At 45.1% G+C, this 288358-nt stretch overlaps 3 protein-coding genes and 1 long non-coding RNA gene across 4 annotated transcripts; 2 read left to right on the top strand and 2 right to left on the bottom strand.

The window, feature by feature from the left end:
• Nucleotides 1-4429: 4429 nt before the first annotated feature.
• On the top strand, nt 4430-102295 carry CCND3 (cyclin D3). The gene is made up of 5 exons (XM_069238419.1): nt 4430-7072; nt 13761-13976; nt 18527-18686; nt 33722-33864; nt 92665-102295. Exons 1-5 carry the CDS (start codon nt 6875-6877, stop codon nt 92833-92835), a joined length of 888 nt encoding a protein of 295 aa, XP_069094520.1. The 5' UTR covers nt 4430-6874; the 3' UTR covers nt 92836-102295.
• A 52050-nt stretch (nt 102296-154345) lies between these two features.
• On the bottom strand, nt 154346-185808 carry BYSL (bystin like). Its single transcript, XM_069238418.1, has 7 exons — nt 185428-185808; nt 179575-179731; nt 158764-158902; nt 157717-157850; nt 157142-157302; nt 156492-156594; nt 154346-155881 (listed from the first exon to the last, which is right to left on the bottom strand). Exons 1-7 carry the CDS (start codon nt 185702-185704, stop codon nt 155533-155535), a joined length of 1320 nt encoding a protein of 439 aa, XP_069094519.1. The 5' UTR covers nt 185705-185808; the 3' UTR covers nt 154346-155532.
• A 3802-nt stretch (nt 185809-189610) lies between these two features.
• LOC138299823 (uncharacterized) lies at nt 189611-257052 on the bottom strand. Its single transcript, XR_011204839.1, has 2 exons — nt 256978-257052; nt 189611-189829 (listed from the first exon to the last, which is right to left on the bottom strand). It is a non-coding gene; the product is annotated as an uncharacterized lncRNA (long non-coding RNA).
• On the top strand, nt 236021-281494 carry MED20 (mediator complex subunit 20). Its single transcript, XM_069238417.1, has 4 exons — nt 236021-236123; nt 276038-276192; nt 278064-278317; nt 280383-281494. Exons 1-4 carry the CDS (start codon nt 236110-236112, stop codon nt 280596-280598), a joined length of 639 nt encoding a protein of 212 aa, XP_069094518.1. The 5' UTR covers nt 236021-236109; the 3' UTR covers nt 280599-281494.
• The last annotated feature ends 6864 nt before the right edge of the window (nt 281495-288358 follow it).

The raw sequence follows: 288358 nt of genomic DNA, 5'->3' as shown, positions 1-288358 counted from the left end.
CCAGGGCCCCAGTGCTCATAAGTGTGCCCTGTATGTGTTCCCTGTGTGATGACTAACTGTCTCACTGAGGCTCTGCTAACCGGAACCTCAGTGGTTATGCTCTCTCTTTGCTTTCCAAATTGTCAGACTAGTGACCAATTTCACCAATTCACATTGGCATACTGGAACACCCTTATAATTCCCTAGTATATGGTACTGAGGTACCCAGGGTATTGGGGTTCCAGGAGATCCCTATGGGCTGCAGCATTTCTTTTGCCACCCATAGGGAGCTCTGACAATTCTTACACAGGCCTGCCACTGCAGCCTGAGTGAAATAACGTCCACGTTATTTCACAGCCATTTACCACTGCACTTAAGTAACTTATAAGTCACCTATATGTCTAACCTTTACCTGGTAAAGGTTGGGTGCTAAGTTACTTAGTGTGTGGGCACCCTGGCACTAGCCAAGGTGCCCCCACATTGTTCAGGGCAAATTCCCCGGACTTTGTGAGTGCGGGGACACCATTAAACGCGTGCACTATACATAGGTCACTACCTATATATAGCGTCACAATGGTAACTCCGAACATGGCCATGTAACATGTCTAAGATCATGGAATTGTCATCCCAATGCCATTCTGGCATTGGGGAGACAATTCCATGATCCCCAGAGTCTCTAGCACAGACCAGGGTACTGCCAAACTACCTTTCCCGGGGTTTCACTGCAGCTGCTGCTGCTGCCAACCCCTTAGAACCCCAATACCCTGGGTACCTCAGTACCATATACTAGGGAATTATAAGGGTGTTCCAGTATGCCAATGTGAATTGGTGAAATTGGTCACTAGCCTGTTAGTGACAATTTGGAAAGCAAAGAGAGAGCATAACCACTGAGGTTCTGGTTAGCAGAGCCTCAGTGAGACAGTTAGTCATCACACAGGCAACACATACAGGGCACACTTATGAGCACTGGGGCCCTGGCTGGCAGGGTCCCAGTGACACATACACTAAAACAACATATATACAGTGAAATATGGGGGTAACATGCCAGGCAAGATGGTAATTTCCTACACACATTTGCTGTGCATTCAAAGACAGAAGTCAAATGTCAGGCTCTGTCTTCCAAGGCAGCTTGGTGTTGGTGTTTACTTTCCTTCCTCTGACTTCAAAGTGAGAGGATTTATGTAACAATCTTGTGGGTACTGGAAAAGAAAAAGGTTTTCCTAGCATAAGCCAAAATTTAAATGTCTGTAAATGTACAGTGCAAATATTACAAAATATATCAGAATTAGGGAAGCACAAACTAAGTCGTTTTTTTGTAATTCTGAAGTGTGGTGAAAACAAATATTTTAATACGTTCAAAACAAATCAGCACACTAGGTTAGGCCATTTCCATACATTATTGTTTGTGCTGTACAGAGTTTTATCAGTAAAACTATATGTGCAAATGTAATGGTAATTTAATTTGAAAATGTGCTGTCTGTAACGGCAGTGCGCTACCACACCATGCATACTCCACAATACACCACTCCACTCCTCATCATTCAACTCTACAACACTCTGCTCCCCTCTATAACTCTCCACTTTATGTCACTCTAACCCACCTCACTCTATGCCACTTTACAACACTTTACTCCACCACATTCAACTCCACTCTATGCCTGTCACACAGTGCAAGATTTACCTGAAGTGGTGCTATGGCAATCCCCTTGTAATGCTAAATCAAAAGTAGGGCTTTTTGCTTCTCCACAGGCCGCAACAGGATCCTGTTCCTTTAATCCCTCTGCTGTGGAGTTCAAGTGGGTGTTGCTGGAGCAACAGTCATTAAAAACTGACTGCTGCAAAGAAGAGAAGATGAGGACAATGGAAGAAGGTGCACATGGACAGGGCGCATCCGAGCGACACGCTCACTGAGGGAATCCCAAGGAAACCTGTGCCGCATCCACAAGGAGCTGAAGATGCTGATCGACCTGAGAGAGAGGAGGAGGTACACAGAAAGGCAGATGAAGAGGCTGTCCTGAGCTGCAGATCTAAGGAAGGAGCGACCCACTCTCACATGTGCGTGCTAGGTGGGGGGGGTGGGGTGGAGGGAGGAAACCACATAAGGAAACATCGTAATGGGCTGATCCTTGGCAGGCACACTATTAAATTATTGCTTCATCAACGACATCGCTGCCTGCACTGTGACCTGGAGACATGCACGTCGCACAGCCCCACTTCACACCACAGCCCTGGTCTCACTGACACCGCATGATGCCATCACCGAGCCGCTGCCTGCACCATGACCTGTGGGCACCACACATTGCATCGTCCTGCTTCGCACCGCAGCCCCGACACCATCCACACAAGCTCTCCGGACTTCGTCATCAGCCTGGAGTTCGTTCTACAGCGCATGAGACTTCAAAGGCCAGACGACCCTCGCACCAACATCTGGAACTGACACCGCACTCCGGATCTCATTGTGAGGATCATGATGCCTGACATTTCCAAGGTACTGTTTGCGGGTCTTCCCGACACCGTAGCTGGCTCGTGACACCGCAGCCAGCCTAAGCTGTTGGATTTGTTGTTCCCAACACCGTGATAGCCCTAGACGGAACTATTGATTTTTAAGTTAATTCCTGCAAAATTCATATCTTTATTACTGTATGTTGGATTTTTCTCGTTTTGATCTTCTTTTACACTGATAAATATTGGCTACTTTTCTAAAACTGGTGTGGTGTCCTTTTGTAGTGTTTTCACTGTATTACTGTGTTATGTGCAAATGCTTTACACATTGCTTCTGAGATAAGCCTGACTGCTTGTGCCAATCTACCAAGGGGGTGAGCAGGGGTTATCTGAGCTGGGTATCTCCCTTATTATGACTAGAGTGAGTGTCCCTACTTGGACAGGGTGCAAACCGACTGCGAATTAGAGACCCCATTTCTAACAGTATGCCTCAAGGATGCCTCCAAAATAAGGAAACAGATAAAGTATTGAATTCCCAAACTGGCCGAGTTTGAATCACCCAGCGTAATTAAATCCTATCATATGCATCATTTGCAAAAGAAGACATCTTAAGACAAAGGAATCTAATCACATCAAAACCAGGAGCACCAATTCCCTTCTACACAAGTAAGGTCAGAAACAGTCGGACTCACCAACGGAAGGAATGCACAGTAGGCTTCGTACTCAGAAAGGAACTGCTTGCCCTTTCTGATCCTGCAGCAGTCTTCAGTACGTAAAAGGAAAGTGTCTTGCACTGGAATGAGACTATCCCATCATTCACCCAACAAAGCGGAAGGAAACACAGGTGGTGTATTCGCACCCTTACCCCACCGAATGAGCCCCCACGGGGCTCCTGACTTCTGCAAGTTGTCACCAACGTGAATAATTAGCAGTGTGCGGTGGAGCGGAAGCACCTTTATAGTCTGCCCTTCCCCTTCGAGTCCTATAGGCACGCAGGTGATCGTGCCTGCTTATGGAAGTTATAGTTCTAATCCATCCCCGTAACTTACGTGCTATTCTTTCCGTCTTTTCACAATCCATGCCCCCAGAATGTTAACCACTCCACCAGATATTGGGATAAGGTTTGTCGCTTTGCAGAATTTGGTTATGTCTCCTGTCTTACATGCCACCTGTGTACTGACTTGTCTTTGCCCCTGCCCTTAACATGTACTAGTTGCTTGTCCCTGACAGTGTTCATAGTTCCTACATGTGTGACCCTATTGGCAGTTGTGAGAATGACACTCCACGTCACTCCACATAATGACATTCTATGCCACTTCACTCTCCACTCCACTCTTCCACACTTTACTCCACTCTATGCTCATCTCTACTTCTCTACACTCTATGACACTCTACTTTACTCCATTCCATGCCACTCCACTATGACACTCTACGGCATTCTTCTGCACTCCGCAACACTTGATTCAATCACACTCCACGCCACTCTATGTCATTCAACTCCATTCTAAGACAATCTACTCTATGGCATTTCACTACACTCTATGTCATTCTGTGACACTCCATGCCACTTCACCATACGGCACTTCACTTTACGCCACTCCATCCTACTCTACACTCTTTGACAACTTACGCCACTCTGCGCCTCTAAACTCTACATCCCTTCAATCTATGACGCTCTACTTCACTCCACTCTACACCACTCCACTCTACACCACTCCACTCCACAACACTCTACTCCACTTCACTCTTGACCACTTTACACCACTCCACTCTACGACTCTATGCCAGTGGTTCCCAACCTTTTGAGTCCTGAGGACCCCCACTAAATCACTACTGGAAGCCGGGGACTCCCCCAAGCAATTTGGACAATTTATATTTAAAACATTAAAACAGTCATTCGCAAAAAAATGACACAAATAAGTACACACCAAATAAATATTGGAATGACTAGAGATTTTATTATTTTATAATGAAAAAATATGCAAAAATCGAAAACTTAATGGGAAGGTTGGTGCTCCATCTCGGCGACTAACTTTTCAATGTTTAGTTATACTTCAGAAAGATGAATCCTGAGTTCAGATTCTACATTTCCCAAGCGATTTATGTATGTATTTTTTAGGTACATAAGATCTGAGAAAGCTTTTAAACATAAATATGGGGTGATGAAAACAAGTAAAACCTTAAGTGCCTATCATCTCTCCATAGCCCCTCTGTCACATCTATTTAATTTGTTTTATAGCACCTTTCATACCAGTGTAAAGTGTTGGAGCACTTTACATCACACACATACAGAGACAATGAATCATACGTGTATAAATCAGTGTATCGAAAATGTTACAAAAGGCAAAGAGGACTCCAAAGTGAAGGATTCACATGTCATCTATATAGGTAGGCATTTTCTAAGAGTGCTCGGTCTGGAGAACCACAAACTCAGGATTCAGAACATAACACAGTGGTTAGTGTTGACTTTAATAAGAATGTATTTCTAAGCAACCTTTTAGCAGCATCAGGATTATGAAAGACTGGGAAAAGAACATAACTTTCTAACTTGTACTATGAGGTTTACATGCAGCTCTTTGATGGCAGTTCATAGCTCACTGTGCCACATTATGATTGCAACTTATGAACGGCACAGTAACAAAAGAATCTCTGTGACAAAAGCAGTAACCCACTGTGCTATGCACACAAAATACTGTTCTTTGATATGCGTGATACATGTTCTTTGCAGCAGGCATACTAACCATCTGTGCTACATTAGATGACCCAAAACTGTCATGAGACAAACTCCCATCTCTCTACAGCAGATACATTAATCACCAGCGTAACCATGACACTTTTATTTATGCCGGAAAACTGCTGGATTTACAAGAAACATTGCAGTGCTTTTAAAATTGCTACACAAATGATTAGCAAATATAAAAAACCTCTATGTCTCTGTTGAGAGGCCCGCACTGAAGAAGTGCCTTCCTGCCGGCCCAGGCCGTGAGATGCCTGAAGACCCCATGGGAATGTGTCACTGAGCCCTGGGGGTCCACGGGCCACAAGTTGGGAACGGCTGCTCTGTGGTACTCTATGGCACTCTACTCAGCGACACTCCACTCTACATCACTTAATGGCACTCTAAGCCCTCATAGGATACTCCTCTATGTCACTGACTTTTAGCCAGGGTGAACAACCGCCATGTTTTGGTATGCTATGGCTAGAACACACTGGCAAAGCAATAGCTGTTGCATAGGTGAGACCGATTGGCTTTGGCAATGCTTGTTATTACATAAGACCCTGTCGGATAACTATACTAACTGCTCCCTGGACATGGTTGAGCCCATCCTATTTTATAGGGACCAAAATGAGACGAGATGATGAAGCATGCCACTAATAGAATGGGTGAGAGTCTACCTGACATAAATAAGGTTCTCTCCCCTGAGTCTACTATAAACTGCTACCCTTTTAGGATTCAGAGCAATGGAAATAGGTTATCAGATACCTGCATCTGCTAGACATCAATTATTGTAGTTGTCATCACCAGTTTCTTGCAAATTTCAAAACAACTTTTATATTTCATGCATTGTAGAGAGACCTTTTTACCTCATTGCCTCCCATTAGGTTATAAAGATGTTGTTGAAGCTCCAGGTCTACACTTTACATCTGTGTGGGACAGCTGTCAACGCTGCCAAGTTGCTGAGCCTTGTTCATGTGATCGTTTAGATTTGAGAATACCATATAAGCAAACGCATCTGGTTCAGACAGGAGACTCCCGTTTTTCAAAGCCACAAATTGCTCTATTCTAGCCATTTGAACCTGCGTTTGCTTCAATATAAAGCAACATGGAAAATACATTCCCCCGTTTTTTTCAAAAGCTCCCACTTTTCAGTTTTAAAATGTTGATATGTTTGGAATACTGTCACCCTTGCTCTGTCTAAAGGTGCTGACCAACTCCTCCCCATCAGCCTGGTAAGGTGTAAACCTTCCGCATGCAGTTGCACGCCTGGTTATGACCATGCTCGTCCTAGGATACTAGTGCAAAGGCCAGCCAACGCACCCTTTCACTCTATACACGCTGGCAAGTCCCGGAAGGAGTGTGCGCATGCCAGCATGAGCCGCATCTCGTCTGCCGCTCGTGTGAAAGTTAACATCACAAGTTCCTGCACTTCTTTTTCGATTTTTACCACTATGTCGTAATATTATAAAGTATCAATGACGCATTGCAGAGCGCTCACAGCGCATAAAGCTAAACACATTTCCTGACTGAACATTCGTTAACAAACATGGTGGCTGCACAACGACACATGGGTAACGCGGACGCTCTTCCGCCACTCTCCTTGGTGTTGAACTCGATGATTGGTCGATAAGTTCCGGCTTAGCTTCTGGTTGTGCTGCGTGCTGACGTTCAGTGAGCGGGCTCTATATAAACGATGCCTACAGCTGCATCTGTCAGTGTTCCGGGCGGGCTGCTATGGAGCTGTGGTGTTCGGAGGGAGCCGCCCGGCCTCCCCGCGCCGTCCCTGACCCCCGGCTGCTACGGGACGGGCGGGTCCTGCGGAACCTCCTACAGCTGGAAGAGCGTTACAGCCCGGCCACGACTTACTTCCAGTGCGTACAGCGCGAGCTCCGGCCGCGCATGCGCAGAATGCTGGCTTTCTGGATGTTGGAGGTGAGGGGGGGTATTAAAACCACAGGGGTAACGTACCCCTGAAGCCAACTCTGACACCATAAAAGGAAAGACCACACCACGCTCCAAAATTCAGAGGGCGATGCCACCCAAAACCGGAACTCTCCACACTGCCGCAAATCCTTCGAAACTCTGGCTCACACCCACTCCGAACACCCACACCCAAAGTCCAGTGACTGACTCAGAAGGCCATCGATCCGTTGAACCTGTCAGGCTCCGAAGTCGCAGAATGTGACATTGCAAACATAGGGAGTACAACCCCGAAACTGTGTTCTATCACTGTAAAAAGGGAGACGGCGTGACGCCTCCAAAATCGAGGACTAATCGTACGGTAAAGCGCCACAAACCAGACAGTATTCTAAAGCAATATGCTGGAAGCTTTTGTCAGTGACCACTGACCTCCATAAAACTAGTTGCTAGAACCCCCAAAACCAATAATTGGCTACGCACAAGTAGAGACATCTGTCACTGCAAATACACGTGCAGAAGGTAATAACATTTAAAAACCAGATACTGTTTTAATCTCAAAAATACAAACTAATACAGGCAAGTAACTTGAAACCAGACTTGCACCCCAAACCTAAGTTATGTACCTCGACAAACAGAATGCTGCGTGCTCCACTGAGCTGGATAAAACTAAGCGGGAAACGCTGCAAGGACAGTTGGAATGCATCCAGAATCTTTTGCCGGGAAATACACTGTAATAACTCAACCAGATGAATATCCCCTTTTACTGGGTAGAGGGTAGAGGTACCACTTTTCTCAGTAGGGTGCTCAGAAATATGGCAATTTCCATTGGGGAGCGGATGTTGCTGTTTCTTTTGGATTCTGCCACAGTTTCTCATCTGAAGTGGGGTGTTTTGTCGCTGTACCTCAGTTTTACGCATGAGGATATTGTGTGTGTGTGTGGTTTTTATTTTCCGAACTTTGAGTCAGTGGAACGCTGTGGTTGGGGTCAAAACTGAAACGACGGGGCTAGTCAAACACCTGCTTAACGCCAGGTTAGACTCGCAGGATAGTGCGCTTTACGAATAAACATAACTTGGATAAAAAGCCTTATAAAGTAATTACATTTATGCTGTAAACCCCCAACTCTGGTTAGTTTACTCTTCTCATTTGCCTTCGAGCTCTATAAAGGCCCTGGTTTAAGGTGTATCACGTGTCCTTCCTCTGATGGTGCATATCCACCCCTAACTGTTCTGTGAACAATCTGCTCTTAATGGGGCCCCAAGCGCCCTATCTTCATTACTGGTGCCTTAAATGCATTCCACCCCTTTACTTGGTTCGTGATAGAAGTTCCCCAAACAATAGGGTGACTAGACGTCCCGGATTTCCCCGGACAGTCCCAGTTTTAGGGAACTGCCTCGGTGTCCCGACGCTTCTATTAATTTTAAATCAATGTCCTGGTTTTTGGGACAAATGTCAGATCATCTAGGGAAGCATAAATTAAAGACGCCTACAAAGTATGAAATAATGAAAGTAACTTATCTGTTACTGTCAGACAGCACAGTCCTCTGTCTGCTTCCAGCAGAGAAACTGAGTGAGGAGCAGAGGTGGGTTGGGGGAGCAGGGTGGGAGGTCAATCCACAGCTAATTTTATATATGTAGTCTTCTATGTGTGTGTGTAGATAGATAGATATACGCACATGTATAGGCACACATTCACAAAGCTATGCAAAAAAAAAAGGGACAGGCCTGATCTAAAAGTGCGAGTAAAGTCTTTAGTTCTTCTTTTACATCTGACCTGTCCCGGTTTTTTGCTCCTCAAAGTCTGGTCACCCTACCCAAACACCAGTAATTTAAGTGATGGGAAAAAATAAGTGTAGGTCCCACCCCGCCCCATCCCAAAAAAAAAAAAATAAGGAGCGGTCGACTGGGAAACTCTTTGGGATGGAGATAAAGGCAGTACAAGGGGCAAGGTTGTTGACTTCTCCAAACTTTGATGCAAGATATCTGCGTACATTGTAAGAATGTCAGATGAATTGATCTGAGTTATTAAATAAATAACCATTATATTGTACTTACTAATATTTTTACAACTGAAAATGAACCCTTTTTAGTGATGTTAGACTAACAAAACGTAAGAGTTAAACTTTTTTTTTTTTTTTTTTTTTTTTTTTTTTTTTTTTACCCCAAGTTAAGACTTTGCTTTGTGTGAATCAACCCACTTTTCTGCTGCCAACCCTTCGTCCTTGCCCTTTACAGGTTAATAAAACTGGTGGTAGCCTTGTGAGTGCCTTTTTTTTTTCTCTAAAAGCTTGTCTCCACTAAGCTAAACCTGCTGCATCATGTGTTGACCATGTTAATCTTCTCTTAAATAAATTGACATCACAAAATGTAAACAATTTCCTAACAGTCAATTAAGTGTCCTTTGCCAGGAAATGAAAAGCACTTGCATACACCCAGCTCTGAAGTTTCTGTAGTGCTGCTGCAACTTCACTAAGTGAACATTTTTGCTGACCATCACACTACGTCACGCTTACTCCTCGTCACGCTTACTCCTGTTACAGTGTATGATGGCCTCTCTTGGTTTCGGTTTGCCTTTTCTCCCAGCCACAATCCTTTCTAGACATTCACGCAGGGAGCCAATTTCTCCCACGCTCATGGCGGCCGTGGCGCTTTGAATTGACTTGCTTATGCCAACTGTTTTACTTTTCATTTTCAATGTATGTGGCACGAAAAGTTCAGTTAGGAATTCACAACGCTAATAGCTCTGAGTCAAGCAAACGCGAGACCCATTACATTGAAATGCTTATTAACTTATGCTGCCAAGAAACGAGGTGTAATTACTTCTGCTGAATACATAAGAAACAGGAACTTGGTTGGTCTGGAAATGAAGGAGGCAGACTATTAGCATACATGTACTCTACAGACTAAAAAAAAAAAAGTCAAAATACATTTTCTCCCTTAGACACACACTCAAACTCAGTCACAACCTCCCTTCCTTAAACATCTATTTCTTACTCTCTGAAACGTTTCACTCCTAAACCACTTTACTTTCTCAGTTATAACCCAAAAAATAATTAAATAACCTATTTCAGAATTTGTGAATGTTTCATTTGTTCTTGGTTCAGTATTTTTGTGTACCGGTTGAGGTTTAAATCATACAAGTTGCATAGGCTTGCGTCCCCGGATTCTGGTAGTGATTCAGTAGAGCTCCACAGAAGACAAAACGTTTAGAAACTGGTTAATAATTGAGTGAGATGAGTTTGAAAGAGGAGGGTGTAAATGGATGTTATGTAAGACAGCGGGCTTGTATGAGAATGTGAAAAAAGAAAAGTGATAGGGAAGGCTTCAAGAGAGAATCATGGCAAATGGAGTTATAATTCAGTGGGGGTCCCCAGGACGCAGTAATTGTAACGTGGGGTCCACTGAAGTCAAGAGGTTGGTAACCACTGCACTGGTACATTTTTTTAAAGTTAGTTTTGGACCTTTTTTTCTTTTAGCTTAATCCAGAAATAAATTGGTGTAAATGGTCGGGATTTACTTCCAAACAAATAAATTTACTGATGGGCTGCCATTTCCAACGGTTTAAAGAGTGAAAGCTAGAAAGCTGTATTACCCAGAACGATGCGTCCCACACATGGAACAACTGCAACAGCCACCACCTCTCTACCCCCACTACTAAGGTCCAAAGATTAAAGAAACACCTTGCAGCCACACCCTCCCCAGATAACTTCCACTGCACCACAAGCAGATCACTGTGCTCTGGTGAAAAGGGCTACTGTAATGTGCTCTTGTACCAACTTTGCCCAGGCTTCCATGTGATTGAAAGGCACACTTGAACCCGCACACAATGTGTTGAAGGTGCTGCTTGCGGTAGGAGTTGAGCGCAGCAGCACCTGCCTCAAAGCCGGGACATCGAATACCTGTGCGATCCTTATCAGAGGAAGTTCTGGTACCCAAGGTGAGAAAATAAAATGCCAGTACTCGGTATCAGTGAATAATGCCCCATTTGAAGCTCTGTTCCTCACCTAACTAGCACTTGAAGCACATTTCTTCCCCTGGCACCTGCAGTGTCCACTCCTTACGGGTTCTTGCAGTTCTCTTCCTCTGTTACAGGCTTTCTTGTGTACAGTTTCTCTACTGATGGACTGGTGCCAGAAATGCCCCCCCCCCTTTTTTTTTTTTCCCTTTTTCTTTCTTCTGGTGTCTGAAATACCTTACTTGTTTGTTAGTGCCTTATGTCCTTCCTTAGTAGGGCTGAAGACTCACTCTTTAATGCTGTGTAAAGGTGCCCTCCAGCCCCTTATTGGAGCTTTAAGTACCACCCTTTCTTAGCAATACTGGAATTCCTCCCCCTTTCCTGGCACGTTTCTTGATTCCTCACCATCCTTACAGGGGTTTGTAATTGCTTCTTTCCTATTCGTGCCTGAAGTCCTCCCCCCCCGCCTTTTTTCAGTTGCCTGTATTTCTATCCATACCTTTTTACTGGTGCCAGATCGTTGTCTTTCCTCACTTGTTCCTCTACGGCCCTGCCATCCATACTGTAATCTGAATTAACCGTCTCTGCCTGAATTGCCCCTCATTAACTGTTCCAGAAATTAACCTTCCTCTTACGTGCACTTCCAGTGCCTCCTCTCTGACATGCACTATAAATTCTTGCTCCTTTGTACTTTTGCCTCAAATGGTACCCCATCCCTCTCCCCGTGTATGCCTTAAATCAGCTAATCCCTCTTCGCTGGTGCCGGAATGCCCTTCCGTTTCTGGTACATCCTTCCGATCCTCGCGTCTCCACTGCTCCCAGCTTTCTAGGTGACTGAAGTGCTGCCATCCTTACTGGCATTTGCGGTGCCCTGGTCCCTTCTTTCAGGGTCGAACGTGCAAGTGCTCTAGCCTGCTGTAATCTCAGTGGGCTTTTAACCTCACCCACCGCATGCCCATCAGTTTTGTTGGTTCGTGGGCTTGCCTTTTAAAAATCGCTTGATTTTTATTTGTGAAAGGCATGCATACGTCATGCCTTTTCCGGTGTTTAGCCCTCCTCGAGCGCACCAGCCAACTACTGAAAACCTAAAACACTCCATGGTTTCTGGACTACTTTTTCTTTTTATTTCCTAAGCAGCGCGATCTTGCTGCACATTTGCCAGTACGTTTATGGCGTGGCGCTTTAAATCTGGTTTCTTATGTAAAACTATTACTTTTCATTTTGTGACTATGAATGTCCGGTTAGGACTTTACAACGGTAATAGCTCTGAGTCCAGCAAATGCCAGACCCATTGCATTGCAAATGCTTGTTCTGCATGCACCGGTCCCTTTCTGGCGACAACCGTACTCTCACCTTCCCTACTGGTGTTTGCTTACAGTGCTCCGTCTTTACAGATTTCTCTGCTGCTCTCTGTCTGAAGTCATCTGCTGTGTCAAACCCTTCTCCTTACTGCTGAAGGATGCGTCCAGTCCTTACCACCTTACTGGTCCCTAAAGAACCCCACTTGAGCCGCTACTGAGGGCAGGAAGGGCTCCACCCCTCCTCACTGCTGCCCGAAGTGGAGTATCCTGCCAGAATGTTAAATAATTGCTCCACACCCTTACCGCTGCTGCTTACATAGCCACCACGCCTCAGCAGAACCCCTTCCTCGACTAGTGCTTCCAGTTCCATTTCCACTTCATATTTGTGCTTTTATACGTGTATCCTCCTTTCTTGACTGCCTCACCCGTATCTCTTTACTCCTTAATGATGCTTAAACAGCTGTCTCCCTTACCGTTTGAGGTGGCCCTCTACCCCTCTGATGCTCAAGCTGGCAACCCTCCTTGCTCTCCTTCACCCATCTTGTGCCTCCAGTTTTCTTACTTTTTGAGTTTTACTTATACCGGCAGTCCTCCCACTTCTCTTGAAGGCGACTGGAGTCCCTGACTCTGCATTGGCCCCTCCTTATTGGCATCTGCTGCGCCTCCTCCTAACCGGCACCAGGATGCTCTACTAACCTGCTTACTTCATCCAGTTCTGCATATAGCTTCTTAGTGGGGCCCGAATTAACCAGCTGTGCTGCTTGCTGGCACTGAAAGGATTCGTCCTCCCCACTAATAATTACAACTAGAAATGCTAGTTGTAGGCGGATAGGTCATTACAACCGTATCCCACTTCTTCCCTATTACATAGTGTCAATGGCCACTGCACTCCACGAATCACGTCGACATGGGATGTTAATTCTGCACTTGTTAGTCCGAAATCTGGTTTGCTTCAGGCTATGGATGTGCAGTATCGCCATCTTTCAAAAGGGGCGTTACAACGAAGGCTCCCCGTTCTCAATAATTATTTAAAGCTAAATACAGACTGAAAACCATATTTTCTTATCTTTATTTATTTTCAAATTAGGATGAAGAAACGGACATTAGGAAGTTAGTGTTTCTAAAGACAGGCAGTCATGACCGCCAAGCCAAAGAATGTGCAGATTGGCTGATAAGGGAGTTAAGAGACATTTTCCTTGTGAGGTTAAAACGGCTGTAGATGTGCACACGTTTGATAAAGTGTGTATTTGTTTATCATCCATGGGTATTCATATACTTGAAACATGTCAGACATTCAAGCTGTACGTAAGAACCTGAAAAAAATGCATGAATGCCAAAACTGATAAGGCTCCATTGCCAGGCTTTACAAAGTCACCATCACTCTTTTCCTTGCATGCTAAGTATGTATGTCTCTTGCACACATTATCTGTTCCTCTTTTCTAAGGTGTGTGAAGAACAGAAATGCGAGGAAGAAGTCTTCCCCTTGGCCATGAACTACGTAGACCGCTACCTGTCCTGCGTGCCCACCAGGAAGTATCACCTGCAGCTTCTTGGGGCTGTCTGCTTGCTCTTGGCCTCCAAGATGAGGGAGACAACACCTCTTACTGTGGAGAAACTTTGCATCTACACGGACAACTCTGTGACCATCCAGGAGCTGCTGGTAAGAGCATTGTGCTCACAACTACTTGATATCTGAAAGTGTGTGTGTTTTTAAGTGTGAATACGTATTTATTCCTTGGTGGGGGAACAAGTGTCATCAGAAGCTATGTTTAGCTCTAGATAGAGCACCTTGCATATGTTTAGAAAATGGAGAAATTCGGTTAAAGTACAGTTAGTACATTTATGGTGTGGTTATAAATTAAAACTGAAAAATCACTTATTTGCAAGTTATGTTTAGCGACAACTCAATCTGAAAACACCTTTGCAAATCATAAGTCAGACACCAAATGCAGTACTCTAGGCCTCACATTTGATGTCCGATGCAATTACAAATGTAAATCTTTCAGGTAAAATTGCATGCCATGTTACCCATAACACCATGAAGGCGATAACCAAATGTAACATCTTATTGGTTTGTGTATATTCTCATTTATAGTGCTTTTAGGTGTAACTTATTAGTATAAAATATAATTTTTGATGCAGGAGTTATGTTTTGCATGGCTGCTGTGAGCTATGGATTGTGGTGTTGACCATGAATTTTATGTTTAAGCTAAGGAGGTGGGATTAACATCTACAATTTAAGAAAGGCAGGATTCTACGGTCATTCACCAACATGGAGTATTAAGGAAGATGTGGAGGATGGCCCTTGTCAGACTGGCTTTGAGGTGTCCAGTTTGAAGATTCTTAACATCACTGTGCTAGAAGTTGAAACTAGAGTGTAGGAAGTTGGCTCTGTATATACTATTTCAAAGTGGGAAATAGTGTGCACAGAGTCCAAGGGTTCCCCTTAGAGGTAAGATAGTGGCAAAAGTAGATCATTCTAATGCTCTATTTTGTGGTCGAGCAGTAGGCTTATCAGAGGGTAGTGTTAAGCATTTGTTGTACACACACAGGCAATAAATGAGGAACACACACTCAAAGACTTACTCCAGGCCAATAGGTTTTTATATTGAAAAATATAGATTTTCTTAGTTTGTGGGTTTTTTTTTTTTTTTTTTTTTTTTTTTTTAAGAACCACAGGTTCAAGATTTACATCAAACACTTTAAATGCAAGATACTTCATTTAGATACTTTAGGAACTTTGAATGAAAACAATATCATGTACAGTCTTTGTAAAAATGGCAATAAGCTGTTTTCAAAGTGGACCCTGCAAAAACCAACAGTTCCTGGGGGAGGTAAGTAAAGGTTAGATTAGGAGGTAAGTAAAACACTTACAAGTCTCAGTTCTGGGGCATAGGCAGCCCACCGTTGGGGGTTCAAGGCAACCCCAAAGTTACCACACCAGCAGCTCAGGTGCAGGGGTCAAAGAGGTGCCCAAAACACATAGGCGCCTATGGAGAACAGGGGTGCTCTGGTTACAGTCTGCCAACAGGTAAGTACCTATGTCCCCGGGGGGCAGACCAGGGGGGTTTTGTAGAGCACTGGGGGGGGACACAAGTAGGCACATAACACACCCTCGGCGGCACAGGGACGGCTGGGTGCAGTGTGCAAAGCAGGCGGCTGGTTTCAGATAGGAATCAATTGAGGGTCCCGGGGGTCACTCTAGCGTTGCAGGCAGGCACGGGGGGCTTCTTGGTACAGCCACCACCTAGGCAAGGCAGAGGGTCGCCTGGGGGTCACTCCTGCGCTGGAGTTCGGTTCCTTCAGGTCCTGGGTGCGGTGTTGGTTCCAGGCGTCGGGTACCTTGTTACAGGCAGTCGCGGTCAGGGGGAGCCTCTGGATTCTCTCTGCAGGCGTCGCTGTGGGGGCTCAGAGGGCTCATCTCTGGTTACTCACGGGCTCGCAGTCGCCGGTGAGTCCACCCTCAGGTGTTTGTTCTCTGGATCTTGAGCCGGGGGCGTCGGGTGCAGAGTCTGAAGTCTCACGCTTCCGGGGGGGAAACGTGAAGTCTTTGGAAGTTGCGTGTGTGATGTGTTTTTTTTTGTTTTTGTTTTTTTTTCAAAATCAAGGACTGTTTCGTAGTTTTGTAAAAGGATGAGATGTCGCTGAGCTCTGAGTAATCTTGTATAGTATTGGTAAATGCTCATTCTGCCTAGTGGGGGGTGGTGTGTGTGTGTGTGTGTGTGTGTATATATGATGGATGGGTGTTGGCATATGATAGTGGTTTTGTAGGCATTTGTTGCACACAGTGCGTTGTTTGTGGGTGGATGGGTGGTCTGTGTGGGGAGGGGGCGTATATTGTTGGTGATGAAGACCAGTAAATGTGGATCATACATGATGTTCGGTGAGTGGATATGGGGTGCTCAAACGTATGGGTTGATATATGTATGAAGATGGCAGTGTTGGCATATGATTTGTATCTTGGGGTATGATGGTGGATGTATAAATGTATGATTTTGGGGTGTTGCCATATATTTGTGTGGGCATGTGATGGTTATGTGTACATAATATGGTGGCATAATAGTTATACAGACAGGAATGTGTGATCATTTTGGCATATGATGATATTGTATTGAGTTGTTCCGACATCTGGTAGTTATGTTGCTGTTTGCTTGGAAGGGGGTGTAGACATGTTATTGCTGGTAGCATCTGACGGTGGATATGTTGGTGAATATTTGTTGTGTGTATGTCTGACATTGGGCTACTGGGGTATGGTGATGAGTCAGTACGTGATGCGGATGGTGTGCACAAATGATTGTGCTCGCATATGGTATTGGTTCTGTAGATGTATGGTGGCAAGTCTATAATAATGGATGTCTCTAAATTGGGTCAGTGGATGTATGCTGTTGGTCGTGTGGGCATATGGTGGAAGTGTTGTATGATCCCGGAGGGCTGGATGCAGAGGTGATGGAATGGAGTACCAGGTTGAAGACCAGCCCCTGTGTCGTACTACAGGGTTTTAAAAAATAATATATTACTTTATTAAAAGGATTTTTCAATTGGGGGAAAAAGTCAATGAATTCGGTGGGTCGCCCTTTTCTAAGGAAGGTTTGTCCAAATATACACTGATGCTAAAAATCATGTGACCAAGAGTTTTCGGCGCAATAGAAGGATATCACCCCATCAAATGGATTAAACAATGTGCTTAATCGGATGAGTGTTAATGATCAACTCTTGACGGTCACAAACTTTAGAGTTACTCAAGAGCACAAATGATGCCTTTATCAGAAAAACCTGAATCTCTCAATTTTCAAAGCTAAAGATACATTTTCTAACTGTCATTTTTGAATACAATTGAAGAAAAGTAGCTGGGATGTAATTTCTAATGTGTTCATAAAGTTCAATGCTATTACAAAACATTTAATAAGACTTTACACCCAGGATGCGGAATGAAAACTCTCACTTCATTGGTTTAGATGCACCTTGTAGATCAATCAGCATTGTTAGAATGGAGTACCTCCAAAAGCAACTGATTACTCTGTTAGGATTGAGACATTCTAAATTAATTCAAACTGATTCTGAAGGACAGGTCCCACTTCTTACAAGTCAGTTTGTCATATCATGTTCCTCTGAGCTGTAGTGTGTTCCAGGCTAAATATTAACTACCAGTGGTACCTGTAGTAGCAAGTAGGAACCCATCGAAAGAAGAAACTAAACTCATATCCTTGCAAGATGACCTAAGAAAATTCTGCTCCATCCGTGAATGTTTGAAAATATATCTGCTTTTACGTTTACACTAAAACTGAGGAGATAATTCCACCTCTTTCGTTGATCCTAGAATAAACTGACATGTGTGGCATAACTAATGTTAACCACTAGCAGGCTTGTGGCTGCAGTAACAATCCCTAGCATTGCTTACGGTTAGATAAAAGTGCAGTCACATGACAATCTAAAATTGCTATACCAACTGCAGACAGTGCAAAAGAAAATCAGATCTTTCAGAAGGCTTGGGCCATGCACTGGTGTTTCATCCTGATGACCGCAACTGCCCCTTTCAGTGATTCTTCATGCGATAACAAGACTGGTTACTCCTGCCATAACTCAAACATTTCAAGCAGATATCAATCTACATTAGCTAGGGTCGGAAGAACCCCCTTAAAGAGAAAATACCTGGCTCAGCCATTGTGCCTCCTTGGCAAGCTCTTATTCACAGGTGGGCAACTCTCAAGAATTTTACCTCATGCTTGAAGTCACCAGAGTGACAATCTAAAGGTGCTAAACAAGAATTTTCTTATCTGTCCCTAAATTGTGCTCCGCTCTAGCCCATATGACTATCTCCCACCCAACTTTAATTGAGAAGTTACAGAATAGTCCCCTTTGGAGGGAATACGTGTGTAAAGACTCTAAGCTGCAGTCCTAAAGTTTATATATCTCAGACTGAAGTTCTGATTTTGTGAAAGGCATTTTTGTTCTCTAATGCTATAAGTAACACCTTCTGGGATTGCCCTGCTTAGGCCAAACTAAATTAATTAGATGAGGGGGGAACCAGAGAGCAGAACAGGCTTTTGAGCTTCTGTTCTGCTTTGGAAAGTGTTTTGTTTTCTTGTGGGGAGGAATGTGTTGTAGAATATAAAATAGATGAGGGTGATTGCTGTTGTATAATTTTTCGTTCTTTGTTTGAGGTTCGTCTTTGGTTGTGTTGTTGGTAATGATCTGTTTCTTCTCTCTTAGGACTGGGAGGTGATTGTCTTGGGGAAACTGAAATGGGACCTTGCTGCAGTGGTTGCTCATGACTTTATTGAACACATCATACAGTGTCTTTCTCTGCCCTCCAACAAGACTGGCCTAGTGAGGAAGCATACTCATACCTTCATTGCTCTATGTGCTACAGGTACAGACCAGCTCGCCATTCTTATCTAATGATTAAAGGTGAAGACCAGCAGTTGCAGTAGTATGTAACCTGATCCCTTGCTTTCAGTACAACTGAACGCACACAATCGGGTACACTGATCTGTTAAAGAGAGACCGCAATCGAGCACAGTCGTGGAGGTATATTTATTTAAGCTTAAGATACGAAGCAGTCAGCTTCCAAGTATGCTCTACCAGGCGCAGCTGACACGTTCTTTATATACTGTTTGAACTACACTGAAATAGCGGAGTCCGGAGTGGGGGTGTATGTGTAGACCGTTGTTTTTGTAAGTTAAAATTTATAGAATCACAAGCAGGAAACTTGGAGCATGAACACATTTTGACGGTGTGAGGCCAGGTACGGGTTCAACATGTTATCATCTTGCTTATCTACCTGTCCCTTCAGTTCTTGAAAACAAAGGAGAAGCTAACAAGCATAAACAGTTCTAGGACTTTACACCCTCTTCCTGGCCACATGCAGGGTTTGTACACCGGCATGTCTCATGAAATCGGGGTTAAGACGCAACATGGACACCAACCACACTTTGACCAACTGTCCAACATGTTATAATTTAAATATTTATTTGCATTCATCCGGCCACTACTTTCTCCCACTGTATCATGACGCTTGAAACGTGAATCTTGCAGACAAGCGTGTAACCAACTGCGTTCCCCCACTAAGTAAACAGTAAGCATGTTTATACACAAACTAATATTGCAATAACTCAAAACTATTATGCGTTTGAATAAAGTCCAACCCCAGACTTAAAATAGTGAAGAAATAGTATTCCTAGTGCAAAATGACCGAACTCCTGAGTAGTTGTGTCCGTCTGCTCCACCCCTTCTTCCTCTAGCCGTACTGTTTGTTACAGCTATTTACTAGCCTGTGCATCAGAATGGTGCCCTAGTATGGGGAAACACTAGGCTCAAATGAAAAGACCTTCCCCATCCTTTGGTCAGCCAAAGGTATGCTTTTTGTCCGGACTAAATAAATGCCCTCTGCTGCCACTGATAATGAGGGCCAGTAGGCACTGGCCAGACTGAATACATGGGTGAAGTTACTCTGTCAGTGTCTCGCCATCCATTTGATGCGAGACCGAACTGCCCATGTCCTTTTGTTACCCAGAAAGCGGGGCTTGTTAAATAAGGTGGAGGTGTTAAGAATTGAACTATTAATCCCTAGGATTAATTGTTTTTGTTTTACACATTATCTTATCATTGAAGGTACCTCTGTAGGGTGAACTATTTCCCCCCTCCCTACTCCCCGACACGACAATCCAGTCGTACCACTACTATTTCATTTCTGTATTTGTGCCAGACATCAATATTTTGAGGCAGAAAACCGTGATCAGTGCTTTAAATAGAATATAGCAATCACACCAAACTCCTCCTGTATTACAGAAGGAAGTTTTAGACAAATCAACAGTCTGAGGCATTTAATTCCTTGTGATAGGCATTCATATGGCAACGTTTTTGCTGTACTATTTGGAATGGTGGTTGTGCAGATCTTCAGGAAGCATGGTATTATTTGAACCCAGTGATTTCAGGAGATCTAGATCATACAAGTAGATGACGTCTGTTAGGGTAGTAATTATGATCAGAGTAAATGGTATGCACAATTTATTTGTCAGAATGGTTCCTTTCCATCTTGCTTGTCCTTCCTGAGCAGTTGGACCCCTTTGTTCTTTATAATTCACCATCACCAGGCCATGAGAGGTCACCAGTACTTTGCGGCTCTGGACCCAATATTAAACTATTGTTTGGTCAAGAAGATGGACTTAGTGTATGGGGTGGGCTTAAGTTGTATTGAGGGCCTGCTTCCTTGATAGACTAAGGTGGCACAGCTATTGGGGCAATCCTGTGTGCTGCAGTCAGTGGCAAGGTCTGAGGCTAGGGAGCTATTCATCTTTACGTCATGAATCCAATTCTTATATCCTGTACATTTCACACTGGTTTGTGTTGCCAGCGACTATGAGTCCCTTCTAGGATGGTTGTAGGCCATTAAATCTCTGAAAGTTCTTAACCATCGCCCATTTGGCAGGTTGAGTAGTGTGTCTAGGCCCCTGTAGAGACCATGTCAAGGCTTCTTTCTCCAAAGCTATTTGTAGGAGGCAGCTCGATAAATCCAGCTGCAAATGTTTGAAGGGTGCTTCAAGTGCAAAGTGTCTTGTAGGTGTACAGATTCATTTATCAGCATTATATTGTGTGCATACCATGCACTTTTCACATTCTATCTACAGATGTCCATATACTAGCGTTTTCCAAAACAGTTTCATGGTGTTGATGATGCCATTGGGCTGTGAATCATTAATATGATAGGATATCACTTTGTCAACACCCATTTACCAGAGTGCCATTATTGTTGCAGTTTTTGTAGCTCTTCTTTAGTTGCTTGCCTTTGTAAATATGCCCTGCCCCTATCACTGAAGTAATATGCTCATTCTTGCTTTTCAATAAACATTTGATGTGAAACATATGTTAATGACCTGACATTCTGTGCCGTTTCATCCGCAAAGGCATTTCCCTTACCCACATCTGTTATTTCTTTTGTATGCATTACATTTGACAATGGCTACCCATTTTGGCAGTGATATTGCACTAAGCAATTTAACAATAAGTGGATCATGCTGTATTTTTGTTACGTGAGGAAACTTCTTTCTGCCCAAAGCCTGCCAACGTTATGTGCAACTCCAAACACATATGGACTATCAGTATATATGTTCACAGTTAATCCAGCATTTAAATCACAGGTTCTTGTTAATGCTATTAATTTGTTTGTGCCGCTAATTATAATGGCCTACAAGTTTCAATGACATTGTGTAAGGTGGTAACAGTGTAGGCTGCAGTGGTTGTCACATGCTTGAGGCAAGAGCCAGCAACCCATAAGTTAAATCCTTCTCTTATTGGCACGTCCTTTAAATCTATTTTCCTTTTGAGTAATGATCACACAAGAACAGACCAATCGTGGGGCATGTCAGGATCATTCTGGGAAAGGGTCAAGAAGGTTGCTGGATTAACTGTTACATTGATGTATGGTAACAAAAGGACTGAGCAAACACTACCCATAATGTTAGTCTAGCATTTGTCAGATGTTGTTTTTCTGTTTTGTTTAACAGTATCTACAGAGTGAGGTACATAGAGATGCACTTTGAGTCCAACAATCAAAATTTCTGCTTGTTTTTAGAGAAACATCTGCTGTTACAGTTGGCCACAGGCATGCTGGTAGGCCTCGAGCAACCATGTCTCAGATGGTGGAAAATTAAGCACAGGGTGTTGTCCTGTTGCCTTGTAAACCGCACGTGTGCACCCATCTTGTTTGATGTACAAAAAGATGTAATCAGTTAGTATAGTCAGGCGTTCCACGAGCGGGAGCGTCCGTGCCTTTTTGATTTGCATAGCCTGGCATATCCAGGAAGCCTCATGCTTGTTGTAGGGGGTCGAATGTCCAATATGCCATCTCTTCCAAAATGGGAAGAGCTGGCATATTGACAGCTTGCTCTCTCTGAGAGCCAAGTATTCCCCCTGCCACCCCCCTTTTGACAAGAGTGTCCTAAATAGGCAACCTCCTGTTGAAACAAAGCAATTTAGTGAAAGATACCATGTGCACTAAGGGAAATTTAATAGGGTTTAGGTGTTGGAGGAGCAGTCTGTTTTGCTGGTGCTGGCCAATAATGGCATCTATGTTTTGTATGAGTGGTGGTTGCGCCTGTGTATCAAAACCACAAATCTACAAACATTTTTCTTAGTGGGAAGGGAGGATCGGGCTATTACATGGGGAATCCTGTATCTTTCTTATCACTCTGTTCCCAAGTAAGCCCTTTATCACCATTTCCATACCTTGTTCTCCTTCTGGTGATATTTTGTTTTGTGGCTCATGAGAGCGGAACATTTTGTTTCACTGTTATATATGTACAGGTGCTATTGTCATAGACCCCACATTGTTGTCAAATACCCATTCAGGTACTGTAGTTTGGGGTCGGGGAAAATTAGTTTGGTATATTCAAGGTATGCCAGCTGTGGTGCATTTTATTGTTGCATGCAATTTTTTAAGTAAGTTTATGCCCAACAAGTAAAGGGTGTAATTATCTGTTCACACAAGAATGTTTGTCAGGTATTGTGCCAATGGAATATGTCAGTGGGGCATAGACAGGGCTATGTATGGGGACTTCATTAAAACCAGCAGATGTTTTGTGCCTTCCAGAGAGGGGTGCATGTGGGATCATTGTTTGAGAAATGGGTGAATTACTAGCCCCAGTGTCCAGGAGGAAGTTCACCTTTTTGTCCTTGTACAGTCACTTCAATATATGGCCCTCTTGGATCTACTGGGATCTCCACCCATTCCCCACTCTCTCTCCTGAGCTTCCCTGTTGGACAAAAATCATAATCTGGGCAAGGGGACAGTTGCCATGTGGGATCCATTAGCCTGCCTAAGTAGTTTTGTTGGTGTACCCAGGGTGTGGTATTATTGGCATAACGAGCTATTATTGGGCATAGTATGTTTTTTGTGATCCTCTGTCAAAAGAACGGGGCCATCATAGAGGCACATAATGATTTGGTACTTGTCAATTCATTCAACATATAGGGACAAACGTAGTGTTTTGCTTTCAGCATCTGTCAGGCCAAATGTCTCACACTGTTTAAACCTTACTAAATTATAACTAATACATAAAGGATGTATAACCTTTCCCATTTCTTGCATTATAGTGTGTTCACCTGTTTTTCACAAGTGTTCAAATTCCTATCCTTCTTATGACACTAAGCAACATGCAGATGTTTCATGCAGCTCTGAACAAATATTTTAATTTGATCTCTAATTTCTGGTGTTATGGTGCTTCTTAATAATTGTGTCCACTATATGTGCAAGATTGAGGGGGGGGGGGGCATCCTCCATTGGGCATCTCCCTGTTCTGCCTATGCAGGTGTATCTGGACAAGGGTTTCTGAGGTGGCCTGTGTTTGCCTTAACTAATCAGGTGGCGAGTGTGGTCTTTTAATGAAGATGTGTTCAATTATAGGGTCCTCCTGAAATGGAAGGTGCTGAGGCTATCTGTTCTGGATTTCTATACAACTAATGTTCTAATCACCTTCATCAGATGTTCCCTCCTCTCTTCAGCAAATTCATCAGCCCTTTTATTTCTTTAACCTTCTCTAGCTTTCTCCTGGTCAGTCTTTGTCACTTTACTTCCTATGTTGTTGCCTGGCGTATTTTTCCCACGTATTCAGCACATCAAACTGCAACAGTCTCACTTTCCTATTTCCTTTCTCAAACATGCATTCCCTTAACAATTTGATTTATCATAATCAAAAGTGACAATCAATGGAAACTGTAATAAGGGGTCCTTTTCGGTATATTCTTGCTATAAATGCAAAAAACGTCCAATCTTCATCCCTTGTTTAATCATCATCTTATATGCTGGAGTTCCTTCTACTGGACATGGCTGTACTTCAGCTACATTATATTTATTTATACCACATTTACTAAAACTACCACCTATTTTTCACTACTTCTATAAAATAATTATTTTATTGCACTAATGGTGAATCATATGTCATACTGCAAAAGCTTCTCATCAAACTCTAGCCACTAACAGTCAGTGCTGTACTGTCCCTGTGGCCGTATTTATCATTAGAAGTCACAGCATTACTCACATCCATACAGGTCTCAACAACTGTGTTGCCTCTGAGCTCTTAGAATCCAGCCAGGTCAACCTTCCATCTCGGGTACCAGTGACCTCCCTCAGACTGCAGGAAACTCAATCCCCTCTGTGGGCAAGTACTTTGCAGTCAGTCGGTTCTCTTAATGGCTTCTTGACCATGGCTTTTTCTGGTCTGTCTGGATTGACTTTGGTGGATCCTGGGCAAGCCCCCCGCGTGTGAACACACAAATCAGATACACTTGTCTGTTAATTTGAGACTGCAATCAAACAGTTGTGATGTATATTTATTTAAGCTTAACCCCTTAGCTCCTGGGCCTTTTACCCCACAGGGCCGAGCCCTTTTTTGGCTATTTGGGGTAGTTTGTGCTGGGGCTCCATAACTTTCTTCACAGAAGTTACGCACATCCAATTAGCGTTTTTCAAGCAGACTTTACCAGTGTCGCTCCTGCAGCCTTGCCACGTCCTCCAGAACATATGAAGTAGAGGCTGTTGCTTCTGTAGCTGTGATTTCAACAACTGAAAGTCAAGTAAAAAACATGGGTCTTTCCGTGGTTGTCTGACAATTAAACATGCGCATTGTATGTTACCATGTGGATCAGGTGGGTAAACCGTTTCTTTTACAAAGTGCGAGTTTTACGACTCACATTGTATGGCTGAAAAACCTGGTAGTTCTTAGTCACTCTGCTCATGTACTTATTGTGATCAGGTATACAAGTGGGCCTGTGAACTTCAGCCATCTGACCCCAAACTGTGACTGGGGGAAGTGCTTTCATCATGAAGTGTAGTGAGCACGTACACATCACGCCGAACCAAGAACTTGACTGCAAGCAGTTTGTTGGAATGCAACATAGTGCTCTGGGATTTATGGAGCTTCTTGCAAACAAGCTCTTGCAGTAATCCTTTTGTGGTGACGAACTGTACTGCAGACAACAGTACCAGCTTTGTACAGCTCATGAAACATCTCTACTCCTGTATAGAATTTGTCCACATAAAGATTATAATATTTGTGAAAGAGTGGCTGTACAAGCTCCCATGCAGTCTTTCCTGTGCCCCCCCTAGTGTGGGAGGGAAACCTACAGGGTTTACAAATGGAGTCCTTCCCTGTGTATATACACTCAAGGTGTACACATTGCCAGTGGAGCTCTCACTACCACGTACAGCTTGATATCATAGCGAGCTCTTGCTGTCCATGTACTGCCTGAACAGCAGCTGCCTTTTACACAGGATCAAGGACTCATCAATGGTTATATTCTTTCCAGGAGTATAAATCTCTGGAAACCTGGCACCCAAATGTTCTGCAACAGGCTGAATTTTGAACAACCTTTTATGGTCTGAATTGTCCAAGGGCATTGCAGCAGAATTGTCATTGAAATGCAGCATATACTGCAATAGAAAAAAAATATCTCTGCTCATGTACGAGGGGGGGGGGGGGGGGGGGGGGGGGGTTACCTAAACCATGCGAGTAGATCAGGAGGACTGCAAGCTTGGTTTCTGCACTAACTCCATTCTGAGCGTAAGGCCCAAATATATCTTCAACTCCTTCAGTGAAGTGGGAGTCCGCTGGTGTGCCCTAGAACGAGGCCCTAGAGTGTCTCCATGCTCCCTCAGTAATTGCTTGTCAGGCAAACTTGTTTGCCTAACAATTTGCTCAAGGAAGTCAACACCCAAAAAAAAAATGAATGTGCTCAGTTGACAAAAGGTTGGCTGTACCAACTTTACATTGGGCATTGCCAGTGAAATACAGAATTTGAGGCTGAGCTAAAATAGGGGGGGGGGGGCTGCCAAAAGAGCACTCCATCTGTGATTGCCGTTCCACATGCGTGCTCTCTGGGGTGGTCTAAGCTGCTACTGTGTTCCTGCTGCACAGACTGTGCTTGTGAAGGGTCTGCACTATTGTCGTCATTGTGTCTCTCCGAATCACTGGAAGATGAGTCATCGGATGGGACTCCATCTGACTGAAAAATCACTTCCAGATTCTGCTCAATTGTCCTCTCCCTCATGTCTCAATCTCTCATCCTGTCTCAGAGCTGTTCGCCATAACCCAAATTAGGGCTTGCGCAGCATTCATCCACAGGGACACGCCATCTCTGCTACGTAGCAGGAGATATGTTGTTATGAAACTGGGGTGATGGGGGCAGGGGGGTGTGTTTGTGTGATGTGTCCAGCAGTAAATTACGCCAATTACGTTATCTTGACATCTTTCCTAAATCGGCAGGTTCTCAAAATACAATAAAGACCCAGTATTACTTTACCTTGCCACATACCAATTATCACAGCCTTTAGTGCTGGTGGCGCACAATGCAACAATCATTTTTGGTGCCCTTCTTGGATTCCCTCACTACCATCCAGTCAAAGTGCCCCTATCTCATCTCTCCCTAACCCTTCTTTCACAATTATTTGTTTTAAAGCACTGGTAGGGGCTGGCTTTACTAATTCACTCACCTATCCACATAAAATACAGATGGTTCTTTGCAGCAGGCCCATTATCCTGCTGCACAGTTTTATGGCAACATTGCCACTAAACAAAACACATGTCTCTATCTCTCGCTAGCAGGAACATAATCACAAGAGTTCTCTTGACATTTTTATTGCTGCCCGAAAGTTGTATCTCGTGTTCTATATGTTCTATATAAAAAACACGCACTGAAAAAAAACATAGGTTACAGGGACATTTATAGTAGTTATGAAGTACAATTTTTAAAGGGGGGGAAAAAACTAGAAATTCACTTTAAAAAAAAAGTTACAGGGGTGTTATAGTGAGGTTCTGAAATTACTTGCACAAAGCCATAGAAATTCTGCAGTTACAGTTAGGGCACGAATTATAGTTACTTGAAATAACTAAGGTAACTATAACTCTCACCCCTACCCCTCATGCATAGTTTTTCCTTCAGTGATTTGACTGCTAATGTTTTGTTGTCATGAGTGCTGTAATACTAATATTAATCCCAAACCGAAATCTTAGCAGAGCATAAATACATTCTCAAGTTGTGAGGACAGGTGTTTGTTTGGACAGCTGCTGTTGGTGTCCTTTTTGATCTAGCTGTTCCTTCAATTCAAAACAAAGGCTAAGCTAACATGCATACACATTTCCAGGACTTTACGCGCTCCTCCTGGCCAGGTGCACAAGTCGGGGTTTGTACAACTGCATTGCTTATGAAATCACTGTGAAGACACCACATGGAGAACAGTTGCTCAATATCATTTATGCTCCACACAAATAAATATCAAACCTTAATGCATGCTTGAGTTGGAGGAGCAGTGTCTCCTTTTGAGTTGAGGCATCGACTCTTGCCTTTTGTACTAGAGATGAAGACAAGACTAAATTCCTGTTGGTATCATGGGTGGTAGGAGCATCGGCAGAGAAATCCCGACCCAACCTCTGCCTTAAGGCACCTACATGTATCCTGTTAAGGACAAGTCTTGTTTTGACTATTTTCAACAGGCTTAGAACATCCTTTGTTATAATATTACCCAGCCTCTCTCTGCTTGAGCGGCCTGTAAATGAGGAGCTCTCCTGTCTCTGTCTATGAGCAGGTAAAGATCAGCCTTTCAATCTTTACGCAAGAGATGGAAATCCACCTTGCTTCCATGTGTGATACAGTTAAAGCCCTCCCATTGTTATGGACAGGTAAAGGATATGTCTTGTCTTTGTTCTTGCATTGAAACTCCACTCTGCCCCCTTCTGCTTCTGTGTGTGATAAAGGCAAAGAAGAGCACTTGTCTGCTAGTAAAGAAAGTAAAGCCCAGTCCACCACCCTGTCTCTGTATGATGAAAGTGAAGGTTTCCATTGTTTGTGTGGTTGATATAGAAACTCCGTACAACGTCGGAGGTTCATAATACCATTTGAAGATCTGGTCCAGACACCTCTAAGTATCTCCCCACCAAAGCTCTCTAAGGGAACCTGCATTTCTTCATTAAGTAAGTGGAAGCTTTCTTCCCTATTGCATCTACACTAAGCACAACAGTCTCCAGAAGACTGAGATCGTGCTCATGGGCTTCTTATTCTGACTCGTTGCACTCCTATTCTCAGAATATCAACTACTTGAAAGATTATAGATGAAAATTGAGCTGGTGAATTCAAACATTACATAATGTTTTGTCATTGGAGTGGTAAAACTTTACATTTCTTTAGAGACCTCTCGGCCAGCAGTGGCAGTCTTACTTGAGACACTCCAGCCAAAGGCAGCATCTAAACCCTTTGTCTCATTTGCTGGGCCTACTGGGCACTGTTGAGGAAAAAAAAATAGGATTCTAGTAAATGTTAAGGCGGTGACACTCAACAAGAACTGGAATATCTCACAGCTGATCCTGAGCTGGATTCAGCTATAGTCCTGGTCAGATGACAACCGAGCCGAAATCTGGTACCGCTTCTGAGTGAGAGCAAAAGGTTGGATGCAACACAACACTAAATATGGGGTACAGCCCCCACTTATTTGAACAAAGCTCGTGCTAAAGGCCTACTACGCAGATGCCACAGGGAAATATGGGGGCTTCATTAAAAAAAATTCATCTCGGATTTACCAAGACATTAGCAACAAGACTTTATGGAAATGCCTGAGCTGTATCCCTAGTTGTAAGCACAGAGGTAGACCTTTTTTTTTTTTTTTTCTCTCTCCATAGTTTGTGCTCTTCGGACAACACACTGAAGAAAAGCTGCTTAGAATGAAAAGCAAAGCAGAGACCTTAAAAGCTGTTGGTTCGCGGAGGGGAGGGGGTGGTAACAGAAAAAGTAAAAAAGGCAACCAACAGTACAGACCTAATGATGGGAGATATTGCCATCACAATGTTCAATCCCCACGATGGTCGTACCAAGCTCTGAAATATCGGAGGTACAAATCGCAACCTGCAGTAGCCATATCTGATCTAAAGCAGCCGCCTTCCCCCCCCCCCCCCCCCCCCCCCTTCGGCAAAAGATGCCATTCTAGCAGGGAAAAGTCCCTCTGACAACAGACAGTGACGGCCAAACACTGCCCTCTCGTTCCCCCAAAAGTTACCCACTGCTTTGAAAACTTAACCTCAGACCGATGGGCTCTACACATCATTCATACAGGATACTCTGTGCTTCAGGGGTGGGCTATTCCACAGCCTAACCCCCTCCCCCCCCCCCCCCCCCCCTCCCTGCAATTGACAAAGAAATATCATCTGCCCTTAGCAAGAGGGATACAAACTCAACTTCTGTTGCAAAAGTAAATGATTAAGAGTGCCATCGAAAACAGGAAAATAAAAAGGTTGTTTCGGGTATTTCTAGATCCTAAATAAAAGCCGATTAAGCATTATCAACTGATTTTTAGATCGCAGCTTGTTGACAAGTTTATTGCCCGGGAAAAATTCAAAATGCGGGGTCTCCTTCAAATCCACTTGCACGTCCAAAAAAAAAAACTACTGGCTTTGTGCTATAGACCTTCAAGACCATTATTTTCACATTCCTTATCAAAACAGCACAGGGCATTTATGTGATTCCAAGCGGGGACTGAACAATATCAGTACCCAGTGCTACAGTTTGGCCTAAAATCAGCCCCACAAACCTTCTCGAAGTGCATGGCAGTTTCAGCCTGTCTAAGGAAGGTGCTCTTTCTTTATTCCTACCTCGACGACTGGTAATAAAAGCAGATTCTCAGTCCAAAACAGCACAGGATTTCAAAGCCAGACTACTATCAAAGCTTGGTCTCCAAATCAAGATGAACACAGTGCAGTTATTTTATTTATATTTTTTATATATATATATATATATATATATATATATATATATATATATATAATGAAAGTGTTTTTTTTTTTTTGTTTTTTTTTTTAAATACTTTGGAGACGAGTATTATCAGCTCAGTAGAAATAGGTGGAGCTGGGACACATCAGTAAACTATAGCTCACCAAGTGTCTTACTTGTAGGATCCATGGCACCCTGTGCCTTCAGGATCAATCGTCTCGGGGGGGAAAAAGTAGATTGGGACGGTACCCTGCATCTCTTGATATCAGCACTGAGCCCTTTGGCATGGTGCAAAACTCAAACTTGCAAGTCGGAGTTCCATTCCAAAAGAAAACCCATACTCCAGCAATAGTCACAGATTCCTCCTTATCACCGTTGAGTGCTCCTATGCAACATTGTCAATAGTTCTTGAATTGTCATGTCTTATCAATCATATAGAACAAATAGCAGTGCAGTTGGCACTCAAAGCTTTCATTCCTTCTCTCTGTATACTGCATGAAAGCACTACTGTCCGCTTGGATCATTGAGAAACCGGAACAACAGTTATCTTTGCAAGCTCAAACCATGTGGCATTGAGGCCTGGCCAGAAATCTATTGCTGACTGCATTGAACATCCCAGAGGTACAGAATCAGGAGGTGGATGTCCAGTAACATCAAGAGCAAAAATGACAAATGGGTTTCGAAAGACAACATTTTGGCAGCATAGGCTACTTGGACCTGTCTGCCATGGCTTAGTGAATGCTGAGACTTCCCTTCCAGGTCACCAGAACGGAACTTTGTGTGCAATACCACTTTGATTTATTTGTCGGTGCCTTTCCACCAATCCCACTTATATCAGCATTAATAGTAAAACCACAGAAAACGAAGACTATCTGTGAAGGACCAGATTGCCCAAGGCAATGGTGGTACTTGGACCTTCGTTAGCTGTCTCTAATACACCATAGACTTGACTTGCAGGCCAGACTGACCATACTAAAGAGCCAGCTCCAACATCCGAGCCTTTGTTCATTGAATTTGGCTGCATGGCTCCCCAAGTCAGGCAGTATGGCTGTTTGAATCCGACTCCATTGAGATACTGAAAGAGTCCATACTTGTGCATTAAAATGGAAACTTCTGCATATGGTGTCAAAATCAGGATCGCAATCCCATTTCATGCCCGGAAGATATAATTGTTCCTTAATTGATGCACCTAGCCAAATGGAAGTTGCAAATGTCTGCAGTAGCGACCCGAACTGCTTATGGGAAATCTCCACAGCAGTTGTCCTCTTTTTAAAATCCCAGCAGTCGGACTTTCTAGAAGGGCGCAAGGAGGGTTTTCATCCGATTTTAAAAGTCAATGTGCTCCATGGGGGCTTAACACTGTCCTGTGAAATATGAATAAGTCATTTGAGCCAAAACACAGCGCTATCTTGCAGCATCTCTAATAGAAAACAGCTTTAAAAAAAAAAAAAAATCAAAATTACATCCACTAGAAGGGTTAGTCAATTTCAAGTTCGATTAGCAGTAGAATCTTTAACCATTTCCGTGCCAGTATGCTAGTCTTCCCCCTTCATTCTTAACTAAAGTAGTTTTCTGATTATCATGTTACTCTTCCTACCTGCCTTCCACATCTTCTGTTACTAGCACAAAGGACTTGTCATTAACTAGACGTAAGGAGGGTCTTAAAATCTTAAGTCAAATGATTTATGAAAATCTAAACCATTGTTTGGGAATTCTGATTGCTTTACATGAAGTTTAGTTACTACACCCAAGCAGTCTATTGCCAGGTGGATAGTAGCATGTATTTCTATCAGCTGTCTAACAGACCTCTCGTGGTAAGGCCTAAGGCCCATTCCACAAGAGGAAAAGCTGCAACCATGGCCTGAGAAACTTGTCTCACCCTCCACTCCCAAAATCTCGGACAAATGCAAGGCAGAAACATGATAATCAATGCCTACTTTAATTAGAAGCTATTGTTCAGAGTCAGACACTCTAGTTGAAAGTAGTTAGATAAAAATTGCTTAGAAGTCTTTTTAAATAGTCTTTGTTTATGCTGCAGATTTGTGAAGCATCCTTTTCTCCTTACTGCCTAATAGGCGGATTTTTATACCATTTGCTTCTTTATTCAAACATTTATAACAATCAGTGAGCATCCTATGATTCAGACGAAAAGGCTATGTACCAATAGTACTAGTTCTGCATCATAAGAATCTTCACTGAAGTCCTAAACAATCCACATCTCCCAGGACGATTACGTTTGGATGATATTATTTATATGCTCTCATCCGTTTAAAAAATATGTAGGTTTTGGAGGCAACTGGCAGTTTAGTTGCACTGTAGGAAGGGAAGCCTCTCCGGGTCTTAAAACGTACAGGCCTCCTTTCTTTACTGTTCAAGTAAGCCAATTAGGCTGCATTGTACCCTCGTGCACAGTGTTTAAAGGGGATTTTCTATTAAAGATGTTGGAACTCGGCTCAATTTTTCCATTATATGGAAACGTAGACAGTCAAGAGTAAAATTACCTCTCTAATTGGCTTCCATCATCTACGATTGTACATGAACTTATAGATAGACATTATTCAATGTAATTCCATGGAAGAATAATTACTGCACAAGTAAGGGCACATTTCTTGCATGTATACTGTATTAAAACCGCATGAAAGGGCTGCGCATGAACCAAATGGAAGACACAAGCGGGAGGGGGGTGAGAAAGGAAGGTAGCTAGGAACACGTTATGTAATACTGGTTGCCTGTATTGCACTTATCTGGCCTTAAGACTGCCAATTGGCAATGGGGGACGAAAGAAAATAGAGGAGATTGAGGTTGTTGGATGAAAATGGGATCTGTATCAAAGGGTAGAAGAAAGAGATTGTAGTTTCTTATGATGGATAATAAAAAATAAAAAATGGACACACATTTTGGCTAAAGAAAAAAGATGACTGCCTTCAAAAAGGCAAAGTTTATCTGGAATTGTAAAGGCGTGTGATGACTGTATTCCCTTGTGTATGTTTTCTCTGGCTGCTTCTCCCATTTGTCCCTCTATACATATATCTTGTGCTTGGGAATGGTTTGAGTGATTAGGGGCTGGGAGAGGGTTTCGATGCATTTCTGTTCCCTAGGGAATGGGTTTCTTGCAGCAATGACCTTTAGGGGTTGGACTGAAGTTTGTTCCTCAGATGCTAACGCACAGACCCAGCAATCTCCTTTGTCAGGGGTCCTGGCTGCAGATGCCCATTGGTTTATGGTCTGCAGGAATCTAATTGGTGAGCAGATCAGAAAGAACCTGTGATAGTTTTGATGCCTGGTGACTTGGAGTCTTGGAGCGGACTCTTATGGCCAAAGCTTCAGCGCTGCCAAAATTAGAAACAGGCCTTTGGATTCAGTGGAATACCGTAAAAAACCTACAGCTTCTATGTCTTTTTGACAAGAGAAAGGCCATTCCATGTTTCCCTGGTGTGATAAAAGAGAAACGCAAACCAACACTCCCTCAATGTGCGCTGGGTTTGAGATGCCGTCCTCCTATTAATGCTCCAAAGAAAGCCAAGCCACTGATTTGTGTCTCATACAAGCATGATCTAATATTGCTTTGGGCCTTGCTCTTTCCTTATTCCCTATTGCTGTTCTACCTGTAGTCCCTTATCCAACCTAACACATCCCCTTTCCCACGCTTGTTTCCAGAGTTCTCATTTATTATGTACCCTCCATCGATGATAGCAACGGGCAGCATTGGTGCAGCTCTCCATGGCCTTGATATTTTGGACCAGTGTGGACCAGGCGAGGTGGTGACAGAACTGCTGGCGGGTGTCACTGGCACAGAAGTGGTGAGTAAACTGGTCCTGTGAGATCATCTCACTCCTGAAGAAATGGAACTAAGCTGGTGTTTGATTGTGGTTGTCTATGAAGAGTTAACCATGTACCTCTGTCTTCCTGTGAGGAGAGTTGGTGCTTTTGTAAAAGTTCTTCAACTCGCCAGAAATTGAGCTGATGTCTGTGTGTATCGGAGTCTCTCACTTGCTGCCTGAATAAATTTGGATGGTTGAATCTGACACCACAAAAAAGGCTCTCTACAAACTGCCAGTCTCCTGTTCAGTCACGTGCCCTAGAAGGCCTGTTCCCCACGATGGCCCCAAGAGTTTAAAACCTTTCTAAACCAGCATTGTCAAAGCTAATGTGTCTGGCTCCTATCGTGATTTACCAACCAGATCCTTTGGCTTTGCAATGTTTGCCATTAACAAGGAGCTGCACAGCGCTGTGTAAAGCAAGAGAGGCCCAAATGTGGGATGACAGCAGACTCTAGTCAGGTGCAGATAAAAGGAGCTACTACACCAGACGAGAGGAGCCACCAGGCCAAATGCACTTACTGTATGAGCAGTGATCTGCAGGTAGGAAAAAATAGCCCTGAGTGCCCACCTTCGGACTAATAAAAACCTTGATGCTTGGTTTCTTTTTGTTACCGCTCTGGTGTGAGCCTCACTTAAGATGGCCACCCAGCGGAAGCGAAGAAGAGCTAATATGGGTATTTTGATGCAGCAATAAAACACTTTGCTGTTCAGAAAGCATTAGGAGATAATATTAAATGTGTGATGATTGATCTTCTTAGATCTAAAACAGTCCCTCAGGAATCCCAGTAGAAGCTGTAGGATACATTTACGCAGTCAACTGAAAGTCTTTGAGACTAAAATATACATGGTTTTTTGTCTTGCACCAAAATGATTACAGGCTGCACATGTTTATCAAAAAAAAGTATTGTAACCCTGCTTACAGCATCAGTGTTCATCTGGTATCTACCTTGGCTTTAATAGCCTTTCCCTCTGTTTCTGGTCTTCTTGTGGTCCAGGTAGTTTGGTATTTCACAAACCATGTCTTGCTTCACAAGTGGTTTAATAGCCCTAATTCACATGCTCTGTTGCATTATGGGCTGCTTATAATAGTGCAACTTCTAAAATGTATATTGCTTGTCTTCCGCAGCCACCTCTACATCCGAGGGCCTGTGCTGCCTGTAACAGTTATGAAATACTCAGTAGAGGCATCCCAGGGTGGGCTATGGATTGGGTATTGTAACTGTATCAAATGGCATCAGTTAGCTTCTCATTTTACAAAGGTACTTGTGGCCCGTTTCAAATAGGTTGGGCAACTGAAGCTCTGCCGGGTCCTGCCTGAGTTTGAGTGTGAATGAGAGGCACTGAGACTAGTGCATGAGTTGTCCTTCTGCACATTGGCAAGTAAGCCATCCAATAGGAGCTGGCCTACTGCGCATGAGACATCGTAGCGATGGGCCACAAGGGACCGCACCAGGAGGAACGCCAGCTCAAAGCGTGCTCATTTGCATAAAACCGGATCCGAGTGCTTACAACAATATCACTAACTATGGCATGTGAATTGAGGTAATCAGTCTTTTACATGGGCTGGTAAATGACCTCAAAACTGTAACACATTTAGGTAATGCTAGCTTAGCAAAATTAATTAATTAATTACTTACTTTGAACTAAACAAATCTAAAGTGCATTGATAAAATTCTACCTCTTTCAACAGAGCCCGTCCAATATTATGAGAAACTTAATGATCTCAGTCTGCTTTGATTAGCCCTTTTTTTTTTTTTTGTTTTTTTTTTTTGCATAACCCACATAAACTATACGAGCAAGGCACATTATTTAAAATGATAATCCAAGCAAATCCATTAGGTTTTTACATGCCTCCTAGAAGCCATTTCGTAAAAATGTTAGTTACTGCATATGCCAAAAGTTTCCCAAAACTTGATTTTTCTCATGCTTCCGAGGGCACCCTCTAGCTCAGTATATTGTCTCTCCTATTTTGAAACCTTGGTCCATGGGTCTCCCTCATTGGTTTTTTGGTCAGCTAAGAGGTGTGGCACATTGGCAATAAAAGAACTGTAAATTTGTGAGATTCACTCACCCTTACCAATGCGACTTAGTACTATTTTAGCCTCAATGGTTCTATTCCTAGATGTCGCCTGTTTGAGTTTGGTGCGTGCCTGAGCGCCAATACGGGTAGACCTGTGATTGAAACGCAGAAAAGAACTTCTTGTGGCTACTCTGCCATATGTCCCCAACTTGGAGATTCCATTTTTAAGTCTGATTGTCTGGCCCTGTGTTCTAGCTAGATTCAAAATCATAATGCCATGTTATCATCTCTTGTGAGTTTACTGTGCCACCAAGTTCAACATAAGACTTCTGCCAACAATCTTTAGTTGGATTGTTCATTCCTAGAGCATCTTGGGGACGATATAGTAGCTAGACAGTTCCCACTTTAAGTATTTGTAGCTGGTTTCTGAAATCTGGGTTGTCCTTATTTCTAGTGGACCATTCATTTCTGTGAGCCAGTTGTGCAGCCCAGTAATGGAGCCATATACGGTCCTCCTTCATACACTGAGCTCGTCCACTTGTCAGATGCAATTTGAGGGAGTTTCTCTGCCATTATGAACATAAGTGCAGCGGCTAGAGTTTTATCTTACCAGCTCAATGGCATCTCCAGTAGGAACTTCTGTAAGATATATAGGAGTGTGGGTGTTGGACTTTTTGCCTTACGCAGGGTCATCCCCAGTCTTTTTGCCTCCTTCCTCCTGGTTTTTCTGACCTCTCGCTGTTGGCTCTAGGACTCTGAGCACTTTATCACTGCTGACCAGTGCTAAAGTGCAGGTGCTCTCCCATCTAAAGTTGGTATGATTGGCTTATACCTAATTGGCATATTTAATTTACCTGTAAGTCCCTTGTACAGTGGTATCTCTATACTCAGGGCCTGTAAATTAAATACTACTAGTGGGCCTGCAGCGCTGCTTGCGCCACCCACTGAAGTAGACTTTCAAACCTGACTCAGGCCTGCTAGCGCAGGGCCTGTGTGCGCAGTTTTCTGCCACCGGGACCTGGCATCTAAATTTACTTGCCAGGCCCAGAACTCCCCTTTTACTACATGTAAGTCACCCCTAAGGTACGCCCTAGCTAGCCCTATGGGCAGGGTGCCATGTATGTAGAAATGCAGGACCTGTGTCATATTGCATGGCCTGTCCTGGTAGTGACAAACAGCGTAACTTGGTGTCTCACTGCTGTGAGTGCTGCCTTCTCATAGGATTGCATTAGAAATGCCCTGCCTTATGTGTAAAGGGTATTGTCTGATTTATGAAGGGTAGCGTAGGCGTGTTTGGTATGGTTGTGATGGTGATAATAAATACTGCTTACTGGTGTGGGTGTATTTTTTTTATTACTATCACAGAAATGCCACTTTTAGAAAGTGCGCATTTATCTGTGCTTATGACTCTGGTGTTTTGCAGCTTGACTCCAATCCACGTCTGGGCAGAGTGACAGTTGGGGCTTTGTGCATACTTTTCAGACAGCCTGTACACAGGGAGGGTGGAGGTGTCAGAGGTGCATCTGCATACTGAATAGTCTTCCTGGGCTGAGGGAATGGAGAGGCGGGGCACACCTACATTTGTAAAGGCTGTGCTCTGGCCTCACACAATAGGGTTGTTAACCCCCTGCTGATGTTTGGAGCCTGTGCTGAAAGGAGAGAGGGGGCACTCCCAGAACCAGTTGTAATTGGCTGAAACCTCCTCTCCCTACCATTGTAAAACACTGAAAGAACTGGCTATAAGTACAGGGGAATTTTCCGCACAATTTGGAGAAGTTTTGAACTTACCTGGAACTGGACACAGACTACTGGAAGGACTCACCAGGAACTGCCATGGACTGCTGCTGCTGTGCTGACCTGTGACCTGCTTGGTCACTGAGAAGGACTTGCCACACGCTGCACCCCCTTTGTGCTGGCCTGTTGATGGGCCCTCCATCTGTGGGCCTTTTCTATGGACTTTGTCCCCCAGGAGCAGGGTGCTGTGGCCCCTGACCCCTGTCACCTTGTGAAGCACAAAGGAGTGCTTCAACACTGCCAAAATTAGCGCTTTGGAGAAAGCGCTACACCTTTAACTTATTAAAAACGCTGGGAGTGTGCATTTTTATGTCAGAAGTCACCGCCGCAACCCGGGCTGTACATCGGGCCGTGGCGTTTTGAAAAGCGCCCTTTAAGGCTGCATTTCTGGAAGCGCGAGGGCCGCGCACCTTCTACAAAGCCGAAGAATCCAGAGCAAGCGTGCTCCTAGCGGTGCCCCCGGGGCATCGGCAGGCCCAGTCTTGGGCCAGAGTGTCATCGGAGCAGGAGGGAGAGGAGGACGCCTCTCCCTCGCCTGCTCAAGCCCCGGAGGGCTCTCCTGGAGCGTGTGGGCGGGGCGGCAGCCTCATCGGAGGCTCGCCCACGCCGCGGGATCTCTTTGGGCCCCCCCCTCGTGGGCCAGTGGCATTGTTTGGGGGTCTCCGCCTGGTAAGGGTCGGTGGCGGCCCGTGGAGACCCCAGGAGTTCGCGGGTCCCTGGAGGGGACCGTTTTCAATTTGGAGGGGGTGAATAGCGCCCCCTCCTCCCTCAAGGATTCCCCTGACCTGGGCCCCCCTCGAGAGGGCCAGTGGAGGCCTAGGGGGGGCCCGTCAATTGTACAGGGGAGGTGCGTGCCGCCCTCCTCTCCTCAAGCGATGTCAGAGGCCCCTGTTTTGCGCAGAGGAGCGCCGGGGGCCACATTGTTTGTCTTTTAGGCACTGGAGGTGCCTTCATCAACTCAGGTACCGTTTACAGGGACAATATCTCAGGAGTTCCTTTTAGAGACTTTAGTGGATTGATATATTGCCTACCTGTTTTTGATGTGTGATGATGTTTTTACATATATGGGCAAATGTTCCTTTTTATGGGCATGACTTGCTAATGTTTCCCTAACTTTCCATATGTTTTCTAATGTTCCTACTATGGGCGTTTTATGATATTCTTATGACAAGTGTTCTAATGTGATAACGTGTTTCCTGACTACTGCTTATGTTGCAGAATACTGAGTAACCTGTGTGTTATGTGTGACTACTGCTAATTTGCAGAGTAACTAATGTGTAACGTTCTGACAACTGCTAAGGTAGCAGGATAGTACTGATATGTGATGTTGAGTCTGATAATTGTGTTGTGTACAATACAGTATATTTTCATATAATCTGGTGTTGTGTTTCCTTTGTGGTGGGGATATTGAGTCATGTGTGTTGTGCAAACGCTTTACACATCGCCTCCGGGTTAAGCCTGACTGCTTGTGCCAAGCTACCAAGGGGGTGAGCAGGGGTTATCTTGGTAACTCCCTTGCCCTGACTAGAGTGGGTAAGTTCTGCCTGGCTGAGGTGCATAGCCTGGCCAACCAGAAACCCCATTTCTAACAGTGGGCATTACAGTTTTTATTGAAAGGCTACTCTGCCAAGTACTGCTAAACTGTCTTATCCTTTTATGACTTTCTGTAATGTGTTGGTAAATAAAGTCAGATTGAGTTTGCATGTCAATTCGGGGTCTGTGGCAGTAATGCATACCTAAACATATTTGAAACTGCCAGTTTGGATTTTAAGTTCCGTTTGCCAGTCAGGAACTTCCAGACCTCCTTTCAAGTGGATGAGGGTGGATTTAGCCCTGTTAATTAAGCCAGGTGCCTCCCCATATGCATTCAGCATGTGCATTACTATAGCGCCTGGCCGCTGATTTTTTTTTATTTTTATTTTTTCCCCCCAGGAAGAGGGATACATCATCTGCATATAAAGAAATATAGTCCTGTTCATGCCTCCCATTGCAAGCTCTGCAATTGGATGTCCTAGCAAATACAGTTCACCAGTCGTTCCATTGCCAGGGCAAGTAGGAGTGATGAGCGGGGGCATCCCTGCCTTGCACCCTGTTCAATCCTGAAGGAGGCAGAGATGACAGGGCAGCACTCCTAAGCTGGGCTTGAGGTTGATTATATGGCATTGTGGCATAGAAAAGGAAACGTGGTCCAAAGTTCATATGCATTAAAACTCATTGGAGAACAGATCTGTTCAGAGGCTTAAATGCTTTTTCGAAATTGATAAAAACCAAGGCATCCGAATCGGGACGTTATTCTGCTTGAGCTAATTACTTCCCGACACTCCCAATACACTGTCTGATACTTGGGTTTTGCATAAAGCTGTTTTGGTCTGGATGTATTAGTAGCCTCTATCAGTCTGTTGGCTAACAGTTTAGCAAATATTTCAGTATTTGATGGGGATAGCGGTCTATGCGACAGGCACACATCAAGTTACCCAATCAGGTGTCCATATCACCGAGATCGCTGACAAATATAAATCGGGAGGATTTCAATGTACGAGTTATGCAGGTGTGGAGAACGAGTTTAGTTGAATCGACTGAAGAATTCAATTAGCATTTTACCAGCCTGCCTGTTAAAAATAATTGCCTCTTCTATCTCTTCCACTGATGAGGGACAGGCATGATGTTGCGATCTTCACTGGTAATGGTCCGGAGGGGTAAGTCCTCTTTTGGGGCATTGGGAGTTAAATGCCTGATGCTGGGCGTTCTAAGTATAGTGTTTGGTAGAATGTTTGAATGTGGAGGCAATCTATTGTCATTTTGCTGCCCTCTTGGTTCCTTATTTAAGATCTGTATCTAAGCGCTGCATCTTTAGTAGCCAGTCAATACAATTGTTTCAATGCTTTGTCTCCTGCATCATACTCTATCCCTTAAGACAATATCCATATCTGCTTAGCTTCATCTAGAAAGTTCTGCTATAGTCAGTCTGACTATTAATTACCAGATTCAGAGTACCGCTGTTCCAAAACATGGATTTTTGTTTGTATGATTTTGTTTTTTTTCTTTCTCCCTACCCTTTTTTCTTACGTATGTTCTAGAATTCATATAGATGACTGACTTCCCTGCCTCCTGTAGCTTAACCACAGAAGTTACAAAGCTCACATTTAACTTGTGGAATTCTTTTATCTCTCCCCCTCAGTTAGTTACTGGGTAAATTCTTCAGTTACCCAGGTTTAATTCCACTAGAGTGATCTGAACTCCATCCAAGGAGGATCTGAGTTCCCTTATCCTTGTTATCTCAGCAGTTGGAGAGCGAGGGATCTATGTGATGCTGACTGGTGCAGCTATGATCTTTTATCGAGTTCACATGTGCGAAATATGTTGCAGAGTCCTCGGGAAGATGCACATTCCGACATGGTAGTGTCTGTAGGGACCACGTGGCTTATTTCCGTGTGTATCTTTGACTGTCCATGATAGCATTGAAGGCCCCCTCTGCTATTATCATCCTATTATGGAATTCTGCTACTAGTGCTCTGAGTTTTTTTCCACTACATTTGTTGCACATTCTATTAGCCTACGAAACTAAGAGTTCGATGGCATATGTTGCTGCAGATACACATGTTGAGCACAGTCCGCTGCCTGGTGTTGGGCTCGGAGTATTACAAGTTGTTTTTCTTCGAAGAAGTCTTTTTTGGTCACGGGACCGAAGGACTCCTCCCTCTTCGGCTCCATTGCGCATGGGCGTCGACTCCATCTTAGATTGTTTTTTTCCGCTGTCGGGTTCGGACGTATTCCTTTTCGCTCCGTGTTTCGGTTCGGAAAGTTAGTCAGAATCTCGGAAGAAAGCGTTGGTATTGTTCCGTTCGGTATCGGGATAGTTAGGTACATCGACACCGATCATCGGAAGACTTTGGGGTAGCTTCGATTCCCCCATCGGGGCCTCGTCGGCCCGACCGCGTGCAACATCGAAGCCGATGGAACGGACCCCGTTCCGTTTCTGCCCAAAATGTCACAGTAAGTATCCTTATACAGATCAGCACTTGGTCTGTAACTTGTGCTTGTCCCCCGAGCACAAGGAGGATACCTGTGAGGCCTGTCGAGCCTTCCGGTCCAGAAAAACACTCCGGGACCGAAGAGCCAGGCGTCTACAAATGGCGTCCACGCCGACAAAACAACGTTTCAACGACGAAGAGGAAACATTCTCGGTTCCGGACTCAGAATCCGGAGACTCCGACGTCGAACAACAAACAGTGAGTAAGACGTCGAAAATAAAAACCATTGAAAAAACAAAAGCCCAGGGGACGCCACTGCCAACAGGCCATGGCTCGACCCATAAAACCGGCGAGCCGTCGAAGGCGCCGAAAAAGGGCACGCCCATAGCGAAGACACCCGACTCCGGTCGAGGGACCGCCATGGAGCAACCTCGGAGCCGAGATAGCGGCTCCGAGAAGCAAAAACAAGATGCCGGCACCGAAAAACATCGGCACCGAGACACACTGCCGAAAGCCACAAAAATTCAGTCAGTACTGAAGCCGAAAAAAGATTCACTCTCGGCGCCGAAAAGTTCCACACCTCCTTCCTACACAGAGGAACAAGGAATAAGTGGCCAGATGCACAGATTTGGACGAGCTCCAAAGTGTAGAATCAGACTACACACAAAAGAGACTGTACATCCAACAAGACACAGGGAAGATATCAACCCTTCCCCCAATAATGAGAAAAAGAAGGATCGGATTTCTCAAGGATGACGCACAACCACAAGCCAAAGTGGTTAAAAAAAGTCACGTCTCCGCCCTCTCCACCACAACAGGCATCGCCGGCACAAACACCGCCACAAATGCACTCACCAGCGCAAACTACTATAAGTCAAGATAATCAGGATCAAGACGCTTGGGACCTATACGACACCCCAGTGCCGGACAATGATCCCGATTCATACCCCACAAAGCCGTCACCGCCAGAGGACAGTACCTCATACTCGCAACTGGTGGCTAGGGCAGCAGAATTCCACAATGTCCAACTGCATTCCGATCCTATAGAGGATGATTTTTTATTTAACACCCTCTCGGCTACACATAGCCAATATCAATGTCTCCCAATGCTACAAGGGATGTTACGGCACGCAAAACAAATTTTTGAAGAGCCCGTAAAAACAAGAGCCATCACCCCAAGGGTGGATAAGAAATACAAACCACCACCCACAGACCCAGTGTTTATTACTTCGCAGTTACCACCTGACTCCGTAGTAGTAGTAGGGGCAGCTCGCAAAAGAGCAAATTCCCATACATCTGGCGACGCCCCACCTCCGGACAAAGAAAGCCGAAAATTTGATGTGGCAGGAAAAAGAGTCGCATCACAGGCAGCCAACCAATGGCGGATCGCAAATTCTCAAGCGCTGCTAGCCCGATATGACCGCGCACACTGGGATGAGATGCAACTTCTCATAGACCATCTTCCCCAGGAATACCAAGAAAGGGCGCAGCAAATAGTTGAAGAGGGACAAACGACCTCAAACAATCAAATCCGCTCTTCAATGGACGCAGCCGATACTGCAGCAAGAACAGTCAACACTGCTGTCACCATAAGGAGACACGCTTGGCTCCGCACTTCAGGGTTCAAACCTGAAATCCAGCAGGCTGTCCTTAATATGCCCTTCAACGAAAAACAACTTTTTGGCCCTGAAGTGGACACAGCCATTGAAAAACTTAAAAAGGACACAGACACGGCCAAAGCCATGGGCACACTCTACTCCCCGCAGAGCAGAGGCTCTTTTAGAAAAACGCCATTTAGAGGGGGGTTTCGTGGCCAACCCACAGACACCACCAGCCAACAAACAAGAACCATACCATATCAGGGTTCATTCCAAAGGGGAAATTTCAGGGGATATAGAGGGGGTCAATTCCCAAGGAGTAGGGGAAGATTCCAGACTCCAAAAACACCTCCACCTAAACAGTGACTTTCAAGTCACACAACCCCTTCACTCAACACCAATGGGGGGAAGACTAAGCCAATTCTACCAATCTTGGCAGCAGATTACAACAGACAATTGGGTACTAGCAATAATCCAACATGGCTATTGCATAGAATTCCACAAATTCCCACCAAACATCCCTCCAAAAACACGCAAAATGTCACCACAACATTTAGAACTTTTAGGACTAGAAGTTCAAGCACTACTGCAAAAGGATGCAATAGAGTTAGTACCAGTACAACAAAAAAACACAGGAGTTTACTCCCTGTACTTTCTAATTCCAAAAAAAGACAAAACATTAAGACCAATATTAGATCTCAGGACACTAAATACCTACATCATATCGGACCACTTTCACATGGTCACACTACAAGACATCATTCCACTGCTCAAACAGCAAGATTACATGACCACATTAGACCTAAAAGATGCGTACTTTCATATACCGATACATCCTTCTCACAGAAAGTACCTAAGGTTCGTATTCAAAGGAATACATTACCAATTCAAGGTGTTGCCATTCGGAATAACAACTGCACCAAGAGTATTCACAAAATGTCTAGCAGTAGTAGCAGCACATATCAGGAGACAACAAATACATGTGTTTTTCCTTACCTAGACGATTGGCTAATCAAAACCAACACAGTAAGAAAGTGCACAAACAACACCACATATGTCATACAAACCCTTCACAAACTGGGTTTCTCCATCAACTATACAAAGTCACACCTCGAACCGTGTCAGACACAACAATATCTAGGGGCAACCATCAACACATCAAAAGGAATTGCCACTCCAAGTCCACAAAGAGTTCAAGCATTCCACAAGGTAATAAGTGCTATGTTTCCAAACCAAAAGATACAAGCAAAATTTGTGCTAAAACTTCTAGGCATGATGTCATCATGCATAGCCATTGTCCCAAACGCAAGACTACACACGCGACCCTTACAACAGTGCCTAGCATCACAATGGTCACAAGCACAGGGTCAACTTCTAGATCTGGTGTTGGTAGACCGCCAAACATACCTCTCGCTTCTATGGTGGAACAGCAACAATTTAAACAAAGGGCGGACATTTCAGGACCCAGTGCCTCAATACGTTATAACAACAGATGCTTCCATGACAGGGTGGGGAGCACACCTCAATCACCACAGCATTCAAGGACAATGGGACGTACACCAAACAAAATTTCATATAAATTACCTAGAACTCTTAGCAGTATTTCTAGCGTTAAAAGCTTTTCAACCCATAATAACACACAAATACATTCTTGTCAAAACAGACAACATGACAACAATGTATTTAAACAAACAAGGAGGAACACACTCAACACAATTGTGTCTCCTAACACAAAAAATATGGCAGTGGGTGATTCACAACCACATTCGCCTAATAGCACAATTTATTCCAGGGATCCAAAACCAACTAGCAGACAACCTTTCGCGAGATCACCAACAAGTCCACGAATGGGAAATTCACCCCCAAGTTCTGAACAATTACTTTCAAATTTGGGGAACACCCCAGATAGATTTGTTCGCAACAAAAGAAAACGCAAAATGCCAAAACTTCGCATCCAGGTACCCACACCGCGAATCACAAGGCAATGCTCTATGGATGAGTTGGTCAGGGATATTTGCCTACGCTTTTCCCCCCCTCCCCCTCCCCCTCTCCTTCCATATCTAGTAAACAAATTGAGTCAAAACCAACTCAAACTCATACTGATAGCACCCACATGGGCAAGACAACCTTGGTATACAACTCTACTAGACCTTTCACTAGTACCGCATGTCAAACTACCCAACAGACCAGATCTGTTAACACAACACGAACAACAGATCAGGCATCCAAACCCAGCATCATTGAATCTAGCAATTTGGCTCCTGAAATCCTAGAATTCGGACACTTAGACCTCACACAAGAATGTATGGAGGTCATAAAACAAGCTAGAAAAGCTTCCACTAGACACTGCTATGCATCTAAGTGGAAAAGATTTGTTTGCTACTGCCATACCAATCAAATCCAACCATTGCATGCCTCTACAAAGGACATAGTGGGATACTTACTACATTTGCAAAAAGCAAACCTCGCTTTTTCATCTATAAAAATACACCTCGCAGCAATATCTGCTTACCTACAAACTACTCATTCATCGTCTCTATTTAGAATACCAGTTATTAAAGCATTCATGGAAGGGCTAAAAAGAATTATACCACCAAGAACACCACCAGTTCCTTCATGGAACCTTAACATCGTCTTAACAAGACTCATGGGTCCACCTTTTGAACCCATGCATTCCTGTGAAATGCAATATTTAACGTGGAAAGTCGCATTTCTCATTGCAATCACATCCCTCAGAAGAGTAAGTGAAATACAGGCATTTACCATACAAGAATCATTTATCCAAATACACAAAAATAAAATAGTTCTAAGAACAAATCCAAAATTTCTACCAAAAGTAATCTCACCATTCCATTTAAATCAAACAGTAGAATTACCAGTGTTCTTCCCACAGTCAGATTCCGTGGCTGAAAGGGCACTACATACATTAGACATCAAAAGAGCACTAATGTACTACGTTGACAGAACAAAGTTAATCAGGAAAACAAAACAACTGTTCATAGCTTTTCAAAAACCACACATAGGAAATCCAATCTCTAAACAAGGCATTGCTAGATGGATAGTCCGATGTATTCAAACATGCTATCTTAAAGCCAAGAGAGAATTGCCTATTACACCAAAGGCACACTCAACCAGAAAGAAAGGTGCTACAATGGCTTTTCTAGGAAACATTCCTATGAGCGAAATATGTAAGGCTGCAACCTGGTCTACGCCTCATACATTTACTAAACACTACTGTGTAGATGTACTAAATGCACAACAAGCTACAGTGGGCCAAGCTGTACTAAGAACATTATTCCAAACTACTTCAACTCCTACAGGCTAAACCACCGCTTTTAGGGGAGGTAACTGCTTTATAGTCTATGCTCAACATGTGTATCTGCAGCAACATATGCCATCGAACTGAAAATGTCACTTACCCAGTGTACATCTGTTCGTGGCATTAGTCGCTGCAGATTCACATGTGCCCTCCCGCCTCCCCGGGAAGCCTGTAGCCGTTTAGAAGTAAATCTTGAATCTTAAACATTTGTACATTTGTAAATAATTATTATAAACTTTTTATGTACATACGTATTCACTCCATTGCATGGGCACTATTTATAGCAAACAACTCCAGCCTCACCCTCTGCGGGGAAAACAATCTAAGATGGAGTCGACGCCCATGCGCAATGGAGCCGAAGAGGGAGGAGTCCTTCGGTCCCGTGACCAAAAAAGACTTCTTCGAAGAAAAACAACTTGTAATACTCCGAGCCCAACACCAGGCAGCGGACTGTGCTCAACATGTGAATCTGCAGCGACTAATGCCACGAACAGATGTACACTGGGTAAGTGACATTTTCATTAACCATCTAACCTACCAGTAATTAAGACCAAGCAACCTTGGTACTCCATCTGGGTTTTTATGTCTGCCAGTGGGAGAGACTTGCTCATTAGTATAGCAACTTCTCTTAATTCTCTTGTGAACCTTGTATGGTATAGCATGTTGTAACCATACATACGAAGAAAAACTCTTTTAGAAACAGAAGTGGGTTTCCTGTAGGAGTAGCACATCATTCATGCTGGGTTGAGAGTCTGTATAATGGCACTGCCATCTTGGCACCCACCCCCACCCAAAATCCGATTTAGATTTTTATTAGGAGCAAGTCCATGCCAATACATTTCTAACACAAGCCTTGATCATGAGTTAAACTCTACAAAGACTGACTCACTTTACCAATAGTTTGTTTTCACATATTTGCACACCAAGTTCGACCACCCCATGAAGGACCTTGAAACATTCAGTGCGTTGGCTTCTCTTCTTGGAGGCCATGTCTAGCGCTGTTACATGAGGTGACTATCTAGCAGCATAGTCTAACTGTTCTTTTGTAGAAAGAATAAATTGTTAATACATAGCAAACTGTAACATCTAAACGATATGGGTGATTTGGGAGTCAGCACACTGCCATAGAGACAGCATCAGAGAAGCCTGTTCAGTTGGTGTAACAAGCTGTGTAAATTTCACTCCCTACTCAACTGATCGTAACATGATTGTTTATTGGATATGTGTTTAAATGACTCTGGCAAACCCAGGAAAACAACTTAAGCAAACAACCTGGTGTCATTTTATGAGCACCACAATAAGCATTGGTTCAACTGCTACCAAGTGTTTTAGTGAGCATGGTAGATGGTCTGATGTGTGGTAAGTTCACAGAACACTCCTATATGAGTCTGTCATCTGATGGAGTGATGTGAAGGCTCCATGTCGCCAGGGCTTTTCCTTTCCAGTCCTAAGCCCTCCTTTAAAAAATGATTGTCGGATGTATTTGTGTAATTGGTTTAATTGAAGCAAACCAAGACTACAACTGGAAATGTACTGATTTGTCAATGGAAAGCCTGGTCTATTCACTACACCATTGTCCTCTTGAACATGTTTGCCCACTGAAGACTTTGCTTCAGTGGAGCCCGTCCACCCAGGGACATCAGGATAAAAGTTATATGCATAAATACTTGCTGTTCACCCATATTAAGGCACTTCCCCAGACTTGAGGCTCTGTTGTGTTTGCTTTAAGGTTGGGGGGGGGGGGGGGGGGGGGATTGCAGACCTGAAACAAGGAGAAGTCTTGAGGTGGATGCTAGTGGACCATCAACTCATACTCTCGGACAAGAGCCCCATTACAAGAAACAAGCTCACTGCCTGCATGATCAAAGTCTATATCTGGATGAAAGACCGCTGTCTGAAGCTCAGCACAAGCAAGACAGAATGATGATCTGTGGCAAGAACTCCTCGCCACGTGACTCCAACTGGTGGCCAGCCGAACTGGGGGGGGTCAACACCCAGCAAACATGAGCAACTGTCACTCACGCCATAGTCACCAGCAGGTTGGACTACTAGAACACCCTATATATTGTGATCACCAAGCAAGTCACTAGGAGACTACAGACCATCCAGAACTTGGCAGTACACACATCCTCAACCTTACTCACAGAACTCATCACACCACACCTCCACAATCTCATCGCCTTCCATCAACCACCCAGACACCTGCTCTCTGCACAGCGCTTGCTGTGTATGCCTTCATTCTTCTGGTTGTTGGTGCTGCATGGTGGGTAATGTGGGCACACCTCTGACCAAGCACATCAGGCACTCCACCATCCTCTATTGCTTATCAGTTGCATGTGTACACAACCCCCGCTTTCCATGCTCCCAATTCATTTTTGTGTAGTATTTGTATCCCCTGCGCAACTGTCTTCTCCACTCCTCATTCTTTGCTAGAGTTGACACTTTCCCTTGCAGCACTGTCACATTTATAGTCTGTGTTGCATGGACGGAGCACAGATTGATTTAACCTAATCATTGTGCGTCTGCTGCTCCCGACCTGACTGAGATACTTTTTCCTTGCCCCTTCCTTTCCCACTGACTGCTGCTCCCTCCATAGTGCGTGGTGTGTGTTTTTTTTTTTTTTTTTTTTTTTTTTTTTTTCTTTTTCTTCTTCTTCTTCCTTTTTGTTTCCCCTTGTCAATTCCAGAACGTGGCTGGCTATTGTGCCCCGTAATGCTTGCATCCACTCACCCACACACCATTGCTGGCCCCGTGAATGCTATGGAATATCTAATCTCGGTGGAAGTTGGAAACACACAGTGATTTATTAAGACTATTTTTGAAAAGTTAGCTTTTATTTAATATTTCAGACGCCTGGGGACATGCAAGGCAAAAGCAAACAAGAGAACTGATTGTGTTTGTTATTTACTAACACGCCTTGTTCACGGGCTCTTGCCTGACACACAGCTAGCAGTATAATTGGGAGAATTAACGTGTCAGAAATGTATGTTTGTTCATTAGCCAAGCAAGCCATGTCTGCTCTCTGGCCAGCGTCTGATGGCTGTTTGTGGTACAGAGTGTTTGTTTGGCATACAAAAAATTAAACTCTTAATTATATATATTCTATATAGCAGGTTGATTTATTTATTAATTATATGTTTGATGGCATGTGTAGCTGCAGATACACATGCTGTGCACATCCCGCCATCTGGTGTTGGGCTCGGAGTGTTACAAGTTGTTTTTCTTCGGGGAAGTCTTTTTTCGAGTCACGAGACCGAGGGACTCCTCCCATTTCGACTCCATTGCGCATGGGCGTCGACTCCATCTTAGATTGTTTTTTTTTTTTCGCCATCGGGTTCGGACGTGTTCCTTTTCGCTCCGTGTTTCGGGTCGGAAAGTTAGTTAGAATCTCGGAAAAATCGTCGGTATTGTTTGCGTTCGGTATCGGGTTAGTTACAACAGATCAACACCGAATTAAGAAGAGCTCCGGTGGCCCTTCGGGGTTTTCTTCCATCCCCATCGGGGCCTGGTCGGCCCGTCCACGTGTCTCTTAAAGGCTGATGGAACGGACCCCATTCCGCTTCTGTCCAAAATGCCATAACAAGTATCCATATACAGATCAACATCTGGTCTGTAACTTGTGTTTGTCACCAGAACACAAGGAGGATACTTGTGAGGCCTGTCGAGCGTTTCGGTCCAGGAAGACACTCGGACCGAAGAGCAAGAAGACTGCAAATGGCGTCGGCGCCGACAGGACAAGAGCGTTTCGAGGAGGAAGAAGAAACATTCTCCACCCAGGAATCGGACTCTGAGGAGATTGATCCCGAGGAAACGCCGAAAACCGTGAGTAAGACGTCGAAACCAAGAACTCACGAGAAAAGCGCTAAAGCCCAGGGGACGCCACCGCCAACAGGCCATGGCTTAACCCGAAAAGTAGGTGACCGTTCATCAGCACCGAAAAAGGGCGAGCTGATGTCAGTCATCTGACTCCGGTCGAGATACCGGCACACAGCAATCTCTGGCCCGAGGTAGTGGCTCAGAAAAGATTCGGCACTGAGACACCGGCACCGAAACGGGTCGGCACCGAGAGAGCACGACGGCGAAAGTAAAAAAGGTTTCGTCGGAGCCGAAAAAAGCAGCCGAAAAGGTTTCGGTACCGAAATATCCAGCCTCGGAACCGAAAACAAGTTCCTACACTGAGGAACAAGGACTGTCCACACAAATGAAGACACATAGATTTGGACAGGAATTACAGGCAATAGAGCCAGATCACACACAAAGGCGGCTCTTTATTCAAAAAGATACAGGGAAGATCAGCACTCTTCCTCTAGTCAAAATGAAACGCAAGCTTGCCTTCCAAGACAAACAGCCACACGCAAAGGTGGCTAAAACAGTAACACCGCCACCATCCCCACATCACTCTCCGCAACCATCACCGGTAGCCACTCCACCAATGATGCAATCCCCAACTCATACAGGAATGAGTCAAGATGACCCTGACGCATGGGACCTTTATGACGCACCAGTGTCGGATAATAGTCCAGAATGCTATCCAGCTAAACCATTGCCACCAGAGGATAGTACAGGCTACGCACAGGTGGTGTCAAGAGCAGCTGCATTCCATAATGTCAGCCTTCATTCAGAGCCCATTGAAGACGACTTTCTTTTTAATACACTGTCGTCCACACACAGCCAATATCAGAGTCTTCCTATGCTACCCGGAATGCTAAAACACTCGAAACAAGTGTTTGAGGAGCCTGTTAAAGGGAGAGCCATTACTCCAAGAGTAGATAAAAAATATAACCCGCCACCAACAGACCCAGTGTACATTACACAACAGCTAACACCAGACTCAGTTGTAGTGAGAGCAGCGCGCAAAAGAGCCAACTCTCATACTTCAGAAGATGCACCCCCTCCAGATAAAGAAAGTCGAAAATTCGATGCTGCAGGCAAAAGGATGGCGGCACAGGCAGCAAACCAGTGGCGTATTGCAAATTCGCAAGCTTTGCTAGCCAGATATGATAGGGCCCATTGGGATGAGATGCAACACCTTATTGAACATTTACCCAAGGAGTTCCAAAAAAGAGCGCAGCAAGTAGTAGAAGAAGGACAGGGTATCTCCAATAATCGGATACGGTCAGCAATGGATGCTGCAGACACAGCTGCTAGAACTGTCAACACAGCAGTAACAATAAGGAGACATGCATGGCTGCGTACATCAGGATTTAAACCAGAGATACAGCAAGCTGTGCTGAATATGCCATTCAACGGACAGCAGTTGTTTGGGCCGGAGGTGGACACTGCGATTGAAAAACTTAAAAAAGACACTGACACGGCCAAAGCCATGGGCGCACTCTACTCCCCACAGAGCAGAGGCACATTTCGAAAGACACAATTTCGAGGGGGGTTTCGAGGGCAAACCACAGAAGCCACAACCTGACAAACAAAGCCCACTTACCAGAGCCAGTATCAGCGGGGAGGTTTTCGGGGACAATATAGAGGGGGACAATTTCAAAGGAATAGAGGAAAGTCCCAAAACTCCTCCAAACAAGCAGTGACTTAAAGGTCACAAATCCCCAACACATAACACCTGTGGGGGGGAGACTAACCAAGTTTTACAAACATTGGGAGGAAATAACAACAGACACTTGGGTCTTAGCAATTATGCAGCATGGTTATTGCATAGAATTTCTCAAATTCCCTCCAAACATTCCACCGAAAACACACAATATATAGATCTTCTAGGACTAGAAGTTCAGGCATTGCTACAAAAAGAAGCAATAGAGTTAGTACCAAAACAACAAATAAACACAGGAGTTTACTCCCTGTACTTTCTGATACCCAAAAAAGACAAGAGTCTGAGACCTATACTAGATCTCAGAACATTAAATACCTACATCAAATCAGATCACTTTCACATGGTTACATTACAAGACGTAATCCCACTGCTCAAACAACAAGACTACATGACCACACTAGACCTAAAGGATGCATATTTCCATATACCAATACATCCTTCACACAGAGTACCTAAGGTTTGTATTCCAAGGGATACATTACCAATTCAAAGTGTTGCCATTCGGAATAACAACTGCACCAAGAGTTTTCACAAAATGCCTAGCAGTAGTAGCTGCACATATCAGAAGGCAGCAAATACATGTGTTCCCGTACCTAGATGATTGGTTAATCAAAACCAACACGCTAAGACGGTGTTCACAACACACAAAATATGTCATAGAAATCCTCCACAAACTAGGTTTCTCAATCAATTACACAAAGTCACACCTTCTGCCGTGTCAAACACAGCAATACTTAGGAGCAACAATCAACACAGCAAAAGGGATTGCCACTCCAAGTCCGCAAAGAGTTCACACATTTCACAATGTGATACAGACCATGTATCCAAATCAAAAGATACAAGTCAAACTGGTGATGAAACTACTAGGCATGATGTCTTCATGCATAGCCATTGTCCCAAACGCAAGGTTGCACATGCGGCCCTTACAACAGTGCCTAGCATCACAATGGTCACAAGCACAGGGTCAGCTTCTAGATCTGGTGTTGATAGACCGCCAAACATACATCTCGCTTCAATGGTGGAACAGTATAAATTTAAACCAAGGGCGGCCTTTCCAAGACCCAGTGCCGCAATACGTAATAACGACAGATGCTTCCATGATAGGGTGGGGAGCACACCTCAATCAACACAGCATCCAAGGACAATGGGACATACAGCAAAAACAGTTTCACATAAATCACTTAGAACTGTTAGCGGTATTTCTAGCGCTCCAAGCATTTCAACCCATAATAAGCCACAAACACATTCTTGTCAAAACAGACAACATGACAACAATGTATTACCTAAACAAACAGGGAGGCACACACTCGACACAGTTGTGTCTCCTAACACAGAAAATATGGCATTGCGCGATTCACAACCACATTCGCCTAATAGCACAATTTATTCCAGGAAATCAGAACCAGTTAGCAGACCATCTCTCTCGGGATCACCAACAGATCCACGAATGGGAGATTCACCCCCAAATACTAAACACTTACTTCCAAATGTGGGGAACACCACAAATAGATCTATTTGCAACAAAGGAAAACTCAAAATGCCAAAACTTCGCATCCAGGTACCCACAAAATCAGTCTCAGGGCAATGCGTTATGGATGAGCTGGTCAGGGATATTTGCTTACGCTTCCCCCCCCCCCCCCCCCTCCCACTCCTTCCATATCTAGTAAACAAATTGAGTCAAAACAAACTCATACTAATAGCACCGACATGGGCAAGACAACCTTGGTACACAACACTACTAGACCTCTCAGTAGTACCTCATGTCAAACTACCAAACAGACCAGATCTGTTAACACAACACAAACAACAGATCAGACATCCAAATCCAGCATCGCTGACTCTAGCAATTTGGCTCCTGAAATCCTAGAATTCGGACACTTAGACCTCACACAAGAATGTATGGCGGTCATAAGACAAGCTAGGAAACCTACCACTAGACACTGCTATGCAAATAAGTGGAAAAGATTTGTTTATTACTGCCATAATAATCAAATTCAACCCTTACACGCATCTGCCAAAGATATAGTAGGATACTTACTACAATTGCAAAAGTCAAAGCTAGCTTTCTCTTCAATAAAGATACATCTGACCGTAATTTCAGCCTACCTGCAAATTACGCACTCAACTTCATTATTTAGGATACCAGTCATAAAAGCATTTATGGAAGGCCTAAAGAGAATTATACCACCACGAACACCACCAGTTCCTTCATGGAACCTCAACATTGTCTTAACACGACTCATGGGTCCACCTTTTGAACCCATGCACTCTTGTGAAATGCAATATTTAACATGGAAAGTTGCATTTTTGATTGCCATCACATCTCTAAGAAGAGTGAGTGAAATTCAAGCATTTACCATACAAGAACCATTTATTCAAATACACAAGCATAAAGTAGTTCTACGGACAAATCCAATTTTTTTTACCAAAAGTGATCTCACCGTTCCACTTGAATCAAACGGTAGAATTACCAGTGTTCTTCCCACAGCCAGATTCTGTAGCTGAAAGAGCACTGCATACATTAGACATCAAAAGAGCACTAATGTACTACATTGACAGAACAAAACTAATTCGAAAAACAAAACAACTATTTATTGCTTTCCAAAAACCTCATACAGGGAATCCAATTTCTAAACAAGGCATTGCTAGATGGATAGTTAAGTGTATTCAAACCTGCTATCTTAAAGCAAAGAGAGAGCTGCCTATTCCACCAAAGGCACACTCAACCAGAAAAAAAGGTGCTACCATGGCCTTTCTAGGAAATATTCCAATGAACGAAATATGTAAGGCAGCAACATGGTCTACGCCTCATACATTTACCAAACACTACTGTGTAGATTTGTTAACAACACAACAAGCCACAGTAGGTCAAGCTGTACTACGAACTTTATTTCAAACAACTTCAACTCCTACAGGCTGAACCACCGCTTTTGGGGAGATAACTGCTTACTAGTCTATGCACAGCATGTGTATCTGCAGCTACACATGCCATCGAACGGAAAATGTCACTTACCCAGTGTACATCTGTTCGTGGCATTAGTCGCTGCAGATTCACATGCGCCCACCCGCCTCCCCGGGAGCCTGTAGCCATTCAGAAGTTGTTCTTCAACATTTGTAAATATATTACTTTAAACTTCATTATGACCATACATATTCACTCCATTGCATGGGCACTATTACTAGCATACACAACTCCTACCTCACCCTCTGCGGGGAAAACAATCTAAGATGGAGTCGACGCCCATGCGCAATGGAGTCGAAATGGGAGGAGTCCCTCGGTCTCGTGACTCGAAAAAAGACTTCTCCGAAGAAAAACAACTTGTAACACTCCAAGCCCAACACCAGATGGCGGGATGTGCACAGCATGTGAATCTGCAGCGACTAATGCCACAAACATATGTACACTGGGTAAGTGACATTTTCCATATATATCATGAACTCGCCCCAAAGGTATTGGAACACTTTACATGACCACAAGCCATATTACAGAAGGACATGTAATATGTTTTTGTAGATGTAAAGAGAATAAGTAATTTGCCCAGAATCGCAAGATATTGAGCCGGTGCCGAGACTCAAACCCAGCTCACTAGTTACAAAGTCGGCAGCTCTGGCCAGAGGGCCACATCCTCTTTCCACTAGACTATCTATGGTGCTTTTATTTGAGTTGACACACCCGTGGGGAAAGTTTATGTTTACTGACCCCCAAAAAGAGCAACAGACCAGGGCAAGGTAGTGATGGAACCCAGCTATGAACAGGTTTGTAAATTGTCTGCAGTGGTGGAGCTACCGTGCTGCCTCTATTGACTACAAATTGCAGCTTTCAGCCAGTGCTGTTAGTTTTCAGTGTTTAAATAAAAATATGTGCAATTTATTAGGAAGGCTGTTTCTTTCATGTTGAGCAGTTAAGAGAGGAGTGCAAAGGTGGGAAGTAAACAACAAATGCCAACCAACAATAAGCGCACAAGTTAAACCTTTTAACATTTCCCATTCGATATCAACTTAAATAGGGAACTCCCTCCCATCCCCGTTTTAGGTTTTGCCTAAAGTGGCGTATGCGCTGTTTGTTAGCTAACAGTGGGCTCAAAGCCTACACATTGGTTTGCTATATTGTAACGCATTTGCTTACTTCCTATTCATTAGTTCATGTGGACTTAATTGAGGTACAGCATGAAGAAAATACACTAGCTCAGCCAATAGGTCTCTAAGGTGAGACCTATTAACTTTGTTAGTGTTTGTTCTTTTATGTGCTCCTCTTAGTTCAAGATCTGGGCAGCTGCATTCTGTCACATGATGGATGTGCTCCAAGTACTGGGGTACAGTGCTACTGAGCCGTCAAATGACTCCTGATCAGTTTAAACTATTGGTTTCCTTCTGATCCACTATTCCACATCTGGCCCCTCCATGGTCCTAACATCACTTCTGGAGGCAACCCCAGGAATCAAGACCTTCATTAACATAATGGAAGGACCAGAATGGGAATATTTCCTTGGCTATTGTTTCAAGCAAGACATGGCTTCTGTTCTAAGATCTAGCATTTATTTTCTATATGTTTGTGCACCATGATTGCATCAGTTTGATTTCCAGATTTGTGCACAGCAGTGGAATTACTATTGTTCTAGCGTAACAACTTGGCAACAACTGTTAAGACTGGGGTAAGTCAGGTATTTTTATGATGCTATGCAAAGGTTTCTCCCGTAGCAATACTGCTGTGCCAAAAGCACAAAGGGAACCCTGCCACCCTTGTGGAACTAAAACTGCACAAACTCCTAGAACTATGAATTAGTTTTAGGAAAGTGGTGGGGGGGGGGGGGGTCTTTTACTGCCTCAATAATGTGTTCATTCTTTAACCACCCTCTCCTTTTTCAAGTTCAACTACCAGGGGAAACGTACACTGGCACTTGAATAGGTGGCCCCTTCAAATAAGTACTGCCAATAGGTCTCACTTTTCTAGTGTGTCAGCCAAGCTGTTGGCTTTGTCAATGTTTGTAAAGTATTGCTTAAAAAGGTAAAAAGAAACCTAAAAAATAGGAGGAAAGCAAGCATATTATATGGGATATCAAAACTACATTGAATGGCTGAGTGGTGGAGGGTATACAGAGTCAATCCGTTTCTGAAGGGAATTGCCACTATTCCCTGGTAGGCGAGATCCCCATAACTGACATGATAATCCTTCCTCTGTGTCTCTGTGCCCTACAGAGCACATTGTATGAGATCCCCAGGCACTACTTAAGGACGCTTGAAGGTCTAATGGTGGGCCTGCTCTGAGGATCCCGGCGTAAACATGTGGGCCTATCCTGAACCTGAGAATGGGAGAAAAGGTTACTGCAGGGTGCACTCGGGGGTGGATCACTGCCGGCACTACTAATGATGGGTAGCGGGGTGTTTCCCAATGTCCCCCACATCATCTGCTTGGTGGCCAGGATATGGGAAGATGTGGTCCAACAGGATTTCCAGCATGCTGTGTATGCCCCAGAAATGCCTCTCTGGGTAACACAGGCTTTCTTGAAAATCCCAGAATCTGTCACTACAGCGGTGGAAAGATTGTGGGTGCAAAACCATGGGGGAACTTTATCCAGAGCAATGTTTTATTACCAGGGAGGAGGCCATGACTTCGTCATCCTTGGAGTAGGACAGTATTTTGAGTATATGAAAATCCAGCACGGTGCGCAAGGTTTGGCCTTCCTTCCCTGATGAACCACCTAGGGCAGATACCTTGACGGTCCTGTTAAACATGGCAGAGGGAGCGTAAGTTGGTTTCCTATTTGCATTGTGCAATACACTCTGACCTCCCACAACCGGTGCTTCCAGTGCAAGCCAAATGGGAAACGCTAATTGGGGAACTGCTTCGGACCAAGGCTTGGATGAAGTTTAATGAGTGGGCACGGAAAGTGAGCTCCAACGTTCATTTCAAGCTACGACTGTATAAATATAATCACCAGACATATCTCACCCCGCGTGCATTGCATGTGATCTGTCCCCTCTGGCTCGACACCTGTCCCCAATGTGGACCCCAAACAGCAAAATTTTTGCATATGGTGTGGGCCTCTCCTCTTGCTGGACTAAAGTATTTTAAAGTATCAACAGGGCCTCTAGTTGGGAAGTAAAATTGGATATTCGACCAGTCTTGCTGCGTTTGCTCCCTTTGCCAGCAAGGAAACACCTCATTCAGAAATTCATCCTTCTCGATCTGGTTCTTGCAAAAAACAGACGGATCGCGTGTCTACAGCTGCTGCCCCTACTCATGTTGCGTGGCTGAAAGACCTAGTCGAATGGGCAAGTGCGGAAAATGTATGAATGTGCTATGTCCGTAGGGACTAGCGCCTAGAAGATGATTTGTGAGCCTGGTTAGCTATGATCTCAGACCTGCAGGACACACAAGACCCTCCTGCATCCAGAGTGGAAGAGGAATGATTGGGTGAGAACTTGAGAGTAATGTATGAAATGGAGCACATACCCCCTAAAACACCTGGGATATCAAAAGTAAAATTCATACATCAAACCCAGTGAATATACAGGACAGAGCCAATACTGACGACCAGCATACAAGCAGACCAAGTGGGTAGGGTTTTGGGGTGGGGGGAGGTTTGGAAGTTGCACTATGGTTTGGTTAATAGTATCAATGTGGCCATAGACGGGTATTTCTAGCAGTGGAGTGACTATATAATGTCCTCGGCTATCGTTTTTTGGTGTGCACCCTGTGGAAGATGTCTCGACACTTCACTGGATAGTCCTAGAAATAATAAATGTTGGAATATATCTCTTGCTGGATGCAATACTACTTTAACCTGTTAGGTGCGGGCGTCGGCCACTGGCCGACGCCCACACACCCTCCCTGGTGCGGGTCACGACCAGTGTCCGACACCAGGAAGGGTATCAATAAATCCTCCGGTGCTTCGCACCCGAGGATTTATTTATTTTTTTTAAACCCCCCCCCCCCCCCCCCCCACCCCCCCCCCCCCCCCCGGGAGACACGGAAGCTTCCGTGTCCCCCCCCCCCCCCCCCCCGCCCCTTTGTGACGTCAGCGCGCCTCGCGGCGCGCTGGCGTTGCAAAGGTGTTTTCCGCAGGAAGCAGCCTTGCGGCCGCTTCCTGCTTTGATGGGGAAAACGGCCTTTCTCACGTTCGGGAAGGCCTCGTAAGAAAGGGGAGTGTCTCCCCTTTCTTACGAGGCCTTCCTGAAAGTGTTTCCTGGCCCCCCATCGCAGCACAGCTGCGATCGGGGGCCAGGAAACACCACTAGACGCCAGGGATTTCACTTTGGGGGGGCGGCCCCCTCGGAAAACGGGCCGCCCCCCGCCCCCCCCCCCCCCCCGGGGGCATAATTAATAAAAAAAAAAAAGGTAGGTGCCCCCTGGGGGGGGGGGGGTGCGATTGCGCCCCCCCCCCCCCCCCTCCCCAGGGGATTGTTTTTTTTTTTTTTTTTTTTTTTTAAATAATAAAATAAAAAAAAATGACAGGGGGTCGCCCGTGGGCAGGGTGACCCCCTGTGGGGGCAATTTTTTTTTAGATGTTGTAGGGTTTCCCTGGGGGCCATTTTGGCCCCCAAGGAAACCATACAACAACTAAAAAAAATAGATCTATATATAGATCTATATTTATATATCTATGTAGGTAGATAGATATATCTATGTACATGGATATATCTATAGATATATCTATGTACATAGATATATATATATATATATAGAGGTAGATCTATATATACCAAAGAGATTTATAAAGTGTGCTACTCACCTGTGAGGGTCTCTAGGCGCTTGGGGGGGGGGGGGCGGGGGGAGGGGGGAGGGAAAGGGGCTGGGAGGTTCACTGTTCGAAAAGCCAGGTTTTGAGGCCCTTCCTGAAAAGAAGTAGGTTTTGGGTCTTGCGAAGGTGGGTTGTGAGGGCGTTCCAGGTTTTGGGTGCAAGGTAGGAGAAGGATCTGCCCCCGTTGGTGGTGTGTTTGATGCGGGGGACAGAGGCGAGAGAGAGGTCAGCTGAGCGGACGTTTCGTGTGGGGGTGTGGAAGGTGACTCTCGTTGAGGTAGGCAGGGCCTGTGTTGTGGAGTGATTTGTGTGCGAGGATGAGGATCTTGAAGGTGATCCTTTTGTCAATGGGGAGCCAGTGGAGAGATTTGAGGTGTGGAGAGATGTGTTCGTGTCGGCGGAGGTCGAGGATGAGTCGTGCTGCTGAGTTCTAGATGCGTGTAGTTTGCGCTTGAGTTTTAGAGTGGTGCCGGCGTAGAGGGCGTTTCCGTAATCAAGCCTGCTGCTGATGTGTGCGTGAGTGACAGTTTTTCTGGTCTCTGTGGGGATCCATTTGAATGTTTTTCAGTATACGGAGTGTGTTGAAGCATGAGGAGGTGAGAGCGTTGATTTGTTGGGTCATCGAGAGGGAGGAGTCTAGGATGATGCTGAGGTTGCGTGCGTGGTTGGCGGGGGTGGGTGCAGGGCCTAGCGTGGTGGGCCACCATGAGGGGTCCCAGGTGTTTTTGTGTGGGCCAAAGAGGATTATTTCGGTTTTGCTTGAGTTGAGTTTCAGGTGATTGGCTGTCATATATATATATCACTTTTGTCAATATGTGTGTGGTTTCCCTGGGGGGAAAAGGGTCCGACTTGTCTAGTGGCAGTTTTAGTGCCATAAAGAAGCGCAGAAGGTTTATATGCCTACTGCAAAGAGCAAATCTGTATTTTATGTAAATAGCTGAGTACATTAGCAAAGTCTATGGAGAGATGAAGGGCACTTTTGCTGGGTGGTAATGAGGGAATCCGAGGAGGAGGGAGTGGGAGCACCAATAATGATTGTTGGACTGGGCGCAGGAGGTGCTAAAGACTGTGACGAATGGTATGTGACAAGGTGTTTTTTGAGTGTCTTGAAAGTACGTGCTGATTGAGGGAAGAAGCGCAGGTAAGGTGGCCTCTACTGTTGCACGTATCTCACACACCATCGATTTTGTGACTGTCTACGTAGGCTAGTGTTTTAGAGCAACAGTTTAGCCAATAGCAGAGATGGCATCTTGATGGATGACTGCTGCCTACACTCGGGTTATAGAGGACCGCTCTGACATAGGATCAGAGACTGAGACATCAGATACTGAGACAGCATCTGAGGGATAGGACAATGGCGCAGACTCTGGGAGTGATTTTTCAGTCAGAGGAGTCCCATTCGATAACTCCTCTTCCAGTAAATTATGAGGGAGGTGATGAGGACAGTCCTGCTGTCCCTTCGCAAGCTGTTTGTGCAACTGGGTAATAGTGGGTTAGGTCAACCCAGAGAGCAGGTGAATGCGGCGGCAAGCAGAGAGAGAGTGCTCTCTTGGGAGCTCCCCAATTTAGTTCAGCCCCAAATTCCACCACCCAAATCATATTGTGGAGACATCAAAATTATCCATGGCAAAACAAACTGGTTTTGTAAGGCAGGCACCTGTGTTTTTGGTCCTGGATTCGGCGGCCATATAGAGAAACACACTAAACCCAAACATTTCTGGAAACTAGACATTCGGGGGAGTCCACAGAGGTGTGACTTGTGTGGCTTCCCCAAAGTTTTCTTACCCAGAATACCCTGCAAAGCTGAAATGTTGAAAAAAAACTAAATTTTTCTCGCATTTCTGTCACACAAACTACAGGAATATGCTGGGATCCACAATATTCCTACCACCCAGTGACTCCTCACCTGTCCTGATAAAAACACTACCCCACTTGAGTGCCTACACCTAGTGTCTGTGTCAGGAATGGATCACCCCAGGATCAACAGCTGGACCAACATTGACCAACATTGACCGTTGTGTGATCTATTCCTGTCGCAGGCACCAGGCCTAACCACACAAGTGAGGTATCATTTTTATCGGGAGGCTTGGGGGAACGCTGGGTGGAAGGAAATTTGTGGCTCCTCTCAGATTCCAGAACTTTCTGCCACAGAAATGTGAGGAAAACTTGTTTTTTTTTTAGCCACTTTTTGAGGTTTGCAAAGGATTCTGGGTAACAGAACCTGGTCCGAGCCCCGCGAGTCACCCCATCTTGTATTCCCCTAGGTCTCTAGTTTTCAGAAATGTACAGGTTTGGTAGGTTTCCCTAGGTGCCGGCTGAGCTAGAGGCCAAAATCTACAGGTAGGCACTTTGCAAAAAACAGCTCTGTTTTCTGTGATGTGTCCACGTTGTGTTTTGGGGCATTTCCTGTCGCGGGCGCTAGGCCTACCCACACAAGTGAGGTATCATTTTTATCGGGAGACTTGGGGGGACGCTGGGTGGAAGGAAACTTGAGGCTCCTCTCCGATTCCAGAACTTTCTGTCACCGAAATGTGAGGAAAACTTGTTTTTTTTAGCCACTTTTTGAGGTTTGCAAAGGATTCTGGGTAACAGAACCTGGTCAGAGCCCCGCGAGTCACCCCATCTTGGATTCCCCTAGGTCTCTAGTTTTCAAAAATGTACAGGTTTGGTAGGTTTCCCTATGTGCCGGCTGAGCTAGAGGCCAAAATCTACAGGTAGGCACTTTGCAAAAAACAGCTCTGTTTTCTGTGATGTGTCCACGTTGTGTTTTGGGGCATTTCCTGTCGCGGGCGCTAGGCCTACCCACACAAGTGAGGTATCATTTTTTTCGGGAGACTTGGGGGAACATAGAATAGCAAAACAAGTGTTATTGCCCCTTATCTTTCTCTACATTTTTTCCTTCCAAATATAAGAGAGTGTGTAAAAAAAGACGTCTATTTGAGAAATGCCCTGCAATTCACATGCTAGTATGGGCACCTCGGAATTCAAAGATGTGCAAATAACCACTGCTCCTCAAAACCTTATCTTGATCCCATTTTGGAAATGCAAAGGTTTTCTTGATACCTCTTTTTCACTCCTCATATTTCAGCAAATGAATTGCTGTATACCCAGTATAGAATGAAAACCAACTGCAGGGTGCACCTCATTTATTGGCTCTGGGTACCTAGGGTTCTTGATGAACCTATAAGCCCTTTATATCCCCGCAACCAGAAGAGTCCAGCAGACAAAACGGTATATTGCTTTCAGAAATCTGACATCGCAGGAAAAAGTTACAGAGTAAAACATAAAGAAAAATGGCTGTTGTTTTCAGCTCAATTTCAATATTTTTTTATTTCAGCTGTTATTTTCTGTAGGAAAACCTTGTAGGATCTACACAAATGACCCCTTGCTGAATTCAGAATTTTGTCTAGTTTTCAGAAATGTTTAGCTTTCCGGGATCCAGCATTGGTTTCACACCCATTCCTGTCACTAACTGGAAGGAGGTTGAAAGCACCAAAAATAGTAAAAATGGGGTATGTCCCAGTAAAATGCCAAATTTGTGTTGGAAAATGTGGTTTTCTGATTCAAGTCTGCCCGTTCCTGAAAGGTGGGAAGATAGTGATTTCAGCACCAGAAACCCTTTGTTGATGGCATTTTCAGGGAAAAAACCACAAGCCTTCTTCGGCGGCCCTTTTTTCCCATTTTTTTGGAAAAAACTAAATTTTCACTGTATTTTGGCTATTTTCTTGGTCTCCTCCAGGGTAAACCACAAACTCTGGGTACCATTAGAATCCCTAGGATGTTGGAAAAAAAGGACGCAAATTTGGCGTGGTTAGCTTATGTGGACAAAAAGTTATGAAGCCCTAAGCGCGAACTACCCCAAATAGCCAAAAAAGGGCTCAGCACTGGGGGGGGAAAAGGCCCAGCAGCTAAGGGGTTAATCCTGTGTATTGTATTATAATGCCTATATGACACTTAAAAAAAAAAAAAAAAAAAAAATACATTTTATGTAATACTTTTAATCTTTATAAATGGCATGACTTCTTTTTCACTCGGAAACTCTGAACAGTGTTTCATTAGAAGTGTCAGAACGTAAGGGGAAACTCGTACCTAGACCTAATTTACTTTACTTATGAAGCAGAATTATGGGCCTCCAAGAGATGAGTGAGCGCAGCCTGTGTACATCACGCACCTCTCCCAACCCCCCCCTATAAAAACATGTAGACGTTTTTGTGTGCCAAAGCTTGTGCTTTCATGCAATATGTGGAATGCAGAAGATAAAACAAAAACAACAATATAATATCTGCTCTTCAGCAGCCATAACCCAGCAAAAATATCCCTGTTCCTCTGGTTTTACAGACAAGCTGGGATGAGTGGTGAGCAACACAGCTTGGGTTTGGAGGGGGTGTTTAGTATTTGAGGATGGGAAAGCAGCACTCAAGGGAGGGAGTTTGAAAATGCATGCATTCTCATGGAGTGTTCGGTGGAAGAAAAAAAAGGTCCCTAAATGTCAGCTATAGAAGACAGCCAATCAAAAGGATTGTAAGAGGCTCTGCTCCAGGGTGTAGTACATGAGTTGGAGCCTATATAACAAAATGTGTACATATCCGGTGGTTGTGGTGGGCTAGGTCAAGGCGGTAATGAAGACCAAGAAGCATGTTTTGAAACCAGTAGTTTCAAAGTGTGCAGTATAAATAGAATTGAATAGCCAGGAAAAAAGGTCCACAAGGGAATGGTTTGAGAGTAAGTTGTGCTACTTTCAGTGTGGATATTCAGAGTAGAACATCAATAGAATTTCCTCCTTGGTGTATTTTTATTTATAAATCTTATGCCAGCTTGAGCATTGACATGATTTCATGCCACGTCCAGTCTCCAGAAGGACCTCATTGGGGTTTTGTGTATTAAAAACAATTGTTTTAATGATTTGACACAAACTTTTGATTATTTGGTAACTGTGATATTAAACTGGGCTCGCAGGGGGTTGCTTTCATGGTAGCATGTTGCGTTTTAGACCCCCTTGGTGTTTGAACATAGTACAGTTGTGTCCAAAGCAAGGGTGATGCTTCGGTTCACTCTTACTCATTGTGAATAGCTACAGCTTGAATATGTACTTGAAACAGAAATAGTCTTCCTACCAATGCTTGAAATAGAAGTGCAGTCACTAACTACCTCAGAGCACATGTCTGCCTCCGGGACCTCTTGTTACTCTCCCATTAAAAACATTGTACCCCCAGAGAAGTGCAGGTACTCTGTACCTGCTCACTTAAAGTATTGATTCCTGCTGTATCTCCCCTTTTACTTTCGTCAAAGCTTATGGACAAGCATTCACAAACCCTTAAGAGTCCCTCTCAGACTTTCTTTGAAAGGGAGCTTCTTTCTTTTGCTCGACCAACCACTTTTACTACTTGGGGTGACCCAAACTTGGCAAAAAGTAGCTAAATAATTTTGCACATTACGTCAGAATAGCAACATGTTACGCACTGTAGTAATTAATGCACTCTAATAATTAATGCACTCTAATTGGCTCCATTGCATCCCTACTACTTAACTGTACCATCTGTTAAGCTGAACAAAATTAGCTATAATTGGCTATAAAATTAGCTATTACAGTACCTAATGAGATTAAACGCTGCTCCTGTGTTTTTTTTTTATTTTTTTTTTTTTATTATGTCTGAGTTTTTACTTGGCAGCTATTAATCACACCAGTTGCTAACAACAAACAGCGTGGCCTTTTGGTCTGCCCCTTTTTTTAGGTGGAACGCACAAGTGTTTTAACCTGTTGTAAGTATGGTGTGCTTTTAACCACGCCCACCTGACGCCCATAACTTTCCCTCATTTTTGGGCCTGCCTTTCAAAAATCCCTTTATCATTGGTAACAGCCTTACGTTTGTCCTGACTAGGGGGCAGTTTTGTTACCACCTAGCAGACTGACCCTGTTACATGGATAATTGCACAATTGGTCATATACTTCAGCGTGGGTGAACTATATTTCTTTATTTTATTTACTTTTTGTCTCTCCCCTTTGTGCTCCGTGGCACTCCCAGCGTAAACTCCATCAGTGGTATTGGAGTGCTGGTCACATTCTTAACACTGTTGTTACCTTATCAGTCATTTCTTTTGGCTCTCCGCTTCACGTTCCATATCTTTCCCTAAAACACTTATAATTGATAAATGCTTTACTAAAAAACACAGAAATTTGCAAGTGGCACAGCAGGAGAACCGATACAATATTCACTGCACTCAGGAAAAGTCGCCCCATAATGCTTTGCAAACATTCTTTTTCAAAACATTTTTGCCTATAACTTAGCCTGTGGTGGACCTAGAACAATGGGACCACCACCAAAATGTTCATCATGACACACTTTCTGTTTAGGTCATCTCTTGGTCCCCACACTAGGTTAGTGTGCACCCAAAAATAATAACCCCTCCCACCTTTCAGTCCCTTTTTAAGCACTCTCATGGCTAGAACTTTTGTTTTAAGGCTTGTAGTAGTTTGTGTTCTGTGGGCCTCAGTATTGCAGTAGGTCTGAAAATGTGTAAGGCACTATAATCTCCAGGAGCTAAATATGTGGTACACTGCAATATTGTCGGTCATATTTTTTTCTTGTGGTTATGCCCTCTAGGAGCTAACTAGGTGGTAACATGACTGTTTCTTACAAATGCTATTTTCATTGTGGTCTTCTCTAGGGGCTGTTCTAGGCATGCAGCGTAATACCAAACATTTATTTTGTAGAGCGCGTTACTCACCTGTGAGGGTCTCAAGGCGCTGGGGGGCAGAGGAGGTGGGTGGTAGAGGGGGGGGCGGGCCAGGGAAGGTCAGTGGTCGAACAGCCAAGTCTTGAGGTTCTTTCTGAAGACTAGTAGGTCTTTGGTTTTGCAAAGGTCGGTGGGGAGGGAGTTCCAGGTTTTGGGGGCGAGGTGGGAGAAAGACCTGCCTCCTGTGGTGGTGTGCAGGATACGGGGGACTGTGGCTAGGGCGAGGTCGGCTGATCGGAGGTTGCATGTGGGGGTGTGGAAGTTTACTCTTTCATTGAGGTAGGTTGGACCGGTGTTGTGGAGGGATTTGTGTGCGTGGATGAGGATTGTGAATGTGATTCTCTTGTCTATGGGGAGCCAGTGTAGGGATTTGAGGTGTGGTGAGATTCGTTCGTGTTGGGGGAGGCCAAGGACGAGGTGCACGGCTGTGTTTTGGATTCTTTGGAGTTTGAGTTTGAGTGTGGTGCCGGCGTAGAGGGCGTTGCTGTAGTCCAGTCTGCTGCTGATGAGAGCGTGGGTGACTGTCTTTCTGGTCTCTGGGGGGAGCCATTTGAAGGATTTTTTTAGGGTGCGGAGTGTGTGGAAGCAGGAGGAGGTTAGAGCATTGATTTGCTGTGTCATGGAGAGGGCGGGGTCGAGGATGATGCCGAGGTTTGGTGCGTGGGTTGCGGGGCTGGGTGCGGGGCCTAGGGCGGTGGGCCACCAGGAGGCGTACCATGTGGTTTTGTTGGGGCCGAAGATGATGACTTCGGTTTTGTTTGAGTTGAGCTTGAGATGGTTAGTGATCATCCAGTTGGCGGTGTCTTGGAGAGCAGCGTGTAAGTTGGTTTTGGCGGTGGTGGGGTTGCAGGTGAGGGAGAGGATGAGTTGGGTGTCATCTGCATATGAGAGGATGGTGATTCTGTGTGCTCTGAGAATGTTGGCTAGGGGGATCATGTAGATGTTGAGTGTGGGGCTGAGAGAGGACCCTTGGGGGACTCCACAGGTGATCTTGGTAGTGTTGGAGTGGAAGGGCGGGAGGCGGACTTTCTGGGTTCGGTCGGTGAGGAAGGAGGACAGCCAGTCTAAGGCTTTGTGGCGGATTCCTATGTTGTAGAGGCATGTGCGGAGTGTGTGGTGGCAGACGGTGTCAAAAGCTGCGGAGAGGCCTAGGAGGATGAGTGCGACGGTCTTGCCTTTATCGACTTTGGTCCTGATGTCGTCAGTGCATGCGATGAAGGCGGTTTCTGTGCTGTGGTTCTTGCGGAACCCAGATTGTGAGGGGTCAAGGGTGTTGGTTTCTTCGGGGAAGTGGGATAGGCGAATGTTGACTAATTTCTCTGCAACCTTGGCGGGGAACGGGAGGAGGGAGATGGGGCGGTAGTTGGAGAGGATCTCTGGGTCGGCTTGGTTTTTGTTTAGGAGAGCGGTAATTTCTGCGTGCTTCCAGGGGTCTGGGTAGGCGGCGGAGTCAAAAGAGGAGTTGATTATGTTGTAGAGTATGGGGGCGATGGTAGGGCTAGCTTTGTTGTAGATGCGGTGTGGACAGGGGTCGGAGGGGGAACCGGAGTGGATGGAGTTCATGTTTTTTTTCCGTTTCTTCGTGTGTGGTAGGGGTCCATGTGGATGGTGTGGCGGGGTCTTGAGGGGGGGGTTGAGTTGGGTGGGAGAGGGGTATGTGTGGTGGGTGTGTGTGATGTGAAGCTGTTGTGGATGTCAAGGATTTTGTGGAGGAAGTGGTTGGAAAGGGCATCACATAGGGGCTGTGTTTGTGTGTGTGGGGTCTATGTTGCTGGCTTTGGGTTTGGCAAGTTTGTTGATGATGGTGACGAGTTCTTTGCTGTTTTGGGAGTTGTTGTCAAGGCGTGTCTTGTAGTGAACTCTTTTAGCAGTGCGTATGAGTTGGTGATGGGTGCGAATGTTGGTTTTGAGTGTGGAGAAGTTGGTTGAGGAGGGTTCTATTCTCCATATTTTCTCAGCTTGGCGGCATTTGCGCTTGGAGTTCAGGGGTGAACCATGGGGCGTTCTTGATGTTGCAGGTGGTGATGTGTCTTCTGAGGGGTGCTAGTGTGTCTGCGCAGGTAGTGATCCATTTGGAGAGGTTGTGTGCTCCTGCGTTGGGGTCGTTGGTGTGGGAGGGGGTTATGGGCCAGTTGGGAGTTTAGACGTTCTGTGGGGATCTTGTCCCACATGCGGTAGCGTGTGGTGTGTTGATGGTAGTGTGTGTGGGGGGGTTTGGTGAAGGAGAAGTAGACGCAGCGGTGGTCTGTCCAGGGAAGTTCGGTGGTGTGGGTGTAGGCTATGTGTTGGCTTGAGGTGAAGATTGCGTCCAGAGTGTGTCCTGCTGAGTGAGTGGGTGCGGTGACCAGTTGTTTGAGTCCGAGGTTGTCTATGAGGGAGGTAGTGTTGTGGTCTTGTGGGTTTTCTAAGCGAAAGTTGAAATCACTGAGGATGATGTAGTCTGTGGAGGTGAGGGCGTACGGGCTGATGGTGTCGCAGAAGGCGGGGCGTGGTCCGGGTGGTCTGTAGACTAGTGTACCTCGGAGGGTGGAGTTGTTGATGTGGACGAGGAAGTGCATGTGTTCAGTGTTGCCGATAGTGTCTTGGGAGCTGGTGGTGACTTTGATGGTGTCTCTGTGTAGGATGCTGATGCCTCCGCCTGGCTTGTTTAGGCGGTCTTTGCGTTGGAGTTTGTATCCCTTAGGGGTGGCTATGGCTATGTCGGGTTCTGAGGAGAGGTTGGTCCAGGTTTCCGTGAGAAAGGCGATGTCAGGTGAGTTTGTAGTGATGAGGTCCCAGAGTTCTATGGCATGTTTGTGAAGGGAGCGGATTTTGAGTAGTAGGCAGTTCAGGTGGCTGTGGTGGGTGGCGTTGGTGTGGTGCATTAGGGTGTTGTTGCGGGGTGTGGGCTGGTGTGCTGCGGGGTTGGTTGGTGGGGGCAGGGTGGGTGAGTTGGGTGTTGTGTTTGTTGAGGGTGGGGTCGCTATGGTTGGTGTGTGGTGTGAGGGATGATGAGCAGGAGAAGTGGCAGGTGTAGCAGGTGAAGGGGCCATGAGTGTGTGTGGGGCTAGATGTGGTGCATGTTGGGTGGGGGCCTGGGTTGAGGGAGTGGAGGGTGAGGGGGGAGTAGGTGTGTCTGGGAGGGCCAGGAGTTCTGGCTCTGGGCGCGGTCCAGGCGCAGACGGGCTTGCCTTTGGCGCTCCAGCGGGGCACCCGCTGCACGCATCCGCTGCGTGGCCGCGCCGCGGATGCCATAAGAGGAGGGGAGGGTGGGAGTGGCAGCTGGGAGGCGGGAGGGCCTGTCCTATGCGAGGGCTGGGGGTTGGGGCCGCAGCGGCGGGGTTTTGGAGCGAGAAGAAAGGTGAGCGAGAAGAAAGGTGAGCGAGAAGAAAGGTGAGCGAGAAGAAAGGTGAGCGAGAAGAAAGGTGAGCGAGAAGAACGGTAAGAGAAAGGAGGGGGAAGTGGGAGGGGCCGCAGGGGATGCAGCGGTGGGGTTTTGGAGAGAGAAGAACGGTGAGAGAAGAACGGTGAGAGAAGAACGGTGAGAGAAGAACGGTGAGAGAAGAACGGTGAGAGAAGAACGGTGAGAGAAGAACGGTGAGAGAAAGGAGGGGAGAAGCGGGAGGGGCCGCAGGGGACGCAGCGGTGGGGTTTTGGAGAGAGAAATGTGAGAGAAGAAAGGTGAGAGAAATGAGGGGGGAGGTGGGAGGGGACGCAGCGGCAGGGTTTGGAGAGAGAGAGGACGGGAGAAGGAGGTGGCGCGGAGGGCAAGGCGGGGAGCGACCTACCTGCAAGCAGGGTCGAAGGTTACTCCTTCTTATACTGTGACTATTAAACACTCTTGAGATGTTTATTTCTCTTGTTACTCCTCTGTGGCTGTCTTGTTTTGGGAATTGTTAGCCAGCCAGCAACTCTGATGGTTTGGGGGCAGCGGGGGGGGGGGGGGGGGGGAGATTAGAAAGTGGTATTCTATTATAATTAGCACAACCAATTTAAATTAGGATACTAAATGGCAAAATGATCATTTTGGCCTGCAGAAAGAGGAGGAAGCTAAATATAAGTGATGTAGTTACATGCAGGGCCACTGGAATTATGTGGCAGGAAAAAAAAACAATTTAAGTGGCAGAGTTGACCAATTTATAGCGCCAGAAGCTGTAACTCAAGTAGATTGCCAGACTCCTTGCATTGCAGATGCTTGTTTCTATTTGCTTTCTTCATCCGTCCTTTGCTTGATACTTGGTCAGTCACTTCCTTGCTCAGTTCAATCGAGTTTGTTTCTCACTTCATGTTGTTTGGTGTATCCTTTTATTTTCATTCCAGTGATAGCGTTGACCCGCATGAAGGACTACTTGCAACTATAGCTCTGCCTGCTCCGGCTGGCTTCCTTCCTCCCGTGTCTTGTTCTAATCTGCTGACGCTGAATGCGTTAGTGCGTTCGGCCCGGTCTGGGCCTTATTGGCTTTCCCAGTATTTGTTAACCTAGGCGCTTGCGGTCTAAGGTGCTCTTGTTACTTGAAGAATTACACAATGGTAAAAAGGGCATAACGCATTCAAATGCGCAGGGTGTGTAGGCCTTTTGGAGACAGTGGCGAAGTATTCACGGAGTTCTCACAGAAGAGTCGTGGCTTCACGGGAGCATCAGTAACTTTAGTAATCAGCTTGCCACTTTCAGCAGTTGGATTGCTCCTCCTTCGCATACTTTCTGAAGCTCTAAGGGAGTGTCTCTGGTTTTAATGTATTGCCGGAAAGATATTAGTCGCTGGGGTGCTCAACTCTGTTGCAGAAATATGTATGTGGCCCATAGGTCCTAGCTTACAATGTTTGGATAGTTCTATCTATTCACCCTTCCTGTCGATCAAATGAGCGCATTCGAGTCGTGTATACTTATTGAGTAACAATAGCTTCTTTGTGATTTTTGTGCCTCCCAAGTGAGCAGTATTCATTTGCCAGTAAAAAATATGAGCTGCAAATGTCAAGTGAATTAAATTGTGTTTAAATCGATGTAATGCAGGCGGAAAAAAGGACTGACTTCGGCGGCCTTTCAAAAAAGGGCCCTCTAGATGCTGCGCCTTGAGGGTAACCTCGAATTGTCTGTCTACCTCTTCGAATTGGAAATATAGGTTGTTTTTTTGGCGATATCGTTATTTTATTTCCAGCCTAGCGGACGCATTTTTAAGGATTCCTCGTCTCCCAGTGGTCGAGGTCCTAAGTTAGTTCGGTGTGGCCTGTTCGTCAGTGGTGAGTGCTGAAGGCTCACTAACAGGAAATGTCGTGCCGGCGTGGAGATGCAAGGGTGTTGCTATTCTTGTTCTGAGCCACATCCTCTGACATTTTCTAAGAATGACTCGTAAATTCCTAGTAAGAGGGTTTCCAATGCGTGATGCCGAAAGATCAGAAAAAAAACAGCTTGTCGAATGTAAATGCTGAGGATAGATGAAGAAAGGGTAGGGAGAGCTCCCCCATACCAAGTAAAACCAAAGACCTCGGCGGTTATAGCTCCTTTCCTAATCCCGCACACCCAACCCCCCTCCCCGCCCGACACCGTTTTCAAGGATCCCGGGGGCACTTGGCAATGCCCTGCCTCGCAGACACGGCGTACAGTTCGAAACGCGCGGAGGGAGATTGGGGTCAAGAGATGAACTACTGACAAAGTCATTTTGTTTAAGTTATTCTCTCCCTCAGCCGATGTCGTCGTGGATACTAAGACGTGTGCACAAACTGTGTTCACTTCTCGCTTGTCATGAAAATCCTTAGAAAATCCCGTTTCCCACCTCTAAGTCAATTCGTAGTCAGAAATCCACTTTGCTTATATTTTTGCCATAAAAGTGCATTGCGAATCGTAGTGTTTTGGTTGTGCCACCTCACTTCGGATGGACAGTCACCCGTTTCTGCTGTTTGGGGAAGGGAAACTTAGGGAGGTGGACAAGGAGCGGAGCAGCAGTGGGCCGAGCTTGCCAAAATTCAAGAAGTTTTACCCATACCGAGTGTTACAGAGTCTGTATTGAACCGGAATGTCTGAACATGAGGACTTCGTTGAGCATACAAAATTGGGTCGAGTGTATTACCAGTAAATAAAAAATCCTGATGTCAATTTCGCCTGGCAGCTCCTAATATACGAAGCAGTTTGAGACCCCTGTGCCGCTCCACGTCTGAAGAACAGCAATTCAGATTGAGGAAAGTCTTTCCAAAACTATATCATGCAGCCAACAGAATCGGCAGCCTCTAAATCGTTATATGGAAGTGCTCCTCTGCAATTCAGCTTCTCGGGCACTAACCGTTTGGGCTCCAAATGGAGCCAACAGTTAAGTGATTTTGAGATTTATTCTGGAGCTTTGGGCATTGAGAACGCTGCTTCTGTTGTACTGCTTTGGCTCCGAGTCATGTGTTGTAATTCTTCATTTTGATGACCTCAAGAGGGCTTTATTGTCAGGCTTGAGATGTTGACTCGCAGCAAATTCCAGCCTTCCAACGTCTCTCTGGAAGTTTTGAACACTCACCCATCTCAACGGAGAAATATGAGGAAAATTGAGAAGAGCAATACAGGCACACTGTCTCTTGCAAGATGGTGGTGGTAAAAGCCATGCTGGACTGGTATTAACGTCCAGAATTGTGTGGTGGAGAGTGTTGGATAAAGAGGAGCAGGTAGGAGAGTTTGGAACTAGGCAAGTATGAGGTACTCTATCAACTTTTGTGACTATTGCAATACTCCTTGGAATGCTCCAAAATTGACAGAACAATGTTTAGATCAGATATTGACCATGATTAAACCGCTGACACACAGGAGGCCAGAGGGCAGAAATACTTGAATAGCACCACCAAGTAGACAGGCTAACAATCGGCAAACAATAGACAAAGCCACAAGCTAAAGGGCAGGGACTGGACCGACGGGGAACTGAGAAGACAGAACACAACAAAAGTGTTCAGACACAAGTCTGAGTGAAAGAACTATGGGAGCCGAGAGTCAGTAAAACTACAAGACGTTGCCAGACACAGCCATGTGTGCAGTGATGTCATGTATGTTCTACTTGTTGTAACCCGGATGTAAGTCTCACCCTAGGAATTTCTCATCCTCACTGTGATTAGTGAGCTAGTCAGTAGGTGCCATTGTTCAGTCTTCCGTAGCTGCCAACCTTGTCCCTGTGTTTATCAGGTAGATCTGTTTCTTTCTCTGAGAATAATAAAATTACTACCTTTCCCCGGAGGTGCCACGTTACTCCCTTGCTGCCTGCTTCTGTGCTGAAATCCTGGCATTCATATCGTGGCCTAAAACAAAGTCTAATAATGTGAAGATAAATAGTGGCTGTGTATTGTAATGGTGCGCACTTCGAAATATACTCGAAATAAGTGACGAGACCCAACATACTACGGTTTGATTTATCACTGTCCAGGTACGAGCCTTGACTTATTTTTATGGTGTACCGCTGAACACCAATCGGTATACCCCTATATGTGGAAAGGAATTTCTACCTTGAATGACACAAGATGGTTGCATTTTGATACAGTTCTAATAACACATACTATTTCAATAAGCCTTGAAAAAGTTGTTGTTACGACAAAACACGTGTCGGCTGTATGTACATGGAACAGTATAGCGGTTGCTTTTCTCAATGAATACCCAAGAAGATTAAAGGACTAATATTTGGAATGCTTGGATGTGCCGTGGTTCTTTCAACTTCAAGTCTAATAATGTATTTTCCTTTGAAGAAAAATGACACTTAAAACAATACATACAACTCTACTGTATGAAAACCTGGTGAGACAGTCACATTCTTGTCATGTAGCTAAAATAATTTTTTCCACGCTTCAAGTTTGAAAACCATAATTGAAAAGTCTTTCCAACCGCCGATAATTCCAGTTGTGAGGCTACTGCATTTTATCATGATCTATTGCAACAGTATAGAAAACTAGGCCTGTGCATCATGTTCTTCTGAATCACACCAAAGTCATGAATTGTCACAAAATAGGAAATGAAGTAGATGAGTCCATCAGCAGTTTTATAGAGATGTTCCTCAGTGAAAGTGACTCGAGACACCTGTTCCTGATGTAATTTCTGCCTCTCACAGCACAGGGCACGGCCAGCCTCATCATGTACCACAAGTGTGGCCAAATAGGTGCCTTCCAAAACTTCTGCGGAAGACGTACATCTCTGAACAATTCCTTCTCAACCAAAGCCAGAACATCATTCTCAAACCAATCTAAACGCAGCACCTGCCCTTGTCATGGTGTGAGTGGTTGCTCTGCGCTCCAGCTCGTCCTGATCTACTTCAACAGGCCAGGAACCATGAAAAGCCAAAGTCTTTTACATTGGAGGTAGAATTCTAACTGAAGATGAACTAATGGAGTTTGAACTTAACTGTGGTGTCAATAGGATCCTGTTCCTGGTGTGGACTGGTGTTACCATCAATATCTGATAGAGAGTTCTAGTTGCAGATTCCTTATCTTAGAATTTCCCCCGGGCATCAGACTGGATCCGGAGATTTTTGTTTCGAGCAGTACCCTTGTGCACTGTCGGGTGGCATCGGTTGACTCCGTGTGCGTCGTTGGCATCGTGGTCACAGTGACGATGTCATGGGCTTATATAGGCACACACTCCTCCACCAGCGCACTGACATCAGTTCTTTTCTTTCCGCGCCACCAGCGGATCTGGAGAAGAGCTACCCTTAGTAATTTTTTGACTGGCTTCAAACTTTTTGTAGTTATTTTTGAATTTTTGGTTCGTTGAGGGATATCGCAGGAGACCGGCGTCAAACCGTGTGATTCCTGTCACCGAATTATGTCAGTGACGGATCCCTACCTCATGTGTTTGTGGTGTCTTGACCACGACCCAAAGCCATGCTCTGAGTGCTTGGCCATGAACCCGAAGGCTTTGGGAGCAGTCCTTGAAGCTTATGGTGGCCCAGAGCTCGACTCTGCATCACTCCCGGTCTCGTTTGAGAGGAAGGTCACAAGACTGCGGCGTCATCACCACTCTTCGTCGTCCCATTCTAAATCTTTGGGACACTCTGGGTCATAAGAAGTTGTTGAAGAAGGCCAAACGTTCTTAGTCTTCACCCCATTGCTCGGCTGAAGCGACGCAGGAAGAGTGTCTATGCTCTAGGCCACCATCCGCAGAGCCTACTTCTGGGTCCACTCCGCACCTCCCTGACTTCCCGGAAGCCACTCCTGCCCAGCTAAAGGAGTTTTATAAGGCCATATGTCTCCTCTTTAGGCAGACCAACGCCCCCTGCAGTGCCGGTAGGGCCTGGGGGATTGGATATGGGGCCACTCAGGTTCTGTGCTGGTGGTTTTTGGCTCCAGCCACTGAGTGTCCCTATCGACCTGTGCCAACGCCAGTCGTGCCAATGCAAACTTCACCGGCAAAGATGTCAATGCTCCCCGCATCGGTTGGGCCCACAATAGACGTCGACCCAATTCTCATCACCGATGAGCCGGAACGGCGTCCCCAGATGCCGGATCAGACTGGGTTGGAGTCTTCTCACCCCAGGTTGGATTCTGACCCTTTTTATCATGGGGAAGGATTGGAGGGGAGTCTGGACCCTTTGGAATACCAGCTACATAACCCTGACTTGGACTGGGAACAGGAATTGTGCGTGGCTTCTCCAGATGCCATAGGGAATCAAAAAGACTGTATCAACTTGGGAAGAAAATCTTTTTTTCCTCCAGTCTGGTATTGCGGTCACTGAACACTACAGGCCTTTTGAGCCGCAACATCCTTTCATTGTGGGATACGGTTGCTCAGGTACTGCCGCAGGCCCCGTAGGAGGCCCATCATCTCCCAAACCGTTGCTGATGGGAGGGATGCAGCTATGTTCATGATTAGTTGTGGACTGGACACGACTGACTCACTGGGCAGATTGGTTGCATTGACTGTGGCCTTGAGGCACAACGTGTCTTTTGGGGGATGTCCAACAGTCTCTCATGGACATGCCCTTTGATGGCACTTTCTCTTCAGAGACAAAGCAGATTCGGCGCTCGAGTGGTTCAAGGAGTCCCGGGCTATGGCTCAGTCCCTTGGTCTCGCGGCTGCCCCTCGCCCAGCACAGTCTGCTTTTCGTCACTTTCTTGGTCACGGAAGGGGCTCCCTGTCGCGTCCTTTCCCTGCCAGCCACCAAGCTGCACTTGCTACTTAGCCACTGCGCAGCCGGGGACACAGAATCCCACAAGCTCATTGGACAGGGAACCAGAGGTCTGCCCAGTCCACCCCTGCCGCAGCCTCCAAACCCTTGTAGTCCGTTGCACCTTCTCAAACCATTTGGGAGCAGGATCTGCCATCACGTGCCCCACTGGGAATCCATCACGACGGACAGGTGGGTTTTCTAAATAGTCAGAAGGAACTACTCCCTCCCTTTCGAGACTGCCCCTCTGGCCATGCCTCCATCTTACGGCTGCTTACCGAAGGATCATCTGGCACTTTTCTGCGAGGAAGTCACGGCTGTCTTGGCCAAGGGAGCCATAGAAAGGGTCCATGCCCCAGAAGTAGATTGTGGCTATTCCTGCTACTTACGGTGCCCAAAAGGGACAAGAGCCTATGTCCTATCCTACACCTTCAGGCCTTAGTCTCTTCCTCAAGAAGGAAAAGTTCAAAATGCTCACTCTGGTCCTGTCTGCCTTTGACCCAGGAGACTGGATGGTAGCGTTGGACTTACAGGACACTTACTTCCATATACCGTCTTGCCTGCCCACAGGCACTACTTGCAATTCGTGGTAGATCACGAGCACTTGCAACTTAGTGTGCTCTCCTTCGCCTTACCAGCGCCCCTCTGGTGTTCACAAAAGTGATGGCGGTGGTTGCAGCTCATCTGCGCAGGTTAGGGGTGTCCTTCTTACCCATCCATGTTGACTGGCTTTTGAAGGCGCACAAGCCCCAGAAAGTAGTCTCCCACCTTCAGACTACAGCAAACCTTCTGCAGTTGCTGGGGTTCACTATAAATATGCCAAAGTCACACCTGGCTCCCTCTCAGACGCTCCCTTTCATTGGCGCTATTCTGGACACAGTGTAGTTTCGAGCCTATCCTCCCGAAAAGCAAGTCCAGGATATTCAGGCTATGATTCTGATGTTTCTATCCTGGATTTCAGTGAGAATGACTGAGGCTGTTGGGCCTCGTGGCCCCCTGCATCCTGCTGGTGACACATGCCATATGGCATATGCAGGCTCTGCAGTGGGCCCTGAAATTCCAGTGGGCGCAGAATCAGGGGAATATCTCTGACATGGTCCAGGTCTCGGAGGGAACTGCGAAAGGCCTGCAGTGGTTGCTTTAAAATTGGAATTGGGTCAGTGGCAGATCCCTTGCCCAACCAGATCTTACAGTAGTGACAGATGCGTCACTCCTGGCATGGGGCTGCCACATGGGAGAGGCAGAGGTCTCTGGTCTCCAGCGGAGACTGGACTCCCCATCCATCTTTTGGAGCTACGGGCGATCAGGCTTCCATTGAAAGCATTCTTCCCTCTCTAAAAGGGAAAGTGGTGCAAGTGTTCAGACAACACTACCGCCATGTGGTACTGCAACAAACTGGGTGGAGTTGGGTTGTGGACTCTGTCAAGAGGCTCTACACCACTGGGTGTGGCTGGAACATTGGGGGCATAATCCAGGTGGTTCAACATCTGGTGGGCTCTCTGAACGCCAGAGCAGACTAACTCAGCTGTCGAAGCATAGTCGATCACAAATGGTGTCTCCATCTGGAGGTGACGCAAGGCCTCATTCAGCAGTGGGGAGAGCCTTAGTTAGATCTGTTTGCCTCTGCAGAATACGCGTAATGTCAACTGTTTCGCAGATTGGAGTTTGCAAGTTGGCACTCGCTTGAACTCTGGCCTCCTTTACACCGTCCCTCCTATACCACTTCTGTCCAGAGTTCTGAAGATCAAGAGTGATTAGGCCCAAGTAATCCTTGTGGCTCCCACTTTCTCTTGTTCCTTATTTCTTTAGCACAGCAGGGCTCTGCTTTGGGCACCCTTATAGGTTACTAATCAGCCATTTCAGCCTTTCTTAGATTGCCCGACCAATCTTCATTATTCAAGTCTCCCTTTGTTGGAAGGTTTCCTAAGGGTCTCACCCATGTGTTTCCTCCGACCCCGTTCATTATGCGCCCAGTGGGACTTGAACCTGGTCCTAACTTACCTTAGGTGTGCCCCTTTTGAGCCGCTGCACATTTGTCCCCTGCGGCCCCTAACAATCAGGACTGCTTTTCTTATTGCCATCACCTCTGCTCGCAGAGTAAGTGAGCTTAAAGCTCTTTCTTCCAAGCCACCATGTTTGTCTCTCCACCCTGGCAAAGTGGTGCTCTGTACAAGGGCCTCCTTCCTTCAGTTGTTACGCCTTTTCACGGAGGCCAGTCCATCACTTTGCTTGCTTTTTACACACCCTCTCATGAAGAGGAGAGACTCCACCATCTGGATCCAAAAAGAGCATTGGCGTTCTACCTCAATCATACTAGTGATTTCCAGGTGGACGATCAACTCTTTGTTGTATATGTGGGTGCGTACCATCTCGTGATGGGTACTGCTCTACATCAAAATGTGCTACGCTTTGGCAAATAAGCAACTCCCTGAGGGTTTGCGTGCTCAGTCCACCAGAGCAACTGCTGCCACCACAGCATTGGCATGCAGAGTTACTGTCCTGGATATGTTAGGCAGCAACGTGGGCATCCCTGCACATGTTCACTAAACATTACTGCCTGGTCCCCAGAGACAGCTACTTTGGCTGATTGGTCCTGCAGGACTTTCTAGTATGATCTTGGTTCGCAGCCCACCACCAAGGATGGTATTGCTTGGATATCTATTTTAAAGTAAAGAATCTGCAACTATAAGTTTCTATCGGATGAACAAGTTACTTACCCTTGGTAACAATTTAAGTGGTAGAGAACTATTCTAGTTGCAGATTCCTTACTGACCCACCCACCTATCTCCCCTCACCCCACTCCCCCTCCTTCCTTACTGAGAACTGACTTCTAGGGACATAGATTCCTTTTTCAAAGGCCCTAGTAGTGGCGCACCATTTTATGTGCTCTTTATGGCTCCGGCTACTGGCATGGAAACCCGTGAAAATAAACTGACGTCAGTGTGCCGGGGTGGCATCTATATACAACTGCAACATCATCACGACGCCAATGACACGCGGAGTTGACCGATGCCCCCTGACAGCGTGCAAGGGTACTGCTTGAAGAAAAATCTCTGGATCCAGTCAGACGCCTGGGGAAAATTCTAAGATAAGGAATCTGCAACTAGAATATGTCTCTACCAGATAAATCGTTACAGAAGGTAAGTAACTTGTTCGTCATGACAGAAACCCTTTTTGTCAAGATGGCTGTACATCTCTGTGTATGTGTCTGAGAATCCCCTTAATGGCCCCTGTTTTCCACTCTGCTTGCACATCGATTGCATTCGGTCAGTTTTTATGTACAACTTGTTGAAACAGGCACTGGATGTCGTCTGAGCTAGAATTTGGTTATTTAAAAAGAGACTCTGCAATCCTAAGCCTTGTTATACTCAAGGTAAGTGAGGAAGAGGATGTTGCTGTGGAGAAGCTGTTCCCAGATTTAGGCCATGTCCTGGGAAAACTTGAAACAGATAAATCCTACTGCCCATAAATAAAACGATCAAGCCTCGTGCCCTGCACTTCCGAAGCATACCATTCAGTATTCATAAACCAGTCTAGAAAAAAAATCTCAAAAGGTCCTCAGACAAGAAGTCATTGAACCTGTGGAAGGGCCAATACCCCGAGTTTCACTGATAGTTTCTCTTCCTAAACGTCACGCAGCGGGCAGGATCCGTATATGTGTGGATACAGGACAGCTGAACATGGCTGTTCATTGTGAAAGGCATTTGGTACAGAGTCTAATACCCGATTCAACAGTTAATTGGAGTCATTGTGTCCTTTATACTTGGATTGCAAAGGATACCTTCAACGTGAAGAAGGGTCACGCTACACTTTGTGACCTCTTTAAATATGAATACCTTAACTTCAGTGTTTCTGCAGCTGTATTCACAGAAGGTACTCAACGTGTCACCCAAAGATCACTAAACTGCTTGAATTACGGAGGAGGCTTCTGGTCTCAGCAAGTCAACAAACCAGCATGAAGCGATCGTGATCAAAGTCTGCGGAGCCCTAACTCGAGTAAATCTTACCAACAGTAAGGCAAAATGTCTGCAATTTTCCAGCCACACCTTCTCACAAGAAAGCTTCCGACTTGTTTCAAAGTCTCTGCTGTGGCACAACTTATAACGTCTCAGCACTTCAGTCATTGCCTGTATTGGCTAACTATTGCTGACAGTATATTCCTGATTTTGCATCATTCAGTGCAGTAATGCAAGACCTCACAAAAACCGTTCAAGTGGTCATGAAATTATCAACGTCTCGTGATCTATTTCAGAATATGTGAAGCTGAAAACTGCTTATTTCAACATATCTTTACACACGAGTAGGTGGATGCAAGTCATGTTGGTTTAGGGGCCATCCTTGTATGAGATGCTGACTGAAGCTCCATGGTGTGTATTTGTTTATGCCAGCCACAGTGTCACAAACACGAAAATTATTTATTTCACAAGCTGAAAGAGTTGCTGTTTATGCACCTGTGAACATTGTCATATTTTTCTGTACTGCACGCAATTTACCATCATCACAAATAATCAAGTCTTGATCACTGTATTTGGAAATCCCAAGGCTAAAAACTCAACTAGAATAGAGATGTGGGGATATTAATAAAAGATTACAGATTAAGCCCCTTCCTCCTGTGATGCCTGATTGTTGAAAAATCTGTCATTAGTCACATCCGTATATGCTAAGAGCAATTTAATACCTTAACCAGTCGATTTTCATTCCTTTTATTCTTATCTTTGACCACAACAGGACACTCCCCTACCTTAACAGTGCTACAAGCCTACATACACTTAGACTCCAGTTTCCTTTAAAAAAAAAAAAAAAAGGTTTCCTTATACAAACCCAATCGCCAACGTCCTAATCTACACACCACACCACTTTTGGCATACTATCTTTAATATCTCCTCCTTGTCACCAAGCTTTGCAAGCTTTCATATTCCTGCACAATCCAACGAAGATGTGAGCAAGATGAGCAATAAAGAAACGCCCCACACCGGAGGAGCTTTAAATGAAACAGACTCCAGAAGCAGGCTATGTCTGAATTGTTACCAGCGTTCCTTATTTGAGGGAACATGGTCACCTTACAAGTCAGTGGTCAGAAATATTCAAATTACATCACAGATGTTGTAGCATCAGTTAATCACCATACTTTTTATGTGGTAGTTATCCATCTTTACACTCTTAAGTAAAAAGACCTTGAACGGACACAAACTCTACATTGGTAGAATAGTCAACTCCTTGCCAAACATTACATGGTGAGCCCTGGGAATTAACATCACATCCACTGAGGAACTGTGAGATCCTGATCTAGGTCTGAAGAAATCTAAACAGCTGGCATGGATTTTTCAAATGATGCAGACATTGACTCTGGTAATGAGATGCCACACAATATGTCACCATCATCTATTCTTTTTGAACCTGAATATATTTGCCTTTGTTCACTCATCCTTTTTTCTTTATGGCCTCCTATTTTTTGTCCACTGTCTTTCCTTTACCTCCTACTTTGTGTGACAGACCGTTTTGACCTGAGTGAAAATCGAGGCTTTTGAATGCCTTATAGCTATTATAGTGTGATTGAATTTTATATACAGGTTTAGTGGGTTTTCTTTGCTTCCACCTGACTGTTGCATTGCTTCAGATGCACAGTGACTGGTTTCTCCTTGCGCAGGCAGGAAGTTGAAGCGTGGAGCAGCGGTGTGATAAAAGCAAGAGGCTTTGCTTCTACACATGACATATTGGTTCTGTTTTTACCCTTATTTCCTAAACGTGGACTCTGTTGGGCTTGAAAAAAATTAGATCATGTATGATACCATACTGCACGTCACCAGCTAATAAACCCGATGACAACTTGTAATATCTAGCAAGCGTGTCTCTAACTTCTGCGCAGCTTGGAGTTTACTGTATAGTGGGACCCTTATGCCTGTATCCTTTGGCTCAGCTCCATGCTGGTGGCACTACCTAGTAATACAACTTACATCTGCAGTCACTGTCGATTAGGGATCTTTTGTACCCCCCCCCCCCCCCCCCCCCCCCCCCCCCCCACCTCCACAAGTTTTCCTGCTCTAGTCCACCCCCGAAGGAAGCCTGGTTCCACATTGTCTTTTACAAATTGAACGTAATAGCTTAACTTCTCCACTCTTCTGTTCCTATTGCTATGAAAACAGCTTCATCGCTGAACTGGCACTCTACAAGAAACTCATCCTGTTCCTTTGCTGGTGACTCTTCCATACATAGCTTAGTGAGGCACGTCCATGCATAGCCCAGCGATCCACTTTGGTGCATACCCAAGTGATGCACTTTTCTACACTGCCTCGCAGCACACTTTTCTACACATTCCTGTGAGTAAGATACTTACAGTGAGCAAAGTCCTTATTCTGATGCCTACATCTAACTACAGATTCCTCACATTTAGAACCCCAGGCTCCTCAATATTCCAGGCACCTGAGTGGACCTGGAAAATAACAACAACTCTTGCTTGCAGAAGGTGCCCCCTTGGGACTGTGGTACCATCCCAGTTGTGACTGAGCAAGGCAGGGCACATGCGCCATCCTGGCATCAGTAACTTACTTTCTGCGCTCTTTGACTCCGATTTTGACGTGTCCAGGGCTTAGAGAACATTGCATATGAAACTGATGAGGACAAAGAGTGAGGATACGGGCAATATGCTCCCTCCCCTCATTATGTTGTTGGAAGACTTTCTCTAGATCTACAGAATGCCACTGGGGTAGACACCTTCCCAGAGACCAATCTGATGTTGTCCCCTCATCTACAACTGGAAGAAAGCACATCCTTTGCATTGGCAGTACAAAGAGCAGCAGAGGTGCTGTATTTGCAGTTGCTTTTGGTTGAAACCAGAACCAATTTGCTGATTTGAAATATTCCAAATAGAGCGTTGTCAGAGCCTTTACTACCATTTAACAAGGTCCTCACTGATACCCTATTGGCCACTTAGTGAAAACTATGTTCGGTTTATCTAGCCTGTCCACCTGTGGCAACGTGAGACAGAACAGCTGCTGGTGACCCCTTATTTCCTGACTAATCTGTTTAAGCTTTGAAAAGCAGGCATTGATGAGTAAGGTGAATCCAAATACCTCCCCCACGAGAGTATGTACCCCTTTGGCAAACAGATGTTTTTGTCATCTGACCTGGCCCCACTCTCTCTGAATAGGGTGAACCTTTGGGGGCAGGTACGCCCACACTTTTTGGGACAGGACAGCAAGGACAGCAACACTTTGCTGTCCGTCTTGAAAGACCTTGGTGTGTCTCTTAGTCAAGCAATTCTGAATGGACAGGATGTAGTGAAATATATGCTGCGCTATTGGCACTACCTTATTACTGCGGCAACATGCTTGGATGCAAGCAATTTTTGTGGGACATCCACTGCCCATACCCTACATTGAACAGGGTATGGGCAGTGCTAAAATTTGACTACTCCTAGTCCACCAGAGTGTGAAAACAACCTTCCTCCAGGAAAAACCTAATTGCTGCAGAGATCCTGGCCTTCATGCGCAGATGGCATGGACTCGTCGTTCGCACCAACTACTCCTCTTTCGCATAAGGTGCCACCACCAGGATTTGGGCTGGGACTTCATTCCAAATGGAGTAGACCCAGTTTGACCCTGATCGTCTCTTCGCAATAACCTGTGGGCATCTGGATTGCATGCCTTTGGTATTGTGCAGAGTTTAAGCCCCTCAGACTGACCAGTCTGGATACTAGATCTCCCTCTCGCCGCACTTGGCCCCTTGGATGGACTGTGACTAGATTTTGGGAGGGGACTTTAACACAGTCTTAGACATTACCCTTGACGGATCACACCTCCTCTACCAGGTACTCCCGCCATGTGTATACTGGGGACTTGCAGATACTTGGTTGACATGAAGCCCACAACTGCAACATTACTCCTATTCTCCTGCACACATCCTGCATGTGTGCCTGAACATTTGATCTGCACTGCCTCCTTACAAACACATAACATTGACTACCTAGGCAAGACCCTTTCTGGTCATTGCCTATTATGCATGCACATTGCCAGGATAGAGTACCTTCCCCAGTACCCACTTTTCGTATGCAACCCTCGTTGCTGGAAGACTAAGTGTTCTGCAAAATGTTACGCAAAGCAACCCTACAATACTTCTAAAACAATACAGATACAGCCACTACCAGGGCGATTAAATGGGAGGCATATAAAGTAGTCCCCTGGGGCATTTCCCTGTGCACCATGATTGGTGCGCATGCAACCCTATTGATGGGCCTGTGCCAGTCGAAGGTGGCATTGAGACTAACCTCTGTGCTGCATCTGAACTCTCCAAACAACTCAAGCAGCTGAAAGACGAGCGTGTTGGCCTTACAGAGAGGCTGCAATATCTGGGTGCGAGTGCTTATGCCCTAGACCTCTTACGTTATTGGCGTGCCTAATTTCATCCCGACCCAATGGGTACTTCTCTATACATTCAGTCAGGGTCGAGTCGGGAACATTAGTATAAACACAAAATAACATCAATGCAACATTTGTGTGATACTGCAGGCATTTATACGGAAGCAGGCCCTTCACTGAGTGTACCGGGTTGTCCGAATTTTCCACACCCTGAAGGATTTATTGGAGGACAGTTTAGGAGCTACAACACGGGTTATCTGGACACAGGTCACTTTCTGGAACACTCTTCCACTGACATTAATGGGGGAGATTGTCCTTTCTAAAGTAGTGGTTCTTCTGTGTTTGCTGTATCACTTTGTGAATCTCCTGGTGATCATCCTGTGTAAATTTTTAAGGAACCTCAACACTATACTGCACAACTTAATATGGGGCATTGGACGACAGCAAATTGCATTGACCAGGCTCCACCTCTCCACTGACACTGATCCAGGTGGACTCAGTGTGCCAAACTTTCAAGCATATTACTACGCAGCCCAGCTGCAATGTCTTGCCCTCTGATCAGCAGGGCATCATCTGACTGAAAAAGGCCTCACAATATACCAGATACATTCTGGGGTACTACACAACACACTTTGCCCATACATTTAAGGATCTTCCCCCCCCACCCCACCCCCCCCCCCCACCCCACCCCCCCCCCCCCCCCCACCCCCAATTTGCACTATACTCCTAGAGGTAGCACGTACCTGTCTGCAAAATGCCCTGTCATACACGAGCGCTGCGCATCCTTACACCCCGGATCTCTCACTGAGGGGGTCTGCCAGCTCGACCAGTGTAAATGTCTTTCAATGACTTGATACACTGGGAGCCTGGACGCCTGAATACTGTAGGGAACCTCTTTGAGGATGGCCTTTGCTTTTGGAGGCCCTGAACAATTGCAAGGATTTTCCCATAGAACTCCTCACATATGGCAGAGTTTGACTTGCGACACAACAGGAACCCCCACACGCTGTATTGCAGGCTCTCCTGGCTGTATACAGGGGCTCGGACTCACGGAAGTCTCCCAGCACACGCTCGAGTCTGACTGGGAAGATGAACTTCACATTGCCTTCAATAAGGATAGGCAAGCCGAAGTACAATACTCCTCATAATGCTTGTTTTAGGTTTATACAAACCTGCATTCTCCACAGAGCATATATGACTCAATTTACATGGGCTTTTCACTTAACCTCTCCGAAATGCCCCCAAGGTCAACAGATGCCAGCACATTTGACTGACTTGTTATGGAACCACACAATTTTAGCCCTTTTGGTCTGGAGTTTCTCCACATGAAGACCTCTTTCAGATAAACCACTCTGATAGACCACTCCAGTAGTCCCCAAGTATTGACCTTTAAGTGGGGATGTCCCTGCCTTGAAAGAATTAGGCTCACTACTCGATTCCTGGATCTTGCTCTCCTCCTCATCCTCCATGCAATCTCCCGTCCTACCTTGATCCTCTTGGCATTAGGATCTCACTGAGCGCAGGACGAATGAACCTCCCTGCATAGAGAAGAGAAGCGGGGACTCCATCATGTACCCATCGCAGACCTCTGGGACGTCCTGGTCTCAGCCCACTTAACATTTATCTCTAATGATGTCCTTCCACCCTGAATGGGTGCTATGCCCCGCCCCACTCTCCCATCCCCCAAACCTGTTACCCATCATGGAAGACCCTCACACGCCTCTCCTACACTCCCTTTTCCTCCCTGCTGCCTGGGCCCTCTTACAGTCCAGACCTGTTCACCCCCCCCCCCCACCACCCCACCCCCCACCAGGAGGCGCACTGATAATAGGCTACTCGCTCCATAGAAGGCTGGCCTGGCCCAGCCCCAGGCCACACATCCAAGCAGCCTCTGTGCTCCGCCCAGCGCCATTCCCGTCAAAGCCAGGCCTCTTCCCCGTTCTCACACCTACATAGTTCCATTAACGCTTTGTTTCGTCCTCGGATAACCCTTTAGAACAGAGGTCTTCAAACTTTTTGATGCTGGGACCCCCTCTCAAAGATTTTTAGGTCTAAGGACCCCCTCCTGACAAAAAATTCTAGAACCTGGTACTCCTCATCATCGTCAATAATAAATGTCCGCATTTTCCACAGCAAATCATTTTTATGGTGAGGAAATAATATTAAACCGTGTTTAGCAAGCCAAAGGTCAGTGAGTGTGGGTGCGTGGCCAAAGGTGTAGCTAAAAACAAAGGTCCTCATTTATGAGGATTTGGTGTAGGACAGTGCCACAGGTCTTCTTGCTACACTTTCCTACACCAATACAAAAGGGCAGGAATGGACCGTATTTATGAAATACAATGCATTTCTGTCCTTTCGCCCTGCACTGGCGCACAAATTGCTGCCTAGCACCAACGCAGCCAGGATTGTTTTTGTGCAGGAAGGGGCACCTTGCTGCACAAAAATAATCCAGAGAGGCATTGTACCTTTCTATATGTGTGGCAGATAGCAACACATGGAAAGAGGAAAAACAAGGAGAAATTAAAACATTTCTCCTCATTAGGCCTTCTCTGGGGAGGCGTAAGGTTTTGGCACTGCTCCAGTTTACGTGATTTTGTAAATCTGGGGCAGCGTCAAAATCCATGGGTGTTGCGTGGGAACACCCACCACAAAGCCCACGGAACCTCCCCTTGACGCAAAGTAAGGCAAGGCAGTGACGCTGTGTAACTACAATTAAAAGCACACACTTCTTAACTCTTTGCACTACCCCCTAAAAAAAAGACTAAATGTTTGTCATCACAAAGCTGTGAGTGATTTGATCAGCTCGCCAGCATCCTTTACAGTTGCAGATTACTCTCTACATTTGCAGATCACCTCGTAGAGCACATTTGCATTTAATTCAGGAAGCAGGTGCCCAGGTGTGAAGGCTTCCCTAGCTGTCTGTGGCTTTCACAGCACAGAAGACTCAATACATCAAAGTTCACCTGAGGCATTTTAACAATCAGTTGGGGGAATGCAGGACCCCCTTTCCAGGACTCCACGCCCCCCTGGGGGTCGCGACCCCCAGATTGAAGACCTCTGCTTTAGAACAAGAGGCGCCTCCTCCCATTTTACGGTAGACTACAGTGCTGTTATACTGAACTGTATACTTCATTCAAGTGTAATTGAAAATAGAAGGGGGGAAAACGATCGTTATCAGAGAGATGCCATAGACGTGGCAAAGTCACTTTTTGCGAAGCCGTTTTAATGCTTTACAAAAATGAACTTTCAGACAGGCCCTGATTCAGTGCTTGAGCGGATCACGTGCACAACTCACTTGCAGTTTTGTGAAATGTATGGACATTTCAACAAAGCTGCGCTGATCTCAGCCAGCCGAAACACAAGCTGCAGTCGCACTTGCACCTGTACTTTCTTTGTAAGTGTACTGGACTCTAGATTGTAATATTCTAGTTTTAAAAATAGGCCGATACTATCGTTCATCTTTATAATGTGTAATCGCAAAGACTTTCTTTGATCTCTTATTTTTGTTGTAATAGTTTTTATTAATCATGCAATTTACGCATTCATTCACTCTTCAACATTGCTCCGCTATTCTTGCCCCCCACAAAACCTAAAAAGAGCTGGTTACCCACACACTAGCCCCTTCTACAGTCAATTTAAAAACCCTGGGCTATTTTAAGGTCAAGCCAAATAAGCCTTTGTTCCTCGTTTGAGGGGTGCAGTGGAGGGGAGAAGGCAGATGTGTAATCGACTGTCAGACGGGAAAGTGAGCCATTGCTTTTGGGTTCCGCAAATGTCCTCACTCGCTGCTGCTCTTCAGCACTTAGCAGATTCCTTTAGCAAGTGTATTTAGGAGTTTCAGCGGCAGCTGCAATATGTATAGGCTGCTCATACCCACAATCGCCAATGCATCTGAGCGTCATTGACAGGCCACGTTTAACCTAACTCCAGTCCCGAGCTGGATGAATGTTTTAAAAGCCGATGGTCTCTCCACCCTTTTCTGGCTTCAAAGCCACATGCGCATACACCATGTGTGAAACTATCACTAAAAGACCTTGTTAACAATTGTCATTTCCAGGCATGTTGCCACAAATCTATGCTGACCTACTCCCTCTCTGCTTTAAGCGCACGGATCTATTTCATCGTCACTGAAGTCACTCCATTGGTAGCCGACCTAACAGTGGCTTGACTTCAAGACACTATGCTTAGTTCACTAAGCGGTTCAAGGCTGTGTGCCATATTAACTCTCCAAATGGTCCATAACATTCAGGCCGGCTGAAGCAGTCTCTAGTGTCACCTTTTCTGACACACACACACTTTCATACAAAGCTTCTACCTCTGGATCCTACACGCTCATTCCCCAGGATTCAAACACGTCTTCTTGAACTGCAGGCAAGTCCTGTAAATGTGCATCAAATCACCCTAAAGATGGTATTGCCTGTTGCTGCAGTCCTTGGACCTTTTCATTTCCAGAATATCTGAAGATCATATAGCAGGCCTTTTGGACCGCGCCCCCTTTATGTGCCTAAACATTTTGAAGCAGCCTTCAAACTCTACAGAACTACCATCACTACAAAAAACAATAAAATACGATTACAGTAAAAGGTGCAGAACTCTCAGGAACACTTAAAAGCTTAAGGCATTACAACTTAAAAAGCTGATTTCTCACCTTGTGAATTTCCCCAGCCATCACAAAGGAACCGGAAACATTTGTAGCAATTCCCTCACGCATCGACGTGGCATTGTGTGGCTCTGCCAGCTTTACTATATTTACACAACATGAGTGCACCGATGTCCGTTCCCTCCTTTCCCCACCTGTCGATGTGGATCCAGAGCTCTCGAATTCTGTAACTCCTGTCAGATTATTTCTGCCAAAATGTCTTTAGTGTCACCAGAACAAACAGGGTTTAAGCTGTTGTTACTGTCACTGACATGTCTGTGCCGAACACCTACCACGTCTTTCAAAGGTGCCTCTGCTCCAAACCGGGCATTGTTTTTGCTGCACAAAAATGAACAAAAAGGCCACCCGCAAGCAGAAACCCCAGCTAGCAATTGCCGAACTTCACCCCTACAGCCTCTAAAAGAACAGTTATCAAATGCTCTCCTATTGTGTTTGTCATTAGCCCAGCAGAGTTTTGCTGTGGCAAGTTAAAGGTAACCTCTTAGCCATTTCTGCCAGCTTACCTTTACCTGACAAGCAATCCCTCTGCCAGTCATCTGTTGTGATATTTTCTTCTCTTTTTTTGTTTTGTTTTTGTTTTAAAGGAGCTGGTTCGTATGTTCCAGCCAACTCAATTTGTCATGCCACAGTATGACCTTAATTTGTTACTCACCAACTTGATGTGCACTCCCTTTGAACCCATGCATAGTTGATCTCTACATTCTTACCATCAAGATACCATTCCTCGTTGCTATAACATTGCCAAGGTGAGTGAGCAAACATTGCCTGTAGTTCCCCATATGCATCTTTCCTTCCATACAAATTAGTCCACCGGACAAAAGCAACATTCCTTCCCAAAGTAGTCGGGCCCTTCTATAGAAGCCAATCCATCACTTTGTCAGCTTTCTTGCACCACCTCACCCTTCCAAGATGCAAGAATGGCTTGATCGCCTTCACCTTAAACGGGCACTTTGCTCCCATGTGAACCGAACCAGAGATTACTTACAAGACAACCAACTTTTCATCTGTTTCTCCTCTGGGGTCTAAGAAAGACAGTGTTGAAAAAGAGGATCATCTCAAAATGGACTGTACTATGCATCAAGATTCCCAATGGGCTGGCCAGGAAGCACCCCCCAGAAGTCTTGTGCGCTCATTCCACCAGAGCGAAGGCTGCTACCACTGCACTGGTGTGCCAGTCATGGGCATTTGCTAGGTGACTACATTGGCTTCCGTCCACTTGTTTACTAAGCATTCCTGCCTGAAAAGGCAGGTCTGGTGGGATGGGCACTTTACCCACTCTGTCCTGCAGGATTTTCTAAGTCTTTTCAAAGACCCAGCCCCTGAGAGTTACTGCTTTGGTATCTGTTCTCAAGGTGACGAATCTGTGATTTAGAAGTCTCTACCTGAAGAACAAGTTACTTAACTTTTGGCACCGCCTTTTCTGGAAGAGACTCTTACTACAGATTCCTCCCTGTTCTGTTAAATGGACTCCTACAGTACACTAATAAGATTCCAGCCTAAAATCGACACACTGCCATAAACTGATTTCAGTGGCTCAGTGTCCCTTGGCCCGGATAGAGATCAGAAAGAAACTGACTTCAGCATGCAGAGGTGGCACATAAATAGTGAGCCAATTTCATGTCTGGGGCTGCACGCACCTGGCACGAAGCCTCTTGTGGACACGCAAGGGAATTGCTGTGAAAGTGTCTGGATACAGTCTGGAGCCTGCCGAAAGTCACATGGTGAGGAATCTACAAGAAAAAACGGTAAGGAAGGTAAGTAACTTGTTTGTATCAAAGCAATGCTGTATACAATCAGGATTTCATAGTCCTTATACTTGTATATTTGACCATGTCATTTGGAAACAAATATTGTATTCACCCAGAATAAGATGTAAGGGTTACAATTTTGTTCAGGTTTTTTGGGTGCTAACCCTGCTTTTGAGAACAAATCCCAAAAGTTAACATTGTTTGGTAGCTCTGTTATCAAAGACGGTAGCCCCACTAGACCTTAGGTTTCCCTAGGAGCACGCTTGCTCAGCACCTGGATTCCCTTCTGGGTGATAGTGTGCTTTACAAATCTTCGTAATGTAACTTGCTTACAAAAATAGTAGGCACACGTTTCCAACTGGGTAGTATTAAGCTCGACCCATCATGTCAATTTTGCTAATAGAAATACGTGTTGAAATAATGCAACCAAATTTTGTTTCTCTAAAAAACACTTAACAAACGTTAGTTCGCAATTTCCTCATACTCCACTTAGTGGCTGCTTTTTTATGGCATTTGCTTTCACTAATTGGCTCAAACATGAGGCCTACATGTGCACACATTTAGTGAAATCGTTGCAGCAAAATCTTTCAACACTGTTTTTATGAGCATTTGTTACAGATGTATTTTGTTTGTTAGCCAATGAAGGATCAGTTACAGTTGCCCCCCAAAAATGGCATCTACTGAATTTATAAAGAACATTTTACCTGTTCGCTCTCAGTATGTTTGCCACGGGCCAGTACCTTATTAGTAAAACTAGACAAGATTAACAAACCTACTGCATGGGAAAGTAATCCCTCTTGCTGAATCTAAAAGTTTAGAATATCCAACCCATCAATCGTTGAACATGGTTGATGAACGGAAATCCTAAAATTGGCTGATTTGCTGTCCAGTTGCAGTGTTGTTAGACAGTGCCATATTTGGATCTGTGCAACCTCCTAAAATTTGCACTTAGTAGGCTCTCCGTTCCATTAGAGATGTTCATGGTCCGAGATTTTGGGATGATTGGTTGATGCACGTTTGGATGAGTGCTATTTTTATCTGTGTGACTGTTAACGTTTTGGGTCTATTTTCTATTCATTTGCGAGTTTGGGTATGTTTATCTTCTTCCAATACACTTTGCCGTGTTCAACCTATACGAGACCTGAGAGGTACATTCTGAAGATAAATTCTATCTGTTCTCCCCACAGGACTGTCTGAAAAGCTGTCAGGAGCAGATCGAGGCCGTGCTCTTTCAGAGCCTAAAGCAGGGTGGCTGCCCGCAAGACCGGGCCACTTCCAAGACTGCTGTCTGCCAGTCCAGCCAGACTCTACACACCACCAATACTCCAACAGACGTTGTGGATGTGAACTTGTCATGAATCATTCTTCCTGCAGCTTCAGCTCTGTTTTAGAGGAAAATATGGGCCTTCCCTATTTCCCTGTTCGTCTGAGACCCAGTTTAGAAAGAAACCCAGCCTCTTGTACGTGTTCACCATATAAAGGCAGAACAATCCTTCTGGGCTCAATAACTTTATCTGCCTTCCCTAAAACATGATCCGTGCACTGCCTGACAGCATTTGGTAAATTATGGTGGGCTCTACCCTGCTGTCTTCTAACAATTGAGCTGTAGAATCTGACTGCATTACGTCGCCCCAGGATCTGCTTCATTTGTGCACTTCAGTATACATGCAGATACAACCAAGAATCAATCTGACTGCCAGCATATTAGAGCATCTCTAAGCCAAAGAGGACTCACAGCTGCCTGAAAGTCTCGCCTTAAAAAGTTTGGAAATACTGTCAAATTGGTTCCCAGAACACTCGTGGGAAATGTGATTCTGTTGGTCATTCTGGGGAAGAAATTGATGGCCTAAGTGCGTGCTAGCAAAAGTACTCTCAGGGGAAAAACTTGAATTAAGCATTTTTGCACACTGGAAAATGAGCTCATCTGGAAATCTACCTATTAAAGTCAAGGGGAGGCTGACTAAGTTGGTCCCTTGGTCCCCTGACCTAATCTGATTCAGACCAAGAACTACAGGTGTTGCCACCTGTCAGAAAATCTACCAAATTTCCCCACAGACATATCCAATCGGTCCTTGCAGCACATACATTTGATAATGTCTGATGATCAGCAATCATCCACCACTTTGGTTTCTAATCTTGACATCATGAACCGGAGTCAGTGCAGATCCGTTCATTTCGGAAAATATAAGCAAGACAAACACACTGTAATAGGCAGAAAGACCATTTTTCATAATTGGTGTTCCAAAAGACCATACTTGACTGTCTTCCCTTTCCTAATATGTTCATGCTCCTTTTCTCCAAATGTGCTAGATGTAGTGTTACTCCCCATTCTTCCATGCATTACACTGCCCGTATATTCCTTGTATCTTTCAGCCAGGCTTCCGCTGACCGGCGGACATTGTTAATTAAGAGACATTTTGTACAACCTGTTTTACGTGAGTGATCAGGCAGGCATGAAATTGTTTAGCAGATACTGTAACTCCATCCATTTCTAATGTTGAGCTTGTTGGCTCTCTTCAGTGAATCTGCGCCTCCGCCTATTTAAAAAAGCCCGTCCCATACGCTCTAGGCCCCAATCCTATGGAAATGGGCAGCTGTGGTTTCTGCAGTTTGCTCCACATTCACCTACCCTTCGTCTTCTAAAGAATTGCATGGAGCCTGTAGGGCTCCACATACGCAGCCCTCCACTGCTGATGGCTCCAAGGAAGAAACTCATTCCAGTTCTATAGTCACTCTTGCCCGTAGTTGTTTTTTTTTATTTTTTGGTGGGCGAACCTTGTGGCTTAGAATATAATATTTTCGTTAGCGGTGGTCCTGTGGTCCCTATGCACCTTCATCGATTCTTGAAGATGAGATTTGTGCAGACATATTAGTATGTGGGTGCAAACCTTGGTACAGCTCCTTGTCCATGTGAACCAGGGAACACCAGAGCTTTATTAAAAATAAATAAATAATAGAGTTCACAGCTTCTCTGGAAAATACCCAGTAGTACCCCAGCAATTATAGAGGATTATATTCTCAGTTTACTGACATCTTTCAAGGGTGACGTTCTCCCTTCACATCTGTGGAGGATGATTTGCGGAGTGCTTTCTTAACATCTGAGGCATATACCACCCGTGAGTGTCTCTCACTCTTTTCAGTAACAAGCCTGCTTCCCTCTGAAAATCTTCCCTCTGCGCTCTCATTGTTGACAGAATAACCTGCAGGGTATGGAGCTCTCAACATGTCAGCAGAATCCTACAAACTGAGCTCTGCGCACATTCTCTCGTGAACATCTCCGAGGGGGCATGCGGCGAACCTAGCTTGTGTAGAAAGCATTGCATTTTGTATTCCTGTCTGAAAAACATTGTGATAGAAAACAGAGAAAATGCAGCTCTTATCAGTATTCTCTATGCATGAACTTTGAACACCTGCAGCTCACCACGGATCCAACAGTCTTGCTTTTTTAAAACACAAACTCTGAGGTGTTTAAAACTATATTAATCCATATGTGCCTTTGGGGAGGTGGTTATGGGCAGCCACCATTTGTAACTCAATGTTCCTTATCAGGTGGGGGGGGGGCTATTATGTTTGATGGGTGTTGTTGGCAGGAATGCTGGGAGACTAAGAGCTGAATTATCCCAGAAGTTCCCCATTATTCTTCTATTACCATCACTGGCAGGGTGCTGGCCATTTGTGTATCTGGGAGGGTTGTATCCCTCAGTTCTGGCACTGTTTTCTCCTGCTGCTTACTCAGGAAGCTTTCCTAAGTGCCAAGAGTATATTGCCTTTATTTGTTTACGGCATGTTCTCTTGTGGGGAGGGGCGTCCTTGTGAGTGTGTTTGAATATTTTGTGTCTTTCTAAATACAAGAACATTCTTTTTCACGGATTGTAAAGTGTACAAAAGAGCCCCCACCCTGGGAAAGAAATGCTGCTATTACTGAAGCTGCTGTTCTCTTGCCCTTTAGTGGTCATGCACTGTTCTTGCTTCTGTTTTACACCCCTGTATAGTGCCTGCATGTGCTTCTCTATGGTGTCTTGATGTTTGAGACGTGCTGAGGGTAAGACCTGTTGAGGCAAGAGGGTGTGAAGGGATCTTTAGAGGAGTAGTAACCTTGGGGGTGGGCCTAGGTGTACTTTTTCACAAGCTCATAAAAGTCTTTTGGAAGCTTGTTTGCTCTGTAGTTGGATCCAGACCCTTGGACAGGAATGTTCGTGGCCTAGTATGCCAACTGGTAGCCAGAGAGGTGAAACCAGTTCCCTGGCCATGAGCGAAAACCCCACTACAAGATACACAATGTTATTGCAGATCTCCAACCCCAAATACATCAGATAGGTTACATTTTCTTCAATTACAAGTTTTTCATCCATATCGTTTATGCACCTATTTGCAAAAAGAGGTTGCTGTTATGACGAATGTTAGTTTTGATCGTGTATCAAATGATTACCATCTAACATTTGAAGTACTACTTCATTTTCCACCCTTGGATCCCAAAATGTTCAGCTAGCCACCCTCAAGGAAGAAGACTGATCTGACAGTTTTGTGCTGTGCTTTCTTAGAGGTCCACAGTGACGACTGAAACATGTTGGTCTTTAAAGCCCTTCCCTTGTTGAGGACTTGAATAGACCGTATTGGTACGAGTTTTTTGTGTCTTACCTGTACTGTGCAACGGACGTTACTGAAATGCAGCTGCATAAAAAAAATGAAAGATCAAGAGAAGAAAAAGGAGAACCGATGACAGCTAGCAGAAGGGAGGGCCATGTCTTTGTCACATTTTCGTGACAATCGAAAGGAGTTTCTTTCATATTGTTGTGCACTTTCCCATGTTTCTATTTCCATATAATGTACTCCCGATATGTATAATTTTTTGAATACAGTAAACAAAAATAATAGAAGTTTTCCTGGAGTCTGGTCACATCAAGTCTCGTGTTTTTTTTTTTTTTTAACTTGTTTAGAAATGTCGGACCAGAGTGTGAAAGCTCCAGTGATTCATAGGAGATCCTTTTAACTCAGTCAGACATAACACAAAGGATGCAAAAGATGTTCTTTGAGACAAAGTGCTGAAGACCTCATGTCTCCTATATGTTTGTGTGTTGGAGGCTGTTTAATATGAAAGCTGCCCATGCAAACGCAGTCGAGATGGCAAGGATGGATCTCTTCAGCACTTACAAAAGGGAGAGTATATTAAGCATGTAGCCAAGTTATGGTGTCTTGGACAAAAGAGCTTTTTATAATCAGATGTTTGTCCTTTCCATTGTTTGTTCAGTTTATTTGTGTTTTGACGTATACATTGATGATTGCAGGCACTGATTTCCAGTGTGCCCATTGGCTGCTTCTTGCAAGAGATGATTAGCTTTCGGATTACTTCTGTTCTGGCCTGTTTGACAGTTCGATAAGGTGCACACATTACGTGTTACTTATTTTGTCTTGCCTCATGCAACAAGAAAGCGTAAATTCCACAGCCTTGCTCAAGATTACTCTTAGGATCACAATTGCCTATCCGGAGCATTCAAGAGTTGACAATTGGTGGATCCATTGATTTGTATAGTACAGACCTTGTTTTTATGGATACATTCTAGTCATTTTGAGTTTGGTTTTATTTTTATTTGGTGTCCACACAGGAGATACTCTCCTACTCTCTGAACATAGTGCCTCTGAATTTTACTACTTACAAATCCACAGCCACTGCGAATTTGGTCAAAAGGCTTGCGGTCCCATGGAGATGGACAGACAGTATGTGTGTGTGTGTGTGTGTGTGTATATTTGTGTGTGTATATTTATATATATTTATATATATATATATATATATATATATATATATAATTATCCAGCTGGCGCCTTGCGACCATACCACTGAGATACGCCGATGATGCCATCAGTCTAGCCTACCATTGGTTGGTGTGGGTCAGTCCTGATGGGCGTTGCACATATCTTCACTCCTGGGAAGAACCTTGCAAGTCCTTATGTTTTCATTCTCAGTTGTTGACAAGCCACATAATGCTCCCATGTAAGTAAACCGAATCGGAACACATCTCTAATGAATTTGTAAATGAGAGATCACAGTTCTGCAGACCTAATGAGTTTGCCTTCTTATCAAAAAGGCACCAGTTTATTGGTGGGACATCAGTAAAAAAAAAGGTAGGGAATTGTCTTGGTGCCAAAGCTCTCCACCAAGTGCAATCAAATGCATTGTGTCCATTTTTAAAAAAAATTTTTTAGATGGATGGAGGAAGGATTTGGAAATGTTATGGTAGTATATATGCGTTCCTCAGTTATAAAAGAAGTCTACATTTTCCCACACTGGAGACTACTGCCTCAGGAACCTATATGGCTGGCACTCCTGCACAAGCAGTACTGGCATGTTACCAGAGCGCCTTAACTGTACACTCGCATTCCCATAATGATACTTCCACCTTGAAATGTGTAGTTCTGGTAATAGACCAATCAAGACTTGTGGGAATCCGGTTGTGATGTTGAAACTCAAGTTGTCAATGTACCATTGTGAGCCACAATTGGGACACCAACACTTTCAGTGGAACTCCCTGTGTATCCCATGTTATCACTGGAGGAAAAAAGGTTAGAAAGTACTTTCTTTTAGAAGCTTATTGTCTAGTTGGTTGTAATAAAGTTGAAAGTGTTGCTACTTTTCAATGCTGCTGAAAAACATTTGTATAGGGCAGAAAGCTGCTTGTGTGAAACAGGCTTGTTTGCATGAGGGTTTGACTTGGTGTAGTCCACATCGCATGTCTTATCCCTAGTGGATGGCTCTTTGAATGAGACTATCTTCACGCTGGAGAATATGTTCACACTTCATTTACACTTCTGTCATGGACACCTCCTCAGCAGTGGTGCATCGTCTATAGTGTAAGGGGTAATAGATGATCAGGTAGTGTATTTAGCACTGCTTCAGAAATGACCCATCTGTCTGTAGTCTCTTCAGCACCGACACTTCTAGACCATGATTGTTCAGTGCAAACCTTCTGGCAGTTCATGCCTGGATAATCTGATCTGTTAAGGACATTCCAGCAGACTGACCGCTTCACTTGCTAGTGAAAAGACCGACCGCTGACTTACTGAGATAGTGCTATAGGTTATGACATCAGCAGTTAACCTGGGGTCATAATAACAAATATTCCAGCGTGATAAGCTACTTATAGGTCCTTTGCACAGACACTGTCCCTTATTCTCACTTTATTATGGAGCCCAGAATAGTTCGTCCTTGGTCAAAATCAGTGTGGCTAATTGCCAGCAGGTGGAATATTTTACAAAGCTATTGCAGGTTAGTGGTTGAATAGATATTTCTTCTTTTCCATTGTACCCAGGTTATATGTCTTAGAAGTAACCAGGGTAAGAAAATGCATTGTAGACCTCAAATGTTAGACTACTGCCTAGGAAATCCGGCTAGTGTAGCGTATAGTTTAGGCTAGGGAAACTGGGATTGGTAAGCAAAAGATAATGTAATTTCGCAGCCACATAGAGGGAACTAAACTTCACTGTGTGCGTTATAAGGACAAACTGAAAGTTCACCAAAAAGAGAGAAGGGAACCTGGATCAGTCTTGTATGAACCAAGGCTTCTGTGGGACTTAATACGTTTATTTGGCTGGATTCTTTTTGCCTATTATGACAAAACTGTCCTCAGATGTATCAAACGCATGTGAGCCTGTCCAGTCAGATTAACCAGCGAAAGAAAAATGCCCAGAGGTTCTATTACATGACGTCTCTTTCTTGTTGCAGAACACAGCAGGCGAGTATCTGCAAACATCATTCAAGACTCCTAGTCCAGAACTCTAAGGAGCGCACCTTGTTACCCTGGATTTTTTTTTTTTTTTTTTGTGATTAAGAGGTGAATTATGATGCAGAATTTCCCGAGAGTACTGGTTTATAATTGGTCTGTCAGTACCCCATCACGCTAAATGCAAACCCAGCACCGTGGGAAGTATTAACAAATAAATTCAATTCTTAATTTATCTCATATTTTTTTAAGTGGTATAATCTGCACCAAACCGAGCTGTTCATTCATAGATTTTGCATTTTCATATTCGTGTTTCAGACCGAGGTTCTTGACCATACTGCAACTCCGTTGTAGATCAGCTGCCACAAGACACTAAGGGAGCTGCGACAGCGAGCACATCTCACGTTTGAGCTTTCTTGATTGTATTGCTGTGGCATTAAATTAATTGTTTCTGTAGCTCAAACATACAGTCGGCGTCAGAGCATTGTATGGGAGATAAAATTACAATAATGACTGGAATTTGAACTGTATAATAAATGCGTACAGTATAGATACGTGTTTGACTTTCTGAAATCAAATGTGAATTTCAAAGCAAGTAAATTAATTACTTCTTAGCCTGGGACGGTAGACAGAATATTTTTTTAAACATTTCCCACAACATAACACCAGAAAATCGCAGTATATTTTACAGTAAATATGCTAGTCTGAAGGTAGTGTGTCGGAAAGAGGTAGCTGATGATGGTTTTTCAAGGACGAACACAAAACACCATTTTTCGAGGTAGGGTTTTGCATGGGCATCATCTCATATTCGCTTTAGAGAAAGAAGCACGTTTGATGAGAAGCTTGGTATTTAACTGCTTTAATTATATCAGTATGTAATTTTGTCTTTGATAAAGCCCAGCCATTTGCTATGCGTGGCTGAAGGTGAAGTGAACCCATTCTTTGCCATCTGAGGCAACCAATATTGAACTAGAGGCTAAGTTTTACAAACTTCACGTGAGACAGTAATTCAGAAGATAGCAGGCCACAACTCACTTCTTGATTCCTCCCCCAAAGAAATGCTTTAGGCAGATGCGACTGATAATGTTGGCTGTCATCAGTGGTGGATAAGGACATCCAGCTAATCCTTGCGTTTTTTCAGTACCTTGAAGTATAAATGTGGTAACATGATTTTATTCCAATACAAGTGGTCCAGTAGAAATATGCCCCTTCTGCACCACAGCTAACTCTGTGTTTTGGAAAACATTGTTAAAAGAGGACTAGCGAGGCATTTTTGTTTACATGTGTATGATGTTGATGTTATTTTTTTTCCCTTTGGAAAAGTAAATAGAACTATTGATTTAAGAAAGTCAGTGCGTGGCAAGGAGAAGAAAATGTAAGGTTTCCGCAATGCTATTGTTGATTTTGCAAACTTCACTCCAGTTTAAAGCACTTTATAATGTAGAACAGGCATGCAATGCCTCGTTATCTTCAACAGATGACAAACACTTATCGCGATAGGAAAAGGCTGATGTTGAGGGAGGGAAACTATCTTTTCCACAGTCTAGAAAGTAAGCAATCTCTCAGGAATTATTCTCAGAGGTGCTGTCTTCCTGGGAACTAGGGGTCTTTTCCCTGATGGTTTAGAAAATAGTCTGTTGTGGTCGTCTCTTTCCCGTTTGATGTTCTTTAACATCGCTTGACAAATCAATTTTGCATAACATTTGTTGAAACAAAGTTCTAACTTGGCACTGTTTTTTCCAAATGTCTGGAGCAGGCGTGGTAATGCCAATAGTCGCTATATGTACCCCCAAATCGGACACCATGTTCGGTGGATGTCATAAATGTTGGCGTACTGTTTTCCTGCACAAATATTTCTTATTTGCAATTCAAGAAGTTAATTTATTGTGTGGTGCGCAGGATAGTGCTTTGTACAAACTCCTGTTTCCTTTTAGTGTTTAAGTAAGTTCATTGCAACATTGAAAACTGGTTGTAACAACAAATTAAAAAAAAAAGTTGGAAAAAACCAAATCTTTGTAGAGTTTTTTTTTCCTGCAATAACTGGATATCTTGTTGATTGTCAGGTCTTTGAGTTTATGGATGTCAAGTGAGAAGCTGGACTCTGTATCATTTTATGGTATGTATTGGTAGCTTAGTGTACCACATTATATCATTTGGCAATAGTAAACATCGAGGAAACTTCCATTATCAGCAGGACGGTGGTCAAATGAATTTCCTGAAGGATATCTCTAAAGGCAAATTCTACACCTGTTTAATATCCCCACGGGTCTGACTTCACTGGAAATGAGACCACAGTGATGTCACTTAGGTCGTAAATGACCCATCCAGGCTTACCAACGTCTGTTTCCCCAACCCCACCCCTCCAACTTGGGTCCATAGATTCTCTTTTTGATTTTTATCACTTTAGTGACTGCCTCAGAGAATGGTCTCTCCTAGAATCCTTACTGTGCAGTGCTTTATGGAATGTCCTCTCCTAAAAAGCCTTTTCACCGTTTTGACAGCCAGTATCCATTACTGACCCTCTGAGCTGGACTGGGACCCCAAATCTGCCTGGCATGCAAGACCAACCTCCGTAGGGTACATAGCGAGCAAGGTTGACCACTACAGTGGGGCTTGGGAGGGGTTCACCCCACCCTCACAGGAATTTTGTTTTTTAAAATGGGCCGGGGGGGGGCGTTGGGAAAGTGCATTTTACATTTGTTTCATTATATTTTCAATTGTTTTTAAAGCATAGTAAATGATGACTTTACAGTGCAGCAGGATACAGCAATCTTTATTGGAGCTCTTTAGTGATTCTCGCATCACCGCCCTCTAACAGTGCCTCTCATCTCTCCATAGCCCTTCTCTCACATGCATTTAATTTATTTATAGTAATAATAGAAACTTGTTGTGCAATAGGATGAGCAGTCCCTGCGCTTAGCTGCCTCAACAAAAGCCATTTGCCTAATATGGCTTCTATAATTAGACAATAATAACTATTTGTTGGGTGCATTCCAATAATCCAAACTACAATAATAAGGCTCACTCCTTTTATTGGAAATGTAGATCTACACTGTGTACACTGATTGTATGTAATCAGTTAGTGATGAGACAATACAGTCATTAATAAAGACGGTAATTTACAAAACAAAGCTAATTCTGTCCTTTTTTTTTCCTGTGGAGCCACCACGTATTTTGCAGCATTATTCTTCAGGGCTCAAAGTGAGTAGGAAGAAGTAGGCATAGTTCAAAAACTGATTCCAAATTATGCATAGCTTCAGTTCATGAATTATCTGTGGGAATATACTTCTATATCAGTTGTAAAAGGTCTCCCAAGCACTCTCAAACTGGATAAGAAATTAACACGACTCAAAAACAGATTCCTAGGTACGCTCAGGATAAATGCTGAAACCTCATTACAGATCATCCTTGCAGCTCTAGCAGGACAGATTCAATTGCTTGTAAATCCAAAGTGCTAATAATTGGGAGTATTGTAGGGTTTAAGATAATGTGGAGGGAGTGTTCTGCAGACTGTCCGTAACAATCCAGTATTGTTTCATTTCTTTTATTGCGCCTGCCTTAACCAGAGTAGGTCATTGAGGCATTTACACTTAAATATATATATATATATATATATGTTCTATGGCATGTGTAGCTGCAGATATACATGCTGTGCATTATCCTGCCATCTAGTGTTGGGCTCGGAGTGTTACAAGTTGTTTTTCTTCGAAGAAGTCTTTTCGAGTCACAAGACTGAGGGACTCCTCCCTTTCGGCTCTATTGCGCATGGGCGTCGACTCCATCTTAGATTGTTTTCTTTCCGCCATCGGGTTCGGACGTGTTCCTCTTCACTCCGTATTTCGAATCGGGAAAGTTAGCTAATTATCGAAAATTCGACTGTATTGTTCGCACTCGGTACCGGTTTAGTGTAAGGATATCGAAACCAATAAAAGAAGCGCTCCGGCAGCCCTTTGGGGCTTCCACTCCTTAGCGGGCCTGATCAGCCCGACCGCGTCCATCGTCGAAACTAATGGACCGGACCCCCTTCTGCTTCTGCCCGAATTGCCATGCGAAGTATCCTTATACAGACCAACACTTGGTCTGTAACCTGTGTCTATCACCGGAACACAGGGAGGATACCTGCGAGGCCTGCCGGGCATTTCGATCGAAAAAGACCCTACGCGATCGAAGAGCCAGAAGACTGCAAATGGCGTCAACACCGACAGAACAGATCGACGTCGAAGAGGAGGAAAGAATCTCCATACAAGAAACGGACTCAGACGACTCCGAAAGTGAGCAACCGACGACAACAACGCAGAAAACTGTGAGTAAAACTGCCCCGTCCAAGAATCACTCCAAAATCATAAAGGCCAAGGGGATGCCACCGCCAACAGGCCATGGCTTTACCCATCGAAAACACGGTGACCCACCATCGGCACAGAAAAAGGGCTCACAATTGCCCAAGACATCTGACTCCGGTCGAGATTCCGGCTCCGAACGATCTCGACACTGAGAGTTCGACACACCCAAGGTAAAAAAGTTGTTTCGGAACCGAAAAAGACTGTGTCCAAACCTTCGGTACCGAAAAAGGCAGCCTCGGAGCCGAAAGTAGGCTCTTACACGGAAGAGCACGGACTTTCCAGCCAAATGCAACAACCTAGATTTGAGCAGGAAATAAGTATGGGGGAACAAGACCATACTCAAAGGAGGCTGCACATCCAGAAAGAGACTGGGAAAATTCAAACTCTTCCTCCATTTAAAAGAAAGCTAGCATTTCAAGGGTCAGAAATACAGCCAAAGGCAAAGGTGGCTAGAGACAAAACACCACCACCCAGGTTTTCGCCACAGCCTTCTCCACTACATTCACCACAGCTGTCCCCGGTAACAACACCCCCAAGCAGTCACCAACACATACAGGGATGACCCGGATGCATGGGACTTGTATGATGCACCGGTCTCCGACAACAGTCGATTGTTACCCGGCAAGGCCGTCACCTCCAGAGGACAGCAGTGCATACACGCAGGTGTTATCAAGGGCAGCTACATTCCACAATGTAGCAATGCATTCAAGACCATACTCAAAGGAGGCTGCACATCCAGAAAGAGACTGGGAAAATTCAAACTCTTCCTCCATTTAAAAGAAAGCTAGCATTTCAAGGGTCAGAAATACAGCCAAAGGCAAAGGTGGCTAGAGACAAAACACCACCACCCAGGTTTTCGCCACAGCCTTCTCCACTACATTCACCACAGCTGTCCCCGGTAACAACACCCCCAATGCAGTCACCAACACATACAGGGATGACCCGGATGCATGGGACTTGTATGATGCACCGGTCTCCGACAACAGTCGATTGTTACCCGGCAAGGCCGTCACCTCCAGAGGACAGCAGTGCATACACGCAGGTGTTATCAAGGGCAGCTACATTCCACAATGTAGCAATGCATTCGGAGCCAATAGAGGATGACTTTCTATTTAACACCTTGGCATCCACCCACAGTTCCTACCAAAGTCTGCCAATGCTCCCAGGCATGCTCAAGCACGCAAAAAAAAGTCTTCCAGGACCCATTGAAAGGCAGAGCTATCACGCCTAGGGTGGAGAAAAAATACAAACCTCCCCCAACGGACCCTGTGTTTATAACACAGCAACTGACACCAGATTCGGTGGTTGTGGGAGCAGCAAGGAAGAGGGCAAACTCCCAATCATCAGGAGACGCACCACCGCCTGACAAGGAAAGTCAGAAGTTCGATGCTGCGGGCAAACGAGTGGCAGCACAAGCAGCCAATCAATGGTGAATTGCCAACTCGCAAGCTCTACTGGCTCGCTACGACAGGGCACACTGGGACGAGATGCAACATATAATACAGCACTTGCCCAAGGAACACCAGAAACGTGCCCAACAGGTTGTTGAGGAAGGACAAGCAATTTCCAACAACCAGATAAGGTCTGCACTGGACTCGGCAGACACAGCAGCACGGACAGTGAACACTGCGGTAACCATTCGCAGGCATGCATGGTTACAGAGCTCCGGTTTTAAACCGGAAATCCAGCAAGCTGTATTAAATATGCCATTTAACCAGGAACAATTGTTTGGGCTGGAGGTAGACACGGCAATTGAGAAACTAAAGAAAGACACAGACACGGCCAAAACCATGGGCGCGCTCTACTCCCCACAAAGCAGAGGCACTTTTAGAAGGCCACAGTTTAGAGGGGGGTTTCGTACCCACCACAGAGCCTTCCACCTCACAAGCCAGACCCACCTATCAGGGGCAGTACCAGAGAGGAGGGTTTCGAGGCTCATACAGGGGTGGTCAATTCCCAAGAGCAAGGGGAAAATTCCAAAGCCCTAAAACAACTCCAGCCAAACAGTGACTTCAATGTCACAAACCCTTAACACCAGTCGGGGGGAGACTTACTGCATTCTACAAAAACTGGACAAACATAACTACGGACGCATTGGTCCTAGCCATTATCCAACATGGTTATTGCATAGAATTCATACATTTCCCACCAGAGGTGCCCCCAAGAGCACACAATATGTCCAAACAACACTTAGACCTGTTGCAACTAGAAGTCCAAGCATTTTTACAAAAACAAGCAATAGAACTAGTACCCAACCATCAAAAAGGAAAAGGTGTCTACTTCCTATATTTCCTAATTCCAAAGAAAGACAAAACGTTGAGACCCATATTAGACCTCAGAACGCTGAATCTCTACATCAAATCAGATCACTTCCACATGGTAACACTTCAAGATGTGATTCCCTTGCTCAAAAAACAGGACTACATGTCAACGTTAGATCTCAAGGATGCATATTTCCACATACCCATACATCCTTCTCACATGAAATACTTAAGGTTTGTAATCCAGGGCGTGCATTACCAATTCAAGGTGTTACCGTTCGGGATAACAACAGCCGCAAGGGTATTCGCAAAATGCCTTGCAGTAGTAGCCGCTCATATAAGGAGACAGCACATGCACGTATTCCCATACTTAGACGATTGGTTAATAAAAACGAGCACTCAGCAACAGTGTCTTCTTCACACACAATACATTATAGAAACTCTACACAAACTAGGGTTTTCTATAAATGACCAAAAATCACATCTACAACCATCCCAGATACAACAATACTTGGGAGCGACACACAAAAGGCGATTGCCACTCCAAGTCCGCAAAGGGTACAAGCTTTCCAAAATATACCATTAAACAAGCAGCCAAACCAACACTACCAGGTGAAGTTTGTAATGAAACTTCTAGGCATGATGTCTTCATGCATAGCCATTGTCCCAAACGCAAGACTACACATGCGGCCCTTACAACGGTGCCTAGCAAAACAATAGACACAAGCACAGGGCCAACTCCAAGATCTAATGTTGATAGACCGCCAGACACACTTCTCCCTTCAATGGTGGAACCCTATAAATTTAAACCAAGGGCGGCCTTTCCAAGACCCAGTGCCTCAATACGTGATCACAACAGATGCTTCCATGATGGGGAGGGGAGCACACCTCAACCAGCACAGTATACAGGGACAATGGGACATTCAACAAAAACAACTGCACATAAATCAGTTAGAACTGTTGGCAGTGTTTCTAGCATTGAAAGCATTTCAACCACTGATAGCCCACAAACACATTCTTGTCAAAACAGACAATATGACAACAATGTATTTGGCATTGGGCGATTCACAATCACATTTGCCTAATAGCACAATACATCCCAGGCATTCAAAACCAGTTAGCCGACAATCTCAGTCGAGATCACCAACAAACACACGAATGGGAAATTCATCCCCAGATCCTACAAGATTACTTTCTACGCTGGGGAACACCAAAAATAGACCTATTCGCAACCAAAAAAAAATGCAAAATGACAAAACTTCGCGTCCAGGTACCCACACCCTCTGTCCAAGGGCAATGCGTTATGGATCCGTTGGTCAGGGATATTTGCTTACGCTTTTCCCCCTCTCCCACTCATTCCTTACCTGGTACACAAACTGAGTCAAAACAGACTCAAACTAATACTCATAGCACCAACCTGGGCTCTCCAACCGTGGTACACAACACTGCTGGACCTATCAGTAGTACCTCACGTCAAATTACCAAACAGGCCAGATCTGTTAACTCAACACAAACAACAGATCAGACACCCGAATCCAGCATCGCTCAATCTAGCAATCTGGCTCCTGAAGTCTTAGAATTTGGACACTTAGACCTTACACAAGAATGTATGGAGGTCATTAAACAAGCTAGGAAACCTACTACAAGACATTGTTATGGAAAAGATTTGTTTACTACTGCCACAATAATCAAATTCAACCACTCCATGCTTCCGCAAAGAACATTGTAAGTTACTTATTACACTTACAAAAGTCTAAACTAGCATTCTCTTCTATTAAAATACATCTCACAGCAATATCTGCCTATCTGCAGTTTACACTTTCAACATCGCTTTTTAGAATCCCAGTTATCAAAGCATTTATGGAGGGATTAAAAAGAATCATACCCCCGAGAACACCACCAGTACCTTCTTGGAACCTTAACATTGTATTAACACAACTCATGGGACCACCATTTGAACCCATGCACTCTTGTGAAATGCAATACTTAACTTGGAAGGTAGCCTTCCTAATAGCTATCACATATCTTAGAAGAGTAAGTGAAAGACAAGCATTTACTATACAAGAACCCTTTATACAAATACATAAACATAAAGTGGTTTTCTGTACAAATCCAACATTTTTACCAAACGTTATATCACCATTCCACCTAAACCAAACAGTGGAACTCCCAGTCTTCTTTCCACAACCAGACTCAGTAGCCGAAAGAGCCTTACATACGTTAGACATAAAAAGAGCACTAATGTATTACATTGACAGAACAAAACAGTTTCGCAAAACAAAACAATTGTTTGTAGCCTTCCAAAAACCTCATGCAGGACATCCTATATCCAAACAAGGCACTGCCAGATGGATAGTGAAATGTATTCACACCTGCTACATTAAAGCAAAAAGAGATCTACCTATTACACCAAGGGCGCATTCCACCAGGAAAAAAGGCGCCACAATGGCTTTTCTAGGGAATATACCTATGACAGAAATTTGTAAGGCAGCCACATGGTCCACGCTTCATACATTCACAAAACATTACTGTGTAGATGTGTTAACAACACAACAAGCCACAGTAGGACAGGCTATATTACTAACACTATTTCAGACAACTTCAACTCCTACAAGCTAAGCCACCGCTTTTGGGGGAGATTACTGCTTATTAGTCTATGCACAGCATGTGTATCTGCAGCTACACATGCCATTGAACGGAAAATGTCACTTACCCAGTGTACATCTGTTCGTGGCATGAGACGCTGCAGATTCACATGCGCCCTCCCAACTCCCTGGGAGCCTGTAGCCGTTATAAGTTGAATGAAAATTGTAAATTTGTAAATAAATACTATTTTAATACACATTATGTACATACATACTTACTCCATTGCATGGGCACTTTTAGTATATTCACAACTCCTACCTCACCCTCTGCGGGGAAAAAAAAATCTAAGATGGAGTCGACGCCAGTGCGCAATGGAGCCGAAAGGGAGGAGTCCCTCGGTCTCGTGACTCGAAAAGACTTCGAAGAAAAACAACTTGTAACACTCCGAGCCCAACACTAGATGGCAGGATAATGCACAGCATGTGAATCTGCAGCATCTCATGCCACAAACAGATGTACACTGGGTAAGTGACATTTTCCATATAAGACAAATGGGGGTACAGGGTGTAGGATTCATGTCATCCATAATGGAGAAGCATAAACTCAGGATTCAGAATGTAACAATGGTTAGGATTTACTTTACTAATAGCAATTTATTTCTATTCAAACAAACCTTTTAGCAAAATTAGGATAATCAAAGACTGGGGAGGGGGCAGGCAGGGGGGAGGAAAAAAAACTTTCTGACCTGTACTATGCGATTTACTTGAAGCTCTTTGACACTTGATAGCTGACTGTGCTAGAATATATTTGTAACTTATGAACTGCACTGTAACAAAAGGACCTCTATGATAAAAGCAGGATCCCAGTGAGCTATGCACATAAAATGCTGTTCTGTAATCTGCATCTCAAACGTTCTTTGCAGCAGACATATTAACCCTCTGCGCTACCCTAGATGAGTCAGAACTGCCACCAGAAAAAAACTCCGATCATTCCCCAGCAGGTACATTAATTACCAGAATTATCTTTGCAATTTTATTAGTGCCTGAAAACTGTTGGATGTGCAGTGCTTTTAAAACTGCTACAAAAGTGCCCCCTACCCCCTATAATCCTTCCAGACTTTTGAGGAAACTCCCAATGGCCAGTTCGGCTTTGGTGACCCTCACCAGGCCGCCTTGTGGTGCCTCGGGTCGAGGAATGACACTGGCTCATGTGAGCTGTGCGTAGCATGAACTCCCATGGCCATAAACGAGTGTGAGGCTAGTGTTTTTATGGCCCTCAACGCACGTGTGACATTCATTTGGGATCTAGATCGAGGTCTCTCTCTTGATCTCACTCCTCGCCTTATAAATCCCCTAAAGGGCAGTGGATAAAACGCAAGAAAAAAAAGAAATCATGGAGGGGATTCACCTCCGTATCTGCCTAAGGCCAAAGGTAAGCCTCCTTGTACCACACTGCCTCCAGTGACGACATCCTCTGAGCCAGAGATCATGGATATAATTCTGCCCAGAGGATCATCTAAGGTGGCAGTTCCAGGGCACCTGTCGGGCCATCTGGCACGGATGTCCTTTTATGGTGCCAACAGTAGGTTATTCTTAATGTGCGGCACCATAGGCTGGTCTGGCCTTTTTCCTCGATGCCACTATAGAGAAGCTCTGGTGTGCATTTGGTGCCTCTGGTTCCCATGCGACTATTGGGGGCTCTGCGTGAAGTTCATCTGGTGGGACCTTTCCTGGCCCAGAGAGTCCTTTTCTTTTTTACTGGGCACCTCTGGTGCTGGCCAGATCCATTCCAGCACATAGACCCTCCCCAGGGGGCCCTTTGCTATTATCATTACCTAGGCTGTTTCCATTGACCTCCACCCCCCAAAAGAGCAGGCAGTACCAAAGTTCAGGGAAGGAAATGTACAGTGGCACACATGCCTCTTCGCTTCAGCACTACTGCCAGACCATGTATGGATATATTTGGATCCACTTGGTGTGCCACATGACACTGAGGCGGACAGTTTGCTGGCACCCTGCTCCTTCTGATACTGCAGACTACTTAAAATTGCAAACTGTGATCGGACTTGACATTTCATCTGGCATAGAAATGGGTACCCCTCCCCCATATTCGAGATGAGTCCCTGTAGATGTGGTTTCCTTTCATTAGAGGATGAGTATCCTTGTTTCTACAGGCCTGGATGGCCAAAGCATCAGACTAATGGGTCCTTTGGGTTGCAGAAAAGTAATATGTTGTACTCTTTCAGCAGACTCCTGCCATTTCCTCACCTCCTCCACCCCTCTCCTTTGGGCAGAGGACCTTCTTTGAATACTGCAGGAGTAGGTGGAAGCCATGCTGCACAAAGGAGCATTAGATTAGGTTTCAGAACATAAAATTGGTCATATGTGTTACTGTTAGGACTTTCTGGTTCCTAAGAAAGGTAGCAGTCTTTATCTGATCCTAGATCTCAGGCTCTTAAAGCTCTACCTCCACAAACAGATTTTCAAAATGCAGCCCTATGCTCTGGGTCTGGAAGCTTAATGCTCGATGGTGTCCCTCAACGTGAAGGACACTTATTTACACATACTGATCCTGCATTTGCACAGGAGTAAACTGGACATCACAGGAGGGTCCACTTACTATCAGTTTAGAGCTGTCCCCACCCCCCTTTGGATTGCCATCAGCACCTCGAGCATTCACCAAGATCATCATGATGATGGTGGTTGCAGCTCATCTCTGAAGGTCTCTGTATTCTTGTACCTGGACAACTGGCTGTTCAAAACTGGCTTGCCGTAGATGGTGTTGCATCACCCACACGCAATAGTGCCCCTGCTATTTGACATGGGCTTTTCCATCAACGTGCCCAAATCTTAACTAGAAACCTCTCACCACCACCTGTTCATAGAGGCATTACTGGACACATCTCTGCAAGCTTTCCACCTCAGAGGATCCAGAACATTCAGGATATGGCCCCAAAGTTTCAAAAGATAGCTCGGATACCAGCCCTAATGGCTCTTCACCTACTTGATCAGTTGGCTTCCAGCATCCTCCTGGTCATGAACACATTGACAGATGAGGGGTCTGTGGTAAGAGACTTCACCGGCTGAACCCCCAGAAGTACGGTCAGTTTTTATATTGACTGCACCAAGGAGATCAGGCCTGACTACTAGCTTTATGTTGGTTATAGAGGCAGGAGTTTATACCGTTGGGTAATGCTGTGCATAAAGTTTCTCTACTCCCTTACCTAGGAGGACCTCCTGGAGCCACTCCACCAAGGCAAGTACATCACCTCAGCACTAGCCAAGGGTTTTCGTATAGCTGAGATATGTCGGGGGCAACATTGGCTTCTCACCCCAACTTTGCCAAACATTACTGCTTGGATTTAGAAGTGGAAAGAGATGGACGTTTGTGCATGCTTGATGTACTAGGATTCCGTCGTCTGACCATTCCTTCAGACCCACCACATGGCAAGGGGGACTACATTGGAATCTACTTAGAAGGTAAGGAATCAGCAGATAGAAGTAATAGAAGAAATTTACTTGCCTTCAGTAACAGTTTTTCTAGTGGATGCTCTGTTTGCCTGCAAATTTCTCACTGACCCCATTTATATCCTTATTCTGAAGACACTAAACGTTCCAACGCAGATAGCTGCATTGTAATTCCACTAATATATAATTATGTTGTCAAAAAGAATCAAAAGAAGGTACACATGAGCAAATTTACATGGTAGTGCCATGTGGCGTCAGCTATGATTCAGTCCACTGGACATGAGAACAACCGAGTATATTAGAGCTGAACCGGTGCTCTGGCACCTATTCCTTGTTCTCTGTACCTCATCGACATGGTCCAGAGTGCTTGGTGACCCACTGTCAAAATTCCTCAGCAATTAAGGCAAACGTCTTCTCCGAAACTTTCAGGCGTTTAACCCCTGTGGCAAATGTCACAAGAAAATGCCCTAGATAGGCATGCATGACATCTATGAGTGGTGTTTAGGCTCGGAGCATGACATCTGCAAATATTCACTGATGCAGATAAGGGCCATCAGTGAGCTGAGCCAGACTGTTTTCCACGAGGGTCCACAGAGATACAAGCTCCAAAATCTTCTTACAAAAAGCTTTAGTGGAAGTAGAAGTCCTTTCCTTACTCGTGAAAATGGTATTGCTCCATAGGCTGTTTGGAGTCTTAACAATACACTCCTTTTGACATTGGGAAATATAGGAAGACCAGACTTTCCAGCTCCATTGGTGGACTCTGTGTGGGTTAAGGTCTACCAGCTGCTAATGCTTAACCTGTACAGGATAGCTCCTTAATCATTTAGACCACTCCCGAAGGGTGAGCATGATCCTGCAGGCTTGGTGGTTTTGACCCGGAAGTAGCACCTCCACAGGTTCGGAGACCTTTAAAAAAAAAAAAAAAAAAAAAGTCAAAGCATCTCCAGTTTGATGGGAGCCTTTTACGGCCTAGACACAACTGGCACAGGTGCCCTCCAAGCCTTCAAAGTTAGCCAATATTATTTGTGTTGCAAAGTACAAAGTAAAGGCATGTTTTAGTGATGAACCCTTGGCTGAGCACTTTCCTTGGGCTAAAATTTGTCCAAATGGAAGAACTATTTGACTCCTAATTTGATTCCTTTTCAATGCTTAATAAGAATCATGGCTTCACCTAAGATGACCACTCAGGGGCTGACAATCTCCCTTCTCCCCACACTATAACACTAATTAAGGCTTGTATCTTGAATGAAAAAATTAGTAGCCTGGGCTCTTCACCAGGATGGGGACAGCCTTTATTCATCTGGTCCCCTTTAGAGGTTGTCTCTTCATTCATCACTGTGGTACAAAAAGCAGAATCTTTAGAATTGATCTTGCCCTCTACGAGGGCGATGTAACCTGTTGAAGGAGTCTTACAACCTTCTTTCTTTCTCAGGGGCAGAGCCCTTGCTTCCAATTTTAGTATTATTAAGGTTTGCTTATCTAGCACATTGTCACTCATGTACAGTCTTCGGGCATACAGTACGTGACTCCCAAGTGTGCTTGATAGTGGATGAAATCTACTGCGAGAAAGCCAGGTCTTAAGATTTTTCTTAAATTTGAGAAGATTTGCTTTTGATCTCAAAGACAAGGGTTAAGGAGTTCCACAATCTGGGGCCTTGGATTTGCAATGCTCTGCCACCCCATTTTTTAAGGTTCTATCCTTTCACCCCAAGTTTACAGTTACTAGCAGATTTAAGATGAGTCAATGGATCATGTATTACTAATGTATGGAGACCATTTAAATTGAATTTATTTTATGACTGGGAGACAGCGCAACTATTACCTGGAGACATGGTCTTTTTTTAATTATTTTTGTTGTTATTAAATAGGATTTTGGAAATGCTGCATGCATACAGTGTGTTTTCGGGGAGGACCTAAATAGAAGGTTTTGGCAAAGTACAGTGTGAATTAGATAAAGGAATCGACAAGTACATTTTATAAGGGGGAAGGACAGAAATGGAAACATTTCTCCCAGGATTCGGACATGGGAAAAACAGAATTTGCCAACAGAGCTTATTTGAGGTTTACACAGCAGATGAGAATCCAGCACTGTGCTGGATTACAAACTGAGGAAGCAGGTTTAGGTCAGCTGCCCTTTGAAACAGGCCTAAAAACTGGGAGGCTTTCGATTTTGAAAGGGTTCAGCTTCAAACAAAGTTTCCTAAACCAACTGAATGGTGCAATCTTGGTGGATGGGAGATTAAAATATTGGCATTGCAGTACTGGGTTTAATCCGTTTAGTAGAACATTTTTCATTTGAAAATGTTCTAACGGTTAGGCAAGGGAACACAGGCATAAACTAACACTGGGGGCAGTATTGATACTTGTGGACGCCCCATAACAAGTGCTGAGTCGTGGTTATAAAGTCCCTCATTGTCCTCAAGAATAGGGTCAAAGTCTGTGGAAGAGCCATATCACTGTTAGAAATAAGGGGGTGGGGGATAGAATGGTGGCCTGGGAGTCTCTGAGCTCAAAGTGAGGAAAATTGGCTAACTGGATTGCGCCCTAGTGCTGTGAAGGCAGAGAGACGATCGTAGTGCCGGAGTGGCCTCGGCGGCCAAATCCTAATCAGGAGCACGAGGGTGGAGAGGAACATCGTTGGGCCTTGGCAATTTGCACAGGGTGAGCAGCTGGGCTGAGACCGACGGCTGAGACCAGGGGGGCACTTGGTGTGTCTGGAGGGACCGGCAGAGGGCCAGAAGCTGAGAGAGCAGCGCACAAGTCACTGCCCTGCAGTGAGGGGCTCGACCGCACTGGGCCGAGGACTGAGTGGGGGGAGGGCAGGGCCCCGATCTGCTGCCACACACTATATGGACCCTCAGGGAGGCTTTGGGCCATCACCTACCCCAGGAACCAGAGATGACTCTGAACCATGCTGACCCTCCCGCACTGGTGGCGGCAAGCAATGGGGACGACACTGGACGCCTGGTCTCTGCTGAAGGCCCTGAGGAGAGGCAGATGACCGTGGGCGAACATCGACGGAATAATCCGCACTACGCAGCAGTGCCTGAGGTGTGCAGCGAGCCCTGTGGGGGCCTGGGCACGCTGGAGTTCACAAGTGGAGGGCCTGATCCTGGGGCTGCTGCTCTGCACCGGGTGTGGGCAAGGACCAGTTATCGCCCTGCGGGCCCATGGAATGCATGCCTCCTCTCTCGTTTCTCTGTAAGGGGGAGGAGGGGGAGATTGTTGTGTTACAGGTGAGACTGGCTCAGAGACATAAGAGTCCTTCCTTGGTGCCATTTCAACTCCCCCCAACCCACTTTAGAAGTACTGGAAAACAAGGGGTGACGATCCACTGCCCTGCACTGCATAGAGGCATGGAGAGGCAAAAAGTCAGGGGAGACCTTGGTGGGGCACATGCCCTGATAAGAACACCCTAGCTACTACAGAGACCACCCTCCCCCAACTGCGAGGAAGATAACACAGCAGGAGATCGGTGACTGGGCCTAGACCAGAGGAGCAACGACGTTACTGGGAGGCCCCACAGACTAGGCATGGTGAAGCCCAGATCCACACAGGGGGACAGGCGGGAACAGTGAACCTGGCCCACCCGCAGAAAATGGCAGAGTAGATGGGAGCTCTGGCTCCCGCACTTCAAGTGCTAAACATTGGGGTGATGTCTGGGTTTTGGGCTATTGCGGCCGAACATCAGAAATTGGCAGACAGTAAAAGAAGTGGTAACAGGGCTCAAGGAAATACAGCCAACCCCATTCGACCTCAAGAGACAAGTGGGAGATCTGGGTAACAGAGTGCGGATACTGGAATGCAGGGCCGAAGACACTGCAGGACACAAACGTCAGAATAATGTTCGTGTGGTGGGCCATCCGAAGGGCTCAGAACAAGATGACATGGTGGCGGACTTTGAAAAATGGTTTACCACTGAAGTAGTACTGGGGACACCTGACGCCCTTTAAAAAAAAAAAAAAAAAAAAAATTTGCTACCGAGAGTGCCCCCAGTGTCCCAGCCAGAACTCCACAACCGGGCAGACCCCGTGCCCGATTGTTTCAAGACTTCTGCATTTCAACAACTGTAATACTCTCCTGCAGAGGGCAAGGGAGGAAAGACCATACACCATAAGCAATAGGAAAGTGACACTGTTCCCTGATTATACACTAGCAGTCCAGTCCAAAAGATCCTCCTTCATGTCTGTCAAGAAAGCACTTGAGAGGAAGAGATGACATATTCGTTGATGTTCCCAGCTAAACTGAAGATAATGCAGAATGGCAAGACCCATTTCTATGAGGATCCTGCAGTGGCGTGAGAATGGCTAGACTCTTATAGAGTGGGAGTGACTACCTCTGCACCTAGAGAACAACAAAACGGTGATCCACTGAGCTAGAGAAAGGGACAACGGAGAACACGTAGCAGGCATACCCCGATGAAACCGAGTAAAGTGGAAACAGACAGGGATAGAGCAGCAGCACTAGGGGCGGCAGCAGCCATGCTGAGCAAAACGGGCTCCGATTCTGAACAGGAATTGTAATCGGATAAGCTGACAGAAGTCTCTGAGTCAGAGGGTTCCACCCTGACATGAGGGGTCTTACCTGCAGTGACACCACTGTCAGTGAGGGGCCTGATTTGACCCAGCAATTCAGCCCTCCAAAATGTTACAAGCAGTGCAGCTTCTACTGGGAACCACCCACACTACGAAGCATAGGAACTACCCGATGAACAATTCAGGCATTGACCATTTTGAAGCTACAACTTGTAGCCGGCCCTTAGGGTGGACTCATTGGTTGGCTGGAGGGGTCTGTGGTATCTCTTCCAGCACCCCCTCACTTGACTCATGGCAAGAGTCGGGTGAAGTGGACTTGATGTATTTTGGTTCCTGATGTTCATATGTTTGGACGGATGGCTGTTTCCTGAGTGGTCCTGGGAAGGGGAGTTATGTGTTGGGTTTGTTTAGACATCTTTGGGGCATGATGCTTACCCCAATGGTTAGTAGGCAATACACTACGACATGAGGGGGGAGGGGTGGGGTCTATGACCAATGGACACACTGATTTCATATGGCAGGTGCAGGCAATATATTGACATGTATATCCTGGAATTTGCGGGGTATGGGGTCTCCATCTGAGCACTATGCTACTTGAAGCATATAGAGGTACAAATAGCTGTGCTAAAAAAAAAAAAAACTCACCTATCAGGAAAAGAGATTGACTGACTCCGCCCATTTGCAACCTCCTGTTCATTTTACGCACGAGGGACTAAGTTGTGGATACGGGCGAGTACCTTGTTTGAGCCATCCCACTCTGTGATTTGACAGAGGAATGATATCATTTGGTGACAGGCAGACTTCTGGGCAAGGAAATCACACTAGGCAGTATATACGCACCCAATCATGATCAACTTGTCTTCTTTCCGTCTCTGTCCACATCACTGGGGCACCTGGCGAGCAACACCAGAGATTACAATTGTGTGACTGACGTAGTGCTGGACCGCTCCACCTACACCCCTTACAGGCATGCCCGCTCACAAAATGGCCACTGGTTTTTCAGAATGGCAACGCCGCTGGAGGTTGGTAGATATTTGGAGGGTTCAACACGGCAGAGACCGCAACTACACATTCTACTCCCCTATACATATGTTACATACACAACAAGATGCCTCCCTCTGCTCTGACCAACTGAGCAGGTGTATAACCTTTACGGAATACCTTGGGCGCACACTGTCTGACCACAGCCCCATACTGCAGGAAGACAGACCCATATTGTTGGAAGACAGATCGGTAATCTCCACGTGGCACCTGCAGCCAGAGGTGCCTATAGGGAGAAATTGCATACAACTATTGCCGACTATTTTGCTACTAACCAGGGCACAGCCTCCACCCCCTTGATGGAGTGGGAAGCATGTAAAATAGTTGTATGAGGTCATTGCCCAGGACAATATGTGGGCATCAGTAGGAAACTCACTGCAGAACTTCATGCAATAGAAAAAACACTTCACGCTCTGGAGACCTCTATGATCGCAGACGTCACTACCCACCAAGGGCTACTAGACACAAAGAAATAATATGGGGGAGTGCTGGAAAAACTGAGGTGCCATGACCACAAACTATACATGAGTAGAATCCATGTGGAGGAAGGTAAATCAGGAAGCTAGCTAGCGTGGCTAATTAAACCAGAATCCTGGGGGTCGCCCATCACCCATTTAATGATGGGGACTGAAACAAGAGTTTACCTATCAAGGGAAATTAATAGCGAATTTAGACAATATTATGAGAAATTGTACTGTGCGCCCGACCCTTTTGGATCTCACAAAACATGACTTCGTGGATGGGCTTCCCCTCCTGCTGAAACTGGAACTCCTATATGCCGAGTCTCTAAGACTCGGTTGTCTCCCTGACTGGACTTAGTGCTACAGTAGTACCTCTCCCCAAGACTACGGCAACAGGGGCCCCAGTTACAGCATTTCGCCCCTTATCCCTGTTCAACATAGACTTTTGAATTTTAAGCAAGATTCTGGCAACTAGGCTACTCCCACACATGCACGCTCTTGTACATGAAGACAAAAATGGTTTAATCCCACAGCTGAGCACATCGGTCAACCTTCGAAGGCTTTACCACGTGCTTTACCATCCAGAGGTCCTAGCCCAACCAGCAGCACACATTCTGCCGGTTTACCTTGAGAAGGCCTTTGACTCAGTACGGTGGGACTATCTGATGGGGGTAATGCGAAAAATGGCGCTGGGAGAGGGCTGGATAAATAGGGTTGCACTACTGTATGAGAAACCAGCGGAAAGGGTTAAAACGGGAACTACCATATCAGAGGAGTATAAGATCTACAGAGGTACAAGACAGGGCTGCCCAACATCACCACTTTTATTTGCCCTGGCAGAACACTTTCACCAAAACGGGAAAGGAAATGGTATCAAGATAGAGGACCTAGAATATAAAATATCCCTCTATGCTGATATCATCTTACTGTACTTATCCAATGGCATGACGGGGGCACTGGGAACGATTCAAGGTCTTGAGGACTTTGGCACGATTTGGGGCCATAGGGTTAATAGATCCAAGACCTTCTGGTCCCATGCCAGCAAGGTGCACCAGTACCACGCAACCTCCTTGTGGGGCTGCTGTGGGTGCCACTGACATTTAAATATTTAGTAATACCAATATACAGGATATGAAGGAGGGGAATCTAGATAGGATGCTGCACTCCTTATGAGCTAGTGTTGCTTTTTGTAGAACCTCGAACCTGCCACTTATGGCCAGGTGGCACTCTCTAAGATAGTGATGTTGCCCAGGTTGTTATATTATTTTGCTAAAACTCTGGTGAAAATACCAGGGACATGGTTCAAGCAACTTAATAGCCTGCTCGGATAACTCAATTGGAATGGGGACAGGCACAGAGTCTTGCTTCATATCTTGCAGAGACCCATGCTGCAGGGTAGCATTGGAGTACCTGACTGAGTCATACAACCTGGCTGCCCAAATACAATGGATGGCTGGGCGATGCAGAGGACTGGGTTTTGACCTGTATGTAAGCTGCCACCTGTTCAGAATATACTTCATGCTTAACGATTGCATCCTGAAACCCCGATGAACCGACCGGGAATACTACTGCAGGCAGCTATGCATGGATGGCACAGGGGAGCGGGGCGAGCACGGGAAGCTCCGGTGTATGCACAAGTGCTGCCATTGGTGGGACTGTCACACAGGATGCCAGGGAGCTACTTTACCGAAACCCAATTACGGGCATGGATTGCTGCAGGGGTGACGATGACTGGAGACTGCTTTGAGGTGGGGACCCTTGTACCTTTGGCAAACATGGTTGACAAATTCCAACTTCCCCTTGGCCAATTCTGCTATACGAGGCACTAGTGCGATCCTTCCGAGATCTATGGGGTATGGGGAGGGAAGAATTCCTTTCCCCCACAACATCATATACTGAATTCACTGCTATCATTGGGCTCCGCCTATACAGGTGACTTGGATATATAAAGCCTTAACTGCTATAGCATGACTGCCCGTGGCCGCATTCAAGAGCCTGGTGGGAGGGGACAGTAGGTCATGAAATACCAGACTCATACTGGGTCGAAATACCTGCATGCCCTCAACAAATATCCTACAACACTAGGATAAAGTACATATGGCTTAACTATCTCCTCATTACATACCTCACCCCCCATACGCTCTAAGTGATCTATGGAGAAGCCAGGCTTTGCCCGAAATGTCACACGCAGGATGCAGATTTCAAACACATGGTGTGGGATTGCACCCTTCTTCAAAATTTCTGGGCTGTAGCTCTGCAGCAGATTGAGGACAAGATTGGGAGGGCACCTTCACGGACCATGGAAGCGTGCCTGCTGGGGAACTTCCCAAGAGCTGTAAAGCATAGGGCAGGTACGAGATTCATAGACCTAGCCCTTGCCTTGGCTAAACGTAAGATAGCAATGGCCTGGCAGTCCACTTTGGGGATTTTAGTGGAGGCATGAGAGAAGGATGTGTCCGCTTGTGTTGAGGAAGAGCAACGCAAGAGGCATCAGCTATGGCTGCCTATGAGGGAACTGGGCATCACAAGCAATGAGAGTGACGAGGAAGGTCATATCCTGGTAGATGCCTGAAAGGGCTACCTGTCAAATTAGAAGTGCGAAAGATAATAAGGAACAGCCAGCCAAGGCCTTCAACAAGTACAAACAATGCCCCCTGCCTCCATTCGTAAAATACTTCAAAGAGGGAGAGACTAGACCATGACCGTACAGACAGACCGCCCAAGTGCCACACAAGACCAGTACTTACTGTGTGTTACATAATCTTGTGCCCTTCCTTCTAATTCCACCACTCCAACAGGCGAGGTCACCCCAGAGATGTTTAATTTAAAGTTTGAGTTTAAAATAAAAACCACAAGCGGTTGCGGCTCTCTCCCTATACTTAGCGCTCGTAAAAGAGGATCAGTGGACCTGACATATCCAACACACACTGCTCAATAATGCGGCGGACAAACCAAACCCCACTGGCCTGTTCCGGTACCTCAAAGCAAAACCTCAATGACACGAAATTCCACCATTATTAAGTCACATGAAATGTTAGAGACACTTTTTTGGGGGGTGATACTTAATTGAGACAATGCAACAGAGAAAACTATTACAGAATGTTACTAATTGTTTACCTTACGTTATCTGTGATGTGTGAGCCGTAATCAAGAAGAAATGAGATTGAGATTATACTTGTAAAAATGTCAATAAAGATATCTTTAAAAAAAACAATGCTAGGAATAGCAGATTCAGGTTTCTGCTTGCAATTAAAGCATGATTAAAGGTTCCTGTTTTCCACTAGATATCCCATTAGAGTCCTATTGTTCAGGTAATGTTGATTATTAGTTTTGTGGGGTTAGACATGCTCACGCAGTCCTGAAAGGAGTAATTTGCCAGTTAAGAATTTGGCTTTAGCGTCTTTTTTCAGCATATTTGCTCTGAAGAATCATGCCATGTGGTGATTCAGCTGTGGAAGGGGCTGACTCCTAACTGCACTTGGTTACAGATGAGATTGCCTTCAGCAGCCTGCTGCATACATCAGCCTTTTTTGGCCTCCGGCTTTGTCTTTTGCTTGAGGGACTAGAAGTGATATCACTGTCCCCACCTAACAGACAGTCCAAGCAAAAAAAAAAAAAAAGGTGCCAAAACTAAGATACCGGCATCGAGTACAATCTAAAATAAATACATCGAAAATAAGTGAGGCAAGGCAACCTTCACAAGAGTAGAAGGAAAATATGTTAAAGCCAGATAATTTAAAGAAAGGATCTTCCATTCGAAGCACCTCTGCAATAAAATGAGGAACAATGGCTAGTAGTTGCGCAGCAGAGGCTTCCACCTAGTTTCCATTTGGGAATCATGGTTTACCACTCTCTGGCTAAAAGATACAACAAATACAAATGTAAATAAGAAAACAACTGAAAATAAGTGAGGTCAGGCACTTTCTATGAGGATACAAATAAAACAAATTAAAATGCAAAAAAAAATATATATATATACATATATACACATACATATACAGGCTTAAATAAAGAAATGTTCTTGAGGTCCAACATACCTCAGTAAAATACGAGAACAAAAACACCAATTACTTAGGCTCTTTTGGAACCTGTCATGGCTGCATGGAAAAATCCTTTTAAGGTGAAGCATTCTATAGACAAATAGCTGGATGTCATTGACCTGTCCTGGGTACCTCACTATTTGTTCTTGCAGTCGTCATAGGAAAGTCTGGGAGTCCAAACTTCTTCCTTGAAGCTGAAGCTAAATGTCTTTTCCATAACCCTGCCAGATAACATCGAAAAAATAGACTGTGGACCATAAAGTATTTTGTTCCTGGCAGTCTCACCCTCCGCACTATAAACACCATCTGTCTCCTAGACTGATATATTTGCACACTGTGGGAACTGGCAAAACTTAAGTTCTCAATCTGCCAGATCATATTAAAAGCAATTTACCAAATCGGTCAACAATAGTGTGTGTCTTCAAACATCCTGAAGTGCACAGTGGACTCTATGAATGGCCCGATCCTTGAGTATAGTGTCATGTTACACAGCCAAACTTTAGCCCAAATTTATACTTTTTGACGAAAACCAGCGCCGGTTTGCATCAAAACTTTTACCGCCCGCTAACGCCATTCCTACGTGCCAGGCGGGTGCCTTATTTAAGGAATGACGTTAGCCGGCGCTGCAGACTGGTCAGAGAAAAAAAAAATGACTCAAACCAGGCAGCGCTGGCGTAGGGGAAAATGGGGGTTGTGCGTCAAAAAATGGTGCAAGTCAGGTTTGAGGCAAAAATCATGCACAACCCCCACTGCCATACTTTTCCTGGCAGTAAAAAAAACTGGTAAATGTCCATCCTAAATTGGGCAGGTGGACATATAGACATTTCTCCGATGGCCCAACCACCTTTGGAGGTTGATCAGGGCATTGCACCAAAATCTTTCTGTGTTGCTGTCATCTAATTCCATAACACAACTCAAAAACAAATTAGAGAAACCTAGATACCCGGAAGCATACTTTTGTGGCCATCGTAAGCTTCTACCAAATTTTTCCTTTGGAATAAGATATTTAACAGAATAATGTTCTACATAAGTCTCCCAATTCGTTATAGGGGAAGATAACCTCCTGTCTTTCCCATATCTCTGCACTCCCCATCCTACTTAAGGATACTGATGAACTGTCGAATGTGTTGGAACTTCACTTTTTTAACTTTGTTTCTCGCTCAGAAAGTTTCTTAATTCTTTGTCTTTTGTCCTCCAGTCCTTCTAATTAGATCTGCCTGTTAACATTTTTTTCTGTACTCCAGTTTTTCCTCTAAGGCAGTGGTTCCCAACCTGTGGTCCGGGGACCACTGGGGGTCTGCGACTGCTTAGAAATTAAATAATATTAACAGCTTAATAAAGTGTATATAAATAAGGTGGCTAAATGCACAATTGAACATTTTAAAACGTACTGCAATGTCAAGGAATTTGAAATTGGAGGCTAAAAATGTAATTGGTATCCTAAGATTGATTCATGGGAGCAATGCAGGTGCATCAAACAGAATATAGTAAGAACAAGGTGTGGCTTCAATTGAATTTAAAAAAGCTTCAACCTTCCTATTATAATTTTTATTTATATTTGTTTGTAAATTAAATAAAATGCATCCTCGTTTGTGTAGTGTTTGATGAATGCTTGTTTCTGTATTTTTTGTGTATTATTTTGAAGTTTAAATCATCGAGAATGTTTAGGCCGGGGACCTCAGCTTCCAGTAATGACTCAGTGGAGTTGAAGGGGTCCCCAGATTCTAATAAGGATTCAGTGGGGGTCTCCAGAGTAATTTTAAACTGGGCGTCCATTGATGTTAAAAGGTTGAGAACCACTGCTCTAAGATACTGACGTTTTCTAGATTCTGCTTCCTTGCCACTCATAATCCAGCCCCTAACCTAGCCTTGACAAGCACCCTCATATCATGAATTGGGCCTTGGGGGGAGCTTTTAGAGGACACCCACAAGTACAATGTTGTAATAGCTGTGTTTGCAGAGGACTAGTATGGAGATTAATGTCTTAATTTATGGAGGGTCACGTTTATGACAAAAGTAGGAAACAAAAAACACTATCTGAGTATCAACCATGTGAAGCTGATAGGATCCAAATAAAGAGTGAAGACATGTCACCAAGAGACATGGTGAAAAAGGGAGAGGGCCCAAGATTTAGTCTTGTGGGACTTCCTCAGGTAGGAGTGTCTAAATGGAGAGTGAGGAGCTCCATGAAACTCAGAGCAACCAGAGAACCAGACAAGTGCCATGCCAGTGAATGAAAACCCGGAAAAGGGTTGTTAGAGTGCAGTGACTCAAATGCAGTATCAAATGTTGCAAATAAAAAAAAACACTATGAGGATAGCTGAGAGGTTGTGGTTTTGTGGGTAATTAAACACTCAAAGAGGGCATTTCCGTAACCTTGATTGAAGGGATTAAGAAAGTTTTGGATGGTATGAAAATCTTGAGGTGATTGAATAATTGACATTCCAGAGTTTTTGAGAAAAGGTGGAGCTGTGAGAGAGGACTATCACTAGAAAGGAAAAAGCCTCAGTGTTTTTTTCTTGTTTTTAAATTTGAGTAGAGTGGATAGGTGCCTGGATTGCTAGAGTAGTTAAATAGCAAGATCAGGCAAGACAGGACACTAAACCAGAAACATGGGCCTATTGGGCTGAATGTGTGATATGACGCCCTAGACGGGTTAGCAGTTAATTTTCTGGAGAAGTAGGATTGAAGATGGAAAGTTTGAGTGAGGGTGGGAGTGCAGGTTTGGTTTAAGAGGGAGGAGATCAGTAAGGAGAGTAGTGAGGGTAGTCATAATGCCTGAGATTTGTTATTATAAGAAATAGAAAGTGAAAAGCAAGGTCTATAGCTGCACGGAAGACATAGGTTACAGTCTGGAACATAGGGTGTTCATGGTGCCAGTGAGTTGTTCTGGATATCATTAGGAGTAGATAAGATCCTGGAAGATAATTGATCAATTCAAGAGGAACTCAGCTCGAAAATAACTATCAGGTTGTCTAGGTATTACACATCTTGGAAAGACTATGGAGGTCTGTTTTTATTGACTGAATGGTGGATTCATCCAGGGTTGCACACAGGTTCTGTTTTAGGAAGTAGCGCAAATCAAACACCTCTCAAGAGTATTGTTCAAATGAGGAGAATTTATCTTTTGTGTAAGTTTATTATAAATTTTATTTAGGAATTCTGGCATGGATTTCAGGGAATACTAGTTTTGTGACTGGGGTATTTATTGTGAGAGCTGGGGAGGAAGGATAGATGTCTGCCTTGTGTGAGTGCCTGGCTTGGCAGTTCAGGCTGAAGTGTTCTCACTGGAGCAGGGTCAAGACTGGTTTGCATATAGCTGGGTCCAAACTGAGGTGGCATGGTGTGCAAAACTAAAGATGGACTGGGATACAGCCGGAGTAATTTCACAAGTGGCTGAGATTAATTCAAGCGTTCCATCCATCTTCTTTTTTTTTTTTTGGATGACGGCATGGTGGGAGATTGCTGGGATAATGATAGGTGCAAAACTAGGTAGTGTTTTACTGTGGGGAATCGGGCCCAATAGGTTGCCATGCTTATGTGTAGAGGTGATGTATTTTTTTTTGCATAGTGATCTTGACAAAGAGAATACATATGATGCTCTGTTGATGGTTGCTAATGCTGAGGTCCCATAAATATGAGACACAGGGTTGTACTTGATTGTGATTCCAGGATGGTATCAAGGTATTCAAAGAATTAACCAATAGCTCCTGGTTGGCAGTCAATGGCCTCATTGTAGGCATTTAGTGGAGTGATGAACATGGTGGGGATACAGGAGTGTCCCATTTTCCTAGGTATGTTTGTTAGGTTCTCTCACGTCGCAGAGGTGCACAACCAGATGGCAGATACCCTGACCCAGCTTATGAATGGAAATTAAATATCTCACATTTGGGGCCTGGTGAGTTCAGATGCAGTTGTCTTTGCGATGCACCACAGCAAGAATTTCTTCAATGCTTCAATTTCTCCTGGATGGGTAGGCAGGTCTCTAGGAGACAGCCTAATTTGGTACAGGTCAGAGATACTTCTATATGCCTTCCTTCCCACTCAGTTTCAAAGGCTTCTGAAAATCAAAGACATTCAGTTCTTCCGATAACCTGGTACCCCGGCACAGACGATCTAGATCTGGTTCTCAGACATCCTGAATATCCTTCAGGGGGGAAGGACAAATGTATGGACTCTTCCTTGCAATTCATGGGCTCTTACTTGTTCTGAAAGTCGCTGCACAAATGTTATCTAAATAAGGAAATTGTACTCCAAGATTTCTCTGCAACTCGCAGTGTTAATCAATGTTTAGGCATTCATTCCACATGTTCCAAACATATTCCTGTTAGAAAGAAATGCAAAGCATCTACCTGGGCCACCTCAACATGTATTCTGCTTTCAGACCAAAGAGGCTTTAAGATACTTGTGATATTTGTGAGTCTGATGATGCTTTCCCACTCCTTTTGTTTTTGCATGCTGTGGACCTATAGTTGTTGGTAGAATGTATGGCATAAGCAAGCTTTGCATTCTAATGCTAGCATACATGGGAAGGATACTCTAGTAGGGTCAGCAGCTGCTTAGTAGCAAGCCTAAGAGGGACACACTGGTTTGACCCTAGATTCTCTGTATTTATATGTTATGATAATTATATAGCACTTTCTTTCATCAGTATGACATTATAGTGCTTTAATAACATACCTAAGAGGGTCATGCTGGTTGAGCGAGGGGTTTACTGTATTTGTGTAATTCATGCCTGGAACAGTCAAACTGAGGGGGCTTTGGAGTCATTGTGGCAGCATACACTAGAGAGGGAGGATAACTGGGTCTGGCTACGCTTCATTTCAGCTGTAAGGTATGTGACTGGATAGGGTGGGCTCTGGTTTCTCTGTGCAGTAGCATGTCAGGGAGGCGCATGCTGGTTTACACTGAATACTCCACATCTATACAACACACAGTACGATGAGGTTGGTTGGGCTCTGTGTTCCCTCTTTTTGTTGGTAGCAATAATTGGGAGGGGAAAGGCTGGTTGGTGGTGGTATACTTTTTTTTTTTTAACATACTTAATATGGTATGAAGACGAGTAGGTTGATTTCTGGATTCAGTTCTGACGTTTTGGTTGTAGCGCGGTCTAACATTTCTTGTGGAAATTGCATTTTGAGACCTCCCTTTTCTTAGACTCGGCTTGATGAATCACCCTTAAACTCCCAAGGAAAGAGCTTAGCTGGGTGAACTTTTTTTTTTTTTTTAAGATTCGTCAAAAGGAGTTATTACACACAAAAAACACCTCTCCCTATTTAACTACACACTGGCGACCACCACGGTGTTATTCATGTGTGTATTTACAAATAATAACCAGTATTGGCTAAAGCCAGCCACAACAAACAAACAACATTGGACTTTCAGTACGAGGCATGATCTACTCAAGACCCACTAGGTGGTGCTCAAATAACGAAAAGATTCAAGCAAAATAAAACAAATATGCTAAAACCGAAAATCTGTTCTGGAAGTAGCAGTCAAATCAATCCCTGGACACAGAAACCAGCGAGGGTTCACGTAATGAGAATGTATACACAGTTATCCAAGATGAGCCCTGTCTAGCAGCTGTGGCGGATAAAGGCTTCTGACGGGTTTTATATTTAGAAAAAGGGGCTCTTTACGTTGGCGAGCCACAGGACCATTCAAGCCTTTTTTTTAACCTCCAAAAAGGGGGCACATGAGTCAAATGTAAGGCATTCAAACATGTCCTGCGCACAGAGCCTACACTCTTGGAGACGAGAATTTCCACCCTTTCAAGGCAAAAATACCGGCCCTTTGTTGTTTCAACAGTCTGCAAAGGCATGAACCTGATTAGAATTGTAATCCTTCTGCTGATATGCCTCCACCCCAAAGTGTTAAGCCATTTTTGGGGCTATTTGGGGTAGTTTGTGCTTAGGCCTCAAGAACGATTTGTCCACAAAAGCTATCCACACTAAATTTGCATCCTTTTTTTGTATCCAACGTCCTGAGGATTATAACAGTACTCAGGGTTTGTATATTCCCCTGAAGGGGGGGGCGAGAAATTGGCCTAAATATAGCTATATTTTTGGGATACTTTTTAGAAAAATTGGGAAAAAGAGCTGCATAAGAAAGTGTCAACAAAAGGTTTATGGTACTAAAATCACCATCCTCCCAGCTTTTCAGTAACAGGCAGACTTGATTCACAAAACCACTTTTTTTTTCCAACAGTTTTGGCATTTTACTGGGAGAGCCCATTTTTCCTATTTTTTGTGATTATAACCTCTTTCCAGTTTGTGATCAAAACTGGTGTGAACCCATGGTGGATCCTGGAAAGCTATGCATGTCTGAAAACTAGACAAAATACTGAATTCAGCTAAGGGTCATTTGGGTAGATGCTTTAAGCTTTTGACAAAGAAACGAAATGTTAAAATAAAAAATATTGAAAATTAGTAGCAATCAAATAGCCTTCTGACGTTTTCATTTGCAACTTCTCTTTACAATGGCTGATTTACAAAAGCAATAGACCATTGCACACCTGCTAGACCCTTCTGGTTGCAGAGATATATAAAATGTGTGGGTTTTCTAAGAACTTGATGCCTCCAGAGCTAATAACCGACCTGTACCTTGCAATGGTTTTTCATTGTGTACCAGGTATAGAGCAATTCATATGGTAAAATATAAAGAGTGAAAAATAGGTATCAAGGAAACCTATATATTTCCGAAAGAGGTACAAGATGTGGAGTTTAGCAAAGGTGTTTTGCACATCTCCAAATCCCAATTGGGGATAACCATACTAGCATGTAAATTAGATGGCTGTTGTAATTTAGTTGTAATATTTTAAGGTAGCAACATGTAATTACATATAGGCAGATTTTGTTAGATTAGAGGTTATGACATATTTAAATATAAGTGGTACGTTCCCCCCTCACCTTCCCTTTAGAATGGAATGTTCTGACTGTTAGGTAGAGGAGTTCACAATAGAATGTTGGGAGAGAGAGCTGAGAGAAGAGGAGATGTGAAGAGCTGATGAGGAGAAGTGGAGATGAAAATAAAGCGTGATTCTAAAGAACCATTGATCGCTTTTCATTATAACAATGGCATTTCTCTTTTTTTTTTCTTCACACAGTCTTACATTTGGAAGGTACAAATGAGGAGGAATAAAATTGGTAATAACACCTGTTATACTATTTAGTGTTCTTTTAAGTCTCCAGATAAAAAAAAAACTGTACCACACTTGTGCAGGTAGGGCTAGTACCCATTACAGGAAAAGGCCACAAAAAGCAGCATAAACACATCACATTTTCCACTCAAAACAAACTTTTTAAAAAAAATGTTTTTATATAATGTGCCTCGCTGTGGATTTTGGGCCCCAGCTCAAACAGCACTGAGAGAAACCTAGCAAACCTGCCCCCTTTAGGGACTTTTATGTCAAGATCTCTTGGCCCACCCACACAACTGATGAACCATTTGTATTAGGAGACTTGGGAGGAATGTGCAGTGGTAGGAAATTTGGGGCTCCTTGCAGATTCCAGAATTTTCATCACAGAAACGTGAGGAAAATGTTCTTTTTATTATTTATTTTTTTGTCAACGTTTGAGGTTTGCAGGGCACTGCAGGTAAGAAAATGGTGTGAGGTGCATGCGAAGCACACCACCCTGGACTCCCTCCCCCCTTCTCCACATGCCTAGTTTTCAGAACGCTCTGAGTCTAGTAGGTTTTTGTAGTTGGCAACCTACCCAAGCCCAAAAAGTGCAGCTGCTAACTATTGGAAGTGGGATGGCACTGAGAGTTAGTCAAGCTCGCCTGATCCATTTGTATAAAATAGGCATAAAATAAACACCCAAAATAATCAATTGTTCTCTTGCTTGCATTTTGGGTGGGATGGTTCAGTCTGCAAGGGAGAAGAAATACTGTTGGTTTTAGGGGTGCATGTGGGGCCTGATGTTATGTTGGGAAAGAAACACCCCATTATTTTATTAAAAATGTTTATTGCTGCCATACAGTGGGCCTTCTGCCCCCTCCACTCTGCAGGGCTGATTGAGGTGGCAGAGAGACTGTTGCCCCATTTACTTGGGGTGGGTGCATAGCCATGCCCATACTGGGCAGTCCAACCCTATATAAAAAAAAATAAAAAAAAATGTTTAAATCCCTGGCTTCTAGAGGACTCTGTCGCCCCACAGAGAGAGCAGATTGGTGGGTAATTGTCCGCAATCTCTGTCCCCCATCTCAGAGGGGGCAAAAAGACGCCCCATTTTTATGGAAGTGGGGCATGGCAATGCCAGGCAGCTCCTACCCCTAAAATTCTAAAAATAAAATAAAAAGTAATCCATGGTGTCTAGTGGGCTTTCTGCCCCGTTCCCGGGAGTATGGATAGGCATTATTGCTCATCCACCTGCCCCCCGCCCCAAGCGGGGCAAAAAGTATATTTACAATTTTTAAAAAAAAAGTAATCTCAGGTGTCTAGTGGGCTTTCTGCCCCACCCCTCCTGAATGGTGGTGATGGGGCAGGCAGATAGAGCTACTTGCGCTCCTCCCCCCATCTACCGCCCCCACCCTCCCCCCCAGGGCAGAAAACGATTTCCCCATTTTTTTTTATTAGGGGTGGGGGGGTTTAGGCATGGCCATGCTGGTCAGAACCCACCCCTACAAATATATATATATTTTTTAATGTAATCCCTGGTGTCTACTGGGCTTTCTGCTCCTCCCACCCCTGGTTTGGGACAGAAAGACTTACCCCATTTTTATGGTGGTGGTGGTGGCATTCCCATGCTGGGCAGCCTCCATGCTACTATTAAAAAAAATAAAAAAAGGGGGGTAATCCCTGGTGTATAGTGTCTTCTGGGGGCAGGGGTCTCAGAAAGAGTGCATAAAAAACAAGCATTGGCCATGCCAACAGGCTTCACCTTTACAAGATCTATTGTCTTGGTCAATTTTCTTTAGACATGTTGCACAGCAGCATGGGCTTCTGTGCAACACAGCTTAAAGTAACAAGAAAAACGAGCTGTGATGAGGCCAGTGCTGACTGCTTAATCGTGTTCATTTTCTTTATTTGCAGCCATGCTGCAGGACATTATGGCTCAAAAACACTGACAAAGCCAATAGCACCTAGACAAGACTTATTGGCTTCGACATTTTCATGATCGATAAGGAGAGGGAGAAAACCACAGCTTTAAGAAATCCACTTCAGAACTGCATATATTATAATAAAACACTGTCATACAAGTCTCCCAATATTATTATTTTTAGGTTGAGCCTAGGCAGTACACAAGCGCTCTTGACCTGTTGTAATCTACATCTATGGGCTTTAACCACACCCAGCTCACATCTATCACATTAATTTGTACCTAGGTCTGCATTTCAAAATTCCCTTGATTTTGTAGGTAGTTGATTCATGTGTGTGCCACCTTGAGGCTGCTTTGTTACCACCTAGCAGACTGACCCTGTTGCATGGATGATTGCATGATCGGCCATTTAGCTTAGTGTGGTGCACTTTTTTTCTTTTTCTTTTGCCTTGCCGCTTCATGCTGCGTGGCGGTATGTTGTTTCTTCCTCTTCCTTGTTTTGGGCATGCCGCTGTTTCTTTGTCGTGTCTGAGGACTTTAAATGAGAATGTTGAGTTTTATATAGCACAAACTCGATCGGCAAAGCGCTTTACATGACTACTACGCATACAGCGCAAACTTGATCAGAAGAGCGCTTTACATCAATAAGTGAAGTTACATATATATATAGCGCAACCTTGAACTTTTTTTTTTTTTTTTTCATTTTTCAAACAGCATATTACTCTGGTCTTCCCTCCCTCATAAACTTAATGCACAGCGTAAACGTTTTATCAAAATGGGCGCCACGCTTCCTTTCTCAGCACAGCCCCCAAAAGTCACTAGGGATGTGTTTAGTTCAAGATAGCAGGGTGTAGTACCTTATGCAGCCTAGAGAGGTCCCAAGAGACACATAGGGACGGCCTTTCCCTGCTTCGAGCACATTACAACAGGCTGTTTGCAGGCAGCATATTACAAGTGTAAAAACATTAACATAACCAAGTTGTTCCTGCTTACATTTCACATGCTTTACTTACTTACTTAATCTTGCATGGTCTATAAGCGTTTGCTTTTTCCAGGGTGTTCTTCCCCCCTCCCCCCCTTCACAGCCAGTATATTACTCGTCTCCCCTCTCTCATAACCTATTTCCCATTTTCTGGTTCTCCAGCAACGCAAGGTCATACGAATGGCAATAGAGCTATGCAAACATCACTCCACTGCATAATGATAATAAAAACATAAAAAATCTATTAAAAAAACAAAAAAGCCATTTTCAACACCAATACCTCTAACTTGCACAAATGTGAGACCTAATACATTGCAAATGCTTGTTTTATGTAGTGAAGGTCTTACTGTAAAGATAAAGAGATTTACTTGTACTTTAGGACACTCAACCTATGTGTGAGAACGTATCTAACAAAATGTGCATTGTGATGCATGCCCACTGTTCCTACTAATGTGTTTTAGTGAGGGAAACTGGCTCCAATCAAATCCCAGCTGCCTGCACAGACTGTAATCGTGAGCAAATGTAGAAACATACAGTAATATGCATTTGGTGAACCAAATGTACAGTAGCTGTTTCCTCCATAAATATATTAGCTGTAGCCATGAATTACAATATTTGAAAGGGTTGTTTTGTTCATGTAGAAATAGACGTAATTTAGTGAGAGTAAGAATCGAAGGAGGAACGCACTGTATCCTCACTACTTTTCACATTAGAGTATAGAAGCAATGAACCTACAAAGTCTCATCTATTAACCTCTTATTTACAGAAGGTAGGGATGGCAAAAGTGTGGTATAATGTGCTATAATAAAAGAAATAATAATAATAACATAGTATCAATTAAATGCTCACAATGATACTAACCTTCCAGAGCATGTTCCCCTCATAAAAAACATTCCCCGAAGCTATGAATTAAAATCCCAGCTGCTTGCACTAAGCCTTAAAAGTCGTTTTTTTGTTGTTTTTTTTACAGCGACCTGAAGAACTGCAGTTATTTCCTAAACCTACATGGACCATTTCCAAGCACAGGACCAGAGTCTCCTGCTTGCAAATCTAATTAGGCGGCCATTTATCTTCAGAACAAAACAAAAAACTCACGGTCTGGCTTATCTGCTACTTTCTTTATGCTGGAAAGGGTGAGATGTTTTAAAAACGAGACATGAGTCGAACATATGTAGGTGAATGAAATAATCATCCATCAGCTAATCTCTAACTAAGACGCTGCTTCAACAGAAATGTAAATAATAAATGGCTCGGAAAATGTGCGTTTTATTTAACTGTTCAACAACCTCAGGAGCTGCACATTCAGTGAGACCTTCTGTGATCAACTCCAAGCTAAAGTACACTGCAATGCAAACATACTGGCATGTTGGAAGTTACTAAAACGACTAACCGGCAGGCTAAAAAGCTTTGAAAGAAACATAGAAACGTAAAACTGAAACTTAGTTTTTTTTTTGCAGTTTCATATAACGGAAACGTGACCCAAAGGTTGCAACAAAAAAAAAAAAAAAAAATCATAAAAGGTTGTTGGTACCGAGTATTATTCAGCTTTGTGTGGAAGTGAAACTATTTCTGAAAAATCGCCCACAGAGAAGCAAATGAGAAAATTAGATTCGCAAGGAACAAACATAAAAAAAACAATCTTTAGCAAGACCGATGATGTTTTTATGCAGAGACCCTTAAAATTGAAAGAAAAATATCCCGGGGTTTTGACATGCCTACTGCGCATCTCACAAAAGGCTTTACAGACAAAGAAAAGTAGCCACAGAACAATGGCATTAACATAAAAACCGTTCAGGTGCGAGCAATTCGACAAACAGTGGGAGGAGGGTGGGAGAGGAACGGGGCAAACACTGAGCAGGAAGTGAGCAAGCAGTGACCAGATGGAGGTGGTGTGAAGAATGGGAGCAAACAACAAGGACTGTTGTTACACTTGAAAATAAAACGAAGTGCTTTGTCTTAACATATGGAGTGCTGCACTTTAAAATAAAACCTCAGTTGGAAGAGGCAGGCAAGCAAAGAAGGATAAAGCAGCGACAGGGGTGGTGGATGGGGCGAGCAACAAAGGAATGCAAGAGTGGTGGAGAGGGTTTGCATTAAGAACTGCAAGTGGAACCATGCAATTTTATCCCGCTGTGACATTAGGGAGGGGGGGCGGGGGGGGCGTGGAGTGAGAGCAGTGACTGGCGGCGGCTGAGAGGTAGCATGCACTGACCCCATTGTTTGCATGATCTGTTGCCTGACCTGCCCTGTGAGGCTGAGCCCCATTTATATCATGAGTTAAAAAAAGGCAGTGTGCCTCTCTCAAGGTGCACAGACCCATCTTAACCGCTTAGGTGCGGGCGTCGGCCACTGGCCGACGCCCACACACCCTCCCTGGTGCGGGTCACGACCAGTGGCCGACACCAGGAAGGGTATCAATAAATCCTCGGGTGCGTCGCACCCGAGGATTTATTATTTTTTTTAAACCCCCCCCGGGAGACACGGAAGCTTCCGTGTCTCCCCCCGCCCCCCCCCACCCGCCCCTTTGTGACGTCAGCGCGCCTCGCGGCGCGCTGACGTTGCAAAGGTGTTTTCCCCATCAAAGCAGGAAGCAGCCTTGCGGCCGCTTCCTGCTTTGATGGGGAAAACGGCCTTTCTCACGTTCGGGAAGGCCTCGTAAGAAAGGGGAGAGTCTCCCCTTTCTTACGAGGCCTTCTCAAAGTGTTTTCTGCTGCGATCGGGGGCCAGGAAACACCACTAGACGCCAGGGATTTCCCTTTGGGGGGGCGGAAAATAATTAATTTAAAAAAAAAAGTAGGTGCCCCCTGGGGGGGGGGGCGCGATTGCTGGCCTCTACTGTTGCACGTATCTCACACACCATCGATTTTGTGACTGTCTACGTAGGCTAGTGTTTTAGAGCAACAGTTTAGCCAATAGCAGAGATGGCATCTTGATGGATGACTGCTGCCTACACTCGGGTTATAGAGGACCGCTCTGACATAGGATCAGAGACTGAGACATCAGATACTGAGACAGCATCTGAGGGATAGGACAATGGCGCAGACTCTGGGAGTGATTTTTCAGTCAGAGGAGTCCCATTCGATAACTCCTCTTCCAGTACATTATGAGGGAGGTGATGAGGACAGTCCTGCTGTCCCTTCGCAAGCTGTTTGCGCAACTGGGTAATAGTGGGTTAGGCCAACCCAGAGAGCAGGTGAATGCGGCGGCAAGCAGAGAGAGTGCTCTCTTGGGAGCTCCCCAATTTAGTTCAGCCCCAAATTCCACCACCCAAATCATATTGTGGAGACATCAAAATTATCCATGGCAAAACAAACTGGTTTTGTAAGGCAGGCACCTTTGTTTTTGGTCCTGGATTCGGCGGCCATATAGAGAAACACACTAAACCCAAACATTTCTGGAAACTAGACATTCGGGGGAGTCCACAGAGGTGTGACTTGTGTGGCTTCCCCAAAGTTTTCTTACCCAGAATACCCTGCAAAGCTGAAATGTTGAAAAAAAACTCAATTTTTCTCTCATTTCTGTCACACAAACTACAGGAATATGCTGGGATCCACAATATTCCTACCACCCAGTGACTCCTCACCTGTCCCGATAAAAACACTACCCCACTTGAGTGCCTACACCTAGTGTCTGTGTCAGGAATGGATCACCCCAGGGTCAACAGCTGCCTCACGTAAGGACCAACATTGACCGTTGTGTGATCTATTCCTGTCGCAGGCACCAGGCCTAACCACACAAGTGAGGTATCATTTTTATCGGGAGGCTTGGGGGAACGCTGGGTGGAAGGAAATTTGTGGCTCCTCTCAGATTCCAGAACTTTCTGTCACCGAAATGTGAGGAAAACTTGTTTTTTTAGCCACTTTTTGAGGTTTGCAAAGGATTCTGGGTAACAGAACCTGGTCCGAGCCCCGCAAGTCACCCCTCCTTGGATTCCCCTAGGTCTCTAGTTTTCAGAAATGCACAGGTTTGGTAGGTTTCCCTAGGTGCCGGCTGAGCTAGAGGCCAAAATCTACAGGTAGGCACTTTGCAAAAAACAGCTCTGTTTTCTGTGATGTGTCCACGTTGTGTTTTGGGGCATTTCCTGTCGCGGGCGCTAGGCCTACCCACACAAGTGAGGTATCATTTTTATCGGGAGACTTGGGGGGACGCTGGGTGGAAGGAAATTTGAGGCTCCTCTCCGATTCCAGAACTTTCTGTCACCGAAATGTGAGGAAAACTTGTTTTTTTAGCCACTTTTTGAGGTTTGCAAAGGATTCTGGGTAACAGAACCTGGTCAGAGCCCCGCGAGTCACCCCATCTTGGATTCCCCTAGGTCTCTAGTTTTCAAAAATGTACAGGTTTGGTAGGTTTCCCTAGGTGCCGGCTGAGCTAGAGGCCAAAATCTACAGGTAGGCACTTTGCAAAAAACAGCTCTGTTTTCTGTGATGTGTCCACGTTGTGTTTTGGGGCATTTCCTGTCGCGGGCGCTAGGCCTACCCACACAAGTGAGGTATCATTTTTATCGGGAGACTTGGGGGGACGCTGGGTGGAAGGAAATTTGAGGCTCCTCTCCGATTCCAGAACTTTCTGTCACCGAAATGTGAGGAAAACTTGTTTTTTTAGCCACTTTTTGAGGTTTGCAAAGGATTCTGGGTAACAGAACCTGGTCAGAGCCCCGCGAGTCACCCCATCTTGGATTCCCCTAGGTCTCTAGTTTTCAAAAATGTACAGGTTTGGTAGGTTTCCCTAGGTGCCGGCTGAGCTAGAGGCCAAAATCTACAGGTAGGCACTTTGCAAAAAAACAGCTCTGTTTTCTGTGATGTGTCCACGTTGTGTTTTGGGGCATTTCCTGTCGCGGGCGCTAGGCCTACCCACACAAGTGAGGTATCATTTTTATCGGGAGACTTGGGGGGACGCTGGGTGGAAGGAAATTTGAGGCTCCTCTCAGATTCCAGAACTTTCTGTCACCGAAATGTGAGGAAAACTTGTTTTTTTAGCCACTTTTTGAGGTTTGCAAAGGATTCTGGGTAACAGAACCTGGTCAGAGCCCCGCGAGTCACCCCATCTTGGATTCCCCTAGGTCTCTAGTTTTCAAAAATGTACAGGTTTGGTAGGTTTCCCTATGTGCCGGCTGAGCTAGAGGCCATAATCTACAGGTAGGCACTTTGCAAAAAAACATTTTTTGTGAAAAAATGGGATGTGTCCACGTTGTGTTTTGGGGCATTTCCTGTCGCGGGCGCTAGGCCTACCCACACAAGTGAGGTATCATTTTTATCGGGAGACTTGGGGGAACATAGAATAGCAAAACAAGTGTTATTGCCCCTTATCTTTCTCTACATTTTTTCCTTCCAAATATAAGAGTGTGTAAAAAAGACGTCTATTTGAGAAATGCCCTGCAATTCACATGCTAGTATGGGCACCTCGGAATTCAAAGATGTGCAAATAACCACTGCTCCTCAAAACCTTATCTTGATCCCATTTTGGAAATGCAAAGGTTTTCTTGATACCTCTTTTTCACTCCTCATATTTCAGCAAATGAATTGCTGTATACCCAGTATAGAATGAAAACCAACTGCAGGGTGCACCTCATTTATTGGCTCTGGGTACCTAGGGTTCTTGATGAACCTATAAGCCCTTTATATCCCCGCAACCAGAAGAGTCCAGCAGACAAAACGGTATATTGCTTTCAGAAATCTGACATCGCAGGAAAAAGTTAGAGTAAAACATAAAGAAAAATGGCTGTTGTTTTCAGCTCAATTTCAATATTTTTTTATTTCAGCTGTTATTTTCTGTAGGAAAACCTTGTAGGATCTACACAAATGACCCCTTGCTGAATTCAGAATTTTGTCTAGTTTTCAGAAATGTTTAGCTTTCCGGGATCCAGCATTGGTTTCACACCCATTCCTGTCACTAACTGGAAGGAGGTTGAAAGCACCAAAAATAGTAAAAATGGGGTATGTCCCAGTAAAATGCCAAATTTGTGTTGGAAAATGTGGTTTTCTGATTCAAGTCTGCCCGTTCCTGAAAGGTGGGAAGATAGTGATTTCAGCACCAGAAACCCTTTGTTGATGGCATTTTCAGGGAAAAAAACACAAGCCTTCTTCGGCGGCCCTTTTTTCCAATTTTTTGGGAAAAAAATAAATTCTCACTGTATTTTGGCTATTTTCTTGGTCTCCTCCAGGGTAAACCACAAACTCTGGGTACCATTAGAATCCCTAGGATGTTGGAAAAAAAAGGACGCAAATTTGGCGTGTTTAGCTTATGTGGACAAAAAGTTATGAAGCCCTAAGCGCGAACTACCCCAAATAGCCAAAAAAAGGGCTCAGCACTGGGGGGGAAAAGGCCCAGCAGCTAAGGGGTTAAAAGATTTAAAAAAAAAAAAAAAAAAACATTTCCCTGAGAGCCGAAAACAACCATATTCTGGCTCGTTTTCCACTGCTGTGCTTTTTGAATCTTTCAATCTGAATTAAAAATGCAATCCAAACTATTGGCTTTGTCAATGCTAGTTTATTCACAGACTTTTTTGAATGTTCAAATTAGGCAACCATTACCATATTTACCCGTTACCATATTTTTAAGCTACTGCTTCCAGTGTTGTAATCTATGTAGTTGACCTAATGCAGTCCGGGGGTACCCTGGGGATCCACCTGATGGCATCTAGACCAAACCCTGCAAACTGTCCACCAGCTGCACTAGCAAGCAGAGTACATCCTTTGATTGTTTCCAGCGACTTAGGGGGCAACCTTCAGCCAGACACAGCACTACTCTCCCAGCCCTGCAAGTATTCGGATAAGTACATAGTGTGCCATCCCAGCACCCACTAAATACATTCTTACCATACTCAGTACCCACTCAGCACAGATTGTGGCCACACCCTGCATAGTGGAAAATGGCCTTCTTACAGGCAGAAAGTTCAGAAACATTTCCTTTCTGTTTTAGGATTACCTACCTATCAAATGTACTTGGTGATGTGGAAAGTGGCCACTGACAGTGCCTTGTGGCAAAAGAGAGCCACATAAAAAAAAAATAGAAAATCTGCATAAATATTTTAAAATGTATCTGGGAAAAGGATGCAGAGCTAAGTAATTACCAAGGGCTAAGATTAATTTAAGCGTTCTATCCATCTCGTTTTTGTATTCTTTATCGTAATGCCCTAAGTGAGATGGGTACGTCCAGACGCAGGTTTCCGTAAGCACAGTGCCTCTGGAACCAAGCTGCACCTGACTGAAGAGGCCAAAACTGGTCTTGGGTTGCTTATGTTCTGGTTCAGAGAGGACCTGGCTTGGCAGATTAGGCCAGACTGTTCATACTGGAGCAGGACTAAGGCTGAATTGCAGATGACTGGATCTAATGCAGCGGATTCCAATCTACGTGCTGATTTTCGATTTGAAAAAATAAATCGCCAGCTAACATCTAGACAGAAATGCGAGATTTTCAGTAAATGTATAACACCTTTAAAGTTACATTCCCGGCCCCCAACTTTGAAAATATAGGCTACCACTGGAAATGTGAGAAGATATGGGGTGAATGGTGTGCTCACTATGGATTGCCTCCACAAATGTATATCCACGAAGCAGATGTTCAGCTATTTCGACTTGCTGGGTCAGAATGGCTGTCATCCAAATGTCAAACGTGGTGGACGACACTGTGCATTGTAAAATAAAGTTGGTTATCAAGACCTCTAAAGTTTTCCACTAGATGGCAGCAGAGCAATATTTATAAAAAGTGCAGACGTGAGTCCCTCCAGCAGCAGTTCTTTCAGCAAAGAGAGATGGAAGCCTCAACTGCGGCAGCTTTGCATATTCGAGAAATGAAGGGAGGAACCACTTGGGCACCAGGGATTGGTGTGTGTGTATTTTGTTTATCCGAGGATGGGTGGGCTGGGGCGGGATGGGGTGTGGGAGGGCTCTCCATGGGGGCACATTAGAGTTTGCCATATTTGCACCCCCCCCCCACACCTCCTTGGGGCAGATGGGTCTATTTTTGGAACAAAGCCCACCAGAGACGATTTTCTTTCCTTCCAAAAAAGAAAAAAAAAGGAGGGTGGGGGTATGACCATACCCCCACCCCCCCCCCAAATAAATGGGGCCAAAGTTGTTCTGCCCACTGGTGGGCAGATGGGGCAATTACCCCTGGTTCACTCCCCCGGGGGGGTGGATCAGGAGCAGAAAACCTACTAGATGCCAGGGAATAATATAGAATAAAAAAAAGTGGGGTGGTGGCTACCAACCAGTATGGGCATGGTGATGCCCCCACCCCAACTGAAGAGGGTAACAGTCTTTCAGCTCTCCCCCGCACACTAAAACATCTTATCCCACGGCAAGCAAAAGGACATTCGATTATTTTGTGTTCTGGTTTTTACATTTGGGCCATGAGAGCTTGTCTAACTCTCAAAAACGTCCCACTTGGAAAGTGAGGGCTGCACTTTTTGGACTTTGGGATGCTGCCAAGTAGAAAAATCCACAAGACCTAGACACATCTGAAAACTAAACATCTGGGTCAGTCCAGGGTTGTGTGCTTCACATGCACCCTGCACCATTTTCGTACCCAGAATTCCAGCAAAGTTGGAGGTTTGCAGGGCAATCACACATTTTTCTACCATTTTTGTAGAGGAACCTTCCAAAATCTGCAGGAATCCACAAAATTCCTACCACCCAGCATTATCTCAACTATAACGATAAACATTTTGCCCCACTTATCAGCCTGAATTTTTTCTTTTCAAACTGCCCTTTTGGACCCGTTTTGGTTCCCCCTCAATTTCGACCTGTTTTTGTCTCCCTGTAACAGGCACTTGGCCCACCTACACAAGTGAAGTATCATTTTTACCAGGAGACTGAGGGGAACGTTGGGTGGTAGGAAATTTGTCCCGTTGCTGTGATCCCACACAGAAATGTGGGAAGAATATCATTTTTAGCTAAATTTTAGGTTTCCTGAGGATTCTGGGTAAGAAAACACTGGGGGCCCCACGCAAGTCAGACCTCCCTGGACTCCCTCAGATGCCTAGTTTTCAGAAATCTTTCGGTTTGGTAGGTTTCCCTATATGGTTGCTGAGCCCAGGACCAAAAACGCAGGTCCCCCTCCCAATAAGTAGTTGTGTATTTGAGAATTTTGATGTGTCCACATAGTGTTTTGGGGCATTTCCTTTCGCACGGACGAGGCCTACCCACACAAGGTACCATTTTTATCAGGAGACTTGGGTGAAATGCTGGGTGGAAGGAAATTTGTGGCTCCTCTCAGATTTCAGAACTTTCGGTCACCCGAAATTTGGGGAAAAAGTGTGTTTTTTTTTTTTACCCAAATTCTGAGGTTTGCAAAGGATTCTGCGTAACAGAACCTGGTGAGAGCCCCACAAGTCACCCCCATCCTGGATTCCCCTAGGTGTCTAGTTTTAAAAAAGGCACAGGTTTGGTAGGTTTGCCTAGGTGCTGGCTGAGCGAGAGGCCAAAATTCATACCTAGGCACTCTGGAAAATAACATCTCTGTTTTCTTTGGGAAAATATGTCCACATTGTGTTTTGGGGCATTTCCTTTCGCAGGCACTAAGCCTACCCACACAAGTGAGGTACCATTTCTATCAGGAGACTTGGGGGAGCGCTGGGTGGAAGGACATTTGTGGCTCCTCTCAGATTCCAGAACTTTCTGTCTCCGAAATGTGAGGAAAAAGTGTTTAAGCCAAATTCTGAGGTTTGAAAAGAATTCTGGGAAACAGAACCTGGTGAGAGCCCATAAGTCACCCCATCCTGAATTCCTCTAGGTGTCTAGTTTTTAAAAAAGCACAGATTTGGTGGGTTTCCCTAGGTGCCGGCTGAGCTAGAGGCCAAAATCCACAGCTAGGCACTCTCCAAAAAACACATCACATTTTTACGTTGAAATCTGATGTGTCCATATTGCGTTTCCTGATGCGGGAACTAGGCCTACCCACACAAGTGAGGTACCATTTTTTAAATCAGGAGACTTGGGAGAACACAGAATAGGAGAACAAGTGTTATTGCCCCTTTTCTTTCTCTACATTTTTGCCTTCCAAATGTAAGACTGTGTGTAAAAAAAGATGTCTACTTGAGAAATGCACTGTAATTCAAATGCTAGTATGGAGACGTATTGGGCTAGTATTCAGAGATGTGCAATAACCACTGCTTCTCAACACCTTATCTTGTGCCCATTTTGGAAATGCAAAGGTTTCCTTGATACCTATTTTTGACTCTTTTTATTTTACCAAATAATTTGCTGTACACCCAGTGTACAATGAAAACCCATTGCAAGGTGCAGCTCATTTATTGGCTCTGGGTACCAAGGGTTCTTGATTAACCTATAAGCCTAAATATCCTCGCAACCAGAAGAGTCCAGGAGACGTAATGGTATATTGCTTTCAAAAATCTGACATCGCAGGAAAAAGTTTCATAGTAAAGCGTGGAGAAAAATGGCTTTTTTTCACCTCAGTTTCAATATATATTTGTTTTTATTTCAGCTGGTATTTTCTGTAGGAAAACCTTGTATGATCTACACAAATGACCCCTTGCTGAATTCAGAATTTCGTCTATTTTTCAGAAATGTTTAGCTTTCCGGGATCCAGCATTGGTTTCACACCCATTTCTGCCATTAAGTGAAAGAAGGCTGAAAGCACAAAAAAATAGTAAAAATGGGGTATGTCCCAGTAAAATGCCAAAATTGTGCTGAAAAATGTGGTTTTCTGATTCAAGTCTGCCTGTTCCTGAAAGCTGGGAAGGTGGTGATTTTAGCACCGCAAATCCTTTGTTTATGCCATTTTCAGGGGAAAAAAAACACAAGCCTTCTTCTGCAGCCCTCCCCCACCCATTTTTTGTGTTTGTTTTTAAACAAAAAACGAAACTTTCAATGTATTTTGGTTAATTTCTTGGTCTCCTTCAGGAGAACCCACAAAGTCTGGGTACCTCTAGAATTCCTAGGATGTTGGGGAAATAAAAAAGGAAGCAAATTTAGTGTAGGTAGCTTATGTGGACAAAAAATTGAGGACCTAAGCTCGAACTGCCCCTAAAAGCCATAAAAAGGCCTGGCCCCTAACAGAGGGGGGAGGGGAAGTGGGGAGGGGGCAGAGAGATCTGGCAGCGAAGAGGTTAACAGGACTTGATGTTTACAATCGTTTTAAATTGTTTTAGGTAAAGTGTCAAGTATGTGTGTTTTAAGAATGTATCTTGAATGAGACTATGCCGTATTTATTTTGGTTGCTTCCCCAGTCTTCCCTACCTCTTTTGCCAAGATTTTAATTAATCATGCAAAGACTTACTCCTATAAAAAAAAAAATGGTAGGGTGTAGAGAAACTAAGGAGTGTTGTTTACCTTTCTGTTTACTGTTTAACAGTAGTGAGCCCAACTCTGTCCTACTACACGCCCTTCAGATAGGTCATTAACCCTGGTAGGGACTCCAATGCGCACGTTTCTCCTATGGCATGGTCCAAACTATTTTGGAGTAAACGAACATCCTTTTGGTAACTGAATGTGCCTGCATGAGGAAGGCATTTGCTTGTAACATGAAATTATGTACTTTTACTGTCCATTTCTATATTGACTGTACAGTGCTCTGCTACCTAGTACTGAGGCCCAATCTGATACCATCAGATTGGAGCAATAAAGTGCAAAAAAGAAAAAAACTAGGCAGCAGACCTCTGTCAGCGCACCCAGGATCCTAAACAACATTACTGTATCTATCAGGACCTCACAAACCCAGCTCAGGAACGACCTAAAGTCACACCTCTTTAAAGAGCACTACATCACAATGCATTAACAGTTCACTGCTCAGAGAACCTTGTGTCCCTCCAGTCAGTTGTAGACGCTGCAAGGGGCTCCACAGTGGATAGGATTACGTCAATGATTATAATAACTTCATCCCAGTTATTTTTCAGGGAGAAAAATGGACATAATCCTGAGGCCGGGCTCACATCCACCCACCTGCCAAAAATAAGTAACAACGGGGAGCCACTGTCAATAGGTCAAGGGAGCGAACGTTTGGAAACCACTGGTCTAATCTGAATTGACATGGTGAGCACAAAAAAAAAACAAAAAAAAAAAAAAAACACACCACTGGGATTCAGCCCCGAGTAATCACCAGTGGCTGGCATTAGTTCAAATATTCCATTCGTCACTTGTTGTATTCTCCATGCTCCTGGCAACAAATAGAGATCCTGGAGAATGAAAATGTCACTTACCCAGTGTACATCTGTTCGTGGCATCAGTCGCTGGAGATTCACATGTTCTGCATAGCTCGCCATCTGGTGTTGGGTCGGAGTGTTACAAGTTGTTTTTCTTCGAAGAAGTCTTTCGAGTCACGGGACCGAGTGACTCCTCCTTCTGTCTCCATTGCGCATGGGCGTCGACTCCATCTTCGATTGTTTTCCCCGCAGAGGGTGAGGTAGGAGTTGTGTTGTAGTAATAGTGCCCATGCAATGGAGTGACTAAGTATGTACCTATTTAAGGTTAAAATAATATATATACAAATGTACAAAATTGAAGCTAACTTCCAAACTGCTACAGGCTCCCGGGGAGGTGGGTGGGCACATGTGAATCTCCAGCGACTGATGCCACGAACAGATGTACACTGGGTAAGTGACATTTTCAGTTCGATGGCATCTGTCGCTGTAGATACACATGTTCTGCATAGACTAGTAAGCAGTTATCTCCCCAAAAGCGGTGGCTCAGCCTGTAGGAATGGAAGTGGTTTGAAATAATGTTTTTAACACGGCTTGACCTACTGTGGCTTGCTGTGCGGATAACACGTCTACACAGTAGTGCTTGGTGAACGTGTGTGGCGTAGACCATGTGGCTGCCTTACATATTTCTTGCATTGGGATGTTTCCTAGAAAGGCCATGGTAGCACCTTTTTTTCTGGTTGAGTGTGCCCTTGGTGTAATGGGCAGTTGTTGTTTTGCTTTAAGGTAGCAGATTTGGATGCATTTAACTATCCATCTGGCTATACCTTGTTTTGATATTGGGTTTCCTGCATGAGGTTTTTGGAATGCAATAAATAGTTGTTTAGTCTTTGATGTTTTTCGTTCTGTCAATGTAGTACATTAATGCTCTTTTGACATCTAATGTATGTAGTGCCCTCTCAGCTACGGAATCTGGCTGTGGGAAGAACACTGGTAGTTCCACTGTTTGATTTAGGTGGAACAGTGAAATAACCTTTGGTAAAAATTTAGGATTAGTCCTTAGGACGACTTTATTTTTGTGTAGTTGTATAAAAGGTTCTTGTATTGTAAACGCCTGAATTTCGCTTACTCTTCTTAGAGATGTAATGGCGATGAGAAATGCAACCTTCCAGGTTAGGAACTGTATTTCGCAAGAGTGCATGGGTTCAAAAGGTGGACCCATGAGTCTTGTTAAAACAACATTCAAGTTCCATGAAGGAACAGGTGGTGTTCTTGGTGGTATAATTCTTTTAAGGCCTTCCATGAATGCTTTAATGACTGGTATATATAGGGAAGTTGAATAGGTAGTCTGCAGGTATGCAGATATTGCCGCAAGGTGTATTTTAATGGAAGAGAAGGCTAGGTTAGATTTTTGTAAGTGAAGCAAGTAACCCACTACGTCCTTTGGAGTTGCGTGTAAAGGTTGGATCTGATTATGATGGCAGTAGCAGACAAACCTCTTCCATTTACTTGCATAGCAGTGCCTAGTGGACGGCCTTCTGGCTTGCTTTATGACGTCCATACATTCTTGGGTAAGTTGTAAGTGTCCGAATTCTAGGATTTCAGGAGCCAGATTGCTAGATTCAGCGATGCTGGATCTGGATGTCTGATCTGTTGGTTGTGTTGTGTTAACAGATCCGGCCTGTTGGGCAATTTGATGTGGGGTACTACTGATAGGTCTAGCAGTGTTGTGTACCAGGGTTGCCTTGCCCAAGTTGGTGCTATTAAAATGAGTTTGAGTTTGTTTTGACTCAATTTGTTTACCAGATAAGGAAGGAGAGGGAGAGGAGGAAAAGCGTAGGCAAATATCCCTGACCAGTTCATCCATAGGGCATTGCCTTGGGACTGCCTGTGTGGGTATCTGGATGCGAAGTTTTGGCATTTTGCGTTCTCTCTTGTTGCAAACAAGTCTATTTGAGGTGTTCCCCAGAGTCTGAAGTAAGTGTTTAGAATTTGGGGGTGAATTTCCCATTCGTGGACCTGTTGGTGATCTCGAGAGAGATTGTCTGCAAGTTGATTCTGGATCCCTGGAATAAACTGCGCTATTAGGCGAATGTGGTTGTGAATTGCCCATCGCCATATCTTCTGTGCTAGAAGGCTCAACTGCGTTGAGTGTGTCCCCCCCTGTTTGTTTAGATAATACATTGTTGTCATGTTGTCTGTTTTGACAAGAATGTATTTGTGAGTTATAATTGGTTGGAAAGCCCTTAATGCTTGAAAAACTGCTAGCATTTCTAGGTGATTTATATGCAGTTTTGTTTGATGTACGTTCCATTGTCCTTGTATGCTGTGTTGATCGAGGTGTGCTCCCCACCCTGTCATGGAAGCATCTGTTGTTATTACGCATTGTGGCACTGGGTCTTGGAATGGCCGCCCTTTGTTTAAATTTATACTGTTCCACCATAGAAGCGAGAGGTAAGTTTGGCGGTCTATTAACACCAGATCTAGAAGGTGACCCTGTGCTTGTGACCATTGTGATGCTAGGCACTGTTGTAAGGGCCTCATGTGTAGTCTTGCGTTCGGGACAATGGCTATGCATGAAGACATCATGCCTAGGAGTTGTAATCTCATCTTTGCTTGTATTGTTTGTGTTGGATACATGCGTTGTATGATCTTGTTGAAATTTTGAATTCTTTGTGGACTTGGAGTGGCTACTCCTTTTGTTGTGTCTATTATGGCTCCCAGGTATTGTTGTACTTTGCAAGGCAAAATGTTGGATTTTGCAAAGTTGACGGTGAACCCTAGTTTGTAAAGGGTTTGTATGATTTGATTTGTGTGTTGTAAGCACTTTGTTAGTGAATTGGTTTTGATTAGCCAGTCGTCTAGATACGGGAATACATGTATTTGCTGCCTTCTGATGTGTGCAGCCACTACTGCTAGACATTTTGTAAAGACTCTTGGTGCGGTTGTTAAACCAAAAGGCAATACTTTGAATTGGTAATGTATTCCTTTGAATACGAACCGTAGGTATTTCCTGTGCGACGGATGTATTGGTATATGGAAATACGCGTCTTTGAGGTCTAAGGTTGTCATGTAGTCCTGTAGTTTTAGCAATGGTAACACTTCTTGTAGCGTGACCATGTGAAAGTGGTCTGATTTGATGTAGGTGTTTAGTATTCTGAGGTCTAGGATTGGTCTCAGTGTTTTGTCCTTTTTTGGTATTAAGAAGTACAGTGAATAGACTCCTGTGTTTGTTTGTGTGTTTGGTACTAATTCGATTGCATTCTTTTGCAATAGTGCTTGAACTTCTATTTCCAGGAGTTCGGAATGTTGTTTTGATAAATTCTGTGCTTTTGGTGGTATGTTTGGAGGGAATTGTAGGAATTCTATGCAATAACCATGTTGGATAATTGCTAAGACCCAAGTGTCTGTAGTTATTTCCTCCCATGCTTTGTAATAATGACCTATTCTTCCCCCCACTGGTGTTGTGTGGAGGGGGTGAGTGACATCTGAGTCACTGCTTGGTTGTAGGGGTTTTTGGGCTTTGAAATTTTCCTCTATTCCTAGGGAATTGCCCTCCTCTGTATTGGCCCCGAAAGCCTCCCCTGTACTGTCCCTGGTAGCTGGACGGTGTTGCCTGCGAGGTGCTGGCTTGTGTGGCCTGACCCCGAAACCCCCCCTCTAAAGGGTGTCTTGCGGAAGGTGCTGTAGGTTCCTCTGCTCTGCGGGGAGTAGAGTGCGCCCATGGCTTTAGCAGTGTCAGTGTCTTTTTTAAGTTTTTCGATTGCCGTGTCCACTTCTGGTCCGAACAGTTGTTTTTCGTTGAATGGCATATTGAGCACTGCCTGCTGTATCTCTGGTTTGAACCCAGACGTTCTTAGCCATGCGTGCCTTCTAATGGTCACAGATGTATTAATTGTTCTTGCAGCTGTGTCTGCTGCGTCCATAGAAGAACGTATCTGGTTATTTGATATGTTCTGCCCTTCCTCAACCACCTGCTTTGCCCTCTTTTGTAGTTCCTTGGGAAGATGCTCGATGAGGTGTTGCATCTCATCCCAATGGGCTCTGTCATAGCGCGCAAGTAGTGCTTGAGAGTTAGCGATGCGCCACTGGTTTGCAGCTTGTACTGCGACTCTTTTCCCAGCTGCATCGAACTTGCGGCTCTCTTTATCTGGGGGTGGTGCATCCCCAGATGTGTGGGAGTTGGCTCTTTTCCGAGCTGCTCCTACTACGACGGAATCTGGTGTCAGCTGTGTGGTGATGAAAACAGGGTCCGTAGGAGGTGCCTTATACTTCTTTTCCACCCTTGGCGTTATTGCCCTACTTTTGACCGGCTCCTTGAATATTTCCTTTGCGTGCCGAAGCATACCTGGCAGCATAGGCAGGCTTTGGTAGGAGCTGTGGGTGGAGGAGAGGGTGTTGAATAAAAAGTCATCCTCGACTTGTTCTGAGTGGAGGTTTACGTTGTGGAATTGTGCTGCTCTAGCCACCACTTGAGAGTATGCTGAGCTGTCTTCTGGTGGTGAGGGCTTTGTTGGATATGCCTCCGGACTGTTGTCCGACACCGGGGCGTCATATAAGTCCCAAGCGTCTTGATCCTGGTCACCTTGGCTCATGGTGGTGTGAGCCGGGGAATGTGACGGAGTTTGCGCTGGTGAGAGGTTAATTACAGGTGGAGGAGAGGGTGGCGGAGTCACCTTTTTCACCATTTTTGTTTGTGGCGCCTGGTCTGTTTGAAACTCCAGTCTCCTTTTTCTCCTAATAGGGGGAAGGGTGCTTATTCTTCCCGTTCCCTGCTGTATGAAAATACGTTTTTGCGTATGGTCCACTTCGGTGGATTGCAGCTCTTCCTCAAACCTATGCTTTCGCATCTGAGAGGACAGTGATTGTTCCTCTGTATAAGAGCCTGGACCTGGGTCGGTTACGGGTTGTTTCGGCACCGAAACCCTGCCTGTATCTCTTTTCGGCTCCGAGGTGCCTTTTTTTCTTTTTTGGCGTTGAAACCTCTCGGCGTCGATCTTCGTCGGTGCCGCTGTCTCGGCGTCGAGCCGCTTCTACACCGCTATCTCGGTGTCGTTGCTTTTCTCCAGCACTTTCTCGATCCCGAGAAGGCTGCGTGACCGTGTCTCGACCGGAGTCGGACGATCTCGGCACTGTTTTGGCCTTTTTCGGTGCCGATGGTCGGTCACCGAATTTATGGGTGGAGCCATGGCCTGGTGGCAGTGGCGTCCCCTGGGCCTTGTCACTTTTCTTCTGTGTTTGACGTCTTACTCACGGTTCTTTGATCGTCGAATTCCTCGGAGTCCGATTCGTGGATTGAAAAGGTTTCTTCTTCCTCTTGTTCCTCGAACTCTCGTTGCGCTGTCGGCGTGGACGCCATCTGAAGTCTCCTGGCTCGACTGTCACGGAGTGTCTTTCGGGACCGGAACGCACGACAGGCCTCGCAAGTCTCTTCACTGTGCTCAGGCGACAGGCACAGGTTACAGACCAAATGTTGGTCTGTATACGGGTATTTGTTGTGGCATTTGGGACAAAAACGGAACGGGGTCCGTTCCATCGACGTTCGACACGCGGTCGGGCCAACCAGGCCCCGACGGGGGATCGAAAACTACTCCGAAGGGCACCGGAGCGCGTCGATCTTCGATGCGGTGTGGACTCTAACTACGCCGATCCCGAACGCAACAATACCGCCGAAAATCTTCCGATATTAACTAACTTTCCGTTCCGAAACTCGGAGCGACAGGAACACGTCCGAACCCGATGGCGGAAAGAAAACAATCGAAGATGGAGTCGACGCCCATGCGCAATGGAGACAGAAGGAGGAGTCACTCGGTCCCGTGACTCGAAAGACTTCTTCGAAGAAAAACAACTTGTAACACTCCGACCCAACACCAGATGGCGAGCTATGCAGAACATGTGTATCTACAGCGACAGATGCCATCGAACCTTAATTTACTATCTGTTCATGCGCTGACAAATCAATTTTCTGCCTGCCACTTTCCTGGCAACACCAACACGTGCACTACTTTTGAGATATTGTTCATACTTTTCCTGTACTCAATGATATATTAATAATAATAGGACTGTATTGGTGCGAGAGGCATTAGTTTAACATTATTTTGCAAAATGATTAATGCATATTATATTGAAACAGACATAACCTCGAATCATTTGGTCTATATTAACATTTCAGATGGGTGTTGCCTTTAACTCACCTCACAAACAACCGTGAACCTGCTCCAACCCTTATTTACCCCTTTACCTGAAACCAAACACTCATCCTAGCCCACACTATAAGGCAAACCCTCAAACTAAATCCTAGCTCCATTTATACATCTGGGAAGGAGACAAGGGCTATGTCTTGTTTTCCTTATACTACAGGGAGTGCAGAATTATTAGGCAAATGAGTATTTTGACCACATCATCCTCTTTATGCATGTTGTCTTACTCCAAGCTGTATAGGCTCGAAAGCCTACTACCAATTAAGCATATTAGGTGATGTGCATCTCTGTAATGAGAAGGGGTGTGGTCTAATGACATCAACACCCTATATCAGGAGTGCATAATTATTAGGCAACTTCCTTTCCTTTGGCAAAATGGGTCAAAAGAAGGACTTGACAGGCTCAGAAAAGTCAAAAATAGTGAGATATCTTGCAGAGGGATGCAGCACTCTTAAAATTGCAAAGCTTCTGAAGCGTGATCATCGAACAATCAAGCGTTTCATTCAAAATAGTCAACAGGGTCGCAAGAAGCGTGTGGAAAAACCAAGGCGCAAAATAACTGCCCATGAACTGAGAAAAGTCAAGCGTGCAGCTGCCACGATGCCACTTGCCACCAGTTTGGCCATATTTCAGAGCTGCAACATCACTGGAGTGCCCAAAAGCACAAGGTGTGCAATACTCAGAGACATGGCCAAGGTAAGAAAGGCTGAAAGACGACCACCACTGAACAAGACACACAAGCTGAAACGTCAAGACTGGGCCAAGAAATCTCAAGACTGATTTTTATAAGGTTTTATGGACTGATGAAATGAGAGTGAGTCTTGATGGGCCAGATGGATGGGCCCGTGGCTGGATTGGTAAAGGGCAGAGAGCTCCAGTCCGACTCAGACGCCAGCAAGGTGGAGGTGGAGTACTGGTTTGGGCTGGTATCATCAAAGATGAGCTTGTGGGGCCTTTTCGGGTTGAGGATGGAGTCAAGCTCAACTCCCAGTCCTACTGCCAGTTCCTGGAAGACACCTTCTTCAAGCAGTGGTACAGGAAGAAGTCTGCATCCTTCAAGAAAAACATGATTTTCATGCAGGACAATGCTCCATCACACGCGTCCAAGTACTCCACAGCGTGGCTGGCAAGAAAGGGTATAAAAGAAGGAAATCTAATGACATGGCCTCCTTGTTTACCTGATCTGAACCCCATTGAGAACCTGTGGTCCATCATCAAATGTGAGATTTACAAGGAGGGAAAACAGTACACCTCTCTGAACAGTGTCTGGGAGGCTGTGGTTGCTGCTGCACGCAATGTTGATGGTGAACAGATCAACACACTGACAGAATCCATGGATGGCAGGCTTTTGAGTGTCCTTGCAAAGAAAGGTGGCTATATTGGTCACTGATTTGTTTTTGAATGTCAGAAATGTATATTTGTGAATGTTGAGATGTTATATTGGTTTCACTGGTAATAATTAATAATTGAAATGGGTATATATTTTTTTGTTAAGTTGCCTAATAATTATGCACAGTAATAGTCACCTGCACACACAGACATCCCCCTAACATAGCTAAAACTAAAAACAAACTAAAAACTACTTCCAAAAATATTCAGCTTTGATATTAATGAGTTTTTTGGGTTCATTGAGAACATGGTTGTTGTTCAATAATAAAATTAATCCTCAAAAATACAACTTGCCTAATAATTCTGCACTCCCTGTATTAACATCAAGTTTAAAACATGGAAACCATTCACACAAATGTAAAGATTACATTTCTCATGATTCCTTAATAAAAAGCATTACATCAACACTGTAACCAATCAGGTAGCGGTATCTCGAATAAAGCCACCCGTGTTAACTAATCATCCTTATTTCTAACTACTCAGCAAATGAGTACTATTTTCTCTTATTGGCATTAACTTTATGATGCGTTTTGGTTAAGGCTTGTTTTTAAATTTTGGATTGCACTTATCCTTATACTATTATATTGTCCAAATGCTTTTCCGCACAGTGCACGGAGGCAACACTCATAAGACATTTCCTGTGGTGTTATAGGAGAGTTCCTCTTCCTGCCTCGGTCATACTAAGATAGCCATTCCAGTGCTAAGGATGTCCAAGCCACTTTCTACCTGCATCGCTTGGTAGCTCCCAGCCTAGGTATTCAGTCTATCACATACTATGCGCCCTCGGAAGTCACCTTTCAGTGACTGCACAAGGGAGGTATTTGGAGTAATGGGGAGTACTCTCCCAAATGTGCCCCACTATTCAAAGTCCTGAGGTTGGAAAATTATTTTCAGTAGCCAGACTACCTCTTGCACCCACATCCATGGCTTTTTCTTAGCACTTCAGACTGATCTTCCTTCTCCCAAATAGCTCGATATGCACAATCTGAGCTTAAATAACTTTGGACTGGGAAGTTTTAAGATGAATGCCCCTGCTGTTCATCTGCTGTTAGCTGGAAAAGGGTAATTGACACCCAATATAAACTCCAAGATGTCAATTTGTAAGGGGAAATTTGCCAACGACAGAAAAAAAAGCCAGTATGGAGAAGCTGCCAGATAAGCACCTTGACTTCTCAGATTCCCCACCAAAATTCTAGACTTGGCAATTGCGGCCAAGGATGAGGGTCTAGGTATAACCCTAGATGTTTTGATGGAAGGAGAGCAGAGCGCCACCTGTCTATGTTGGCAATGCCAACTGCACCTATCTTTGGTGCATCATCATTCTGTCCTGATTTGAGATGTTTACGCTGGGAAAACTCAGCTTTTCAGAATGTGTCAAACAAACTCCTCAGTTGCAGAGGGGCTTCTGTTCAGGGACCTCCGCCCTTCTGAAAAGAATTAGGCAAATTTGTTGAATAGGTTCACCAGCCTGAATAAGGCCCAGCTCCCTAAGAAGAAAGTTTTCAATCATGGCCTCTTAGGTATGGCTGAATGCAGTCAAGGACACAAAGCCAGTTGGAAGCTTCTTCCCTTTCTAGGCCAAAACAACAAAGGCTGCTTCCCAAGACTCAAACCCAGAGGGCACCTACTCGTTTCTGCAACCAGTGACTCACAGATGAGAATTATCTCCCTGCCTAGGGGTGGGGCAGGTTTTGAGTACATTTCTCCCTCACTGGCACAGGTTGACAAAGGAGGCATGTGTCTTACAGACTGTTCTAGGGTTCTAGCTGGAAAGTTTGGGTCACCACAGCTACTGCGAACCAAGACCAATAAGTAGGTCTTCCTTGCAAAAGGCCATCATAACAGAAAATTACACAGCTCCTGGAAAAACACAAGATCAAGGAATCTTACTACCGCCTTAAGGATAAGAAATATCGTTGTTGGTGACAAGAATGTTGAAGACCACAGGGTGGTTGTAAATCTTAGGGAGGTCAATTCTTGGTTGAAGTAAAATTTAAAATTAGAAGGAATCCATATGCTGAGGGACAAGTTTCAGTTAGACAACTGGATGGTTCGACTCAATCTAAATACTGTTTATCTGGTTAAACACTTACCAGAAAGTGCCAACCTGATTGCAAATTGAATTCCAGGTTCTTGATAGACAACAGCGGGTGATAAACCACAGGGTTCCCACCCATGGACCAGTTTGACTCACACCTGAACAGGCAACTAATCCAGTTCTTCATCTGGAGGCTAAACAACCCAGAGGCGAAGACAATGGATGCTTCTCTCCAAAACTGGAGGTCAGCTCTTCATTATATCTTTATACCCACCATCAAGCAGCACAGCTCAGGTTTGCAGGCAGTCATCAGACATAGTCTTGGTGGTCCCTCTTTGGAGGTCCCAGGTGTGCTGCCAGATACTTCTGAAGCTCGGAAGCGAGCCCAGCCCTCCTTCCAGGCAATACGCACAAGTTAATGCTTGAAGAGTACCTTCGTCTGATTACCCGTAATGTTTCTGGAGTAGATGGCAAACTTCAAGCGGTCTCTTACATCTCACAACTTTGGGCAGACAGTACCTCTAAATGCTACAGCTCTACTTGGAGGCATTAGCATAGCTGGTGCCTGGAGCAGGATTTCGATATAATTAAAGCTGCTGCATTTTAAAATAAAGTAAAAGAAGATATTATTTTCAGCTGTGTTCTTAACAGAATAGACACATTTCAAATGCAAAAGCTAAGAACATTTTTATTTCTCACCCTGTCACTCATCCAAAGCATAATCCTATCCTAAAGGCTTATATTTTTCCCAAACTCACCTCCCCTGTAACAAACAGTTTTTCAAATCAATTAATTAGATTCACATATAAATCAAGTACATCATTCAAACTAGCCATTGATTGCTCTGTAATCACAAGCAATGCTTACCGGATCATACTGTACCAATCAAGACATTAGTTTTGTAATACTATTTAGTCAGCAATGACCAATAAAATGGGCCCAGCTTTCATCTTCATCCTGGTTTAAGCAAGATGAGAAATTAAACGCTAACCAATGAAAAGATTTGTCAACATGTGATAAAGGATATCTGGGGCTATCTAAGCTTCATATGAATTTATTGTCTACATTCTGGGACCAAGACGATGTTTTCAAGTCAAGTCTTTTTTCACAACTTTAAGTATCTGGCATTTTTAGATGGGTAGAGTCAGATGAGCACCTTAGCCTGCAGTTTAAGCCGGTTATGTGCACAGACGAAACAGTTACAACTCCTATTTTGCAAGCGCTCCTTTGTGGAAAACAAAACTGCAGTTAATTGTTGCAGATTTCAACCCAATGGAACAGGAGATGTGGAGGTTGGTGAAATAGGAAACCCAGGCGCAGAACCCAGCAATGGTGCCTCGGAGTACACGGCCATTAGAAAAAGAGTATGCTGCATGGAGGAATATCAGGGAAAATATCAGAGAGGAGGCGAGAGGGATGCCTTTCCGACAACCAACCCCCCCCTCACCTCCAAATCCTGATCTGCGTCAGATTTTTTTCAAACATTTCAGTCCTGCTTGACACATTTCTTTCCAACAGTCAACATTCATGGTCTCATCACAGATCTTACAGCAAGTTGTTTTTCAAAACTGAATACGTCTGATGTGCAAAGCCAAACCTGGTACGATTCCGGACTACCTCTTCTGCTGGTGCACTCAGCAGCATGACCCCATGTGCCCATAGGGCACACTCTAATCCAGGAACTGCTATCAGAAATTGGCAAAAGGAGTATATGGCCAAGCTCTGTAGCTGTCAGATCAAGGTCAGTCAGCACAGCAAATCCACCACACATAAGAACTGGGGTCACCAAGAGACCAATAAGATATGGTTAAGTTTGCTGTCCATTAATAGTCACCAGTCTGACAGACCTAGTTCCCTGGTCACTCAAATAGCATCGGTTGGGCACCTTCTGCGTCTCTCGAGGCAGAGTTCACCAGCTCACGCCGCACTTCAGAGGAGATCAGTGGGTGGGAGTGTGTTCGTAGCAGCTCTAGCAGCGCCTCCTTTTGCTCAGATGACAAGTCCTCCTTATAGCGCTGCACAAAAGTGAGGAGACACTGGTGCCAAAGAACTGGCAGCATCCGCTGGTCCGAACGGAAAGCTAGGAAGTGGAAAACCAAAGCGTCAACCACACGGAAGGGCAGAGCATACTTCTTATCGATGAGGAGCCGCAGGAAGATGCTGTTGGCTCCACTGTACTCCATCTCTGCAATCTTCAGCATGGCAGCACTGACGGGGGAGAAAAGAGACATCAAGTCTAGCAGACAGACCTCATCACATCATTCTTCCAATATACACCAAACCAGATTTGGCTCTTGAATGTCTGCCCAACCCTGTCCTCGATCACAAAGATTGTCAAGTGAGAGACTCGCACCAATCTTAGACATAAACTATAAATGTTTCAAACATTTCCGAAATGATCTGCTGCAATCTCATGAGCACTGCTTAAACGCCAATACATGTAAGGGTAAGGGCAAGAGATTAATAACGTAAAAATCAGTATCTCTCCAAACAAGTATCTAGTAGCTTGCTTATAAGCGTTTCTTTAAAAAAATAAAAATAAAAATAAAAAAAAGGCAGCTTCACACTTGTGCAGTCTTTCTAACATCTAAAACATACTGCCAGTGCTGCTCTTACCATTCTTCAACTGCATGCGTGTGCTTTCCTACCTCATATATAACTGTATTTTATGAGTAAGGTTTCTCTGAGGTGAGATACTTTTAAAGGTGCGAAGTCCATTAATCAGGATGAAACAAGCAGCAGGGAAATTTAAAATCATTTAATTATATGCGGCATTCAGGGGCGGGGACAAGAATACATATAGAGCCACGGACGTTACCTGGAGTGCAGGACTGGGATAGAGCATTTGGTAAGGATGCTGCCCACGATCACAGCCTCCCGCAGGGAACAGGTGCCAGACTCACACAAGGGGATTAAAATACCTGGAAAGGAAAAGAGTAACCGTACTGGGTGTTTTAATGTGTACAAACAGTGTAGAAGTCGAAACGCAGGTACGATTCATTGTAGATTAATGTAAGCGAAAAATACCATAATCTATTTCTAGTGCTTCCTAGTAGTTTAGCCACAAAATACGAGTGTCATGTTACCGCAATCATCTACACACAATGAAAAGCAACAAAAAAAAAACAAAAAAAACAAAACACATGCAGCATAACCATGTAATCAGTCACTAGCTAATGGAAAAATCATGGCTAAACTACATTCTCCGATTTCCCTGAATAGAAACAATGGTAAAGGATGTTCATGCCCAAATCTGCAGCACTAGATCTTCTGTCCATACAACACTAGTTTCAGTTCAAAATGTTAGATTTGAATCAATTTCCACTGTAGACTTATTTCATGGTTCTTTCAAAACAAGAGTACCAGACATATAAATAGGGGACTGATCAAGTGGACTGGATTTGTGAAAAGCAGTGACTGGGAACTATGTCCAATCTACTTCAGAAGCAGAGGTTCCCATTTACAAACCTTTGAACCAAGCACCAGGCTTGAATAGTGCCTTTTTGAGGGCCATATAGAGGTGGAAGTTGAGACGTTTGTACTCTGCGATGTCATCCCGCACTCGGGGCAGCAGGACCAAATTGTAAAATCGCTGGGCCATCTTCTCCTTCAAGTTCGAAGAGAAAATCCTGCAAGTAAGAAGCAAAGATAATGAAATACCCATTATGAAATAAGAGGATTTCTAGACTTTTGTTTGAGTATTTTACATGTTACTAGGCTTCAAAAGGAAGCTACAGGCTTATTTCTATGTTGGAGAAAGAAACCTTTTTTTGGGAGGGTATTGGGGGCCTGGGGGAGAAGTTCATCAACATGTTGTCGTACCTGGGTTTTGCCTCAATCATGAAGAGCTAGCTTTAAGGAAACTTGTGTGTCAGACCTGAGCTTGCATAAATGAGGCATGCTTTCTTCCCAGGGTAGATGGTATTATTTAAGTGGAAAACTCCTTGAAATCCAACATTAAACACTGGCATTGACAGCAATATGTGGACTTCTCTACTTCCAGCAGCCATAAAAGGACATATTATAACGCACTTTATACTCACCTAGTGGCCTGATACATCGCAGCAGCGGTCCAGGTTTCTGGCTCCATAATGTACAAGATTTGTTCCCAGTTGGACAGAGCAGGCACTATTTTGAAGGCTTTGGGGAGTTTCCCGCTCCGGTACTTTGAGAGCACCTGCAGAAAAAGACCTTACGTTACCGAAGGCAAAAATCAATAAATGATCTGGCATTTGCAGAAGAGGCACCTTCCATTACCGAAGGGGAAAGGAATACATTTCCTGCACAATCAAGATCTCTCACATTCCAACCAGTATGAAAAAGTGTTACCCGCTAATCTGGTCTCCAGTGCCCAAAAAAAATCCGAAACCAGCCAAATGCAATTCAGAAACATTGCCCAATAATTAAATTCTAGAATAAGATGAACTGTAACAGCATTAATTAAATTGAAAAAATCCTGTTAAGGGTCCCTAGTAACAATGCAGTTGTAGAAAAAAAAAGTCAAAGACCAAGTTGTGGCTTCTGCTTGCCTCCATTTACACCGGAGCTTTGTCATTTTCTTTAAATGTACTATCTACAACTTTTTTCCAAGTTATTTTTTTTGGACTTGCATCAAGTACTGCTCCCCACCACGCTTTGGCACACCACATCTACTTAACATAACTAATGTCTGGGAATATCGCAGATCCTCTTATTGTTAAAGACCACACTCAGACTCTGAATTACAGAGCACTCGCACTATGTTCCTCAAGCCTTCTCTTTCATTGCTCCTAAAGATTGGAACTACTTGCAGCTACACATCAGAGCCTCTTCACTTCACTTCTTCAATTCCTCAAGAAGCTGAAGATCGAGGCTCTTCGAGTAGTCTCACTAGGCCCTAGGTGTGCTTATACTGTGATAGTGTGATAGTTACGTTATGCAGATTTGTAGCATGCACTAACTATGTTCCTGTAGAAAACAAAACATGCATGGCTTTTTATTTATGGAACCAGCAGATCACATATTCTTCAATCAGCATTCTACTAGTCTCCTGTAGCAAATGCCACACAGTCCATTATAAACCTCTTGACCAGTATTCCAGAGCTTCTTACCTCCTTTACACATTTGTACACCTCTAGTATCCTGGGGTCCAGCTGTGGCATTGGCCGACCAGACACCTCTGACATGACCGTCTCTACCTCGGTTTGCTTTTCTGTTATCTTCTCCATGATGATATCGGCCAGCGTCCGTCTGTGGTAGAAAAGAGAGACCACTGAGCCAGGATTGCACATGAATGGTACAATGTCTTCCTGTCTGACCCTGTGGTGTCGATCACAGGCCAAGGGGAGTCCGGGTTTATTCCCTGTGAGTAAAGAAGCTTCTCTGATGTAAACACAGCAAGTTTCGTTTTTGCTGACCCCTTATGTGTAGAGACTCTGGAGCGACTGCTCTTTTCAACTGAGTGAACAATTCTCATCAAATAACTTGCAGCCATGATAACAGTGGAGCCTGACATCTCTTAATTTAACCCTTTATTTAGAAAATGTCATACTACAGCTTAGTGATGTGCTGTCGACCAAGCAAAGTAGTTACTTCACAAAGACAATACAAAAGTGTTCTTAAATATCCATACCAATATTGTACATACACAGAGGTGATGAAAAAGTGAAAGATTGGTTTTACAGGTTCTGATCAGGACAGTTGAATTTTCTGATGTTTGACCGGTTACCAAGTCAGTGAATGACTTAATTCACCGTTTCCGAGCACCTCCCATTTCTTGGGACCCTCTGGGTGTTCTGTCCTGGGATAATATTGGGTGCACTTCTTACTATATACAGTACCTTTCAGTTGTGCCAGAGTACACAGGTCTCCCACAGGAGCTAGAACAAACCTCCAATAATCGCATCCCCTTCCCGAATCAACGCTTGCAGGACTCATTTCGTTAAAGTGGCTTGATTCTGAAGTAGATCGTGTGGGAGGGGGAAAGAAGCAAGAAGGAGACCAATAAGCTAGTCACAGATCAATAGATATCTCAATGTCAAGCTTTTCTATGACAGCCACAGAGGACAACGTCAGGTGTACATAGCTTAGAGCCACACCTGGACAAAAGGGAGGCCCAAGAGAGCATAGGAGGACTTGGGCCTCCTCCCAATTGCCAACCCAGATACATACATGGCAGTCAAAAGAACTCTAATCTCTCTGAAGGGTCTCTTCCCGTTCCCCGCTTTCCTACTAAAGTCACCACAGTTATGCCTTTTACTTTTTCCAAGGCTGAATTACTCAATTTGATTTTATCTTTGTCTCCCTAGCTACACTAGAGAAAAATGCAGCCACAAAACATCAACTTCACATGAACTGCTGGAACACATCACATAATTCTTAAAAACACATCACTAGCAACCAGAATCACTCCACTACACTACACTTTCATATCACTGTGTATTACCTACCTACATAGCCAGTCATAAAATTGGACAGAATCTCTCAAGTGCAAAATATAAAGGCTGAAGCTCAACCTTAGATAAAATTACTGCACAGCCCCTCTCCACCATTACTACAGAGCCTGTTTAAGCAGGGGATCCCTTTCAGTTATACCAGCCATATTTTTGGGTTGTTCTCAAACACAATTATTGCATGGACTGACATTGCACTTTTTGTAAATGTATAAAAACCCAGCTCTTCCCATCTTTATGATAAGGTTCACAACTAACCTCATTGAAACTAACAGTACTAGATTATCCTCTCCTACCACTAACCACAAGAGACTACCATCACAGAATACGCAAGACAACACACCTCAAGATAACATGGCAGACCCATGTGCAAAACACACCTTATACCATGGACTAATAAAGGCAATCCTATTCCAAGATATAAACCAAATGATCTCCATGGCAATTAAGAGGGTGTAGTCAGATGGCCTCAAAGATTACCACAAATACCTAGGTTCCCCATGCAGATCCCACCCCTTAGTGCGGGAGACCCTCTCCCAGTGCCTTTTACTCCCTAGGCAGGGATGTGCGAAGTGCAAAATGGATAGTGTGTGTATGCATCTGCTTTTTAGCAAGAGGCACCTACGGTGAGTACTTAAATGGAGCGAGGGGGCTAGTTCCGAGATAAGCTTGCAACGTCCAAAGGCTAAACCTGGGCCTGTGTCAGCACTCTGGCTGGGTTCTGCATCAGGAAGTGACGCCATGGGTTTAGGCACCCCTGAGAGCATGTAAACAGTTTTTGAACCCACAGGCAGTACTCCACTGCAGAATGATAGCAGAGCTGGATCGGTAGCTAAGGAAAAAAAATGGGGGTGGTGAGGGGGGCAGGGGAGTGTTGAAGCAGATGTGGAAAAACAAGGTACAGAGAGGCTGACGCAATACGGAGGGCGGCAGATTTAACACAAAGGACAAAGATGGGGGGCAGAAGCAAACAACACAGGGCCACCCGAGAGCGAGCGGTTCGTGTGGCCGGTGTGTAAACACATTTTCACTGGCTCAGCGGCCGCATGGCATTTCTGCTTGTTGTCTCCTAGCGACGTCATATTTAATACAGGTGTGCGTATACACATACTCACCTACACATTGTCACCTGCCAGCCATTTTGTAACTAATTCAGTTGTCTTTGGCGAGCGCCACATTTGCTAAAGGCTTCTTTCTACTGCCCGGTTCTTCAAATTAAACATTACTAACAGTGACGCGCAGACCATTACAGCAACGCAACTGTGTTTAACATCTCAGAAGAGGTGCTGGTCATTCCAATTAAACATTCATAATGGTGACACGCACACCATTATAGTAGCACAACAGTGTGCAACATCTCGGCGGATGCGCTCATCTTTCGACAAGGTGTCCACGTCCAACGTGTACACCTTTCAGGAGTTTGACGGTGATATGCACACCATATGTGCCTTTCTTCTGCATGAGCTTTACTACAGTATTGTGTAATCAGTAATCATAGTGCAATGGTGTTGCGCACACAAATTCAGCGCATCTAACTTACCTTCCATTATCTTTCAAAGCACATCTAATACTGTTTTACTGGTCATATGCTCACCTTTATTAGGTGTGTCACACCACAGTGATAGGCACACTACAATAATTCACAAATTTGAACAGAACTTTTAATGGTGATCCTCGCACTAATACAATTTGAAAGTTTGCCAAGGAAGTGCATTTTTGTTTTGTATACATATTTAACTGTTGCTGTGTTGTAAAATATGTATGCAGAAACGTTTTTGCTAGCTCCACAATTACTGTTTTAATCTGGTCCAGGTGAGCCCAAATAAAATGGCCGAGTGGAAAGGGTATTTTCTAAATTACATTTCAGCCTTAGAGGAGGAAGGATCAGGATAATTCCCGGCTTCCAGGAAAAAGAAGATACTTTTACACAGTCTAGAACCAGAACTATTAAGGGTTTTCAACCGAATAGAAAAAAAAGAAAAAAACAAACAGGAGGGGAACAAAAGTTTTTTTTTGTTTTAATAAATTAGAGGATCTTGACAATTACTAGAAGGGTATAGTTTCTTTCAGAGAGAGGACAGGGTAAATCCGAACCGATCTGCGACTGTGTGTCAGCACTTAAATTGGCAATTTCTTGTAATTCCGGAAGTTTACATGACAAGTTAATTCATGACCAGTTTATTATGCACACAAAGGATTCAAACTTACAAGAAAGGCTGTGGGTAAATGGTGACTCTTCTCTGAAAAACATTATTGCTATTACCAGGAAAAGTGAACTTTCTAAAAGGTGTGCTAAAGCCGCTTCATCCACTTCGCGTACAGCAGGTCCGAAAGAACAAGATAGTGTATGTGTGTAAAATTGCTATTAAGCATAACAGTAAAGAGAAAAGTAGTCAATGAGTTAAACAGAATTTCAGTTGTTGCAGATGTGGTAGCAAAGAACATCCTTCTAGGAGATAAAAGTTGTCCAGCTGTAAGAGCCAAATGTTTGTTTTCTGGAGTAATAGGGCATTTTGCAAAAGTGTGCAGGAAAATGAACAAGAAGTCGCATAGTAGAAGATTAGTGTCAGAAAAATCAGATTCTGAACATTCTATTCTAGATGATGAAAATGAAGGCGTTTTATGTATAGATGGTCCAGTATTAAACTGAAACATAATGCCCAGAAACAAACTAATTTGGGATAGGACAATTGGAGGGATCAAAATTGCTATGATGGGCTCAGGCTCACCTTATACAGTCCTTAACTAAAAGGTGTGCAAAAAGGTTTTACAAGAAATGTAGGTGAAAGTTTATTAGAATCTGACATGCATCCTGTACACTGGGGTAAAATACCTATGTTGGGTTACAGCACATTACCTTTCGAATTCAAAGACAGGAAGACAATAAGTAAACTGTATGTTGCCAAAGTAGGATCATCTGTTTTGGGATGAGTCAATCAGGAAGCTTTAAACGTCCTGTTATCTCCTGAAGTATTTTCAGGTAAAATTGGCAAATTAAAGAGTTTTGTACACAACAATGCACTGAAGGATGATGCTAAACCAGTTTGTCATAAAGTTAGGAACTTACCACTCAGTGTTAGAGGGAGTTGCTTTGGAACTGGAAAATATGGAAAAGAAAGGAATAATTGAACCCATAGAATGATCAGAGTGGCGTGCTCCGCTTGTAGTTGCCAGGAAATCTAATGGGAAAGTAAGACTATGCATGTACCTTAGAGACTTAAATAAAATATTGTAAAAGACTAATTTCCACTTCTAAAAGCTGACAACCTGCTTGCCTTAGCCAATGGAGTTAGCTGTTTTTCACTGTGAGACTTAACGTCAGCTTACCACCAAGTAACCTTGCATCCCGATAGAAGAAAATTGACTGCATTTATCACACCCATGGGGTGTTTTAGATTTATCAGCATGCTTTTTTGTTAGGCTGCTACAGTTTTTCAGGGACTCATGTTTAAACATTTGAAAGATTTACCCTAAGTTGCTTATTTTTATGATAACATACTAATTTTAGGTTATACCAAGAAGGAGCATAATAGTATGCCTAAAAAGTTATAGAGAAATTAAAGGTGTACGGATTGACTGCAGAGTTACAGAAATGTAAATTCCTCAGGAAATCAGTGATTTATCTAGGTTACAAAGTTAGTGAAACAGGAATTTCCAAAGAAAGAAATAATAAAATCTATCAGAGAAACTCCTGCTCCCACCAGTACGGAGGAAGTTAGATCACTCTAAGGACTTGCAGAGTTTTATTCCAAATTTATGTGACATTTTGCAAAAAAGAGACCTACAATTTAAGACAACTGTTGAAATTACTGAAACATTTTGAGTGGAATGGCACTTTGCAAGACGGAGTATGATAGAATTAAGAGTGACATTTGCACAGCCATTTCCTTGGCAGGGGATGACCCAAAGCTAGTTCTGTTCTAACTACAGATGGCAGCGGGAAAGGATTAGGTGCAGTATTAACTCAAATTACTTAAAAGGACATTGAACACACAATAGCTTTCGCATCTCGTTCTTTAAAAATTCTACAGAAAGTGAATATCAGTCATCGAAAGGGAAATGTTAGCGTGTGAATGGGCTACCGAAAAGTTTTGGTAATTCTTATGGGGAACAAATTTTATTTTATGTACTGATCACAAACCATTATTCAAAGTATTAACAACTGATGGCTCAGCTAAGGTAACCTCTCGCATAACTAGGATGTCTCTAAGACTACTTGATTACATGAATGAAGTTGAATGTTTGCCGGGAAGAATAAAATACTTCCTGAGTATTTAAGCAGATAACCATTACAAGAGGTTGAGGAAGAAACTAATGAATGCTAAAGTCATAGTGTAGCCAGCATAGACCACGATATGTGTGCCATATCAGAGAATGACTGGATCAATGGGTATGAAGACGACTATGGTCTTGAGAAAGTGATGGAATATGTTTTACAGGGCTGGCCAAGTAAAAAAAAAAATGAGGGCATGGCTTCCAGCCTAACATGGCAGACGCCATTTAGGTGAGCTCCTCAGCTCCACAACGCTGCCCCAGTCCATCCACCCATATCAGTCTAGCCTAAACGCCGGCAGGACCGCAAAAGTAGGGGTGGAAGTGCAGTGCTCACTCCAGAGGCCAAAAAAAACCTGAAACCCTGCTTGAGACATCTTGAAAGGTGGTTGGGCCTATAAGCCCCAAATCCAGGCCTGACTGGAGAGGCCGCACGCACCAAGTGGCCCACTAGTCGAGACCTAGGTGAACTGCACACCAGCACAGAACCTAACATGGGCCCATGTAGGCCTTGGACGATACCACGCAGTCTGCGGCAATACCCTCTAGCAGCACGGACGTGGTTTGCCTGCAGCTCGTGTGTGGCAGGCAGACCCTGTACAAGGAGTCACCATCACGGACTGCAGACCACAGCACCATGTGAAAACCATTTCACGGGCCTGGGCCTCCCAATGCTGCACTGAATAGTGGTGCTGTGAAGCAACACGTGGGTGCAGTGGGGGCCCAGTGACGCTTGACCGAGCGGGAGCAGCACGCATAAACTCCAGGGGTGCAGCTGCACTCTGAAGACCCCAGACTGTAGATCAGGAACAGCCCTAAACAGACCCCTTCTACCACCCAGAAGCCTCCAGGTACAAGGGGCCAACACTCGGGAAACAGGCAGACTGACATTGGTGACTGCGGGGAGGGAGGAGTAGAGAACAAAATTATCTCTGGCCCTGTGTCACTCGAGCACCGACAGCGCCCAATGGCGAGACCCCAGAGGTGATACGCCATTCCACACTTCACCTACTAAACTGAACCCCTGGTGCCTGAAACTGGGGAAGAGATGAGCTGCAACGATTCCCCTTTGCCCGCCAAAGCAACCCCTGCAGCAGCCTAAAAGGTGGGGGCACCTCCTGTTCCGTCATGCCCATAGCATCTTCACCACATATAAGCTCCTCTAGTTCAAATTTGACGTGGGGCGCCCCTTTCTGGGGGAAGCACCTATACTGCCAAATGCACTTGAGCCAGCCAGGGACAGCCGCAAACAAGAGAAGGAGGGAGACTGGCCTGCCTTCCCCACTCACCACAGCAGACTTACTCACCAACACAAAACAGACAGGGGGTGACGCTGGTCATCCCGGTAAGCTCGCCTGTGACTTTTTTCCTTTTGTCCCACTCCCTGGTAGGCCGTGGTGAACAGTGCCTTGACTACACACCCTCAACACTCACAATGGGGGGGCGAGGTGAGGGGGGTAGGGGAGGAAAACTCCATCAATTAAATAAAATGGATAAATATGCAGTACTGACAGCTTTCGCCAGAGAGACAAGGGCAGACTTGCAGGACCCTGCAAGTGACGAGACAACACAACACCTGCCCCCCAACCCACACTCACCGAAATTATGAAACAAAGATCAACTGTTTTGTTGTGGAACTGTCACTGCTACGGACCGCCAAACTCAGAGAGAGTCTAGAACTCCGAGACAGCTGTCACGGAGTTGGCAGACCCCACAGCCCCTCTCTCTGCAAACAGGTGGATCGTCTACAAAAAGACAAGGATCGGGTCTGCGCCAAGCTTGAAGACATGGAAGGGCGTTCACGAAATAACAACTTACGCCTAGATGGGGTCTCTGAAAAAGTGAAAGGCCCCAGTGTCAACCTTTTTATCGAACATATCATCCTACATAGCCTGAAACCTCACAGCCCATCCAAATTCTTTTCAGTTGAACAGGCTCACAGAATGCTGGGCCAACCCCCAAAACCAGGAGCCCCTCCTAAAAACAATCACAGCCCGGATATTTTATTACCGGGATTGCGAAGTTACCCTACAGGCTGCCCGCATATCACTGGCTCTACAATTCGAAAATGCCACTATCAGCCTCTTCCTGGACTTCACACTCCAAGTGCAACAACAACAGTGCTTCATAAAAAAGTCAAAAAGGAAATTATGGCAAGAGACTTAAAATATATGAAGCTCTTTGCAGCCAAAACTTTAAGTCATTGTCAAGGGGAAAACATGTCACTTTCTCAGTCCAGAGGCAGCTTGGGAGTGGTTGCATACTGCAAGCACAAACACCAAAAGTCTAGTATCACTGACAACCATAACGGAAGTCCACCTCCACAAGCCGATCTAATCAAACCGTTGAGGCAATCAGCAACGAGGAGCAGAGCAGTACCAAGTGACATTAGATGTGACATCTATGGGGGACATAAGATTTTCATATTTTGGTGGGTATCTAATAACTACTATTCTCTGCTTAGTGGGTTGCTAATGATCACAGCTAACCTCACCCCAGTTGATAGTTACGACAAACTGTTTATTGGAGCGCCAGGTGCTCTGCAAGTTGAGGAGAGGGTGGGGGGTGGCTTTGTTTTAAGTGACAGTTTGCATGTTCTTTCAGCAGGCACCTTTTGTCATAGCTAGAAACCGTGGGAGTGATCTACACTTTACATTGACTGTCTATTGCACCACACACTACGTCTGACTCTCAATCTCCAGCATGTACCCCACACACACACACTTAAAAGTAATGTCCTGGAATGTCAAAAGGCCTGGACCGCAAGTTAAATCAAGGCATAGTTATGCAATACATTAAGAGACACAACCCGGACATAATATTGTTACAGGAGACCCACCTGCTGGGAATCACCTGAAACGCGTTATCCAGGAATGGATACACACTCACAGCACACACGGGCTACACCTCCGATTCACAGGGGTGGGCATCCTAGTGAAAAATACAACACCATTTACACCATATTCAAAGTGGAGAGACTCACAAAGGAAATAAGTTCCACAGTTGGGATGGGACAGCCATTGTATGTCTGTTCAGTCTACATCCCTCCTCGCCATCAGCATCTTATCTGTCCCAACATCAGTACATCGTTATTGCAATTGCCCGCAAGACTACTGCTCATGAGGGGTTGGGGGGGACACTAGAATGCAGTTATGTCTGAGACTCTAGAACGAGTCACCCATGCCTCAAGACCCAAGACAGCGACCATACTGGCGACATTCGTAGAGGCCTTAGACCTAGTAGATACATGTCGTTTTCGCCACCCAGACAGGCAATACACATTCCTCTCGGGAACACACAATAGCACCTCACACTTACAGTATAACTTCACACACCACATATACCTACCCAGACTAGCCGAAGTGAGGCACTTCGTTTGAGGTATATCCGACCATTCACCAGTGTGGACTGAGCTGAGAGGGGCTTCCAGGACGAACACAGGCTCAAGACTAGTGAACCCATGGTACATAAAAGACGAGAAAATCATGAAGGCCTTACGATAGATAACAGACAACTACTTTAAGGCTAATTAGGGATCCATAGAGTCAACTGCTAACTTATGGAAAGCCTATAAAACTGTGCTAGGAGGCCAGGGAGGGAGGGAGTAGTGTGGGGAACAAGACATCTATCCACACTATTAGACTTCAAGAATGTGAACATTGATACCTGGCCAAAGACGCCACATGCAAATCCACATTCTGGTACAGAGGAGACTGAGGTGGGAGACAAGGCAAGGAGGTTATTGGCATGGCTATAGAAAAGGGATCAGGCTCGAAGACGGACCATAAACAAATGTTAGGAAGTGACTTCACACTCAGCGAAATAGTACAAGCAATAGGCTCCATCTCATCCTGGGAGGCAATGGGACCAAATGGCCTACCAATCAAGATCTACAAAGGCCTAGCCAGCAAAATAGCACCCCACCTGCTTAAAATGTGGAGTGAGGCCAAAGCCACAGCGATCTTCCGAAGGGACCAACGCCAGGCCACAATTGTGGTGGTCCACAAAGCAGACAGACCCCCCCCAGATCAATGTGGGTCGTATAGACCTATACGTATTTTAAATGTGGAAGTCAAAATTTTGGCCAAAGTCCTCTCAAATCCACTCACGCAAGTTGTGACCACTCTAATGCACCCTGATCAATCAGGCTTTATGCCTAATAGAAGCACTAGGCTAAACATCCGGTGCCTATTCGACGTGCTGGCTGGAGCACTAGAAACCAACATATCCACGCTAGTCCTCTCCACAGACGCATCTAAGGCCTTTGACATCCTGAATGGAACTTTATGCATGCAGTGCTGGAGTGCTTTGGTTCCTCCTTTTTGGGATGGTTCTGCCTCTCCTATCAAAAACCAGAGTCCTGGATGAGAGTCAAGGGGGCAACGGCGCGCACCTTCACATTGCACCGGGAGACGAGACAGGGGTGCCAGCTCTCTTCCTTGTTGTTTGCTCTAGCTTTAGAGCCCTGGGTTGTGTGGATTAGGGGAGATCCACTAGCTTGTGGGATCACTCGGGGAGAGCCGAGGGAGGAGCGTATATCCCTATACACAGATGACATCTTACTGTATGCTGCAGACCCAACATTTACTATTCCACTTATGTACCTCGTAACAGGTTCCTCACTGCCCCTTAGAACGGAAATAATGCCCATGGTAAATTAGGGGTTCAAATATTTGGGAGTCCATGTTACTAAAGACCCACAGGCGTTTTACCAATTAAATTTGATGCTGATTTTAGAGAGGTTCGAAGTCGATGTAAAAAACATTGCTGCTCTCCCCAAAAGTGAGGTTTTTCAATGTTCAAAATGCTCACACTGCCCAGATGATTCACACCTTACAAAACACCCCGTAAGACGGAGGCCACCCTACGGCTATTACTCTGGGGAACCGGACCACCTCACATAGCACTCTAGAAACTAACCAGGGGGGTATACGACAGAGAAATAGGGCTTCCCAATATACAAGAGTACTCCTGGACCTCACAAATGACAGTGATTAACGACTGGGTGTTCGCCCCAAATTTACAGGGCTTTGAAAAATGAAAGCTGACAGACATTACCAAATTAGGAGATATATGGTAAGAAGACACACCCAAGACCATAGCGGAAATGACTGAGCAGTTCAACCTAGCACACACGCAAAGCTACAAATACTTTCAGTAACACACGTACTAGATGCCCATTTACCAAAAGGCGCCATTCTTGCGGATTCTTCCCTGTTGGAGCATCGTATCTTCTGCCAAAGCTATCACCCTCATATACAAAAAATTAACAATGCCCCTGACACTCTACAGACTCTCAGGGCTAAATGGGAGGTGACTAATGGGGAATTTGAAGAAGGAGAATGGGAAGAGTCAGTGGGAGCTCCACGGGAGATCGTCATCAAATCTGGTTTCAGACTGGTTTAAGTATGCCAGCTACATTGCTCCTACTACTCCAGGCGGCTCTACAGGCTATGGGAAGATGCACTAGCACAGATTGCTTAATGGGGAGGAAGGGACTTTCCTACATGTGGTATGCTGCTGTCCCTAAATACAGCACTACTGGACGACCATTGGGGACATAATGAAGGTAGTAACAGGATACACCATCCCAGTCACAGCCAAATGTGCGTTAGGCATTTGGAGCAAATAACTGCCATTGGGGTACTGCAAAATATGGTTATTCCTAGGCTTAGCATTGGCCAAGAGAAACCAAGTGCGCAAATGGGGGGCGTCTAGAGCGCATTCTGAGAGAGTGGCAACAAGATATGGATTGGTGCATGACTGCTGAAAGAACAATATATCAAAATCGGGGGCTGCCCAAAAAATGGGAAATGGTCTGGTCCGCATGGAAAATCTATAGAAGATATGGGGTAGAATGAGAAGTGCTGATGTCGAATATATGTATGGAGAATTAATGTACACAGGGTTAACTAGATGTAATGCACTGTCCGAGTGTAACACTGAACTTTCACGGACATTCAATTGCTTCACTGATTTTGCCTGCCACAAAATGTTGCTACATGCCGGTTTGTATTTCACCTATGCAAAACTAATAAAAAGATTTAAAAAAAAAAAACTAACTGAAGAGTGCAAAAAGTTCTGGAATCTTAGAGAAGAGTTATCGATCTCTGACCTAGGATTCCTTTTCAGAGAAAATAGGATAGTACTGCCATGTAGTCTTTGTCAGAGAATTCTCTGCATAATGCACAAAGGGCATTCAGGAATTGTTAAATTCAAGCAAAAAATAAAAAGCTCTTATTGGTGGCCAGGAGCAGACACTGGCATGGAGAAATGTGTTAAGAAATTGTGTATATTGCGCCAATTCTGAAAAACTGTGTTGTATTCAGACCACTTTTAGCACAAAGTGAGATTTAAAAAAAAAACGATAGGAGGTTCTAGCCATAGACATTTTAGGTCCCATTCAGGATGTTAGAGGGGTTTCTAAAAATGTTATTGTGTTACTCAACACCTTTTCCAAATTTCCAGAAGTAAAAGTGTGTGAACGTGTGGATGCAGAATGCATAATTTCGTTTCTAGAACAAACATTTTAAGATAAGGTATATCCAAATCACTTCTAAGTGATAATGGACCACAGTTTTCAGCTTAAAAGATACACAAAGCTTCTGGAGAGAAATGCAACCAGGATAAGAAAAACTCCTGTATATCATCTAGCGGGTAACGGTGCAGTAAAAAAGGGGTAACAGAGTCCTTATGGGCGGTGTTCAAGCTGCCATCTATGTAGGAAAGAATTGAGAACAAGAACCAAAACTTGTGTGAGCTTTTAAGATAATACCTTCTTTATCAGGTTTTAGCCCCTTTAAAATCTTGAAAGGAGACGAGCCATTCATGAAAGATCAATTTGGATGTCACACAAGCATCAAAGTGAATGGTCACCTGAAGTTGTAACAGCAAACCTAGAAAAAGCACACCTAATTTATAAAGAGTATTAGGACAGGAAAAACAATGCCAAAAATGTAAATCTTAAAGAAGGAGATGGGGTGTGGGTTGAGCACGTCAAAGGGAGTGAAAAGGGCAACAGCCATTTCTCAGAACCAATAAAAGTGATTAAAATGTATTCTCATTGTGCAAAATTAATAATTGGGAACATTTGGCATTTCAGCAAATTATTTAAGTGTAACGGGATATTATCATGGAGCAAGGGCGATTCGATCAAATCCAAACTTTGGTCATGGGAGGAGGAAGGTAGGGTAGAAAGCAGTGTTTAATTTGTAAATAAAAACGTGATGGTGCCCAAGGCTCTACTCTGAAATACAAGGCTGCTGCAACTAAATGTGCGAGCACAGAATACTGAGGCAGCCGAATCCTAAAGCCATCTCCGGCCTCTTCAATCCATTTACAGCCACTCCCTGCCCCTTAAGTTCACTCTTGTAGCTATCTGCTTTCTCCCTTTGTGACACTTTTCTGCCTTTCTATGCTTCCATCTTTCTCGTATGTACTTTTAACTCCCAATAAATGCCCGATGCTGAAAAATAGGTGCCAGCCCCCCAAAATAAGTGCTGATGCCCCCCAGCGGCTCAAATTAGGCACTGGTAGAGAGTCTCTTGAAGACAAAACGTGGAATTGCCTTGAAAGTGATACCAAGATTAGTTCTCCCATTGCGATGCAAAATTAAATTCAGGTGCAAACACATAATAGTGTTACAGCAAGGGATGAACAAGATTGTCATTTAGCTTCCTCTCGGAGGGGAAAACACATTTACTCAAACAATAAACTCAAGGTAACATCACCAAGAAAACAAAGATTTTGTGGTGGGATAATCTCCTACCAACTTTTAAGACGCTATTCTACCTCTAAGGTGTATCAAGTTAATCAACCTTTCATTGTAAGTTAATGATGATATTCGGTTCTAGTGCTTTATACTTTACTACATTTAGAATAGAACAGTATATTTTTCTTATTATGTATTATTACTTAAAAGTATATTCACATGGATGATTGTATGTAAGGACCGGAGGCAAGGAATATGCTCCACTTTCTCTCTTTTTTTTCCTTCAGCAGCAGCATTTAAAGTAACATCTACAATTCTCAAGGTTTCACAGGAAAAGAAACATTTCACAACCAATTAACAGTCGGAGCAGCAGACCATATACTCCATCTTCCGCTACCGTGCCTATTTGTTGCTCCGGCGGTGAAGGTAAGTGTCCTTCGTCTTTTTTGCTTTTATTGTCCGAGAACATATTATAGTGTGCTGTTACTGAAATATGATTGTGTCTTATTGGGTGAATTATTCCCCACGTCCGCCAGAGCGCTCTCACTGCTCCAGTCGTAGCAAACCGATCTCTCAGGGCCCGCAGAGTGCGGTGTCAATTGTCCGTAGAGGGCAGTGCAGCCACGGGACACGCATCTCGCTGAGCCCGCGGGGGAAGAGCGCATTTTGAAGTGCAACGCCTTCCCCAAAGACGTGTTTTGTGTCGGGATCGCCTGGAGGGCCGACTCCTCAAACTCAGTCTGTATTTCATAACAATACAGAAGAGGCAACGCCCGTTCTGCGGGTACATACTTCGTTCCCCTTATCAATAACACGATCGGCCTCTTCAGGGACACGGCCCAGGCACAAGTATATTTCCTGTCACACATAAGGGAGGGGGCCCCAGGGCTTGACCCAGTGTGGGATTAAAGCATTTTGCACACAAGAGAGCCTGGCCTCGCCCAGCCCTACTGCTTTGAAGTCTGCCTCTGCACTTCCTTTAAGGGTACAAAATTCCCTGCGACCACCAGGACCACATACTTCTTCATTAGCATGTTCATGCTCTGGCACAGAGCTTGGGAATAATGCAGACAACCAATGAGTACACAGAATAAAATACCATTTTGGTCCTTCACATCGATTCTGAATTTTGAGAGGCAATTGATGCCTCCATACATCATACAGTGGCCTCCATCATTGACCCATTGGAATGCCAACTACTTCAATTGGCCTATATGTGCCCAGTGCCTCTGAATCTCCCAAGGCCTCAGACCCTGCACAAAGACCCACCGATGGGGGTGGATCAACAACTGCAGCGCCCTCCCAAGCACAGGATTGAGGCGAGAATGGACTTCTCCGCCTTTAACAGAGTTAAATAGCACATCTGGAGTGCCCATCCCCTCTTGGCCATCAAGGCGGACACTCTAGGGACCTCGGGGATCACGCAGGAATCCTACTATTAGGGCAGGTGGATGAGGATGAAATTCCAGGAGATTCTCCCTATGAGGTGGCCCCTTCCAGGACTGGGCACCCCACTCCTGTGACTGTCCCCTCAGTAGCCAATTCCCAACAGGGTTAACGGGAAACATCAGACATGCTTGATCCTGAAGTTTTAACCCACTCCCTTTCGGCAGAGTCGTTTTCCTCCAACAAAGTTGGTGCTTATGTAGCTATTCGCCTCAGGAAGCCTCGTGGGGGAATGGTGGAGGTGGGGGAGGGAGAGCATCACGAAATTTAGGGCAGAATTCCTGCGGCCTTCCATGATGGGAAAGGTGGTATCCACTCCACAAATAGATGTGCGCATGGCCACGTTCCTCCAAAAACTCATCTAGGATCCCAAGAAAGGGATGGATAGGTCGTGGAAGTCTTTTCAAGACAGGCTTCTCAACATGGAGGGCCCGCTCACAAACATTCTAGAGCTGAAGGAAGAGGTTAAGCCATCAGGAGCCACACTCTCCCCCGAGGCTGTCTCTGGCTGGGGCCAACGAGCAGTCATCTTCTAGGGCAATTTTCATTGGGTCCAGTCAAGGCAGGGAATCCTCTGCCGGCCGTTTCTTTATCCAAGGCCCTCCCATGGAACAGACCTACTGCAGAATCCAGGACTCATCCCATGCTGAGGAGTTACTCCCCACCAGAAGGGGTAATCGAGGAAGAGGATTCAGAGGTTCCCTCAAAAGGATTACCCCAAGGAACTCCAACAGGTGAGTGTTTCCGATCCCTCTCACTTAAAAGTGGGGGGCTGTTGGCCCTGTTTGCTCACTATTGGGAGGCTATTACTTCAGACGCCTGGGTGCCACAAACGGTAAGGGGTTTCCATATAGAGTTCTATGATTCTCCCATTCAGACACCACGTCCCCTAGTTTTCTCCTAAGATCAGATCTAGCTCATTCAGCTGGAGGTGGAAGATCTGCTCAGCAAAGACACAAATCGCTTGGTCACAGTCACACCCGAGGTTTTTTAGCAACATTTTCTTGGTGGAGAAGAGACAGCAGCCAACGCCCGGTGATCAATCTACGAGAATTCAATAGCTGGTTTGTCTATCGTCATTTCAAAATGGAGGGGATTCACCTCCTGTGTGAACTGCTACGCCCGGACGACTGGAAGGTGTGCCTCAACCTAAAGTACGAGTACCTCACAGTCCCCGCATTTCCTTCCCACCGGAGATTCCTGCAGTTCCAATGGAGGGGCATTACTTACGAATTCAAAACCCTTCCTTTTGGGCTTTCCCCCGCCCCTTGGTGCTTCACCAAGGTCCTCGAGCCGGTGATGGTGCACCTGCAGTCTTGGGATACCGCCTCATAATTTACCTCAACGACCTCCTCATTATGCACCAATGTCTGGTGCGCTTACGGTGCCAACTACAGGACGCAATCCTCCTTTTTGGGTGTTTGGGTTTCGTTATAAATTCCTGGAAATCACTGCTCGTGCCCTCCAGATAAACCACCTCTCTGGGTTTTGTCAGCAGCACAGTGGACAGATCTCAGAGTCTTCCCTCCAGAAAGGTGTCTAGGATTTGCAAGGAACTACAAAAGACCTTGACCAAATCCTCCACCTCTCTGCACCAGGTGGCCCAGATAGTAGCCTTCTCTCATCCTCAATCCAGGCCATATTCCCTGGTCCTCTTCACTACAGGGCCTTCCAGTGCCTCAAAGAATTCCACTTGTGCAGGGGCCTTCACTACTCAGAAGAGATTCCCCTCAATGACGACATGAGGACAGAGATGCGATGGTGGCTGGCCCACAAGGAGGCATGGAATGGCCAAGCCATCTTTGGCTCCAACCCGGACCTCATCATTGAGTCAGATGCCAGCAAATCCAGATTGGGGGGCACGTTGCAGTGACTCCTTCACCAGCAGGAAATAGTCCGCAGACAAACAGCCTCTGAATATCAATTGTCTAGAGCTAATGGCAGGTTCCTTCACGGCGCAGTGTTGGACCAGAGAGAGGGTGAATTGTTGTGTGCTGCTGAAGATGGACAACCTCTCGGCAGGTCGATACATAAACCACCTAAGGGGCACCTGGTCTAAACTCCTCGCGGATCTGGATAAGGAGTTTTGAAATTATTGCTTGGAGAACAATGTTTAGGTCCTAGTGGAATATCTTCCGGGGGCGTCCAATCAATTTGCGGACTGGTGCTCAAGGGAACAGCCCGACACAAGTCTGTGGCAATTAAATACCGGGGTTCTCTTGCAGCTAAAGGTACTCTGGGGTTCTTTTCCAGTCGACCTTTCTGCATTTCAGCTCTACTACCAACTGCTGAGATTCTTCAGCTGGAAGCCGGATCCACAGGCAGCAGCGACTGATGCCTTCCTGCTGGACTGTTCGAGGGAGAAGGGATACGCCTTTCCCCCCATTCACCATGATCATGAGAACCTTCACGCAGACCCAGAGACAGCAAGCAGCAGTGGTGCTGATCACACCAGTGTAGAGATCTCAAGTGTGGTTTCCAGTTCTTCTGGAACTTTCCTGGGATTTTCCAACCCATCTTCCCCATGCTCCAGATATTCTACAGAATGCTGTAGGCCAGAGTCACCCGTTAGTCCTCCAAGGCTGTATGCCTCGAATTGCGTGGAGGATGGAGAGGCCCAGGACTTTCACAAGCAGATGAGAGACTGCTTACGACGGCTTGCACCGAGGGGACTACAAGACTATACAAATCCGCACTGTCCAGATGGGTACGCTTGTGTCCTCAATGCAGTGAGGATCACATGGGGTGCGACGTTGTGCTCATCATGAATTTCTTGGCCGATCTTGCGGATAAGGGGTTGGCCCACAGGCCTGTGGATTCATATCGCTCTGCTATTTCAGCAGGCCATTTATATGTAGAAGGAACCCCGGTGGGGGAACACCCGTTAATATCTAAACTGTTGCAGGGGATCAGCCTCTCTCTTTGCCTGCGGAACCTCGTTATTCAGAGTTCTGGGGCGTTAACATGATGTAAAAATTTCTCCGCTCTTGGCAAGAAATGAGCATCACTCTCGCAAGCAATTATCTGCTAAATTGGCAATGCTCCTTTGTATGGTCTCCTGTCACAGAGTTTCGGACAACGGAGCCCTGTACATTTCAAGTCAGGTTTTTACCCCACAGGGGGTTGTGTTCCACATCTCTAGGCTCCCAAAAAGTGATTCTTCGATGGTCTCTTACCCCAGTTTTGACAAGCAGCCCAAGCTCTGCGTGGTATGCGGTCTGAAGGTGTACGAGCAGCTCACAGCTGACTCTCGCCCTCTGAGAGAGCATCAGTTATTGAGCTCCCTGACAAAGCCTATCAAAGCGGTCTCCTCCCTCTCCACTGCTCACTGGGTCTGATGGTTAATGCGAGAAGCAGACATTAATGTGTCAAAATTCGGAGCCCACTCTGTCAGAGGGGCCATGGCCTCGAAAGCCTTCTATCTAGGGGCTAGACTAAAGGATATCTTGAAAGCGGTTGATTGGTCCTCAGACTATGTTTGAAAGGTTTTAGTTCAAACGAGTTACTGGTATGGCGGCTTTGATGGTGGACAAGCTTTGAACGAGCATAATCTCCGCCTCTGGTCCCGACATAGAATGAAAAATTTTCTAGGAAACGTAAAGGAAAGTTTCAATTCTTTTAAGGACACGAAGTCGAAGATTATTCCCTCCTAGCTCAATGGCATCTAGCCCAGAGGGGGTAAAAAAATATTTTTTTCGTCAGTCTGGCTTCTCCGTTGAGTCTAGGTATATTGTATATTGCTTGGTTCGCATCAACTGGAATCTGATGCAGTTTTTTCTCACCACCTTTGTATGAGGTGATTGTCCTTTAAGGCTAGGTGGTTATTCTGTGTTGATTTCTGCTGGATACTCGTTCAGTAAAAAGCGACTGAAGAGAGAGAGTGTTCACTGGTCAGGTCAAGAAAGAGAAAGGGTAGCAGAAGACTAATGAGTATATGGACTGACGCTCCAACTGTTGATTGGTTGTGAAATGTTTCTTTTCCCGTGGAACCCTGGCAAATGTTGTTACTTTAAACGCTGTTGCTGGACAATAAAGGCGAGAAAGTGGAGCATAATCCTCGCCTCAGTGTTCTTAATAGAATTGAAAATTTCCTTTACGTTTGCCAGGAAATTTTTCATTTTGTTTTTTTGCATTAAAAAGGGGGAAGGTGTATGGTGTTGTTATGTTGTAACTAAGTAAACGTTATGTCATAGTTATGATTCAGAACATTTGCATATTAGAATGCAAGAGCAGCAGATGAGACGAGGGTTACAGTTGGCTAAGACCTGTACTCTTGTTCTCCCTCTCATCACATGAAATAAACTACATTACAACCTCTACGAAGTGAGTATTATCCTTACAGAAAGCAGGCAATAGAAGGCCAAGTAATACATTCATACTTCCAGGAGGTACAAACAAAAGAAAGGAAAGCCCACACAAACTGATGAATAATAAGCAAATAAATGAGAGCGACACTAAAGCAAACCACTGGTAATCAACAGGCAGACTCTAAGCCCAGTGTAAGCTAACAATATGTCTTGCAACAAAAAGCGCATGCAATATCTAGTAGGTGACACCTAATAAGTGTGGAGGGGGCAGATGAGACTTTCACAGGAGGTAATATGGAGGGCCATAAGAGAATGATGGTGGCTGAACAAGATTCTGCATATTCAGTAGAAAAAGCAACCGTGGCATTTGAGCCGACGATTTCCTGACAGGTGGGGAAACCCTATGACTTTGTTCAGGTGGAAGAAACACAATCCTTCCTCTATATAGTAGTTCATGAAAAACTGATGTGTAAGGTATGGAGCAATGGTGAAAGTCTGACGGCACGACGAGAATGGTTTGCAAAAGTAATCAAGGATTTATGACTCTTAAGGCCACTTACTATGTAGTGTTATGCATAATGGCGCTTAGCCTGATATTTTGTAGTGCAGATTCAGTCTGATTTTATCTATAGGAAGTGATGGGGACTGCTCCTCAATTTTAATCTGTTTACTGTACTCTTTAATATAAATGATTTAAACATGAAACGAAATTCAAGCATCCAATTCTCACCTTATGTACTGAACCCCTTTCTGACCTCAAAACTAGTGAAATCTCTTCTACAATTTAGTATTTTCATGTAAACTTTTTGTACGTTATTTTCTGTTTCGCACCTCATAGTCGATTTCATTTTTACAGTGGCTGACAATCACCGTCACGATTGGAGTCTGCTGTGTTCCAGTGAGACTTTGTTGACTCAAGCTTTTCTATATTTATGACAAGAGGTCATGTCTTCAGACCAGATGCAAGGGAGCATTTTATGCACCTCGTTCCTGTTTATTATTATTTATTTGTTTTCTCAGGCACACTTTTTAGAAAGTTTGAGGCCAGCCAGTTTAAAACTGTTGTGAGAATTGTTGTCAGATCAAAGTGGGCATATATGGAGGCCATTTCGGAGCGACCTGACTGCTGGAATTTAAAAACAGGATATGGTCAGCATACAAGTAGAAACGTGTGTCCACAACCTGCAAGAATTATGCTCAGAAGACCAAATAGATGTTGAAAAGTAACAGTGACAATACTGATCCCTGCGGAAATCCAAAAAACGATGACTTGGAATCTGATTTAAAGGGTGGAAGGAAAATGGTGTGTGTGCAAGATGTCAGAAATAACTCAAACCAGCATACTGACAACTGGCCACAGAACAGATATTTTAAGCTGGAGAGCAGGGTGGCATTGTCAGAAGTATCGACAGCTCTAATGCAATAAAGGCGCCCATGTCTTCCTTTGCAACTATATTTTTAAGGTTATCCACGACTGATATACAAACAGTTCAGTACAATGTTCAGCTCGGAATACAGCTTAGCACAAATGATGTTTATTGAATTCAATAAAAGACTGCTTAAACACTAGTTTTTCTAACACTTTTGCAAACAAATGGTGAGAGAAAATTGAACAAAAATTACTTGGCTCTGAAGCAGAAGTGTCTTTAGAAGGAACCTCTTTAGAAGGCAATGTGTAGAATGTACTGGCATGATAGGGAGCATCACACACCAAATAAATATTGTTCTCTTTACCTGATGGGTGGATTCTGGTTCATAAACATCTCAATGGCCGCCTCGTCTTCAGGATTTACCTGCAGGTCCTCGCAGTAATCCCCCTGATCCATATTTCCTGCCCTATCCAGCGAAGGCCACTCATCATCTGAGTCAGAATCTTCTTTTGTCCCAGTACCTGAAACATGAGCCAAGGATCAATAGATAACAGTCACGGATTATAGATCATGTAGATAGGGGTGCTACAGAAAGGTGCCGACAGAGTTGAATTGGTGTCCAATGGGTTCCTATATAGTGGCCCCTAAATATCAGGTTTGGGCGTCTGATAAACAGGCACTTAGAAGCCACTGAGATTACAGAGACTGCCTTTAACTCGCTAAACTTCAGCCAGCATATAGTAGTAAAGTACAGCAGTTGGAATGCTAGGATTAGATTTCCAAGCAACACTCACTAGTTTGGTCTAGGACATGCATGCAAGGAGGAGGCGGCAGCCCAGTTGCTCAACATATAAGTGAGAGACAGGAATGAGCAAGACTTTTCCAGACCAGGAGTTAAAAAGCAAAGTGAAAGTGAACATGGGGTCCCCACGGAGAAGTATAGCTCAGATATGGAATGTTGGAGTTAGTGAAGTTAGGCTGGTCATAAAGTACGAGGTAACTGACCTACTAGTCCCCTTTTCCCAGCCTACTGGTCACTGCTCCGCATATACTTTTCAAAGCCACAGCTTTGGTAAGAGACAGAAGGCAACAGGCACCATGTGTCTGCACATCACAATGGTGGATTGTAGGAATAAAGGCACTGACAGCTGCATAAAGGTAAAGAATGTGGTATGTGAGGAATGGGGCTAAGAGTGGGATAGGTAACGTTACGACCTGTTTACTTCTTTTCATTATGCGGCACAAATTTGTTACGGCTTATCATGGCCATGTCCACCGGTTATATTTATTAACCTTTCAGGATTTGGCAAATACAACTCACTATTCTTGCTTTTTCTCGATATTTTCAACCTCGCATCATTTCTGGTACATTATACTGTACATAATCTTCTGTCCCGAGAAAGTCCTGTTCAAAAAACACGTGTCGGCTGATGTTTTATTGGATTCATGATGCATTGGATGAATAAAACTTCTACTGTATACATATGCGCATTTTGAACTTTGATTGACACAGTATACTAAAAAATTGACTTAAAGGACCACTGCGGTGTGCCTTGGTAAAACAATTTTGAATGTCTTCGTGTTGATTGATTCACACACTTCGCTTCTCTCCCTTCTTACGTTATTCCTATCCTGTTCACACCCAGAACCTCCTTTACCAATCCTGCTATAAGAAAAAGTGGCTATGCTACAGGTTCAGGGGAGCCCTTAAATTATAGCCTATGTCTACTGTGCCTGAGGGTGACTAAACCCTTCCGGTGTCCACTCCCTTTGGGGAGCGTGACACAGGCCTAACCCTATTTGCCCCTGTCCTCCAAGCCAAGATGGAGGATTTTGCAAGAAGGTGGTCACTCCTCCTTGTTCTCCCTACTTTGCCCACCAGACTTGCCACCAAAAGTGGGGCTCTGTACAAGGTGCGGGCTTCTCTACTAGACGGAGTGCTCTGGAGCACTGTAACAGGAGGCCTTACAGTTCCTCCAGGGGGAGGTGTGAAGCACCTCCACCCAGTGCAGGCTTTGTTTCTGAGCTCAGAGAGCACAAAGGCTGTTACCTCAAGTGGTCAGAAACTCCTCTGCAAGTGGCAGGCTGGCACAGACTGGTCAGTCCTGCACTAGCCGTTTGGCTAAGTTACAGGGGGCATCTCTAAGATGCTCTCTGGGTGCATTTTTAAATAAATCCAACACTGGCATCAGTATGAGTTAATTGTGATGAGAAGTTTGATACCAAACTTCCCTGACTTCAGTGAAGCCATTATGGAGATGTAGAGTTCATAATGAAACTCCCAGCCCATATAATCAGTATGGCCACACTGCACTTACAATGTCTAAGAATGGACTTAGACGCTGTAGGGGCATATTTCTCACGCAACTATGCCCTCACCTGTGGTACAGTGCACCCTACCTTAGGGCTGTAAGGCCTGCTAGAGGGGTGACTTACCTATGCCACAGGCAGTGGTCTGTGGGCATGGCACCCTGAGAAGGGTGACATGTAAACTGTCTTTTTCTCCCCAACAACACACACAAGCTGCAATGGCAGTGTGCAAGGGCTTGGTGAGAGGCCCCAGGGGTGGCATAATACATGCTGCAGCCCTTGGTACCATAGGTACCTTTTACAAGGGACTTAACTGTGTGCCAATTGTGGGAACAAAGGTATCATTTTGGGGAAAGAACAATGGCACAGGGGTCCGGGTTAGCAGCATCCCAGCACACCCTCAGTCAAGTCAGCATCAATATCAGGCAAAAAGTGGGGGATAACCATGACCAAGCACTGAGACATCTGACTGCTATATTTCAGAAGCCTTGAATACATTGGAACTCTCTCAGTCAATTAAGCATATTTTGGTCAAAACTGTCTAACTTGCAGGTTTCAAGCTGCACAACAATTAGGTACACAGGGTCCTAGGCAATTCTCCATTGCTTTGTGTGATTTGCGGTTCATAATATCCCATAATAGTAATATCGCCAGGGTAATGCTCTTGCAGCAGAAATATGCAAGTAACTTGCAGACTGCACTTTCCAATGGAAATATGATTCCTACTCAGGCTCATGCTGCAAATGGAGCGCATAGCCAATCAATACACAAATGCTGCAAGTCATTGGTCGCTTTAGAAGAAGGTCTCTCAGGTTGCTTACTGCAGGATCTGCTGTATTCTGCCAATGACACTCTAAAATCTATGTGGGCCAGCTTGAGAAGAGATAGATATAGATATATATATTTTTATTTTAATGGCTCTATTGAAGGGACCGGGCCAACCTGGAGTTCTGCGACTGAGGCCTGCAGAAGTGGCTGTGGACATTATTTGAGGCCTTGCTCTGCACCTCTCGCCTAGCCTTGCCTCCGATCACTACAGAACTGGAGTTGGAGGCTCGGGCCACATGAGGAGAGACGCACCCAGCTAGCAGCGGCCTACAGCGTCAGAGCCACAGGTGAGAGGGCCACAGGGCTGCGAGGCACCCAAGCAACCCCTTGCATGTTTAGAGAAGTACTACAGCAGTAGTAGAGACTCAGCAGGTGCCGCTACTAATTGCCAACAGTTAATAGATGGGGGCAGCAAGCAGACCAGAAATACACTAGCAGAGCCCTTGAAGTCTGCCTTGCCAGAGACTCAATTACCACACGCCCCTAGACTTGGTCGCAATGGAGGTCAACTGGAGCCTACCTGCCTCAACTCCATCCTGAAAGCCTTGGTCTCATCTAGACTAATAAATGGACACTGAGAGGCCCCTCCTCAACACCATTCCCTGTTTGCATAATCTTGGACCCTTGTAGCCTATTACTCTTGCCCCCCATGAGGGTCCGTAGCTGGCTAAGAAACCGGAGGTTATAGCAGGAAGGCTGTAAGCTGTTTTGCTACCTAGGCTTGATGCCATTGCCTGTTCCCACGCTTCCCTGGTGACCCGTGGCCGCCCACTCCTGGGGATACCAGAAAGGTGTGCCATTTGGTACCTGAACCATGGCAGCCAAGTGCAAAAAAGACCGGTCGCTCCGGGAGATGTTGAAAAAAACTACTGAAGGCCCAAGAGGCAGAAAGGAGGATGACGAGATTACTGCGGAGGGAAAGAACGCTGAAGGTCCGGTGACTCACGCCTTCCTCAAGGGGCTATTTTCCACATTATTACAATTAAACCTGACTAAATAAAAAGAACTGTTCCATTAAAAGGGTCCTTAAGGGGCCCTATGGCAATACCCTTAACTGAACAAGCAAAATACTGCTCAAGTTCTCAAAACTGACTGTAAAAGGCCTTAACGCTACCCATGTTAGACATGCAGCCCCCCCCTTTATATTTCACATTATACTTCATCTGGTATTCCCTAAAAATTATTTGCTTTTTCAAAATGCATCTCTGTGAGGTCTCCCATGAAATATACGACTCTTGTAAAGTTCTTACTGTGAATCTAGCCACCTCTAGATGTCTGGGTGAGTTCAAGCAAGTGGGTGCAACATTCAAGTAGGTGGGTGTTTATGAAGGGGCATGACAGACACTCCTAGTTGAGGGTAAAGGCAGTGTGAGTTTCTCATAGTGCTTGCCAGTGAGTCATAAAGGTGTTCAGATTACATACAAAGCCAATCCGTGGCCTCTACACCGCACGCTGTGTGATGCGACTCGAAAGCATGTGAAGGAGGTGCAGAGCTGCAGAAATATTGACCATGACAACAAAATGCAGTTGTTACCGGTGAAAGTGTGGGTTTTGGATCGGGGGGGGGGTAAAGTATTTAAAAAATAAAGTACAGAAAAAAAAGTCTACAGTGAAAAGACAGTGATGACTATGAAACACAGAGACAACAGAGGAAAGTTGTGAGAACATGAGTGAGGAACTTCAAAGCCCACTATGCAGAGAACGTATTCATTTTTAATTTTGAGAACCAAAACATTTTCACTTCTAAATATTCACAAAAAAATCATTGTTACTCGTTTATTTGCTAGACACAAGCATTAGCAAAAAAACAATGGATCTGGCTTTTTTTTTGAGGCATGGTATTTTTTGATTTATACTTCTGGATGCAAGAACAGAAAACTCACAGAGAGCGGCCTAAATAGTGGTCAATGGGGCACTGTCTGAGACAAAGGATTTTAGTTCAAATGGCCACATCCTTCGACAGGATTCCTAGCTTCTTTGACCACACCTCTTTACGAGACCCCAGTTCCTTTCTTTCTTTGTGTCCAGAGAGCAGACTTAACCTAAGATATTGGAGTACTTTCCGTGAGCACTGGTTACTTTACACAAGGTCACATTATTTTTTAGGCACAAGGACATTAAAGGGTTTACCCAGAATTACAGGGTACTAAGCCGACCCGAGACTCGAACCTGGTTCACCAGTTCTAGGGCCGGCAGCTCTGGCGGTAACACCACATCCTCTTCCTACTAAAAGGTAGGGTGACCAGACGTCCCAGTTTTTCACAGACAGTCCCGGTGTCCCGACACATGTTAACTTTAAATAAAGGACCTGGTTTTAGGGACAAAAGTGAAGTAATTCCAATTGTAATGAGAATGGCAAGGTATGCTCTCCTTAAAAGGGCTCTTCAGAAGACTGAACAAATTAAGCAATTTATCGCCCGTCAGCACATGGGGAGTCCTGCTGCATGCTCCAAGCAGAGGGGAGACAAGGTTGGAAGAAGAGCAGTGGGCATAGGCTGAAGGGCCTGCCATTGATAGTGTTAAGTAAATGTATCCTTGTAAGTTTTGAAGTGTATGCCTACGTGTGTATATATACAAACGTGTGTGCACATACGTTTACAAGCCTACTATATATATATATACACACATACATTTTCAAGGCTGTGCAAAAATGGGACAGGCCAGATATAAAAATAAGACTAAAGGCTTTAGTCCTACTTTTATGTCTGGCGTGTTCCGGTTTTTGGTTCCCAAACTCTGGTCACCCTACTTAAAGCCCTTGCAAAGCAATTTGCATACTACAGCTGACTAGTAATACAGTAGTCTAACAACTACATTAGAAGCCTTCCATAAATAGAAAGTTTCTGAAAGGTATCAGACGGGACGCTTGCTTGGAAAAAGATGGGGGACAAGTCATCTCGGAGCCACATATTCAGCACTCTGGACCCTGTCCCTCCTCCAGTCTCCCTCTCAGGTGTGAATTTATCTGCCACACATGTTCAGCACCGCCTTACTCCTTCAAGCCCCAGCTTGTCCCTATATCTTTCTATCCGCCACGAGTTCTGTCTCAAGTCGTAGCTCCCATCTCAAGGTAACATACCCAGCACAGTGCTTCTTCTCGCGGGGGGCTCTGCTCCCGGGCCATGTTCCTCCTCTAGCTCTCTCTGCTGTGCTCTGGCCTGGCGCAGGATGCGTCCGCTAAGCTTGTCATCCACGTAGCTCTCCTCGGGACCAGGGGGCTGGGTCTTGCGGCCGGCGCGCGGTTCGCGAGGATATTCGGCCTGCAGTATCTGCTCGGCGAGATCGAGGCCTGGGCCGCGCACGGCTGCGCTGACCCGTGAGGCTCCCCGGCCCCGGTTTCGGCCTTCTTTCGGCATTTCCGTTAGTCCCAGTGAACACACGTGCCCTGCGCTCTGTGACACCGTCACTGTCTGCGACCAGCGCCTGAGCGAATCCGCACCTCCCTTGCCTCCAAATCCCGCCCACAGAACTGACGTCAGGGCAAGAAACACAACCCTGCCAGTCTACGACTTGCAAGACTCACGGAACGTAATCTAGAACTAGACTGCTGGGTTCCGTGCGGATGATAACAACCGCGGTAGGGTGGCCCGAATTTTAAAGCCAAAATCTGTACATATCTGAAAAATAGAAGGACTGCAATTTTAATTCAGCCGAGTGCACAGAATGACGGCGTTTAACAGCACAGAATTACATGACAGGCACTAAGAACATACATGAAATGCAAGTTTTAGAGCCAGTGTAATGCCTGCTATTTAATTTGCTTTCTGATAACCCATGCAAAGTAAATCAGCTTTGGAAAACGAAAAAAACACCTCCCATTTTCAGGCGACCTTTTTTTTAAAAACCGGGGCATGAGCTAAATTTCCCAAAATCTTCCTGGACACCTGGTGAAAAACCGGGACTGTCCCGACAAATCCCGGATGCCTGGTCAATCTGAACCATGGGTGTATTGCGCCTGATACTGGAAGCATTAATTTTTCACTACTCAAACTTTTGACTATACTGCAGCCCTGTCGCGTAATACCTACACATTTAAAAATGTGATTATAACAACACTTTACAAGAAAATGAAAAATGTCCTAGCTATGGTGAAGGAAACTTTCAATTCTATTAACCCCTTCCCCGCCATGGACGTAATGGTTACGTCCATGGCAGCGCCCGTGTGGCGCCATGGACGTAACCATTACGTCCTGCATGCTGCCCTCAGGAGAAGCGCTAGCGCTCCCGCTCCCCCGAGGGCCGCCCTCCAACCCCCCCAGGTAAGGGCTGAAAGGGGAATCCCTTCCCCTTCAACCCCCCCCCCACCCTCCCACGCTGTCAATCACAGAGCCTCCCCCATCGAAAGAGAAATGCTCAGCATTTCTCTTTCGATCACGTGGGGGAGGCAAGGAGAGGCTTCAAAGGGAAGGAAATGTATTTCCTTCCCTTTGAAGTCTCTCCCAGGGTTTCAAAAGTCGGATTGCTTTTGAAACCCCGCTAGACACCAGGGATGTTTTTTTTTTTGTGTGAAAGTGACATAAGGGAGCGACCCCTTGGGCAAGGGTCGCTCCCAGGAGGGCATTTTTTTTTAAGGCCTTTTCTGCCCCCCCCGGGGGCAGATCGGCCTATTATTAGGCCGATCTGCCCCCAGGGGGGACAGAAACCTCTAGACACCAGGGATACATTTGTTTTTTTTGTTTTCTTTTGTGTTTTAGGTGTGGGGAGCGACCCCTTAGGCAAGGGTCGCTCCCATAGGGGGCAAATTATATTTAGGCCATTTCTGCCCCCCTTGGGGGCAGATTAGCCTATTTTTATGAGGCCAATCTGCCCCCAAGGGGGGTAGAAACCACTATGACACCAGGGAGTTTTTTTTTGTTGTTGTTGTTTTTCACATAAGGGGAGCGACCCCTCAGGCAAGGGTCGTTCCCCTGGGGGGCAAATTTATTTTAGGCCATTTCTGCCCCCCATGGGGGCAGATCAGCCTTTTGTAATTAGGCCGATCTGCCCCCAAGGGGGTCAGAAACCACTAGGCACCGGGAATTTTGTTATTGTTTTTGTTTTACAGAGGGGGAGCGTCCCAGCGACCTTGTAGGCAAGGGTCGCTCCCCGGGGGGGGGTTTGGGGGGGCAAATTTATTTTAGGCCATTTCTGCCCCCCCTGGGGGCAGATCGGCCTATTGTTATTAGGCCGATCTGCCCCCAGGGGAGGCAGAAACCTCTAGGCGCCAGGGCATTTTTTTTTTTTTTATTTTTTTTTTAGAGTTGGGGAGCGACCCATTAGGCAAGGGTCGCTCCCCTGGGGGGCAAGTTGTATTTAGACCATTTCTGCCCCCCTGGGGGCAGAGTGGCCTATTGTTATTAGGCCGATCTGCCCCACCTCTAGACGCCAGGGCAAATTTTATTTTGTGTTTTTTTTTGTTTGTTTGTTTTTTTAGAGATGGGGAGCGACCCATTGGGCAAGGGTCGCTCCCGTGGGGGGCAAATTGTATTTAGACCATTTCTGCCTCCCTTGGGGGCAGATTGGCCGATTTTAGGCAGAAACCACTAGGCACCGGGGATTTTTTTTTGGCGCCAATGTCACGCAGGGGGAGCGATCCCGTAGGCAAGGGTCGCTCCCGGGGGAGGTTTGGGGGGGTGGGGGACAAATTTATTTTAGGCCATTTCTGCCCCCCCTGGGGCCGGCTGATCTAGAGGCCAAAATGTAAAATGTGATGTGTCCACGTTGTGTTTTGGGACATTTCCTGTCGCGGGCGCTAAGCCTACCCACACAAGTGAGGTATCATTTTTATCGGGAGACTTGGGGGAACGCTGGGTGGAAGGAAATTTGTGGCTCCTCTCAGATTCCAGAACTTTCTGTCACCGAAATGTGAGGAAAACGTGTTTTTTAGCCAAATTTTGGGGTTTGCAAAGGATTCTGGGTAACAGAACCTGGTCAGAGCCCCACAAGTCACCCCATCTTGGATTCCCCTAGGTCTCTAGTTTTAAAAAATGCACAGGTTTGGTAGGTTTCCCTAGGTGGCGGCTGAGCTAGAGGCCAAAATCTACAGGTAGGCACTTTGCAAAAAACACCTCTGTTTTCTTTTTTAAAAAATGTGATGTGTCCACGTTGCATTTTGGGGGCGTTTCCTGTCGCGGGCGCTAGGCCTACCCACACAAGTGAGGTATCATTTTTATCGGGAGACTTGGGGGAACATAGATTAGCAAAACAAGTGTTATTGCCCCTTGTCTTTCTCTCCTTTTTTGTCCTTCCAAATATAAGAGAGTGTGTAAAAAAGTCATCTATTTGAGAAATGTCCTGTAATTCACATGCTAGTATAGTCACCCCGGAATTCAGAGATGTGCAAATAACCACTGCTCCTCAACACCTTATCTTGTGCCCTTTTTGGAAATACAAAGGTTTTCTTGATAGCTATTCTTCACTCTTTATATTTCAGCAAATGAATTGCTGTATACCCAGTATAGAATGAAAACGCACTGCAGGGTGCAAGCTCATTTATTGGCTCTGGGTACCTAGGGTTCTTGATGAACCTACAAGCCCTATATTTCCCCGCAACCAGAAGAGTGCAGCAGACGTAACGGTATATTGCTTTAAAAAATCTGACATTGCAGGAAAAAGTTACAGAGTAAAACGTAGAGAAAAATTGCAGATTTTTTCACCTCAATTTCAATATTTTGTTTTTTCAGTTGTTATTTTCTGTAGGAAACCCTTGTAGGTTCTACACAAATTACCCCGTGCTGAATTCAGAATTTTGTCTACTTTCCAGAAATGTTGCGGTTTCTGGGATCCAGCATTGGTTTCATGCCCATTTCTGTCACTGACTGGAAGGAGGCTGAAAGCACAAAAAATCGTAAAAATGGGGTATGTCCCAGTAAAATGCCAAAATTGTGTTGAAAAATTGGGTTTTCTGATTCAAGTCTGCCTGTTCCTGAAAGCTAGGAAGCTGGTGATTTTAGCACCGAAAACCCTTTGTTGATGCCATTTTCAGGGAAAAAACCACAAGCCTTCTTCTGCAGACCCTATTTCCCATTTTTTTGAAAAAAACTAAATTTTCACTGTATTTTGGCTAATTTCTTGGCCTCCTTCTGGGGAACCCACAAAGTCTGGGTACCTATAGAATCCCTAGGATGTTGGAAAAAAAGGACGCACATTTGGCGTGGGTAGCTTATGTGAACAAAAAGTTATGAGGGCCTAAGCGTGAACTGCCCCAAATAGCCAAAAAAAGGCTTGGCACCTGAGGGGGAAAAGGCCTGGCAGCGAAGGGGTTAAGGACACGGAGGGGAGGATTATGCAGTCCTTTCTTCACTTTATTGATAACAGCAAGTTCAAAGTTCAAACACATTAAACTACAACTCCCATGATGCCCACAAAAAACCATGACAACGAGTAACCAATCCCAAGTCCATAACAGTGTATATATTAATAACTGGCGGGTGCAGTCCTTCCTCTTCTTCACTGAAGAAAGTTAAGGAACTCGCGACTTCAATCTCCTTTAGAATCACCTCCTACAAGACAAGGAAGAGATTAGACATAGCAAGAGGCCAAACTCAAAAAGTAAAACTCCAAAGAGAGCGAACAAGTAGTAAGTAAAATACATACATATGTATATATTACTCAGAAATATAGCCATAACAAAGCATAAGAAATGCGTCCAATATTCAATAAACCCCAAGAAAAAATACCATACACCTGCCAAGAGGACTCCTACATCACCAAGCCGGCAGCTCAATCCCGGGTGGATAATACTAAAATAGTATATGGGTGGGATAATCCTCGCCTCCGTGTCCTTAATAGAATTGAAAGTTTCCTTCACGATAGCTAGGATTTTTTTTATTCTATTGCAGGACCGGAAGCAAGGATTATGCAGCTTTAAAGCTTACTTACCACCAACGAGGCGGCCTCATGGAGTGATTTAAAATAAAACTTCTTGAAAATCGACTCCGAAGACCAATCAGCCGAATTCATAATATCCTCCAATCGCCCACCGACCAAAATGGCCTTGGAAGCCATGGCCCCTCTAGTAGAGTGAGCCCCAAAACGTCCAATGTCAATGCCAGATTCTGACATAATCCAACGAACCCACCTAGCTATGGTAGGCGAAGATACTGCCTTAAACAGTTTCTTGACGGCAATCAAAAGCTGCCTCTCTCCGGGAGGTCTAACCTCCTCCGTGACCGCTTCATAGGTCTGAAGGCATCTCACCACGCATAACCTAGGATGAGAATCAAAACTGGGGTAAGATACAAACCTGGTACCTGTTTTAGTCCGTTGGGAAACGGTGAAAGTAACCCAGTTTGGGGTGAAGACCCTGGCGGACACATCCAAAGCCCGCACATCGGAAACACGCTTGCAAGAGACCAGGCACAAGAGCATCGCCAATTTTGCGGAAAGCTGTTTCCTGGATAAGAAACAATTATCCGGCCAAGCAGATAAAAAATTAAGAACTTGGTTCACGTCCCATAACCCTGAATAACGAGGTTCGGGAGGACGAGACAAATGAACCCCCTTCAAGAGTTTACTCACCCAGGGGTGCTCCCCCACTGGAACATCACTGATAGTACTATGTCCCGCCGAAATCGCAGAACGAAAAGAATTAATAGTACAATAGGACAGACCAGAAGAAAAAAGTTCAGCCAAAAAATTTACTATAAATTCAATGGGGGCCCCCATGGGTTCCACCACCCTCTCCATACACCAACTGGCCCATCTGTTCCAAGCCGATATATATTGCTTGATGGCACCTGGGGCCCATGCCTGTCTAATAAGGGCTGTAGCTTCTCGTGAAAGGCAGACGTTTTCCCAATGTCCCCTGAAATCCTCCATGCCATGAGATCGAGATGACCCTGAAGCACCAGGATGATGGCGACCCTGTGGGTCCTGGAGGACTCCTGAAACACAGGGGAGTCTGATAGGAGCCATCCAACACAACTCCAGAAGAGTGGGGAACCACGGCTGAGCCTTCCAGATCAGAGATATCAGTATCAGGGACGCTCGCTGGCGACGCACCTGAGCCACCACTCTGGGGGATTAACAGGAACGGAGGGAACGCATAGCACTGATCGTTCGACCAATCCTGTAAGAAGGCATCCACTGCTCTCGCCCCCGGATCGGGTTTCCAACTGAAGTAAGTCGGAAGTTGAGCATTCCATCGGGATGCAAACAAATCCACCGCACAAGGACCCCAACGGTCCATCAGGGACCGAAATATCTCCGGATCCAGACGCCAATCGCTGGAATCCTTGAGGTACCAGGAATTCCAATCCGCCACCTGATTTTGAGTTCCCGGAAGATATTCCGCCGTGACCGAAATCTGCCTGTGAAGACAATAATTCCAGAAATCCTTCACCAAGTCCTCTAAAACTTTGGAGTGAGTGCCCCCCAGTCTGTTGATATACTGGACAGCTGATATATTGTCCATCCGAAGAAGGACACAACAGGAAACCCTGTCTCGTGTCAAAGAGCGGATCGCAAACGACCCCGCCAGAAGCTCCAAGCAGTTGATGTGGAGGTTCAACTCCTCCGAGGTCCACTGACCTCCCATGGAAATCTGACCACATCTGGCTCCCCAGCCCAACCTGCTGGCATCCGACTCGATCACCAGGTCGGGGAGAGAGCCGAAAATGGCCTTGCCATTCCATGCCTCCATGTGGTCCAACCACCACTGCATCTCCAGACGAGCCTCAGAAGAGAGCTCTACCAGGGCTGAATAAGAATGCCCTTTCCGGAGATGAGAAGCCTTCAGCCGCTGCAGGGCCCTGTAATGAAGAGGACCCGAGAATATAGCCTGGATCGACGACAACAGGAGTCCCACAATCCTGGCAATCTGCCAGAGGGAGTTCCTGTCCCTGCGGAGCACCCTGGCGATCGCTTTCTTTATCTTGGAGATCTTGTACCCTGGAAGATGCAGCGTTGCTGACGTCGTGTCCACCACAAACCCCAAAAGCGTTGTGGATTGAGACGGGCACAGAGATGACTTCTCCGAATTGATCACAAAGCCCAGGTCTTGTAGTAATGCAATAGTCATGTTCGTGTAAGACAGTAGTTGTGCTTTGGACTGGTCCATCAGAGGAATGTCGTCCAAGTAAATAATCAGTCTTGCGCCCTGAGTCCGCAAGAACGCGACCACCGGTCTCAGCAGTTTCGTGAAGCACCAGGGTGCTGACGAAAGACCGAAGGGAAGACACGTGAACTCGTAGACCTGACTCTGCCATTGAAACTGCAGAAACCTGCGGTGAGGGTGGTAAATGGGGACCGTAAGATACCCGTCCTTGAGATCCAAACATATCAACTAATCCCCTTGACATAAAAGGTCCCTGAGAAGATGGATACCCTCCATCTTGAAATGACGATAAACCACCCGTTCGTTGAATGCCCTGAGATTTATCGCTGGGCGAAACCCTTTGTCTTTCTTCTCGACCAGAAAAATATTCCTCAGAAACCCCCTTGGATGGAGAGAGGTCTGAACAATGGCTCCCTTGCCCAGAAGAAGGCGGACTTCCGCATCGATCAGCAGTGAATCCTGTACACTGAATCGAATGGGAGGAGGACGAACCGGTTGAACAGGTGTCCCATAGAACTCTATGCGAAAACCTGCGACCGTCTGTAGAACCCAAGGGTCGGACGTAAGCCGGGCCCAATTGTTTGCGAAGAGCGCAATCCTGCCTCCCAGCTCTAGAGGGGAAGAAAGAGGGGTGCTCACCTGTACTTCCTCCTTTGGAACTGGAATTTCCCCATTGGAAACGCGAGGAGCGTCCCCGGCCGGAACCCCTGTTGGGGAAGAAGGTCCTCTGACGGCCATCACTCCAGCCATTGTTGTGCTTGCCTTGGGTCCTGGAGGGGCCTGACTGCTGAGAGTGGCCGGAGGAGCGACCCCTTCCTCTTCCGGGCCGCCAAAAACCTTCCCGGGAAAATTCTTGCGCATCGAGGATTGCGCCTTATCCAATGCGGAGAAAGTAGAGACGAATCGCCCAAGCTCCTTAACAAAGGGGTCCCCGAAGAGATTGCCCTGGGCTATCGTGCCAGCCTCCGATGTTGCCAGCTCCCCCAACTTAGGATCGATTTTTATCAGGAGAGAGTGGCGTCTCTCCGTGGAAATGGCACAATTGGCGTTGCCTAATAGACAAACTGCCGTTTGCACCCATCCGGCAACTAGATCTGCCTGCAAGGGCTCCCCCGTAGTCTTGGCCACATCCGCCAACTCAATAATCTTCGTTAGGGGGCCCAACACATCCAAGACTTTGTCTTGGCATGATCGCCAAGAACGATCTATCCCCTTTTTGGGATCGCGCATGTACTTCGAAAAGAAAGTACATAATTTTGGGTCCAACACAGGTGTCGCAGCCACCTTGTCCCCCAGCGTCGGCCGAGGACATTCTGCTCGTAAGCGGGCCCGGGCCCCTTGCACCAAGGGGTGTCGGATAGTTTTAGCCACATAGGCCGCCACTTTAGAACTGGGGACCCATTCAGAGGACCGAGGATGATAAATGTCCTCAGGGTCGAACATATCTGAATCCCAACCTTCTTCCTCCACACTAGAGGTCGCAGATGTGCCCAAGGCCTCCCCACAATGTGACCCTCATCCGATGAGCCCTCATCATCTGAGTCACCCCCCCCCGAATGGGGTGATCCCACGAAGGGATCTAGTGCCAGAGCAGCAGCGCTGCCATGCTCTCTGGGTGGGCCATCCTCCCGGCAGGGTACAGGGTCTAGAGTTCGCGCACTCCTGGCAAAGGCCTCCCGTAACCGGGCGAAACCCTCCAGATGCCCCGCTTCACGCTTCCTAGAGGAAGAAAGAGCTTTAGCTGTACTGGCCCGAGGGTCCGAATCCCCCAAAACACTCGCTGAGTGGGACACCCTCTGCATGAGCCTGTCCACCATATCCTGCAGAGGCGCTAAGGCTTTCGCCACCGCCTGTGACACAAGTTTGTCCATACCCTCATGAATGTTACTCTGAGGCGGCCAAACCTCCTCTGACCCCAAAGATGGGTCGTAGGCTTGATCCAAAAAAGAATCCACTGAGGGGGAAGAAGAATTAATCGCACTCAACGAACCCAACTCAGCGAAAAAAAAAAAAATACGGGAAGGACCCAGAGGAACCAGCAGCAAATTGCCACTTACCCCACCAAGGGGCGTCAATAAGAGGGGTGAGAGCACAATAAATAACACCCAACCTCAATACAATGGGTAGCCCCCTTGCCGTGCTCCAAGAAAACCTGTGACAGCACCAAGTAAAAAATGCGTGTGTAAAAAAACAGAATAGTGAGGACCCCAAAGGGAAATCTGAATGCAGGCTGGACTGCTCTTACCGCTATGCGGTGTTGGCAAGGGTTGGGGGCCAAAGCGGCAAGCAACCCTGAGGGCGGGTGCTTGCCAGGCCCAGAAAGCGATCGGGAAATCAGCACGCGAAGCGCTGCCTTCCCTAGATCAGAAGCGCGATGAACGCCTCTAGCGGTGACAGGCCGTCACCGCACCACGCGCTCGGACAAAAGATTGCCGTGCAAGATGACAGACCAGGAATGCGAGGAATGCAGCTACCTCGCACCCGGCGCGCACACAACCAAGCGCTGAAAGTAAACAAGCCTCAACTAGCAAATCTGTCAGCAAAACGCTAAGCACAAAGGCAATCCACGATCCCCCGAAACGAGAAGGAGCGAGGACTTAACTGACGGGCAGCAGTGAAGAAAGAGGAAGGACTGTTCCCACCAGTTATTTATATATACACCGTTATGGACTTGGGATTGGTTACTTGTTGTCATGGTTTTTTGGGGCATCATGGGAGTTGTAGTTTAATGTGTTTGAACTTTGAACTTGCTGTTATCAATAAAGTGAAGAAAGGACTGCATAATCCTCGCCTCCGATCCTGCTATAGAATTCTATTTTCAGTAATCCATTGTATTATATTTAAATGGAGTTTTCGAGGAGCATAAAAGTGTTTGTTTTTTAGAGGTGCACAAAGGTCTTTGTGGGTTGATTCTGTATGTAAAATTTTATTTCCTCTGTATGCCTTAGGTGTATCTAAATAAAATGCATACTTTAGCGTCTTCCCAGCCTAGGTATCCGCCAATGAATACGCTGAACACAGAGCTATTTATTACACATCTTTATTCTTCTGCGTATAACCCCAAACTCAACATTCTAAACCTGCATTCATTTCACCATGTTTTAACACTTACGTCACAGCTCCACAGAGTCCTTCAAGAGTCAAAAGTGTTCTGTCATTCATACTCAAATGACGCTACATTTTCCCCTCTGTTAAATACAAAAATATTTTTTTTTACAAACATAGCTCTTCAATGAGCCTTTTTGGCGCTCAGATTACTCGTCCTGATAGTGTCTTTGGAAACTGGTAATCAGCAACAGGAGTGTCCATGATCTGCGTTGGCGATGCAGGAGCAACAGCAGTCTGGGGTTTTCCAAATGTCCGTTCTGAACCAGTCTCTACGTTGACATCAGTATCTGACGAGTAATTAGCCACATGTCTGAAATGCAAGGAATCTCACATAATGGATTTCCTGGACATTGAGCAGTCACCATGTGTCCTTTGCTGGTTACAACATGCAATGGCTCAGAATCAAATGTAGCATCAGACTTGCATTTTTTTGGCTGATGGATGAGCACTTGTTCTCCCCTTGTGAAGACAAACGGCCTGATTTAGATCTTGATGAAATCAGTTCCGCTGTCGTTTTTTCGACGGATAATCCATCTGCTGACTAGATGGTCTGCCCGCTTTATTTAGATGCCGGCGGGCCCATTGATAAAGGTCCATTGGCGAACCGCCATCACCGCCAAAGTTTTACAGCCACATTGACCTTATACCAACATTAAACATGTTTGTATAGGCAAAAGTGGCAGGCAGCAGGACCACCACCAGTTTTCCCGCTGGGCCAACCAAGATGTGCCTTCCTACCAAATTAACAGTGCAGAGGCTATCTTTGCAAGCAATCTACACCTGAGTTGCCAGATAGGAAGGTATGAAAGCACAAAACATACCTTTTTCTCTTCTTTTCACTTCCCTTACTTCCATGGACCCAATTGAAAAAGTCTTGCCTTTTCTATTAATACTAAACCACAACGCAAATCACCCCCATCATTACCAGAACTGAAGGTAAGTGACTGTTTTACCTGTTACCATTGAATTGAAAAAAAAAACTTGCAAGCAATAGTACAGTGATGTGCAGTGCATATGTCTTTAATGTGGTAGTTAAAAAAAACTTAAAGAAACTCACCTCTGTATATTATTTACACTCACCAATTTGGCACTAACTGCCTTCATGCCAATAAGCATCTACACAAAAAGTCACATTAATCCATAATTCGAAATGTGTTTGTGCAAGTGTGTTTAATCATGTTTGCTAATCTACCATATCAGATACATATACAAGACCACATTATCACAAATCCAATATAATGTGGTAATTTGCACTATAAAATGCAACAAGTTGGTTTACACGAAATGTACATCCAATGTCACCTCTAAACTTTAAACATGTTATTGATGTATTAATGTCACATTTCCCCTTGTCTTGTACCATTTCCATTACTCGTTAGATTTCATTTAACTCATAAGTGTTATTTTCCTTGTATAATGCATATGTTTATTATTAATATGAATCATGTTTAAATAAACACACTTGCATTTGCAAGTTAAAAAATATATAAACATGTTCAATGTTGGTATAAGTGTCCAGTATGTGATGAATGCTTGCACCAAAATCAACATGTCCATCACAACTATCCAAAACAAATGTATACACTATATAAATATGTCAGAAATAAATTGTGTTTGTCACTGTCAGAAATGAAAATAAGTGCATGTTACACACATTTACATCAATAACATTGTCATCAATCAATTAGTAATAATTTATAAAGTAATGCCAGGACAAACTTAGTGAAAATAAATGAAAATTTATTCAGAGAATGAGATAAGTCTCTCATGATGAAATAAACAAAAAAAAGGATACATGCCCATACAGTCCGTGATTGAAAATGTGGGCTTCAGACACAGAACTTGCCTCCTAATCACACTGCCAAGTAAAACCTCCTCAGTAAGGGATATCTAGTGGGTAGAGCAGGCATCTCAATGATGTTTCTTGGGGAGGGGTGGGTTTGGTTTTCTTTGGGGTCAGGACCAGTTGTTCAGTAAAGGCGGGTGGAGGAGAAGGGGCTGAAGGGGTGGGAGAGGATGGGGTCTGGGAGGTAGAGGGAACTGGAGTGGGTGTTTTGTGTGTGTCTGTTGTGCAGGTGCATGTGGGTCTGTGTATGTGGTGCATGTGTGTGTCTTGAAAGGTGTGTGGTGTTCGGGTGAGTATGTGCATTTGAGTGTGTTGGGTGTTGGTATGTGTGTGCTTTTCTGTGAGTGTGTCTGCAGGAGTGTGCTTTTGTAGGTATATTGTATTCAGGTGATTGTCAGCGTGCACGTCTGGTGGGTGTGTTTTGCATGTAAGTGTGTGTTTGGATGATTGTGATGTAGAGGAGGATGTTGTGGTTGTGGTGCTTGTTAGTATGGTGGTGGTTGTGGGTGTGGTGGTGGTTGGGGTTGTGGTGGTGGTGGTGGGTGTTATGGTTGTTGGTGTGGTGATTGTGTCTGTGGTGGTTGTGTCTGTGGTGGGTGCTGTGGTTGTGGTGGTTGTGTCTGTGGTTGTCGGTGTTGTGGTTATGGGTGTGGTAGTGGTTGCTGGTTGTTGTGATGCCTGTGGGTGGAATGTCAGTAGCGTGTGTCTGTTGGATGGGTGTATGCTTGTGTTTCTTGGTGTGTTTGTATTTATGTGTGGGTGTGCTGCTTTTGTCTGTTGGAGTTGGTATGTGCAAGGAAGTGAGTGTGCTTGGGACTGGGGTGGGAGGTGGAATTTGGGATGAAGAAGGGACAGGCGTAGGAGCACAAGGATGGGGGGGCTGTGGTCAGTGCAGAGACTATCTTTGCAAGCAATCACTGCACGCCAGACATTGAACTATAAATTACATCCAGGAATGCTACCATCTGTTGCATTTGGGAACTAAGCCCTTGGATGCCATTCAAAAACGTTGTCTGGCTTACAGAGATGCTGCGCAAGATGTCAATAGCCTCTTCACTGAGTTCAGCCATGGAGGAGATGCCTGTGTCAAAGGAGACCCCAGCCCTTTTAGGGGGGCTCATTTGGTCACCTGGGGGAGCAAGAAGGAAGGTAAGCTGGATGGCGGACTGTTAGAAATGGGGTCTCTAGATGGCAGTCGGTTTGCACCCTGTCGAAGCAGGGATCCTCACTCTAGTCAGGATAAGGGAGATACCCGCTCAGATAACCCCTGCTCACCCCCTTGGTAGAGTGGCACGAGCAGTCAGGCTTATCTCAGAAGCAATGTGTAAAGCATTTGCACATAAAACACAGTAATAAGTGAAAACACTACAAAAGGACACCACACCAGTTTTAGAAAAATAGCCAATATTTATCTATATAAAACAAGACCAAATACGATAAGAATCCAACATACAGAAATGAAAATCTGAATTATGCAAGATTTACTCAAAACTACAGTTCCTTGAAGTCGATAGCTCCACCTGGGGCTATCACGGCGTCGTGATCAGCAAAACCAATAGTTCAGGCCGGCCGCGGCGTTGCGGGCCAGCTACGTGTCGGGAAGACCCGCAATCAGTACCCTGGATTTGCAGGGCGTCGTGATCCTCACGGTGAACTCGGGAGGGCGCATCACTGACGTCGCGGTGTCGGGTCCGTAGTCAGTGCAGGAGTCGTCGTGCCCTTGAGGTCACACGCGTTGCAGATCAAACTCCAGGCAGATTAAGTCAGGTGCGCCGGCGTGGATGGCGTCGGGGCTGCGGTACGAAGTGGGACGATGCGACGTGCAGTACCCACAGGTCACGGTGCAGGCAGCGGCTCAGTGACGGCGTCCAGCGGCATCAGTGAGACCAGGGCTGTAGTGTGAAGCGGGGCGGTGCGACGTGCTGTATCCACAGGTCACGATACAGGCAGCGTCGTTGTTGTTCCTGAAGCGATGTCGTCGGTAGGCCCAAGCCAGCGGTGCAGGAAGGGACGGTGCTTCGTGACCCTCACGAGCGGTGTCCACAGGCGACGGTGCAGGCAGGATGCCTGGAGACGACACAGGAGTCGATGGTGCTGGCGTCGGTGGACCGGGGCTACGGTGCGGGATGGGATGGTGCTTCGTGTACCTCACGAGCGGTGTCCACAGGCCACGGTGCAGGCAGCGGCACTGGTGTCAGCAGGAGTGTCGTCGTCGGGGATGCCGGAGTGCGGGGCCCACAGGTCGCGGTGCGAGCAGAGGCTCGGTGAAGTCGTCCAATGACGGCGTCGGTGAGACCAGGGTCGCGGTGCGAAGCGGGGCAATGCGACTCTGTGTGGTGTTGGCAAGTCACAGTGCAGACCAGCGGCGTCGTTGGCGGCGTCGCAGTGGTTTCTCCTCTTGAACAGCACAAAACACACAGTTCCCAGTGCTGCAGGTCGAGGAAACTGAAGTCTTTAGTGTCCCTGAGACTTCCAACAGGAGGCAAGCTCTACTCCAAGCCCTTGGAGAATTTTCTCAAGCAGGACACACAACAAAGTTCACCCTTTGCACTCTTTTCAGGCAGAAGCAGCAACTGCAGGCCAGTCCAGCAAAGCAACACAGCAAAGGGACAGTACTCCTCCTGCAGCTCTTCTCCTGGGCAGAGGTTCCTCTTGATTCCATAAAGATTCTAATAGTCTGGGGTTTTAGGTCTTCTTCTTATACCCAGTTCAGCCTTTGAAGTTGGCAAACTTCAAAGCAAAGTCTCAAGTGTTTGCAAGATCCTCCCTTGTCCAGGCCAGGCCCCAGACACTCACCAGGGGGTCGGAGACGGCATTGTGTGAGGGCAGGCACTGTCCTTTCAGATGTGAGTGACCAATCCTCCCCTCCCCTCCAGCACAGATGGCTAATCAAGATATGCAGGCTACACCCCAGCCCCCGTTGTGTCACTGTCTAGAGGAGAGGTGTGAACAGCCCAACTGTCAAACTGACCCAGACAGGGAATCCACAAACAGGCAGAGTCACAGAATGGATTAAGCAAGAAAATGCCTACTTTCTAAAAGTGGCATTTTCAAACTAACAATCTAAAAACCAACTTCACTAAAAGATGCATTTTTAAATTGTGAGCTCAGAGGCCCTAAACTCCACATTTTTATCTGCCTTCAAAGAGAATCTGCGCTTTAAGGATATTTAAAGGCAGCCCCCATGTTAACCTATGAGAGAGATAGGCCTTGCACAGTGAAAACCGAATTTGGCAGTATTTCACTGTTAGGACATATAAAACACACTAGTATATGTCCTACCTTAAACATACACTGCACCCTGCCCCTGGGGCTACCTAGGGCCTAACTTAGGGGTGCCTTACATGTAGTAAAAGGGAAGGTTGAGGCCTGGCAAGTGGGTACACTTGCCAAGTTGAATTGACAGTTTAAAACTGCACACACAGACACTGCAATGGTAGGTCTGAGTCATGTTTACAGGGCTACTAATGTGGGTGGCACAACCAGTGCTGCAGGCCCACTTGTAGCATTTGATTCACAGGCCCTGGGCACCTCTAGGGCACGTTACTAGGGACTTATTAGTAAATCAAATATGCCAATTATGGATAAACCAATCCACAGTACAATTTATATGGGGAGCATTTGCACTTTAGCTCTGATTAGCAGTGGTAAAGTGCACAGAGACAATAAACCAGCAAAAACAGAGTCCAAAACCAGGAGGTCAGAAGGCAAAAAGACAGGGGAGACACGCCAAAAAGCTGCCAGGTCTAACAGACCTAATACAGAAGGGACAGGTCCTGTCGGGTCCACCACCACTAGGGTCTGGTATTCTGTGGAGGCCTCCAAAGAAGAAGTAGAACTGGTGGCCTCCATGCCAGTCACCTCATCCTCCATTGTACTGTGCCGGTTGGTGTTTGATGTTTCTCCACCAGACACACACAGCCCAACTGCTTTCCTGCTTTCATGGTCAATGTCTCCTGCACCTGCTGATGCAGATGCTGAAAAGATACATACACCATTGTTATCATATCTGTTCAAATTAAAAAGGTCACACATTTATCTAACAAAATATTTCCTAATTCCAATTTTTCACATGCTCAAAGGCTATATAACTTAAGTATACTGTACCATTACCCCATGCATGCAGGGAACATATTATGGACCTGCTAGCTCACGGTTTAGGAAATCATAATCATCAGTCCCATTTCATTTTAGTTCATTTCACTTAAACACTTCAAATTACTTATGGAATTGTTTAACACCTCTGAATGCTATAGGTTGGTTGCTTTGAATAGTAAACTCATGTCACAAAAATAAATATCTAGCAAAAAAAAATTGTAACGTACGTTGTCCATCTGCAAAAGTCCCTTCCAATAACTCCTGTGCTCCAACATTGATTCATCATCTGGACATAACAAAGGCCACAAAAATCTTGTTTGTGTTATGTGTAACTTTGTCACCAATGTGCACACATTTCCTGTCTGTTTCAGTTAATAAAGTTTGCCTACTAATTTCATGTTTGTTGAAACAGACTGGCTTACATGCACATTTGTGAAGGAGTAAGGATTAATGCCAATCTGCTACTGTCAACATGAACTGACTTGAATCTTTCAATGAAAGCATGATTATCAATTGTTTTTGCTAGGCAATGTTGCCCTTGTGCTCATGTTCGTAGTCATTTTAGACCAGATGCTCAATATTGTTTGTTCATTTTACCAACTCACCAAAGTGAATTCAGAAACATCTACTGTATCATACATGCATTGTATACCATGTCACCTGTAATAGGATAAGCATTACCTCCTGACTTATGTGATGGATCATCACCCCTGACAGAATCCACAATTGGGGCCTGTTTGGTACTACTGCCCCTAATAACACAGACAAAATCCAGGTACCTTTTTTTTTATCCACACGTGTCCGCTCAAAACAGCCCTTGGGTTATGATAAGGAAACTACTGGCAACCTTTAACACAAATCGTTACACAAAACAAATCTACACCTTGTGCAAAACTTACAACTTCCAGAAATCCTCTTGTGTGTTGGATGTGTGCCAACATTTATGTTGATGCCATAAATCCGTGGTACTGATAGTATGGCCTGCGGGCCGCCAGCGGCCCGCAGACCTTCCGTGGCGGCCCACTGACCTTTTTTTGCTTAAATGTAGACTCTACGAGTCTACGACTACATAAACACAAAAGAGGGCTGCTGGAGCATGCGCGATAGCACCTTTGCTGCACATGCCTCCCATTCCAGAGGCCCTCTTCTGTGTTTCCTGCCCTGGAGCCGGAGCTGAGGTGACGTCACACGCTTACAGCCACGGGACGCAAAGACCCTTTAAAAGTCAGATGACTTTTAAACTGTCTTTTGGAAGCTTCACCGCCTGCATCAATGTCTCTTCACTCTCCCTGATTAAAAGGTAAGCCCCCACGATCTGCTCCCCAATGGGTGGTCAGGGGTTTGGGGGGTTGTTGGGGGTTCGGGAGGAGGGGCGAGTATTGTAATCAGTGCTTAATTTGTAAATAAAAACGTGCTGGTGCCCAAATCCCTCCTCTTAAACATGCGGCTCCTGTATTTAAATGTGCGAAGAGCGAACACAGAATACTGAGGCAGCGTAATCCTGAAGCCATCTCGGAGCTCTTCAATCCATATAAAGCCACTCCCTGCCCCCTTCAGCTCACTCTTGCAGCTTTCTGCTTTCTCGCTTTGTGACGCTTTTTTGTTTTTCTCTTCCTCCGGCTTTCCCATATGTGTCTTTTGCTTGCACTAAATGCCTGAGGCAGATAAATAAGTGCCAGCCCTCAAACATAAGTGCTCTGCACTGGAAACAACAAGCACAAATTAAGCACTGATCGTAATTCTAGTCTGCCTAATTTTTATTTATTTGCATTCTTAGAAACTGAAGCCTAACGGTAGTAATGGTGGTTGAAGTGCACAGCAACTGCTGGGGTTCTAATGGGTTAAGCTGCCAGTTTCATGCATCAAGTTGCGCAGCAATAAGCATGACTTCTGTATGTGTGATTATGTTTGAGTGTGTGTGTCCCGGATGTGCTAATATGTGTGCCTTGGTGTATGTGGAGTGGGGAGAGGTATGTATATCTGTGCTTCTGTTTCTGTGGGATTCTCGAGCACTGCATCTTTCCTACGATATTTATGTATTGTATTGTCCACCTGAAGTCCCATGAAAGCAGTAGCAATAAGCAGGGCCTTCCCTGCCTCTGCTCATTATCATATTTAAAGTGCCCCTCCGCTCCTGCGGCTCCTGGTCATGGCTCCTAAACAATGATTGAGTTATCAGGGCAGAATAATGTTAAGGGGATGCTGTGTTCATTTGCGCAAACACACAGTAAGGTGGGAAAGTGTGAACAGGTCAGCAAAACTTTAATGGAAATAATGTTCGTCTCTTTCGGCGGTAAGCCCAGCAGACTGTACTCAAAATGTACATTTGATTGGAGCTTGAACCTTTAGTGGCGGCATACATCAAAGGAGCCGAGCCAGTGTTGAGTTGAATGTGTAATACACAGAATGTTTGTTTGCATGCTCGCCTTTGTGTGCGAATAATGTGTGCTTGTGTGTGCATCCACGTATGTATTTGTGGTTCTGTTGTGTATGTGCCTATGTGTGTACAGTGTGTCTATGTGTGTGTTTGTGTTAGGCGTGTGTGTGTATGCAGGAGGCTTGTGGAATGTGTTCGTGGGGTGTGTAGGTCCCTATGTGTGTATAGTATGTGGGCGAGGTTGGCATATGTATTTGCTTGTGTTGTGTGTGTGTGTGTGTGTGGTTCCTTATGTTTCTGGGCTGTTGGGGGATTGATGGTGTGAGTGTGTGCAAGGGTTAGGTATAGGGAAGCTCTGACAGTATGGTCAGTACAGTGAACGTCCGTGTGTATGAGCAGTATGGAAGCCAGGTTCACAAGCTTATTGGCGGGCCCACTTTATATGAGTGGAGGTTGGTGCTTTGAGAGTAGTGAGGCATAATAATTGCTAAACGAGGGGGTAGTCTTAAATATCTCAGAAGAAGACCAAGCTTTTAGTCCTTCTCCCCCTCTGAGCTGGAGGGGGGTTGGGCTCTTTAAGGTCCTGCAGCCGGTCTCAAAGGGGGTTTGGGGCGCGTTGGGCAGGTGCAAGGAGTTTGGTACAGGGAAGAGAAAGGTTAGTGAAGTTAGGCGAAAATTGTAGTTAAACCGTAATGTTTTAAACTCAAAAATTGGAATTTACCAGTTATAGTTAAAATCTAAAAAAAGGGCCTACTTACTAGTCATTGGCCTCCTTATCACTGTATGATGCCTAGCAAGTCGCAAGCATAATTGCGAAAAATCTTTTTTATAACATGCTCCTCAGGGAATGGACAAAGATCAGCATGCTAACAATTGCACTGCTTCTATACTGCCATTAACTTACGTTTATGGGGCAGGAGCAGGTTCATCTTGAGTTGTTTATCTAGTTCTGAGGATCTGATCTGAAGTGGTGAGTTAGGTTGGGTGTCACCCCATTGGCCAGTTGCCCCCCCCCTCCACTCGCTGACAGGACACTCAGTGATCCCAAATGCTTCTTTCTTCTACCACCATTTGGGACCATTGGTTCCTTTGCTTGCATTTATTATTGTACAATCCCTTCTTCTCCCGTGAACCACCAATGACCTCTCTTCACCCAAAAACAAGCATTAACAAAGCCAATCATTTGGCCTTTGTGTAGTGTAGTGGAAGGTTGTTAAAAACTAATGCAAATAATAACTAATACAGCACAGGTACAGCAATGGTAGCAACCGTGCAATCTTCCCTCACATGCACAGAACAGACCACAGCACAGGCAGCTGCAGTGCACGTTTCTTCTGACAAAACAGATATAGCCTGTGTAGCAGCAGCAGTAGTATGAGCTTCTCTGTCATACACACAGCAGAGTGCCACTGACAGTAGTAATGAAGGCTTAGCTGAGGCATATAGACTAGCTTCACGTCAAGTCAAAAAATACTTTATTTTGCCCATAGGCCATAAAAGTTACACAATAAAAACAAAGGCTAAAATCAATGAATTATCAATGGGGCTAAATCGCTCTTAGTAGTCTTCCAGCATGTTTCTCTAGTTACACAGGCCCTCATTATGACATCGGCGGTGACTGTTAAAGTTGCGGTAATACCGCCAACAGGCTGGCGGTAATTGATGCCGAATTATGACCATGGCGGTGATAACTCCAATAGACAGCCAATGTACCACACCAACCGCAAAGGCGTTAACTACACTCACCACAGCGGTAGCCGTCAACAGACAGACGGAAGACAAAGTATCGCCCTCCATATCATGACACAGTAAACTGCAACGATTTCTGGGGCGGTCCCAACCCCATCAAAAGCCTGGCGGAAACACATCACAGAAGACGAAAGACTCACCATCGGAGACACACAGAAGGACAAAACCTCCATGGAACCAGAACTGCAAGTCTTCCCCATGCTCATCTACACCATGCTCCACCTGGAACACCAACGCCGATGAAGATGACTACGGTGAGTACAGCCGCCTAGCAAACAAGGGAGGGAGGGAGGAGAAGAAGAGTGACACACACATGCACAACACACACCATACACACAACCAGCTGCAGACGAAAAACAATGGCACACGACACAGCATAATAATGCAAGGACAACAAGAATGCAGCAATGAGAATGTATTGAATATGAACAGGTACCAAATGAACCAATTATGTGAAAAACAGATATGTACAAATGTACACAAAGGGCCAATGCCTAGTCCAAAGTACTAAATGACCGCATGGCCAAAGGGCACAGTCCAAGGCCCAACTCGAATCCTGACATCATCCGGATAGAACTCTGCAGGGGCATCAGTTTGCAAGTGGGCAGGCACCTCAGGGGGATGAGGAGTGGGGGGCACTTCAGCCGAATACGGGAACATCCCACTGGTTCTGGAGGGGACTCTATGCCCATTTGACACTCCTGGGGAGTGCAAGGTCACCATCTCTCAGGTGGGTGACTTGCCCACTGCTTCGGGAGGGGGCTCCATGCCAATTTCTTACTGCTGGGGAGTGCAAGGTCACAGTCTCTGAGGTGGGTGACTTCTGGAGGGCGGCCCCTTGTACAGCAGTCCCTGGAGGGTGGCCTACATGCCCTTCGCTGGTGGTGAGGGCTGCACTGTCTCATCTGAAGGTGAGGGCTGCACTGTGTCAGCAGGTGAAGGTGCCTCCTGGGCAGCCTCAGCTGGCGGTGAGGGTTCCGTGACCACTGGTGTGGTGGTGGTGGTGGTGTCACCCTGACTGCCTCTGCTGGAGGTGAGGGCTGCACTGTGTCAGCAGGTAAAGGTGCCTCGTGGGCAGCCTCAACTGGCGGTGAGGGCACCGTGACCACTGGTGGTGGTGTCACCCTGACAGGCTCTGTTGGAGGTGAGAGCTGCACTGTGTCAAAGGTGACGGTTCCTCCTGGGCAGCCTCTGCAGGAGGAGTGGGCTGCACTTCCTCAGCTGGCAGTGAGGGCTCCGTGACCACTGGTGGTGGTGGTGTCACCCTTACATCCTCTGCTGGAGTCGAGGGCTTCTTCCCCTTCATGGCAGGAGGTGTGGGATCCTAACCCTTCCTGGAAGGGGTTGAGGGCTTCTTCCCCTTCATGGCAGAATGCGCAGGTTCCTTACCCTTCCTGGCAGGAGTTGAGGGCTTCTTTCCCTTCATGGCAGGAGGTGCGGGCTCCTTCCCCTTCATGGCAGGAGTTGAGGGCTTCTTCCTCTTCATGGCAGGAGATGTGGGATCCTTAATCTTCTTGGCTGGTAGAGTGGGATCCTTCACTGTCTTGCCACCACGACTAGGAGGTGCCTCCACTGTATGCGTGGACTGTTTGGCTGAGCTGCTGGGCAGGGTCGTTGGGACCCTGCTCTTACGGGCAGGACGGGGGAGGGGAGGAGGAGGGAAGAGGTCAAGTTGGGCAAGGAAAAGCTTCTTAGGGATGGTGGGGTGGGATGAGGGAGGAGGCATGGGAGTGGAGGTTAAGTGAGTGGTTGTTGGAGGTGTATGTCTGCTGGACTTGGGTGCAGGTGCATGGACAGTGTGCTGATGTGAGGTGGATGGCTGTTGGGTGTCTGAGTGCTTGCGTTTGTGTCCTTTAGGAGGGGGGGCAGACAAGGTGGGTAAGGACACGGGACGCATGGATGGATGTAGTGGAGGTGTCTGCTAGTGAGGTGTGTGTGCTGCTTGGTGTGGTAATGCTGGTGGTGGATGTTGATGCAGTGCATGCAGGTGTGAGTGTTGGCGTGACTGTAAGGGAGGTGGAGGAGGAGGAGGAAGGGGAGACAGTGGAGGCAGTGGATGTGGTTGTGTCTACAACTGTCTACTGTTTGCGTGAGAGCTTGTGGAATGACGTGTGGTGCCTGTGTTTGACTGTGCCACTCATGTGTGTTGTCTTGTGTGCATGCTCGTCTGTATGTGTGCATGGGATGGGTTGGGGTTGAGGAGACTGGGACTGGGAAGTGGTAGTTGGAGGGTGGACGGTCGGAACAGGGACAATGGTTGCCATCAGAGAGGAGGCCAGAGCCTGAATCGATCTCTGTTGGGCCACCAATCCACTGTGGATGCCCTCCAGGAATGCATTGCATTGCTGCATCTGGGATGCCAGCCCCTGGATGGCATTCACAATGGTTGACTGCCCTACAGAGATGGATCTCAGGAGGTCAATACTTCCTAACTCAGGGCAGCAGGGCTCACTGGGGTGGGGCCTGAGGTGCTTGGGGCGAAGGAGCTGCCCACCCTCCTGGGTGAGCAGGGACAGGCAACTCGCAGAGGGGCTACTGGGAGGGCAGTGCTGGTACGGGGATGGCGACTGTACTTGCAGCTGGGGTGGTCGCAGAGGTGTCCTCCACCACCAGGGAGCTTCCATCAGAGGAGGTATTTGAGTCTGTGTTGTCACCTCCTGTCGCTGCCGTGGTGCACCCCTCGCCCTCCGTCCCACTGGTTCCCTCGGCGTCGGTGGACTCTGCCTCCAGGGTCCTGAGGGATGCAGCTCCCTCCGTCACCAGTGCCCCTGCTCCTCTGCCAGATGATGCTAATGCACACATGGACAGAATGACAGAAAAAACAAGCATTTGCAAAGCAACGGGTCTCGCATTTCTCCGAGTTAGAGCTATTAGCAGTTGTAAACTCCCAACCGGACTTTTCTTGCCTCATTAAATGGAAAAAAAGAGCGCAATTGCGCTGCTACAGTTCACTCATAGTGAAACCTATTGGCAAAAGTGCAATTATCTACGTAACCGGCAAAAGTGCAATTAACTGTGTAACAGGGTAGATGTCATGCAAAGCGCTCAACTTCTGCCAAGTGAGATCGCATTGTGAAAAAAGATAAAAAGTAGTCCACAAACTGGATGGAAAACAGCGAGCCTCGTATGTTTTCAGTACTTGGTCGCTGCGCTCGAGGAGGGCTAACCACCGGAAAAGGCATGACGTATGCATGCCTTCCACTAATGAAAGCAAGCAGGTTTTAAAAGGCAAGCCCACAAACCAATGAAAGACACTGACGTAACATGGATGGGGCTCCGAGCCCTTTTCTAACTACTAAAGCGTCTCGCAAGCGATACGCATGCCCAAGCGCATGCTAGTGCAGGCTCGACGCTAAAAAGGGGGGAGAGAGAGAAATGAAACACTGGGTCAATTACTGCACCAACACCACAGTTGGCATACACAGCACCGTCACACACAGGGATCAGGATTGAGAACTATGCATTGCACTGCCAGTAATTTGGCTAGATTCCACGGCAAGATGAGGGCCCCACACCGCCAACTGCACCCCTCCTGGGACCCACAAAGCCCTGACTGACATGGAATGCTAACAAGCTAGGTTACCTGCATTTGCCATACACCCATTACCCTTGAGCTGGATCACTCTGCAATGTCTGACCCGGCACTAAGGGGCACCCACTAACTCACACCCACCACTCGGATCCCATGCCACCTACCAATTATAGCCCACTGTACTCACCCCCTTTTGGCTGCTTTGGTGACCTCAAGCGTCCATCCAGCTCTGGGTAGGCCACCGCCAGTATGCAGGTCATCAGGGGGGTTAGGTTCCGACGGGCACCCCTTCCTCGTTGGGAGGCCATCCCCAGTTGGGCCTCTGCGGTCTTCTGAGCCCAGCGTCTCAGGTCTGACAGTGGGAGCTCCGCCTGCCATAGACCCCCAGGGTCCGCACGTCCTTGGAGATGGCATGCCATATCCCTTCTTTTGATTGGCGCTGACCTGCAGACGTAATACAGACGGGAGGACACCATTACACATCAATCCAGCCTGTCACACATATGGCCCACCAATACCATTTCCATCACCATTGGCACACACATCACCCAGCGCACACCATGTACACCACCACAAGACATCCCCCCCGATGAAACAATGCTTGCACACACATCTCCATGTATCCTTCACACATGCATCGTGTCCAAGGTGTACTCACCTGTTGGTCTGGAGGCCCATACAGCAATCCGTACTGGGGTAGGACACCATCCACCAATCGCTCCAACTACTCCGCAGTGAAGGCAGGGGCCCTTACCCTGGTCACATGGGCCATGGTAGGTTCCAGACACAGGTCACAGTAGCACACGCACTGTAGGTGTTCTCCTGATGAATGTCAGGAAACAAGTGAGGAATCTGATGGAAAATGGCGGTCATGTCGGCAGCAGTGTACACCGTCACCACTGTACTCCATAGAGCCCCATATTACCCAATGAGGAATTGCACGACGGTGCAAGACCGCTTTTAGCCACGACACCCAGCGTCGGCAGAGTTACCTCACTTCCACCTGTCCCTACATACAGGACAGGCGGTCACCATTTCATGGTGGTAGTCAATGATCATATCAACCTTAACTGCGTCACAGCCTAGATTAGCACATACCTCGCCATTCCCACTGTCCCATCATATAAATGCACTATGTACACTGAGGTGGTGGTTTCTTTGTTCAAATTGTGACAGCCTACTCACTCTTGTGTCCCTTAGATACCTACCACTGCAGATGAATAGGAGGAGGAAACAACCCCCGTGTACAGACCCCTTGTGGACTTGGCTACACTGGAGGACAGGCACATTATACTCACCTATAGACTGGACAGGGCCACAATCAGAGAGCTGTGTGCTCAGTTGGAGCCTGACCTGATCTCAGCTATCCGTCATCCGACTGGGATCCCCCTTCTTGTGTAAGTGCTATCAGTGCTCCATTTCCTGGCAACTGGTTCTTTCCAAGTGACAGTGGGCTTGGCAGCAGGAATGTCACAGCAAATGTTTTCAGTCGTGCTGGCAAGAGTTTTGTCTGCCCTGGTGAAACACATGTCCAGCTACATAGCTTTCCCCCAGGTGGAAGATTTGGCCAGTGTGAAGGCCGGATTCTATGCAATGGGACATATCCCCAATATTGTTGGAGCGATTGACGGGACACATATAGTGTTTGTCTTCCGCCACCAGAATGAACAGGTGTTCAGGAATTGCAAGAGTTTCCACTCAGTGAATGTGCAAATAGTGTGCCTGGCGGATCAGTACATCTCCCACGTCACTGCCAAGTATCCTGGGTCGGTGCATAACGCCTTTGTCCTGAGGAATAGCAGCATCCCAAATCTGATGGCCCAACTACAGAGGCACAGGGTGTGGCTAATAGGTGAGCCAGGGTCCCCACCCACTGTATGTTAGTGTACGCTTTCAGGTATCATCCCCATAGCATTGTGTGAGACTAAATGTTGTCTCTCAATACTTGCAGGTGACTCTGGCTACCCAAACCTATTGTGGCTCCTGACCCCTGTGAGGAATGCCAGGGCAGGGGCTGAGGAACGTTATAATGAGGCACATGGGTGAACCAGAAGGATCATCGAGAGGACCTTTGGGGTCCTGAAGGTCAGGTTCAGGTGCCTCCAGAAGACAGGTGGATCCCTGTGCTACTCACCCAGGAAGGTCTACCAGATAGTAGTGGCATGCTGCATGTTGCACAACCTGGCCCTCAGACGGCATGTACCATTTCGGCAGGAGGAGGAGACTGGAGATCCCTCTGTGGCAGCAGTGGACCCTGAGGACAGTGAGGATGAGGAGGCAGAGGATGAGGATGAGGACAACCGAACATCGGTTATACGTCAATACTTCCAATGACACAAAGGTGAGACACTGCAACTGATCATTCCTCTGACTATTGATGTTTTCTGTAGCATAATGGCATTATCATCCTTTGCACCTCAACTTACTGTCACCTATGGCTTGTCATTTTACAGATGTTGGTGATATAACAACTGTGTACTGGTGTGATGACTACAGACAGCTACAGGTCATTATTTCTATGCTCTCACAGTGTTCAGATCATTTGCACTAGATGTGACTGTTTCTATAAATGCACATTTTCAACACATAAAATAATCAAGTTGTGTTCAGGGGTGTTTATTGCAGTGCTAGGAAATTGAGGGAAAGTGCAATGGAATGGGGTGATGGTGGAGGAAAGTCCAGGGCATTGTTCCAGTTTGTTTGTAGCATAGGTCCAGTGTCCATGGGGCCATAGGAAGGGGACCAAGGCAGTTCAAAGTGGACAAGGTGACTGTGTGGACACAAGGGGGATAATCAGAAGAGTCTCATTTCCTGGCGGTGGTCTCAGCAAGTGTCTCGGGCTTCTGTCTGGGTTGCAGTGAACATTTGTAGGGTGGTTCACCTTCTGCAGGGGGAGGGATGCTGATGGCCTGTGGGTCCTGTGGCGGGGCCTCCTGCCCACTAGCTGCAGTGGAAGTGGAGGGCTGGCCAATGGACTGGCTAGTGGTAGGGGCCCACTGCTGTGCTGTTGCTTCACTCATGATGTTGGCCATGTCTGCCAGCACCCCTGCTATGGAGATCAAGGTGGTGTTGATGGCCTGCAAGTCCTCCCTGATCCCCTCCCCTGATACTGTTCCTCCTGCAGCCACCTGTTCTCCTGCACATTGTCAAGGATCAGGCCCATTGTGTCCTGGGAATGTTGGTAGGCTCCCAGGATCTCGGTGAGTGTCTCCTGGAGAGTCAGTTCCCTGGGCCTGTCCTCCCCCTGGCGCACAGCGGTCCTCCCAGTGTCCCTGTTGCCCTGTGCCTCTGTCCCCTGAATGGTGTGCCCACTGCCACTGACCCTAGGTCCCTGATTGTCTTGGGGGCGAGGTGTGGAGTGGGGTCCCTGTACAGGTGGGCACACTGCTGATTGACATGTTCTGGGGACAGAGATGTGGGTACACTGGGTGGGTGCTGTTGGATACTGAGGGGGGAGGGTCTGTGGTGGACTGGGAGTGGGCTGGGGTGACCGACTGTCCAGTGGTCCTGATGGGCCACGTTGTTGATCCAGATCCTGAAGTTCAGAGTTATTGTCGTCACTGGGGGCATCTTCTGTTGGGGGACTGGATAGTTGTGGCACCGCCTCTCCGCTGACATTGGCTGGGGCACCTGTGGGAATCTAAGTGATGTATTATACTTCACGTCTGTGACATATTGTACATCCCTGGCTTCCCCTCTGTCGTTGCTATTGCCCTGCCACCTTTGTTTGTGTATGATGATGTATTATGGGACTGTTAGTTTCCCTATGCTGTGCATAGTTTAGTGATTGGTGTCCATGCAGGGCTGGGAGGGCTGTCCATGCATTGGTATGTCATGCAGGATTTGGCATTGGGGTTAGACATATGTGTAGGTGCAGTGTGTGGGATGGAGTAGAGTGATGGGAGTGAGGGTGAGGGGGTGTGATGGCATGGAGGTATGGGGGGCGAAAGTAGTAAAAATTTACTCACCAGGGTCCAGTCCTCTGTCTATTCTGGCGAGTCCCTCTGGATGCAGTAATGCCAAGACTTGCTCCTCCCATGCTGTGAGCGGTGGGAGAGGAGGTGGGGGTCCACCGCCAGTCCTCTGTATGGCAAGCTGGTGCCTTGCTGCCACAGGACGCACTTTTCCCCGTAGGTCATTCCACCTCTTCCTGATGTCATCCCTTGTTCTTGGGGCTGTCCCACGGCGTTCACCCTGTCCACGTTTCTCCGCCGTAGCTCCATTTTCCTGGCAATGGATATCTGCTGTACCTGTGCTCCAAACAGCTGTGGCTCTACCCTTTTTCCTCCACCATGACCCTTAACTCCTCATCAGTGAAACGGGGGTACCTTAGTGGGGACATGGGTGCTGTGTGGTGTGTGTTGGTGAGAGTGTGTTGAGTAGTGTGGTGGGGTGTGTGATGTGGGGTGCGTGGGGGATGTATGGGTGTATGTGGTGTGTGTGTCTAGTTGTCTCTGTGCTCTTCGTGACAATCTCCTGGCAGTAATTGTTGTTCGTAAAGTGTTGTGGGTAATGTGGGTGGGCGTGGTGTGTATTTTTAGTATTGGCCAATGTGGTGTTGTTTTGTATTTGGGTGTCCATTCTGAGCGTGGCGGTATGTACCGCCAATGGTTTACTGCCAATGAAGGTCCGCTGTGGTGATTCGTGGGTCATGATGTGGTGGGTGTTGTTTTGTTGGCGTAACGGTATGGGTGTTGGTACCGACAGTTTACCACTGACCTTTGGGCTAGCGGATTTGTGAATGTGTCTGTATTCTGTCAGATTGGTGTGTGTGTGTGTCATAATATGAGGAACAGATGTTCGCCACCGCGGTGTTGTGTTGGTGCCCGTCACCGTGGCGTAAGCGGGATTTACCGCCAATGTTAAAATGAGGGCCATAATGTCTAAAAAATAAAGGACAAAAAACACAAACCATAGACAAAAACCTAATATGGTCTGCCATGCCTAATGATGGGGTTAATACATGTTGTTGGGCCTTGAATGTATCTGTATGATAGTAGCTAGGATTTGCTACCCACTTAGATGTCATAGATATTCAGGTGAGATAGAGCAGATTAAGAGCCATAGACGATATACAGAATTCAATATTAAAAAAAGATCCCTGTGTAAGACAACTTTCATTATGAAGAAAGAAACTCATGGTTTAAATTCCATAAAATTCAATACTGTACTAGTGCTAGAGTGCTGGTCGCTTAAGGTGCAACAGGGCTGCTTCTGGTTATCTTAGTTAGTACAATCAATAAAGAGGGGAAAACAGGCCATAAAGTACTAGGGCTAAAGTACTAATCATACAAGGCGCATTGATACAGTTTCTGGATGTCTTTTTTGAGAGACTTCATGGTGGTAAAACAAACCAAGAGATCATTACCTTTGGTGGTCAAGACTGTTCTGTTATTGGTCTCTTAGTCCTTCAATTCTGCAGTAGTAGGACAGGTTTTTTCCTTATGTGCCAAATAGATTCTAGGTATTTGTCCATAGAAAATACTACACTGTTTCTGATGTCATATTTGAATATCCGCAGTGCCATCTTGTACTGCCTGATACCCAGAATTCTACAAAGTGGCACTATCCAGTAAAAAAGAGGGAATGCACTGGGAGGCTTTTCAGATGTTAAGAGAACCCAGGTACTAGTGAACTTGACTATTGGCAAGTCCCTAATCTGAACTTAATATATAGTGATCTCATACATACAGCGTTACTATAGTCCAAGAAGGCCTTAAAACTGGGCTCAAAGTTTGTCCCTAGGAACTGCAGTGTCAGTGACCAGTGTTGATGATTGGTACAGTTTTGACTACACTCTTTCTTTGGAGGATATCTCTCATAAGCAGCACTGATAGTGTTCAAGTTCTGCAACCGTCAAAAGCCTATGCCAGTAAAATCATGTTTTTAACTTAATAACTGCTTCTATAGGTGAAGGTCAAAACTAGTCATAAGGGAGCCAAAGGTCTACCTTTTGGAAGTTGGAGGATCGATCAAGAAGGTGTTTTTGCCACCTGTAGCAAGACAATGTTACTACTTGCCCAGAACTCACCACTGTACATAGCACCAGCCACTGCCTGTGCCCTATAAATCTCAAGCGCTGGGGAAACTGGGTGAAATTATCTCTTATCTGCAAATCTGAGTATCACTGCTGATCTATGCTTCAAAAGCATGGTATTCTGTGATTTGGGTTGACTAGCTGTTTTAACTCATAGTCGAACCCCAAGGTAAACAAATTCATCTACCCTCTGTAGCCTTGCTTTCCTCAAGCTAAGTTTCACCCTAATTTCCTGCATTGTTTAATTGCCATATACTTGGTTGTGCTCAAATTGACCGCTAATCCATGTATTGACCAAAACCTCTCGATCAGTGTTTGCATATCCTTGGGTGATTTTGATGCCAAAAAGGTATCTTCAGCAAAAAGGACAGCCAGGGTATAAGGATACCCAAAGATGGGAAGTAATTTTCACATTCCATGAGGAATTTTACATACCCGTTATTAAACAGTAGAAAAAGGGTTGAGGCTAGAACACTGTCCTGCATCACACCCTTTTCCTCCTCTACTGGAGCAGTAAACTCCCCGCTGGGGCCCCAGTGGATTTGAGCAAGGTTGTTTTCATGCAGCCTTACAATTACTTCCAAAAATGCAATGGAACCCCCATTTCCTTCAGTATCTCCCGTATCAAAGGCAGCCTTAAGGGCAACATAGACCACATAAAGGCTACCTCCGTTGATGTCTACTGTTTTCCAGTCGTTCATTCGGAAGCAAATAACCAGGTCAATGGTACTTGTACAAGGTCAGTGATCCGTTTGAAACTCAGTTATTATGTCATTTTCTTCCGCCCAACAAGTCACGTTATCTGCTTGCAAAAAACGTTTTGCATATTATCCAGTAGACTAATTAGGCGGTAGTTGATGGGCTCCGCTCTCAAACCGTTTTTATGAATATGCACTACCTCTGCACCTTTCCATGATGCAGGAATTGGGGCCCCAGCTATAATAGTACTAGTAACAGTGTTAATGTATGAAGCCCAGATGGTAGGTTTGCTTTGAAGTAAATCTGCTGGGATCTCCTCTAACCTCGGGGCCTTTCCTAATTTTTGGCACTTGATAGCTTGCAGAGTGTCAGAAATGGTGAAGGTCTTCATTACTGATTTTCCAGTTTCGAGTAATTCTTGATGTTGTGGTAAGGGAATCAGGTTCTTCCTTTTCTCCACCATGATAGAGAATGGGACCTCTGGAGCTTGTCTTTCTAGTTGAGCTCTGTATAGTGCTCGAAAATGGCTATCATGGTCCTGAGGCAAGATGTTGCTGTATTGGCATTTTATCTGTACACATACCCCATTAAAGCTTATCTGCCAAAAGACTCTATGATTCCTCCCACATAGCTCTTACCTATGCTATCTCTGCCTTTTTTAATGGTTGACTTTTTGATGCCCTCGCCAACTGTATGTTGGGTTGATTCCCTAGTTTAATGGCACTGATTAGGGCAGCCTTTGCCATTCTGCACTCTTTAGTATACCACCGGCGATTACTGTCATTCTTGGGCCTGGTGGAATGGGATGTTTATGTAAAAAATATGTTTTTAAGTTTTTAAAACATTTGGTATGGATTTCCATGATAGTCATGCCATCATGCTCTGTTTTAGTGAGAGAGGCCAGCATGGGGGTAATATAATTATATAAGTTGCTCAGAGTTAATTCATCTTTGGCAATGCTGACCCACTTGATATATGCTCCTCTCTAAAAGCTAGGATTCCTAGCACATATTGATAGGCTTTGTCCGTTACACGCAAGGAGACCACTGGTTAGAGTAAGATCAATTAACTGAAATGCCACTTTTGTGGAGCATTTCTTAATTTGCCTGGGAATCTTCAGGTTCCCTCTAACTCATCCCCATCCCTAGCTAGCTCTCTCATGAGGGTAGCTGGCTTGACGCAGGTATTGAAGTCCACTGCCACTATAACAGTCTGACCTTTACTTTCTGCCTCTAGGAGTTCAGATAGATTTTTAAAGTAGATGGTTCAATGTTCCTGCTAAGAGTTCAGTTATATACATTAAGGTTTAGTAAATGCTTCTTCCTTTGTAAATAAAACTGTACGGCAAGTATATCTGGTGAATCAATGTTTACTTGCTTGATGTGGTAGCTGGAAGAAATAGTAACCCACATTAACAATCCCCTGATGGCCTTCCTGCCCTTCAGTGGACTGTGGGGATGAAATATGTCTTATAGCCCTGCCTGTGGCATGGTTCTAGTTCCCATGTTTCTTGGAACAATAAAATATCTGCAGCATCAATGAACCTACATTAATCACAATCATTATTCTTTCTTTTCAATCCTGCGATGTTTCAGGAGATTTATGTTACTTTATCTTCCACAACGCCAATTTTCTGTTTTACAGTCCTGTCAGTATCCAAACCTGTACCCCTTTTTTATTAGGGAACTCTTGTGAAAATAAATTTGATTTTTCTAATGGACCTAGAGCTTGTGCAACCTCATTAGGGCCTACCTTCATTATTTGGGCTATTCCAATTTGATTGTTTTAATTTGAGAAAGAGATGGAAACGCTATTTAGTTAATCCACAATAGTCAGGCCTAATTCTCCTATGTTTGCCTTTTATAATGTCATGGGGGAAGGGGGGTGTTAAATTGAATGTTAGAATTTAGCAGCTGGGTACTAGGTGCATCTAGCATCAATAGGCCATTAGGCCATTGGACAAAGCTGTTGACCTTCTTAAGATCAGTTCAACATAATCAGTATTATCGTGTGGGGCAGAATGGTGCGCTGCTTTTAGGATGTCAGAACAAATAACGCTATAGCACTTCCGTGTGTCTCTATTCCAACGAATTGCCTTCTTGGTTAAGGAGATGGAAGCTTCGGGACAGAGATCATATATACTACCCCTGTGCTTATCTGATTCTGGGTCAGTCTCCCCCCTCCATTTCACCTTCATGATGAGTGGTGCCATAATTACCTGTATTATGATGTCTCTAGTTTGGGGAAGTTGTCTATCGTGATAAGGTATATCTTGTAGAGGAAAAACTCATCTATGTTGTCGAAATGTATCATTTCAGGTGGTGGCTATTTCATACTTATCAGAGGGCTTTTCATTTGGGGTTACATAGTGTTGCCTTTCCTTGTGCCAATTTTGCTCAAAAAAGTCCCGAAGACACCCCTTGCTACTACTGGGCTGCAGTCTACATGCCTCCAATAGCTAATTTCTACTATTTACTTGTCCAGGCAGGGAGCCAATAGCCGGAGTGTTTTTACGCCCATTCTGGGGTTAGACTTTTCAATAATTTTGGTGAGTCGCTGTATAACATTTTTCAGCTTTTTGACTTCTTCTACTAGTGAATTAATAGCATTGCAACGTTCTTTATTGTCCTCTGCCTTTTTAGGATCCACCAGACTTGTTTTCACTCTGTTAGTAGATAAATCCACTTAACACCAGACAAACAGTTACCCAGGCTGTTATCACAAGTAGACTTGGCTGTGAAAACACCTTTTACTTCAGAGTCCCAGCCCATGTTCTATGCTGGCTCTAAGCCACCCAGAACGCCACAGCTAGACTCACCCTTACATCTCTCCACACCTCAAAAATCTCCACTAGCTCTCCGTCCACGAAATTGTAAGTTCAAGCTACTCACCCATGCCGACAAAGCGCTCCACAACATGGGTCTACAGTACTTCAACCACCACCTCAACTTCCACCAACCCACCAGACACCTTCGATATGCATCACAGGCAAGAACACACTTCCCTCGCATTTAGAAGGCCACAAGCATAGAACAATCCTTCTCATGCCTCGCCACCAAGACCTGGAACAACTTATTGCAACACCTCAGAACCTCCTTCTCCCTTACAGACTTCCTAAGGAACCTTAAGACATGGCTGTTCCAGATGAAATAGGCATGATCTCCTCCTCCCCCTCAGACCTGCCCTACTTTGTGCCTAAATACCCTCATACGTGATTAGTTGCGCTCTACAATTCTACATAACATAACAACAGGAGAGGATATTACAAATATAACTTTACGTGGTGTAACCTATACCATTCGGCCCCTGATCAATCCAGAACAGGATTGGGATAGAAATTAACTATATGTAATTGAAGTTAGCCAACAAGTGGTTGCACAGAACTAGGAGGAAAAGGTATAAAAAATGACTAAAAGTTAATCCAACAGTCCAACAAATACAAGTATGATAATTTTACATGCAAGGTTTTTGCAGTACAATACCCTCAGTTCAGAGAAAGCTTACAGTGTGCGTGGTAGGATGTAGTTTGTAAATCTGCCAGCAATTTATGCCAGATTGCTAGTTTGTGCATATAGTGCAATTTCCTTGGCAAAAGAAAGAAGTGTAAAATTGTCTGGTTGCCCGGGGCTGGATAGCCTCGAGGTTCCTTTTTGTTCATTAATATCATTAACAGTTATTAAAATTGAAAAAAAAGTTTAACAGTACCTTATATCTAGTTTTGCCAAGACAGGTGGGGTGGCCCAGCCCAGCCTCTTCCAGGCTATGATGGGCACAGATGGGCCTGCCCTTGATCTGGGCTTTGCCCAGGCACAGCCCCTATGCCCGTTCATCTGATGCTGTGGGAGATGAAATAGCACTTTTAAGCGCTAGGCAGTGAGGAGGTCAGTGGCAGCTCTCCTCCAGGAAGAGCAATGGGCTTTCTGACGAGTGAGTGGATACATTTTACACACGGCTTAAGGAATTTGCAAGCATGTGTACATTGCCTGATGCTGACAACGAAATATGTGTGCAGTTTATACAGGGATGTCACTCTGTCAAACTGAGGGAGAACATCATGTAGATACCAGGCATGTCCATGGCAGACATGCTCACTATGGGACGGTCTGAGGAGCTGTCAAAGGTGCGCGCGGCGCATATGGAGGCGCCTCTACAGCGACAAGTAAAGACAAAGCCGGTCAATGCTATGACAACCACAGGGACAGACAAGAAGAAGACTCGCCCCAAACCTGCTACAATGCCAGAACATGCTATACATGCGGAGGATCTTACCTTCATCAAGTGCTGTGTCCTGCACAAGGGAAACGATGAGCCCACAGCAACAGGCTGAACCATTTTGCCAAAGTGTGCCACTCCTCAGCGTCTCGAAAGACCCTGAAGTCTAAATCAGTCAATACCGCACAAACCGAGACAACTCATGAAGAGGAATGAGACATGGACGATGACAATGATGACGTGGAAGGTGCAGTACACATAATTCATGCCATGCAGTCTGGAGGTCGACCTAGTCAGCATATCCCGAGGTGCACCACTTCTCTTGCAGACCATCAAATCACAGCCCTCATTGACACAGGAGCTTCCAACAACATCCTGGCACAGTAGGTGTTGCAGACCCTTCCATTCCAACTCATCCTACGTCCCACTGCCACCCAAGTCTTCGGTTTCAAATCGTCGATGGCCTTCCCTTTGGCCGGGGTGTTTACAACAGATATATCACATGAGTAACAGTCAGTGTGGGCAAAGGTCTACATCACCAAGAGCGGATCCGGGATGCTGCTGAGTTGTAGAATGGCGGAAAAACTCAATCTAGTTTCCTTCGCTTTCAGCACACACCTAGGGAGTGTGGATGATTTGGTATCTGAGTTCTCGCAGCTGTTTGATGGCATTGGATGTCTAAAAGACAGACTTGTATATTTCCATATTGACAAATTAATCCAGCCTGTTACCCTTAAACATCGCCAGGTGTCATTCCATCTGCACTCCAAGGTGGAAGAAAAATTGAGAAAACTGGAACAGGCAGATATCATCGAACAAGTGCACAGCCCAACACCCTAGGTATAGCCGATAATGGTTGCTAGCAAGCCCAAACAACCTGGTGAGGTCAGGATCTGCGTGGATATGCAGCTGCCCAACATGGCTATCCAACGCGAACATCATCTAACACCCATCGTGAATGATATTGTTGCAGAGGTGAGTGGATCATAAAGGTTCTCAAAAATTGATCTCCGAGCTGGATACCACCAGCTGCTATTGGCTCCGAAGTCAAGAGCCTTTACAGCATTCTCTACCCATGTGGGTTTACAAAGGTAAAAGCGGCTTAGTTTTGGCGTGTTGAGTGCTGCAGCGGTGTTTCAAGACACCATCCGAAGGGGTGCCCGCTAAATTGGAGAGTGTCATCAATGTCAGTGTTGACATTTTAGTGCACGCCCCAACGACTGAGGAGCATCTGGAGAGATTGAGGGCTACCGTCAGACAACTAAAAGACAAAGGATGTACTCTCCACCAAGAAAAGTGTGCTTTTCTCCAGAAGGAGATTGCTTTCTTTCACTACAGATTTTTAAAAAATTGAGTCACGAAAATGCCCTCTCTGCACACACTACCTTCGTCTACTGTGATCCTGGCAAAGAATCAGAACTGTCGGTGGATGCCAGCCCCACTGGCCTGTGGGCAGTCTTATCTCAGAAAAGAGAAGACGGCGAGTGGGCTGCTGTGGCTTATGCAAGCCTAGTCTTAACAGACACAGAATAGCGATACTCGCATATTGAAAAATAGGCTATTGCTGTTTATTGGGGTTGCAACCACTTCCATCTTAATCTGTATGGACAGCCGTTCACTGTTCAGACAGATCATAAGCCGCTCATACCATTATTTAATGGGTCATCCTCCAAATCATATCCCCGGATCAAGAAGTTGATCCTACAACTCCAAGAATACAGATTTTCAGTAGCGTAGTGACCAGGATCTGAAAACCTCACCGAATATTTGTCCCAACATGCCCGATCTGCCACTACCAGTGAAGAGGGTGACGTGGAGGAAGTGGCAAAATATGTAAGACTAATCGTGGAACGGCCAAAGCTTCTGCCTATCTCTCTGGCAGACATCTCAGCGGCCACCCAGTCAGACGAATGTCTTCAAATGGCGACTTCAGGAGTCACATCAGGGAACTGGCACACCTTGTTGCACAATGTGTCCAGTAGAACAGAGGAGGTTCATCTAACTTTGTCCTCGCTGCACCATGTCAAGCAAGAGCTAGCAGCTTCACCCGAAGGATGATACTAAGATGCCTTAGACTGGTAATTCCTGCTTCACTAGAGAAACGAGTAGTGGATTTTCCACACTCTACCCTCCAAGGGGTAGTGAAAACAAAAGCAAGACTCCGATGCAAAGTATGGTTCCCAGGTCTGGATGACCAGGGGGAATGCATGGTGAGACAATGTCCCATGTGCCAAGTGGTTGGTCCTGCTGAGCCCCCGCGACAATCATCACAGAGCCCATTCCTTGTGCTCCATGGTACCGGGCCAGTGCAGACTTCAGAAGTATATCAGATGGTCGCCACATGCTGGTGATAATCAATGACTTTTCAAAGTATCCGTAAGTGGAGATTTTGGACCCAATAACAGCAGACCAGACCATCCCTTGCATAGAGAAAGTCATGGCCACTCATGAACTGCTACTCGAATGCCAGACTGACAACAGTCCACTGTTCTCACGCCAAAATGTCACTGAATATTTAGCCAGCAGGGGGGTTCATCACTGCAAAAACATGTTGCGCTGGCCGCAAGCAAACGGGGAAGCAGAACACTTCATGAGAACATTAAACAAAATATTGAAAATTGCTGTCACCAATGGTCAAAATATGAAGTGTGCCTTGTATCGACTCACCCCTCATGCTACCACAAAAGTACCCCCAAGTACACTGTGTATGAACTGGGTGCTGGGAGACACCATTCCCCATATTAGAGAACACTCTGAGACACATGATGAAGTGGAGAAGGTGTTGTGTCACCACAGCGCCCAAAACGACTGCATCTCAAAGAAAAGACATGCACAGCAACGCAACATGATGTCCACATTTGTGATCTAGTACTCGTGAAGAACAGACATCCTGGAGGCAAGTTCAGACTGCCTTTCGAGATGGAACCCTGGAAAGTGAGTGATGGGAAGGGGACAATGATCACTGCTCAAAAGGGGCACGAGACTATCACGAGAAATGTGTAGTTTTTCATGTTATATCAACATTCAAATGCTGAATCGGTGACTGTGGAGGACAGTCAATCCACAAATCATCCGGATAATGATAATGCCAACGATCCGGGTGATAAATCCAGTGAAGTGACCGTTTTTGTGCCAGACAGGCTTGATAATCAGCACCAGTAGGCAGGTCTGTCAGATTCCCAGCAGCCTAGCTCGAGAAACACTTTCTCTGCTGACAGTGCGTTGACAGCAAGTGAGGCGATTTTGTAGAGACATCGTCTGGGAAGGTATAATCTAAGACCTCCATGAAGCTTAAAGACGTTGTGCTGTCCTTAGCTGATGGTTTTCTGGTTCTCACAGTAGATTAGCCATATCCGGCACCTACCCTATTTCATGTGGCACCTACTTTATTTCATGTTTGCATGTCTGTTCCTGTTTCTAATTATGCGTTTATAATTTTGTTTTATTTTCGTTTGGGTAAAGGAGGAATGTTATGTTGGGATGGGTCATCCCACTACTCGAAGTAGCGTTGGGGAAATCACTGCATATACCCCGTCACGCGTGGCAACGTAGAGTCTACCATGACATGGGAATTGGGAGAAAATAAAGAGACCGGGGCGGGAAGCCTCAGGGTTAGTAAAACTCGATATGTGGTGTCATCTCCACTTCTTGCCATCCAGTGCGTATACTCAGGGCCCAGATGCTAGCACTACAAACACCATGCGCATAAAATGGGTGAACGCTATAAAATGGATACATAATTACCAGTTTATGTCTTTAATATGCACTTCTCAACCTTTCCTTAATTTTACTTTTTTCGTATATATAACACACTTTTTACAACTCATCTCTCCAGGAGCAAAGCTGTATGTGTTCTTTCGAAGATAACCAATAAAAATTACCAAGCGCAAATGCTATAAAAGGAAACAAAAAATAGATTTTCTTTACCCAAAATCCGGGAAATGTTGGCTTTGACTAAGGGAATGAAATGGTTCACTTCAGTGGATTTATCATCGTCTTCTCATCAGGTAAACAACTTTAATGATGCCACAGGACTGCTACAGGTATGTTTGCATGCCATTTTGGCTTGCTTCAGCTGCAGCAGTATTTCAAAAGCTGGTGCGTAAATTGTTCAAAAACATGCCTGGCACAATATTTTTTCAGGCAGACATTTCGATAATGGGGGGAAACAAAAGTATAACATGATGTGAGGGTAAAAAGTGTGTTAAAAAAATTGAGTGAAAGTTGGTTGACTGCTGAATTAAGTAAATGGAGTGCAATCCCTGGATTATTTGGGGCATGAGATAACGAGTGAAGGCATAAAACCAAAGAGAACATTGTTGAATGCTGTAAAAAGTACACCAAAACCTAGTGATAAAGATGAACTACGATCATTCCTAGGATTGGTAGAATTTTACACAAAATTTGTAAAGAATTTTCGGAGAAGACATATTGGGGGTGATTCTGACCCCGGCGGTCTTAGACCGCCGGGGCCAGGGTCGGCGGGAGCACCGCGCAGGGCATTCTGACCGCGGCGCTTTGGCCGCGGTCAGTGCAGGAAAACCGGCGGTCTCCCGCCGGTTTTCCGCTGCCCCTAAGAATCCTCCAAGGCGGCGCAGCTCGCTGCGCCGCCGAGGGGATTCTGACCCCCCCTACCGCCATCCTGTTCATGGCGGGAAAGCCGCCATGAACAGGATGGCGGTAGGGGGGGTCGCGGGGCCCCTGGGGGCCCCTGCCGTGCCCATGCCAATGGCATGGGCACGGCAGGGGCCCCCGTAAGAGGGCCCCGCAAAGTATTTCAGTGTCTGCCTTGCAGACACTGAAATACGCGACGGGTGCCACTGCACCCGTCGCACCTTCCCACTCCGCCGGCTCGATTACGAGCCGGCATCCTCGTGGGAAGGGAGTTTTTCCCTGGGCTGGCGGGCGGTCTTTTGGAGACCGCCCGCCAGCCCAGGGAAAAACTCATAATACCCTCCCCGGTCTTCTGACCGCGGAGCGGTATAATGGAGGGCGGAATTCTGGCGGGCGGCCTCCGCCGCCCGCCAGAATCAGAATCACCCCCATAATTTGAGACAGTCATTAAAAATAAATGTAAATTTGAGTGGACAGATAGGTTATAAAGCGACTTTGAAACTATCAAGGAGAATATTTGTGAGGCTAAACAGTTGAAGGGATTTGATCCTAATCTTGAGTGTGTAATAACTACTGATGCTACCAACAAGGGAATTGGTGCTGTGTTGTCCCAAAAAGTTGCTAATCAGAAAGAATATACAGTAGCATTTGCCTCAAGGGCATCATCCCCGGAAGAAGAACGGTATTCCGTTATTGAAAAGGAAACTCTTGCTGTGGTATGGGGCTTAGAATACTTTAGGAATTTTATTTGGGGTTTTCTAATTGAAGTAAGGTGTGATCACAAACCCCTTTTAAAAGTGTTATCCACTGAAGGGTTATTGAAGGCCACTCCCAGAATTGCTAGGATGGATATCTGTAAGACTATTGGATTACAGAAATTCCATGGTATATTTGCTAGGAGTCAAGAATAAAGTGGCAGATTGCTTAAGCAGACTTCCTTTTACCTTTAGAAGAGGATCCTGTTTTTTTGTGATGATTTAAGTGTGGCATGGGTGGAGGGGAAGATCAGAGATAATGCCATTGTGCCAAAGAATGGAAGGTTGCTTGTATGATCTATAATAACCTTGATAAAATTAAGGATTATGTCTTTAATGGATGGCCTGAAACAAATACATTAGAAACCGATTTAAGACATTTTTGGGAAATACACAATGAGTTGTCTGTAGTAAATAAAAATGTTTTGAGAGAGGAAATAATTATTCCTCCAAGAGTTTTGAGATAATCACTGGTAAAAATGTGCCATGGTCACTTAGGTATAGTCAAAAGTTTAAAAAAAAAGATTATTGGTGGCCGGGACAGATTGTCGAAGTGGAAAGGATTATAAAACAGTGTCATTTATGTATGCATGCTGAAAAAACCCAGATGTTGTTAAAACCACCCTTGTTTTCAGTCACATGACCAGAAATGCCATGGAAAATGATAGGTTTTGACAATATGGGGACAATATTTGAAAACAATGAGAGTTTGTACATACAATGAATGGGATTGAACACAAGATGGCATCAGTATTTCATCTGAGTGGGAATGGAGAAGTGAAAAGATTTATTTGTGTAGTAAAATGTTCTTTACAACTAGCCAAAAGTAAAACTATGAACTGGATGTTGGGAATAAAGAAGATGATGTGGATATATCACACTACCCCAACAGTGACAGGATATAGGCCCCCATTATGACATTGGCGGTAACTACCACTTACCGCCATGCTGACTGCCGCCAAAATACCGCCGCAGCGGATTGCTGCTACCCATATTATGACACACACATAGCAATCCATCACTATACAGCCACACACACAAGTCCACCAGCCCAAAGGTCAGTGATAAACTGGCAGTATCAAAACCTGCAACGTTACGCCAACAGAGCTACGCCCACAACATTATGACCCACGAATCACCGGGGCGGACATTCAATGGCGGTAAACCATTGGCGCTACATACCTCCGTGCTCAAAATACTCACACACATACAAAACAACACTACATTGGACAATTCAAATAACACATATCTGACACCCATACACACACCACACCCACACCACTATAAAACACACACCCACATTACCCACAACCCTTTACGACTACAAACAAGTGCCACAAGAGAGATAGCAAGACCACAGACAAGACCACAGCCACACACCACCATCACCTATACACCATCCACGCACCTTACATCACACACCCCAACACATCACCCTACACACCCTCCCCCACACCACTCACACTACACCAATGGCACCACAACAACACCCCAGGTTCTCAGAGGAGGAGCTAAAGGTCATGGTGGAGGAAATCATCCAGGTAGAGCCACAGCTATTCGGTACACAGGTCCAGCAGACATCCATTGCTAGGAAGATGGAGCAATGGCGGAGAATCGTAGACAGGGTCAACGCCATGGTACAGCACCCAAGAACAAGGGATGACATCAGGAAGAGGTGGAACAACCTACGGGGGAAGGTGTGTTCCGTGGCAGCAAGACACCAAATAACTGTACAGAGGACTGGTGGTGGAGCCCCACCTCTTCCCCCACAACTAACAACATGGGAAGAGCAAGTTTTGGCAATCATGCATCCTGAGAGCCTGGCAGGAGTAGGAGGAGAACTGGACTCTGGTAAGTCAAATCTCTAATAATATCACCCCCCCACCTGCATGCCATCACATACCTCCACCCTTACCCTCACTCCCATCACTCCACCACCTCCCACACACCCCACTATCACAACCCACCCCCCCAATACCAAGCCCTGCATACAACACCAATGCATGGACCCCCATCACAGACCTGCATAGACACCCATCACTAAAGCATGCACACTAGAGGGAAACAGCAAGCCCACCAAATAACTACTCGCACAAGGCAAATCTGCCAGGGCAGTAACAACCATAGAGGGCAAAACACCCATGCACAAGATGTCACACACAGAACCAATAACACTGCATTTACATCCCCACAGTTCCACCAGCCAACGTGACCAGAGAGGAGGTGCCAGCAACATCCAGTCGTCCCCCCAGAAGAGGCCCACAGTGATGACAGCAGCTCTGGACACGTGGATCTGGATGACCAACCTGGCCCATCAGGGATCAGTTGGTTACCCAGGCACAGTCCCATACCACCACAGAGCCTCCCCTCCCCCTCAGGAAACACCAGCACAGTACCCACCCAGCGGGCCCATACCTCTGTCCCCAGGACACGTCAATCAGCAATGTGTCCACCACTACAGGGACCCCAGGGCACCCCCCAAACACAGGACGATCAGGGACCTGGGGTCAGTGGCAGTGGGCACACGGTTCAGGGGACAGAGGTACAGGACAACAGGGAAGCTGGGAAGACTGCTGTGCGACAGGGGGAGGACAGGCCCAGGGAACCGACTCTCCAGGAGGTACTCACCAAGATCCTGGGAGCATACTACTATTCCCAGGAGAAGATGGGCCAGATACTGGACAAGATGCAGGAGAACCAGCGGCTGCAGGAGGTACAGTACCTGGGGATCAGAGAAGACTTGAAGGACATCAACACCACCCTGGTCACCATTGCAGGGGTGCTGGCAGACATGGCTAACACTATGAGGGAGGCAGTGGCAGCCAAACCAATGAACAGCCCTCTACCTCCGCTGCCTCTAGTGGACAGGAGGGCCCGCCACAGGACCAACAGGTCACCAGCACCCCTCCCACTGCAGAAGGAGACCCACCCTGCAAACGTTCCCTGCGATCCAGGCAGAAACCAGAGACTATTGCCAAGACCCCGCCAGGAAATAAGACTCTCCTGATTGTCATCCTTGTGTCCCACCCTATCCACCTTGAACTGCCATTGCTCCCCTTCCTGTGCCCCCTTGGACAATGTGCCTGTGATCCACATAGACTGGACTCTATCCTGGACTTTCCTCCACCATCACCCTAGCCCATTGCACATCCCCCTCTACTTATTAGCACTTAAATAAACGCCATTTGAAAAAATATAAGTATGTAGTATGTCAAATGATTGAACTATGTATTCGTTTAACAAGGTTTAAACACTGCAATTCAACTGTACAGAAATCTATACATATGAATGACCTGTAGTTGGCTGCAGTCAACACACCAGGAGCGATAGTGGGGCACAAAGATCTGCAAATAGAGATGCCAAAGGGTACAGTAAGTGGCCATAGAAATGGGAAAATCAGCCTGCCAGTGACAATGTCAAACACAAAACTGTCAATTAAAAGTGAAGTTACACTGTCTTACCTGTGTGTCATTTGAAGTATGGACGAGTTAAAGCACTTCTGTTGTCTTCATCCTCATACTCTGCCTCCTCATCTTCACTGTCCACTGACTCCACTGCTGCCACACGACCATTTCCAGCCTCATCCTCCTGCAGAAAAGGCACCTGGTGACGTAAGACAAGGTAGTGCAACATACAGCATGCCACAATGATCTGGCAGACCTTCTTGGGTGAGTAGTACAGGGATCCACCTGTTAGATGGAGGCAACAAAACCTAGCCTTCAGGAGGCCGAATGTCCTCTCCATAATTCTTCTTGTTCGCCTTTGTGCCTCATTGTAACATTCCTTTGACCTTGTCCTGGGATTCCTCACAGAGGTCAGTAGCCATGAGAGGTTGGGGTAACCAGAGTCACCTGCAAATATTGAGGGACAACTGTTAGACACACACTAACCCCTAGGGCCCACACCATACCCATACACCAACATCCAATGGTTGGGAACCAGGGCTCACCTATTAGCCACACCTGGTGCCTCTGGAGTTGAGCCATCACATTTGGGATGCTGCTATTCCTCAGGATAAAGGCATTGTGCACAGACCCAGGATATTTTGCATTGACATGGGAGATGTACTGGTCCACCAGGCACACCATCTGCACATTCACTGAGTGAAAACCTTTTCGATTTCTGAACACCTGTTCATTTCCCGGGGGGGGGGGGGGAGACAACGGCCATATGTGTACCATCAATAGCCCCAATAATGTTAGGGATATGTTCCATTGCATAGAAATCAGCTTTCACTGTGGCCAAATCCTCCACCTGGGGGAAAACGATGTAGCTGCACATGTGTTTAATCAGTGCAGACAACACTCTGGTCAGCACTATTGAGAACATTGGCTGTGAGATTCCTGCTGCTAAGCCCACTGTCACTTGGAAGGAGCCAGTTGCCAGGAAATGGAGCACAGATAGGACTTGCACAAGAGGGGGGATCCCGGTGGGGTAACGGATAGCAGATATCAGGTCAGGCTCCAATTGGACACACAGCTCTGTGATTGTGGCCTTGTCCAGTGTATAGGTGAGGACAATGTGCCTGTCCTCCATTGTTGCCAAGTCCACCGGGGCCTGTACACAGGGGGTGTCTCCATCTCCTTTTCATCCACAGCGGTTGCAATCTAGGGGGCAAAACGGTGAGCAGATGGTCAGTATCCCATATTTCCAAACACTACACTTCATTGCATGTTGTGATTGTAACAGTATATTGTTGGACAGGCCCAAATGGTGCTTATGTGTACTGTGACTCAGTTAGGTGCCATGGTCTGCCCCCCTCAAATGGCGTCCGCCTGTCCTGTTAGGGGTTACATGTGGAAATGAGGTCATTCCGCTGACGTTATGGGCCGTTGCGGGAGGCGGTCGAGAACCTCCGTGCAACTCCTCATTGGTTACCATTGGGCCCTATGGGTTACAGTGGCCAATGGTGATGTACGCCGGCAGTGATGGTACGCACCGCCGCGGACGTGACCGCCATTTTCTATCTCATCCGTCACTTGCTATCTGACCTTCAACAGGAGAGGACCTACACTGCATGTGCTGCTGTGACCTGTGTCTGGAACCGACCATGGCTCGTGTCACTGGGGAAAGGGCCCCTGCCTTCACCGCGGCGGAGTTGGAGAGAGTGGTGGATAGGGTCCTACTCCAGTACCGAATGCTGTATGGGCCTCCAGACCAACAGGGGAGTACACTGTGAGCACAATACATGGGGCATGAATGCATGGAGTGGTGTGTGTGAAGGCCTCGTGTCGGGGGGGTTGGTGAAAGGGCCTTGGGTAGCGTGCTGCATGCATGGTGGGCCATGTCTCTGCGTAAGGGGATGTGAGGGCGATGGTGGGCCATGAGTGTAACAGGCAGGACTGTCTGACTGATACCTTTTCCTATGTGTATTTCTCTGCAGGTCAGCGCCCATCAGAAAAAGGGTATGTGGCGTACTATCGCCAAGGACGTGCAGACCCTGGGGGTCTACGGCAGGCGGAGCATCCACTGTCACAAACGGTGGGAGGACCTGAGACGCTGGGCACAAAAGACCACGGAGGCCCAGCTGGGGATGGCCTCCCAACGAAGAAGGGGTGCCCGTCGAACCCTGACCCCCTGATGGCCTGCATACTGGCGGTGGCCTATCCAGAGCTGGATGGGCGCTTGGGGGCATCACAGCAGCCACAAGGGGGTGAGTGCAGTGCCCCAGTATACTACTTGCGCTTGGTGGGGTGGCATCCGGGTGGGGAATGTGGGCCTGTGGGTTCCCCTAGGCCAGGCCAGACATTGCAGGGTAGGTCCCATGTTGGGCAGGGTCTGATGTAAACTTCCTCCAACCAAGCTAGTAGGCATCCACTACTTGGCAGGGGTCTGTGGGTCTCAGGTATGCTGCAATTGGCGTTAGGTGTCCCTGTCCATGGGCTGGTGACTAGCATTGTGACTGTTGTCTAGTGCATAGGGCTGTTCCCTGTGTGTGTGTGTCGTGTAGGCCAGCGGTGGTGATGTTGCCGCCATTGACCAAGTGTATCCTTTGTCTCTCCCCTTGTCCTTATGTGCATTAGCATCATATGGCAGAGGAGCAGAGGCACCGGCGACGGGGAGGGCTGCATCCCACAGGGCCCAGGAGGCTGAATTCTTATACGGTGAAGGCACCAGTGGGACGGAGGGCGAGAGGAGCACCAGGGCAGAGAATGGAGGGGACAGTTCGGACAGTGATACCCCCTCCAATGGAAGCTCCCTGGTGGTGGTGGACACCTCTGTGCCCACCCCAACTACAGGTACAGCCACCACCCCCCTTACCAGCACCGCCCTCCCAGCAGCCCCTCAGTGTGTTTCCCATGCCCGCTCACCCAGGAGGGTGGGCATCTCATTTGCCCCAGGCACCTCAGACCCTCGTCCTGTGAGCCCTGCTGCCCTGAGTGAGGAGGCTATTGACCTCCTGCAATCCATCTCTGTTGGGCAGTCAACCATTTTGAATGCCATCCAGGGGCTGGAAGCCCATTTGCAACAGACAAATGTATTCCCGGAGGGCATTCACTCTGGCATGGGGGCCCAACAGAGATCAATCCAGGCTCTGGCCTCCTCCCTGATGGCAGCCATTGTCCCTGTTTCTAGCCTCCCCCCTCCAACTTCCTCTACCCAATCCCATTCCCCTCAAACCCAACCTATCCCAAGCACACAGGCAGACCAGCATGCACACAGGACAACACACAGGAGTGGTTCAGGCAAACGCAAGCACCACACATCATCCCACATGCACTCACACAATCAACATCCAGATGCGGACATACCAACATCCACTGCCTCCACTGTGTCCCCCTCCTCCTCCTCGTCCACCTCCCTCCCAGTAGCGTCTACACTCACACCTGCATGCACTACATCCTCATCCACTACCACCATCACGCCTATCACTACATCACCACACGCCCCTCACTGGCAGTCACCACCGACACATCCATGCACATGTCCCCTGTGTCCTCTCCCACTGTGTCTGTGACCCTTCCTCCCAAAGTACACAAACACAAGCACTCAGACAACCAACAGCCATCCACCTCACAACAGCATCCAGCCCATGCACCTGCACCCAAATCAGCAGACAGACACCTCCTACAACCACTTCCTCTTCATCCACTCCCAGACATTCACCCTCTTCCCGCCCCAATGTCCCTAAGAAGCTTTTCTTCTCCACCATTGGCCTCTTCCCTACCACTCCGCCGCCTCCCCACTGCCCCGTCCTTCACTTCGGGCCAGGGTGGTCAGAACCCAGACGAGCAGCTCAGCCAGCCAGTCCTCAGCCACAGTAGTGTCAACAGCTACTGCAGGTTGGAGAGGATCCTGCGCACCAGGCAGCCACACTGAGAGGAAGGGCAAGGAGGCACCACCAGCTGCGTCTAGGAAGGGCAAGGGGCCTGCACCAGCAGGCAGGAAGGACAGGAGGCATGGTGCTGGGACTCATTTCAAGCACCGACCACCAACCATGGTGGTTCAGCCGTCCGAGGCTGCAAGGGAAGGGTTGGAGCCTCCCCCCACCATTGGCAGCACCGCCACCAGCACCACTGCCAGCAGCAGCAGCCCCAGTGGGCAGCCATCCGAGGCTGCAGGGGAAGGCCTGGAGCCTCCCCCCACCACTTCCTGCACCGCCACCAGCACCACTGCCAGCAGCAGCAGCCCCAGTGGGCAGCCATCCGAAGCTGCAAGGGAAGGACTGGAGCCTCCCCCCACCACTGCCAGCACCTCCACCAGCACCACTGCCAGCACCACCACCAGCACCACCACTGCCACCACTGAGCAGCCGTCACCGCTGGCGGGCAGTGTGTAGCCCTGCACCCATGGGCTGTTGTGCGGCCTGGGCCCTGAAAATCCTATGGGTCTGACACCCAGGTGAGAGACTGTGACTTTGCACTCCCCAAGATCTGCATCACAGGGCACATTGCCCCCTCCAGAACCAGTGGAAGAAGCCATCCACTCACCCTACCCTTCCCAGGATGAAGCACACTGGGCACAATGCCCCCTCCAGAGCCAGTGGAAGAAGCCATCCACTCACCCCATCCTTCCCAGGATGAAGCACACTGGGCACAATGCCCCCTCCAGTACCAGTGGAAGAAGCCATTCACTCATCCAATGCTTTCCAGGATGAAGCACACTGGGCACAATGCCCCCTCCAGAACCAGTGGGCAAACCACCCACTTGAGGGACTGTGGCCTTGAACTCCCCAGGACCAAGCAGTAGGAAAACCACCCACTAGAGAGGCTGTGGCCTTGCACTCCACAGGACCAAGCAGTGGGCAAACCACCCACTTGAGAGACTGTGGTCTTGCACTCCCCAGGACCAAGCAGTGGGCAAACCACCCACTAGAGAGACTGTGGCCTTGCACTCTCCAGGACAAAGCAGTGGGCGAACCACCCACTTGAGAGACTGTGGCCTTGCACTCCCCAGGACAGCGGGGACATGTTGCCCCCTCCAGGACCAGTGGTGTTGTACCATCTTCCGGCTGAGGTGCCCCCCCATTCCCCGTCCCCCTGAGGTGCCTCCCCATTCCCCGTCCCCCTGAGGTGCCTGTGTATTTTCGACCTGATGCCCCTGCAGTGTTCTCTCCGTGTTGTTGCAGGAGTGAGGTGGGGCCTTGGCCTATGTGTTGTGGCCCTATGGCCCACGGACATTGAGGACTGGGCAGCGTCCCTACATTTGTAAATATGTATATACGTTTAGATTTTGATGCACTTATTCATAGTATTTTGTCATATTACACTCACTTTCTTCAAATCATTTTGTCCTTGCATTATTCCTGAGCGGTATGGGGTGCATATGTAATGTTACCACATCTGGTTGTGTGTATGGTGTTGGGGGTGGGGGTGTTGCGTGTGTGTGTCACTCTCTTTTTGTGTCACTCTCTTTTTCCTCCCCCTCCCTTGTGTGCTAGGCGGCAGTTCTCACTGTGGTCTTCTTCGCTGATGTTGATGTTCATAATGCAGCAGAATGTAGACGAGCATGGGGAATATGTGCAGCTCGGGCTCCATAGTGTCGTGGTTGTTCCCTGAGTCTCCACAGGTGATTCCTTTGACTTCTGAGATCTGTTTCCACCAGGCTTTTGATGTCGTTGGTGTCACCCCGGAAAAGGTGGCGGATAGGCCGATCATAATAGAGTAGGCGATACATTGTCTTCCGCCTGGCTGTTGGCGGTTACCGCTGTGGTGCTTGTTGATTCCGCCGTGGCGGTCGGTGTGTTAAAGTGGCTGTCTGTCTGAGCGGTTTCCGCCGTGGTCATAATTCCATTTTTGTTACTGCCGGACTGTTGGCGTTATTACCGCCGCTTTATCACCAACCGCAGGGTTGTAATGAGGGCCATAGTCCTTTCACTATAATGAGAGGGAGGGTTCCATTCACACAAGATAATCAAGGTTGGTTACTCAAGTCTAGACTGAGACAATGGTTCCCTACAGCAGTTATGAAGAATATTTTAGAAGTTCAAGAGAAATACAAAAAGTATAATGACAAGAGAAATGGAGCAAAAAAAGTGAATTTAAAGAAAGGTGATGTTGTGCATATTAAATTACCAAATAAAGTTAGGAAGGGTGAAAGTAAATACTCTAATCCCATAGAAGTTCTGGAGATCCATACCAATGATGGGAAGCTAAGTCATGGAGGGGTGTGGCATTTCAGTTGTTTTGTGAAATGCAGTGGGAATGCGAAGAGTGAGAATAATAAGAAAATGAAGGGTTATGAATGGTTGGAGTCACATATCATTGAAGACAATGGAGATTCACACCAGTGGGAGGTAAATGGAAGTGAAGAAACTGTTCGCGATGTTGTAGATAGCACGGAAGTTCACAGTAATGAGGAGGTGCCAGACCAAAATAATTCAGAAAATGTATCCAGTACAAAAAGTGGTAGGGAAATCAAACGACCACATTATTTACAAGAATTATGTTACTTAGTTTTTCGTTCTGACAATATATTTGTATATTTTGTTAATGTTCTTCAGTTTAGTCTGTAACATTTGTTATTTTATTTTTGATCTATATTAAGTTTTTGCAATGTTCTGAATGGGAGATATTGTCCATTAAGAAAGGATATGTGTTGTGTTGACTTGTATTAACAAGTGACGTTATTAGAATGTTGAGTAGGTCATAGATAGAATGTCCTGTGGAGGGCGGACGGCGGCAAGTGACAGTTGAGGAGAAATGCCAAAGGAACCTCAGGTGTTGGCCCTTACTGTGAATCTACTTGAATAAAAAAATAGCTCCAGACGTATTAATAGTACGGAGTATTCATAAAAGTGCTAAAATTGCGCTACTAAGGAAAATACCCGAAAGGTGAAAAATGTAAACGGTGCAAAATGCTCAAAGAGACAAAACTGTACAAGTACGGAAGAAAGAAGAGGGTGGAAATGTAAGATGAGCAAACGCTATAAAAATGCAAATGGGTGAAACTGTAAAGGATATTAAAAAAAATACGGTATGGCATAGAATAGAAGTGATAGTGGGATATAAAAGTAGATAGCAAGGGGCTACAAATGAACTATTACCTTGTGGGCTATAAATGCATGACAGATTGGCCGTGGGCCACATTCACTTTTGTGCCTCTTCACTCGTTGCAAAGGATACGCTTGTTTCGGGCTTATTTTTGTAGGTGTTGGGGCTCATTTGTCGTGTGCTTCCGTTGATTCCTACTCCAGCGCACTTCTTCCGGGAGTGCCATGAAAGTGGTTTGTCCTGAAAAGCGATCGCGGGTGCAGCGATGGGGGTGACCTGGTAGGGCTCTTCGTTGGTCATTATGATGGCTGTCAATAATAAACAGTTACCTTTTTATGATTGAGAGAGCGCTAGTGGGCTCTTATCAAAGTTCGTGTATCATGTTAAGCGATGGTACTGCTTCTGTAGTTCTTAGCTTACACCCGCGCGCTGGTGGAAGCAATAGGCAGGAGAAAGAGGACGCGGAGGGCGGTATTATATTATGCGGGCGCTTTAAGAGCGCTTTCCAGCATTTGGATAATTTATGAATGTCGAGCGATCACAAGTGATGCGATGGGGACGGCGAGAAGGAGGATGTGGTTGCGCGAAGCCCCAGTTTCGTTATTTGATACATTTTCGTGTCTCGAGGATGCTTGGGACCGCGCTTGATATTTACTGAATTTGTGGTACATTGAATCTGGAATTGAAATGAGTCTCACGGTCAATAACCAGCAAAGCTACACCTCTGTAGTATTGCTCTAATTCCGCTCAGTGCTGGCTGCAACATAAAGACATGAGAGTCCCATTACCCGCTTCGCCCCACCTTACTCCGTGGATCAGCCGGCGTTGGCAAGTGCATGGGTAAACGCAATACGGTTTGGGGATTTCAAAAAGGCAGAGACTGTCAGTGCTGCTTTGTAAAGCTAGAGCTGTCGTGCAGCTCTTAATTTGTATTGTACGTTTGCTGTGCACAATCTCCCCATGTGACAGGATGGTTGTGCCAAATAAGTATGCTGTTACTCAATACCAAAGCAGTGAAAATGGACTTGTCTCACAAGTAAGAGACATATTTATGTGATGGGCCAATAACTTCTCATTATCTCAACATGAACGAGTATAGTTTCTTGTGTATGAAAGATGTTGTAGTGTAAGTAAAGACCGATAACGTGAAGAGTCTTTAACTCGATTTATTCCAGATCAGAAGTACAATACAAACACGCTGCGAAGGTTACACCAGCGTCTCCGTCCTCAACCATCTCTCTCAACTGCCTCTCCTCCAATCCCCCTCCCCTCCGGAATGTCATTGTCATCACAGAGCATGCGATGACAATTCCATTCGCGTGCTGACAATTCCACTCATTCCATTCACGTGCGTGAATACAACATATCCACTCCCTTTACACAAAACAAAAGAGAAAACGCAATACAACTACAATAACAAATCTTAAAGCAAACTACAATAAAGATGAAAACGAATAAAAATGATACGAATAAAAATGATACACCCTATTATAGTGCATTTGATTTCACACTAGATATCATCACAATACATGACATATTCATTTAAATAAGCCGGAATCCTCTGGCATCTGGGACCCAGCCCCCGTGTGTGGGAACCATCACTAATGGCAGTGTTAATGGCGGAAGTGGGCCCATGCAAATCAACAGTAGGGGGCCTATGCAAACCATTCGATAATTGTTCCTCATCATGCATACAATCACTCCTCGTCAATTCCTCATCTGACATAAACAAGAAACTATTACAGCCCCCCACATTTCCATTTCCCCATTCAGGACCATGGCTTCCACCAGCCTTGCAATATAAGGCTATTCTCCTTTTGTTCCAACGTTGACCATTCTCCAATACTACATGGAAATCATGAACTTCCTTCACCTTCCAAGGTCCTCGAAATTTTGTAAGACCCCCACACACACGTCCTGATCGTATTTTCACCAAATCCCCAACTTCAATCACCTTCACATTTTTTTGTACAGGAAGTGAAACATCCACATGTGTTTCAACTTTCCTAAATAATTCATTCATCCATACAGGGTTCAATTTTGTCCCAGCTTCTCTGCCTCTCATTAACACAAAAGGTGTTTTCCCCCGTTCCTCCATTCACAGTTGTTCTATAGGCCCAAACTAGATCATTGACCATTTCTTGTACATTTTTCCTGCTATTCAATGCCATCTGAATAATGCCTTTCACCATACGGTTACACCTTTCCACCATTCCATTTGCTTGGGGGTTGTACAAGGAGGTGCAAGAATGGTCAATACCACGTGACCTTAAGAAATGTTCCATTTCAAACGACGTCAATTGCGTACCGTTGTCAGTGATGACTTTTGCAGGACACCCCTCTTCCAAAAACACTTCTTTCATTGCCTTAATTGTGTTTGTGGTGGTAATATCCCTTAAAAACTTTACAACCAACCAACGTGAATGCACATCTACCATGACCAAGGCACACCTAACATCCTGACTGACTCCCCCAAGTGGGCCAATGAAGTCCATGCACACTGTGTGCCACCCTTTCCCAGGGTCAGGTATCGACCCAACCACACTTTGTTTCCCTACTTTAAGTCTCTTTTCACCCTCTTTGCAATCACTACAGTTCTCAACCCATATGTCTACATCAGCATCTAGCCCAGGCCACCAGAATTGCTCCCTCAACCTTTTCTTAGTTAATGTCCGACCCAAATGGTCTTCGTGGGCTAACCTAAATAGTTTAATCCTTAACTCTTCAGGAGGCACAAACTTGTCCCCTCTCAAAACAAACCCATCCTTAGTCAATGATAATTCTTCCAACACCTTCAACGCAGGGTGAGGTCCTCATGCCACAATTCACAACGCCAAGGTTTACAAAATAATTACTGAACAGTACCTTCCAACACCTAATCAGTAAGTTGTATGCTGTGGATCCGGTAATCACCTCTCGCCCGTGTTTGTTTGAAGTTCTTTTCCAGATCGCTGGTGTTCGTCACTCGTCGCCATAAATATGTTGTAGTGTAAGTAAAGACCGATAACGTGAAGAGTCTTTAACTCGATTTATTCCAGATCAGAAGTACAATACAAACACGCTGCGAAGGTTACACCAGCGTCTCCGTCCTCAACCATCTCTCTCAACTGCCTCTCCTCCAATCCCCCTCCCCTCCGGAATGTCATTGTCATCACAGAGCATGCGATGACAATTCCATTCGCGTGCTGACAATTCCACTCATTCCATTCACGTGCGTGAATACAACAAAAGACTCCGAAAATTTAACCACCTTTGACGAAGCTCGCGGTTTTGGCACTCACGAGAACTAAAACCCAAGGGTCAGGCAGATTCCAACACAAAGTAATTATGTACCTCATTTTACGTGTTTTCTTTGGAAAGAGAAGAAGTGGTGAATTATTTGCAGTGCAAAGACTGGGGATGCACAAATGGCATTGCAAAATATTGCGCTAAGAGTAGCCTAATTAAAAATCTGGCAAAAGATGTTTTCACAGAGTCATACAGTTTGAATAAAGTGGAAATCAAACCAGCTTTCCTCGATCCGAAGTGTATAATCTTGCTGCTAGAATACGCCTCCACACTTTGCTGTCTGCAAAACCTGTACATCTGAAGATGCAATATTTGGGGGACCAAAGGGCACATTCTAAAAGTTTGGAGAGACTGTCTTAGGAGGAGGTTAGGTTCTATCAATTCTTCCTAAAGGGTTGCTTAACCATGATGCTCACGTTTATCAATATCTTTTTATTAAGCACTTCGTACCGCATCCCTGCTGTTTGTAAGCGCTGTTAATAACGGGAATTGCTAATACTCTATAAAATAGTTATTGCCATTTGTAAAGCACATACTTGGCATTTGGCATCACACTTTTACTCAATTTACCATCCACTGACAGACGGGAAATTTAGACCTACTATCAGGATTACAGTTTGAGATTATAGCAAATACCTATGGTGACTGTGTAATTCCCTGAGCCAGTTTGGAGGACATCCCCTAATGGGTGGTGCAGACTGTGCAGGGTTGCATCTTGATAGTGCCTAGTAGTCCCCTGCCCCTTACCTTCTGAATGTCCACAAGTTCAAAGACCCAGTGGCTGGGTAGAACTATGAACATACACGTGAGGATCGGATTCATTTTAAATACCCTGTTAATGCAAACACCTGACTGAATCTGTGAGCCTCCTGGCTGAGCGATTTTACAACACGCTGTGATGCTTCTGCTGTTGTGGGGATTTAAACCTTCTTGGGACAGTGTTTAGCTCTTCTGTGAATCATCAGCATAACCTAGTTTTCTCTACTTTGTTTTTAGGTCTAGCATAGCAGCGCTTCCGACGTGTTGGTATGTATCTGGGCTTTCATCCATGCCCACCTCACACCCATCACTATCAGTCGTTCATGGGCTTGCCTTTCAAAAATCCTTTGTTTTCATTGATAACTGCTTTACGTTTGCCCCTCCTTAGGGCAGTTTGGTTACCGCCTTGGCCATCGACCCTGTTACATGGATAATTTCACATTTGCTGGTAACATTGACTCCGAGCGAACTTCTTTTTCTTTTTGACTCTCTCCTTCGCGCTCACGGAGGCTCTTTGAATTGGCTTGCTTATGTCAAGTGTTTTACTTTTTATTTTCAGTTTATGTGACAAGAAAAGTCAAGTTAGGAATTTACAATGCTAATAGCTCTAACTCAAGCAAACGCAAGACCCATTGCATTGCAAATGCTTATTTTGTACTGCAGTTGCATTCTTTTGCTCCAGGAGGACAGCATATGAGCCCAGCAGGGCACACAAGGGATGCGTTTTGGGCTGCAAGCATAGTCCTCTGCCTTGGTGCTATTTTATTACGTTCTGTGGTCAGTCGCCCTGTAGCCTTGTCAAAGAAGTTAATAACCTATTTGTCCTAGGGCCTTCGGTTTGCACATGGTTCATGTGTCGCCTAACAAGAATTTGCATTGCAGTGGGTCTCATTTGCTCCAGTACGAGCTATTGGCGTTGTAAATTCGTAACTGGACTTTTCTTGCCACTTAAATTGAAAATTAAAAGTACAACATTAGTTGACACAAGAAAGACGATTCAAAGTGCCATGGATGCCATGTGCGCGGAGAAGGGACACCAAAGGAAAAATAAATTCGTTCACAGTCAAACATATCAGCAATCGTGCAATTATCCATGTAACAAAACCTCCCCAGGGAGGGAAAAACGTAATGCATTTACCAATGATAACAGAGGATTTTTAAAAGACAAGCCCACGAACGAGTGAAAGTGATAGGCGTGCAGTGGGCGTGGTTAAAATCCCACAATACTTACAACAGGTCAAAGCGCTTACGAGCTCGACCTAAAATGCTTAGAGAGACCTGCTCTTTCTGTGTGTACTTGTTTGGCAGAAGGGTTCGAATGGCATATGTGTAAGGTTTTCTCGAGAAATGTGCTGTTATGGAAGTCACGTTTCAAACATGTTGTTTGGGTCCTGCAGGAGAGTTTCTGTACAAATATACTATTAACGAGGTGAAGTTTGAATTATAAGAAGTTGGTGTACTTTAACCCATTTCACTGAGAACGACACTGGCGCGCCCTGATCACATGTCTTTTCGATCCATGATTGCACCTCTGAAGATTTCAGGGGCCGACAAACCAAGCCACTATCCTTTAGCATACGAGACAAAAACATTTGGAGGGATGTGCAAATCTTGCACATCCCCAGACTGGAACTCTGGAAATGCAGGAATGAATAGACAAAATGTCCAGCCTCTTCCTACACGCTGCAAGTGTTTGGAACCCACTTTGGGTTTCGAGCTGGAAGATCGTAATCCCTACACTTCAGAAAAGAAGTTAAGACCGTACTTTTCATGCAATATTTCATAACACTGTGAACTCCCATGTCACAAACGCAGCACCCTTCCCCATTACCCACCCGACCTTTAACTGTCCTTCATCCCCTGATTAGTGGCCCCTTATAACCTATCCTTGTTGTTTAGTATTCCATTGCTGGGTTTTAGCTATATAAATCCACATAAGTGCAAATAAGATATGCATTTAAATGGCCAGTCCTTCTGGAAGGCCAGTAGTCTTGAGTTAGTCAGTCACATTTAAAGCTCGTGTTTGGCTTGTAGTTCGCTCCTTTGCAACCCTAATGGTCAAAATACAGCAGATTGAACACCAACGTATTTCCCCGTCTTCTCAACTCCCCATCTTCAAACAGAACAGTTTCTCCTGTAGCATGATTTAAATAGGACAATATTGAGAATGCACATATCACTAGGAACAAGACCATGCCCATCAGCTAGTGTCATGTTGCATTTACTTTATAAACAAAGTATTTTGACTGGAATGGAGTAAGTTAAAAATCAAATGCAAGCTTTAAAGGTGACATAAACTAGGATTTTCGCCTCACGACCCACTGTTAAGGAAAAACGGTCCGGAAAGACTATTTTTAAATGCATGTATTATCAGGCGAGCCAGTTCTCATGTCACCTTTTCACCTTCTTAGGAGGGCCTGGCAGATGTTGTTGCCTATCGTGCAATAAATAAAAATATAATAAAAGGTCTAAATCCTTACATAGAGGGTGTTTGCGTGAGCCCTCTTCTGTCTGTTGAAAAGTCATTCATATTCTGCTTCGCCCCCTAACAGCATACTGCATGCAACATTGGGTTAGCCAGTGAGTGGCTGCATTTGTCCTGATCACATTTGTACGTTCGCCTGCTTAAGTGTCTGTCTGGGTTGGTGGGCCAATAATGTTAGTCATTTTTTCCTTCTATAGATCCCCTTTCATAATGCTTCTTTTCTACTTTTTTTTTTTTTTTTTTACAGCTTTGTACTGGCCTGTTGGGCAACCAACTTTATTTATGTCTGCGGAGTTTGTGTGGCTGTTTTGTTCTGGATGGGTGAGTGGATGAAGGCAAAAAATGAGTCGGTGAGTGAATGGATGGATGTTCTGAGAGTAAGATGGAGTACATGCATGTTTCCTAATTCGTGAATGATGGAAGATGCACTTTCAGTTATAAGCCAAACCTATCACATTACCAGTGTTCATTTAAGAACTGTGCTTTTTTTCATCAACCTGTTTCCTCCGGCCCATCTCTTCCTGATTCAGGCACCTCAAGGCTTTTGCAATATATAGTGCCTCAATAATCCCCTAATATATTTTGTGATTATGTATTATTATTTTCTGGTGTACTAATGAGGAAATATATTAGTTATTGAAATTATATTAATGATTATTTCTACTATAACAGTGTGAGTTAATAGTATAAGGATGTAACTGAAATTATGGGTGGCAAGGATTATGAGAGTGCATTAAGGTAGTATTATTCGCATGTTTTAAATGCTGGTATTTTTATTCCCCGGGATATTATGAGTGGTTGCTTTAAAGGTCTTCTTGGTAGACCTGCCTGATAAAGATGGCCCCATTCAGCATGATGAAGTTAAAAGGAAGTTTAATGAAGTTCAAAAGGTTACAGGAAACCCCAGCAACCACATCAGCTAGCTAGCAACTGACTGCTGTAGTCATTCCATAGGACATTCTACATTTCCAGAATACACATCTAAACTTTAAGCAGATTTTAAATACTAAATACAACCCCGCATCGTCCCACTTTCCTTTTTTTTTTTTTTTCCAAAATGCAAAAAGGAAGAGAGAAGATAAACTTATGGACTAATGTAACAAGGAAAGAAATATACAATAAACTAAAGAAATTTTATACATAGTCCTTCGTGAATTTAGGTGGGACTACACTCATTTAATTCTCCTCAGGTCAGTCTTTTCACTCAAGCTTGTACGTTTGGCCTCATGAATAGAATTATGATGTGCAACCACAATTCTATTCCAAGTTCCATATGCAGTTGTCATCCAGGTTTACAGAGTTGGGAAATAATTTAACACCCTTAAGCGGAGAGGAAAATGTTCATGTTCCACCTCTCTTGGGAATTTTTACTCCTAACCGTGTCACCTACATTTACATTAGTACGACAGGGTGAATATCTTTTGTCAAAGTTTTGGTTTTGGCTCCAAACCTTACCTTGCTGTATATTCCTCCCCACCTTTGTGTAGAGAGGTTCCCATGGACATACACATCTTTAAAGACAGATCCATCAACGTATTAGGCTTCCTGCTTCTAAATAAGTCAAAATACACTTTACCTGTGACTGAATGAGGCGTTAAACAAAACATTTTCACCCTTTCAAGGATCTTCTTTTTCCAATCCTTGTTTTGAGTTTTTGCAGTCTGAATAGATTCTTTCAGTACTGTGTTGAATCTCTCTACTACGCCATTGGTTTATGGATGGTAGAGCAAATGTTTTGTTTAGTTCCCTCTTTGGGACAAAAATTCTTCCATTTCTTTGGAGACTAACTGTACCCTGTTATCTGTCAGGACGTAATCCGGAAGTCCTTCTCTGCTAAAAATCTCTTTGAGAAATCCACTCACACTGCCTGTTTCTATTTTCTGTGTGTTTCTCTGGCCAGCATGAGAACTTATCTGTTAATACCAACACATAAGATTGGCCTGCTTTGCCGATGACTGGGCCAAAAAAGTGTCAAAAGCTACTTTTTGCCAAGCTCTACCTGGTGCATCTCTCCCTACCATAGTCTGTACCCTTGTTTGACAAACATTATCCCTTGATTCACACTCTTTAGAGTCCCTAACAACTCTCTCCATCTGAATGTCAATTCCAGGCCACAAGAAATGTAATCTGATTCTTTTCTTAGTTTTTGCAATTCTCTGATGCCCTTTATGACTCAGTAAAATGGATTTTACTCTGACCTTACTGCGTAAAACCAATTTTGTGCCTCTTTGCAGCATACCATCACGCTCAGACAACTCACCCTCACTTTCCAAAACTTTCGAACTCTGCATAAGAAAAGTAGACAAGCACTTACTTCCAAAATTTAGTACAATTTTGGGGAGGTGCCACTTTGGAAGAGACAACAAAAACCGCAGGAGTCCATTCAGAGTTGTGTCACTCATCTGCGTAAATTGGGAGCCACATGCAAATTTGAAGGTAGCTTGGAAGAATGCATCCAAGACCAGTTCATGTTGGGTTGTAACATAGAAAAGGTCAAGTATGAGTTGTGTCAAAAGGATGACCCTAAATTAGATGAGGTGCTGTTTATTGCTAAGAAGAGCAAACATTCTTTAGCCTGTGTAGAAGTAATAAAGGAGGAAAATGGTCTTGCTTTATTGGAGAAGGTGCACAGTATAAGCAAAGTACAAGTGAGACATACAGACACTTGCAATCCTAAGGATTCTTTTAAAGACAAATGTTTTAGGCTCATTAGGTCATCTAGCAAACCACAAAAGTTGTCTACGGACAGCATTGTTAGTGAAGACGAGTTGAAGTCACAATTGAGAGAGGACATAGCATTGCAAGAAGTGACTAGGTTGATCAGTAAGGCGGGGAAACTCAAGGGGAGGAGTGAGTGAGGGCAGATTAAAGTTTTGAAAAGTGATGGTGAGTTGTCGAGATATCACTTTTTAAAGGTTTACATGAGTCTCGAACCTTAAGAATCAATGGTTATATCCTTGTAACACACAGTACCTGGGATGCGTAAAAAAATAACGACGCACAGGGGCGCAGAGGAGGAGATGCGTTGAATAATAAGGCGCTGCGTCACATTTTCTGAAGGATACAACTACCTGTGGATTCCTCACCTCATGAATACTCCCATGGCGCCAGCATTCGACGGAAATCTTCTTACTAGTCTCTGCACGTCGACGAGGACGTCACTGTCTCGCACGCGACGCCGTCTGACGTCATACAGGCAATAAGAGGTCCTCGACGACGTGCAGACGTCAGTTCCCTTTTTTCCGTGCATTCGAAACGGTTATCTTCGAGGGAGCAACTGTTACTCTTGCGGTTACAGTGTATATCTTGCTGCGTACTCTTTCTCTGTGGAAATAATGTCGCAGAGAAAGTCTGGATTTAAGCCTTGTCGTGAGTGTGGAGGCAAGATGTCGGTGACGGATCCTCATTCCGATTGCCTTTGGTGTTTGAGCTCCGACCACGACGTCTCGACTTGTGATTCGTGTCAGCACATGAATCCGAAGGCCCTTAAAGAACGCGAGGCGAAGCTGTTTATGGCCAAGTCAAAGGAGAAGCATCACAAGAAAAAGTCTTCTCCAAGACATCGGCGTCATCGAGACTCCCGGCGCCGTAGAGAATCTCGGCGTCATTCAAGGGAGGCTCGTTCCAGGTCTCCGGATCGGCGCCGGAGGACATGGGAGGTCAGCCCCACGGTGACGCCGCATCCTTCGACGCCGTTGCTCTCTCCGGCGTCTCCAACTTCGCCTGGACAGGCGTCGGTGATTGAGGTATTGGAGCCTCAAGTGTTTTCTCCGGCGCAGACGCCGAGGCCGGCGTCGGGGTCGCCTCCGAGTCAGGCACCCCAGTATCCGGCTTTTCCCACCCCTGGAGCCGATAGTTCCGCATTCTTGAATGCGATGTATGCCATCTTCCAACAGATGGCTCCAGGGGGTGCTCCGGCTGGGCCTTTGGCCTTTTCTTTGGGTGATCCTGCGCCTCTTCGGCCGGCACCCTTTATGCCCTTTCTCCCGTTTGGGAACGTGGGCTCGGCGCCAGTGTCGGCGCCGGTGGCCGCTCCGATGGCTTCGGACGGATTGGCCCCAGGGATTTCCATGCCGTCGACGTCGAGATTTCGGCCTGTGACTCCGGTGGGTCCATCCGTTTCATCTGCTCTTCAGTCGGCGCCGAAGTTACCTGTGGCGCCGGATGCGGCGTCGGTGGCTTCGGAAGATCGGCGCCGATCTCCGACTTCGGCGGAGGTATTGTCGACTCCGCGGATTGAGCAACGACTGCATTCAAGGAGGCGTGCTCTCCGGGTACTAGAGGAGCAGGAGTACCAACGAGCCCTAGAGGAAGGAGAGCTAGAGGACTCGGGTGATGGGCTGCGTGGACTGGAGTCGGCCAGTGGGCTGGACACTTCCCCTGAGTGGGACCTTTTGTCCCCGGGGGAATATACAGAGGAAGCTGCTTCCTTTCATACAGTGGTACGGAAGGCAGCTAGTTTTTTGGACCTGCCTTTGCCGGTGGTGGAGGCGAAACAAAACCTTTTGACAGAGGTGTTGCATCCGGCCTCAGCCGCGGCGGAGCCTCTATTACCTTTTAATGACGCTCTGCTGGATCCGGTTTTAGAGGTGTGGAAGAAGCCGGCATCTTCCCCAGCAGTTCACAGAGCCGTGGCCAGGAGGTATCGGACGGCTCCAACTGATCCTGGTTTCCTATCTAGGCACCCTACGCCGGAGAGCTTGGTTGTGCAGGCCTCCTGTTCGTCCAAGTCAGCGCCTGGTTCTTTTCCGACGGTGCCGGGGGACAGAGATTCAAAAAAGCTGGAGGCGCAGTCGAAGAAGATTTTTTCGTCCTGCAGTCTGGCTTTAAAAGCCACCAATGCAACCTGTATCCTGGGGAGGTATATTCATGCTCTGATGGATGACATCTCCTCTTCGTTTACAGAGCTTCCCCAGGGTCTTTTGGATCTTGTCTCTGATGCTCAGGCTGCTGCGACCCAAATTATCCAGACGGGACTGGATACCACCGACTCGGTAGCCAGAGCAATGGGCACAACTGTGGTGGAAAGGAGACAGGCCTGGCTCCGTAACTCGGGCTTTTCGGCAGATGTACAGTCCACATTGTTGGATCTCCTGTTTGATGGGGACAAACTGTTTGGGGCTAAGGCTGATTCGGCCTTGGAACGGTTTAAGGAGAGCAGGGCCACGGCTAAGTCGCTGGGACTCCAAGCTCCTTCTTCCACGGCCTCTTCCAGATTCTTCAGGAGGTTTCGTGGATTTGGGCGTGGCTCTTCCTCCTCTTCCTTTCGGGGAAGATATCAGCAACCTGCCTCTTCCCATCCCTATAGATCTTTTAGGGGGAGGGGTAGGGTCCGCACCAGGGGAGCTTCTCAGCAGCACTCTGCCTCTTCCTCATCCTCTGGCGGGGTGCAGCAGGGGAAGCAGCCTTAGGCTTCCACCATTTCCCACTCACTCCTCTCCTGTAGGGGGAAGATTACAGCATTTTCTCACCAAATGGGAGACTGTTACGTCGGACACTTGGGTTCTCAGTGTTGTGGGAAAAGGCTACACCCTTCCCTTTCGGGAGTTTCCGCCCCTCATCCCGCCCGCCCTTCGTATTGTTCACAAGAACACCTCCTGTTGCTAGAACAGGAGGTAGAAGTCCTCCTTTTAAAGGGCGCGGTGGAGTTGGTCCCGGAGCAGGAAAGGGGTCAAGGAGTTTACTCAAGGTATTTCCTGATTCCCAAGAAGGATGGTCGTTTGAGACCAATTCTGGACCTGAGGATCTTGAATTGGTTCCTCAAGCAGGAAAAGTTCAAGATGCTGACCCTAGCACAGGTGCTTTTGGCGTTGAACATGGAAGACTGGATGGTGTCTGTCGACTTGCAGGATGCTTACTTTCATATCCCGATACTCAAGTCACACAGGAAGTATCTCCGGTTTGTGGTGGGATCGCAACACTACCAGTTTGCGGTCCTTCCGTTTGGTCTTACTTCAGCACCTCGAGTCTTCACGAAGGTGATGTCGGTGGTTGCGGCAGAGCTCAGAAGGAAGGGGATAGCAGTATTCCCTTACTTGGACGATTGGTTAATCAAAGCCAAGTCCCCGGAGCTTGTGTTGCGTCATCTGCAGTCAACAACCCAGTTGTTGTTCGACCTGGGCTTTTCGGTGAACGAGCCCAAATCTCACCTAGAGCCCTCTCAGCGCCTCCTGTTCATAGGGGCAGTACTGGATACAACATTGGGTCGGGCCTTTCCTCCGCCTCAGCGGATTCAAGATATTCAGGATTTGGTTCCAATGTTTCGAAATGGAGCGGTAGTTCCAGTCCTCAAGGTCCTTCGTCTGCTCGGTCTTTTTGCCTCCTGCATTCTGTTGGTCACGCATGCTCGCTGGCACATGAGGGCTCTTCAGTGGTGCCTCCGAAGGCAGTGGTCTCAACACAGAGGGGATCTAGAGGGTACTGTCAAGATCTCCAGAGATGCTGCTGTGGATTTGAAGTGGTGGATTGCAAGCAACAATCTTTCACAAGGAAAGCCGTTCCAGCAGTCGCCACCAGTGACAACAGTCATAACGGATGCTTCCACTCTAGGGTGGGGAGCTCATCTGGGGGATCTGGAGATCAAAGGTCTTTGGTCTCCAGAGGAACAGATTTTTCACATCAATCTGTTAGAGTTACGGGCTGTACGTCTGGCTCTCAAGGCCTTCCTCCCTTCCCTTCGTGGTCAGTCGGTACAGGTCCTAACGGACAATACTACCACGATGTGGTACATAAACAAGCAGGGAGGAGTGGGGTCGTACCTTCTCTGCAGAGAAGCTCTTCGACTATGGTCCTGGGCAAAGGACCATCGGATTTGCTTGATAGCAAACCATCTGGCCGGAGTTTTGAACGTGCGTGCGGACAGTCTCAGTCGCCACTTCTCGGCAGACCACGAGTGGCGTCTCCATCCAGATCAAGTCCGTTTAATCTTCCAGAAGTGCGGGTTTCCTCGGGTAGATCTGTTCGCCACTCGAGAGAACGCGCATTGTCCGTTGTTCTGCAGCCTTCAGTATCCGATGCAGGAAGCGTTGGGGGACGCGTTTCAAATGACCTGGTGCGGCCAGTTGCTTTACGCGTTTCCTCCCATACCCTTGATTCCTCGAGTATTGAGGAAGATTCGCCAAGACCGGGCTCTAGTAATCTTAATAGCTCCGGATTGGCCAAGGAGGGTGTGGTACTCCGACCTTCTCCAACTCTCAACGTGCCCACCGCTCCGTCTCCCTTTCAGGGCAGACCTCCTCTCACAGTCGCAGGGGCAGGTTCTACACCCCAACCTCCAGAGTCTGCACCTACATGCCTGGAGATTGAACGGGGCAACCTGAGTTCCTTCTCTCTCCCGCCTGAGGTAGTGGATGTTATATTAGCGGCCAGGCGACACTCCACTAAATCTATCTACGCTAATAGGTGGTCTAAATTTGTTGCGTGGTGTGGAGAGAGGCAGATTGATCCCATACATGCTCATCTATCGGACATTTTGTCTTTTGCTCTATCTCTGGCGCAAAAAGGTTGTGCAGTGGCTACCATTAAAGGTTATTTATCGGCCTTGTCAGCCTTCATATGTCTTCCAGACCAACCATCTTTATTTAAATCCCCTATTGTTATCAGATTCTTGAAAGGTCTTCTAAATCAATATCCTCCAAAGCCATTCGTTATGCCGCAATGGGATTTGTCCTTAGTCCTGACTTTCCTTATGGGGTCCCCTTTTGAACCTATGCATTCTTGCCCCTTGAGGTATTTGGTTTTAAAAACAGTCTTCCTGATAGCTATAACATCAGCAATGAGAGTGAGTGAGTTGCAGGCCTTATCAGTAAAACCCCCTTATACAACTTTTTATGGGGATAAGGTGGTGTTGAGGACCAAGGCTGCTTTCCTCCCGAAGGTTGTTTCACCCTTCCATTTGGCTCAGGCAATTACTTTGTCCACGTTCTATCCTCCGCCTCATCCTTCCAAAGAGGAAGAAAGACTGCACCGTCAGGACCCAAAGAGAGCGTTGAGCTTCTTTATCGATAGAACAAGGGATTTCAGGCTGGAGGATCAGCTGTTTATTGGATACGTGGGCAAGAGGAGAGGAAAGGCAGTCCACAAGAGAACACTATCCAGGTGGGTTGTTCTTTGCATTAAAATATGTTACTCTTTGGCAAAGAAGGATCCTCCTGAGGGCATTAGAGCTCATTCCACCAGAGCTAAGTCGGCCACTTCGGCCTTAGCCAGAGGTGTTCCTGTGGTCGACATCTGCAAGGCCGCAACTTGGTCGTCCCTTCACACTTTTGCAAAACATTACTGTTTAGATTCTGAGGTTAGAAGGGACGGCCATTTTGCACGGTCAGTGCTGCAGGATTTCTTGGTTTGACCATTTAGGCACCCACCGCCGGGCGTGGTACTGCTTTGGGACTCTATTCATGAGGTGAGGAATCCACAGGTAGTTGTATCCTTCAGAAGAACGAGTTACTTACCTTCGGTAACGACTTTTCTGGTGGATACATTAGCTACCTGTGGATTCCTCACGGTCCCACCCGCCTCCCCGTTGCCTTTATGGTCTTGCCAAGTAATCCTTGAGTGCGCTCCTCTTGGTCCTTGAGGGTGCAATAGATGTATATATATAATATATTTGTATATATATATATGTGTATATGGTATATACTTGGTGTGTGTATATATTTTAAAAGAGAGAGTTTTATATATATATATATGTAGATAAAAAGATTTACAGTTATTCATACAATGTGGTGTATTTTACAATATAATGGATGTTGCCTTGCTCTTTCATTGCATTGCCTGGTTGTTCTCATGCACGTAAAAAATGATTGGTACTGACGTCTGCACGTCGTCGAGGACCTCTTATTGCCTGTATGACGTCAGACGGCGTCGCGTGCGAGACAGTGACGTCCTCGTCGACGTGCAGAGACTAGTAAGAAGATTTCCGTCGAATGCTGGCGCCATGGGAGTATTCATGAGGTGAGGAATCCACAGGTAGCTAATGTATCCACCAGAAAAGTCGTTACCGAAGGTAAGTAACTCGTTCTTCTGGCGCAGCACAGACGATGCATCGTTTCTTTCCATGCTGCAAGGTGATGCATTGATTTCCAGGAGTCCAGCCTTGGTTCCTGACTGCGATGCAGGGATATTTTGATGTCTAGGGACGATGCGTTGAAAATCATTGACGTACGCGCTGCGTCGATCCGGTAGGTGATGTGACAAATTTTTAGCCGCAAGGCTGGCGCTGCGTCGATTTCTGCAGGTGTTGCGTCAATTTTGCGACACGCAGGTATTTTCTTCTCTGGGGTGAATTCTTTTTTTGGCCCCGAGGCTTCAGAACAGGAGACAAGCTCAATCCAAGGCCTTGGAGAGCACTTGTGGGGAAGGCAGAGTCCTTCCAGCAGAATCACAGGCCAGCAGGCAGCAGGGCCCTAAGCAGGGCAGCAGTCCTTCTTAGCAAAGCAGTCCAGATAAGTCCTTTGGGCAGCCAGGCAGTCCCTCTGACAGACTCCAGGTGTTGATCCAGAAGCATCTGATTTGGTGGGGTCAGAGACCCAGTATATATACCCCAAAAGTGCCTTTGAAGTGTGGGGAAGGTCTAAGAGTGCTTTTGAAGTGCACAGGATCCCCTTTCAGCCCAGTCCCGTCTGCCAGGATTCTGTGGGGGGTTGTTAGTCCTTTGTGTGGGGGCAGGCCACTCGCCATTGAAGTGTAGGAGGGAGCCCCCCACCCCTACCCACACACTTCCTGCCTAAGGAGACCCATTCAGTATGCAGATGAATACAGATATTCCTGAGTGCCCTGTATTTATGACAGTCTGGTTGGAATGCACAAGGGGAGCTTTCATCCAGCACAGACCAGATGTGGATTGGAGACAGTCTGTAAGGCACAGATGGCAGTAAGTGCACAGAAATGCCCACTTTCTAAAAGTGGCAATTCTAAAATAGTAATATAAAATCCAACACCACCAGTAAGCAGGGTTTTCTGTTACTATTCTGACCATATTAAACAGGACATGGCTACTCCTTCCAGATCAGAATCTGCCACTTAAAAGTAGATGAGGGCAGTTCTAATGCTAGTCTATGAGAGAAGCAGACCTTATAGTAGTGGAAAACAAATTTGTGAGTTTTTCACTACCAGGACATGTTAAACATGTAAGTACATGTCCTGCCTTTTATTCACATAGCACCTTGCCCTATGGGTTACCTAGGGCCTACCTTAGTGGTGATTTATATGTAGAAAAAGGGGAGTTTAAGGCTTGGCAAGTAGTTGTATAGGCCAAGTTGAGGTGGCAGTGAAACTGCACACACAGGCCTTGCAATGGTAGGCCTGAGACATGGTTAAGGGTCGACTTATGTGGGTGGCACAATCAGTGCTACAGGCCCATTAGTAGCATTTAATTTGCATGCTAGGTGCACACGTAGTGCACTTTACTAGGGATTTACAAGTAAATTAAATATGGCAATTGGGTATAGGCTAATGTTGCCATGTTTTAGGGAAGGGAGAGAGCAAATGCCCTTTAGCACTGGTTAGCAGTGGTAAAGTGTCCAGAGTCCTGAAGCCAACAAAAATTAGGCCAGAAAAAAAGGAGGAGGAAGGCAAAAAGTTTGGGGTGACCCTTCAGAGAGGGCCATTTTCCAACAACCCCACTCAGGATGATTATGTTTAAACAAAGTTTAATGAAATTCAACAGGTTACAAGAAATGTCCCAGCCACCACATCACCCAGCTAGCAAGTGATCTCTGTAGTAGTTCCATAGACCATTCTACATTCCTGGAATACGCATGTAAAGATTCACCATACTAAAATATTCTACATACTAATTACAAAGATACAACTGCGAAGATACCAGAACCTACTCTCAATGGCAAGTCGGGTAAATCTTATTTTTATTCTGGTTCCTGCAAGAACGCTAGGTGATGAATAAATAGCATTCATGATGTTGCCTTCCATTAGATCACCAGGCCTTAAGATCCTCAATTACACAGATTGAAGAAACCCGAAGTTCTCTGAGGGTGATTAGTTGTACACAAAAAAGGTTGAGTACAGAGGATAATCCCATATTTCTTGTCTTAGTTTCCTCTTTTTAGACCGAGGAAACTTCTTGTGTATATTTGTACAGTAAGAAAGATAGAGTATCGTGTCTGATGTGAAACAGTTTAGATAATACCATACATTTAAGTCCCATGAAAGAGAATCCTCTACCCAGAAAAAGCACCGTCTGCTCTATCTATTCCACACTTCAGGTGTATAATACGGGTGTAAGCTAAAATGAGGATGAACAGCTTTACTTAATGCTTTTGTGATTATTAAGTTAGTAATTTAACTTTTACTTGAACTTGATATTGCGTTATACATGGCACGAACAAGCTGTAGTTGGTGATGGCAATTACATGGGCCACATAAGCTGTGTTGGATCTATGGGAGCTATTCTGACCCACTTGTTCTGCTGGATATTTTGTGATGGCATGTTGTAATTGCCAAATAAGTAGCATATATGCATTGAGTGTATATGAACTTCTCTGTGAATTGCTTTATGATTATGTGTACCGGTGTTTTATTAGTATGTATTGTTGGCAATTATAGTTGAACACAGTATGGTAGCCTGATTCAGGGCATTTGTGGGTTGTGTTGAATGGTTGGAATATGTTATTTCTAATGTGTATTGTTGCATTGTCCTGCCGTTACAAAGAAAATAATACTATCTTTACATCACTTAAATCAGAAAACTTTCATCTAGTAAAGAAGCAACAACATATGGACTTGGTCTTGGGCCCTTACATCTAATCAAATATCACAGCTGCAGACACACTTGATTAGAATCTCTGCTAAACTGCATGGTGGCCTATTCATCCCTGAGCCCCAGGGTTCGCTGGGTTTTCCTGGGCGGTTCTGTCGGTGGTTGAAGCAGTTGGCAGAGAAGCCGTGGGCTCTCCCAATTCATATCGTTTTCTCCCTTGGATTATACAAATCTCCAGTTTTCTTTCCTAATGCAGAGCATCCAGTGCTCATTTAATGCGTATTACCCTGTGCTGTTTTGGTGCACATTACCCTACGTTTTCCTGAAATGATAGCTTGGTATTCCTTTGATGTAAATGTACTGTTAACTGATGTTTTTTTCTGTTAACTGATCACGTCTTATCATGATGCGATGATATAAGGTAAAGGCCACTTGAAGAACGTATTAGCTCAATTTAGAGATTTGGAGATGAATGCATTGTTGTACTGAGTCCCAACTAAATTATGCATATTTGCTTGGATTATAATTAAGCACCCCTAACGAAATTTCCAAATCCTGATTTCCCAATGAACATAACGGTGCAAGAAGGGGTAGAGGCTGGCAGATAAAGGAATTCCAGCATACAAAATGGAACATCATGAACACTTACCTGCCAAAATTCCCCTAGCTGTGTGCAGGCATAAACTAGTTAGTCTTCTTTTAAAAAAAAAACATAACCGCAATATCCTCAAACTCAGCTCCATCGCTCCGATCTTCTATCATCCAATATGTCTCAGGGGTATGTCACTGGGAGAACATGTGTTTGGTCCTCTTTCATAACTCCCTGCAGAGTGGTGAAATAGCTTGAAACTCTGACCTCCTCCTCCTCTGAATCACATGATGTAAGTCTGGAAAAAAGTTTGTCACTCTGCCATTCTTGTGACTTGCTTCCTTTTGAGAAAGATGTCGAAAGACGACCATAACCTCCCCTGCATCCAGGGTCCTTTTGTAAGGAACTGGACCACTCCTTGAACATTCAGACACACATGGTCACTTTTCAGAACATCCTTCCTCCAGAAATAAAGTAAATTGGGGCATTCTTCGTCACTCTCTGTCACTGGAGGCTCTGCTAGAACCCTGATCTTTGCATCTCTGGCCATATTGTGTGATGCACATCATCCCCGTGCAAATTAACACGGGTTTCTAATGACTTTGCTCAAGTGTAGGGTCTGATCATTTCCTCCCTGTGCTCCTTTTGAACTTTTAGTTCATCAAGTGTACCATCCACTTTTTAAGCCTTCCAGTATATACCATGGTAGTGGTTCACAGATCTGTCAGATGCAGTTTCTCTCTCTGTCAGGACTGTCACTGTGAATCACCCAAGATTTCAGCATCGCCAAAGGCTTCCGACACTGCAACTGAGCATGGAAAGAAAAAAGTCCCAGCTGTCCTTGGAATGTCTGTATTTTACTACTTTAGGGGCAAAATGGGGTGACAGGCAAGACTACTACACTTTATGCGAAAGAGAAGCAGCATTGCGTAAGTCCCTTTTATCAGTGATCACTGTGTAGAGCAAAGCCGAACGGCTGTGGACAGCAGTAGGTCTTTTCTGCCTAGCACAACCTTTAGGTCCTTCATTCTCTGTCAGGCTATTGCCATACACCGACTACAATTGCTAGTCGCTCCAGTATGCTGCTGGTTCCAGGCTTTGTAGGCAGTTTGTGCACCCCACCTGCTCCTATGATGATACAGGAGCTGTATCACCATAATAGGGTTCCTTCATTATGGCAGGGCACAGGCTGACCTGTCTCTCGCAAATTAATCTTGTCCTCTGAGTCCACTGCCAGGAGAAGGTGCTTCAGGCTTCTCAGCCCGCACAGACAACTTTGGTTCCATCACACCCTAAACAAATCCAGACCTTCAACTGTGCCCTAAGTCACCGTGCCAAGCCACAGCGAGAAGGCTGTGCCTCAGTTCTGAGAAGGAGTAGCTGCTTAGGTGCTCGACTAGCTTTATCTTAACTTTGTTTTCTTTTAACCTGTCCTACTCCAGCCTAGAGGCTACGACTCTGTGCCATTTGTGTAAGGCCGTTGGTTTAACATTTGTGCATGGAGTCCTTTAGGGCAGTTTGTTGTTATCTTACTGTTTCATTACAACCATTTGTAGGGGAGATCGAAACAGTAGTGGATGGTGCTATTTTTATATAGACAATGCTACATTGCACAAGATCAAATTCATTTTTATTTTAGGTTTAACTGGGCTCCCCTGCATGCTTTTTTTTGTCTTTTTCTTTTTTTTTTGTGGAGTGACCAAGGCCGTATGGTGATCCCAGCCAACCTTGTCAGCATACAAATTAATCTGGTCAACATTCTCATCCAAAAATACATCATCCATAAACAACTGAAAGACATTTATAGGCAAAAAGTTTACAACATTGACTTTGCTAAAGGCAGACAACACAGGTTGCACCCAGAGTTCAGCACTTTCAGTGGGAATCCTTTCAGCCCCAGGCTGTAATCCAGATTCCACTTGCTACACTATCAGCATATCAGTGTTCTCTAATAAAAGAGGCATTTCCTGATAAAGCACTGTTACTGGCTTTATCATCAGATATTTCCTCTCAGACAGACAATTCACTGCCAGAATCTTGGACTCGGTTCTCTGCCTCAGAAAAAGAGTCAGATTTGAAAAGCAAACCTGCAAAGTGGTAATCCTGTGGTTAGCCATAATTCTTACTCTTAAAAGTAACACAATAAATAAGTTAACAATAACCGACACTCTGCAAAATCAGCAATATACTGTGGCTTTATCAAACAAAGTAAAACTACTGGCATCGAGTAATCTGGAAGGAAAAGGCAATCAATTGAAAGCACACAAAGGTCTATATACTCAGAAAAAATACCACTCACTTGCCAGAGACAGCAAACCTGAGGATCAATTGCACCTAATCTGCACAGACAGAGCAAGCACCAAAGAAGTCCCACTGGGAAAGGGAAAAACACACATTACACTTACCACAAATCAGTATAGAACGTGCACAAATCAATACATTACTTTGAAAGACAACAACACAAAAAGCTAAAGATTTAAACATTATTACAGCAGTCTAAAAAATAATACAAACAGTCCAAGGATGCACATTAGTTGAAAAGATTACAAAACGTTGCTTACCAACCACAATTCAACAAATCTACAGATCTGCCAAAGCTGCACCCACAAACAGGATTCATCACCAAGACAAATAAACAAATTGGCTCTACAATAAAAAAAAAAAATATATATATAAAATATAAATCAAAAGACACTGACATTCCCCTGAAAGGAGGCATGACAAAGGCAAAAGAAGACACCACCAGAGGGGAAAAAGGCTCCCAGGGGGACAGACCCTCCTACACACTATCCCTGGTGTCTAGTGGCCTTTCACCTAAAAATGGCTGAACTGCCCTTCGGGTTGGGGCAGAATATCAAAACAAAATTATACCCCAAGGGGAGCGACCCCTGCCCAATGGGTTGATCCTCATCCAAATATAAACCTTAGTGTCTAATGGTCAGCCCCGGGCAGATTGGCCTAAAAATGGGTGATCTTGTCTAGGAGGAAGGGGACGGAATAAAAAAAAAACTCCCCCCCCCCCCTCCCACCCAAGGTAAATGACCCTTGCCCAAGGGGTCACTCCCCTTTAAAACATTGTTCCCTGATGTCTAGTGGGCTTCCCTCTTACCCCCCCCCCCCCTCCAGAGGACACATCAGTCTAAAAGTGCCCAAGGACCCGCTCCCTCAACAACATAAAAGCCCTAGTGGTCTAGTGCTGGAAATTCCTGTTCCACCATCTGGGCCCCACCCACATTCAGAGAGAAGAAATCCACTACAGGAAGACACGGACCTAGTCCAGCCATATTTCTTGTCTCTTATCTGTTGTATCATGTCAGCTCAGTTTTCCCTGCCTCCTCCATTACGTTCTTGCTATTCTCTCCCATTGGCCGACTGAGACTTTGATCTTTGCTGAAAATCAAACTCCAGTCAAGTGTACCACTTAAATAGTGCACACCATTTACTGGGTCAACATCCAGTTATTTCTCTATTTTACTAAGTTCACATTTAATTGGCAATGTTAAATAAATGCATAACGTTCACAAACCTCTATCGCCATAGTTATATACAAGCATTTTGGGACCATCACTGATTTTTTCATCATGCAAATGTGCTCGTAGGTAACTGAAGAAACAAACCTATCTCATGTTCAGTACTATAGAATTCAAAATAATTATGCTTTTAGCAAACAATCTTGTGAAAACATTTTATTCAACAGATCATACCTCCAAATCAATGTATTAATAATATGCGAAAAGCTGTGCTTCCCACCCAATATAATCTCATTGTAATGCTGCTCAAGACTCTAGTGGCACCATTAGTTTTTACCACGTGACTTATTCCCTTAGGAAGAATAATGATAAATAGCAACTATATTTTCTCTCTTATTGTGGTCTCAACCCTCAAAATCCATGCAGAAGATTAACGAGTCACAAAAGAAAAACGTGTTTACTATGCACAGTTGTCCCCATTACTAAAAATCATAAATGTCTATTCAAGTCAAATAAACTTTATTTGACCGGAAGCCATCCAAGCATAGCTCAAAAATAAAAGCATACAGCAAGATTAAAATTTACAAAGCACTAAGAACGCCTAAAAGGAAATACCATAAAAGCGCCATACGCATGTCAAGGGTGCATAAAATGCTCAGAATAAATAATACATATCTCTTCCAAATCTGAAAGGTTGTTATTATAAAATTTAGAACGGAGAAACACAACTCCCATGAGCTTAAAGACTACAAATATATTAGCCCCTCTCTATAAAGTCTCAGGTTCAATTAATGTAGCAGTGGAACCAGAAAAGAGCATATCAGGTCAGAGTACAGGGTACAAAATAAAAAAAAATACTAGTGATCTGTGTCAAAAGGCCATCACACCCGCAAGGCGGAATATCTGTGTTCCAAGCACCTCCTTTAGGGAAAGCAAATTTAAAATGCAGTGTTTCCATCCTTAAAATTATTAGCTGGTGCTGGTGGGTGAGGTTCTTAATCCACCCTGGATATGACTCCATCGCACTTGTTGTGGAAATGGAGGCATACCTAACGATGGAAACTTTGGCCTTATATTTTGGTGATAGTCCAGATAACACTGTTTAACACGTAATTTATGTTCTGCTTAATCGTGAGAGGGTTATTGTACAGGTCCATGAGGCTTAATATGTTAAGTTTTTTTTTAATGTAAGATAACCATGGGATCTGAGTGGCTTTATCTGATGACAAAAAATAGGTAATGCATGTTCTAGTCACTATAGATTCAGGTGTGCCCCAAATGTACCCAAAGTAGTAGCGGTGCCAGGCCGATCAGGTGTTCTGTAAATGTTGGCCCCACTTCCTCATGACATATTAAGGTAGCTGTATTACACAGGACTGCCAGTAATCTGTGGGTAAAACTGTTTTCTGCACTTTGAAGGGGCCCAGCTTTATTGTACCCCCACAACCTGAGACCATAGGTTCCTGACATGAGGCACTGGGACTTATAAAGGCTCAGCATTTCAGGTAAAGGCTTATGTTGCACTTTTCAGGCAAATTTAAATATGGCTTCTGATTTCCTGTAAAAGGATTGAAGTCTAGCTGTTATGAGGGGCGCCCAACTAAGTGACTGATTAAAAATAATTCCTAACTAATTAAAATTATTTACCTTTGCTACAAGATGGTCTCCCATTCTAAAAGACTTTGGGACAGATTTCGAGTTTGGCAGACGGAAAACTCCGTCTGCCAAACTCCCAACAGGGGACCACCGCCTATGACCACCAAAGTTAATAAGAGTTTCCGGCTAGGTCAGCGAGCAGAAACCTAACCAGCCTAGTGGGAAACAGTCTACAGCATTGTCTTCGGCTCGTAATCAAGCAGCCGGCAATGCTGTAGCATGCAGGGTGGCCCAGTCCCCTTGCATTGTGACTGTGAACATTGTGATGGTGCTCACCAGGAGGGCTTCTGCACTGCCCCTGCACCCATTCTCTGCCCACACTTTCATGGCAGTAGTACTGCCATGAAGCCGCTGGCTGAGAAGGGGGTTGTAATCCCCAGGACGGCGCTGCTTGCCGATTAGGACTGACACCACCTCCGATCTTAGCGGAGCTGGCGGTTCCCTGGCGGCCTGACCACCAGGGTTGAAGTGTAGCACTTAGACCTTCCTTTCTCCATCAGAAAATAGGTAATCCTGTTTATATACAAGAGGAAAGGGGCCAAGATATGCATCCCACCTAACACCCCTGAAAGATTTAATGTGTGGTGAGCATTCACCAGAAGGGACATAACGCATCATTACTGTCAGGTCTTGGTGGAGTTGATTTATGAGTGTGAACAATTCCGGTTCTACAACCATCCCTCGTCCATTAGGTCCCACAGATTTTCTCGATTCACAAGGTCAAAAGCACTCGATAAATCACTGAAGACCTGAATGGATCACTGATTCACTTTTTGCCTTTGTTTATTTCCCTGTGATTAAATACAGGTTTAGGCATTGGTCTGTTGTCTCTAGGCCAGGTCTAAAACCATATTGGACATCAGCTAATAGGTTATTTGCAGATGCCAGTCTTCTAGATGGGACAGTAGAACTCTGCCCAAGATTTTTACACACAAATCAATGAGCAAGATTGAGTGGTAGCATGACGGTAAAGACCTGTCCCCCCTTTCTAAAAATTGGGACCAATAAAGTGGTCTTCAACGCTACTGGAAAAAGACCCTGAGTTACTGACCTGAAAACCTGTGTTAAAGAGGGGCCCAAAGAGGGATGTTAGACTTGAAGATATCTGCTGGTACGCCACCTGGACCCGGCACCTTACCAGGAATGCATTTGGTGCTGGCACTAATGACTTCATCAACAGTGAAAACATTTTGGAAATCACTAGTGGTTAAGATAAAGGGGGGATTGAGCCCTGTGTAAGTTGATCTTCCCCCACAGAACACAAAGTTGGTAAAATGTGTCACCCAAGCACCTCGATAACAGTATCTATATTTGGGGCATCTGAGACCTTAAAGTATGACCTGTTGATCACCTCCCAAAATTTGTAACTGTCTTCATTTCCCCCAGCTTTTTGGAGGTCATCCCAAGCTTTAGAACTGATCTCCCTTTTCCTTTCTTTAAGGACCTTTTTGTAAGTCGCTCTAGCCGGTTTAACGTCACAATCTACACGGGGATGATTCTTTAGGGCAAACAACAATTGCTTCTGAGCTATAGAGCATGCCGCATTAAACCAGTAGTAGAATAATGGTTCTCTAGGGGCAACCTTGCATATGAGGGTATTTGAAAAAAACCTCACAGATATTTTCCAAAGCAGGTCAGAACGCCTCAGGCCCCATACCAGTAGTTAAACAGGTCATAATGGGCCCTATAGAGTCATTAACTATAGTGTGATTAAATAGAACAGGGTCGACTTTGTTACATTTTATTTTTAAGCCCTTATTCCATGTAATTTCCAAGTTATCATTTTTTTAGGGTTTGTTTTTCGAATAAGGGAATCCAGGATAATGTATAGTGGGTTATGATCCCTAGTGTCACCCTAGAACCTTCAAATCAATCAAGTAGGGCAATAATTCAGAAGACAACAAGATGTGGTCTGTGGTGCATCCTGGGTGATTCCCTATAAAAGTGGGTGCTAAGGCAATGCCATGATTTCAAACAGTACTTGAAAAGACTAGATCATACCTTATTAGTACTCCGTTAAGGGCTTCCCCATATACAAAATGGGAAAAGTGAGTTACATTTACGTTTTGCTCACGGCACATGTCACAGTTTACAAATACTAATATTAAAGTCCCCAAACCAGACAATATGTACAGTATGCTTCGAATTTTGGTAAAATCCCAGGAGGAAGTTATCCATTTGATCAATGGGGTCCCTGTTCAATTGATTGAATATGTTATAATAAAAATGTATTAACAAGATGTCAAAATCAACAGTGAGTGATAAAATGGAGACCAGAAAACAAGAAGAGTACCAACATTTATCGTGCTTTAAAATCAGTCACTTTCACAGAGTAAAAACTGGTGAGTCCACCACGAGCTCTGCCCGACTTAGATGGAATGAAAAATTTCTTAGCAAATGTAAAGGAAAGTTTCAATTCTATTAAGGGCTCAGAGGTGCTAACGTGTCCCAACCCAAATAATGTATTCACTCTGGGACTCGTTTTAGGCCAATGAATCTTTTGACCCCGATTGAAGGCACCTTAAGACGAGATAGCTTATCAACATGTCAATCAATAAGTCAATAACGTCATCAGTAGTCACCATAGCAAATCAATTAGATTAATCAATAACATTAATAAGACTCGGAAACCACCATGACCTCTCAGTCATGAATAACCACACCAGTTTAGTACAATTTTATGATGTTCATTCCCTATTGATTACAATTATACTAGTAAGTTTATTAGTCTCAAAACCATGAAACACATCAGCCTTGTCATAATATGGCAATTCGAATAAGATTTACCATCAAAGCAAAGAACACGAATATTAGAACATAACACGACGTCAACATAGGTTAACCTTGGCAGAGTATCATTAGCGCATTATTCAACAAAGCATTGATTCAGTCCTTTGTCTATTTGCGTCCATTTAGTGGACCCCTTAACTAACCTCGAATTAGCATTGGCATGTTGGGCTTCATGCAAAACAATTTAGCAACACAAATTTAGAAAACATCTATCTATGGTCTCTGTCAAAAGAAGCAGTTGGTACCTAGAAAGGAAAGGCAAACAGACAATTATAATTTCATCATCATATAGTTACCCTCAGTAATGGGTTAGCATACAGAGTCCGTCTTCGTCCTCAGGACATAAGTTGATTCGCCATCAGCCAGGAAACACAGCAAAGTTCAGCAAGACGGGGTAGGTAGGGACACTTCCCTCATAAGGAGAAGAAGTATAAAACGGGCAAGATAAGGGTGAGGATGGTTTGAAGAGTCAAACAGCAAAGTCTCTAGGCAGAGTGACAAAGTGTCTGGGTCATAGCAAAAGTTCGCAATGGCATCTCCTCATGGCTCCTCGTGTCAAAGGTTTTTATCCCTTTTCTGTTGTACAGTCCCCTAATTTCTAATTCGGTAGGTTTGGCACCCCACTATCTCCATCCAATGGGTTTCCAGTGGTACCATCAAAATTGTCACCTCATAACAGTTCTCACGTAGTTTATCAGTTCTTGTGATTGACGTCTCCACGGGTTAGAATGTCCGGTATGATTTCATACTCTTGTGGTCCTCTCGCATCTTCAGTCAGTGGTTCCATTGTCTATACCGGTTTAGGCGACCTTGTTCCTGTAACAAGTCTACACTGTTGCTTTCAGCAAGAATGTTTCCTTGAGCAAGTCGAGTTTCATGAGAACGGATCTACTACATTTCACTCATCTTCTAGCTTCTGGAAAAAATAAGATTACATGTCCTTCAGCAAGTCAGCACACTGCACGTTAGAAAAACACATTTAGTATGAAACGGGCAGCTAGGCCCGACTCATGCTAACTAAGGCCTAGTGAATGAATTACCATATAGCTCTTAATACTAATACAAAATCATACATTAGTGCATCAGAGACTCATTTTAGTCAATTTTATTAGTCCCCGTATATACTGGTGGCCACTCCCTGTGGGCACATTTCAGACTCACGTTTAGTAAAACATATTAATACATTTTCTATGCGGCATTATTATGCATTAGTTAATAAACATTTCATGTTAATTTTGATTATAAGAGCTACGCTCCAACACAGGCGGGAGGATAACTTGATGAATACAGTCAAGTCATCCTCCCTTCATTCCTGTTTAGTGGAGTCCAACCACAACAAAGTAAAGAATAGTATGAAAAACTAGGTAGATACCCTGATGAAGCATCAATAAGTGCAGCACTAGACTAGAATCAGCGAAGTTTAATGCAAACAGGTACTAATGCATCACTGTAAAACCGACAATTTTACTTCATGAAACACCTAGAAATCAAATTTTTTGTACCTACCTATATGAGGTCATTGGGCTCCCCTCTCTCTTGAGAGGTGCATTGGGAGGGCCCAGTACCCTAGTACAAACTGGGTGGGCTACTCCTCGCCTCCAAGTCCTTAATAGAATTGAAACTTTTCTTTACGTTTGCCAGGAAATGTTTAATTCTATGTCAGGACTCCGTGATGAGTATTAGGCTAATTTAAAGCTTATCACCTACCAAGGTCACCCGATTTGTCACCGGTTTAAAATAAAACTGTTTAAAAGTTGAATCAGAGGACCAATTCGATGCATTGTGGATATCCTCCATCCTGGCACCTAGTGAGAAGGCTTTGGATGCCATTGTCCCTCTTACAGAATGGGCGTCAAACTGTGAGGATTGCTCAGAGGCGTCTAAATCAACTCCTTGACTCTCTGCGTGCTTGCGCTTGTTTTGCGCTTGTTTTCCAGAGTGGACGATGAAGGCTGCCCCGGAGGTAAGTGGGTTGCTGACCCAGAAAGGTCTTCCCTCGAGTCAAGGGGTTTTTGGCACTGGGTCCTGCAACTGGAGTATTTTCTTCTCCTCGAGCGCCACGACTTGTGACAGCATTAATAATGGATCTGTCCATTATGAAAGAAATTGTCGTCAGTGGGCGTGGGGGGTAAGTGACATGTTCCTCCTCCATGTATTCTCCCAAATCTTCCATGGGGAAGTATATGTATACCACTCTGGAGGGCGGGGGGGTGGGGGCTTGTAGACAACGTCAGTATGAGGAGGTCTGTTAGGCTGAAGACCCCAAATATGCGGTGGGGTAAAGAGGAATGACTATGGGGAAAAAAACAGTATTTAAGTCTTTCCTTGGAAAGGTGTGTGGCAGGGAAACCACTAGATTGTGTTAGTGCCTCGCGGTAGGCGGGCAGCATTCCCATTGATATACTGGGAGCCTGAACGTTTACTTGGGACGCGCCCTGACAATGGGGCCTAATGCGAAGCTGGTCTTACCCGAAAAGCGGGTATAAGTCTCCAGGTGGTGGCTCTGGTAGCTTTTCTTTAGGCAACAAATCAACCCCTGAGGTGGCAGTCACTACCGGGCGCGTTTCACCTCCCCGAACACAATGGCGACATGACGTGCTGGCCGCATGGGAAGTCGGAAGCGCGTATGCAACAGAGCACTGGTCCTCTAGCGGTCGGAAGACCGCACAGAGCCTCAGCATAAGCTGGCACGGCTCCGAAGGAGCAAAAAACGTTCCCGCAGCTGTGCCAGTGGAAAATTGACAACACTGTTGAGAGAAAGGTTAAAACTAGCAAATAGTGAAATTGACCATAACACATGTGCCTTTGACAAACACGCTGATGGAAAAACAAGGCACATATCTGGCTGCTGGAGCAGTGAAGAAAGAGGGAGATAGGACGTCTCCAGGGAATATGAAGGAAAACGACAGTTTCTGATTGGATGTTCTTTCCCACGTTTTAATGGGAATGTAGTTTTATTGTTGAATGTTATTCAACCTCACGCCTGCTGGATGAAAATAAAGGAAGAAAGAATTGCCTGATCCTCACCTCCTGACATTGAATTGCAGGTTCAAAAGAGACATAAAACCCATCTATATGAAAATCAGATGCAGACCAAGTTTCTTGACAACATAAAATGTCATATTGGCTTTCAAATCTTAACCAGTCCGGGTTTGAACTTTTAGTGCGTGCCCCAGCAATGTTCCAAGAAACAAAGCTAAGTAAATCTTCTGAGTACTTTCGGGAGCAGGTGACCCAAGGGCCCACATCAGGCTGAGAGTAATCGAGAGCACAGGACTCAAAGGTAGAATAATGATCAGGGTCATGTATGGAGGATTGAAACCCACGAAGATCCCTATTGAAGGAAATAATAGATGAGTCTAGAGGCACGCCTGGGGAATTTGTTGCCTTAGACGCGACAGACATTTTAAGATGGTGTCAATCAATGTCTTCTAAGTTGGCTAGAGATTCAAAGGTGTTGCCTTATGGCCTGGTGGGAGAGTAGATGGTCTATACAAATAATCCAGTGCTTCAACCTGGATGCAACCCAGTGGCTGAAATCAATTTTTGAAAAAGAGCAAAAGCGCCTTTACCATCCTTGGAGATCTAAAGTTTATTATCACACGATTCCCCTTCATTTCCTTGGGACCAGGACCCAACCAAGGGGTTCTTCTGACCATCAAAATCTCGGCAAATAGGTCATGACACCGCCCAGTCTTATTTTGGATCCAAAAAGTTAATTTGTTTCGTAAGGTGTAAAAATCCTTGTAACTTGATCCAGAAATGGTCGGTACATTTTTCAAGACCAGGGTATAAGGAGGGCCTTCCGGGGGGGAGTTGTGGATAAGAACAGGAAATAGAATCCAGTTTTGAAGAGTCGCTGTTCGGCCTTTTGGGCCGCGCCCCAGGTAACTAGCCTTTGTTTCTTGCTCCGCTTCCCTGTTATGGGCCTTAAGGTGCTATTTGGGGCAGTCAAGGTGGATAGTTTCTCCAGGTTTGAACCTAGTTGCTTCAAGGTACTGCCAGGGTCAGCCTCCTGGCTGCTCTCTGCCACATGCCCGACACCTTCACATGAGAAATAGGGGGACTGAGGGTACATTGGCCTAATGGTTGATGGACACAGGCACAAAGAGCCCCAGTTTGTTGAAGTGAGGTCAGTGTAGAAAGTTTTGCTTCAATTTCCCAAGTTGAACGGAAATAGTATCAAGTTTACTTGTTAATAAGCTATCAGAAAGATTTTTAGGTCACCCAACAGATAGTTGTAACACATTGAATCCATATCGGACACTGACAATTCGGGTCCCAGGGTCTGTGTCAAGATAGTGGTGCGTGGTCTTTTGGGCTTCGTACTGATTGCCAGGCATTTTCTTTTCACTGTCTTGCTTCTAGTAATAGCAGATAGTTCCCTTTGGAAAATGGCAGGTGAAGGCTGCAGTTGAGTTGCAGCTTTTGGCGCAGTCGGTGAATGTGAAACCACAGGGGTCATAACATTGTCTGCCGGATTGAGAGTAGGTGTGGCTAGTGGGGATGATTAAAGGCTGTGGTGGATATTCGAGGGAGAAGAAGGTGATAGGTGGCCTTCTGCCAACTCTATTTCCTTAGAAATAACCCCAACAGCCTGTTTCAAGAACCCATCTATGGTCGCCCCTGTACTTGCTGGGGTGGCCGTAATGTTCCCCCATGTTAGTTAGTGCAGATTGGGACATACCAAGACAAGCTACTCCCCCAAGAGGCGTCCTCATAACAACTGAGCAATTTTGAGCAAAACAAAGGTGTGCCTTAAGTCCCAGGGGCTGGAGTGTAATAGCGTTCACTGGTATCACATGGTTCTGTTAAGGTAGGGCGAAAGGGTTTGAGGTGCTCAAACCTCACGCAGATGGCAACAATCCTGTCCCTATCCTGGCCAACCTCCTTAGGCTGGTGGGGATAGGGGGCGCAGTAACTCGGGAACTCTGGGATGGGAAAACAGCAGCTGGAGCACCCCCCTGTCCTGTTCCGTACCTTCGCTGGACCACATTGGGCCCTTCACCAACACGCCCCAAAGCACTCACAAGTGAACCGCCCGACTTCACTGCTCTGCCAGCAGTCTGTAGCGTGACTGGAGCATGACTGCCTGGCTGCTTCACACCAGCTGCTTTGCACCGTGCTCCAGTCGATGTCCCCATCTGTTTTTTCGGCCCGAGAGTGAACACACCACCCTCACCACTGCTCCTTTAACTTGGCTGGGACATGGACCATGTTTAGACCTTTTTTCAGACTGGCTGGATAGTTCGACTAGCAATGTCGATTCCTTCATCTCTTCAGCGTACACAGTTTGTAGTAAGTCTGTCCATAGTTTGCTTCTGTGATAACTTTCACTTTTTGATATCGCCCTGAGGAGGCAATATAATCTCAAAAATTTGAGTTGAAAAATGTTATGAGATGCTTCTTTAAAATATCATGCATCACTCGATTTAGAGCCCTTTGGAATGATTTAACTCTGCCCTTCTTTCCCATGCAGTGGCTGTTCATCACTTTAGTCACTGGTATCTCTGTCATTCATCCTGGTTAAAATAGTTGAGTTGCTGTGCATGGTGGCAGACTAGTCACATCTGGAGCTCTGTGCTTGAGTATTGATAAATCTCCCAAGGACAAATCCTCTTGACCTACATGTATATTACCTGGTGTCACACGACAAAGTCTGTTTGCCTAGGTCTCATCTTAAAGTTTAAAATGGTCACTCAGTAATGAGCTAGGATGGTATGATGTTTAATGTATTTAAAGATGCACAAAAACGTGAGGCAGGAGATCACCCAAATCCCTGTATACTAATAAACAAATGTCTGGCCCAGGTCCTTCGCTCCTTTTTATTGACTGCAATACTTTACCTTGATATCCCCAAACTCAGAAATCTGTAGCTGATCTAGTTAAACGCCTTAGAGAGAGTGGACATCAAAAATGCATAGTTTTTTCTTTTTTTTTTTTTCTTTTATCAATTGAGTATTTTTCTTTTTTGTCAAAGGTTTCCTTAAACATAGAATAGTAATCCATGCTATTTGACGGACCATGTGCCAGCCTTTATATGATTTCCAAAAAAACGCCACTCCCTAATTCTTCTTTGAGATTGCAAAAGAAAAATAAATACCGCATTATCAATCTGTTTTAAAATGTTTGATTTCTGGGGCTTCTTGAATATCTTTAACACTACTTTGTAAGAATGACAAATCTTGCTTTCTCAATTAAATTCTAGATTTTCTATTTCCAGTGTCCGAAGTCTAGATTCCTCTCTAAGTTCCAAATGTCCTTTTCCAGTGAACCTAAAATGTCTGTCCACTGAAAACAGCTTCTCAAACAATAACAAGTGATTGCTGTGCCCTGATTTTACATTTTCGATCATCTGACCTTAAGGGCTCAGTCTCTAAATAGATATTGGCATAATCATAAAACAGCTTAGAAACATTGTCGAAAGAAATAACAAGGCTTTGTGCGAGAATGAAAAGCAATTACCCAAAGGAGAAATTAGTGTCTATGTCTGGACTAAGTTGTAATGCTAATGTGATAACTTAATTTGCTGTTCATCCTTCAGCAATTACCCAGCTACCCCATTTATCCTGTTAAATATTCTGTATACCAGACTATATATACCATAGATAAGGATCACATACCCTTAATTAGTGACGTTATTAATTGTTAATAACTTATCTGAAATATGTTGGGTTTAACTTTTACTCTCGTTTTGCTCGTAATAATATTGATCTCTCTTTAAGAAATGTGTGTCACTCATTCTGAATCCTACCTGCTTTTCAGACTAGTACCTGTTGACATTCAATTGGCTAGTTTTATTTGCAGTTTATGAAAGGAGGTTCTCACTAAAAAAGTTACATTGAAGTTTAATGTTTGTGAATGGTAGTTTGTATAGAGCTTTTTCCTGCAGTTTCACCCTCTGCAACATCATTTTATCAGTGCCCAAACTTCTATTTATGCCGTTACATCCCTTTAGGATCCTATCTGCTCAATAGAGCGGTTTATGTCCTGCTCTTATCACCTACTACAATGGAACATATGTACACATAGTCTCCCTCATCCTCACACCCTGAGGGATCATCGACATCTTTAGGCATACATAGAAGTCATTCAGCTTGGCTTCCCTCCAACTAGTCTGTGTCCTTCCCTGGATACCCCCATGCAACACCACACTTCTGGAGTTATTCTTCCAGTCTTTAGGTACATATAAGATTCCTGCAGCTTGACTCCAGACCTATCAGCGACTACAAAAAAAAAAAGCCATTCACATGTAACATTCACTTTTCATTTTCAGTGAAGAATATTGTGTTACAACTTCAACTAATAAGAACAGGTCCATCTGGTTTCTTAACATAACTTTGAGTTTGCATACAAATTCGATATTGGCAGTGCCATGTAGTGTGGTAAAGGAATCCATACACTCCCCTATCTTCTACCTTTCGCCTGTCCCCTCTGTCTCTCTCTGGAGATATCAGACCTGACAAAGTAAGAGAACCCATTGGCTTTGTATTAAACTAATTTCCTTGCTAATGCAAAAATATGCTGTTAGAAATGGGGTTTTTGGTTGGCATCAGGTTACCCTCTGTCCAAGCAAGAACCCTCACTCTAGTCAGGGTAAATCACACACAATCCAAATTATCCTGTGCCCACCCTCTTGTAGCTTGGCACGAGCAGTCAGGCTAAACTTAAAAGGCAATGTGTAAAGCATTTGTGCAATAAATCATACAATAACACAATATAGCACCACAAAAATACACCACACAGTGTTTAGAAAAATATATAATATTTATCTGGATATTTGCAGGTCAAAACGATCAAAGATGCAACATGAATTTGTAAAGATATCACTGAAAAGTGATATGAAGTGTCTTAAGTCTTTAAAAAGTAAATAAAGTCTCTTTCAAGCACAAAGTACCTGGTTTGGAGTGGAAAAACTTTGCAGAGGGCCGCAGAAGAGGAGATGCGTGGAAAAATGGTGTGTGCGTCGGTTACACCCCTTCACACACGGACTTGCGTTGTTATTTTTCACGCGGGGAGACGTGCGTCGTTCTACGGGAGGAAAAATGGTGTGTGCGTCGGTCTCGCCCCTTCACACACGGACTTCGGGGAAGACGTGCGTTGTTTTCCGGCATGCGGACCGTCTCCTTCTGTGGATCGCGGGATTACCAGATGTCCCAGGGTCTGTGCGTGGATTCCTCGGCTTGTTATCCGTCTGCGCTTCGTTCCGGGGGGCTGTGCGTGCAATATTCTTTCTCACGGCAGGCATCGATTTCCTCTCTTGAAGTCGGGCGGCGTTGTCCATGCGAGGCCGTGCATCGAAGTTCCGGTTGCACCACAGGTGTCGCGTCGAGCGGCGTCTTTTGGGATCGGCGTGCGGTGAATTTTTCACCGTGGAGCAAGCTGTGCATCGAATTTTTCACCGCACAAGGAGTCCAATTGAAAAAGAGAAGTCTTTTTAGTCCTGAGACTTCAGGGAACAGGAGGCAAGCTCTATCCAAGCCCTTGGAGAGCACTTGTACAGCCAGACAAGAGTTCAGCAAGGCAGCAGGCCAACAGCAAGGCAGCAGTCCCTTGTAGAAAGCAGTCAGGTGAGTCCTTTGAGCAGCTAGGCAGTTCTTCTTGGCAGGATGCAGGTTCCGGTTCAGGTTTCTTCTCCAGCAAGTGTCTGATGTGGTAGGGCAGAGGCCTTGTTTTATACTAAATTGTGCCTTTGAAGTGGGGGTGACTTCAAAGAGTGGCTCAGAAGTGCACCAGGTCCCCTTTCAGTTCAATCCTGTCTGCCAGGGTCCCAGTAGGGGTTGTGGCAGTCCTTTGTGTGATGTCAGGCCCTCCACCCTCCCAGCCCAGGAAGACCCATTCAAAATGCAGATGTATGCAAGTAAGGCTGAGTACCCTGTGTTTGGGGTGTGTCTGAGTGAATGCACAAGGAGCTGTCAACTTAACCTAGCCAGACGTGGATTGTAAGGCACAGAAAGATTTAAGTGCAGAGAAATGCTCACTTTCTAAAAGTGGCATTTCTAAAATAGTAATATTAAATCCAACTTCACCAGTCAGCATGATTTTGTATTACTCTTCTGGCCATACTTCCTACTCCTTTCAGATCAGCAGCTACCACTTCGACAATGTATGAGGGTAGCCCCAATGTTAGCCTATGAAGGGAGTAGGCCTCACAATAGTGTAAAAACGAATTTAGGAGTTTTACACTACCAGGACATATAAACTACACAGGTACATGTCCTGCCTTTTACCTACACAGCACCCTGCTCTAGGGGTTACCTAGGGCACACATTAGGGGTGACTTATATGTAGAAAAAGGGGAGTTTTAGGCTTGGCAAGTACTTTTAAATGCCAAGTCGAAGTGGCAGTGAAACTGCACACACAGGCCTTGCAATGGCAGGCCTGAGACAAGGTTAAGGGGCTACTTAAGTGGGTGGCACAACCAGTGCTGCAGGCCCACTAGTAGCCTTTAATCTACAGGCCCTAGGCACATATAGTGCACTCTACTAGGGTCTTACAAGTAAATCAAATAGCCAGTCATGGATAAACCAATCAACAGTACAATTTACACAGAGAGCATATGCACTTTAGCACTGGTTAGCAGTGGTAAAGTGCCCAGAGTTCAAAAGCCAACAACACCAGGTCAGAAAAAATAGGAGGAAGGAGGCAAAAAGTTTGGGAATGACCCTGTCAAAAAGGCCAGGTCCAACATATACTAACATACGTAGTAGGAATTCATACTTGCTAACATTAAAATTTACTTTTTCTATTGTAAAAAAGTGGAATCAATGGACCACCTGGATATGTCTGTCAGTCATTTGATTTGAGGATCATGTCTTTCAGCAAGGTGATGAGGAACTGATTTGGATGCTGTATCCCCTTTGAGCTGTCTGGAGCTCTGTTAAATCTAGGGTGGTTGTTCTGACTCTTATTTTCACAATATTTTAATTTTGCCTTCACTCTCGGGTTTATCAGTCATAGTTCTTTGTTGCATGGTCAATAACTACAGTCTTTTAATATCGTATTTCATCAAGAGTAGGAAGGCTTTTACTCACAGGTCCATCACTCATGCTTTCAATTGTTACAAGATTGCTTCATTTCGTGTTTTATTTCTTGTTCATCTGATTCAACAGATGTCATTCATTGATTTGAAAAAATCTAAAGTAGCCTTCAAACAGGAGAACCTTGATGGTTGGGTGGAACTGTAGCCTCAGCCATTTCACAAAGAAGGAGCAGGTGTCTTTACAGCCTTATTCTCGATAGCCAACATTTAAATATTTATACCTATATTATGAATTATACCCAGCAGATGTTGTTCACCTGTCTCTCTCACTCTCCATCCTCGCTGATATTTTCTGAGTTCTGTTTTTTAACTTTACATGGCGAACAAAGTTTCGTGAAGCTATACCGCTCTTCTCTTGTACATTTCTAAGCCGGTCTGTGAGAGTTTCCCTCAGTGAAAATCGGGCAAGCCCTCACAGGCTCTACTGTTTCAAGAGCACGGATAATTAAGAGGTGGGCTGCGTTGTCCAGGAATACCCACAATGTACACCTTTCCGTAAGGGCACTACAGTCCTGTCTGCTATTCTATGTGGGGACTGACAGTGGCGTCTATTTGATCCATAACTTGGAATCCAGGCTTTGTTACCTGGATCTCTGTGGGTAGGCTTCCTACCAGGTCTAGGTGTTGTTTTTTTCAATCTTCTATAAATTATATTGTTTACCTTCATTCTGTCTTTGACTTGCATGAAGAATGCAGTGTTGGGTGTGTATGTGTGTTTTCTCTGGGCATGGAATGTTGATTGGAGGAGTTCATTGGACTCAATCAGTTTGCTATTTACAAGATGGTGATCTCCATTGTGCAGTGCTAATGTTACCTTTTGGATGTGCAAGCCACCATGCACATATCACTTATCCTATTTCCCAAAACTAGGAATGACTGGCGACTTAGGGGAGGTAACCAGGTCTTCTTTTTGATGTAGCAGAGGTCCTCTGCCATAGCAAAACACTCCCCTTTGCTGTTCTTAACAGTCAACTCAATGCAAAATGGCCTCTCTGTCTGGACCCATTCTCCATCTGCCTAAGCCATTGTAAGCTTCTCTCTGAAATAGCATCACAGCAGCGTGCCCTTGACAGGAAGGCATCACACTGAGAACATGTTACCACAAAATTAGAAGTACCCAAGAATCCACGCCACCAGGTGAGGACATGTGTGATCTGATTTAACTAGGGTGGTCCTGTACACCAACAAAGGATAGAAGAATGGGGAAGAACCAGGACTGAAACAGCTATGTCATTGCCGTGCTCCTTCCAGATTGAGCCTAAGGTTGGGAATCTTGCAGTGCCACATTGCTGCAGTTAACAATACTGAGCTTGTCTAATCCATGACCCCTACTCTTTCCAGTGGGATACCTCTACTTACCTCTGTTGATCCCGAGGACCTAAGAAGTCTGGTCTTTGATACCTGGTCTGTGACCCTATTTGGTTGCCTGGAGGAGGCCATCATTATTCCAGAACCAAAAGAATCATCGATCTAAGTTTAGCAGTTCTGAAGATATTGTGTTTGAAGTCCCTGATTAAAACCCCTTACGGACCACTGAAACATCTGATAACCAAGCCTGTCCTGCCAGTGAAAATCATGACTGCAGCTGGTGGTAGCTGACTTACATGCCCCTTGAACATCTGTTAAAAAAAACTATACTGGCACCCTTGCCAGTCGCTGTTTCCAACCCAGGGCACACGGGCCACTGGATTTTAGTAACTATTTCTCTACTGGACACCTTTTCACTTCCACCTTGACTACTGAGAACAGTCCCTGCAAACATTTATATTATTTTAGAGGTGTGCCGCCCAGAGACCGCGTGTCCTGAAAGAGATTTTGTTTGATGTACCAATATTATGGCTCCAGAATACCAGTGGTAAATGACAATAACCCTGACTACTCTGGTAGCCCAGGTAAAAGCTTCACATGACCAGGTCTCCCTCACTCTCAGTCCAGTTTGATTACTTCTGTCTCTTCAGTGGCTGCCATATTTAATTCTTATACTTGTGGCCAAGTGCATCTGGGATAGGCCCTACGAGCTATTGCAAGGCAGAGGAAGATGTCAAATATAAAGTGTAGCATGTGGGAAGGGTTAAGACCTGAAAACGGTAAAGCACCCACAACTGCCGTGCTTTCTCCAGTGGCCACAAGGCCCAGCCAATGACCAGGAGACCTCCCTGGCTGAATTATTAGATGATCACCATCCGATCCTTTGCTACCCCTCCAGGCATTGACAAAAGGCATTCTATAACAGAGTTAAAAAGCAGTCCATAAGTGATGCCCAAATTGGAAGTCACAGAGATAAGCCTCTAGGTCATTACTGAAAAGTAGTCCTTCAAATGAGCGCATAGAAGAGATACAGGGCCGCTTGTTTCAATGATTTTCTACAAATGGCTGTGTTTCATTATTCTTACCCTAGAGCCTTTTGAGTGTGTCATAGAAATCTGTTATCTTGGGCCACCTTTTAGTAGCGGATGGTTTATACAGTACAAGTCCTTTTGATAATCAGTCCCATACTTCCAAACTTTTATTAACACTGAAAACCGTTTGAAAGTGGGGTCTTTTGTGTTACTAATGGCCAGATGTAGAAAGCATTTTGCATGGTGCAAACTGCAAAAATCGCAGTTTTCGCCATGCAAAATGCCTTTTGCGATGCACATTCACAATTTGCGAGTCAGTACCGACTCGCAAATTGTGAATGCGATTCGCAAATAGGAAGGGGTGTTCCCTTCCTATTTGCGACTCGCATCGCTATGCTAAATTGCTTTGTGACCGCGAATGCGGTCGAAAAGCAATTCGCAGTTACCACCAGTGTTAGACTGGTGGTAACCCATTCGCAAAAGGGAAGGGGTCCCCATGGGACCCCTTCCCCTTAAAGAATGTTGCCAATAAGGGTTTTTCAGAGCAGGCAGTGGTTCAATGGACCACTGCCTACTCTGAAAAACCGAAACCAAAAGGTTTTGTTATTTTTTATTTTATTTTGCAACTCGTTTTCCTTTAAGGAAAACGGGCTGCCAAAAAAAAAAAATGCTTTATTTAAAAAGCAGTCACAGACATGGAGGTCTGCTGACTACAGCAGTCCACCATCCCTGTGAGTGCAGGGACTCGCCACGGGGTCACGAAATGCGACCCACCTCATTAATATTAATGAGGTGGGTCTTTGCGACCCCATAGCGACTCGCAGTCGGTGTCTGAGACACCGTACTGCATCTGATTTTGCAATTCGGAAATTGCGAGTCGCACCGACTCGCAATTTCCGATTCGCAAAATCGGAAATTGCTACATCTGGCCCTAATTGAGCAAGAGGTATAAGTGACATGTTTATGTTGTCTTCAAAGTACACAGTCTCTGTAATGAGGCCTTTATGCATAAGAACCTCTGTGTAGGCAGTTTTTAGAAAAAGTATTTTTTTATTGTTCTAGTGTTTGTCAGATGCCAGTGGCTGAAGGGAAGAGTGTCCAACAGACCGTGGAGATCCTTACCAGAAAGTTGGAACTACTTGGAGCTGAGAAACAGGGCACCTTCTACGTGGATTGTGAAACATACCACACAGCAGCATCCCCTATGGGGAACCAAGGTAATGAGCAGCATTGGTCTTTCTGTAAAGTACTTAGATTGAATTCGAGGCATCTGTATCTGTCTTGGTGATGCCTTGCAGAAATACACACATGTATGAAAGATTTACTATTCTCTCTGTTTTGTATTAAAATTATGAGCTATCCAGAGTAGTCCAAAAATAAAACCTCAGTCCAAGTGTCCATCACAACGCACCCCCTCTCAGCCGTTACCATCTACAGTTCTTTGAAAGGATTTCAAGCAGAGCAGGTTTTTATAAAATGAGAAGGCCAAATCGAATGCAAAGCAGGAAATGTTGTTGTTCGTAATAAATCTCTTTTCTAATTACCAGAAAAACAGCATTTATTACTGCACAACGGAAGACTTCATGCAGTATTTAAGAGATTGTTACGTTCTACAAACAAAGCGCCCACACTCATTTGCCCTTGCTACAGCGATCCAGGGAGTGCAACAGCCTGGTCATTCCTACCCAAGAGCCATGAAGGAGCACAGTAGGCTTGCCATCCCAATTTAAGGCTCCTAACAAAATGAGAAAATTGACAAATTCATCTTGGTCTATTTCATTCGAAGCCCGCCACCATGAGGAAATGAATGAATGAAGCAGGACCCTAATCGATGCCCATAGACTTCAAGAAAAATGTAGAACAGCAGCAACTTGGTCATTTTGAATGTAAGACCACCACTATAGGGAATCAGGCCCACCACCCTCAGTGAAAGGGCAGCCAGCGTAACATAATTATAGCTTCTCACTTTGACATAATCTTGGTATTTTTATGGTTGTGTACCCTCATTGCATTTCATATATTTATTTGAGTGTTAATGTTTATTTATAAACACTTCTGCATTTAGTATTGATTGCTCATGTATAATATTTTCTTTAGTTGCATAGTATAATAGTGCATCAATCATTTGTATGTATTGATATGATTTATAGTGTGTGATAGAATTTAGTGAAGGTACAGCAACAGTAATATGCTAATTCTCGCATTTTACAACACTTAACATGAAGTCTGCCTTTTTCAAAATATTCAGAAGAGTGTATTTAAGCCTGGTGTAAATAAGGATTGGGCAAAGATGCATCTACAAATCCCTGGGTGAGTTAGTTCCCCGTGGGCTGAGCTGCAAACATCCCCAGTGAAAGCCATCAGTTTGCTAGAACTTGTCTTGCTTTATTAGTTCACTAAGAACACCACGATGAGGGGAGATGGAGAGCGACCTCCTCGAAGAACAGAACAGGCGTGATGTGATGTTCAGCTAAGATATGCAGGCTAGAGTCCACCTCAAGAAACTCAGACACTTTTGGTGCTAAGACAGTTCACGTAGCGGCTAGAAGGGAAGGGTTGATTAAAAAAAAAAAAAAAAAAACGAAACTGGTATCACCATTCAGTGCAATGAACTCCTGAAACACCGTTAGTGTTGCAGTTCTTTTTAATAATTTGTTATTAATTGCTTTCATTGCCACTATAGTGTTTATTATTGATAGTTGCATCTATACACATTCACTGCCCTAGATTAAGACACTGAATTTAATAAAGTCTTAAAATATGTCTCTACAGTGTGGATTCTTGTGTGCTTGCCTTCATGGGAAAGGATTTTCGGAGCTCACTAACAAATTAATAATCCTGTAAGTCTCTCAGGACTGATCAGTGCCCAGAATGCACCATCCTCGTGCAGTTTGTTTGTGTTTTTGCTGTCTCAAATTAGTAAATTTGCTCGGAGCCTGTGTTTGGCCAGGGTGAGATGATTGCAAAAAATGTGTCAACTTACAGGTCATGGCCGTGTCCTGGCTTAATAGTAAAGTCTCTGGGTGATTGTGACTGAGTAAGCAATGCAAAATGTTATCAGTCTAACAAATTATCTTGATTATTTCAGGGCAGCAAGGTAAACTGATGTACGTTATGCATAGCTCCGAGGCACCCCTCAGCTGCTATGCCCTCTTTGAAAACGGTCCCTGCTTGATTGCAGATGCCAATTTTGATGTTCTGATGGTGAAACTGAAGGGATTCTTCCAAAATTCTAAGGCCAACAAAATTGAGAGCCGAGGTACCCGCTATCAGTACTGTGACTTCCTGATAAAGATTGGAACTGTTGCCATGGGACCCAGCGCCCGAGGAATATCTGTGGAGGTATTGCTAACTAGCCTTAAGAAATATATTTAGGGTTACTGCTAGCAAACTAACCAAAGAGGTATCTGTGGAGAGTCTGCTGTATGGTAGTGGAGTCTCACGAAATATCTGTAGTACTACAGCTAAGAAACAAAGGCAGAATATCCGTGACAATGGTGCTAGCTAACTAATGGGTGTCAAGGATTATCTGTAGAGTGACCATTACCTAACTACAGAGACCCAGGGAATATCTCGGTGGGTACTACTGCATATTCAAATGGGCGGATGGAATATTTGTGCACAGATTGGGGTGGCAAAGCCATATGGCCCACAGTATATGTGTGGTGTTGCAACAGGAAATACTTCTGCCACTACCACTGATTTAATCACAGGCATCAAGGCAATCTGTTTTTGCCAGTACTGCGGGATAACTAGGAGTATTCGAGGAACATTTAAAGTAGTAATATTAACTATATAAAAGGGCTACAGAATACCACTCCATATGCCATTGGTGTCATAGAATATCTGTAGACGTACAGAGAAAATAGTAAGAGAGAATTAATTGTGTGGAAGGGATATGTAATACTTAGTAAGGAAGGGGGCTTTTGGGATCATTTTGAAACATGTTTTGCTTTTGATTCTGTATTTATCCTAAATACACATCTGCCTGCTTGCATTCAGTGGTTTCTGAAAACAAACTGTAGTAGAGACTTTGAAATGAAATGTAATGTAGCTTTGTATAGCGCAGCTTATCACCTGCGAGGGTCTCAAGGCGCTGTCCCTAGGCACATGGACATTATGTGATTTGCCCAGAATGTCAGGACATTGTGCAGCGCCAGGGCTCGAACCTGGATCTCCAGCTCCCGAGGCGGTTGCTCTGATTGGTGCGCTACATCCTCTCCCCTCCTGTTTCCAATCCTCTAACCTTGTCTTAAGCAAAATTAAATTTATCAAAGAAGGCGATTCCTTTGACTGAAATTATGGTTCTATGTAGTCATAACTCCAGGCTTTCAGTACTGGTACTTTAAAAAAATATATCTCTTGAAGAGATTTCAGATTGTGTATAATATCAAGTCAAATCATTATTCTGGAAGAGAAAAGTCCCACACTGAAAACCTGGTGGTTCGCCAAGTAGATATACACAATTTTCAAACTGTTTTGGGCTGATAACTTTTTGTTGTCCTGTTCTGGTGTAGACCTTTCTCACAAACTCAAAATTTATTATTGCCGTTCGTAGAACAACCTATTTTCTTATAACTATATAATTAATTACTTTTGAATATATTGTTAATATGAACATATAACAATTCAAATGAATTACTTTCCATAAAATGTCAATGTGTACCTTCTACCACTGTTGTCTCAATATACATGACCTCTCCTGATGGTAGTTTCTTTTTATCATTATCTCAACTCTGGCTAAAAAGTGGAAATTTCCTCCTAAATCAGAGGAGTGATCGTGCATTTCAGTCATTGTTGTACTAAAGTTATTAAGATTCCCAAGCTTTTTAACAAATCAGTTTCAAACTAAGCATTATGGTAAGTAAGGGTGTGCAATAGACAAGATAATACATGAATGCACAGGGTGGTGATTGTAAGAAGGGGAAATTATAGTATATTTTCTCTCATTTCCTTCTTGCCATCCAACCACATGCCCATAGATACCACAACTTTTATGATTTTCTCTTTCGTTTTTGTAACTTTTTGTCTGCCCAAAAAAATTAGATTTGATATGATCTCCTCTCCGAATGAGGAACAGAGTTAATCACTACTCTTTCAAATCTAGTAGGGACTTTGAATACTATTGCATATACTCATTTTGAACTCCAGCTCAACATACTAAATGAAAAGCTTGAAACCAGGCATCTTATCTAGGCTCTCAACTTTATAAATGTCTCCCAATTCAGCAGTGAGGTTCATTTTAAACACAAATGTCTCACATTTTCTGGGGAATTGTTGTATGGAGTAGTAATGCTTATTTCTTTTGAGAAATCTTTGATCTGCTCCTTGAGCCATCTTAGCATTGCCTTATGTGTTTAATCCTACATAGGACTCCTTTTGCTTACTTTTCTTTTCTTGTTGTTAGGTGGACTACTGCCCTTGTGTGATTGTCAATGATTGCTGGAACCTAATGGTGGAGTTCATGCAAAGTTTTATGGGAAGCCATGCTCCTGGCCTCCCTTCTGTATTCAGCAACAAACATGAGTCCGTCTACAGCCCAGCGGACACTATGGTCCAGTATATGGAACTTCTCAACAAGATCCGCAAGCAGCAGCAAGGGCCTGTCTCTGGCATTAGATGATCTACAGGAAGGGGACTCTGTCTTCAAGTAGAGCCTATCACTACCATTTGAATATTAGTCTCTTGTGAACAGTATCAGCTGAAGCAGATCTGGCTGTCTCTGGCATTGAGCAATGTGCCAGGCTTTTCTCCAGCAGACAATTGAAGGATACATGGCCTACGGAGGATGGTCAATAACTGTGTCTTTGGACAAGGGTGAGAGGCAGCAGGCTTTTCCAATTCTGTTAATAACCCTCAGCCTCACATTAACTCTTGAACTGTTTATCTATTTTGTTTGAGAATCCATATTCATGTGGGCGTGGTCTTTTTTTTCTCAGTTTGATTAAAAGAGATATCCTACCTATGTCCGCAGAAAGAGCCTAAAGTAAGCCCAAACACAAGTGAAACTGTTTATTTACAGCTAAAGGTATGGTACTTTGTTTAAGGGCCGTGTATTAATTCATGATAAAGTGGTTACTGAGCATTCCAGAACAGAGTGGTATCAGTATTTGAAGACGCCTTTAACAAGTTCTGAAATACATTTGGTTTTGACCTTCACTTGCATTTACAGTACAGGATACTGTAATATCTAGATAACTAGAAACAAACTTAGGATTATAGAAGAGAAATTGAAAGCAAGGATGAGAAGGTAAGACAAATGTCTTCGTCTGGCCTGTTATCTGGGGGATTTGCTCTACGTATCCCAGAATAAATCTTTTTCTCGGTTACTTTTACATAGCATGCAGTACCTCATGCTAGTAACAGGTATCTAAGCTAAGGGACTTCTGTGGTTCCTCACCTAGAATTGCAGAAACGTACGTTGTGTGGCTTGTCAGTGTTTACTTTTTTGTTAAAATGTTACTATAAATTATGTTGGAAAAAGTCAAGTTTAAATAAAACGTAGAGTCTGCCATTTCACGCTGCCTTCGACTTTCTCTTCTGAACTTCATTTTGCTAGTCATGTTACAAAAGCAAAACAATTACTAAATGAGTATTTGCCCCTTTCTTTAGGCCAAATTCTGTAATAGAGAAGGATTTGGAGCTGTGGAGGAGATATTTTCCCACAATTAAAAATAGGTTCTGGGGAGGTCTAGACTGTGTGGGAAATTGTCATAGCTCAGCTGTCTGCAAATTATGAGAAGAAGCTCTGTCAGTGGGCCATCACTCATTCCTGCTTACCTTTTGTAATTCTTCCCTCTCTCTAGCAAGTGTTCTGTGCCTGCGCTTCTCCAGTGTCCTGTGGATCCCGATGTTTCCTTGATTCTTTTCCCTGCCTTGTTTCCCATGCCTTTTGTCAAGTTCCCTGAATGCCTCGTGCCTGTCTTGGGGATGCCAGATGTTCTTTCTCGTGCTTGGGCTATGGAGAACAGTGGTTCCTGGGGGGAGAGGTTCCAGGATTATAGTGTCTGCTGGAGGCTTTCTGTTCAATAATATTCCTAACTGCAAGTCTTGTGTTTCTTCTAAATACTACAGTGATAGACATGCCTGCCTCTAACTACCTTCAGCACCAACTGATTTGTTGTCTGCCAGTCCCTCCAGCGTTCAGTGTCCCCTAGCGTTCATAGTGTTGGAAGAATCTGGTACAAATGTTTGTGCTGTCACTTACGAAGTGCTTATGATCGATTCTGTTACCTGCTTAAACTAATATGTGCCTAGCGCAGTCCTTTCCTTCGCTTTTTCTGCTATGCAGCCATGCCTTGCTGGCACCTTGACATTTTTTGTTTTTATCTGCCTTCACACGTTTATAATGCATAGAGTGCTATGCATCCTACCAAGCTGAGCACTCATCTGTTTTTTCCCCCTCCTCTTCCTGGTTCTTCTGCCACGCCTTAACATGCGCAGATGCGCAGCTGCACAGGAACCACCTCCGCATTCTGCAACTGCAGGAAGTCCCATCTATTATAAAAGTCATACCTACTGCAAGTTTTACCACAGAGATGTTAAGCAACTTGTTTTTATTTTAACTACTTTCTACCTACTTGGCTGTCCACGTTGCTTTGCTTTTTCCATTCTAGAGCATTCACTTTTTTTTTTTTTTTTTTTTTTTTTTTTTTTGCATCGTGACAGTTTCATCTAATTCATTCACCAGCTCTACTCAACGTTTTTACTAATGTAATTTATTTTGCTTTTATTTATTTATTTCTGCTTCTGCGGGCCATGCTGCAGAGCTGCAATCAATCACCATTTCTTTTAGAGAATCCGGTAAGCCACGTATGAAGTGAGAAACGTGCTCCAAAATATTTAATAACTCCTTTCATATTGAAAGGAAGAAGGCCTTGTTTTTCAGTTTAACAGACAGAGAATCACAAACTGTGTTTTAACACCTGACAAGGTGTTTACCTTTACCCCCACCTAGCACTTCAGCTGGAGATGACGGTAAATTTGTGGAAGCCATTTTCTCGGGGTACATTTCATCATATTGTTATGGAACAACACCAGTTCCACATCAGATGTAAGCTTCCAATGAACCCATTAAGACATATATGGCGGCTTTCAGAGTTTTGATAATGTACATCCCAGCCATCCAAGTGTTGAGAAACCTCTATGCACAGCATAAAATCATCAGTTATTTATATACAAGTTAAACAGTATCTCACAGTAAACACGTTATAACAATTGTTTGTTTAATGATTATATCAGTTGCATCACTTAAACGGTGTCCACATTTTCGTGAGTGGTTCATCAAAACATCTGTTATGATGTACAGATTCTGTACTTCCACTGATCAGCTCAATTATATAAAGTACAAGCAACCCAATGCATTTCTGGACTGTGTCACTTCTTCAGGGGCAAAGCTGCATATTACACAAAATGTAAAGAAGATACAACATAACAGGAGGACAAGGAGGGGAAAACAAACAAAAGATGTATGAGCACACATCAAACAAATCAAATAATTCAATACAAAGGCAGTGTTCATGAGTAATTCAGCATGCCAAATAGTGTATTCACTCCACGACACAACGGCCATATCATTACATTGTGGACTCCTCATTGATAGTATATGTGAAACCTCAGTGAACTCCCAAATCCCAACACCTCGCTGAACCATGCTCAGTGCAGCATCCTAAATGATCACCACATAAGTGCTGGTTACGAATGCTTAGCCGATACATGCCTGACTTAACCCTATGCCTCAAAAAATGCCAAACCAGTAGTGTACATAATACACAACTAGCACTCTAGTGCCATACCTCTGTACATGCAGCTTACCTGTTGTGCTGTAGCGAGTGCAATACAAACTTTCACCTTGCCTTTTAATATAGGAGCATCAAATGACCTAGCGCAGTGGTTCCCAAACTGTGGTCCGGTGACCCCTGGGGGTCCGTGAAGCCTCCTCAGGGGGTCCGCGACTGCATAGAAAATTAAATATTATTAACAGATTGGGTCCCCAGCTTTCAGTAATGACTCAGTAGGGGGTCGCCGGGATCCAATAATGATTCGGTTGGGGTCCCCGGGTTCCAGTATTGATCCAGTGGGGGGTCCACAGAAGTGAAAAGGTTGGGAACCACTGACCTAGCGCAATGAAAACATGATCCGTAATTATCAAAACATACCTTATGCCTCAGTGCAAAATGGCTGCATTGTGTAACCGCGTTACTTGAGGATGATGTGCTTCCCTCATAGCTACTGACAGTACACCAGCAACAAACACCCTCAGCTTACAAAACATAAACAACCATGAACCCCATTCCTCATAACCACAACTCTCTATATTCTGCTCAAGATATAGTATAAATATTTGCTCACTTATAATTTTCGCCACACTCTAGAAACAGTAACCGGCCATTGCTACGACCGTCCTAGGTATCTGTTGTGAAAACCAGAGAAATAAACAACAGCCCACAAGGAGACCCGCAAAATGGCTAAACTGCATACTAACCTTCTGAATACCGTAAAATACATCCATTACCATGGGATCAATCCCTCTAACTCTTACATGTCCGAAATAAAAACTCCATGTGGGCTAAAAACAACTCGACCCTACTCCAAGCGATATCCGTGGTGTCCAACTCTTCCTCCCAGCATAGTAAACATACAATGATCAACAACCTGCGCACAAGTCGACGAAACAAACAGAAAAAGACCCCAACACAAAGACACATATATAGCTATACAATGTAGAACAGTATAGAAAATATAAACATATTGTAATAGGAATTTCCTTTAAAAAACAGTTCTAGACAAGCATACAGGCACATATATAGTCATACAATGTGAAACAGTTTGAGAAATATAATTATCGTCTTATACAAATTATCGAAAAAAATGGTTTTGAACTAGACCAGTGGTTCCCAACCTGTGGTCCGGGGACCCCGGGGGTCCGCAAAGCCTTCTCAGGGGGTCCGCGAGAGCATAGAAAATTAAAAAAATTTTAACAAATATTGACAAATTAGGTCCCCAGCTTCCAGTAATGACTCAGACGGGGGTCCCCGGATTCCCATGATGACTCAGTGGGGGTCCCTGGGTTCCATTAATATTAAAGTGGGGGTCCACAGAAATCAAAAGGTTGGGAACCACTGAACTAGACAATCCACATACAACAATGTAATACCACGTACTAACCCCCTGCTAAGCTTGTGGCAGATACAGAAACGCAGATACAATGTTACAATATTTGTACGAGGGTGATAATGGTACAAGCAGTTTTTAAAAACGGTCAATATACGGAATGTGATTATACTGCAGAGGTGATACAAGCAGTTTTGAAAAAGGGACCATGTGGAAGATGAATCTGTGATGACACACAGAACGACCTTTAGTGCATTATTCAACATTGGTCATGCATCGAAAACCTGCTAATTAATGCAACCAAAAGGCGTAATGCCTAGATTTTCACAGTTAAAATAATTGTTCATCGCAAAAATATGATATCTACATGTGTAGACCCGCAGCTACCTCCGTGTGTGTGATCTCATCAGTGTGGTATGTTGTGTGTGGAGTTCTGTGTGGGGGAAAAAACCTACGTAATGTAAAACTCACGAACCGAGTCACATAAAAACAGGCAAGTTCCAGCTTGTCATTAAGACCTTTCGGGGGCCAAAGTATCAAAATGTCGAATCCAGAATGCTTCACGTTTTAATAGCAGTTTTAGTATCCACTTCCGGGTTAGGACAATACTTGGATGACTTGAAATCGAAGATGAGCTATATTATGTTTAAATTCAACCCCATGCGCTGCAAGGTGAGAATTTATATTATTAGTGCAGATCATACTTTTGTGCTCAGATATCTGAGTTTTGATATTTCTCTCTGCCTTGCCAATGTAAGATAATTCTCAGGGATGCTTAATACAGTAAACCAGGGCAGACGAATTGCAATCAGATGAATGTTGTCCTTTCATGGCTTTGTCTGTCACTGAATGGTTTGATTGTGTTCCCTCTGACATTTCCAAGTCAGCTGCCATTTAGAGAAACACATATTAGAACCAGAAGACAACAGTTCTTTAAGGTTTTTCAATCTTGTATAGGCAAGCACAGGTCTGTCTTTGAAAATACCCTTAAAGTCGGGTTCTGATTGTAGGATCTCCCATTGTTGACAGATCAACCTTTTAATCCTGTATGACACAGGATAAAATATAGATTCAAAAATTTAGCGGTCAAATTTTGGTTTGTGTTGCGTCTGTAATAACATTTGGCGGTTTAAAGATCCAATTTTTGTAACCAGATTATCCAGTAACCTGATTGGGTAACCCTTTGCTTGAAAATCCAATCTATATGCTGCAAGGGATTTTGTGCATTTATTTATGTCAGACGGGATCCTTTTAATCTGAATGAATTGCGAATATGGCAGATGGTTCCTCAGAGATGTCAGATGGAAGCTGTCGAATAACAGCGCATTATTGCGGTCATCGGGTTCCTGGAAAAAAAATGGTTGATACCCTGTTCGACTCCATAGTGCTCCCCCTGTGGCGCCTGGCAGCTGTCCACCGGGCTAAATCCAGAAGGGGCACTGGTACTCCTCTAATAATGGACAGAACCTTCGCTTGATCTGTTTGCCACTGCCAAGAACACACAGTCGGAACTTCTGTGCTTTGAAGTTTGTAAAGTGGCTTTCAATCGTAGAACTCAGGACTCCAGTTCGCCTTACCACTGATACTGATCTTCTTGAGAACTCTGGGCAGGAGTAGTATCGACGGGGCACAAGTCATGCTAGTGACTCCAGATTGGGTATAGAGAGTACAGTATCCAGAATACCTGAGCATGAACATATGTACTCTGGTCAGGATGCTTGTTCTGGAGGATATCCTGTGGCAGCAACAAGGCAGGGTTCTGGACCTGAACCTGCACATGGTCCACTTTAATAGATGGGGGTAGAGTTTTCAATCTCCCTTATGAAGTTTGTGATGTCATCTTGGCAGCCATGCTTGTTTCCACTAAACTTAAAGAGACCATTCACATTGTCAGAGTCGAAAGATCCATTCGATTGGTAAAAGAGTTGGCTGGTGAATTGGGTATTGTATGTGTGTCTGAAGAACAAAGACCGGTTCAAAGAAAAAGAAACCATTTTCACCAACTCTTCTAGCATAAACAGATAATATTGTTGAAAATCCAGATAACGCTCTGTAAATTTCAGGAAATGCCCTGCTGTAGGTAAAGACTGCTTGAAAGGCAAAAAATGGCATATTTATTGAGTGCTTGTAATAGCCCAACTATGATTAATAACTGTATACTTAGGCGGTCATTCTGACCGCGGCGGGCGGCAGTCGCCGCCCGCCATGCGGTTACCCCCGAATGACCGCCCCGCGGTCAAAAGACCGCAGTGGCCATTCCAACATTCCCGCTGGGCCGGCGGGCGACCGCCAAAAGGCCGCCCGCCGGCCCAGCGGGAAAGCCCCTGCAACGAGGAAGCCGGCTCCGAATGGAGCCGGCGGAGTTGCAGGGGTGCGACGGGTGCAGTGGCACCCGTCGCAATTTTCACTGTCTGCTAAGCAGACAGTGAAAATCTGTATGGGGCACTGTGAGGGGGCCCGTGCACTGCCCATGCAGTGCAGGGGCCCCACAACACCCGTTCCCGCCATCCTGGTTCTGGCGGTGACAACCGCCAGAAACAGGCTGGCGGGAAGGGGGTCGGAATCCCCGTGGCGGTGCTGCAAGCAGCGCCGCCATGGAGGATTCCCTAGGCCAGGGGAAAACCGGCGGGAAACCGCCGGTTCCCCTTTTCTGACCGCGTTTTACCACCGCGGTCAGAATAGCCCAGGAAGCACTGCCGGCCTGTTGGCGGTGCTTCCGCTGCCCTCCGCCCTGGCGGTCATGGACCGCCAGGGTCGGAATGACCCCCTTAGTGTTGTGTTGGAAGTTAAAAATATTGATTCTGAGTTAATGTGTGTAGGAAGCTGGCCTGGTGTGTGGTGGGTACCCAAGGTACTTACACCTCATTCCAGGTATTCCCTCTTATTGAAGTGTAGGCATTGCAAAGCTCATGCAGTACCACTGTACTCACACAGCTCTTGCACAGATGAAAGAAAACACTCAGTTGTACAAAAATAAAAGTACTTCATTTTTGGAACACAATACCACAAACTACTAGAAGGACAACGTTCCAATAGGAGAGAAGTAATACACTAAGCATGTAAACTAGCAATCAGAAATAGGCATAGAAAAGGTTAGAAAACAGTGCAAATAGCAATAACTAATAGTGACCCTAGGGGGAGCACAAACCATATACTAAACAAATGGAATGCGAACATAGGACCCCCACCTAGGTAAGTGGAATGTGTAGAGGGGATCTGGAAGTACTAGAAAACCATAGAGGTAAGTAACACAGTACCACCCCAGCGACC

Source organism: Pleurodeles waltl, chromosome 6 (genome assembly GCF_031143425.1).
Source record: "Pleurodeles waltl isolate 20211129_DDA chromosome 6, aPleWal1.hap1.20221129, whole genome shotgun sequence".
Classification (NCBI taxonomy): domain Eukaryota; kingdom Metazoa; phylum Chordata; class Amphibia; order Caudata; family Salamandridae; genus Pleurodeles; species Pleurodeles waltl.
The sequence above is the reverse complement of the archived record's forward strand: the minus strand, read 5'-3'. Positions and strand labels throughout refer to the sequence as shown.

Coding starts and splice junctions, on each gene's coding strand:
- CCND3 (XM_069238419.1), top strand. CDS start 6,875: ATGGAGCTGTGGTGTTCGGAGGGAGCCGCCCGGCCTCCCCGCGCCGTC. Junction 13,977..18,526: donor TGACCATCCAGGAGCTGCTG/GTAAGAGCATTG, acceptor CTTCTCTCTTAG/GACTGGGAGGTGATTGTCTT. Junction 18,687..33,721: donor CATTGCTCTATGTGCTACAG/GTACAGACCAGC, acceptor GCTTGTTTCCAG/AGTTCTCATTTATTATGTAC.
- BYSL (XM_069238418.1), bottom strand. CDS start 185,704: ATGCCGAAAGAAGGCCGAAACCGGGGCCGGGGAGCCTCACGGGTCAGC. Junction 158,903..179,574: donor AACCAGAATCCACCCATCAG/GTAAAGAGAACA, acceptor TTTCTACCACAG/ACGGACGCTGGCCGATATCA. Junction 155,882..156,491: donor ATCCCAGTCCTGCACTCCAG/GTAACGTCCGTG, acceptor CTCCCCCGTCAG/TGCTGCCATGCTGAAGATTG.
- MED20 (XM_069238417.1), top strand. Junction 276,193..278,063: donor ATCCCCTATGGGGAACCAAG/GTAATGAGCAGC, acceptor TGATTATTTCAG/GGCAGCAAGGTAAACTGATG. Junction 278,318..280,382: donor CCCGAGGAATATCTGTGGAG/GTATTGCTAACT, acceptor TCTTGTTGTTAG/GTGGACTACTGCCCTTGTGT.